The sequence below is a fragment of the Stenella coeruleoalba genome, assembly GCF_951394435.1.
Source record: "Stenella coeruleoalba genome assembly, chromosome: 5".
NCBI lineage: Eukaryota > Metazoa > Chordata > Mammalia > Artiodactyla > Delphinidae > Stenella > Stenella coeruleoalba.
In genome coordinates, this window is record NC_137150.1 from 98,831,372 (window position 1) to 99,075,164 (window position 243,793).

The 243,793-nt window shown below is 40.2% G+C and overlaps 3 protein-coding genes across 9 annotated transcripts; 2 read left to right on the plus strand and 1 right to left on the minus strand.

Moving 5' to 3' along the window:
* Window positions 1-46,927: 46,927 nt before the first annotated feature.
* On the plus strand, window positions 46,928-79,198 carry GABRR3 (gamma-aminobutyric acid type A receptor subunit rho3; the record flags this gene model as incomplete). The annotated part of the gene is given in 13 exon segments (XM_079921443.1): window positions 46,928-47,023; window positions 47,027-47,078; window positions 53,648-53,667; window positions 53,669-53,716; window positions 57,762-57,985; window positions 61,393-61,475; window positions 62,498-62,638; window positions 66,559-66,671; window positions 66,675-66,703; window positions 67,016-67,067; window positions 68,677-68,791; window positions 73,341-73,516; window positions 78,258-79,198. Coding segments are annotated over 13 exon segments (1,452 nt in total). The 3' UTR covers window positions 78,561-79,198.
* Window positions 79,199-95,061: 15,863 nt separating this feature from the next.
* RIOX2 (ribosomal oxygenase 2) lies at window positions 95,062-121,871 on the plus strand. Of its 6 annotated transcripts, XM_079921996.1 has the most exons (10): window positions 95,062-95,095; window positions 100,230-100,698; window positions 105,442-105,615; window positions 107,036-107,164; window positions 112,794-112,897; window positions 116,292-116,394; window positions 117,152-117,323; window positions 119,235-119,323; window positions 120,850-120,936; window positions 121,390-121,871. In XM_079921996.1, exons 2-10 carry the CDS (start codon window positions 100,267-100,269, stop codon window positions 121,546-121,548), a joined length of 1,449 nt encoding a protein of 482 aa, XP_079778122.1. In that variant the 5' UTR covers window positions 95,062-95,095; window positions 100,230-100,266; the 3' UTR covers window positions 121,549-121,871. The 6 variants fall into 6 exon arrangements, with proteins under 6 accessions (XP_079778122.1, XP_079778119.1, XP_079778120.1 ...); XM_079921993.1 differs by lacking the exon at window positions 95,062-95,095 and having other exon boundaries at window positions 100,029-100,698; XM_079921994.1 differs by lacking the exon at window positions 95,062-95,095 and having other exon boundaries at window positions 100,029-100,698; window positions 117,155-117,323.
* A 104-nt stretch (window positions 121,872-121,975) lies between these two features.
* On the minus strand, window positions 121,976-236,068 carry CRYBG3 (crystallin beta-gamma domain containing 3). Of its 2 annotated transcripts, XM_079921991.1 has the most exons (22): window positions 235,758-236,068; window positions 219,182-219,248; window positions 203,943-204,376; window positions 191,204-197,327; window positions 189,193-189,237; window positions 188,839-188,954; window positions 187,138-187,285; window positions 181,926-182,062; window positions 180,542-180,656; window positions 179,351-179,386; window positions 177,053-177,186; window positions 173,453-173,579; window positions 165,568-165,710; window positions 165,336-165,462; window positions 164,391-164,423; window positions 158,857-158,969; window positions 154,087-154,213; window positions 139,387-139,526; window positions 136,236-136,359; window positions 125,717-125,875; window positions 124,367-124,526; window positions 121,976-123,577 (listed from the first exon to the last, which is right to left on the minus strand). In XM_079921991.1, exons 1-22 carry the CDS (start codon window positions 235,904-235,906, stop codon window positions 123,489-123,491), a joined length of 8,847 nt encoding a protein of 2,948 aa, XP_079778117.1. In that variant the 5' UTR covers window positions 235,907-236,068; the 3' UTR covers window positions 121,976-123,488. The 2 variants fall into 2 exon arrangements, with proteins under 2 accessions (XP_079778117.1, XP_079778118.1); XM_079921992.1 differs by lacking the exons at window positions 121,976-123,577; window positions 124,367-124,526; window positions 125,717-125,875; ... (8 more) ...; window positions 177,053-177,186; window positions 179,351-179,386 and having other exon boundaries at window positions 180,502-180,656; window positions 181,922-182,062.
* Window positions 236,069-243,793: the final 7,725 nt, after the last annotated feature.

A 243,793-nucleotide genomic window follows, 5' to 3' on the forward strand; every position in this document is an offset into this window, starting at 1 on the left:
GAACCTCCATACTGTTCTCCATAGTGGCTGTATCAATTTACATTCCCACCAACAGTGCAAGAGGGTTTGCTTTTCTCCACACCCTCTCCAGCATTTATTGTTTGTAGATTTTTGATGATGGCCATTTGGACCGTGAGATGATGTCTCATTGTAGTTTTGATTTGCATTTCTTTAATGATGTTGAGCATTCTTTCATGTGTTTGTTGGCAATCTGTATATCTTCTTTGGAGAAATATCTATTTAGGCCTTCTGCCCATTTTTGGATTGGGTTGGGTTTTTTTTTCATATTGAGCTGCATGAGCTACATGTAAATTTTGGAGATTAATCTTTGTCAGTTGCTTCATTTGCAAATATTTTCTCCCATTCTGAGGGTTGTCTTTTCGTCTTGCTTATGGCTTCCTTTGCTGTGCAAAAGCATTTAAGTTTAATTAGGTCCCATTTGTTTATTTTTGTTTTTATTTCTATTTCTCTAGGAGGTGGGTCAAAAAGGATCTTGCTGTGATTTATGTCATGAGGTGTTCTGCCTATGTTTTCCTCTAAGAGTTTTATAATATCTATCCTTACATTTAGGTCTTTAATCCATTTTGAGTTTATTTTTGTGTATCATGTTAGGGAGTGTTCTAATTTCATTCTTTTACATATAGCTGTCCAGTTTTCCTAGCACCACTTATTTAAGAGGCTGTATTTTCTCCTCTGTATATTCTTGCTTCCTTTATAAAAGATAAGGTGACCATATGTGCATGGATTTATCTCTGGGATTTCTATCTTGTTCCATTGATCTATATTTCTGTTTTTGTGCCAGTATCATACTGTCTTGATTACTGTACCTTTGTAGTATAGTCTGAAGTCAGGGAGCCTGATTCCTCCAGCTCCATTTATCTTTCTCAAGATTGCTTTGGCTACTCGGGATCTTTTGTGTTTCCATACAAATTGTGAGATTTTTTCTTCTAGTTCTGTGCAAAATCCACTGGTAGTTTGATAGGAATTGCATTGAATCTGTAGATTGCTTTGGGTAGTAGTCATTTTCACAATTTTGATTCTTCCAATAAAAGAACATGGTATATCTCTCCATCTATTTGTATCATCTTTAATTTCTTTCAGTGTCTTATAATTTTCTGCATACAGGTCTTTTGTCTCCTTAGGTAGTTTTATTCCTAGATATTTTATTCTTTTTGTTGCAGTGGTAAATGGGAGTGTTCTCTTAATTTCACTTTCAGATTTTTCTTCACTAGTTTATAGGAATGCAAGAGATTTCTGTGCACTAATTTTGTATCCTGCTACTTTACCGATGCATTGATTAGCTCTAGTAGTTTTCTAGTAGCATCTTTAGGATCCTCTATGTATAGTATCATGTCATCTGCAAACAGTGACAGCTTTACTTCTTCTTTTCTGATTTGGATTCCTTTTATTTCTTTTTCTTCTCTGATTGTTGTTGCTAAAACTTCCAAAACTATGTTGAATAGTAGTGGTGAGAGTGGGCAACCTTGTCTTGTTCCTCATCTTAGTGGATATGGTTTCAGTTTTTCACCATTGAGGATGATGTTGGCTGTGTGTTTGTCATATATGGCCTGTATTATGTTGAGGTAAGTTCCCTCTATGCCTACCTTCTGGAGGGTTTTTATCATAAGTGGGTGTTGAATTGTGTTGAAAGCTTTCTCTGCATCTATTGAGATGATCAGATGCTTTTTCTCCTTCAACTTGTTAATATGGTGTATCACATTGATTGATTTACATATATTAGAGAATCCTTGAATTTTGGGATAAACCCCACTTGATCGTGGTGTATGATCCTTTTAATGTGCTGTTGGATTCTGTTTGCCAGTATTTTGTTGAGGATTTTTGCATCTATGTTCATCAGTGATATTGGCCTGTAGTTTTCTTTCTTTGTGACATCCTTGTCTGGTTTTGGTATCAGGGTGATGGTGGCCTCGTAGAATGCATTTGGGAGTGTTCCTCCCTCTGCTATATTTTGGAAGAGCTTGAGAAGGATAGGTGTTAGCTCTTCTCTAAATGTTTGATAGAATTCGCCTGTGAAGTCATCTGGTCCTGGGCTTTTGTTTGTTGGAAGATTTTTAATCACAGTTTCAATTTCAGTGCTTGTGATTGGTCTGTTCATATTTTCTATTTCTTCCTGCTTCAGTCTTGGCAGTTTGTGCATTTCTAAGAATTTGTCCATTTCTTCCAGGTTGTCCATTTTATTGGCATATAGTTGCTTGTACTAATCTCTCATGATCCTTTGTACTTCTGCAGTGTCAGTTGTTACTTCTCCTTTTTCATTTCTAATTCTATTGATTTGAATCTTCTCCTTTTTCTTCTTTTTGTGGTACGTGGGCCTCTCACTGTTGTGGCCCCTCCAGTTGCAGAGCACAGGCTCCGGACGCGCAGGCTCAGAGGCCATGGCTCACAGGTCCAGCCGCTCTGCAGCATGTGGGATCTTCCCGGACCGGGGCACGAACCCGTGTCCCCTGCATTGGCGGGCAGACTCTCAACCACTGCATCACCAGGGAAGCCTGTCCTTTTTTTTCTTGATGGGTCTGGCTAATGGTTTATCAATTTTGTTTATCTTCTCAAAGAACGAGTTTTTAGTTTTATTGATCTTTGCTATAGCTTCCTTCATTTCTTTCTGGTCTGATCTTTATGATTTCTTTCCTTCGGCTACCTCTGGGGTTTTTTATTCTTCTTTCTCTAATTGCTTTACGTGTAAGCTTAGGTTGTTTATTTGAGATGTTTCTTGTTTCTTAAGGTAGCATTGTATTGCTATAAACTTCCCTCTTAGAACTGCTTTTGCTGCATCCCATAGGTTTTGGGTCATTGTGTTTTCATTGTCATTTGTTTCTAGGTATTTTTTGATTTCCTCTTTGATTTCTTCAGTCATCTCTTGGTTATTAAGTAGTGTGTTGTTTAGCCTCCATGTGTTTGTATTTCTTACAGATTTTTTCCTGTAATTGATATCTACTCTCATAGCATTGTGGTCAGAAAAGATATTTGATACGATTTCAATTATCTTAAATTTAGCAAGTCTTGATTTGTGACCCAAGATATGATCTATCCTGGAGAATGTTCCATAAGCACTTGAGAAGAAAGTGTATTCTGTTGTTTTTGGATGGAATGTCCTATAAATATCAATTAAGTCCATCTTGTTTAATGTATCATGTAAAGCTTGTTTTTCCTTATCAATTTTCATTTTGGATGATCTGTCCATTGGTGAAAGTGGAGTGCTAAATTCCCCTACTCTGATTGTGTTACTGTCAATTTCCCCTTTTATGGATGTCAGCGTTTGCCTTATGAATTGAGCTGCTCCTATGTTGGGCACATAAATATTTACAATTTTTGTATCTTCTTCTTGGATTGATCCCTTGATCATTCTGTAGTGTCCTTTTTTGTCTCTTGTAATAGTCTTTGTTTTAAAGTCTATTTTGTCTGATATGAGAATTGCTACTCCAGCTTTCTTTGATTTGCATTTACATGGAATATCTTTTTCCATCCCCTCACTTTCAGTCTGTATGTGTCCCTAGGTCTGAAGAGGGTCTCTGTAGACAGCATATATACAGGTCTTGTTTTTGTATCCATTCAGCCAGTTTATGTCTTTTGTTTGGAGCATGTAATCCATTAACATTTAAGGTAATTATTAATGTGTATGCTCCTATTATCATTTTCTTAATTGTTTGGGGTATCTTATTGTAGGTCTTTTCTTCCTTTTGTGTTTCCTGTCTAGAGAAGTTCCTTTAGCATTTGTTGTAAAGCTGATTTGGTGGTGCTCAATTCTCTTAGCTTTTTCTTGTCTGTAAGGGTTTTAATTTCTCTGTCAAATCTGAATGAGATCCTTGCTTGGTAGAGTAATCCTACTTGTAGGTTTTTCCCTTTCATCACTTTTAATATGTCCTGCCACTCCCTTCTGGCTTGCAGAGTTTCTGCTGAGAGATCAGCTGTTAATCTTATGGGGATTCCCTTGTATGTTATTTGTTATTTTTCCCTTGCTGCTTTTAATATTTTTTATTTGTTTTTAATTTTTGATAGTTTGATCAATATGTGTTTTAGCATTTTTCTCCTTGGATTTATCCTGTATATAACTCTCTGTGCTTCCTGGACTTGATTAACTATTTCTTTTCCTATATTAGGAATGTTTTCCACTATAATCTCTTCAAATATTCTCTCAGTCACTTTCTTTTTCTCCTCTGCTGGGTCCCCTATAATTTGAATGTTGGTGTGTTTAATGTTGTCCCAGAGTTCTATGAGACTGTCCTCAATTCTTTTCTTTTCTTTTTTTTTTATTCTTCTCTGCAGTAGTTGTTTCCATTATTTTATCTTCCAGGTCACTTATCTGTTCTTCTGCCTGAGTTATTCTGCTGTTAATCCCTTCTAGAGAATTTTTAATTTCATTTATTGTGTTGTTCATCATTGTTTGTTTGCTGTTTAGTTCTTCTAAGTCCTTGTAAAACGTTTCTTGTATTTTCTCCATTGTATTTCCAAGATTTTGGATCATCTTTACTATCATTATTCTGAATTCTTTTTCAGGTAGACTGCCTATTTCCTCTTCATTTGTTAGGTCTGGTGGGTTTTTACCTTGCTCCTTCATCTGCTGTGTCTTGCTCTGTCCTCTCATTTTGCTTAACTTACTGTGTTTGGGATCTCTGTTTCGCAGGTTGCAGGTTCGTAGTTCCTGTTGTTGGTGTCTGCCCCCAGTGGCTAAGGTTGGTTCAGTGTGTTGTGTCAGCTTCCTGGTGGAGGAGACTAGTGCCTGTGTTCTGGTTCTGGTGGATGAGGCTGGATCTTGTCTTTCTGGTAGGCAGGTCCATGTCTGGTGGGGTGTTTTGTCGTGTCTGTGGCCTTATTGTGATTTTAGGCAGCCTCTCTGCTTATGGGTGGGGTTGTGTTCCTGTCTTGCTAGTTGTTTGGCATAGGGTTTCCAGCACTGTAGCTGGCTGGCCGATGAGTGCAGCTGGGTCTTGGCGTTGAGATGGAGACCTCTTGGAGATTTTCACCATTTGATATTATGTGGAGCTGGGAGGTCTCTTGTGGACCAATGTCCTGAAGTTGGCTCTCCCACCTCAGAGGCACAGCCTTGATGCCTGGCTGGAGCACCAAAAGCCTGTCTTCCACATGGCTCAGAATAAAGGGGAGGGGAAAAAAAGAAAGAAAGAAGGAAGAAAATAAAATAAAGTTATTAAAATAAAATTAATTATTAAAAATATTTTTAAGTAATAAAAAAAGGAAGAGAGCAATCAAACCAAAAATCAAATCCACCAATGATAACAAGCGCTGAAAACTATACTAAAACAAACAAACCAAAAAAAGAGGGACAGACAAATGGTAAAAATAAAGCTATAGGACAAATGGTAAAAATAAAGCTATACAGACCAAATCACACACAGAAGCATACACATACACACTCACAAAAAGAGAAAAAGGAAAAAATATATATATCGTTGCTCCCAAAGTCCACTGCCTAAATTTGGGATGATTCGTTGTCTATTCAGGTATTCCACAGATGCGGGGTACATCAAGTTGATTGTGGAGATTTAATCCACTGCTCCTGAGGCTGCTGGGAGAGATTTCCCTTTCTCTTCTTTGTTCGCGCAGCTCCTGGGTTCAGCTTTGGATTTGGACCCGCCTCTGCGTGTAGGTCACCTGAGGACGTCTGTTCTTCACTCAGACAGGACGGGGTTAAAGGAGCAGCTGATTCGGGGGCTCTGGCTCACTCAGGCCGGGGGGAGGGAGGGGTACAGATGTGGGGTGAGCCTACAGGGGCAGAGGCCGGCGGGACGTTGCAACAGCCTGAGGCACACTGTGCGTTCTCCCAGGGAAGTTGTCCCTGGATCACGGGACCCTGGCAGTGGCGGGCTGCACAGGCTCCCAGGAGGGGAGATGTGGATAGTGACCTGTGCTTGCTCACAGGCTTCTTGGTGGCGGCAGCAGCAGCCTTAGCATCTCATACTCATCTCTGGGGTCCGCGCTGATAGCCGCGGCTCGCGCCCATCTCTGGAGCTCCTTTAAGTAGCGCTCTTAATCCCCTCTCCTCACGCACCAGGAAACAGAGAGGCAAGAAAAAGTCTCTTACCTCTTCAGCAGCTCCAGACTTTTTCCCGGACTCCCTCCCGGCTAGCTGTGGCTCACTAGCCCCCTTCAGCCTGTGTTCACACAGCCAACCCCAGTCCTCTCCCTGGGATCTGACCGAAGCCCGAGCCTCAGCTCCCAGCCCCGCCCGTCCCGGCAGGTGAGCAAACAAGCCTCTCGGGCTGGTGAGTGCTGGTCGGCACCGATCCTCTGTGCGGGAACTTCTCCGCTTTGCCCTCCCCACCCCTGTTGCTGCGCTCTCCTCTGTGGCTCCGAAGCTCCCCCCTCCACCACCTGCAATCTCTGCCCTTGAAGGAGCTTCCTAGTGTGTGGAAACCTTTACTCCTTCACGGCTCCCTCCACTGATGCAGATCCTGTCCCTATTCTTTTGTCTCTGTTTTTTATTTCTTCTTTTGCCCTACCCAGGTACGTGGGGAGTTTCTTGCTTTTTGGGAGGACTGAGGTCTTCTGCCAGCGTTCAGTAGGTGTTCTGTAGGAGTTGTTCCACATGTAGATGTATTTCTGATTTATTTGTGGGGAGGAAGGTGATCTCTGTATCTTACTCTTCCGCCATCTTGAAGCTCCTCTCCTCTCCTATGTTCTTAGTTTGAAGAACATTGGGGTTGTCTCTCTGGCTACATCAATTTTGTAAAAATCTATAATTATAAAATTATAGAGTTAAAGATAATTTGTCCAAATATGTTCATGATATTAAGGATTTTCTTTCAACAAATCAATGGGCCTCTTGGAAAATTGTACTGTTTTACAATACAAATTTTGAAGTTACTAATTTACCAAACTTTATATTACCAAAAAGAAATGTATAATACCGTTGACCCTTGAACAACACAGGTTTGACTGCACAGGTCCACTTATACTCAGATTTTTTTCAGCATTAACTTCTACAGTACTACATAACCTGCTGTTGGTCAGATCCTTGGATGCAGAACCATTGTTACTGAGGAACCATGTATTTAGAGGGCCAACTATATGTTGTACTGTGTTTTCAACTGAGCGGAGGGTCATCACTCGTAACCCCAACATTGTTCAGGGTTCAACTGTGTATAAATATATATGTGTGTGTGTATATATATATATATATATATATATATATATATATACACACACACACATATTCACATAATTGTATTTATCTATATTTATGATTAAACTTAGTAAGAAATATGTCCGATCTAATGTATTTGTCAGAAATGTAAATCTACTGAAAGGCATAAAAATTTGTTTAATGTATGAAAATTAATCATTTCAAGTCTTAGGAAGACTTGAAATCTAGTAAAGTTGTTAATTTTACCAAATTAATATATAAATTATATGCAATCTCAAACAAAATAATTGGGAGGTAGTTTGATTAGTAAATTCTAATTCATCAGGAATCAAATTGATTTTTTTATGTCAAAAGAATTTTACAAAAAGAATAAAGATGGGAGATGTTCTATGCCTAATATTGCACTATATCATAAAGTTAGCTGTAACAATTGAAACTATGTTTATGTCGTCAAGGTTCACAATGGGTACGAATTCACTAAAATGTGATAGTCTACTTCTAGACATGGAAAGAAAGAGTAATGAAGTTGATTAAGAGCATAGACTTTGGAAAGACAGACTTGGGATCAAAACTGGCTTTGCCTCTAAAACTATGATCAATAACTTAAATTACCTAAGCCTTGATTTCCTCATTTTGAAAGAAAGTAAATAATGTGCACTTATAAGACTGTTACAAGAATCAAATGAGAGGACAAACAACAAGACTTAGTGCTGTACTTCACAGGTAGAAAGGGCTCCTTAAATATTAAGTTTAACTATTTGTGTTAGTTATTCTAGTTGTTTATAAGTAAAGCAGCTAAGCTCTTTTGTTAGGGAATGGTATTTGGGGTGAGCAAAATTGAGATATTGTTAATTTGTGACAATGACAGTTTAACTTTTTACATAAAACAGCTTTTACATCTAGCTCATGCCACCTGCAGGTTGGCACAGAGACCAGAAAATAGTGATTTTTGTGGAGTAAATGAGACACATCACCTGAAAGGGAAAAACCTATAGGGATTATATTTATTTATTTTATTGAAGTATAGTTGTTACATTATTATATTCGTTTCAGGGGTAAACTGGTTATTCAATATTTTTATAGATTATACTCAATTTAATTTATTATTAAATATTGGCTATTGTCTGCCAATACCTGTGGCCTCATGCTCACCGAGGTTTGAGAATGACAATCTCATGTGAAAAAATCTCTGTAACATTGGCTCCTCTTCTGCTTTAGTGACCTGTTATAAATGTTGCATAGAGGCCATTTACTCCAATTATATAAATTATGTACCTAGCAGACATTTTGTGATAGCTTAATGATATTTAATGGATTGATTATACTATACTCTAATATAGACAAAAATGGAGAACTTGCCAATATAAATAAAACACCTGCTGAAATACGGGACTCTAGGAAGGCAAGAGAAATATTTGTTAGGAAAGAATTGCAGTTAGCTTTTTATAAACTGAATGGATGTGTGTAGCCAGTCTCCTCAAACTAATTATCTTTTGGAAATTTGAAAAAATTGGTGTCATGTACAATTTCTTCATTAATGCATTTGTTTTTAGAGAGCAAACACGAAGTTCATATTTGCTACCATAGAGACAAGTTGTGTCAGACCTCCAAAAACAATAAAAGAATATCCATATGAGGAAAATGGTAATACTGTGTATAAATCTTACATCAGTGTATTTAAAACAACTAGGACTATATTGTTCCTTTATCAAGAATTTATTTATTTAAGCACTTACCATATGCCGAGCCCTATGCTCTGTCACTTCATACATATTCAACTCACAGTCACTGATGGTTATTAGGAATAGTAGCAGCCTTGCTAAACTGTCATAAACTCATTCACTGGCTCATCATTTAAAACAATAATGTAGGGCTTCCCTGGTGGCGCAGTGGTTGAGATTCCGCCTGCCGATGCAGGGGACACGGGTTCGTGCCCCGGTCCGGGAAGATCCCACATGCCGCGGAGCAGCTAGACCCATAAGCCATGGCCACTGAGCCAGCACGTCCGGAGCCTGTGCTCCGCAACGAGAGAGGCCACGACAGTGAGAGGCCCACATAACGCAAAAAAAAAAAACAAAAAAAAAAAACAATAATGTATACAAAGTATGATCATAAGAAATTTTAAGGAACATGTCTCAGGAGACAGGCAGATGGATACAGGATGCTCTGCAAGAGGAATCTGATAGCCATTTGTCCAAGCAGAGTCTAATGGAAAACAGATTCAGTCTTTCACTTTTTCTTTAGCTACACCTGAAAGAAAACAAGAGTATGAACTAAACACAGTCAGGAGAAAATAGTGTTCATCAAGAGCAAAATTAAGCTATTATTTTTATACTACATTAATGTTTTATTAATGTAGATTTTTTTATCACAGCATTGTTGCCTGTTTTTATAAATGAAATAATATGGGAAGTACTCTTGTATCTGGCTTATTTTACTCAACATAATATTTTATATTCATCCATGTCATTGTGTACCTTTAGTTTAATCAACTTTCTGTTGTATAGAAGTCCATTGTTTTCTTAAACACCGAAGTTTATCCATTCTCCTGTTGATAGACTTTTGAGTTGTTTCCAGGGTTTGGTTGTAAATAAGCTAGCTATGAATTTGTCTTTCAGTGGACATGTGCAATCATTTTCTATTCCTAGGTTTTCACCTAGAAATAGATTAGAATTGCTGTTTTGTAAGGTAGTCAGGGTCAGTGGCATAACAAGCTTATTTGACAGATGGAGTTGAAAATTTCTTAACAATGCCTCCTCTATATGATAGAAATACTCTCAGTAATAATCACAAAATAAAATAATAATAACAATGGTCAGAAAAGAATACAAGCAATAAAAATTTTCTTTAATTTCACATTATGTCAGTAAAAAATAAAATATTATAGCATAAAAATGAAAAAGCAACAGATTAATGTTTTTAACCACATTTTTATATGTTTAAAAGAATATACATTTACATTTCTGTCACCATAATAAATAATTAATATTAGTTTCTGTTCTTATGACTCAACTTCTACAAATTTGCCAATGCTCTTCCAAATTTTTATCTTTTTTTACACTTATATTCAATAGACCTATAACCAGAGTCATCAACATCTTTGCTATAGCTGATGGAAGAACTAAAACATACACTTTGCAAACAAAAATATCCTACCTTGCAATTAGCATGCTATTTCATTTTTGTAAATTTTAAACACAGATAGAATTTTCAGGTGATTCCCATACAATGATATAATTAAAGTAACTTAAATTCTCCCTGTCTTTTTAGTCAATGTGTTCTCATTATTAATTTTTAATCTAACATTTAAATATAAGAATATGTAATACCAATGGAATTGGAGACAAAACTTCAGTCTGAGTAATTTCAAACTTTTATAAGCTTATTCTTTTTTTTAACATCTTTATTGGAGTATAATTGCTTTACAATGGTGTGTTAGTTTCTGCTTTATAACAAAGTGAGTCAGTTATACATATACGTATGTTCCCATATCTCCTCCCTCTTGTGTCTCCCTCCCTCCAACCCTCCCTATCCCACCCCTCTAGGTGGTCACAAACCAATGAGCTGATCTCCCTGTGCTATGCGGCTGCTTCCCACTAGCTATCTATTTTATGTTTGGTAGTGTATATATGTCCATGCCACTCTCTCACTTTGTCCCAGCTTAACCTTCCCCCTCCCCATATCCTCAAGTCCATTCTCTAGTAGGTCTGTGTCTTTATTCCTGTCTTACCCCTAGGTTCTTCATGACCTTTTTTCCCCCTTAGATTCCATATATATGTGTTAGCATACAGTACTTGTTTTTCTCTTTTTGACTTACTTCACTCTGTATGACAGACTCTAGGTGCATCCACCTCACTACAAATAACTCAATCTCTTTTCTTTTTATGGCTGAGTAATATTCCATTGTATATATGTGCCACATCTTCTTTATCCATTCATCTGTTGATGGACACTTAGATTGCTTCCATGTCCTGGCTATTATGAATAGAGCTGCAATGAACATTGTGGTACATGACTCTTTTTGAATTATGGTTTTTTCAGGATATATGCCCAGTAGTGGGATTAATGGGTCGTATGGTAGTTCTATTTGTAGTTTTTTAAGGAACCTCCATACTGTTCTCCATATTGGCTGTATCAATTTATATTCCCACCAACAGTACAAGAGTTTTCCCTTTTCTCTACACCCTCTCCAGCATTTATTGTTTCTAGATGTTTTGATGATGGCCATTCTGACTGATGTGAGATGATATCACATTGTAGTTTTGATTTGCACTTCTCTAATGATTAATGATGTTGAGCATTCTTTCATGTGTTTGTTGCCAATCTGTATATCTTCTTTGGAGAAATGTCTGTTTGGGTCTTCTGCCCATTTTTGGATTGGGTTGTTTGTTTTTTTGTTATTGAGCTGCATGAGCTGCTTGTAAATTTTGGAGATGAATCCTTTGTCAGTTGCTTCATTTGCAAATATTTTCTCCCATTCTGGGGGTTGTCTTTTTGTCTTGTTTATGGTTTCCTTTGCTGTGAAAAAGCTTTTAAGTTTCATTAGATCCCATTTGTTTATTTTTGTTTTTACTTCCATTTCTCTAGGAGGTGGGTCAAAAAGGATCTTGCTGTGATTTATGTCATAGAATGTTCTGCCTATGTTGTCTTCTAAGAGTTTTATAGTGTCTGGCCTTACATTTAGGTCTTTAATCCATTTTGAGCTTATTTTTGTGTATGGTGTTAGGGAGTGTTCTAATCTCATACTTTTACATGTACCTGTCCAGTTTTCCCAGCACCACTTATTGAAGAGGCTGTCCTTTCTCCACTGTACATTCCTGCCTCCTTTATCAAAGATAAGGTGATCATATGTGCGTGGGTTTATCTCTGAGCTTTCTATCCTCTTGCATTGATCTATCTTTCTGTTTTTGTGCCAGTACCATACTGTCTTGTTTACTGTAGCTTTGTAGTATAGTCTGAAGTCAGGGAGCATGATTCCTCCAGCTACGTTTATCTTTCTCAAGATTGCTTTGGCTATTCGGGGTCTTTTGTGTTTCCATACAAATTGTGAAATTTTTTGTTCTAGTTCTGTGAAAAATGCCAATGGTAGTTTGATAGGGATTGCATTGAATCTGTAGACTGCTTTGAGTAGTAGAGTCATTTTCACAATGTTGATTCTTCCAATCCAAGAACATGGTATATCTCTATATAAGCTTATTCTTAAAATGAGTACAAATAGCTGAATTCCCATGCGTCTAGAGCAACTGTTAAATGGAAGTTCTCTGAATAAACTTCTAAACAGAATGTACTCTTTATTAATGCTTCTTTAATAACACATGCTAATTTAAATTTATATACATATGTGTAATACTTAATAGTAATGGCAGCAGTTGTTTCAAACAGACTAACAAAATATTTTTTTCATGAAGGAGCATACTATTACTGGTATCATTTAGAACTGCTAACAAATAACAATAAAACTCAGGCTTGAGAGACAGAGTCAAGATGGTGGAGTAGGAAGACCCTGAATCCCTGCATGTGTTTGAACTTAAATGACTATCATTTTAAACAAGTAGATATAGTTATAGGTCAATATATATATATGAACATCAAGGTAACCATAAATTAAAAACCTACAATAGATACACAAAAAATAAAAAGAAAGGAACCTAAATGTAACATTAAAGAAAATCATCAAGCCACGAGGGAGTGGACTAGAAGAAGAAGAAAAGAATAGAGAAGAACCATAAAAACAACCAGAAAACGAATAACAAAATGGATATAAGTACATACTTATCAATAATTACTTTAAATGTCAATGGAGTAAATTCTCTAATCAAAAAACACAGGGTAGCCAATTGGATTTAAAAAAAAATCAAGACCCATCTATATGTTGCCTACAGAAGAGTCACTTCAGAGCTAAAGACACAGATAGACTGAAAGTGAAGGAATGGAAAAAGGCAACACATGCAAATGGAAAAAAACAAAAAAAGCTGGGGTAGCTATACCCATATCAGTCAAAATAGACTTTAAAACAAAGTCTGTAATAAAAGAGAAAGAACTGCGTTATATAATGATAAAGGGGTTGATCCAAGCAGAAGATATAACATAAATAAACATATATGCACTTAATATAAGAGCACTTAAATATAAAAAGCAAATATTAACAGAGAAATTGACAGTAACACAATAATGGTAGAGGACTTTAATACCCCACTTACATCAATGGATTGATCATGCAGACAGAAAGTGAGTAAAGAAACAGCAGCCTTAAATGACACATTAGACCAGATGGACTTAACAGATATTTATAGGACATGCCATCCAAAACGAGCAGAATACAGACCTTCCACCCTTCACAAAAATTAACTCAAAAAGGATCACACACCTAAATATAAAATGCAAAACTATAAATCTCATAGGAAATAACAAAGGAGAAAACCTAGATGACTTGGCTATGGTGATGCCATTTTAGATACCACACCAAAGGCATAATCCACGAAAAAAAAACAAAAAACAGAACAAGCTAGACTTCATTAAAATTAAAAAGTTCTGCTCTGCAAAAGACAATGTCAATAGTATGAGTGTGTTTCATGTTTGGTAATTGCAATCATTGTTGCTATCGTTGTGGTCATCCATTTACAATGCTTGGTGTCAGTTTATTTATCTCTTGTAAAAATAAAATACAGTGTGTGTGAAAAAAATTATGGGTAACACTAAGCAATGTGTTCTTTAATTTTTCATCAAGCACATAATAAAAATTTGAATATTGAAAAAAAAACAATGTCAAGAGAATGATAATACAAACTACAATATGGGAAAAAATATTTGCTAGACACATCTGGTAAAAGACTATTGTCCAAAATATACAAAGAACTCTTAAAACTCAACAATAAGAAAACAAACAAATAAAAAAAGAAAACAAACAACCCAATTTTAAAATGGGACAAAGACCTTAACAGACACCTCACCAAAGAAGTTATACAGATGGCAAATAAGCATATAAAAAGATGCTCCACATCATATGTCTTCAGGGAAATGCAAATTAAAATGAGACACCACTACACATCTACTAGAATGGCCAAAATCTGGAACAGTGACAATAGCAAATGCTGAAAAGGATGTGGAGCAACAGAAACTCTCATTCATTGCTGGTGGGAATATGAAATGGTACAGCCACGTTTGAAGACAGTTTGGTGGTCTCTTACAAAACTAAACAGATTCTTACCATATGATCCAGCAATTACACTCCTTGGTATTTACCCAGTGTAGTTGAAAACTTATGCGCCCACAAAAAAACCTGCACACAGATGTTTACAGCAGCTTTATTCATAACTGCCAAAACTGGGAAGCAACCAAGATGTCTTTTATAGTAGGTAAATGGATAAATAAACTGTGGTACATCCAGACAATGGAATATTATTCAGTGCTAAAAGGAAATGAGCTATCAAGCCATGAAAAGATATGGAGGAAACTTAAATGCTGTGAACTGTTAACAGCTCTTTAAAATTGTCTTAAAAACAAAAGAGGAGAGAGTTCTGGAGATGAATGGTATTGATGGTTGCACAATAATTTGAATGTACTTAATACATACCTAACTGTTCACTGAAAAATGATTAAGATGATCAATTTTATGTTATGTATTTTCCCACAATTTCTTAATTGAGGAAAAAATTAATTATATTTCTATATATTAACAATGTATAATTGGAAGCCAAAATTTTAAAAACCAGTGCCATTTATAATAACTCCAAAAATATAAATACTTAGGCACTAAATCTAATAAGATATGTACAAGATGCTGAAAACTATAAAACACTATTGAAAGAAGTCATAAAAGACCTAAGTAGAGACATACCATGCTCTGTGATTGGAAGATTCAACGTAAGATGTCTATTCTCACCAAATTGACCTACATATTTAATGCAATACCAATCAAAATCCTAGCAGAATTTTGTAGATGTAGAAAACTGACTGTAAGACTTATACAGAAGAACAAAAGAACTAGAATAACTAAAACAGCTTTGAATAAGAAGAATGAAGTTGGAGGATTTTAAGATTTATTTACAATAAAGCTACAGTGATGACAGTATTTGCAAAGGTGTAGTAACGTAGGCCAATGTAACAGAATAGGCTTTCTCCTATAGGCAATATGAAAACATGTTAACCAGAGAAAAGAAGTTGGAAAAAAGAAGTATCACTAATAGAAATCTGGCAAAAGCAAACGGAAGAGAGTAAAATAGAAAGCCTGCAGCAAGAAGGCTGATTGAGGTATTTATTTATGTTAGTGGCAAAACAGTCTAGTGGCATTGGGAAGACAAGGGAACTAAAAAGAAAAAAAAAAAGTTCTGAAGGAAAAAAACAAATAAAACAAAAACATTCAAGCCTTGAAAAGGTAGGGGGTCAAAGATGACTTCAAAATTTCAAGACTGGAAGAGTAGGGGAATGCTGGTAGTTTTGATCAAAGTCATGATGTTGGAAATGCAAAGACTACATTAATAAAGATGAATAAGATTGGCAGTTAACAATTATGTTAATTTTGTATTTTCAATGTACTAGACATTGTGTTAAACACATGGTATTATCCCATCAATTCTGACTATAATCCTAAGAGATAGGTCCTAGTGATGTCATCCCGAATTGACATATGAAGTAGCTGACTCAGAGAAAAATATCCAGCCATTGCCAATGTTCACACATCTAGTAAGTGCAAGAATTAGGATTTGCACCTAGGAAGTCTGTTGCCAAAGATCACATTCTTAACCACTATATTCGATTGCCTCTTCAGGGATTTCAGAAATCATCTAAATCCATCTGCCTAATGAATACAGAAGAGGAAATGGAAGCCCAGAGAGGTTAAGAAGCTTTCTAAATATCATACAGTTAAGTGCCACATCCCAACCCAGAGCTGTCTCCTAGCTCCTTATCCCATGTCCTTTCAATACATTACTCATGACACGCACTTTATTTTGATGGAAAGTCTCATTTTTATTGAAGTATAGTTGATTTACAATGTTGTGTTACTTTCTGGTGTAGAGCAAAGTGATTCAGCCTATATATAGGCTTTTTTTTTCATATTCTTTTCCATTATAGTTTATTACAAAATATTGAAGATAGTTCCCTTTACTATATGGTAAGACCTTGTTGTTTATCTATTTTATAAATAGTAGTTTGTACCTGCTAATCCCAAACTCCTAATTTACACCCCCCCCCCTTTCCCTTTGGTCTGTTTTCTATGTCTGTGAGTCTGTTTCTGTTTTGTAAGTAAGTTCATTTGTATCACCTTTTTAGATTCCACATATAAGTGATATCATATGATATTTGTCTTTCTCTGGAAAGTTTCTTTTTCCAGTGTTCACCTCTATAGCCTAGCGTTCCCAGAGATAAAACGAAATGCTGTTCTTATATCTATAAAAGATGCTTTAAAATATGCTCAGTGTTCAGTCTTCACGCAAGGTAAATAATTGCGTTTTCCTGAATAAAAGGGAGTTTCTTTTTGCCTGAATCTTGCCATTATATTATTAATCTTTTCATTTACTTTTGCAGAATATAAGTGCTAATCATTTAGTTTGTGGTTTTCATTTCATAAGGAAGAGAATGCTTAAACAATATTGTGTAGTCTGTGCTGCCATCTCGTGGTTATATTGTATTATTACACTATGATGAAGATTGCATTCCTGTCACACACTTTCCACTAACGTGGAGTCCCCCGCTCCCATCACTGTTGATTCTGTAATTCAGGAATGAAGTGGGAGGGGAATGTAAGAGGGCAGTGGGTTGGAAAGATGCTCTATCGGGGCTCTGGTAATTCTGTGAAACGGAAGAGAAAACACCATTTATGAGTGAGAGCAAGGTTTTTTGGAGGGATAGCAAATGCCTCCTAGTGGCTGCTCTTGACATGGCCATGTTATATTGCATTTCCAATGCACCAAAGGATAGCTAGTGGGAAGCAGCCACATAGCACAGGAAGATCAGCTCGCTGCTTTGTGACCACCTGGAGGGGTGGGATAGGGAGGGTGGCAGGGAGACGTAAGAGGGAGGGGATAAGGGGTTATATGTATACGTATAGCTGATTCACTTTGTTATACAGCAGCAACTAACACAACAATGTAAAGAAATTATACTTCAAAAAGATGTTAAAAAAAAAAAGCAAATGAATTGTGTGCTTACTCTCTCCAGTCTTAGTTTCCCCATATACAAAAAAAGAGAAGGATGTAGGTAATCTAAATGATCTCCAAAGATCTTTGCATATCAACATTCTATGACTCTACAATTTCCCACTCAGGATATTTTGCCTACTTGGCATCATGCGGACACAGGGGGAAATCTGTGGAGGCTTGGAATTCGTTATTGTTGTTGTCAGATGTTCTTGATCCAATATAAATAAGACCTCCACTTACCTTGTGTTTTCTCTTTGTAAGCAAAATAGCTGCATATCCCAAGATGAATATTGAGGACACAGCCCTGCTATCCAAGTGTTCCCTTTGGCTCCCTGCCAAAGGAATAGAAACTGGCTGACGTCATCAGAATGGAAGGAGAGTGAACAGGAGGCAATTTATGTGAGGGAGAGCTTCAACCTTTACAAAGCCTCCAGTGACCCTGTGATTATTTTGTTTCCTGGTAGTTACCACTTTCTAATTTTGACAGATGTGGTTTTCCGCTCTTTTCTTGAGAAGCTTACTGGGTTTGCAAAGAAAGCACTAAAGGGATAAGGAGCAGATTCAGCAACAACAGAGACAGATGTCTTACTGTGATTGAATTGAAACCCCAAGACCTTCTGTGAGCCAACTCTTTGTATCCTAGGCCATTGCCTTATTTTTATTTTTATGCAGACTTAAAATTCATAACTAACAAATTTTAAACTGCGTTACTCCTCCCTTAATGTTAATGTTGATATGGATAGTTGTTCTAGCAAAGATGATTCAATGAAGAGGTCAGATGGATTTGTGTCATTTCTACAGTGTTTCTACAGTGTGTCATTTCTGCAGGGCACGCTGATATGATTAAGTGATGGTGAGGACGCATATGACCTGCCAGACATTCGTGAAAAACATATGTCCCCCAGAATAGCTCCACTGCCTGCCTGACAGGTGGATGAAATTCTACTTTAGTGCTTCATTCCTTCAGCTCAAAGTATTGTTACAAGAAATACCCACTTGCTGTCTTGCCTACCCTTCATCAGCTATCAATATTTCATTATGAGCTTAAAAGTTTAGTAGTCATCAAAAGTAGTCATGAGAGGAGCTTCAAGATGGTGGAAGAGTAAGACGCGGAGATCACCTTCCTCCCCACAAATACATCAGAAACACATCTACACGTGGAACAACTCCTACAGAACATCTACTGAACGCTGGCAGAAGACCTCAGACCTCCCGAAAGGCAAGAAACCCCCCAGGTACCTGGGTAGGGCAAAAGAAAAAACCGAGACAAAGAATAGGGACAGGACCTGCACCAGTGGGAGGGAGCTGTGAAGGAGGAAAGGTTTCCACACACTAGGAAGCCCCTTCGTGGGCGGAGACTGCGGGGGGGCGGAGGGGGGGAGCTTTGGAGCCATGGAGGAGAGCACAGCAACAGGGGTGCGGAGGGCAAAGCGGGGAGATTCCTGCACAGAGGATCGGTGCTGACCAGCACTCACCAGCCCGAGAGGCTTGTCTGCTCACCCGCCGGGGTGGGCGGGGGCTGGGAGCTGAGGCTCGGGCTTCGGAGGTGCAAGGAGAGGACTGGGGTTGGCGGCGTGAACACAGCCTGAAGGGGTTAGTGCACCACGGCTAGCTGGGAGGGAGTCCGGGGAAAAGATCTGGAATTGCCTAAGAGGCAAGAGACTTTTTCTAGCCTCTTTGTTTCACGGTGCGCGAGGAGAGGGGATTAAGAGTGCCGCCTAAACGAGCTCCAGAGATGGGCGCGAGCCGTGGCTATCATCGCGGACCCCAGAGACGGGCATGAGACTTCATGGCTGCTGCTGCTGCAGCCACCAAGAATCCTGTGTGCGAGCACAGGTCACTATCCGCATTTCCCTCCTGGGAGCCTGTGCAGCCCGCCACAGCCAGGGTCCCGTGATCCAGGGACAATTTCCCCGGGAGAACGCACAGCACACCTCAGGCTGGTGCAACGTCACGCCGGCCTCTGCCACTGCAGGCTCGCCCTGCACTCCGTACCCCTCCCTCCTCCCAGCCTGAGTGAGCCAGAGCCCCTGAGTCAGCTTCTCCTTTAACCCCATCCTGTCTGAGTGAAGAACAGACGCCCTCAGGCGACCTACACGCACAGGTGGGGCCAAATCCAGAGCTGAACCCCGGGAGCTGTGCAAACAAAGAAGAGAAAGGGAACTCTCTCCCAGCAGCCTCAGGAGCAGTGGATTAAATCTCCACAATCAACTTGATGTACCCCGCATCCGTGGAATACCTGAAAAGACAACAAATCATCCTAAAATGAGGTGGTGGACTTTGGGAGCAACGATATATACATATTTGTTCCTCTTTTCTCTTTTTCTGAGTGTGTATGTGTATGCTTCTGTTTGTGATTTGTCTGTATAGCTTTGCTTTTACCATTTGCCCTAGGGTTCTGTCTGTCCGTTTATTGTTTGTTTGTTTGTTTTAGTATAGATTTTAGCACTTGTTATCATTGGTGGATTCCTTTTTTGGTGTGTTTGCTCCCTTCTTTCTTTCCTTCTTTTTTTGTTATTTAAATTTTTAAATTTTCAATAATTATATTTTATTTTAATAATTTGTTTTCTTTTTTTCTTTCTTTCTTTCTTTTTTTCTCCCTTTTATTCTGAGCTGTGTGGATGTCAGGGTCTTGGTGCTCCAGCCAGGAATCAGGCCTGTGCCTCTGAGGTGGGAGAGCCAAGTTCACGACATTGGTCCACCAGAGACCTCCCAGCTCCACGTAATATCAAACAGTGAAAGCTCTCCCAGAGATCTCCATCTCAACGCCAAGACCCAGCTCCATTCAACGACCAGCAAGCTACAGTGCTGGACACCCTATGCCAAACAACTAGCAAGACAGGAACACAATGCCACCCATTAGCAGAGAGGCTGCCTAAAATCACAATAAGGCCACAGACACCCCAAAACACACCACCAGATGTGGACCTGCCCACCAGAAAGACTTATCCACCAGAACACAGGCACTGGTGGATCCACTTATCCACTTATCCACAGCCTCATCCACCGGAACACAGGCACTAGTCCCCTCCACCAGGAAGCCTACACAACACACTGAACCAACCTTAGCCACTGGGGGCAGACACCAAAAACAATGTGAACTATGAGCCTGCAACCTGAGAAAAGGAGACCCCAAACACAGTAAGTTAAGCAAAATGAGAAGACAGAAAAACACACAGCAGATGAAGGAGCAAGATAAAAACCCACGAAACCTAACTAATGAAGAGGAAATAGGCAGTCTACCTGAAAAAGAACTCAGAGTAATGATAGTCAAGATGATCCAAAATCTTGGAAATACAATGGAGAAAATACAAGAAACGTTTTACAAGGACTTAGAAGAACTAAACAGCAAACAAACAATGATGAACAACACAATAAATGAAATTAAAAATTCTCTAGAAGGAATTAATAGCAGAATAAGAGAGGCAGAAGAACAGAGAAGTAATCTAGAAGATAAAATAGTGGAAACAACTATTACAGAGCAGAATAAAGAAAAAAGAATGAAAAGAATTGAGGACAGCCTCAGATTCCTCTGGGACAACATTAAACACACCAACATTTGAATTATAGGGCTCCCAGAAGAGGAAGAGAAAAACAAAGGGACTAAGAAAATATTTGAAGAGATAATAGTAGAAAACTTCCCTAATATGGGAAAGGAAATAGTTAATCAAGTCCAGGAAATGCAGAGAGTCCCATACAGGATAAATCCAAGGAGAAACACACCAAGACACATATTAATCAAACTATCAAAAATTAGATACAAAGAAAAAATATTAAAAGCAACAAAGGAAAAGCAACAAATAACATACAAGGGAATCCCCATAAGGTTAACAGCTGATCTTTCAGCAGAAACTCTGCAAGCCAGAAGGGAGTGGCAGGACATATTTAAAGTGATGAAAGAGAAAATCCTACAGCCAAGATTACTCTATCCAGCCAGGATCTCATTCAGATTTGACGGAGAAAATAAAAGCTTTACAGACAAGCAAAAGCTAAGAGAATTCAGCACCACCAAGCCAGCTTTACAACAAATGCTAAAGGAACTTCTCTAGGCAGGAAACACAAGAGAAGGAAAAGACCTACAATAATAAACCCAAAACAATTAAGAAAATGGGAATAAGAACATACATATCGATAATTACCTTAAATGTAAATGGATTAAATGCTCCAACCAAAAGACATAGACTGGCTGAATGGATACAAAAACAAGACCCGTATATATGCTATCTACAAGACACCCACTTCAGACCTAGGGACACATACAGACTGAAAGTGAGGGGATGGAAAAAGATATTCCATGCAATTGGAAACCAAAAGAAAGCTGGAGTAGCATTCTCATATCAGACAAAACAGACTTTAAAACAAAGACTATTACAAGAAACAAAGAAGGACACTACATAATGATCAAGGGATAAATCCAAGAAGAAGATACAATAATTGTAAATATTTATGCACCCAACACAGGAGCACCTCAATACATAAGGCAAATACTAACAGCCATAAAATGGGAAATCAACAGTAACACAATCATAGTAGGGGACGTTAACACTCCACTTTCACCAATGGACAGATCAACCAAAATGAAAATAAATAAGGAAACACAAGCTTTAAATGATACATTAAACAATATGAACTTAATTGATATTTATAGGATATTCCATCCAAAAACAACAGGATATACTTTCTTCTCAAGTGCTCATAGAACATTTTCCAGGATAGATCATATCTTGGGTCACAAATCAAGCCTTGCTAAATTTAAGAAAATTGAAGTCATATCAAGTATCTTTTCCGACCACAACGCTATGAGACTAGATATCAATTACTGGAAAAAATCAGTAAAAAATACAAACACATGTAGGCTAAACAATACACTACTTAAGAACCAAGAGATCACTGAAGAAATCAAAGACGAAATCAAAAAATACCTAGAAACAAATGACAATGAAAACACAATGACCCAAAACCTATGGGATGCAGCAAAAGTGGTTCTAAGAGGAAAGTTTGTAGCAATACAATCCTACCTTAAGAAACAAGTAACATCTCAAATAAACAACCTAACCTTACACCTAAAGCAATTAGAGAAAGAAGAACAAAAAAACCCCCAAAGTTGGCAGAAGGAAAGAAATCATAAAGATCAGATCAGAAATAAATGAAAAAGAAATGAAGGAAACTATAGCAAAAATCAATACAACTAAAAGCTGGTTCTTTGAGAAGATAAACAAAATTGATAAACCATTAGCGAGAATCATCAAGAAAAAAAAGGAGAAGATTCAAATCAATAGAATTAGAAATGAAAAAGGAGAAGTAACAACTGACACTGCAGAAATACAAAGGATCATGAGAGATTACTACAAGCAACTCTATGCCAATAAAATGGACAACCTGGAAGAAATGGACAAATTCTTAGATAAGCACAACCTTCTGAGACTCAACCAGGAAGAAATAGAAAACATGAACAGACCAATCACAAGCACTGAAATTGGAACTGTGATTAAAAATCTTCCAACAAACAAAAGCCCAGGACCAGATGGCTTCACAAGCGAATTCTATCAAACATTTACAGAAGAGCTAACACCTATCCTTCTCAAACTCTTGCAAAATATAGCAGAAGGAGGAACACTCCCAAATGCATTCTATGAGGCCACCATCACCCTGATACCAAAACCAGACAAAGATGTCACAAAGAAAGAAAACTACAGGCCAATATCACTGATGAACATAGATGCAAAAATCCTCAACAAAATACTAGCAAACTGAATCCAGGACCTTATTAAAAGGGTCATTCACCATGATCAAATGGGGTTTATCCCAGGAATGCAAGGATTCTTCAATATATGCAAATCAATCAATATGATAAACCATATTAACAAATTGCAGATTAAAAACCATATGATCATCTCAATAGATGCAGAAAAACTTTCGACCAAATTCAACACCCATTTATGATAAAAACCCTCCAGAAAGTAGGCATTGAGGGAACTCACCTCAACATAATAAAAGCCATATAAGACAAATCCACAGCCAACATCGTCCTCAATGGTGAAAAACTGAGACTATTTCCACTAAGATCAGGAACAAGACAAGCTTGTCCACTCTCACCACTATTATTCAACATAGTTTTGGAAGTTTTAGCCACAGCAATCAGAGAAGAAAAGGAAATAAAAGGAAACCAAATTGGAAAATAAGAAGTAAAGCTGTCACTGTTTGTAGATGACATGATCTTTTTTTTTTTTTTTTTTTTTTTTTTTTTTTTTTTTATTAACATCTTTATTGGGGTATAATTACTTTACAATGGTGTGTTAGTTTCTGCTTTATAACAAAGTGAATCAGTTATACATATACATATGTTCCCATATCTCTTCCCTCTTGCGTCTCCCTCCCTCCCATCCTCCCTATCCCACCCCTCCAGGCTGTCACAGAGCACCGAGCCAATATCCCCGTGCCATGCGGCTGCTTCCCTCTAGCTATCTACCTTACTACGTTTGTTAGTGTGTATATGTCCATGACTCTCTCTCGCCCCGTCACAGCTCACCCTTCCCCCTCCCCATAACCTCAAGTCTGTTCTCTAGGAGGTCTGCGTCTTTATTCCTGCCTTACCCCTAGGTTCTTCATGACATTTTTTTTTTTTCTTAAATTCCATATATATGTGTTAGCATACTGTATTTGTCTTTTTCGTTCTGACTTACTTCACTGTGTATGACAGACTCTAGGTCTATCCACCTCATTACAAATAGCTCAATTTCGTTTCTTTTTATGGCTGAGTAATATTCCATTGTATATATGTGCCACATCTTCTTTATCCATTCATCCGATGATGGGCACTTAGGTTGTTTCCATCTCCGGGCTATTGTAAATAGAGCTGCGATGAACATTTTGGTACATGACTCTTTTTGAATTTCGGTTTTCTCAGGGTATATGCCCAGTAGTGGGATTGCTGGGTCATATGGTAGTTCTATTTGTAGTTTTTTAAGGAACCTCCATACTGTTCTCCATAGTGGCTGAACCAATTCACATTCCCACCAGCAGTGCAAGAGGGTTCCCTTTTCTCCACACCCTCTCCAGCATTTATTGTTTCTAGATTTATTGATGATGGCCATTCTGACTGGTGTGAGATGATATCTCATTGTAGTTTTGATTTGCATTTCTCTAATGATTAATGATGTTGAGCATTCTTTCATGTGTTTGTTGGCAGTCTGTATATCTTCTTTGGAGAAATGTCTATTTAGGTCTTCTGCCCATTTTTGGATTGGGTTGTTTGTTTTTTTGTTGTTGTTGAGCTGCATGAGCTGCTTGTAAATTTTGGAGATTAATCCTTTGTCAGTTGCTTCATTTGCAAATATTTTCTCCCATTCTGAGGGTTGTCTTTTGGTCTTGTTTATGGTTTCCTTTGCTGTGCAAAAGCTTTGAAGTTTCATTAGGTCCCATTTGTTTATTTTTGTTTTTATTTCCATTACTCTAGGGGGTGGGTCAGAAAGAATCTTGCTGTGATTTATGTCATAGAGTGTTCTGCCTATGTTTTCCTCTAATAGTTTGATAGTTTCTGGCCTTATATTTAGGTCTTTAATCCATTTTGAGCTTATTTTTGTGTATGGTGTTAGGGAGTGTTCTAATTTCATTCTTTTACATGTACCTGTCCAGTTTTCCCAGCACCATTTATTGAAGAGGCTGTCCTTTTTCCACTGTACATTCCTGCCACCTTTATCAAAGATAAGGTGTCCATATGTGCATGGGTTTATCTCTGGGCTTTCTATCCTGTTCCATTGATCTATCTTTCTGTTTTTGTGCCAGTACCATACTGTCTTGATAACTGTAGCTTTGTAGTATAGCCTGAAGTCAGGGAGCCTGATTCCTCCAGTTCCTTTTTTTGTTCTCAAGATTGCTTTGGCTATTCGGGGTCTTTTGTGTTTCCATACAAATTGAGAAATTTTTTGTTCTAGTTCTGTGAAAAATGCCAGTGGTAGTTTGATAGGGATTGCATTGAATCTATAGATTGCTTTGGGTAGTAGAGTCATTTTCACAATGTTGATTCTTCCAATCCAAGAACATGGTATATGTCTCCATCTATTTGTATCATCTTTAATTTCTTTCATCAGTGTCTTATAGTTTTCTGCATACAGGTCTTTTGTCTCCTTAGGTAGGTTTATTCCTAGATATTTTATTCTTTTTGTTGCAATGGTAAATGGGAGTGTTTTCTTGATTTCACTTTCAGATTTTTCATCATTAGTATATAGGAATGCCAGAGATTTCTGTGCATTAATTTTGTATCCTGCTACTTTACCAAATTCATTGATTAGCTCTAGTAGTTTTCTGGTAGCATCTTTAGGCTTCTCTATGTATAGGATCATGTCATCTGCAAACAGTGACAGCTTTACTTCTTCTTTTCCGATTTGTATTCCTTTTATTTCCTTCTCTTCTCTGATTGCTGTGGCTAAAACTTCCAAAACTATGTTGAATAAGAGTGGTGAGAGTGGGCACCCTTGTCTTGTTCCTGATCTTAGTGGAAATGCTTTCAGTATTTCACCATTGAGGATGATGTTTGCTGTGGGCTTGTCGTATATGGCCTTTATTATGTTGAGGAAAGTTCCCTCTATGCCTACTTTCTGCAGGGTTTTTATCATAAATGGATGTTGAATTTTGTCAAAAGCTTTCTCTGCATCTATTGAGATGATCATATGGTTTTTCTCCTTCAGTTTGTTAATATGGTTTATCACATTGATAGATTTGCGTATATTGAAGAATCCTTGCATTCCTGGAACAAACCCCACCTGATCATGGTGTATGATCCTTTTAATGTGCTGTTGGATTCTGTTTGCTAGTATTTTGTTGAGGATTTTTGCATCTATGTTCATCAGTGATATTGGTCTGTAGTTTTCTTTCTTTGTGACATCCTTGCCTGGTTTTGGTATCAAGGTGATGGTGGCCTCGTAGAATGAGTTTGGGAGTGTTCCTCCCTCTGCTATATTTTGGAAGAGTTTGAGAAGGATAGGTGTTAGCTCTTCTCTAAATGTTTGATAGAATTCGCCTGTGAAGCCATCTGGTCCTGGGCTTTTCTTTGTTGGAAGATTTTTAATCACAGTTTCAATTTCAGTGCTTGTGATTGGTCTGTTCATATTTTCTATTTCTTCCTGATTCAGTCTTGGCAGGTTGTGCATTTCTAAGAATTTGTCCATTTCTTCCAGATTGTCCATTTTATTGGCATAGAGTTGCTTGTAGTAATCTCTCATGATCTCTTTTATTTCTGCAGTGTCAGTTGTTACCTCTCCTTTTTCATTTCTAATTCTATTGATTTGAGTCTTCTCCCTTTTTTTCTTGATAAGTCTGGCTAGTGGTTTATCTATTTTGTTTATCTTCTCAAAGAACCAGCTTTTAGTTTCATTGATCTTTGCTATTGTTTCCTTCCTTTCTTTTTCATTTATTTCTGATCTGATTTTTATGATTTCTTTCCTTCTGCTAGCTTTGGGGTTTTTTTGTTCTTCTTTCTCTAATTGCTTGAGGTGCAAGGTTAGGTTGTTTATTCTAGATGTCTCCTGCTTCTTAAGGTGGGCTTGTATTGCTATAAACTTCCCCCTTAGAACTGCTTTTGCTGCATCCCACAGGTTTTGGATCGTTGTGTCTCCATTGTCATTTGTTTCTAGGTATTTTTTGATTTCCTCTTTGATTTCTTCAGTGATCACTTCATTATTAAGTAGTGTATTGTTTAGCCTCCATGTGTTTGTATTTTTTACAGATCTTTTCCTGTAATTGATATCTAGTCTCATGGCGTTGTGGTCAGAAAAGATACTTGATACAATTTCAATTTTCTTAAATTTGCCAAGGCTTGATTTGTGACCCAAGATATGATCTATCCTGGAGAATGTTCCGTGAGCACTTGAGAAAAATGTGTATTCTGTTGTTTTTGGATGGAGTGTCCTATAAATATCAATTAAGTCCATCTTGTTTAATGTATCATTTAAAGCTTGTGTTTCCTTATTTATTTTCATTTTGGATGATCTGTCCATGGGTGAAAGTGGGGTGTTTAAGTCCCCTACTATGAATGTGTTACTGTCAATTTCCCCTTTTATGGCTGTTAGTATTTGCCTTATGTATTGAGGTGCTCCTATGTTGGGTGCATAAATATTTACAATTGTTATATCTTCTTCTTGGATCGATCCCTTGATCATTATGTAGTGTCCTTCTTTGTCTCTTTTAATAGTCCTTATTTTAAAGTCTATTTTGTCTGATATGAGAATTGCTACTCCAGCTTTCTTTTGGTTTCCATTTGCATGGAATATCTTTTTCCATCCCCTTACTTTTAGTCTGTATGTGTCTCTAGGTCTGAAGTGGGTCTCTTGTAGACAGCATATGTAAGGGTCTTGTTTTTGTATCCATTCAGCTAATCTGTGTCTTTTGGTGGGAGCATTTAGTCCATTTACATTTAAGGTAATTATCGATATGTATGTTCCTATTCCCATTTTCTATATTGTTTTGGGTTCGTTATTATAGGTCTTTTCCTTCTCTTGTGTTTCTTGCCTAGAGAAGATCCTTTAGCATTTGTTGTAAAGCTGGTTTGGTGGTGCTGAACTCTCTCAGCTTTTGCTTGTCTGTAAAGGTTTTTATTTCTCCATCAAATCTGAATGAGATCCTTGCTGGGTAGAGTAGTCTTGGTTGCAGGTTTTTCTCCTTCATCACTTTCAGTATGTCCTGCCACTCCCTTCTGGCTTGTAGGGTTTCTGCTGAAAGATCAGCTGTTAACCTTATGGGGATTCCCTTATGTGTTATTTGTTGTTTTTCCCTTGCTGCTTTTAATATGCTTTCTTTGTATTTAATTTTTGACAGTTTGATTAATATGTGTCTTGGCGTATTTCTCCTTGTATTTATCCTGTATGGGACTCTCTGTGCTTCCTGGACTTGATTAACTATTTCCTTTCCCATATTAGGGAAGTTTTCAACTATAATCTCTTCAAATATTTTCTCAGTCCCTTTCTTTTTCTCTTCTTCTTCTGGAACCCCTATAATTCGAATGTTGGTGCGTTTAATGTTGTCCCAGAGGTCTCTGAGACTGTCCTCAGTTCTTTTCATTCTTTTTTCTTTATTCTGCTCTGCAGTAGTTATTTCCACTATTTTATCTTCCAGGTCACTTATCCGTTCTTCTGCCTCAGTTATTCTGCTATTGATCCCATCTAGAGTATTTTTAATTTCATTTATTGTGTTGTTCATCATTGCTTGTTTCATCTTTAGTTCTTCTAGGTCCTTGTTAACTGATTCTTGCATTTTGTCCATTCTATTGTCCATTCTATCTCCAAGATTTCGGATCAACCTTACTATCATTATTCTGAATTCTTTTTCAGGTAGACTGCCTATTTCCTCTTCATTTGTTAGGTCTGGTGCATTTTTATCTTGCTCCTTTATCTGCTGTGTGTTTTTCTGTTTTCTCATTTTGCTTATCTTACTGTGTTTGGGGTCTCCTTTTTGCAGGCTGCAGGTTCGTAGTTCCTCCTGTTTTTGATGTCTGTCTCCAGTGGCTAAGGTTGGTTCAGTGGGTTGTGTAGGCTTCCTGGTGGAGGGGACTAGTGCCTGTGTTGTGGTGGAAGAGGCTGGATCTTGTCTCTCTAGTGGGCAGGTTCACGTCTGGTGGTGTGTTTTGGGGTGTCTGTGGCCTTATTATGATTTTAGGCAGCCTCTCTGCTAATGGGTGGGGTTGTGTTCCTGTTTTGCTAGTTGTTTGGCACAGGTTGTCCAGCACTGTGGCTTGCTTGTCGTTGAGTGAAGCTGGGTGCTGGTGTTAAGATGGAGGTCTCTGGGAGATTTTCGCCGTTTGATATTATCTGGAGCTGGGAGGTCTCTTGTGAACCAGTGTCTTGAAGTTGGCTCTCCTACCTCAGAGGGAGAGCCCTGCCTCCTGGCTGGAGCACCAAGAGCCTTTCATCCACACGGCTCAGAATAAAAGGGAGAAAAAGTAGAGGGAATTAGTAGACGTATGAGGAAAGAAAGAAGGAAAGGAGGGAAGGAAGGAGGGAAGGAAGGAAGGAAGGAAGAAAGAAAGAAAGAAGCAAAGAAGGAAAGAAGGCAAGAAGGAACGAAAGGAGGGAGGGAGGGAGGGAGGAAGGAAGGAGGGAAAGAAGTAAAAACAAAAAGAAAGAAGATACAGTAAAAATAAAATAAAGTATAATAAAGTTATTGAACTAAAAAATTCTTAATTAGAACAAAAAAAAAAAAAGGGACGGATAGAACCTTAGGACAAATGTTGGAAGCAAAGCTGTACAGACAAAGTCTTACACAGAAGCGTACACATACACCCTCACAAAAAGAGGTAAAGGGGGAAAAATCATAAATCTTGCTGTCAGAGACCACCTCCTCAATTTGGGATAATTCGTTGTCTAAAGGAGGGAAGGAAGGAGGGAAGGAAGGAAGGAAGGAAGGAAGAAAGAAAGAAGCAAGGAAGGAAAGAAGGCAAGAAGGAACGAAAGGAGGGAGGGAGGAAGGAAGGAAGGAGGGAAAGAAGGGAAAACAGAAAGAAGATACAGTAAAAATAAAATAGAGTATAATAAAGTTATTGAATTAAAAAATTCTTAATTAGAGAAAAAAAAAAAAAAAAAAAAAAAAAGGACGGATAGAACCTTAGGACAAATGTTGGAAGCAAAGCTGTACAGACAAAGTCTTACACAGAAGCGTACACATACACCCTCACAAAAAGAGGTAAAGGGGGAAAAATCATAAATCTTGCTGTCAGAGACCACCTCCTCAATTTGGGATAATTCGTTATCTAAAGGAGGGAAGGAAGGAGGGAAGGAAGGAAGGAAGGAAGGAAGAAAGAAAGAAGCAAGGAAGGAAAGAAGGCAAGAAGGAACGAAAGGAGGGAGGGAGGAAGGAAGGAAGGAGGGAAAGAAGGGAAAACAGAACGAAGATACAGTAAAAATAAAATAGAGTATAATAAAGTTATTGAATTAAAATATTCTTAATTAGAAAAAAAAAAAAAAAGGGACGGATAGAACCTTAGGACAAATGTTGGAAGCAAAGCTATACAGACAAAGTCTTACACAGAAGCATACACATACACCCTCACAAAAAGAGGTAAAGGGGGAAAAATCATAAATCTTGCTGTCAGAGACCACCTCCTCAATTTGGGATGATTCGTTGTCTAAAGGAGGGAAGGAAGGAAGGAAAGAAAGAAAGAAAGAAAGGACGAAGGTAAAGTATAATAACGTTCTTAAAATTAAAATTGATTATTAAGAAAAAAAATTTTAAGAAAAAACCATGGACGGATAGAACCTAGGACAAATGGTGGAAGCAAGACTATACAGACAAGATCTCACACAGAAGCATACACATACACATTCACAAAAAGAGGAATAGGGAGAAAAATCATAGATCTTGCTCCCAAAGTCCACCTCCTTAATTTGGGATGATTGGCTGTCTATTCATGTATTCCACAGATGCAGGGTACATCAAGTTGATTGTGGAGCTTTAATCCGCTGCTTCTGAGGCTGCTGGGAGAGATTTCCCTTTCTCTTCTTTGTTCTCACAGCTCCCAGGGGCTCAGCTTTGGATTTGGCCCTGCCTCTGCGTGTAGGTCGCTGGAGGGCGTCTGTTTTTTGCTCAGACAGGACGGGGTTAAAGGAGCCGCTGATTCGGGGGTTCTGGCGTACGGAGGCCGGCGGCGGGGAGGGAGGGGCACGGAATGCGGGGCGGGCCTGCGGCGGCAAAGTCCGGCGTGACTCTGCACCAGCCCGAGGCCCGCCGTGCGCTTTCCCGGGGAAGTCGTCTCCGGATCCCGGGAACCCGGCAGTGGCGGGCTGCACAGGCTCCGCGGAAGAGGGGAGTGGAGAGCGACCTGCGCTCGCGCACAGGCCCCTTGGTGGCGGCAGCAGCAGCCCCAACGTCTCCCGCCCGCCTTGGGGTCCGCGCCTCCAGCCGCGGCTTGCGCCCGTCTCTGGAGTCAGCGCCCTCAGCCGCGGCTCGCGCCCGTCTCTGGGGTCCGCGCCCTCAGCCGCGGCTCGCGCCCGTCTCTGGGGTCCGCGCCCTCAGCCGCGGCTCGCGCCCGTCTCTGGGGTCCGCGCTTTCAGCCGCGGCTCGCGCCCGTCTCTGGAGTCCGCGCTTTCAGCCGCGGCTCGCGCCCGTCACTGGGGTTCGCGCTTTTAGCCGCGGCTCGCGCCCGTCTCTGGAGTTCCTTTAAGCAGCGTTCTTAAACCCCTCTCCTCACGCACCAGGAAACAAAGAGGGAAGAAAAAGTCTCTTGCCTCTTCGGCAGGTGCCGGCTTTTCCCCGGACTCCCTCCCGGCTAGCTGTGGTGCACTAACCCCTTCAGGCTATGTTCAAGCCGCCAACCCCAGTCCTCTCCCTGCGCTCCGTCCGAAACCGAAACCCTAGCCTCAGAGCCTCAGCTCGCAGCCCCGCCCGTCCCGGCGGGTGAGCAGACAAGCCTCTCGGGCTGGTGAGTGCCGGTCGGCACCGATCCTCTGTGCGGGAATCTCCCCGCTTTGCCCTCCGCACCCGTTGCTGTGCACTCCTCCGCGGCTTCGAAGCTCCCCCCTCCGCCTCCCGCAGTCTCCGCCCGCGAAGGGGCTTCCTAGTGTGTGGAAACTTTTCCTCCTTCACAGCTCCCTCCCACTGGTGCAGGTGCCGTCCCTATTCTTTTGTCTCTGTTTATTCTTTTTTCCTTTTGCCCTACCCAGGTACGTGGGGAGTTTCTTGCCTTTTGGGAGGTCTGAGGTCTTCTGCCAGCCTTCAGTAGGTGTTCTGCAGGAGTTGTTCCACGTGTAGATGTATTTCTGGTGTATCTGTGGAGAGGAAGGTGATCTCCGCGTCTTACTCTTCCGCCATCTTCCCTTCGATCCCCGATGACATGATCTTATACATAGAGAATCCTAAAGATGCTACCAGAAAACTACTAGAGCTAATCAATGAATCTGGTAAAGTAGCAGGATATAAATTTAAGGCACAGAAATCTCTGGCATTCCTATACACTAATGATGAAAAATCTGAAAGAGAAATTCAGGAAACACTCCCATTTACCACTGCAACAAAAAGAATAAAATACCTAGGAATAAACCTACCTAAGGAGACAAAAGACCTGTATCCAGAAAATTATAAGACACTGATGAAAGAAATTAAAGATGATAGAAACAGATGGAGAGATATACCATGTTCTTGGATTGGAAGAATCAACATTGTGAAAATGACTCTACTACCCAAAGCAATCTACAGATTCAATGCAATCCCTATCAAACTACCACTGGCATTTTTCACAGAACTAGAACAAAAAATTTCACAATTTGTATGGAAACTTAAAAAACCCCGAATAGCCAAAGCAATCTTGGGAAAGAAAAACGGAGCTGGAGGAATCAGCTCCTGGACTTCAGACCATACTACAAAGGTACAGTAATCAAGACAGTATGTTACTGGCACAAAAACAGAAATATAGATCAAGGGAACAAGATAGAAAGCCCAAAGATAAACCCACACACATACGGTCACCTTGATTAAGGAGGCAAGAATATACAATGGAGAAAAGACAGCCTCTTCAATAAGTGGTGCTAGGAAAACTGGACAGCTACATGTAAAACAATGAAATTAGAACACTCCCTAACACCATACACAAAAATAAACTCAAAATGGATTAAAGACCTAAATGTAAGGCCCGCCACTATAAAACTCTTAGGAGAAAACACAGGCAGAACACTCTATGACATAAATCACAGCAAGATCCTTTTTGACCCACCTCCCAGAGTAATGGAAATAAAAACAAAAATAAACAAATGGGACCTATTGAAATTTAAAAACTTTTGCATAGTAAAGGAAAACATAAACAAGACGAAAAGACACCCCTCAGAATGGGAGAAAATATTTGAAAATGAAGCAACTGACAAAGGATTAATCTGCAAAATTTACAAGCAGCTCATGCAGCTCAATATCAAAAAAACAAACAACCCAATCCAAAAATGGGCAGAAGACCTAAATAGACATTTCTCCAAAGAAGATATACACATTGCCAACAAACACATGAAAGAATGCTCAACATCATTAATCATTAAAGAAATGCAGATCTAAGCTACAATGAGGTATCATCTCACACCAGTCAGAATGGCCATCATCAAAAAATCTAAAAACAATAAATGCTGGAGAGGGTGTGGAGAAAAGAGAACCCTCTTGCACTGTTAGTGGGAATGTAAATTGATACAGCCACTATGGAGAACAGGATGGAGGTTCCTTAAAGAACTGAAAATAGAACTACCATCTGACCCAGCAATCCCACTACTGGGCATATACCCTGAGAAAACCAAAATTCAAAAAGAGTCATGTACCACAATGTTCATTACAGCTCTATTTACAATAGCCAGGACATGGAAACAACTTAATTGTCCATCAACAGATGAATGGATAAAGAAGATGTGGCACATATATACAAATGGAATATTATTCAGCCATAATAAGAAATGAAATTGAGTTATTTGTAATGAGGTGGATGGACCTAGAGTCTGTCATACAGAGTGAAGTAAGTCAGAAAGAGAAAAAAAAAATACCTTATGTTAACAGACATATATGGAATCAGAAAAAGAAAAAAGTCATGAAGAGCCTAGGCGCAGGACAGGAATAAAGACGCAGACCTACTAGAGAATGGACTTGAGGATATGGGGAGGGGGAAGGTTAAGCTGGGACAAAGTGAGAGAGTGGCATGGACATATATACACTACCAAATGTAAAACCGATATCTAGTGGGAAGCAGCCGCATAGCACAGGGGGATCAGCTCGGTGCTTTGTGACCACCTAGAGGGGTGGGTTAGAGAGAGTGGGAGGGAGGGAAGAGATATAGGGATATATGTATATGTATAGCTGGTTCACTTTGGTATAAAGCAGAAAGTAACACACCATTGTAAAGCAATTATACTCCAATAAAGATGTTAAAAAGAAAAAAGTAGTCATGAGATGCTAGGATGTAGAATTTTGATACGGAGGATTTGTAAAGCACAGATTAACTGATAAATCAGAATTTCCCAAACTGGGTGCTCTGGAGGAGCACTTTTTTTGAGGAATATTAGTAAGTCTGGTGGATTTTTTTTTTTTTTTTAATGGAGATCTGAGGTCAACCTAGCTTGGGAAACACACAATTCAGCAGAACTAAACAGGATTTTTTCTGATGCTTTTAATGTAACAAATATTTATTAAACACTGATTATATGCCAAAAATGGTTACAAGTGTTTAGGATACCCCAGGGAACAAAACAGACAAAGAATGCTTCCTTGTAAAGCTTACATTCTAGCATGATTAGACAGAGAATGAATAATAACTATAATAAGTAAATTGTATAAAACATGCTAAGTGGAGTATATGGTAGATTGGTAACAGGTGTTTGAAGGAAAGGGCGCATACTGCATTTTTTAAAGGGGGTTAGAGTATACTTCATTGAATAAACGATATTTGAGCAAAGATTTAAATTTGTTAAAGGAGTTAGTCATATAGATCCTTGAGTGGGTCAGAATCTATATGATGGGTGGGTCAGGCAAGTGTGACAATCTGTGCAAAGACCCTGCTGTGAGAGTGTGTTTGGTGTGTTCCAGGAACCACAGAGGCCAGTATTTCTACAGCCAGTGGTGGGGGAGGGAACAGTGGAGAAGGCAAGGAAGAGGAAGGAACTGTAGATTAGGTAAGGCTTTCCTAGCCTTTGTAAAGACTTTTCAAATTGAAGAAAAGGAGAAGCCATTGCAGAGTTTTGAAGAGAAGAGTTACTTGACCTGACTTATATTTTTAAAGGATCACTGGTGGCTGTGTTGAGCATTAACTGAAACAAGGCAAGGGAACAAGCAAGGAGACAGGCCACCACCGCAATAATTCAAGCAACAGATGATGATGACTAAAAGGCCAGGGTAGTAGCTGAGATGCTGGTGAGAAGCACTTGGATCCTGGTTGTATTTTTAAGGTGGACTGGACAAGGAATGTCAGAGACAGGAGTAAAGAACGGACAGTGTTGTTATCAGTTGAGATAGAGAAGGCTATTGGTGGGCTAGGGGGAGTGATATTAACAAACTTACTTTTGGACATGTTGAGCTTGAGATACTTATCAGACATCCAAGTAAGCAGGCAGTTGGATATGTGTCTTAGTCTGTTTGGGCCGCTATCACACTATACCACACACTGGGCAGTTTATAAACAACAGAAATTTATTTCTCACAGTTCATGTCCAAGATCAGGGTGACAGTTTGGTCAGATGAGGGCTGTGTTCCAGGTTGCAGACTTCTTGTTTTATCCTCACATGGTGGAAGGGGTGAGAGATCTTTCTGGAGCCTCTTTTATGAGACCATTCATCCCATTTTTGAGGGCTTCATCCTAATCACCTCCCAAAGCCTCCACCTACTAAAACCATCACCTTTGAGGGTTAAGATTTCAGCATTTGTATTTGGGGGACACAAATATTGAGACCATAGGAATATGAGATGGAATTCTGCGAGAAAAGCCTGGACTGATTATATAATTTGGGAGTGTATGTACAGTTCTTAAAGCCTTGAGACTGGCTGAGATCACAGAATGAGTGAGTTGGTAGGAAAGAAGATACTAAAGTACTGCAGTGCTGAGCACAGGGCCATTCGAGTACTGTGAAATCTGTTAGAGGAAGGGAGATAAGATAATAGAACCGAGCAGGAATGAGGAAGATGTAAGAGGAAAACAGGCAAGTCCAGTATCCCAGAGGGCAGGTGAAGAAAATATTTCAAGTAGGGAGAGCTCAGGTGTGTCACTGTTGCCAGCAGATCTAGTAAGATAAGCACTGAGGCTAGACCATTGAACTCACATCCTCCCCATTGCTGAAGGAGGAGAGCATTTTCACTGAACCGTGTGATGTGAACTGTGAATCCCCAACCTAGACTGGGGATTCACAGTTGGCAAATTATGCCCCGTGGGCTGTATCCATCCCACCAAATGGTTTTTATAGTGTTTAATTGGGGGAGAAAAGAGAAGAAGATTTCATGATACATGAAAACTCTATGAAATTCAAATGTCAACAAACAAATTTTATTGGTAAACAGCCACACACAAAAAATTTTTTTTGTATAGTGTTTCCCAGACTCACTTGGCACAGAACGTTTTTTCACAAAACATCTCCAGTGTAGCCAAGAACTACTTTGGGAAATGTTGGTGTAGATCCTGGTACTTAATGAAGAGAACAGGCCCAGGTAGCAGAGAGTGCTCGGGTCAAGTGTCAGGGCCCTGGATCTCATGAGATCACTAGGGTAGAAAACAAACTTTGACCATGGTGGCATCCTCCAGAAGTAGCTTAAGACCAGCAACTTTCCTCACATTTCTTCTATTGACTGGTTCTTTGCAGAAGAGGAAAGCTTACTGGCCCAGAAAGACATGAAAAAAAAAATGCTCAAATTCCTCTAGCCATTAGGGACATTAAACTTAAAACTACAACATTGATTGGATTGGGTAACATTTAAAAGCCTGATAATATTAATGTTAAAAAAAAATTTTAAGAAATGAGGGCTCTCATTCACTTCTAATGGGGCTGTAAATTGGTACAGTCATGTTTAGGAGCATTAAGGTAGTCTCCTATAAATTTGAAGATGTGAAAATTGTTCAGCCTAGAAGTTTTACTCCTAGGTACTTACCCTAGAGAAACTGTTATGTATGAGAGCAAGAAAATATTGACAAAAATTCACTGCAGGTTTGCTTATAATAGATTGTTTATCATTGAAAAATAAGAAATAATGCCCATCAGCAAAAGAATAAATAAAATGTTAGTTATCTACACGGTGAGATACTATATGGCACTCAAAAATTAACTAGGACTGCAACTATCAACACAATAAATCTAAGCATAATGTGGAGAGGAAAAGTATGTTGCAGAGGTAAAAGTATAATTTAACACCATTTTTATTAAACTTTCTGAAATATGCAAAAAATCTGTACATAATATACATAATAGTATAACTGTATACAATGATAAACACTAAATAGGGGATCAAGAGAGAGGTAAGTATTTATTACATCATTCTGTATATTTGTAATATTTTAATATTTGTAATATTTTATATTAAACACGTATTTTAAAGAGGAAAGACATGCCAAAGAAACATAGGAGGAGATGCATGGGCCAAGAGAAGAGATAACCCAAATCAAAATAAATTAACACCATCAAGCAATAACACAGGATATGAGGTGTCAAGGAGACAAATCAATTCGAGAAAATTTAAGAATTCCTTCACAGTATATCCCTGGGAAGAAAACAGCATTCTTCTTAAGTCCTAGTAAACAGGTCAGCTGTCTCTGGATTGCTCACCCTGTGCTTTTTCAGTTGGAGAAACTGAATTTCACTAACCTGCCCATTCACTGGTACTTTGCATACATGGAGGGAATATTTCTACTCGATGTGTGCAAACTACCTTTAGGAGCTGATGTGGCCATAATTTAATTCCTTACCCACTGCCCAAGACTAATTTCTTTTTTTATTTATCTGGCTGCTCACCACATTAAACCTTAAATTGAACTACTTTTTATATCAATGGAATAAACCATCATCTTAAAATATGGTTATTTATTTGATAAAATAATAATTTAAGTTTGTTTGTATTCTGGCAATCTGTACGCATTTGGAGAGGGAAAGATTCCTTTCTGGATTAAAAAAACAGCCATGAGATAAAGGAAAGGATCTTTAAAACTATAAGTAAAATTAAACTAATCATCTTTATTCTCATTAAGCATATTATTTTGCTGAGTCATTAAATATATTCAAATGATATTGTGTTGGATTAAGGGGACTTAATGCCTAATCTCACTTCTTTGTCTGTGGAGGACTGCAGCTGGGAGTTTATTGAGTAGGGGATCAAGCATCCCACTAAGAACCTTACCCGGAAAGAGGGACTAAAGGATGGAAACAAAATGAAAAAATCTGCTTTGTTTTTCTTAAATTGCTGGTGATCGAGACAGATGTTTGCCTGTAAATGATGTCAATCCATTTAACCTACTAAAACAAAAGACACAGCATTGAAAACAATGTCTCTCTTTTTTCCTTGATACCTTTTTACCTGGCACTTGAATTACTTTTTTTTTTTTTTTTTTTTTTAGTGACTCACTCCTGCCACCTCATCTCACATTTGCTCTTCCCACCCTTTTCTGACTAGATTTTGATTGCTGATGTCTGATTTAAATTATCTCAATTCTTTTTTTTTTTAGAAGATGTTGGGGGTAGGAGTTTATTAATTAATTAATTTATTTTTTGCTGTGTTGGGTCTTCGTTTCTGTGCGAGGGCTTTCTCTAGTGGCAAGCGGGGGCTCCTCTTCATTGCGGTGCACGGGCCTCTTACTATCGCGGCCTCTCTTGTTGCGGAGCACAGGCTCCAGACGCGCAGGCTCAGTAGTTGTGGCTCACGGGACTAGTTGCCCCGCGGCATGTGGGATCCTTCCAGACCAGGGCTCGAACCAGTGTCCCCTGCATCGGCAGGCAGACCCTCAACCACTGCGCCACCAGGGAAGCCCCTCTAATTACTTTTTAAAAGACACGTGAAGAAGCAATATTGGTAACAGCGTTGGTTGCATCCATCTACATTCCTTTCTTTCGGCAGAGGTGATCCCGGCTTCCCAGTTGGTCTTCTTCACCTGCATCTGGATCGCACTGATGTCAAATGCTTGTACTGCTGGTGAAATCAAGAAGCCCCACCAGCGCTGCTTCTCTTCAGCGAAGCCGACCCGGTAAGATATCCATAGTGTAGTCCCAGTTTCTCTCACCACCTGCCTCAGAGCTATATCTTTAATGGTAGCACGTATTTGTGGCAGTGATTGTCTCTAGAGATAGCATTCAACCATCAAAATAAATCGCCTCTAATTAGCATAGAAAGAGAAGAGTCTGGGGTTTCTGCTGGCATTTGCTTGCTTATTTTTGGAGAAAACAGTTAAAGGGCTCATGTATGAATCTTCTTTCAGGGATTGTATTTCTCCAATGAGTAATGCATTTATTATAAATAACAACATGAGTTTAATGTTCCTTCAAAATTTTTTGAGTAGAAATTAGTCTAAGCACCAATTTCTAATGTCAAGTACTTGCAGAGTGTATAGTTCTGTATATCGATGAGACAGTACTGAAAGACATTAAAGCCATTTGTTGTTTTATAAAATTCATTTTCCATTTTGAAAATCATCTTTGAAATATCATCCTGAATGTCAATACATCATCATTATTATCTTATCAATAATCAGAGTATGTTTGGACCTGCTAGTGAAGCGGCATAGCTCTCTACTAGAATGACCAGTTCATCCTGATTTGCCTGGGGTTCCATGGTTTTTAGCACTAGAAGTCCCAGGAACCCCCTCAGTCGCAGACAAACTAGAATGATTAGTCACCCTACTACCCTTTAATAACCAAGAAATGACCTCCTGTTGTAGGGAAAGTCTTTCCTTTTCACCAAGCGCAAGATTCCCAAAAAGACCCAGTAGGAGAAATTGAGGAATAAAGGTGAGTGATAGCACCCAGCCAACCTTAGCGATCAGTGAGGTAACTTTTGTTTCAGCCAGATTGCCCTCACATCTTGGATATTTATAAAGCACTCACTATAACATCAGGAAAGAACATAAAAATTTAATAAATCCTTCTGAAGCCTCAGGTTTAATGACCAAAAACAAAAGAGGTATGGGGGGAGGGGAGGAGAGGTCACTAGATACCTAATTCCTGCTCTGCTCTTAAAAATCAAGGACCACCTCCCACACTTCCCTCCCAGGCTTCTGCAGATCTGAGACGCTATGAAATCTTGCCCAGTTTGAACACTTTGAGTCTTCTTCAAGGCAATTGGGCAAGCAATATTTGGGAAATGTGGGGCTCTACAACCAAACTGTATGTTTTTTCAGATTGCTTATAACATCTAGTATATTTTAGTAGTATATTTTATCTAATTTTGAAACAAATAGAGACTGCTTAAACTATCATCTACAACTCAAACAATAGGAAGTTTGTCCAGTTTGTTTGGTGGATGTGCAGATAAGAAGGGAGATGGTCATAGGAACTCATCAATCTCACCAGCACACTCTCGGTGGAAGAGTTGCTGCAGAAAAACCCACCATGTGTATTTTTTAGGTGTCATTTAAGGGACAAGAGGAGAACATCTGTTCTTTGTGGCGGGGTGGGAATTTCTCTCTTATGATAGGTGTCTCATTTTTAGAATCTATTTAAATGAAGAGGTAACCCCGGGCTTCCTACTCCATGGGGCCAAGCATGTTTGTTTTCACTTCTCTATAACCTAAGTGAGGTACCCCTTTCAGCGATAAGCTACAACATGATTCATTAAAATTTATATCTGCTTCTTTTGTTCTTCAAAGAAAAATCCTCTAGGACACTAGGGATTGCGTAAAACATAGACCCTAGTTCAGAAGCAGCCACTTAGGATGAGAGTCAGGCATTTTCCCCAGTGAACAGAATAATTCAGCCAGCCTGTTTCTGAGCTGTCGCTCAGCACTCTCTCATGAAGATTTTAAGGCATTTTGACAAAAATACTGAAATTACTGTATAGGATAGTTTCTAGAGTAAAGAGCCCAGGATACATTAGACCTTAATATATGAATAAATGCTGTGAGGTTCTTTGCCCTACACACAATCTGATTATCGGTAATTAAATAAGTAATGAATGAATGAATGAACAATCCACTCTGTCATAATGCAAGAGAACTAATAGAATGAACATGGAAGAAAGGCCTGATCTTTCTTTGAAAATTAGGAAGTATATCTTTATATATTAACTCACATTTATGTACATTATTTTGAGCCAGTTTTCCTACAATCAGGCCCTTAAATCCTTTCCTATTATCCTTTTTCATTCAGAATATAATCTTACTTTTTGCCCAAAGATTCCCTTTTTTATCGAAGTATTTTAAAAATCTTTCATCCAAACATTTCCTTTATTTCTTAAAGACAAAATGGGGGAGAGGAGGAGTTGGTGAATAAATTAAGTATGGCAGGGGAAAATGTTCCTGTTTTGCCTAGGGGAGAGATTTGGCTCTCAAGGGATGCAAAGGGGATTAGGCATCTAGACTCACTGAGTATTTATTCATTCTTTCAACAATCGTACTGAGTGCCTTTTTTATGACAAGTACTGGGTTGAGAGTTAAGAACAACACACTGTCTCTGGCTTTAAGAATAATCAGCAGAGTGCCAATGTCTGTGCAAAATGGCTTGCAAGAGCCAATTGTTAAATTTTAAGGCTGTTAAATATAAGCATTATTAAAAATTAAATTATATAAATATACAATTAAATAAATTATTTTTAAAACGAAGGTAATAAATACTTAAAACTCACCACTTCCTAACTACTTTACTACATGTCGCTATTGTCTATTCTCCATTATTTATATCTATTTATGTCTGGTAGAAATACTACACTATACTGTACTATACTATCCTATAAACTGTAGTATACTATAATACACAAAACTATACTTTACTATACTATACTACACTATGGGCTACACACATCTCTGTCATATCTGTAGCTTGAAATCAGCTATGGTGGCAGTATTTACATCATGGAAATCAACAAACACTACAAATAGGGCTTTTTTTTCCAGGGGAGCCACTTAAACATTTACCAGCTCATCCAGGAACCTAATGTAGAAGCCAAGAGGGTCCTTGAGATTGCCAATTCAACTGCTACTGCAAATAACAAAGGGCGTGGCAGAGACTGTGGCAACTACAGGCTATATGCTCCTCTGGGGGCAGAGGCTGGTCAGGTCATGACTTCTTATAAGACAACTTGAGCCTGGTATTGCCAGATTTTCTGATTTTTCAAGAGAAAAATTCAGATTTTCCTGTGAAATTTTCCACTTTAATACACCATATGGGCTATCCAAAAAATGTCTGCAAACCAGCTCCTAATCTGGTCCAATTTCTTCATTTCACAGATGAGGAAACTGAGACCTCACTGAGCTCATGATCTGATAGAGACACAAGTTAAGTCATGGAAACTGTCGTGTCTCAAGTGGGGCACTCTCTCTGGCTGGCTCTTCCACAGAAATGCTCGTCCGTGTACATTTTTCCTTTATAAGAAACGGGCTGTTGACTAAAGTCAAGTGTGTATTCCTAGAGTCATGAGTTCAAGGGCAGTTCAGTCGAAGCCACAAGATTCACTCCGTATAATGCACCATGTCCTCTCTAAGAAGTCTCAAAAGCATCAGGGACCTAAAAATAAACATTGGATCCAGAATTATCAAGGTTTTCTTTGTGATCAAAAATTGGATCAACTGATTTTCCTTCCGACTACTTTACTGCATTCCTTGGATTGGCATCAAAGGATGTGAATTATCTTCGTAGCTCTCAAAATCAACTTCTAAACGGGCTTTACAAGTATATTGCTACACACAAAGTATAAACATTTCTATTTCATCCTATTCTTAGCAGCACTGGGTACTAAAATTTTTTGTTTTCTGCTCATTTAATAGGTATAAAATGGCATTCATACTTTTAATTGTTATCTCACTGTTAACTCTCTAGATTAAATATTTTTTAATATGTTTCTTAATTATAGCCTCTCTTGGGTAAATAGTCTATTTAGTCAGGCCTAGTCGTTTCCAAGTCCTGATCCTAGTAAACTAATCAACTATATAGGCCCTTGGGAAAGCAGTTTGGTAAAGCAACCAGCTGAGTATGACTCAGTTAAAATGAGTTTTTGTCTTTCCACTGACTAAACACCAATGTATCAGAATGAGTTGGATGTATTTGCTTTTCCTCAAGCAGTTCTGGTACTTTTTAATTCTCTGCCTAGTATATCCTCCTCAAAGACCCCTTTATTCCCCTGAAACCACTCAAAATCCAGCCCTTCCTTCCCCCTGAACCCACACTTTCTTAGTGACAAAATTATAGTAAAGTTTCTGATACTGACAAGAAGGGGGAACATAAAAATATGGTTCCTTTGTTTCATCCAGAAAGAAAAAGGTTCTAACTCAAAAAGAAAAATGATAACTATTACCGAGCCTTACCTGTTGTTTCTCAAACAATGTTCATAATCTTTCTTTGTGGGGAAAGAATAAAAATGCTGTAATGATTAAGAATGCTATAAAGATTAAGAATGCTGTAATGATGCAAGACTCTTCCGTGAGTTGAGATTTCTTTGTTCTATCCCATTGGCACCTAGCCTTCTAGAAGACCCTCTCCTCAGACAGAAGTCACCCAAAAGATTTCTTTCAGTAACTACTAAAAACAAAATCATTTTTTCTAGGAAAGGGAAGAGGGCAGAAGACAAAGGGGCTTAAAATTATACATATATGGAATCAGGCCAGAAAGCTCTGAGCTAAATCTGATTCTCTGTCATAAACTAATCCCCTTATTAAGCATATTTACTTTTCTTGCCTTTGTTCTATTTCAGTCTTCATTTTATTAACCTTTCTATATATGTTTTTTTTTAATAAGCCAGAGGTCTTCAAATAGGGCACTTATACTCCTAGAGTATAATGTTCCCCTTAGGGTACATGCAAGCTAGCAGAGGGGCACGTGGGCATGGATAGTTTTAAAATAATTATTTCTGGATCTCTGACTTCCTCTGACCTCTTTCCTAAAACGGATCCTCCTGAAAACTTGCCTGCAATCTCCTCTGTAGCCTCCCTTTAATGATTGCTCTGTCCCATTTGGCAAAATAAAGGCATGCCTCTCCCTCTTCCTGAATCTTAACTATGTGTATTACACCAGTGTATAAACTCCTCCCAGGTACAAAGAAGCCTTTACAGATATTGTTGTTGAGGTAATGGATGACTTTAGTTTAAATAACACATCCTTTTCCAAACTGCGTGATTTTCTTTTTTCTTTTTTTTTTTTTGTGTTCATCAGTATTGAAGTAATAACCTAATTAATTTGTCAGGTTACAAATCATTAGAAATAATTGATGATAGACCACAACGTGAATTTTGGAAAATAAGAAGGAATTTAAATAATTAAGTTACATTCCTGAAACAAAATTTCTTGCAATTACATGTACTTACATATATATCAACAAAGTTTTTCAATATTTTCATCTATAGAAGTGAAAAGTAGGATCAGGAAATGTAAATCAAAACTACAGTGAGATATCACCTCATACCTATTAGAAGGGCTTTATCAAAAAGACAAGAAATAACAAGTGCAATAAGTAATATCCATATACAGATACACAAAATAGGGAAAATGTACCATCACTTTATTAAGAAATACTTTTCCTATAAAATTTAATTCATAATTTTAATAAGTATTTATCAACATTTATATGCATTATGTTTTGCTCCATTTGCAATAGTCACAGAGGCTAAAAAAGATGATTTCAATGTGTATACATATATTCTTGCAAAGAAGTATGATGGGGTGATAAAATTCAATGAAGGAAATATTGGATTGGCCAAAAAGTTCATTCGGGTTTGTCCGTAACATCTTACGGAAAAACCCGAATGAACTTTCAAATAAAATGGAAATAAAATAAAATACAAATTCCAAGAAAACAAGGAATGAGATAAAACTTCTGGTTTTTAAAGAGGAGTTTATTCATGTATTTTAAAATGCATAAAGTGGGTATTTTAGGTTCATTGGATACATTAAAAGGAGGAATATGTTTTATTTTAAATTATTATCAATATTTAAGTAATTTTAACTTTTATGATGAAAAAATTGTAGGTGTCTACTTAAGTATGTGTGAGGTTTTCAAAATTCTTTTAGAGGGTATCTAAGCCACATAAACCTCTTTGAGAAGTAGATGTATAAATATTTTGAGAAGTAGATGTATAAATAAAGTCAAAAATAAATAAAGATGGGACATCTCACTGTACATCAGAAGAGCCCTCGGGTAAAAAAAGGTGTGTGTGATTTGAGGTACTGCCAAGAGTGCCTTTCATAGCAGGCTGCATGTTCATTGTTCTGGGGATTCTTAATTAAGATTTATCCCTACCAATCTCATGGAGGGTTATACTTTTGAAAGGAGTATTAGAGATTGCCGTTTTGTTGTGTATATTACTGAAGAAGTTCACAAATTTCCATGAATTTCCACCCAAGGTTACATTCCACTTTTCATAAAATAATAACAACTAGCTAGCTTTTATAAAATGTCTGCTATTTTCCAGACCAGTAGTTCTCCAGAGAAATTGTTATAAATGCAAATTCTCATACCCTAAAACTGTGGAATCAGAACCTCTGGGCATGGGACCCAGCAAACCTGGTGATTCAGATGCACCCCAAAGATAGTATTTACAAAACATCTGGTAGGGGGCCTTGAACACAGTAGGCATTTAATAAAAGTTAGCTGCTATTACTTTTTCAATAAATGGTTCATCCTAGCTCCCTGAAAGAAGTTTTCTAGTTAAGAGATCCTTGGAAGAAATAGTTCTATGTGTTCAATTATTCATAGGATAAAATGACTTATGTTTAAAATCAAACTCATTTGTCTTCTACTCAAAACAGATTTGTTCCTCCAACTTCGCCATTTCTATTAATGGCAAAAATACATACATAAATCTCTGAAGGTTTCAGCCAGAAACTTCTCTAGTTAAAGACCATACTAGGTGATCTGAGGTGCCCATAAACCTGGACATATTTCTTAAACCAGCCGCTTCAGGATGTGAAATTCCCACAATCAAAGTCACTTTATTGAGTTAGGAAATTGCGTTCATGAGTCTTATGTTAAAATTTTACGTGTGTTTCCTGAAGAAGACATGTATCAATGGAAAAGTCAGTCAGGAATTCAGAGTAACTAGAATTCACCTAGAAGACCCCTCAGTGTCTTGTGTTATTGCTGCTGCTGACAGTGATGACGGTGATGGTGACAGGAACGTTCTTCTGGAAGAGGCAGTGAACTAGGTCTCGGGCACTGGGGATGACGAGACAGCAGCATGTCACATACAGAGGAGCTGTGTGCGCTTCCACAGATATTCTGCCGCCACACTTAGAATACGTCTGGGAGGTATGTGTCACAGCACAGGAAATGAGTCAGGGAGGCCCAGTAACTTGCTAGAGTTCAAAGACCCAGGGAGGAACGGGCTTCACTCCCAGATCAGGACTCCACACACGCGGGAGAGGCCACACACTTTGCCTTTGCCCTAGAAAACTGCAGATGAAAATAGGCTGCACCTGCTTCACAGCTGGACCTGACCTTAGGTCCAATCAGCTGTCAGATCATCCATTTTTCCCTGGGATTCCTCTCCATCCATGCCCATCGCCTTCTCTCAGGTTCCAGAATCCGCCATAGGGGTACTTCCTCTAATCTCAACCAGCACCCATAATTTTTGCACATTCTGTCTTTGTAAAACACTATTTTCATCAGTCTACAATTTTTCATGGTTTTTTTTTTTTTTTTACTGTCTTAGTGCAAGAGGTAGTTTAACTTCAGTGACTCTAAGAATCACTTAGGTAGCACATTGAATGCAGATGCCTAGGCCCTGTTTCCTCTGGTTCTGGTTTAGTTGATCTGGGTTGGGGTCCGTGGATCTGAATCTTGATCACCTCCACCCAGGTGCTAGTAACCAGGTTTTCCTACTATAACCCACATTCTGAGAAACATTGCCTGTCAGGATCACATCCAAACTCAGTTTATCATCTAAGGTGCTCCAAGATTTGCTTACCTGCCCCACCCTTGGATACTAAACAGTAAATGCTGGCAGATCTTTGGCTATATGTAATATGAACTGAGAAAATGAGCTTTTATGTGTATATTTTAGAGCATATCATGTTGAACACAGAAAGCTAACCTAAATCAAAATATCCAGAAGCATATGTATCTCAGAAGCATTTTTCTCCCTTGGAGGTACAGCAAACAAGAAACTAGAATGAGGAATGATGACAGTGCCAAAGTGTGGCCCCTGAAGTATTAGCAACTTCTCCATATAGAGGACCAGAATTCTGCAGTGAGACCTGGATTTGGAGGTGAGTACTATCTTTACAAAACTCTTGTGTCACAGTCCATTGCACTGTCAAAAAATTGAGTTGAAAATTTGAAGGAATTAAGACCAAAACACAAGACCACCAATTTAAAAAAAACAAAAAACCTTTTACAATGATCTTCTCTTGAATAAGAACAGTTGATAATTTATGCATTTTAAATTAACCAAAAGACTCATTTTTTTCTATATACATTATCATAAATAGTGTGTTTAATAAATAGTGTGTGTTCAAAAATAGTGAATGTATATACCTTGCCCATACAGCAACATATTGTTTTAATTAAAATTTGTTAAGTTGGGTTATATGATAATATTCATAAAGTCTTGTTGAACATTCTTATGAGCTGCAATGCCTGGCTTTTGTTGAAGAACTAGTCTGCCAAACGCCACGGCTTCCCTCGAACCACCTCTGCTGAGGATTTTTCCTTTATTTACTCCTAGCAACAAAAAGTGATCAAAATGTTGGAATGCCCTTTAACGCACTGTGCTAAGCCCTTTAATGCACCGTCTCGTTCCACGCTCACAGTGACCCTATGAAGTAGGCGTTATCATGATCCCTAATATTCCAGTGTGGAAACTGGGGCTTAGAGAAGTCAAGAAATTTTCTCAAGGCCATGAAAAAAGCAGTAAGTGGTGGAACCAAGATGCAATGGCTGATGAGAACAGAAGCAAACCACATTAGAAGGATACACTTGTAAGAAAGCCTTTCCTCCCGTCAGATTGTTTACTGTGCATGTAGTTGCATCACTGAGGGTACCAAGTTTCCCAGAGATGCACAGGATGTGGTAAAATCCACAAGGTAAACTGAACTCTCCGTCTTACTGCTAAATCCATCCTGACCCTCCTGTCATTGACCTAAGGTCTCCCACACCTCTCCCACCTCCCACTCAACTTTTCATGCTAGAGCTATGGAGGTGAGAGAAGTGAGCGTGGTGGTGAGGAGGCAGGATCCCCCAGCAGTAGAACAGGTACCGCTTTTCGATAAATAACCAATGCTTCAAGTACTCAGCGTGGGGTGAGGAGAACTTGATACTCATCATGTTGTGGTTATGACAAAGGGAAGCACAACAGGCGTGTAGGTACCCTAGAAAACTCATTTGTTAACAGGGAAAATTTAAAAGTACATCAGGTAGCTGTTATGTTGAGGGTTGTTTGGTTTTTGTCCTCATTTCCTGGAATCCATTGGGTCGCAGTTCTAAGGGTATGGTTTTGATTTCATTAGGTTAGTGATGCAAACTTTAGCAAGCATCAGAGTCACCTGGGGGCTCCTTAACAGCCAGGTTACTGGGCCTCCCCCACAGAGGTTTCGATTCAGTAGATTTGAGTGGGGTCACCAATTGTCATGTCTTATAAGTTCCTTGGTGATGCTGATCCGAGATCACATGTGATAACTACTGAATTAGATTATCAGCATCAGATTAAATCATGGTGAGTAGAATTTGTTTGTTTTCCAGAGCATTTCTCACACTTATTGAACCTAATTTAAGATTTTTAGAAGCCTCAAAATCAATCAGGTTTAAAGATGTGTGCGTTTCTGTTGTTTTGGGTTTTTTTTAATTATAGGTCTATTTTTTTAATCTTCTTTTGTTTTTTTTTTTTGTTTTTGGTTTTTTGCTGTTGTTGTCTTACATCACTACTTCTCAGATGTGTCATTAAGGATGACAATTCTCCAAAAGATGCCGGAAATCTAACTACCATTCCCAACAGACCGTTTATTTCCCCCAAAGTTTTGCCCAAAGTTTGGAGAATATACTCTACAACTCTTACTCGGGTATTCTGAACCTTGGTCTCTATGATTCTATAAAGAGTTTCTAAAATCTTTTCCCTCTCATGGTTTAGTTGGGGAAAATCTTACAAAGTTAAACTTGCCGGGCTATGGGTCCTTTGAGCCATTAGGGGGCTCCAGACGCACAGGAATGGCTTGGAATGGGCCTCTCCCGAGTAGCGGTTAGCAGTTCAAAATGATGTACTCTCTTCAATACCGATTCAAAAAGCTGCCCTAATTCCTGTCAGGTTAGGTTCCTCAATTAAATGAACTACTATCCTAGAGGAACGGGTTTTATGGGCCTATTTTAGACCATTGAAAGCCAGAAAGATTAAGAGAAAAATTACCGTCCTTGAATTTGGACCTTGAAACAAGCATGCTACACTTTGTAGCTCAAAGTGGTCCAAGGACCAGCTGCAGAACCACCTGGGAGTTAGTTAGAAATGCAGAAGATCAGGCCCCACCCCAGGCTTTCTGAATCAAAATCTGCATTTTAACAAGATCTCCAGGTGATTTGAATACGCTTTACAATTTGACAAGCACTGTCATAGATTACCAAGAGCCGACCCTCTACTTTTATCTTAAAGCATTTATGCCTCCATTCTCCCTCCTATATATCATCCTCATCCCTCAGAAAAACATAAAACTGATCTTAAAATTCCACTTCTCTTGATCTGTTAGGGATACATGTTAAGAATTTTTAAAACATTTTTTTTTCCTGAGGCTACTTTGTGGGGTCATTAAAAATGCAATTTATATGTACTATTTAGTGGCAGGTGGCAAATCATCCCACGATTAAGAAATTTTTCTGACAATCATGGACTGGGGCTAAATGGTATCCAAATGGCTTGTGTGTTCAGTCAGTTCAGGCAGAAAAATCCATAAATTCAGTCAGAAATGTCAGTCTGGTAGCCCTGTGAAATATAATCCTTAACCTTCTCTTGTCTTGGTCAGAACCGCTTTTTATACAGGTGACCCCTTCTCTGTTCTCTCAAGCCTGCCTTCCTGGGAAAATCAGCCTGCAGGATATAAAAGACAGGCTTAAATTTATCTTCTCTTTCTTTATACTTGTCCATAACACAAACACACACACATACTTCTTTCCTCTTGAGCTAAATGTAACTTCAGCACTTCTCTTGCCTTAATATTTTCCTAATTAGCCTTAACAGTAAAACCAGCTGCTACTGCAGTGTCTTTTATAAAGCATTAGAAGATTAATTGACTCATTATGTGGAAAAAGGAGGATACATATTTAAGGGAGCTTTTTGTTTAACTTGGGTTATAAATTGCAGCTCATTTTCTTTATTTACACTTTCCCTACCCTTTACATCTCCCATAACTAAGGGGTTTTTTGGTTTTAGTTTTATAGTTGATGATTTCTTTGTTTCTTTAAAGTGAAAACAATTCAGCATCTAGATACTGACTACTGAGTCAAAACAAAAGCTAAAGCTCTAAAAGCCGCTTGTGTAGTCTTTGCTTTCACACAGGAGGACCAGATTGGGAGCCAGAGGGACCTGGCTGTATTCCTGCATTAAACAGCTCTAGGTTGCAGGCAAGCTCTTCAACCTTGCTGAGCATGAGTTCCCTCATATCAAATGGAGTTAAGATTGATTCTACCCAGCTAACTAATGAAGTGGCTATAATAATAACATTAGATAATATATAAAGTATTTTAAATGCACCTCACAAATAAGATGAATAACTTTCATTTAGCTCTCCTTATTCCAGCATGCATAAAACCAGATAGATGATCTAGCTTTATATATATATATATATAAAGCAGTATAAACATCTATGCCACTACCTAGTTAGTGATCCTGGGAAATCAACACCTAACTGTAATAGTTAATAGTCATTTAATTTTTACTATATTCCAAATGCTTTACATAGAGAATTAATAAGAGTATTTATGAAAGTGTTATATTTCGTGTTCTATGTATTACACATCAAATAGATACTGAATAAGTTGGTTAAGACATTTGAATGTTAGGTTAGGCTAAGGACTTAACATGCATTTTTTCATTTTGTTTCACAGCAACCCAATTAGGCACATACCATATACTTATTTCCCCTATTTTACAGATGAGCAAACTGAGGCTTAGAGGAGTTAAGGATTTATAGACGTTTAATTTTGTGTGTGTGTGTGTGTGTGTGTGTGTGTGTGTGTGTGTGTGTGTGTGTGTGGTACGCGGGCCTCTCACTGTTGTGGCCCCTCCCATTGCGGAGCACAGGCTCCGGACGCACAGGCTCAGTGGCCATGGCTCACGGGTCCAGCCGCTCCGCGGCATGTGGGATCTTCCTGGACTGGGGCACGAACCCGTGTCCCCTGCATCAGCAGGCAGACTCTCAACCACTGCGCCACCAGGGAAGCCCCAGACATTTAATTTTAACTCGGGTTTATGTGGCTACAAATTTCATGTTTTTTTGTTTTGTTTTGGTTTGTTTTTGCTTTATTGCCACTTTTTCTCTGGGACTCAGCTCCTGTTTTACAAAAAGAATGATCTTTGGAGCTTTTATCCAGCTCCAAAATTCTATGATTCTGCATCTTGCCTTTACACGCCTTCACCCTCCACTCTGTCCTCAGAATGTCAAACCAGAGTACAGAGGCCTAGACCCAGGAGAAAGTACACTTGGGCATCAAATGCAAAGGAGACAAAAATGAGGTTAGACAGCATCTGAAGACAAACACTTTCCTTTAAGATGGAAGATCCCCACAAGAATAGAAAAAATGAAAGGGAAGAAAGAAGAAATCTAAGATGTTTCCAGGAACCCATTCCTAAGAGACAAGCCATACTATTACCCCACTGTCAGTCCAGCCTTCAAACAACCCCGAGGGCCCAGTGCTTGTCCAGTGGTGGCATGAATGTCCTTGTATGGTGGCTTTATAAGACTGTTCCTGGATTGCAGAGATAGTCATCAGTAAATAGGTCCTACTTACAAGTCATGAGATCTTGAATCCAAGTTGTGTTCAGGTTTTGTCCTAAAATATGCTCTCTGTAAGAAACACTGGATCATTTTTTAGTGAAGAGTGGACTGATTGTCTAAATGTTTGAATGTAAGATTGGGAATTGTGGTTTGCAGTCCTAGGAACAGTTTCACATTTTTGCTGAATTGCAGTAAGAGTAACATTTATTCTGTGCTATTTACTGAGTATCAATTAAGTTTACTGTATATTATTTCTAGTCTTTCAGTAAGTCTCCAAGGTGAGTACTACTACTGGACTTATAGCTGAGGACACTAAGCTTAGAGATGTTACTGACCCGAGATCACACGTGAGACATGGAGCTGGATTCAAACTCTGGTCTGGACTCTAATGCCAGAATTTTCTCCAGGACATTCTGCTCCCTGTCCAAGACCTGTCCAATCCCTTCAGTCCCTTGGAGTATTGGAGTTAATGGGAATATTTACTCATCCTGAAAGGCCAGATAGGGGCAGGGATGAGATCTTTCCATGATTTTTTTATTTTGATAGCTCTACCAATTAAAGAAAAAAGACAACCAAACAAAATAAAAGCATCAGAGTTAAAGCTGATAAAGGAATAATACTGAGCTGTTCCCAAGTTAATGCTTAATCATAATTATCATTAAACAAAATTTTAATAGAATTGTCATTATTAACATTACAGGAAGTAATTGGTCCAATGACAGGAAGTAGTTGGTGGTTAAGGTGCAAGTAAGGTATTCCTAAAGCCTGAAACAGAAATATATTCTACTGACAGGCCCAGTGCCTGGCCAGCTGATACCCTTGTAAGTAAAGAAGGATATTGAGGGTTTAGACTTATGGAATAGAAGAGGGAATCTGGGTCGATAAAGTGAAGGTAACGTCAGCCAATTAATGGGGCAGGGGGGTCATAGAGGGTGCACAGGGACTGGCGAGGCATATCTTGTTTTATAGTGTGCATTTAAAACACAATAATTAGGTGCCTTATTAAATTATATGCACATATATGTCACATGTAGCACATCCAGACAATAAGGAAGGAGGTTTTTCTGGCCAGTCCCTTCTAAATCCCAGAATCTTGACTGAAACAGCCACCTGGGATCCATCTAGGCAAGATTTCTGTTTTTTCAACAACAGTTGAAAGCATTTTTTAACTCGGGACTATAAAGTTTGAGAATTGGTCACCATGGAAAGAAAACATACGAAGACTATATGTATAAATATACAAACTATTTGAACATATATATACATCAAATTTCATACACAATACTAAATAATGAAGCTATTAACATCAGCATCCCCTCACACAGGAACAGATGAAACCCTCTGTAAGGTGTAACAAGGAAATGTCTTGGTCTCAGTCTGTTCTCTGGGTGCATGAGCCTGATTCTGTGAGGCCCAACGGCACACCAGTCTCAGCACTTGTCTGTCTGAAGTTGCTCCAATTCTGACTTTCAGAATACTCTCAGCCACACATTTCAAAGGATGTTTGCTTTATCCCAAATGCAGGTTGTGGTTACTGATGATCTGGGTAGCGACATTTCTGAATGTGCAGCATCCCTGTGTAGCACTGTACTAGCAGTGTGTTCCTCTAGCCTGCCATGCACTGCCCAAGTGAAAAAGGCTGAATTTTTGGCAAGGGAGGAAAGGCTCCCATATTTACCAAAGTCATGAACTCCATGACTACATCCACTCCCTGAATGTGTAATAATATAGCAATAGACAATGGAGAGATTTATTGTTAAAACTTGAAAAATAATTCATTTGCAACGTTGATCTGTCTCCACTTTAAATGTTTCCAAAATAATCCTGATTCCTCGTTATATTACCCATTCTTCTTTCTGAAGGATCTCCAGTGCCTGTGGGTTATAGATGTCCAGGTTGAAAGCCTTGACAGCATTTCAGAGGTTAACATGGTAAGTTTCTCTATGAGATACTTTTTCTGAAAGGATAGAGTCTCAATAGTGTCAAAATCACTGGTGTTTTAATAAATCATCTTAATTATGTATGTTACTTATTTTTCCTACTTTGCTTAATAAAGTTGAAGCTGCTTTACTCTCTTCTATCCACTTCTTTCTACCTCTGATTAAAATTCTCATTCCTTTCCTCCTCTTCTCTTTTCCTTCTAATGGCTTTACAGTGGTGCAGCACTGAAGGACATGATATATTTAGCTATGTGACATGAACCAGAAACAATTGCACAAGAAGAAAGGGTGATCATAATATACGTGAAATATGAAGTCACAACCATGAGTCCTTACCCACAAAATGATAAACACCTGAATCTGGGTTGATAGAATGCTTCCAGATTTTTCAGTTCATACTAACTTTGCTTATCTGTAGAAAAACAATAGCAGAGAACAAAGGATTTTTTAAACTCATAGGACTAAAAATTTAAATTAAGAAAAGTTTGTCCATTCCCTTAGAGTTTCTAGAAATCCAGAAGAGACTGCCCTTATTTTATTTTTGCACTGAAATATTTGTCATTTTTATGGAGTAGTACTTGCAAACCACCATCACTTAAAACTTTAAACTGATTGATTATTATCATTTTCCTTTTAGCCTTTTCCTGTTTCCTTTGCCATTTTATATGCTTTGCTTTTTTGTTTCCTCTTCCCCATTCCCCCTAACCCAGTTTTACCATTTTAGCTATATTTATGTTTTAATATCCCCTACCATAATTTTTCCGTTTCATTTTCTCTACTCCCACTTTAGAACTACCGAGTCTACATAATTACCAGAATTGTGTTTCATTTAAGTAATTTTAAGCTTTTTTCAGGTACTTTAAGAATAATATTTACTTGCACAAACATATACATTATTGATGTAATTCCTTTTTACCTACTACTATTCTGTTAATTTGTTAATGTCTCAGAGCTTTGTGTAGCCCATTTTAGTATATTTTTCTATGCCAAATAAAAAGTGCGTTATAGTTTCAAATTTTCAATGTCCATTTCCTTGTTCTTACCTAAGTGATGTATATTCTTATATTTGAATCACTCTTTCCATCTAATTTTGTTCTCTTCAGTTGTGTTGTCTTTTCCATCATCTCCTGTAGTTGTCTTTCTTTTGTTTCCTATCAACATTGCACTAGGTGCAACTATTAATGACAAGGGCCCTAACAGGTACTCACTGGTAGGATGCAGCTTTGAACATGTTTTGGTTTTGGTTGTGGTTTCAGTTTTGAATTTGTTCCTACCTCCCCCCAAGTTTTAGACAGTTTGTGAATGCCGTTAGATAGGGCCTGTGCCCTCCAGTTTGCCCTGGAACCCATGCCTGGCTTTCCTCTTAGGTTCATCCTGCTTCGTTCATTGGTGTTTCCTGCCAGGTCCTGATCCAGGGAGACATCTGAAGTTGCAACTCTTAGCCAAACGCTTGTTGTCTTTCATTTTCTACTTTGAATATGGAAGCTTGGTTTTTGCAGGGGGCTAGAGGGTGATAAAAATAAAACCAGGGAATACCCCCTCCATGAATAGAGAAGATATGAATTAGTTTCAAGCTCTGTTTTCCATCTGGAAAGATTTAGTTTGTTGTTTATCTAATCTGGTCATTTCATGTATGTTAATCCTTGCATTTTATTCCCTTTTCTGGAATCTTTTACATGTGTGTTCTTGTGAAATTTTCAAAAGTTGCTTTGAGATATTTTTTGGAATAAAAGTATTTTTGATATATGAACTGTGGCTTATATATAGTGTTTTTCATAGAATTAAGTATTGAAATTTAGATTCTACATATTATTTTTAGTATGCAATTACCACAAAGATAATTTTTTTTAAAAAAGAAGAGAATGAAAGAGAAAGAATAAAGTAGGGATCTCTTAAGGAAGCAGGACCTAGAAAATATAAATCACTTAAAATTGAAAGAGCAAATAATCTTTTCATATGTAAACTTAATTAATATTTTTATTTATAGTGATTCCTTCAACTAGTCATTGCCATCCAAATGCTAACTAAATGAAAATTACAGGACACATAAAAATTCCAGAAAAGTCTAAACAAGCTCTTCTATGGCCCAACGTCTGGTTTCAGTCTTCAGTTAATGTCCTTCTAGTCCTTGTCATTATCTAATTTAATATTTATTTCAGTTCAATATCAAACCTTAAATGAAACTTCCTTCATTTTAAGCACCCTACTCCCAGAGGGAATAGCACCACTAGTACCCACTATTCAAAAATGCCTTGATTAGAAAGCGTTGGCTTTTCCCTTACCAAAAGTGGCTTTTAGTGACATTTTCTTGAGCCTGTTGTGCTCCAGAAGCAGGCTCTCATTTCGCCTCTCCTGGCGTAATCTCTAAGTGATACCTGAATGATCCAGTCTGCATCTAAAAATCTCGTTGTGTCTACCCCACAGCCCCCAAAACTGGACCTCATCCTTTTCTCCTGAATAAGTTCAGCCTTAGTACTCAGTATCAGCAAAAACTGGTCTGCATTCTCCATGCCTAATTTGAAAAAATCATCAGTGACCTCCAGTGTTGGCTTCTTTTGCTTCTCATTTATCATTTTCCCATGCTCCCCTGTCCCACCCTGAATTCACTTTCGATCCCTTTTAGTTTTGTCCTGCTCTCCTCAAAACAGGCTGTTCAGCCCGCTTCTCATGATAGTGCCAACTAGTGGTGACGCTGATGTACCACTGACATGTATATACCAATGTCTGCCATTTGACTTCATAGGCTCAGTATTTGCCCAGTGCCCTTCTGATCAGACTGAGCATCTAAAACCAAATATATGCTCATTAAAGCAATCCATGCAGTAACCCACAGGATTCCCTGTGGAGTAGTGTTACAGTAATGAATGAACCATTCTATTTATTCACCCTCACTGTAATCCAAAATTACACAGGGCTGATGCTCCCAGATTAACGCAGAGCAATAATACAATGTACCTCTATTCTGATCCTAAGAAAAACAAATGAGCTCATCATTGCTTGATGACTTATTTGTGGTTTACTGAGATTTGTTCTTTGCCTGTGTAATAAATGTCAAAGTTCTATTATACGTGTTATTTCAAGAAAAATAAGAGTGTTGTTGGGCAATAAATGATAGTGTGAAGTAAGCATTTGGGAAATGTGAAACACGTTGTCGCCCACACCCAGTGACTTGGACGAAGATAGGAGAACTTCTGTTCAAACAAAATATTTAATGTCGTATCTGAGAGCCAAATAAAACTCAAATTATTGACTAACCATTTTTTTTTTTTTCTGCTAACATAATGTTAATATAGCTTTTCCCCCTCATCCTTACCTCCTTACAACTGGAATACACATTAACAATTCAAATACCTGAGCCATACTGGATCAGAATCTCTGGGAACTAGCTTCTGGGGAATGTGCCATTTTAACGAATTCACAGGTGATTCTTTTGCACACTAAAATTCCAGCACCACCATCTCCTGGCATTCTTTCTGTCTCTCAAGAAGAGGGAGATCATTGTCGCTTTTTCAGAACCTCTGAAAACATGCTTTCCACTAACAGCTCCAATAAAGGCTGTGTCCAGGTTTTTGTGGGACTGTAGTTTTTTCAACTTGGGGAGGGCTTCTTTAAAACAAAAACAATATAAATGTATGGATACAAAATCAATCACAAAAGTGAATATTTATTTATAATGAGAAAAAAATCAAAATAAAATACCAGACCATGGAGTTTCAGGTTCCTTTCTTCTGAGATCTCTTTAGGTGATTTACCAGAGTGCTTAGGTAGAAATGCTTCCCAGTTATAACCTGTTTCCCTTCACCAACTTGAATACTTGATGGTTTTCAGAAACTCTCAACATTCACCAGAGTCCAGGTGAGGGAGAGGCTCTGTGACCGAAGCTCAGTAGCTTCATTCTAAATCTACCTGAAAATATAAGCTATGCACGGACAGGTCACTAACACCCATGGAAACCAGTCGAGACTAATAGTATTGATTGGTCACCCTGAACCATTTTCCTACTGACCTTGACTTGTCTCTGCTTCTCTCTACCTAGGACTTTACAATGACTTTTTATCTCAGGCATTACTGGAAAGATGAAAGACTTGCCTTTTCCAGCAAAACCAACAAAAGCATGACTTTTGATCACAGATTAATCAAAAAGATTTGGGTGCCTGATATCTTTTCTGTCCATTCGAAGAGATCCTTCATCCATGATACAACTGCGGAGAACATCATGCTGTGTGTACACCCTGATGGAAATGTCCTCTTCAGTGTCAGGTAAGGAGGGCTGTCTACTGCCTTTGGCTTCCTTATACCACACCATCTACACCAAAGCTGATGGGCCTCACTTCAGGCTAAACTCCCAATATTGCTGTATTTAGTAATGCTGGAGCTTGGGACACAAGCAGAAGATGTGATTTTTCCTGGTTCTAACTTCCAGGTTTTAAAGAATGGTTTCCTAGTCTAACTGTACCCACTCTGGGCATGTATTGGAGAATGATAGGAAATAAGGTTGGACAGAGTGGAGCTGAATTATGGAAATCCTTAAGAATCTGGCCCACAATTTTATAAGTATACAAAACTACTTTTCCTCCTCACCAACTCCACCCCACCCTGCACCCCAACAAGCAGTCTTGGAATCTTGGATCAACTAAATAATTTTGTTAACTATCTCCTTCATTTTTCACAGGAATATATAGTCATCATCCAAGTTACCCCTAGTTTCTTCATTTAAAAAATTTTGAAAATGAAAAAAAATTTTTAATTTAAAACATTTGTACTGACACTATGCTATAATATCCCTCCATCTTTAATATACCATATGTTTTTAAGCCTGAGTCCTGTGCTTACTGAGTGGCTTACCATAGGTAATCCTAAAAATGTTTGGTAAATCCAAGCAATTCATTTTTTTTATGTCTTAGAAATCCCAGAAGGATTCAGTAGTAAACTGAAAAAAACCAAAAAAATTAGCTTCCCAAAAGTTATCCATGCCCTAATCCCCAGAACCCGTGAAGGTTATTTTATAAGGAAAAAAAAAAAAGATCTATGCAGATGTGATTAAATAAAGGGTCTTGAGATAGGGGAATTATTCTGGATTATCTGGATGGGTCCTAAATGCAATCATCTGTATCCTTGTAAGAGAAAGGCAGAGGAAGGATTTGACATACATGGAAGAATAGAAAGCAGTGTGACCATGAAGACAGAGATTGGAGTGATGCAACCACTAGCCCCAGAATGCTGGCAGCTACCAGGAGCTGTGAGAAGCAAGGAATGAATTTCCCCCCTAGAGCCTCTGGAGGGAGCAGGGCCTTTCTAACACCTTGATTTCAGTCCAGTGATACTAACTTCAGACTTCTGGCCTCCAGAACTGTGAGAGAATACATTTCTGTCGTTTTAAGCCACCAAGTTTATGGTAATTTGTTACAATGGAAATAGGAAACCAATACAGATTCTTTTTGTTCATTAAAAACACCTTGCTCACTTTAGTACAAAGGTGCTATTACCAGATGTTTCATATGCTTTTTTTTTAAAAAAAATGAAATTAAAGGAAAATACTACTTTCCATAGGACTTTTAAATCAGAAGTAACATAGGACTCTAATAAGTACTGGAATCAAGCGTTCCTAGGAATCAGAAGCCGATTGGCAGCATCTGGCCAAGGAATCAACTGATTTAAATTAATTATTTTGACGAGGCGATATCCACTGGAGAATTAACTCGGGGGATTATCCTTACCCTGCACATTCCAAAGAAAGATTTAGCTCTTGCCTGGTTCCTGGGAAATAACCTACAAGCCCTTGGAATATCCTGCCTGATAAGTATGTCTTTGTTTACCCGGAGGCCTTGAGCCGCACGGTATCAACTTGATCTCTGGAGGAGCTAATACTAAGGTCAGCCATAACTATGTGACCAACCTTCAGTTAATATATACTTTGGACTCCAAAGCTTATGTAGCTTCCCTGGTTGGCAATTGTCCGTGCATGTTGTCACACATCATTGCTAGGAGAAGTAAGCACTGTCCATATACCTTCACTAGAACAGGACAGCTGGAAACTTGCTCCTGGTCTCTCCTGGAACCTACCCTATGCATCTTATTTCATTGCTGATTTTAACTGGTATCCTTTCATTGCAATGAACCATTAACTGTTAGTATAACAGCTTTGATGAGTTCTGTGAATCCTTCTAGTGAAACATTGAACCTGAGCTTGGTCTTGGAGAAGGACTCAAAACTGTTGTCTGCACAGCTATTTCAGCTGACAGCAGAGACAGCTGAAGCCCAGCCAGTCACCTGGTTTCAGGCTTGGTTCTGACACCGTCTACTGACAAAGATTCTCTCTTTGACCAAATTCTACTCAGTCTCCTCTGAACTGTCTTCTCACCTAGGCCCTGCTCCCCTATTATCAATATCTGATCACCCTCCATATCTGATGAGGTTCCTCATCCACCCCCTAACCCCCAGCTGATATCTGATCACCCTGGCCCCCCTTCAGCAAGAATCCTGTTAGGTCCATTTAGCCAGAATCGCCCAAGCCCTGATGTTTCCTCTTGGTAATTGTTCATCCACTGACCTCCGCACCTCCACCCCACTCCCTCTTCCTTCACTATAAATTCCCACTCATTATATTTGGAGTTGAGCCCAATCTTTGTTACCCATTAAAAAAAAATTATAGTAGCCCTCCTAAATAGAGTCTGCCTACCATTCTTTAACAAGTATCATGCATAGTTTTTTCTTTAATAGTGCCTGCCTAATCTCCTTGGTTTTTAATTTATTCATATGTACTCTGAAGGAAGTAGACTCAAAGATTTCAGAAGTCCTTTCCAGCTTTAAAGTACAAGGAAGATGCCAAAATGAATATGTTTTGTGACACAAAGTTATCCAGACATCTCCCTGGCTTGGCATTTGGCTGCATGACTATTGACAGTAGAATTCAACCCCCGGCAGATAAAATGGTTCTACTCCTCTGATTAACTTGGATACACCATCGGTAGGACCAGCTGTTGCCTTTGTTTTTTGCAGACTTGCTCAGGGGCCTTTTAAGGAACCTCCGATCTGCTATTGCGGGTACCAAAGTTCAACAGCCTCTGCCTGAAGCCAGGAAAAGCTAAAAGGACATAAAATTTGAAAAAGCAGTCCTCATCAGTATGCAAGCCTTTCACTTGATAGCACCTGAATTACATGCTTAATAGCACGTAGATCTATAACTGAAAATGCTCCAGGCTTTCCCCTCACTCCTGGAAAGATAATTTCCTCAGGTAAACTTGCTTTGTGAAAGAAACCTTTACTCATAGGTTTTTATTACCACCATTCCAGCTCTTTATTACTGGAAACTATTTAAGTTTGCATCTTCCAGAAAGCAGAAAGTATTTAAATCTATTTAAAAGTCTTCTCACTTTGAAGTGTGTTTTTCTGAAAACACCCAGAAAATATAGAGGAAGCTGAGCAGGAAATGGTGAGATCAGAAGCAATTATTAGGGCAGGAATTCACTCCTTAACTGTGTCTTACGCAAATCACCTACCTTCCTGGGTTTGCTTCCTTATGGGTTACTTGGAAAGAAGATGGTAACACCTGTTTTGCATTAGTCTTGAAAGGCACTCAAAAGTGTCAGAGAGCTTCAATGCTGCATTGCTTATTTGACCATGTGGTTAAATGATCTGCAGTTTTCTTTTTCTCATTCTTGCTATAGAATAACTGTTACAGCAATGTGCTTTATGGATTTCAGCAGGTTTCCACTTGACACTCAAAATTGTTCCCTTGAACGGGAAAGCTGTAAGTCTTACTTCCCTATGGAGTATGTGTGGTCTGAACACACCATCACATACTTGCATATAAGTAAGCATACTCTTAACAAGCATGTAAACATCTTGATAAATATATCTGTCCAAAACAGCTGGTTGGTTGGTTGGTTGGTTGGTTGGTTTTTTAGTAAGAATCATGATGGCAAATTGTCTCTCAAATGAGAAGATAGAAGATTCAAGGAAAAAAATGCTTTGATAACTACATATTCTGCAGTTTCCACAATGATTTTAAAGGAATAGCCCCCTAAAAAGTTGTATTCTTGCTAATGCTATTAACAGAGACTGGCAGATTTAGAAAGCTCCGCCATTTATGTTCCCGTATAAATCCCAGTCTTCCATTAAGTATGCTTTGTTTCCCTGGAAAAACCCAGCTCTAGACTTAAACCTCCTAATCAAAGCCCTGTCAGAGGGCATCTGAGCCAGCTCCCTGTCAATTACTTTGACCCACCAGCTATTTTTGACATGATATCTTAAAAGCTGACTGCAGTTTTCCATAATGTGGGTAAAATGCTGGGAATCTCAATGGATGTCTCCTACATAGATGCTCCTCCCCAAATCCATTAGAAACTCTCTTAATAGTATTTGATTATAGAAGAAAATTCTGTACAAGCCCAGCTCACTCTGGAATTTCATCCAATAGAGCTACAAAACTAAAGGGACCTAAAGACTTGGCATCAGACCTGTGAGGGAAAGGCGGTGCTGTGACATCACAGTACACACAGACATGGAAACAGCTATTAGGAGAGTTTTAATGCGTCACGTGGGCACAGAAAAAGCTGCCACACTATGCCAGTAATCGGGGTCTAATTTTTGGAGGTTTTATTTTTCTTTTTGAAGATGTGGATATTATCAGTCTATTGGCAAACGTATATTTCAGAGCCATGACATTGGACCAGACCCCAGGGATACAGAACTGTATAAAACATGGTCATAGACCTCATGGAACTTACAAGAGCTTACTCCAATAAAAAGAATGTTATTTTCTTGTCTTAGATGCCTACAATGAGGAGGATCTAATGCTGTACTGGAAACATGGACACAAGTCCCTGAATACTGACGAGCATATTTCGCTTTCTCAGTTCTTCATCGAGGAATTTGGTGCATCCAGTGGATTTGCTTTCTATAGCAGCACAGGTACCGTATTTTATGTGGACAATTCATCAGCATTTATTGAGCATCTACTGTCGGCAAAGTATGAGTGGAAAGACCCAAGTCCAAACAAGCATCCCATTTGGCCAATAACATCATCCTTCTTTTATAGGCAGCCACCTCTACCTTTCCAATACAGGTGTTCCTCAACTTACGATGGGGTTACCTCCCAATAAATCCATCATAAGTTGAAGTGCATTTAATATACCTAACCTCTCAAATATCATAAGTAGCCTAGCTTACCTTTAATGTGCTCAGAACACTTATTCATCTAACTCAAATCCTATTTTATAATAAAGTGTTGAATATCTTCTGTAATTTAATTGCATACTGTATTGAAAGTGAAAAACAGAATGGTTGTCTGGGTGCAGAATCGTTGTAAGTGTATCGGTTGTTTGCCCTCGTGATCTGGGGCTGACTGGGGGCTGGTTCGCTGCGGCTGCCCAGCATCACACAGAGAGCATATGGCCAGCCCGGGAAAAAGATCAAAATTCAAAATTGGAAGTACAGTTTCTACTGAATGTGTATGGCTTTCATACCATCATAAAGTCAAAAAATTGTAAGTCAAATCGTCTTAAGTCAGGGACCGTCTGTGCAGATTTCTGTCTTCGTCATATAACCACCTCTAACTAGATGCCTTGCTTCCTCTCGGCCCCTGCAGTCTACTCTTAATACGGCAGACAGAGTGTTCTTTTGAAAACATAAACAGCACAATTCTTCTCTGTTCAAAGCCCTCTGGTGTTTTTCCACCAAACTTACAGCAGAATTTAAGCTTCTCACCATGGCCTGCAAGGGCCCACATGATCTTTCTCTGCCTAAGGCTCTGACCTCAACAACTACCCCTGCCCCCTCTCCCTACTTCTTGTGTGTCTTCAAACACACCCATCTTATTCCATCTGCAGGGTTTCTGCTTTGGCCTTTTCTCTCTCTGCCTGGAATGTTTTCCCCTGATCTTTTGATGACCAGCTTCCTCATTTTGCTCAGAGCTTTGTTCAAATATCATCTCCTCAAAGAATGCTTTCCTAGGGCTTCCCTGGTGGCGCAGTTGTTGAGAGTCCGCCTGCCGATGCAGGGGACGCGGGTTCATGCCCCGGTCCGGGAAGATCCCACATGCCGCGAAGCGGCTGGGCCCATGAGCCATGGCCGCTGGGCCTGCGTGTCTGGAGCCTGTGCTCCGCAACAGGAGAGGCCACAACAGTGAGAGCCCCGCGTACCGCAAAGAAAAAAAAAAAAGAATGCTTTCCTAGCCATCCTATCTAGAATAGACTTCCCTCCTCACCATTTCCCATGTGTACTTGTCTTCACATCACTAACCATGTCCTGAAATACATCTCTGTTTGACTGCCTTATTGTCTGAGTGCCTGACTAGAAAGAGTGCAGGGATCTGTCTGCCTTGTTCACCATCTCTTCCCCATTCTCTTGTTCACCTCGAATGTGCCTGGCGCATGATAGGTGCTCAATAAATAGCAGCTGAATCAATCGATCAATCAGTACGTCACTGTGATGCCACACACATGCCAAAAGGGTATAAAGAGATTTATTACTCACATAATGAGGTTTTCTAGAGAGAGCAGGGCAGGCTCCTGAGAAGGTCTGAAAATGTCTGAGAGAACAGAAAAGGGTGCCTGACTTGGGGTTCTATGGTGGTTAGAAAGTGGGGCTAGGGTGAGGATTCCCTTAAATGGTGCAGTGTTTGCATGGTTTGATCTTCCCACCAGTGCCAAAGAGGTAACATCTGGCTTTCCTCCTAGCTTGCCCAGGTGTGGAACAGAAGGGGCAGTGGGGCTAGAAAGTTATCAGAAGTCAAATATGAAAAATGGACTCACACTCTATTTATTGCACTACCCAAAGTGAGGGCTCCACAACTTTTCAAAGCAGCACTACCTTTCCTGGTTGGTAAAGGGAGCTCTTCCTGGCTACAGCTTCAACAACAAAACCATCCCTAGTCTCCCCATCCCAGAAGAACAGCAAGACAGAGCAACATTTCTCCTGCTGGGTTGCAAAAAAAAAAAAAAATTCAGAAAATTATGAGTAAAGAAAGGACCTCGTTACCTAAATATATTTCAAGACTTAAAACCATATGCACTAATGTCTTTCTTTATGAAGTACTTTCACAGCTTTTCCTTATCTCTTTTAATCTCACAATAATTATATGAAGTTATAACGTCAGAGATGCTATTATTTCACTCTGCAACCATAATCAAAATTCTCAATTGCAAACCATAATGAAGTGGACTGTGACATGGGTAATACAAGACAATGAGTAGCTTAAAAAATGTATATTTTGACTTTAGAATGCACTATGTAGTGTATCTTTTATTAGCCTTGGTAATGAAATTGTTTGGTGTTCCTGAAACGTATCAACTGATGGTGAGAGAAACTCAGAACAAGTAGGAAAGAGAAGGGTAACCAGCAGTTAATTAAGAGTAGAATATTGGGCTTCCCTGGTGGCGCAGTGGTTGAGAGTCTGCCTGCCGATGCAGGGGACACGGATTCGTGCCCCGGTCCGCGAAGATCCCATGTGCCGCGGAGCGGCTGGACCCATGAGCCATGGCCGCTGAGCCTGCGCGTCCGGAGTCTGTGGTCCGCAACGGGAGAGGCCACAACAGTGAGAGGCCCGCCTACCGCAAAAAAAAAAAAAAAAAAAAAAAAAGAGTAGAATATTAGGCATGCAGTCTGCCAATTCGGTGTGGATTGACTAGGAGTATATCTTAGACTAAGTGCCTAAATATTTACCTAATCTGTCTAAATAGGTTTGCCATCTTGAGTCACCTAAGAAATTACTACTGAGGAAGTAGAAGAGTTCTCCAACTTTGCAACATCTATGATTTAGTTTTATTTATTATTTTGACCTATAGTCTCTGTGATTTGAATAATTTTGTCTCAAAGTAAACTGCATTTATCATAGAAAAATTAATCTTACCACTTATTTATAAAAGGTGTACTTTCATTTTTATCATTTCATTATTCACTGCCTTATTTTAGAAAAGGTTTAATAAGATTGACATCACAGCTATTGTGAAATAAAGCATGATATGAATCAGAAATGTGTGAGAAAGAAAAATGTAAAATAAGGGTAAGTTATGTTATAGAATATATGTGGTTATTAGAGAATGGCACTCAGAGAAGTCCTATAGATGGTCCAAAAATATGGCTTTAAACTTCCTTGCAGCCAATGTGAAAAGGGAAACCTGAACAAAATGTGTGTGGATGTGACTACAATTTGTACTTTTGATCAGCACAAATTAATCAATATTACCAACGTGAGTTTATATAATTCCAACAACAAGCAAAAGAACATCATTTGGCTACTTTTTGGCAGACTTATCATAGATAAATTAATGGTACCCATGAAACTTTGAAATAATAAAAAATAGTTTACGGATACTCCCTCCCCCTAGCTCTTCTTTGAATCCCTAGCTGTCTGGATCCTAACTTGGAATCCAGTGACCTAGTAGCTACTGTGAATCTTTTCCTTCACATAAAATATTTCATTTCATTTGTTATAGCTAATAAATAGTGTATTGGCTATTGCATCAGTCATTAGCCATGTACTGAAGACTTTCTCACCTGCAGAAACACTGCAAACACAGTATATTTTGGAGAAAGGTCTTTAAAGGCCATCCCATAAAATGTAATTACCATTCATCCCTGAACAGCAGGTATGAAATTTAAAAGAGGATCTTTGAGTCAGATAATTAAACAGACTGCAGTTCAGTTAGTTCAACAAACATTGGATGGAGTGCCAGGCCCAGGTCCTATGCCAATGCTGGGTAAACAAGGGTGAGTGTGTTAAGTTCCATGTTCCCTAAGAGCTTGGAGTCTAAAGAAGCAGGTTGTTTCACTAAGTGTGGGGTTTCCGTGAAGAAGCCTGTTCTGATGAAAACTTTGGCTTTTTCTCACAGGTTGGTACAACAGGCTTTTCATCAACTTTGTGCTAAGGAGGCATATTTTCTTCTTCGTGCTGCAAACCTGTCTCCCGGCTGTGTTGATGGTAATGCTTTCCTGGGTTTCATTTTAGATTGACCAGAGAGCTGTTCATGCAAGAGGGTAAGTCTTTCCACACCTTTGTGAAATGTTAATACGGGAGAAATGTCGAGGAAGGTAAATAAAAAGGGTGGTAAGTGGAGAGGGAAAGAGACTGATGGTTTAGTAGGGATAGTTACTGATGTGGGCTCAGGTTACAGTATTTGGCTTGACAGCCTCAAGGGCAAATTGTAGTTGGACTCTTTCCTCGGGAATCCAGACATTAGGTATGAAGGCTGCACCAGCTGACCAAAGCTGGATGATAGTAAGGAGAGAGGGTGAAATTATGAAGCATAAACAGCCTCACTTTATAAATGTCTCTCTTCTCCCTTTCAGGAAAACCTCCCTATCCCTTGCCCAAGTTCATTTCACTTCCCCTGACAAACCCGTACATCACAGAAGATTTCAATTCAAACCAATTCACACTATACTACTGGTACCTTAATAAATTACTTCTTGGAGAAGGGGATGTTTGAATTTGGAAACATGAGCACTAGTTAGAAATTAGGGCGTAATCTAAACGCTAAAATCAGAATCAGCTGCAGTGGAATTTTAGGTATGGTGACACATTAGTGGGCAAGAGATTTCAGGTGGAGAAACATTTCCAGCCTCATTAACAGGTATATTATCTCCTCTATCTACATATGTTATATGCCACTGTCACACATACAGATTTATGGGAATGATTTCAGACTCAGCAGTTATTGAGTCCTTACAAAGTGGAGTTGCCAAGCTAAGCACTTAGATAACATGTTACTTAGTGGGAACCCAAGAGTCAATCCCACCTGCCTTCTTAGCTGGTTTGGGGCAGAACTCTATCATTTTGGTTGATTTTGTTCTTTCACCTGTAATGCTCTAACTAGAGAGAAGATTGTCATAAGTGGTTCATAATTATTGTAATTATCACGCAATTCATTCCAGAAAGGGTGATTTCTAAGTTAATGTTCACAAATTATATGCATACTTCAAAAGATCATTTGAAAGACATAAATCGTCATTAATATTAATAATTTGTTCACCTCTTTCCCCTATTAAAAGCTTCAATCTACAAGCATTTGAGGCTTGAATGTCTTCAAGAGGAAACATACTATCTGAATGAGTAATTAAATTATTGTAGCTGTTCCTTCACATCAGAGCAGCCTGGCCCTGACCTCAGTAGGGCAGTGTAGACCCAAAAGAGGAGACTAAAGGCCTATTTCCAGCCCTCGAGACAGAATGAGAAGGGTATTCAGTCTCTAAAGGTTTATGGATATGATTTTCAATAGGATCCCTGAAGTTGACTGCTCAACTCTTATACTTTGAAAATGACAGCAGTAAACGCTGGTTCCAGGGCAGGGTGGGTGAATGGAGAACACTGAAATCCATTTAAGTCGCCCCTGAAATTCTGTGCTTCTTGTGTCTACATCCGATTCCTCAGGGTTAGGAAATTGCTATGCAGATTTATGTAAAATAATATACAAATAAGAAGTGTCCCTCTCCTTTTTAATAGAACTGTAGTATTCCTAGAACACCGCTATCCTCTCAGGCTTTTCCTTCCTACCACCTTCAAGTTCTTTCAAAGATACTTTGCCCTCTGTTGTTTTTTTGTTTTTTGTTTTTTGTTTTTGCCCTCTGTTTAAAAAAAACTTTTTTGTATTGATGTATAGTTGATTTACAATGTTGTGTTAGTTTCAGGTGTACAGCAAAGTGATTCAGATTCCTTCCCATTACAGGTTATTGCAAGATATTATGTATAGTAACCTGTTCTATATAGTAAGTCCTTGCTGTTTATCTATTTTATATATAGTAGCGTGTATCTGTGAATCCCAAACTCCTAATTTTTCAGTGCACCCAGTGAGGAGTAGGGAGCAGAAATCCAGCCCAAGTTCCATGGGACATGGTTTGGGGTGACGTCCTCCATAGGAAGGGGCACCTCTTACTAATTTGTACAAAGATGTAGTTTGGGCTTGCAGAGGCCTTGTAATAGCTTATTTCACCTCCTTCTCTTCTTGCCCCAGTTCAACCCTATGACCAGAGTGATATCTCTAAAACGCAAATGTGATCACAATACTATCATCTCAAATGCCATTGGAGTAAATACACTCAACTTGGAATCCAAGGTGTCCCTTGAGGGTTGCCAGATAAAATACAGGACACTTGGTTAAATCTGTGTTTTAGATAAGCACCAAATAATGTTTTCGTTTAAGTATATCCCAAATATTGTATGGGACATACTGATACTAAAACACTGCTCATTGTTCATCTGAAATATAACTGAGTGTTCTGTATTTTTATTTGCTAAATTTTCAATCATACTCCTGCCTCAACATACTAGCCCTAATAAGCTTCAACCAATTTGAATGTTCAATGTTCTCAAACAGACCCTCATGCCTATCTGCGTATCTCACCTCTATACATTTGTTCTGGCTCTCACTCTGCCTGGAATGCCCTCCCTACCTGTCTTTCTCTGTCAAATTCAGCCATTTCTATACAGCCAGAAGCCTTTACTGATGGTTCCAGGCAGATATGGTCTCTCCCATCTTTGGACCACATAGCACTTTGTATCTCTCCTGAGACCCCTGCTTCCTCTATTTCATGTTCAGCTATGGGATGGGTTGGTAGCTCATCTTGTCTCCTCTATTAGAATATGAGTTTCTTAAGGAAAAGGATCATTATTATCCTCTTTTCTGTCCCTACGTGACTGGCACAGTGTCCTGCACATATTTTGTGCTCAATACATAGTTGTTAAACTACCAGTATTTAGCCCACCATGTTTTCAATAACTGTATTTTAGCTACTAACTGAAAACAATGATGATTCATTAAGACTCTTCCACATTTGGGTTCATTTGCTGATTGAGGATGAATCATTTGCTGGTTAAGACCCTTCCACATTTGTCACGTTTCAGATAAAGAACAGTGGAAGCTGAACAGCACAAAAGTATCAATTGTGATTAGGCACTTCTCATAAGAGACAATAGCTGTCATAACTTGGAATGTGTAATGGGTTAAAATACCATTCTATGTTTCTATTCGATCTGGTGTGAGGCTATTACAAGCTGTTCAAGGATGTTTTAACCCTCATGGAGGGTTCTCCTCTCCTTTCTACCTCCCTCCTTCTTTCCTTGTCTCCATCGTTCCTGTTTTGACCCCTCTGCTGGGGTATGCCATTCATGTACAATGTATGAAGTAATGGGGTCATTTATCAGGAAATAAACATGGCAGAGAAAGGCAACTAAAACTTTCAGGCATGTAGTCATTCATAAAGCAAAATGTCTAACAGAGGATATCCCGTATACCTGGAAAAGTAAATACTTAGGAGCTATTCATTTTACCATTATAGAAGTAACTAGAACTTCTGTGCCACGGGCTCTGGCACCACCTTTGTGGAATAATGGTTGTTACTTTCTGGCCATAGAGTGGTATTTGGATACCCAGCCTGTGTTTCTCTCCCTCACGTCACTTAATATTTTTCTTCTGCCTAGGCCTACAGGGAAAATGTTTTTGCTCATTTAAAGATGAATGTAGACACCTATTCCTTCAAAAGAGCTCCCCACCACACAGCCACTGAAGGGGTGAACTGACTCAGTAGTTCTAAGTGACGGCTGCAGGCCCTACTGCTTTCACACAGGTCAAGGAACCTCTCCATCATATATGGCAAAAAATAGCCAATGAAACACAAAGCTAGATGAATAATTCTCCCCTAACTGCAGGGCTCTTTGGATCTCATATGTGTCCTTAAGAATTAATATGGTGAGTGAAACTGCGAGGCTCAGGGAAGTTGAGTCCCAGAAGCCAGACTAACTATTGCCTCTTAACACTTTCCTCACTATGCATAGCAATCTCAGTAGGTGGGAAAATAGTCCTCTAATCCCAACACAGGACCTTTCTTTGACTAAATGGTCACTTCCTATAATTCAAAACTCCTTTATTGGGATGTTAACTTTAATGGGCTTGGAATGAATACAGTTTGTCAAGGTTAATGTATTTCTAAGGGGTGGCTCAAGACAAGTGTGGTTAATGTAGCTGTAATACTCCTCACTCCAAGTCCTATTGCTTTAGGAATTTATATATCAGTTTTCTCACCCCTTACTCCCTGTACTCAACATTCCCTTCTCCCCAGTCTCCCTGTCTCTCCCTCTCTCTGTTTGCTCCTTTTAAAGAGGGAAGTCTAGAATGCTGGTTTAAAAATAAATAAAGCTACCAAAAATTAGTTGGACTAAGCACCTTTCTAAAGAAAATGACTGCTAGTTTATTGCTGTCTGGCAAATATAGATAATGCAGTTCCCTTTTATTGACCCAACAGTCATCAATTTAAAATACATGACAAGAGCATGTATCTGTGTGTCTTTCTAAACCCTTATTTTGTCCATTAAGCTTCATGTTACTGTTCACTGAAAAAAAATCAAGTTCTATCTTCCATATCTTAGAAAACCAGTAAGAGAAAACATTTCAACATTTTTGAACAAATGAGGTAAACATTCCTAAATAGGAATGTTCATTTAGGATTTTCACAGTTTTCACGGTTTTACCTGGGAAATCCTGACAGGGTAAGACTTTTGGCCTCTTGTAAAGCACAAAGTACCTTCATGCTTCCTGACACAATTCTACACTCAATTTTACAGCATCTTGTCGCAGAGATACTCCATATATAGAAATTGGTTTATAATCTTAAAAACAAAAGGAGGGCTTCCCTGGTGGCGCAGTGGTTGAGGGTCCGCCTGCCGATGCAGGGGACGCAGGTTCGTGCCCCGGTCCGGGAGGACCCCGCATGCCGCGGAGCGGCTGGGCCTGTGAGCCATGGCCGCTGAGCCTGCGCGTCTGGAGCCTGTGCTCCGCAACGGGAGAGGCCTCAACAGTGAGAGGCCCGCGTACCGCAAAACAGAACAAAACAAAACAAAAGGAAGTTTCCTCTACAGGTTCAGAATGAGAGGCCACAGGTTTGCATGAAAAGAGCATGGTTCTACACTCAGAGAGAAAGGTTTCAGTCCTGCTCCTGACCAAACTCAGGCTCATTAGCCACTCTCCTCTGCAACATGTGGTTAATATTTACCTAGGTTTGCGGCGGGTAGACATTCAATAAAGGCAAGCAAGTTTTACTTATTAATCTCAGCTTCAGCTATACAGACACCTGATCCATTAATAAAAAGTTCACATCTCCATGTTTATGTAGCAAGGAATGCAAGCAGCCTCCACAGAGACGCAGATTATTGATATGACCATTGTTGGGGAAACCTGAGACTCAGTGGGTCAGTGGCCTGCATTTCATGGTAAGTGCTAGAGAAGCTTCTAGGTTTCTTATTCTGGAGTTCAAAGCAGTGTGAAGGTGAGATTCCAGGCCCTCCCGTGGTGACTATCAAATTGCCAAATGGCATTGGTTTGGGTCATCCAAAGGAAAAACTTAATTTGAAATTGAGTAGCTCTGTAGCAATGTCATTGTCTTTGATACGGGCCTCCCTCAGAGGAGAACCTCGCAGAATTATAGAATTTGTGGAAAAGGTAGAAACGTGCGGGTGAAAGCTGTCCACGTGCTGTGTCTGTACATTTAGGAGTAAATCGCAGTGCTCCTCCTGCTGTTCGGGACTCTGTCTGTTAACATTAAAGTGTCCTCACAACTTATAAAGATCATTAAGGATTCCATCTGCACCTCCCTGGTGGGAAGTTAATAAATAAAACCATGCCAGCCAGTGTACATTTCAAATATTTACAATACTTTACTTTCTCTCCAGGCAGTACTCTTGCAGTATGCCTCTGAGAAATTAGTGTAGACACAGAGTAGCCCTCCCCAAGGCTGGCATTTTATTAAGGAAGTCTCAGAGTCACCTCTTTCTCCATTGTCCCCCAGAACATTGATCTCGTTACCTCTGACGCCCATGGCAGGGATTAAAGAAGGGAATGGAAGAGAAGAAAAGGAAAGGGAAGAGGAAGGCAGTGGTCAGGGAGAGGAAGGGAAGAGAAGGAAAGTGGTAGGAGTACTGGACAACAAGGGAAAGGGAGGGGAGGCGCAGAAAGTAAGTGGCATTTAGCAGTTGCTTAGTAAATATTTACACTGAACCCAGCCTCCACTAACACACTTCCGTTCTCAATCTCAACTGAATTGTAGTTTCAGTAACCACGGGCAAAGTGATACCAATAACGATGGCTTGTAAGTGTTCTATATGAAAGAAAAATACAGAGAAAGCAATCTTTAATACTGCTAAAGATCACTCCCTGACAAATGAAAGATTAAAGATTGACATGAAGATGCTTTCTGAACAGTAGAAGTTGTGAAATGATGGGGAAGGGTAGCGAAAATGGTTTTAGAATTTCTTTCTCAGAAGAATTTTTAAAACTTGAATACATTATTACCTTCCTGGGATGGTTAGAAGAGACCCAACTGAGGGTGGGAAGCAATGGATCCTTAAAGACAAGTCTGACTCCGTGGAGACTTTAGCTGGAGGGAAGGAGACGTCACAGACAATGGAGGTGAGTGTGAGAAAATGAGATGGAAAGAGAAATCCAAGCAGAGTTTCTTGCTTAGACTCAAGCCGTGTACTGGGTTAACATGCTGGGATTCCGTCCACACACACACGCCTTTGATCGCCAGGTATCAATTTGGAAATGTATCCCCTGGTGTCATCCAGCACCAGCACCTGGAGCTGAATGGTTATGTCACTGAACTCATCACTGTTCTCAAATGGCAGGAATCACCATGGTGCTGACCATGTCCACGATCCTCTCTGGGGTGTGCGCCTCCATGCCCCAGGTGTCCTACGTCAAGGCCGTGGACGTGTACCTGTGGGCTAGCTCCCTCTTTGTCTTCCTGTCAGTCCTTGAGTACGCAGCCCTGAACTACCTCACCACAGTGAAGACAGGGAAGGTACTGCCTTCTTTTGACTGTTGTATCCTTTCCGGAATGTGAAAAAGACTACCCTCATCTATGCCCTCTCCTGACAGCATTGCGACCCTTGTGTGAAGTCCATGTGCCTTGGCAAGATGCAAGTTTATGGGGTGATGACAATTTGATATTGAGCTTTATTCTTTCTGCTCTGTGCTGGCTGGTTTCCTCAGCATCCTCATTCACCTTTGCCAAGAGATTTTCTGTGTGAGGAATTTCTCTCAGTGTGCTCCCCTCCACTGACTCTAACCCTTGAAAAGAAGGGGTTGATGTACAAATCACATCCTTTCAAGTAGATGATGATGATGATAATAATAATAGCTAACATTTAATGAGTGTTTCTTATATATTGACATTGTGCTAACCATCCAACATATTATGTCTTTTAATTCTCAGAGTAACTCCAAGAGGTTGGTACTTTATCACCTTCATTTTACGGAGGTGAAATAGGAGCAGATGGGGGAGTGACTTGGCCAAGGTCACACGGCTTAAGAGGAATCAGGATTTGTTTCTGCAGCACCCTGACTCCAAAGGCTGTGCTCTCAACCAATCAATGATCGATCTCCACCAAGAGCTAGGATTTATTTTCCTTTTCTAGTCACTCGGGAGAGTGGTAGAGCACGAGGGAAGGTTCTTCTCTTCACAGTGTACTGGGAATAAGGCACCTTCTCGGCCTAAATGTTATCACCTGTTCCTTGTGACATTGTCAATCTGGCTAGATTGCTCTCTCCCTGCTTCATTTCACAAAGGGGTGGGGCACCAACTTCCTGTTATTACGAGAACTGACACATGATATTTTACTTCAGAAACCTAACTGATCAAACTAATTTGTTTGCTATATATATGTGTGTGTGTATATGTGTATATATATATGTGCAATTTTAATGTGATATATTCACACCGGTTTACGAAATTCTTATAATGACTATTTATACACACCCAAAACATTATTTAATATTTATTTATACTTCTAGTGAGAGTATTTCATACTTTTCAGAGCATCTGTATATCCTCTTCTGGAACCGAGCCCTCATATCAACTCCATGATGTAGGCCTTGCGGAGATGATGATCTCTGGTGATTTGCCGAAAGATCCAGAGCCAGCAGAGCTGCAATCGCGGTTCAGATCTCCTGTAATGCTACTTCAGTCTTTTATTTCATATCCTTTGAGTCAAAGCTATAATAGAAACTGATTTTGCTTCATTGCAGATGCTTTAGTTTCTTTTGTTGACAGCATGGAAGTATGAGTCTCTGTCACATACATACCCACAGTGACCGCTACGCAGGCGTGAGAAAATCAGGAGCTTTTAGACGAGTGTGCAGTAATCGGCATGTACACATCACCTGGGATTTGTTAAGATTTTCGTTCAGTAGGTCTGGGGTGGGAGCTGAGGGTCTGCATTTCTAAGCCCTGGCTGCTGCCAGTTCATAGCCACACTGTGAAGAGCCATGATTAGATAAGCTGTGAAGTGAAAGAGGTAAATGTGTGATGAGGAGAAGAATTTTGTTCTTGTGTTATTTTGTTTTGTTTATGTGGGGAGTGATGAACCCACGACAGAGGCACTGTAGTAATTTCGGCCACCTCTAGCTAGTCCTCTGACTTGCCACCTCCACCCACCCCACCACAAAGCACATGTGCTCACACTACCTGCATGTTTTTTTCACTTGATCGGGTTGTTCACAGTCTTCTGTGTACCCCAGAAGATATTCTTTTGAATTAATAAGCATTGTTCACTTTAAAAATTATTTTTTATTTTCAATTGTAGTAAAATATACATAACATAGAAGTTGCCATCTTAATTGTTTTTGTTTTGTTTTCTTTTTTTTTTTTTTTCGCTACGTGGGCCTCTCACTGTTGTGTCCTCTCCCGTTGCGGAGCACAGGCTCCGGACGCGCAGGCTCAGCGGCCATGGCTCACGGGCCCAGCCGCTCCGCGGCATGTGGGATCTTCCCGGACCGGGGCATGAACCCGTGTCCCCTGCATCGGCAGGCGGACTCTCAACCACTGTGCCACCAGGGAAGCCCTTAATTGTTTTTAAGTGTACAGTTTCATAGTATTAAGAGTATACACATTGCCATACAACCAATCTCCAGAAAGTGTTCACCTTGCAAAATCGAAACTCTGTACCCATTAAACAACTCCCCATTTCCCCCTCCTCCTAACCTCTGGAAACCACCATTCTATGCATTCTCCTTCAAAGGTGCAATTATCTCAAAGAAATGTCCTACTTGCCCTTCATATGTTTGTGGTACAAATGAAGGAGCACAGATTTGGAGTCAGAAGTGATGCCAAACCTAATATCCTAGCTCCGTGTGCCAGGCTGTCTCCTAAACCTCATTCTGCATTTGCAAAATGGTGGAATTTCTTCCCTATTACCTCACAGAGCTGTTGTGAAGATCAAATGATATACTAAATGCATTTAACATTTTTGCATACCCTATAGTGCTACACAAATGTTATGTTCTTATTGTGATTAGTGCCCAGAGCATATTCTCTGAAGGAGTAGCAGTTTTGAAAGGGATAGTGGGAACAGCCTGTTTGAGATGAGAGATCTTTAAAGGGGTGGGATGCTCTGGTGAGATGCAGGGAAAAAAGATATGTCTGTAGGATTGGGGGCTAATCAATGACACCTCTCCCCTCTGTATGTGAGTTGGGAAACCAGTCTGAGAGAGAGAGAGAGATGTAGGAGCCAGACAGATGGATGTGATAATGTTACCTTTGTTATTGGTAAAACAGTTTAGAGAAATTGCCTTAGGTCTGTGAGCAGGGGGTCCCACTAATATTTCATTGCTGTATTCAGTGTACTTACTCTCTTGGTCACTGGCGAAGCTAGACAATTCAGGATTTCCCTGTGAGGACAGTCTCCTTTATCTCATTTCAGAAAACAAACCTGGACATCAATGCAGATCCTAAAGTGACTCCAATGGGACTAAAAACACACATGCCAGTTCCTTCTTCCAAACCCCTAGGGTAGAGTGATTGAGGGATGATGAGAAAGACCAGGAATGTTAGGCTATGGAGTTCCTCCCTATGAAATCATGAAGTTAAGCAAAGCTCATTTCCTTCCAACACCACGATCACCACCATCACACACCCGTCCCAACCACCCCCAGATACCAAGAGATGGGAGAACAGTAAGGTCCATGGAAAATTTGTCCCTAGCATTGACCATTGCCCAGAAAGGAGAAAGGAAGCTACTTTCTTTCTTATTCTTCATCCAAATGTTTTCCTAATTCTAGGACTTAGAGCTTAGTCTAAAACCATCAAATCTGTACTTTAGATATAATATGCCTTAGCTTTGTGCTTATTTGTAAGCTGGAGTGAAAAATTAAAGACCAGTTCTAAAACTGTTTCAACTGGAACAACCAACTTACAAACTTGTGGACATTAGCAGCCTACTGGTAAATTGTGCACTGCAAGGTTTAACCAATTTTATAGATCTAAATTATCATAATGGAGAAAGAAAACCAAGGAGACAGTATATAGTTATTCTATCCTCAGATCCAGAGTTGGATATAAGTGTTATTATTGGCTATTGGTTAGTAATTCAGTCTCAATGTCGTTTCATGTTTATTTTACCCATTTTCATTTTACTATGAGAAGTTTCTACAACTAAAACAAAAAGGGACAACATAATTCGAGTATGGGTCCCTGGTTAGTTTACTGACTGCACAAAATAGTCCTTATGTCTCTTGAATTCAGTAAAATATTAGGTTTTTGAGTCAGTATTGAACCAAATACACATTTTGGCAGAATTTACTCTGCAGCCTCCAATTTGAATTATGAATACTTTCATCCAGTAGTAGCCTGTCCATATTTGTTCATTTTTTAGCTTCCCTAGAGATCAAAAAGAAATTTTGTTTTCTCAGAAAGCAATTAGTAACAGCTGCTTCCTAGACACAGCTCTGTATCAGGGAGAACCACTATCTCCCGCAGAGTAAAACCTTAAAGAAAGACAGTGGTTTAGATTCAGTCAAGCAATGGAGCCAGAAAGCATTGATAACTCACTCCTTCAAAAAAATACACCAATTTCAAGTTGTTTAATTGAGCTATGTTAGTATCATTTAAAGGTACTTTTCAGCAAAAGTGGGAAGGCTTGGTCAATTTGCATTTTAAAGGAGCAGCTAAAATCATTCCCTATCTCCACCCCAAATTCAAGCAAAAATGGATCACCAGATGATATTGTTCTGTTTTGGGACAAAAACCCCACACTGATTAGGCATACTGCTATGTTTTCTCTAAAGAGAAAAAATACATTGAAAAACAAGTCCAATTGCTTATATTGCTCTTCTGATAAATCATTTTCAATTTCAACACACAAACTTAGGGCAAGCAATTCATACTACTCAGAAACAAAGAGGAAAACTTGAAACAATGTTCCCTTTTGTGGAAAAAAACATTGAGTGTAACAGTCTGTCAGGCCTGGACTAAATTAGAAAACATTGACAGTTATAGTTGTGATACATTTATTTGTATAATGCTCAAATCTCTCTCTCTCTAAAGCCCTATTAAAAATGGATGTCTAAGATGATGTTTTCCATTTATTATGAAAATGACTTTTCATCAGACACCAGAAGCAAAACCAGAATTCTATTCTTTAAAATAAACAAACATTCTTAGTATTTATTGAAACTATTTTTAAAATCTGATTGTTTAGATTTTTACTGTAATTCCAACTCCTAAAACCATATTCATGACTAACTAACAAAAGTCTTTTTGTCAGATTTCTGGAATGTACAGTATTGATGCAGCTCAAGCCATGGCCTTCGATTGTTGTTACCATGACAGTACAACTGACACGGACCAGACATCCTTTTCTCTACACTCAGAAGAGGACTCCATGCAAGAAAGATGCACAGGCAACCTCAGCACAGATTCACCTCTGATAAAGAGAAGAAAATCACTAGGAGGGCAGGTTGGTAGAATCATTCTGGAGAACAACCATGTCATTGACACCTATTCAAGGATTTTATTTCCCATTGTGTACATTACATTTAATTTGTTTTACTGGAGTATTTACGTGTGAAGAGGAAAGCCCAGTTGATAAAATTTGTTTTGGAGTCAGATTATGTTAAAAACAACAATAAAAACCACCAACTCTTAACTATAAATTGAATGGTACTAGACTACACTGGAGTCAGCCAGTCACTTCTCTTGGCCCAAAGAAGATTTGAAAGTTAACTGATTCACATCTAGGAAAGAGTTTAAGGTCTTAGGAGAATTTGGCTCCATCAATGAGAGTCGACATTCTGCTTGCATCCCCCACGCCAGAAGCTGCCTTAAAGACACAGCCTTGCGATAGTAAGGGGTTACTGAGACATCTGGACCATATACAGAGAGAGAGAAAGCAAGTCAGAGAGACAGAGACAGAGAGCGCTGCCCGGCTGCAGTCTTTATTGTTGGCTAATCATTTTTCTACAAGGAGTTGCAAATTAAATGGAGAACGTGACTACATTTCAGAAGCCGTGTGGCTGACAGGGTCCTGGTGCTCTGTCCTGGTATCAGGCCTGAGTCTCTGAGGTGGGAGAGCCGAGTTCAGGACATTGGACCACCAGAGACCTCCCGGCCCCATGTAATATCAACCGGCGGGAGCTCTCCCAGAGATCTCCATCTCAATGCTAAGACCCAGCTCCACCCAACGACCAGCAAGCTCCAGTGTTGGATGCCCCATGCCAAACAACTAGCAAGACAGGAACACAACGCCACCCATTAGCAGAGAGGCTGCCTAAAATCATACTAAGTTCACAGACACCCCAAAACACAGCACTGGATGCAGCCCTGCCCATCAGAAAGACAAGATCCAGCCCCACCCACCAGAACACAGGCACCAGTCCCCTCCACCAGGAAGCCTACACAAGCCCCTGAACCAAATTTACCCACTGGAGGCAGACACCAAAAACAATGGAAACTACGAACCTGCACCCTGTGAAAAGGAGACCCCAAACACAGAAAGTAAGCAAAATGGGAAGACAGAGAAATATGCAGCAGATAAAGAAGAAAGGTAAAAACCCACCAGACCAAACAAATGAAGAGGAAACAGGCAGTCTATCTGAAAAAGAAGTCAGAGTAATGATAGTAAAGATGATCCCAAATCTTGGAAATAGAATGGAGAAAATATAAGAAAGTATTAAAAAAAGACCTAGAAGAAATAAAGAGCAAACAAACAATAATGAACAACATAATAAATGCAATTTAAAATTCTCTAGAAGGAATCAAAAACAGAATAACTGAGGCAGAAGAACAGATAAGTGATCTGGAAGATAAAATAGTGGAAATAACTACTACAGAGCAGAATAAAGAAAAAAGAATGAAAAGAATTGAGGACAGCCTCAGATTCCTCTGGGACAACATTAATCGCACCAACATTAGAAACATAGGGGTCCCAGAAGAAGAGAGAAAGAAAGTGTCTGAGAAAATATTTGAAGAGATTTTAGTTGAAAACTTCCCTAACGTGGGAAAGGAAATAGTGGATCAAGTCCAGGAAATGCAGAGAGTCCCATATAGGATAAATCCAAGGAGAAACATACCAAGACACATATTAATCAAATTATCAAAAATTAAACACAAAGAAAAAATATTAAAAGCAGCAAGGGAAAAGCGACAAATAATATACAAGGGAATCCCCATAAAGTTAACAACTGATCTTTCAGCAGAAGCTCTACAAGCCAGAAGGGAGTGGCAGGAAATATTTAAAGTGATGAAAGGGAAAAACCTACAAACAAGATTACTCTACCCAGCAAGGATCTCATTCTGATTTGAAGGAAAATTAAAACCTTTACAGACAAGCAAAAGTTAAGAGAACTCAGCACCACCAAACCAGCTTAACAACAAACGCTAAAGGAACTTCTCTAGGCAGGAAACACAAGAGAAGGAAAAGACCTACAAAAACAAACACAAAACAATTAAGAAAATGGTAATAGGAACATATATCGACAATTACCTTAAATGTAAATGGATTAAATGCTCTAACCAAAAGACACAGACTGGCTGAATGAATACAAAAACAAAACCCGTATATATGCTGTCTACAAGAGACCCACTTCAGACCTAGGGACACATAGAAACTGAAAGTGAGGGGATGGAAAAAGATATTCCATGTAAATGCAAATCAAAAGAAAGCTGGAGTAGCAATTCTCATATCAGACAAAATAGACTTTAAAGACTGTTATAAGAGACAAAGAAGGATACTACATAATGATCAAGGGATCAATCCAAGAAGAAGATATAACAATTGTAAATATTTATGCATCCAGCATAGGAGCACCTCAATACATAAGGCAAATGCTAACAGCCAAAAAAGGAGAAGTCGACAGTAACACAATAATACTAAGGGACTTTAACACCCCACTTTCACCAATGGACAGATCATCCAAAATGAAAATAAATAAGGATACACAAGCTTTAAATGATACATTAAAAAGATGGACTTAATTGATATTTATACGATATTCCATCCAAAAACAACAGAATACACTTTCTTCTCAAGTGCTCATTGAACATTCTCCAGGATAGATCATATCCTGGGTCACAAATTAAGCCATGGTAAATTTAAGAAAATTGAAATCATATCCAGTATCTTTCCCAACTACAACGCTGAGACTAGATATCAATTACAGGAAAAAATCTGTGAAAAATACAAACACATGGAGGCTAAATGATACGCTACTAAATAACCAAGAGGTCACTGAAGAAATCAAAGAGGAAATCAAAAGATACCTAGAAACAAATGACAATGAAGACACGATGACCCAAAACCTATGGGATGCAGCAAAAGCGTTTCTAAGGGGGAAGTTTATAGGAATACAACCCTATCTAAAGAAACAATAAAAATCTCTAATAAACAATCTAACCTTACATCTAAAGCAATTAGAGAAAGAAGAACAAAAAACCCCCCAAAGTTAGCAAAAAGAAAGAAATCATAAAGATCAGATCAGAAATAAACAAAAAAGAAACAAAGGAAATGATAGCAAAGATCAATAAAACTAAAAGCTGTTTCTTTGAGAAGATAAACAAAATTGATAAACCACTAGCCAGACTCATCTAGAAAAAAAGCAGAAGACTCAAATCAAAGAATTAGAAATTTAAAAGGAGAAGTAACAACTGATCCTGCAGAAATACAAAGAAACATGAGGGACTACTGCAAGCAACTCTATGCCAATAAAATGGACAACCTGGAAAAATTGGACAAATTCTTAGAAAACCACAAACTTCCAAGACTGAACCAGGAAGAAATAGAAAATATGAACAACTAATCACAAGCACTGAAATTGAAACTGTGATTAAAAGTCTTCCAACAGGGCTTCCCTGGTGGCGCAGTGGTTGAGGGTCTGCCTGCCGATGCATGGGACGTGGGTTCGTGCCCTGGTCCGGGAGGATCCCACATGCTGTGGAGTGGCTGGGCCCATGAGCCGTGGACGCAGAGCCTGCGCATCTGGAGCCTGTGCTCCACAACGGGAGAGGCCGCGGCAGTGGGAGGCCCGTGTACCGCCAAAAAAAAAAAAAAGAATAAAAATCTTCCAACAAACAAAAACCCAGGACCAGATGGCTTCACAGGTAAATTCTATCAAACATTTAGAGAAGAGCTAACACCTATCCTTCTCAAACTCTTCCAAAATATAGCAGAGGGAGGAACACTCCCAAACTCATTCTACGAGGCCACCATCACCCTGATACCAAAACCAGACAAAGATGTCACAAAAAAAGAAAACTACAAACCAATATCACTGATGAACATAGATGCAAAAGTCCTCTACAAAATACTAGCAAAGAGCATCCAACAGCACATTAAAAGGATCATATACCATGATCAAGTGGGGTTTATCCCAGGAAGCAAGGATTCTTCAATATACACAAATCAACCAATGTGATACAACATATTAACAAACTGAAGGATAAAAACCATTTGATCCTCTCAATAAATGCAGAAAATGCTTTTGACAAAATTCAACACCATTTATGATAATCATAGAGGGAACTTACCTCAACATAATAAAGGCCATATATGACAAACACACAGCCAACATCGTTCTTCATGGTGAAAAACTGAAACTATTTCTTCTAAAATCAGGAACAAGACAAGGGTGTCCACTCTCACCACTATTATTCAAAATAGTTTTGGAAGTTGAAGCCACCACAATCAGAGAAGAAAAAGAAATAAAAGGAAGCCAAATTGGAAAAGAAGAAGTAAAGCTGTCACTGTTTGCAGATGACATGACACTATACATAGAGAATCCTAAAGATGTTTCCAGAAAACTACTAGAGCTAATCAATGAATTTGGTAAAGTAGCAGGATACAAAATTAATGCACAGAAATCTCTTGCATTCCTATACACTAATGATGAAAAATCTGAAAGAGAAATTAAGGAAACACTCCCATTTACCATTGCAAAAAAAAGAATAAAATACCTAGGAATAAATCTACTTAAGGAGAAAAAAGACCTGTATGCAGAAAACTATAAGACACTGATGAAACAAATTAAAGATGATACAAACAGATGGAGAGATACACCATGTTCTTGGATTGGAAGAATCAACATTGTGAAAATGACTCTACTACCCAAAGCAATCTACAGATTCAATGCAATCCCTATCAAACTACCACTGGCATTTTTCACAGAACTAGAACAAAAAATTTCACAATTTGTATGGAAACACAAAAGACCCAGAATAGCCAAAGCAATCTTGAGAAAGAAAAACGGAGCTGGAGGAATCAGCTCCCAGACCACAGACTATACTACAAAGCTACAGTAATCAAGACAGTATGGTACTGGCACAAAAGCAGAAATATAGATCAATTGAACAGGATAGAAAGCCCAGAGATAAACCCACACACATATGGTCACCTTATCTTTGATAAAGGAGGCAAGAATGTACAATGGAGAAAATACAGCTTCTTCAATAAGTGGTGCTGGGAAAACTGGACAGCTACATGTAAAAGAATAAAATTAGAACACTCCGTAACACCATACACAAAAATAAACTCAAAATGGATTAAACAGCTAAATGTAAGGCCAGAAACTATCAAACTCTTAGAGGAAAACATAGGAAGAACACTTTATGACATAAATCACAGCAATATCCTCTTTGACCCATCTCCTAGAGAAATGGAAACACAAACAAATAAATGGGACCTAATGAAACTTAAAAGCTTTTGCACAGCAAAGGAAACCATAAACAAGACGAAAAGATAACCCTCAGAATGGGAAAAAATATTTGCAAACGAAGCAACTGGCAAAGGATTTATGTCCAAAATATACAAGCAACTCATGCAGCTCAATATCAAAAAATCAAACAATCCAATCCAAAAATGGGCAGAAGACCTAAATAGACATTTCTCCAAAGAAGATATACAGATTGCCAACAAACACATGAAAGGATGCTCAACATCACTAATCATTAGAGAAGTGCAAATCAAAACTACAATGAGGTATCACCTCACACCAGTCAGAATGGCCATCATCAAAAAATCTACAAACAATAAATGCTGGAGAGGGTGTTGGGAAAAGGGAACCCTCTTGCACTGTTGGTGGAATGTAAATTGATACAGCCACTATGGAGAACAGTATGGAGATTCCTTAAAAAACTGAAAATAGAACTACCATATGACCCAGCAATCCCACTACTGGGCATATACCCTGAGAAAACCATAATTCTAAAAGAGTCATGTACCACAATGTTCATTGCAGCTCTATTTACAATAGCCAGGACATGGAAGCAACCTAGGTGTCCTTCAACAGATGAATGGATAAGGAATATGTGGCACTTATATACAACAGAATATTACTCAGCCATAAATAGAAACGAAATTTGGTTATTTGTAGTGAGGTGGATGGACCTAGAGTCTGCCATACAGAGTGAAGTAAGTCAGAAAGAGAAAAGCAAATACCATATGCTAACACATATATATGGAATCTAAAAAAAAAAAAGAAAAAATGGTCACGAAGAATATAGGAGCAGGACGGGAATAAAGCCACAGACCTACTAGAGAATGGATTTGAGGACACGGGGAGCGGAAAGTTTAAGCTGGGAGAAAGTGAGAGAGTAGCATTGACATTTATTCATTTCCAAATGTAAAATAGATAGCTAGTGGGAAGCAGCTACATAGCACAGGGAGATCCGCTCTGTGCTTTGTGTCCACCTAGAGGGGTGGGATAGGGAGGGTGGGAGGGAGACGCAAGAGGGAGGAGATATGGGGATATATGTATACGTATAGCTGATTCACTTTGTTATACAGCAGAAATTAGCACAGTATTGTAAAGCAATTATACTCAAATAAAGATTTAAAGAAAAATAATAGTCATAGGCATGCAGAGTATGGAAATACAGTTTCCATAGGGAAGGGCTTTGTAAATGCTTCATTTAGATTCTCCTTGCTTTCTAAATGTAAATTGTCTGCATTTAACTGAGGAATAAAGCTGGACTATCACAATAATTCCAGGAGAGTCTGTTCCTTAGTGCTAGATTACTTAACAGTGCTGAATCCCTCTGAGGTAGAATTATCAACATCAAGGTGGCACCATGGTCACTCACACAGCTGAGATTCCCATGAAGAGCCTCCTTCTTCCATCTCCAATCAAGTCTTTCATCCTATTTTACTATTAAGTTTCATATGTTATTGACACCAAGGGGGGACAAAAAATCTAAACATAACTCAGTCTTCCCATCCTAATGTTAGATTAATACATTAATCTTCAATAGTAGCATCTCGTAGTTATAGCTTTCATAGCTTTTTGGAGGTATTTAATTAGTTACCTTTGTTCACCAAATGTTTATTGACCTCCTACATGTACTAGGTATTTTATTTGGTGTTATGTACTAAAAAATGAATACAAAATGACATTCCTGCCATCAGTGAGTGCACAGCATAGTAGGAACAGTGAAATGGCAGCTACAGTAAATAATAAATGTAATGGATGTTAAAATAGAGGTATAGACACTACGCTACCTGGGTTCTGAAAAGAGGATATCAAAAGAAGGGAAAAAACATCCATGAAGGGATGAGGGCTCTCAATTTAAAAACAACTGAAGATGCTTACAGACTTGGTATTGAGTGAAAAAATTGAATGAAATTTATGTATCCCGTAGCAATCTGTAGTAACTTCGGTTGAACCAAGTAAATCAGGTCAAGTGGGTATTAAATAAATGTTTGGTAAGTAGAAAACCCTCCAATGATCAGCATTCATTTTGTAGATTGACAGTTTGCATGCTTTTGTGTTGAGTATTTGTGAAAAAGATTCCATTTAGAGATAAGTTCTTGATAGGAAGTATGAAATATTTCCCATCCTATTTTGATTTCTGGGATTGAATTAAGGGAAATAAATTAAACGGTGTATTACTTTCAGTGTCTTGCCATTTATTTTACCATAAAGTGAACTAAAATGATTTGAATTATTTCATGCCGGGTGAAGAGACAAATAACGTCCTGCTTGTTTACCAATAACATTGGTTTTGGTTCTCTATTGTGAATAACATACTGTTCTAGAAACTTATTTTCCTCTTGGGTGCAAAAGATTTAAAGGCAAATTCTTTCTCTATTATGACTTCCCTCATGGGCAGGCTAATTCTGGGATACTTCATTCTATTTTCTTAAGACAACTTTTTCAGTTATTTCAAAACTTTCCAAGGATTATATTTTTCTAGGAAACTGTCCAAAATTGAGCTAATATAATTTATTTGGAAACTTTCTCTGTTTAACTGGATAAACCATAAATACAATTTATAAGTATTCATTTAATAGTTTTTAAGCTTGACTTAAAGGGGGTAAAATTTTCTAGGATTATATTTTCAAAATCTAGAACAGATTAATATCCTAGGTGGTTCTTTGGGAATTTGTAGCTATTATTTAAGCAAAATACTACAGTTGGATTAACATTTCTACGTCTGATATATGATATACTCTGTATATAATCGATGCAAAAAAAAAAAAGAAAAGACAAATCTGCAAATGAACAGAATAAATCTGCACAATTCCCTTCTTCTGAGTTTCCAGTTTTTCAGACATTGCTTTCTTTCTTCCATTTGATCTATAACGTTCAGGACAGCTAACACTTCCCTTGGGCGTATTCATTGCACAATTTTAAATGCATCATTTATACATTTGGCAATCTAGCCCAGAAAAATGGGTCTCTATCACAGGACACATACACTCGGCATTCCTCTTGAGGGGCATTAATGCACAATTGTTGGCCAAGCAAATGTAACTTTTGTTAATGTCTAGAAACACAGTCATTGCATTCTTCAGTAATAAATGTCTAGAATATATTTACTGCTCAAGAGCATTAATTAGAGCGTTCACAATAAGCTCCTAGGATTTTAGCTCATTTTCTTCTCAAATCAGTGGCTTGTTGAAGATGGTGAGGACAGAACTGTTCCAGTGAGCTTTGTTTCTGCTGGGGAGCAACAACGTTCCTGGTTTGGTTCTTATTTCATGCAGAATGAAATCACAGCTACCTGGGAAATCTGTGAGTGACAGACAGCATACAATAGTTATCTCATTGTGATTTTCACTTCATTTACTGATTACAATCTGGAACAGACTGTGTGTGATTGTTCACTGAGGGATAAGCTTGGATAAAATGTGAAGATTTCAGAAAATAAGTTGCTTTCCAAGATTAAGAAAGAGCCAGCCAACTCTATAAACTGCCTAAATATAGAAATGGGCTATTTTATCAGGACTGTTTTATAAGGACCGCTCTGAAAAACCTATGAAAAGATATATTTTAACTTAAGTTTATTGTTTTTGTTCTGATTACAAAAGAAATACAATTTCATTATAAAAATTAAAAATACCAGTTGGCCAAAAAAAAAATCCACTCAAATAGTTCATATTTTAATGAATATTCTTAGAGTTTTTCTATGCATAACATATATTTTTCTAATGAAATCATTTTGTATATATCTTCATTTATTAATGTAAACCCTTATGTCGTACTAAACACTGCTGGGGATACAGTAACTGAAGATGAACACCCCCTGACTTATTGAACATACATTCTACTTGAAAATGTGTCTAAACGGTGCCATTTGTAGCCAGATTTTCTACCTTAGATCATAAACAATATATTTTTCAATTTGTTTAATTTTTTTCCATAGACAACTATGCCATTTTTTCCTGCAAACTAATTTTTTATGCCTGCAGAGCAGCCCACTGAATGAGTGCACTTTACTTAGCCCATCTCCTCCTGTGGGACATCTGCTTTATTTCCCATTGTGTGCCATTATAATGGGTTGCAGTTAGCAACATAAAGAATATTTAGAAGTGAAATTATTTTAGAAACAAATGAAATTTCTAGCCCTATCCAAATTTCAGCATTTATTCTCTATAAGAATCCCTATTTGCTACTAGAATCTGCCATGTCAGACTCGCCTATTTGTCCAGAAGCTCTGGAGTATAGATTACTGTAACTAAAGGAACTTTTTTTAGTTCATTTTCCCCCCAAAGCAGAGCCTTCATACATGTATATATATGAATATATATCCACTGGCATTCCTTTTATATAAAAGATGTTTCAGCATTGTATAAAATGCTTATATTAAAGCAGTCCTGTTTGTTGAAATCCTGCTTCCTTGCATGACTGCTATTCCCACAACAAACCATCTTTGTAAGTAGAAGAATAACTGAGATTGTAAATAGTTGTATATGAGTTGCTACAAAATCATAATTTATGGTTACATTGTCTTAATCCTTGCAGGTGGGTTAGTTTTAATGTGTAAGGTCTCATTTTGTTTTGTACTACTCATAAGCCTGTTCAAATCACACACATACACACACATATATACACATATAATTTTTTAACATGAAGATTAATGAGGAAAATAATTATATCTAATTCTGTTACCATACTGAAGGTCAAAATTCCAATGAAATTAAGTAACATCCTTAAAGAAGCAAAAGAAAGCGGTGGTAAGGAAATTGCTATTTCAACTACAATTCTATACCTGGTGCTACTGTTATTTCCTGGCGGGGCCTTAGGCAAAGCAGTCAGTGTTACACTCCAACTACCTCATTTGTGAATGGAGGCATCCACTCTTCCCTTGTAAACATTGTTTTTAAACACTCGATCAAACTTAAAGTCCTGCCTAATTTCAAAGTCATATCACTTTCCAACTGCAATTTGACTTCCCAGGATTTAATGAAGAGCTTGAACACTTTTTTTTTCCTCTTGTAAAGAAGTTATGGGTCTTCCCTGGGGGCACAGTGGTTAAGAATCTGCCTACCATTGCAGGGGACATGGGTTCAACCCCCGGTCCGGGAAGATCCCACATACCCCGCAGACACGAAGCCTGTGCGCCACAACTACTGAGTCTGCGCTCTAGAGCCCACGAGCCTAGAGCCTGGTGCTCCGCAACACGAGAAGCCACCGCAATGAGAAGTCCGTGCACCGCAAGGAAGAGTAGCCCCCGCTCGCTGCAACTAGAGAAAGCCCACGCGCAGCAATGAAGACCCAACACAAACAAAAATAAATAAAATTAAATTTAAAATAGAAGTTATGCAAGACAAAATGCATGGGATAATTAAGGAGATGATTTTTTCAGGCTATTGCAACAGGAAGGATGTTCATAATTAGGAACATCTCAAAGTAAAGGAAGGGGACTGAGAAACCCAAAGAGGTATATTAAACATGGGAGTCAGATCCACTGGGGAAGGGTAGCGGTGGGTCTTATCTCAGAATATATGAGAGCAAAATTACCATTTCTCAGAAAACAAAATGGTGGGGGGATTTTTCAACCTTTGCTGTGCTTTCCATGAACGCTGGGGCTTCAGAAAAAGTTCAACATTGTCAGTTTTTCTTCCATTTTAATCCACTGCTGAATCATAATGCTTTTTGGTCAATGATGGGGCCAAGTGATGACAGATTTCACGGTCATTGGGAAAAATTACCATAGTTTTCTTTTCAATATATAGATAATTTGTTGTAGGAAAAACTGAACTATGTTTTATTATCAGTTAGGTCATATGAAGGATGAACTATTACTTTTAAACCTAGGATCAATACAATTCATTATAGAAACTTATTCATACAAGAGTGCTTCAAAGGCTTTCTACAAAATTGTGCTGCTAGTTGATCACTTCTTGCCTTAGGCAATCAAAAGTATCAATAGATGAAGTTAGTGTCATTACCAACTATTTTTAAAGCTAGTGTGAAGTAATAAGACTTTCTGAGGTTTGATATACAAGACTGTCTTTTAAAAGTGACATATAAGTTCTAATATTTCCAAGCAGACTCTTTGAACAAGGCATCCGAAGGATGGATGTGTTGCACCCATATTCGTTTCTTCTCTTACTTCTTCAGAGAACATTAATGCAGCTGTTTCAAGCATTTTGCACTTTAAAGAAGTGTTATAAACATAAACCCACTCATCAAATACATTTTTAGAGCTATCACACCACCCCAAATAGCTTAAAATATCTTTTGTTAATTAGGTTGTATCTTGGATGAGGTCATATTTAAATTAAATGGCGAATCAAGGTGAAAGGAGGCTCACTCAGGACCTGATAAACAGCTTTTAAATAAATATGCAATTCAGGTAGACAGAAAAGAAAGAGAAAGCTTTGTGAAAATGAGCTCAAATAATTTAATATGACTTATAAAGATAATATGAATTTAAAGTAGGAGAGAAAAATAAGGCAAAGGAAAGACCAAGGTGGAAGCTAAAAATGGGATTGATCCACAAAACAAACTCCTTAAAGTCCCATATATCTTGGAGAAAGATTTGGATTTGAATGTAGAATTAATTACTTTGATTATTTTGGTTAATATCCTGGTCTAGATTAATGCAATCAGATGACTATTGCTCATTTGTACAAAAGATGGTGTGTCTTTGGGCAATCAAAGCAATTAAATTGCATATTGGTCACTAAGTAATCAATATGCCATCTTGACACAAATAACCCATTTCAAATTACTCTCTCATGACTTTATCACTTACCCCTTTTATGCAGTGAATTTACTGGTGGAGAATTTCTGGTGAGTTCTACTTTGTTACCCATTTATCATATCCCTGAACCATAGTTTTATGTGAAACAATTGGAACTTGTTGGAGGTACAGGTAGAAAATGGTTGTATTTTTCATCAATTATTGTCAAACATGCTTTATTAGCTATTCCTTCTCTGCCCCTTGCTGACTTCTCAGGTGAATCCCATTGCTTTTTGGATACTTTGAATTATCAATCAATCAACAAGCACATACATACCTACAAAATACTCACTTTGATAACAATGATAATAATTTTCAGTTATAATGCCTAGACTGATTCAAGTCTGTTTTCCCATCTTCCAGCTCAGGCCTGCAGCCTGAACTGAAGAAATGGTCCAAGGAAGAACGTAGAATCTGCTCTTTAATTCACACCTCTCTCTCACCCTCCTCCATTCCACCAGTTTTAGGGGCAAGGAATGGACGGGGAGGATTAGGGAAAGAGTTGGCAAATCTTTTACTGAAATGACATGTATTTTAGCTGAGTTTGTTGATGTCCTCTGGTTGGCAGGTAGGGTCTGCTTCCTGGGCGTGCAGTCAGTGCCCTCACACAGGGCCTCACCCTTGGAGCTTAATGCTCTGCATTTGCTATCTTATAGTTGTTAATAATGTAATCTGAATTTGATTTTTAAGTGAAGTCTTTTGTGCAGCTCTGCCTCCCTCCCTGTGAGATGGGTTCTGGACCTCGCTTTCCTGGCCCCCTCTCCCTGCCCCGCCCGAAGCCCACGGCTGCCCTCTGCCCCTGTCTGAAGCCTCACAGATGCAGGGTGGGTTGGGTCGGGGCGCACATCCCACACCCTGTAACCGCCCTGGGCAGGTAGCACCTTGGTGTGTTTGGAAGGTGACTGGACTAGAGCAAGGCTCTCACTACCCCAGCCCAGGTAAGGAGTGTTCCCTGGGCGGAAGGTTGCAATCTCCTGAGGTTTGCTGGTTTGCTGTGGATTGCGGCCATGACCAGTGCATCAGGGATTGGTTTCTCCACCCCTGGCCAGGGCACAGCAGTGCTGGACCAGTGTTCAGCAGATGGGAGACCTCGACAGCCTGTGGGACAGGTGCTCCTGTGTATACACGGGTCCAAGTGGCACGGAAGGGCCCTCCAGTGCTCCTGAATGTCTGCACTCACCTTTCAAGTATTCCTGTGCTCCCTAGAGCATGACACTAAATAGCAAGTTGAAAACACCACCATCATAGTGAAGAGAGAGGCTGCAAAGGAAAGGAACCATTTTATACCTTAGAACATTTTTTTTTTTTTTTGCGGTACGCGGGCCTCTCACTGCTGTGGCCTCTCCCGTTGCGGAGCACAGGCTCCGGACGCGCAGGCTCAGCGGCCATGGCTCACAGGCCCAGCCGCTCCGCAGCATGTGGGATCTTCCCGGACCGGGGCACGAACCCGTGTTCCCTGCATCGGCAGGCGGACTCTCAACCACTGCGCCACCAGGGAAGCCCCCTTAGAACCTTTAATGACACTTTTCCCCTACCTTTGGAACAAGGAGCTCCACGTTTTCATTTCACACTGAGCCCCACCAATTATGTAGCTGGCCTTGATAACGGGTGTTCAAATGTTGAAGTTTACAAGGGATGCAGGTGAAGGTTCTTTTGGAGGTCTACACACTGGGCTGCATTAAAATTAAACTTGAGATCTCTGACTGACCTCCTGTGGCCCCATACCTCCTTTCCTGTCCATGCCAGTGGACCCCACTGCCTCCTAATGCTTGGCCTTCATCAGCTGCTATGTCACTCTCTTTGGCAGGGTACCTCCCGATGGACCAAGCCCAAGTATTGATACTTTCCACAGCACCCCCTCCACCCAGAGGATACTCAAGGGTCCTTGACAAGACAAAGGGTGTTAGAGCAGTTGCCTCATGCTGCCTTTTGGCCTCAGAGTGCCACCTCCTTCAGGATCCTCCCAGCAAGAAGCAGCCACTTGTCTCTGTCCACAAACCATCCCCCAGCTCCCACAGCCATGTCTCAGGGATCCAAGAACTTTGTAACTACACCGGGCTCTTCTTTGATAGCAGCCCCAGCACAGACCAGCAGGTTCACAGCTCAGCAAGCAGCAGGTCAGGTACTCCTCTGCACATGCCCCCATTCTCTCTGATGGGCTCTGCAGTCCCTGTCACTTGGCTTGGGGGAGGAGGAGAAATGCTACAGCAATCTCCACTAGTCTGATGATCTTCTAGTCCCATATATTCCCTACTGCCACAGATTGCCCTTCAATTTCCAGTCTTCTCTTTACATACTCTGAATGTGGGTGATGGTCATGGAACCTATTTTAGTGAGTCCTGTAGGGCAACGTTGAGCACCTCCTCTTGAGAAGTGCGGAATGTAACTGCAGCATAGTGTGAGGTGAAAAGCTGGGTAGGGGTTACTACTAACACAGTAGTTCCCCACAGAGAAATTATGGAGGGTCTAGAGACATTTTAGGCTGTCACAAATTGGGTGCTGGCACTACTGGCATCTAAAGCGTAGAGGCTGGGGGTGCTGCTACGAAGCATAGGTCAGCCCCATACGAGAAAGAATTATTGGCCCCAAATGTCAGTAATGCCCAGATTAAGAAAGCCTGCTCTAAAGCCAGACTGACTAGATTAAAATATTGGTTCTACCTCTTACTCTGAGAACTTTTTTTTTAAAACATCTTTATTGGAGTATAATTGCTTTACAGTGTTGTTAGTTTCTGCTGTATAACAAAGTGAATCAGCTATATGCATACATATATCCCCATATCTCCTCCCTCTTGCATCTCCCTCCCACCCTCCCTATCCCACCCATCTAGGTGGTTGCAAAGCACAGAGCTGATCTCCCTGTGCTATGCAGCTGCTTCCCACTAGCTATCTATTTTACATTTGGTAGTGTATATAAGTCCATGCTACTCTCTCACTTCGTCCCAGCTTACCCTTCCCCCTCCCCATGTCCTCAAGCCCATTCTCTACGTCTGTGTCTTTATTCCTGTCCTGTCCCTAGGTTCATCAGAACCTTTTTTTTTTAGATTCCATATATATGTGTTAGCGTACAGTATTTGTTTTTCTCTTTCTGACTTAACTTCACTCTGACAGACTCTAGGTCCATCCACCTAACTAAAAATAACTCAAGTTCGTTTCTTTTTATGGCTGAGTAATATTCCATTGTATATATGTGCCACATCTTCTTTATCTATTCATCTGTCGATGGACACTTAGGTTGCTTCCATGTCCTGGCTATTGTAAATAGAGCTGCAATGAATATTGTGGTACATGACTCTTTTTGATTATGGTTTTCTCAGGGTATATGCCCCCTAGTGGGATTGCTGGGTCATATGGTAGTTCTATTTTTAGTTTTTTAAGGAACCTCCATACTGTTCTCCATAGTGGCTGTATCAATTTACATTCCCACCAACAGTGCGAGAGGGTTCCCTTTTCTTCACACCCTCTCCAGCATTTATTGTTTGTAGATTTTTCGATGATGGCCATTCTGACCCGTGTACTCTGTGACCTTTGACTAAGAACTTAGTCTCTTGGTGCCTCATTTTCCTCACATGCAAAATGAGGATAACTGTAGCATCCTTCTCATAGATTTTTGTATGCATTAGTAAGTTTGAGTACAAATTTTAAAAAGTGCCTGGAAAACGGTAGGTGCTCAACAAAAGTATTATGATTGTCTCCTGTTTTGGGGCATTAAGTGAAATTTCAAGTGAAAATCCCATTAGATTTACTCCTATACAAATTATTTCATCACAGTTTATGCATTCATTTTTAGAAATATTCGTTACTGGCTGCAATTATTGTTAGTTTGGACAAGTGTTGGGTAAGGGTAAACTTTGTTCCCATTTGCTCATGTGTCCCTTGATCATCAGAAAGAGCTTCTGGTTTCAATCATATTAACAGAATGAAATAAGGACTTTCTTTGTGACCCCTCTGCCTGTGTACAGAGCTATGAAACGCACATGCCAGAGCAGAGGTGAGCAATTGATCCCCTGACAACTCCTTTCAGCCAGCCTCCCCACCCAAAAGTCCTGATAATGAGTCAAAAGGAGAGAGTGTTAGGCCGAAATTACTCAAATAATTACTTTTACTCTTTTCTTCTACAGGCACAGTAGCAAGAATTTCCAGCATCCTTTAAAATCAGGATTAATTCTCTCTCCGGGAGCAACACGATAGTAATTATAGTTGACTTAGTACAAAGCAGCACAGTGTAGCAGAGAGCCCCAAAGGACAGCGATGGAGAACCTGGACCGCTAGCTCCCTAAACCTGGGCAGCTCACTTACTCCTTCCGGGCTTCAGTTTCTCCATTCATTAAACGAACAGTGCGGTACTAGAGCACGTCCCCAAATCCTGAGCCTCATCCCGCCCCAATTCAAGAAAAACCCTCATTTATTTCTTTTTGCACCAGATAAGAAAATGTGCGGGCTTGAACTCCCAACATACCCCTGCATCCCGGAGCTAGAAGCAAGCCCCCTCCCACCCGCTGCGGGCCGGCGGCGGGCGTGGAGAAGGGCGCTCAGCAGGAGGGGCCGCCGGAGCGTGCTCACGTCGCGCCGCTCTGCGCTGCCCCGCCCCCAACCCACGCCGCCGCCCGCTTGGCTCGCGGCCGCGCGCCCCACGCAGAGACCGGTGAGTGGAGCGGTCTCGGCTCCCCGTCCCCGCCACTGCTATGTGGGGTGGTGCTCAACTTCCGGGCGTCCAGGCGCGAGTGTGGATGGAGCAAGGTCGGGGTTGGGGGGGACCGCAGGGCTCGGGCCGAGAGCTTCGGTAAGGCCGGGCCACGGCCAGCGGGCTCTGTTGGTTTCGGGACGGGGGACGCGCGCCGACGCGCTCGACGATCCCGGGCACTGGAATAGTGGACACGCTGGGTGTGGTGCCGCCCAGGATTGCGGATGGCCTGGGCACCAAGAGTAACCACGTGCTCGGCCGGTGGTCTTGAGACGGGACGAGCACACGGAAAGTTTGGAGGTTTGCAGGGAGGGTGATGCAGGCCTTGGCCCCGCTCGGCGGGCTGTATGGGAGCGCCACGTGGGCTGTCCTCCCGGGCGGGCCTAGGAGACCGGCTTTATGGCAGCAAAACCTGAAGTGCGGGCGGGAGAGCTGCGTCTTTCTCTCCCCACCGTAACTTTAAAATGACATTCTACCCTCCCTTTCTTTCATTTGTCACCGAATATTTCTAGAACGGCTGCTCGACTGTTGGGTTGTCCATCAGGTTAATGAGACCAGGTGGTTCACTGTGTTTTAAGGAAGTATTGGCCTGGGAGTCGCAGGCTCTGATTACTCCAATAATCAGCTGTAAATTCGGCGCCGGGCCTTTGATTTCACTGGGCTCATCTTTAAGTGGAAAAGCCTGATTTATCCAGCTTCTAACACCATCGCTTGGATAGTTTTGCCTCTCTGCCCTCATCCTTTGTAACCTCAGGGTTACTAAAATACTTTAATGAGGTTCAATACATTATTTCTAAAATAGAATTAAAAAGATAAGTGCCAATCACAGCTTTAGGTCAACAGGAGAACCACTTTTCCCTCTCTGAGCTGGTAAACATCAATGAGGGCCCAAAGGAAATATTTTAAGTCAGCCTAGGCAAACTTGTTACAGGCAATATATCGTTTCTGTCAGTTTGTGTGCGTCTAACTGAGCTCAGTTTGCCTATGATCCTCCTCTATGTTAGTGGATCTAAAATTCTCCTGCTGAGAACTGTTAATTTTCTTTTTAACTTCTTTTAAACTGTGTTACTGCAGATTTCTGGGCTCAGCTACCAGAAGTGTTGGTCCAGTAGGTTTGATATGGGGCCCATAAATTTGCATACTAACAAGCTTTCCTGGTGATTTGACTACACTTTGTAAAACACAGCTCTGGAGCTTATAAAGACACACCTCCCTCTCCTGGTTGGTAATGACCTCTGATGGCTAAGGTGCCTTTCAGCTCTGACCGTACTGTTGAATACTCAAGCTACAGCTGCCATCCAAGAATAATCCCCACTGAACAAACCATCTGTTTTCCCCTAACTCTGTTTTGTGTAAGGCTTTTGAGATTTTTTTCCTCTAAAATTGTATACAAAAGATGAAAAGGGGAAAAAAATTCAGCAAATGTTTATTGAGGACCTCCTATGTGCCCTGGTCTGTGCTAGGCTCTGAAAATGTGCAGATAGTTGCTCTGTGTTAAGACTTCTGGTCAGTGAATATTACCATAGAAAAGGAAGTTAGGACACTTAAAAATATAAAGGCTTTGTTTGTATTTGTTGCCTGTAGAATGGGTATCACTATTGATTTTCTTGTGGAGTTTAATCCTTCAAAGTTGTTTAGATTAGTTGCTGGTTTTCATCTGTGGGCAGTTAGTAAAATATGAACCTTGAATCTTTTAACTTAATCTTTTTACATTTGAATGCTGTGGTCAACTTAAGTTGGAAACAATTGCTTTTTAAACGCTTGCTTTTTTTCCCCCTGTAGCTTATGAAAATATTTACTCTTAACTTCTGTTTGGGTGGTCTGTGAGATTCAGAGGCAGGCTAGTGTTGGCTGTACTTTTCCAGACAAAGCATTCTCTTGTTTAGTTCCTATATTTCTTAACATTACAAAACACACTTTTTGCTTTTTTCATTTTTAATGTTTCTGAAATTGTGATGCAGCTTACTATTTTGTAAGTTTAATATGGTGGAGTATGTCATCTGTTCTCTCAACCTCCCAAAAGCTGTTAAAAAGAATGGTTGTCTTACAGTATGGGCAATGTGAGAATCAGAGAAATAGTATGTTTGCCTAATAACCACTAATCTACGTTCCAATTAACTGAGCCTCAAATCATTTCAAAATGAACACATAGAAACAATAAATGATGTAACTTTTGGCAGTAAAAGTAGTGAAATTCATAGTCTAACAAAAGCATTCGTTATGCACTGTTGGGATTTATTTTGTTACTGATTGTAGATGGGAAATATGCTTCAAGTGATTTTATTTTTGGCTTAAGTATTTTGCACACATTGTTTCACCACACTTCCTGGTGAATATGCTTATACTGTATTCATATACTGTGCTTAAGGAAAACAAGCCTTTTGTTTGCATCTTCCTGCTGCTCCCATCCCTTAAATAAATTTTAAACTGACCAATTGTAAGGGATAAGAAATGTGTAGCTGAATATGAAATTACTTTTCCATTAATAAACACCTTTAATTATGCAAACCTTCTGAGGCAACCTAACAGTTTTTAACAATTAAATGTGAGCATTGTATCCCGGGTCCCCAACACCATCCCCGGGGTTAGTGATTTGCTAGGACTCACAGCTGATTTATTACAGCAGATGGAGACCAAGTGCTTCATTGCTGCAGCAGCTAGTTGTGACAACATGTGTGAAATGCTGCCAACCAGGGAAGCTCATTAGACACTCAGTGCCCAGGGTTTTTATTGGGGGCTCATCATGTAGGACCTTCTGGCTGGCATGTATCAAAATTCCAGACACCCAGAAGGAATGCGGGTGCTCAGTATAACCTGCATTGTTTGTCCAAACAGCTTAGACACAGTGAGTCCCTCTTTTCAGTTAATGGTGGTGGGAACACATCTGAAATCTAAGTTCCCAGACCTGACATCCACCACATGCTGACCTTTCAGAGGATAGCAGGTGGCTCTTTTCTGCACAAGCAATGCTGTCTACTGAATCTGTTTTCGTATCTCTTGTATTTCTTCATCACTTCTGGGCTCCAAGTACTAGCAGTACTTTGTCTCACTGAAGCTTTGATTCTTCAGTTGAGAAAGCACGCTGGTCTGTTTAACTTAAAAAGAATAAGAAATATTTTCAGAAAATGTGTCTCATTGATGATATATCCTAAGACATTAAAGTTTTTTTCCCCAAAGTTTAAGAAAAAAGCTTAAGCCCTTACCCCTTCAATGCAAGCTTTTAGTATCAATTTGTATTAGTTTTATACTATGGTCCTGTGTTTCCTGCCCAAAGCATTGGACCTTTTGAAGGAACTGAGCTATTTGTGGGTACAATATTTAGAAGCTAAAATGAGGCCACTAGAGTGTTTTAAACAGTAGCGCCCCCTTATCCACGGCTGACAACGTCCCAAGACACCCAGTGGATGCCTGAAATCGTGGATGGTACGGAAGTCTGTATATACTGTGCTTTTTCCCTATTCACAGATAGCTATAACCAAGTTTAATTTATAAATTAGGCACAGTAAGAGAATATCCGAATTGCCAGCATCGTTACTCTTGGACTTTGGGGCCATCATTATAAAGTAAAATAAGGGTCACCGGAAGACAAGCTTTCTGATACTAGGACAGTCAGTCTGATCACCAAGACGGCCACTAAGTGACTAATGGTCTGGGTACACTAGACAGAGGGATTAATTCTAAATTTATTTTCTAGATTTATTCTGAATTTATCAATTATAAATTTGTAAGTTGTTGCAATGTGTAACACATTTTTCGGGTGCCTACTTCCCAGGCCAGACCATTAATTCTACTCAGTCTATAGTGTAGCTGAAATACAGCTTAGTTATAATGACAAAAGAGCAGAAAACAGTGTGCTTGCAATTCTGATAGCCCAACAAAATAGAAAAGCATGACATTTATAAATAAGTTACTGGTCTCTGGGAAAAATTGGTTTTTATAAGCACAGTGGTTCTTAACCTTTTTGGGGGATGGGGACTCTTTCAAAAATCTGGTAAAAGCAATGGACCTACCCCCTTTCCCAGAAAAAAAATTGATTTTAAAATAGCATTTTGTTTCAGGAAATTCATATAATTTAAATTCATACATTCTTGAACTCCAGATGCAGGACACCTGCATTGTAAACGTGACGACAGTTGTGGTTTGAGGCAGTTCTGAGAGACCTTTGGCAATACTCAGGGGAGTCGATTCTCTTGCTACTCAAGTGTGGTCTGTGGCCCAGCAGTAGCGTCACTACCTGTGGACTTGTTAGACATGCAGAATCTCAAGTCCCACCCGAGCCCTAGGCGCCCAGGGGATGTGTGTGCACGTGAAGGCTGGAGAGAGGAGAGCTTTGTTAGAAGTTAATGACGTTGCCATTTTATTATGTCTTATTTTAGTTAAAAAGGTAGAGCTTTTAAAAGCCTTGAGATATAACTATCTTTACCCTTCACTTTCAGCCCCCAATTAGTTTTCTGCTTTATTTTAATTTTTCTGATAAAGTGGCAATTTTTAGGAACAAGCTGAGGTTTGGAAGTGAGGCAATTCAGGTGGTTAAGGACCTGGGAGCAGGCATCTTCTTGCCCCAGCCGTCAGGTGGCGCCTCTGGCCCAGGTGGCCTCCAGGACAGCAGCTGGGGGTAGTGCTTTGGTGAGGAGCACCTGGCCGTGGGCAGCTCTTGAGTCAAGTATTTATAACTCAGAGTGCATCTAATTAGATTTGGGATCTGGTGCTGATTAAAGCCAACTTTAAGATTTCAACTTTGCTGTGTCAATGGCCACAGGCTAAAAACTGTGACTAGGAACTGCTGAGATAGTTGAATCATTTAATTTGGGATAATTATACCTTCCGATAAGTGATGAATTCCATGACTTAGTGCTCGTGTACAAGAAAAACACGCCTTCCTTTCTGTGAATATGTGATCTGCATAGTGTTTGAGGCTGAATCATATCTTGGAAGAAATGGTGTTGGCTTCAGGCTGTCTCTTATTCTGGTAGAAATGGCCTTGGTTTAGGAAGAGTTCGCACAAAGGCCTAATAGTCATGCAAGTTGTGTGTATGAGATCCTCTGACACTGAAACTGGGACGCCTAATCACGAGTGTTTTCTTCTTTTTGGCAGGTTTGCGTTTCCTCACTGCCTTGTCTTGAAGACAGCGATGCCAAAGAAAGTGAAGCCTGCAGGGGATGGGAAGGAAGAGGGGCCTGTTCCCTGTAAGCAGGTGAAGCTGGAGGCAGCTGGTGGGCCTTCCCCTTTGAACCTTGACAGTCCCAGTGGCCTCTTTGAAAGTTTAATCTCGCCCGTCAAGACAGAGACTTTTTTCAAGGAATTCTGGGAGCAGAAGCCCCTTCTTATCCAGAGAGATGACCCTGTGCTGGCCACATATTACCGGTCCCTGTTCAGGCTCTCAGATCTGAAGAGTCTGTGCAGCCGGGGTATGTACTATGGAAGAGACGTAAATGTCTGCCGGTGTGTCAATGGGAAGAAGAAGGTTTTAAATAAAGATGGCAAAGTGCACTTTCTTCAGCTGAGAAAAGATTTTGATCAGAAAAGGGCAACAATTCAGTTTCACCAACCTCAGAGATTTAAGGTAACAAGTTCTCCCCAGTGCAGAATCCTGGTGTGTATTAAAGTGCTACCATTTGGCCACAGATCAGCTCGGGGGTAAATCTGTTTTGATGATGATTAGGCTGCTGCCAGTTTGAGAAGAGGTAGCACCTGTTTGGTCTTCAAATGCATTACAACTTCAGTGACTCTGTGTTCCCTTTTGGCTAAACTGTTAGAATCTGCAACAACTCAGGCTGGACGTGGTGAGGTGCAAAAACTAAATTATACTTCAGGTTTATAAAGTTTGTTAAAGTGACGTTACACCTCCAGGAGCGTTTCCGTGGGCTGGTTTATGTTTTGACACATGGTAGACATTTCTGTTTGGCTTGTCCCTTCACTGTAACTTAAGGCATGATAGTGTCAAGGTGATCATTTTTTCCTTAAAGTTGCCTCCCTCTACTGCCTACATCTACCTAAGTAGAGACTTCTGAGCAGTGACCAGACCACATAGGCACCAGAGGCACGTTTAAGAAAGAGACTTCACTCTTATTAACAGTAGCCCGCCTGGCACTGAGGGGCAGGGGCCTGGAACTGCTGCTGGGGGGGCATTCGCAGGTGGAGGGTAGGTTGGATTTGCAAGTCGGGAAGACTGGCTAACCTTTTATTTATTCTGCGTCAGTGGTTGACATTTGAGAAATAATTTGCCTCCTCTGTGCTCAGTTTCTGTGTTTATAAAATGTAGACTTAGGATGAGCTAATCTGCTCTTAGAGGCATGAGATCTTTATGTGACAGGTGGCCCAGAACAGTTGAGGGCCCATTCTGAGTTTTAGATAAAGTTTATCCCCATTCAGAAATGCCCTTCTGTGACCCATGGCTGAATCAAAATGTCAGCTTAGGAGGAGGAGAGCAGCACGTGAAGTTCCACACTGACCGGGTGGCTTCTGGCTGTGTGGTGGCTCCTAGGACTTTGTCATCAATTACCAGTAATGCTTCTCACGATGGAACTCAAGTTGCCCTGTTAGATCCATTAGGCCTCTCTCATCTGTTGAATGCCTTTCCCTTTCTTGTCTGCAGGATCCTGAACCTATTTGTACTCTGGATAAAGTACAAGTACTCTTAGACTTTTCAGTACAAGCACTCATTCCAAAGGAGTGAGGCAATCATGAGCAGTTGAAATGTCCTTCGAATGCCAGCCTTTTGTCCCTAGCACCCAAAAGGAATTTATAAATCACTTGCAGACCAAGTCATGATGTGTATTCAGAAAATATGGACACCGAGGTACTTCCCTCTGAGCTTGTCCTTGACTCTTTACTTAGCTAGAAGCAGCACTTTTTTTTAAAAGAGTGGTTTTTAGACACCTAAGAAGTATGAATAGAAAAGATCACTGATGTTGATTATGTAATTTGTTCACAGACCAGCAGAAAGTTATTGTTTGGCATATGTGTGGTGTCCTCTGTGGCTGTCATTTTTGTGCTGTAGAATCATCTTGGGCTCTTCTCTGCTCGTCTGCTTAAGTGCTGCATGTTCCTCTTCCCCAGTTTCAAGTGGCCAAGACTGTGTTTCCTTTGCCCTGTTGACTCAGCTCTCTAGCCATGTTTATTAAAGCAGGAAGGATGAGCTTTCCCATCTCAACGCAGCCCCCGGGCTAGACTAGGATGCATCCTGTTTTGCTTGTTTTTTCCACCACCAGGACTTGAGAAATCTGTTAGGCCTCAGGAGCTCACCCTCTTACACTAGAAGCCGGGTTCCAAGTATTATATTGTGACCAGATTTAGTGTTGTGTGTGTGTTTACTAATGGATATGTCGGTATCAGGGTAGAGAAAGTATAGAGGCAGTTCCTCATTGGCCAGATTGAGAGAGTATCAGAGTGAACAGTCAGCCCTTTCTTTATCAGGTCACACCGTGTGCACAGTTTATTATTCTAGTTTGTCTGGAAATGAGTAAGGAGGTAACCAGAGAGTGGTGGGTTGTTCCCCATCTGCTTTGGGTAATCCGTGTATCAGGAGTCCAGATGAGTTTACCAGATATTTACATGTGTTCACTTTTGAACCCTCCAACAGACATTTGAAATAATTGGGGCAATCACTGTGGTCTCCATTTTACATGGAAAAAACGAGTTCACAGATGTGACTTTTCCATAGCTACTAAGTAAGGACTTCTGATTCCAAAATTAAAGCATTTTCCTAACCATATATCTAAAGATATTAATTGAAATGTAGTAGGGCTTTGGGCATGTTTGCTTTCACCTTTAGGTGTGAGTGTGGGCTTCTGGTCTTAGCTGTTGTGTTCAGCTGAGCCTGCAGATAGGTCAGTGGAGAGAGGAGGAGCCTCCTCTTTCCCTTTCCCTTTCCCATTGTTCTGGGGTCCTCCTTGGCATCTCCAGACATAGTTGGGAGTCACGAGTCAAAGGAGACAGATTTCAGGAGCCTTGTTTGTGCCAGAGTCAGCACTGGTGAAGCTGTAACAGTTGTACACTTCTTTGCAATGTAAATAGGCTTTGGGATAAATATGCTGTTTCCCACAGTCTTAGGGTGGGAGTCTTCCTTTGCAAATAAAGAAGCTGACTTGTACCTACAACTTGGTCGGTGGTGATTTGACTCCAGATCCCTTTCTAGTGGGCCACACTGGGCAGATTGAGAAGCTAAAGGTTCTATTTCCAGGAGAGATAGAAAAATTGTACAAATGATGGGGTTTTCAGTAACTTTTTTTTTTTAATTAATTTATTTTATTTTATTTTTGGCTGTGTTGGGTCTTTGTTGCTGCGCGCGGGCTTTCTCTAGTTGCGGCGAGCAGGGGCTACTCTTCATTGTGGTGCGCAGGCTTCTCATCGTGGTGGCTTCTCTTATTGTGGAGCATGGGCTGTAGGCGCACGGGCTTCAGTAGTTGTGGCTCGCGGGCTCTAGAGTGCAGGCTCAGTAGTTGTGGCGCACGGGCTTCATTGCTCCGCGGCATGTGGGTCTTCCCGGACCAGGGCTCGAACCCGTGTCCCCTGCATTGGCAGGCAGATTCTTAACCACTGCGCCAACGAGGGAAGCCCTTCAGTAACTTTTCAGAAGAAAAGAGACATGTACTCCTCAATTACAGACCCAGAAGCTTGAGTTGGGGGCCATAAAGTCACCCATATGGTCCTGAGACACCTCTCAGGCCATCAGAGATGGAGAAAGAGCAAGAGAGAAACTGGTTCTAGTTACTGTATAAACGTAATTACAGGGCCAGGTCCTGCTGGCCCCTCCCAGGTATAAATTAGGCAGCTTGGGAGATCTCTTAACTCTCGGGAGCTATTCAGATGCCATAAAATCATCCTTCCTGTGTTGCCTGAGATGTGTAAGTAGAGAAGCTCAGTGGTCTATACTGAAGATGTCTCCCAAAGCTTTTTTCATGCTGACCCAATTCTTTCCCACTTGGCATTTTTAATACTGTAGTTTTTTTTGTTTTTTTTTTGGTGTTTTTCAGTCCAGTGGTAGGATTGACTCCCAAGCTGTGGTCACTGGTTTACTCAGCAGATACTTTTGATGTTTCAATGTCTCGTGTGTGGCAGGCACTGTACATGCATGTGCTTGAAGGGGCTCTGCAGTGTTCTTTGTAGGTGACTTCTTTAAGGTAGTTCCTTAGAGGGGCAATACAGAGTCATGGTTCAAGGTGTGGGCTCCGGAGCCAGGCTGCATGGATTTGAATCCTGGCTCCATCATTCATTGGCTGTGTGTTCTCGTGCCCGTTTCCTCATTGGCATTTCCTCATTGGTAGGACCCACCCTATGAGACGGGGTGGCGGGGAGGGTTGTACAACTGAAGTAGGTAAAAGCGCTTGGAAACAGCGCCTGGCACATAGGAAGTGCCGATACCTACGTGGCCTAACTGCTGCCTCTCCTCTCTCACCTGCCTCGGGACAGTCAGGTTTCTACCTTGCAGGGATGTGTGGCTCCTCTCTAGGCCCCTCAGTTCGACTTAGGCCCTGAAGAGCTGATTAGCGACTGGAGAAAGGGAGCATTCCTCGACCCTGTTTACCCCTTCGCTGTCTTGTACCCCCTTCCTAGGTAGTCATTTCTGCTTCCATTGCTCTGAGTACCCTTTTGTGCAGGCAGTTCCCAGATGTACCCCCTAGCTCTTCGTCTTGCCAGAACTTCAGACTTAGCCAGGCAGCACATGGGGGTCTTAGCAGCTCACACTTAACACTGCTAATATACGGCTTTTCTTTTCTTCCCCCTGAATGCTTGTTCTTTAGCAGATCTTTCCCATTTCAGTGGAACTGGGAGCTGACTAACTGCCTCAGTCAGAAACCCAAGAATGTTTCTCTGATTTATTCTCCCCGCTCCCATACCCCAGCCATCAGCATGTCCCGTCAGTGCTGCTTTCTGAGCGCATCTCGACTTTTCTACTTCTCTCTCCCTTGCCCACCACCCTGGTCACTCCCAGCCTACGCTGCTGCCTTCGTAGCTTCCCCACGGCTCTCTCTTGCTTTTCTACAATCAATTCCCCACACCGCAGCCTGAGTGAGCTTTTATAAGTGTGCATTGGATCCTGTCCTTGTCCTGCTTAAGATCCTATGACTCCCTGTTGCCTGCCTCTCCAGTCTCGTCTGCTGCTGCCTCTTCTCTGTGCTGTTCTGCACGAGGACGGAAGGGTCCTGAGGACAGAGGCGCTGGCTTGGGCACCGTTGAATTCCAGGTGTCTGGAACATAATAGCTGTGTGATAAAGACTTGCTGAGCGCATAAGAACATATTCCTTGTTTCTAATGTATTTTTCACCTCTTTCCCCTCCATCATTTTTTTTTTTTTTTTTTAAAGGATGAGCTTTGGAGGATCCAGGAGAAGCTGGAGTGCTACTTTGGCTCGTTGGTTGGCTCGAATGTATACATAACCCCTGCGGGTTCTCAGGGCCTGCCGCCCCATTATGATGACGTAGAGGTGAGGGGGGAGGAAACTGCTCGGCTCCGGGAGGACGAGTTGCTGCCAGCCCGGGTTAGTGGGTTGTCAGGGTTCAGTTCAGCTCTCGGGCCGGGTCTCTGCCAACTCTTCCTGTGCGGGCTCTGCAGAGCTTGACCTCAGTCACCGGGATGTTGGGCCAAAATTAATCCCATCAAACTGGTTTCCTGCTCCTTCAGAAAGGGGAGATTGTTTATTTACTAATATAAAGAGCCACACATTCCTCCGAAATAGGTGTTTTTTGAATTTTCTACAGAAAAGTGTGATTGGCTTTTTCTTTAATATTATAATGTATGGTCTTTAATAAGGTGAGGTCTTAAGTAATTCTTACATCTGCTTTCTTTTGTCCTTTTTCTGTAGCTACCAAAAGTATATATTTTTTCCATTTGTGAAGATCTTGGGGCAGCTTGAATGAAGGTCATGGTTTCACTTAAGCGCTGGCGCCTTGACAAGTGTTGATTTCATTCTCATGTGGCTGCCAAAAAGAGTTAACCCTTTGGCTTAGGTATTTCATAGTTTTATTTTTGTACCAAGACAATGTGTGAACACAGAGTTATTAGTAAAAAACCTCTTTTTTCCCCCTCCTTTGAGAGCAATTTGATATCAATACTGTTTCCAAAAAAATTAAAAAAAAATATTTCTAATAGGGCTTCCCTGGTGGCACAGTGGTTAAGAATCCACCTGCCAATGTAGGGGACAAGGGTTTGAGCCCTGGTCTGGGAAGATCCCACATGCCGCGGAGCAGCTAAGCCCGCGAGCCACAACTACTGAGCCCACGTGCCGCAACTACTGAGCCCACGTGCTGCAACTACTGAACCCCACACACCTATTGCCTGTGCTCCGCAACAGGAGAAGCCACCGCAATAAGCCTGCGCACCACAACGAAGAGTGGCCCCAGCTTGCTGCAACTAGAGAAAGCTCGCGTGCAGCAGTGAAGACCCAACGCAGCCAAAAATAAATAAATAAAATAAATAAATTTAAAAATATATATTTCTAACAGAACTTTAAAATATCTTTGGTTGAATGAAGAATAAAAAAACTTGACATTTTCCTATGTGCCAAGGATTGTATTCAGGATTTTAGACACTCAGTAATATCCGAAGCTTGGCTTTTCCGTCAGAGATTATGGGCTTTCAGCTGCCTGATGGAAGATTTAAAAGAATGAGATAGTGGGATAGATATTGGAATATAAAGAACTCAGCGAGGCTTTCATGAAAGTGAAAAGAATGACTAGCCCTCCAGTGTCAGACTTCACGATTACCTGTTTTTAAAAGTGAATACCAGTAGTGGCAACTTTAAGTGTATAGTGAAATGTATCTGTGATCTTTTATTTTTATTTTTTTATCTGAAATTTGTGATTCATCTAAGCCCTGAGAGGGCTAACACTCTAGAAGCACTTTGCCTCATGAGTTGTCTGGAGGCTCTCTGACACTCCGGGGTCCTGTGCTTCCTGTAGGTTTTCATCCTGCAGCTGGAGGGAGAGAAACACTGGCGCCTGTACCACCCGACGGTGCCCCTGGCGCGGGAGTACAGCTTGGAGGCTGAGGACAGGATCGGGAGGCCAGCACACGAGTTCACATTGAAGGTACGGGCCTGCTTTCGTGGGTGCCTTTCCTGACACAGGTTTGGTTTGAGGTTTGTGTAATGGTCCCTGGCAAACGTACCCAAGAGGCTGGGGGCAAGTGGCTCTCATTCCAGCTAGCCAGCACAGGGTGGGGCGGGGGGGCTTCTTAAAGGACATTTGGTAGTTTTTAGCTGCGGAAGTGAGCTGAGGAAATGTTAAGTTCATTTTCCAAATCACCTGTCTCCAACTATAATCCAAGTGCAACAGGAATGAATTATGAATTCAGTAACCACTGACTTCTCTAGAGCAAAAGTGGAAGGCATGGCCAGTGGTCACCGCTGGGTCGTAGGCTGCTTGAGCAGAGCACGGCCAGGGACCCAGTAGTTTTTTTTGGTAAAATTCCAGTCTGACCCCTTTTCCTCCTGATTGTGCAGTAGACTCTCTGCGCTCCCTTCCCCCTGCATATAGTACCCAGAAGAATAGTCAGCACGAAAGCCCTTGAGGAGGCTTTCCCCAGGAAGCCAGGTGGCTCGAGCATGTGCTGGTTCGCTGGCATCTTGCTGCTGAGAAAGTGTGTCTTTGAGCAGTTAGCTGGATGGGATCATAGCCAATCCCCAGCAGGTGGGGTTGTTGAGGAAAAAATCTTGGCTAAGAATAGCTGCATAATTAAATTTTATACCTTTTCCTACAAAACTTAAAATTTAATTTCCTTCAGTGGTAATAAGAAAATAGGTAATTTAAACCATACCGAAGATTCTAACCAAACTTGCATATGGTTATTGTTTTTGTATTTCTTGTGTCTTGACGTTATGCTTAGTATCTAATTCCTACTCAGGGCCTCATAGCTCTTTCTTGATTTTAAGATCTTTGCCTGCCTGCCATAACTGGGAGAAACAATCTCCCTTTTTAGGATGGGTGCCTGTGTTATAGGGGACTTGAATAAATACAACAATAAAGGTACCGTTCTTCATTTTTTTTTTTATGCTCTTGGTCAGCAATCAGCAAACTATGGCCCATAGGCCAGAAGTCTGGCCTGCTGCCCGATTTTCTATATAAAGTTTATGGAAACACAGCCACACTCATTCCTTATGTACTGTCTAGGGCAGAGTCAGCTAGTTGCCACAGGGACCATGTGGCTCACAAACCACAGATATTTACTGTCCGGCCCTTTACAGAGAGAGTTTGCCAGCCCTGCTCTTGGCTGATTATTTTTAAGCCAAAGACTAAGCTGTCCATGGTCTCTGAGGCCAGGGCTGAGTTACCCAGACTGACATCTGGCTACTTGCCCTGCCCGAGTGGGTCGGGCTTCATGGTGGTCATAGAGGGCATGGGACTTGCAGGGACGGAGCATTGCACGCTGCTCGTGCCCATCCTGGTCCCAGCTCACTACGAGAAGCCCTGAGTCTCCTGGAAGGAGAAAGACAGCATTGTGTCCTGTGGGGATTTTCAAGTTGTATGTCTATTGAGTTTTTAATCAGTGGAATTCTTCAAATGAAATCTTGCATAAATGCCCAGTGTGTGAAATCGAAGATCTGAGTCGCTCTGGGTGGGGGTGGGCTTGGGGGCTACGATGAGCGGTCTGGAGCCCTCCTCACCCCTCTTCCTTCCTACCCAAATGGCAGCCTGACTTGTACGTCTGCCAAACCTGAGGTCTTGGGGTGAAGACCACCCCTATAATGGATAGACATCTCTGTGCCTTGGGGATCTGACAAACCTGGGTTTGAATTCAGCTGCTGTCACTTAACGAGCTGCATGTCCTTGGGCAAGTTATTGATCTCTGTCTCAGTTTCTTCTTTGTTAAAATGGAGATCATAATGTTTATCTTGTAGGTTGTAAAGATTTAAAAATATTACTTTGATGCTGCCTTTACAGTGAAATTCCATGGAAGTGATGGCTATATGTCAGTGTATTGCTGCCTATCAAATTAGCACAAACTCTATGGCTTGAAACAACACAAATTTATTATCTTGTAGTTCTGCAGTTCAGAGGTCCAAAAGGGGTTTCACGTGGCTGAAATCAAGGTGTCAATAGGACTGTGTTCGTTCCGGAGGCTCTAGGGGAAAATTTGTGTCCTTGTCCTTTACAGCTTCTGGAGGCTGCTCACATCTCTTGGCTCACGGCCCCTCCCTCCGACATCAAAGCCAGCAACATGGAGCTTGGTCTTTCTCATGCTGCCCTCTCTCTGGTTCTCTCTTCCAATACCCTCTTCCACTTTTTTTTTTTTTTTTTTTTTTTTGTACGCGGGACTCTCACTGTCGTGGCCTCTCCCGTTGCGGAGCACAGGCTCCGGACGCGCAGGCTCAGCGGCTATGGCTCACGGGCCCAGCCGCTCCGCGGCATGTGGGATCTTCCTGGACCGGGACACGAACCCACGTCCCCCTGCATCGGCAGGCGGACTCTCAACCACTGCGCCACCAGGGAAGCCCTACCCTCTTCCACTTTTAAGTATCCTTGTGATTACATTGGGCCTGCCTGGATAATCCAGAATAATCCCCCGTCAGCAGCCTTAATTCCCCTTGTCCGTGTAACCTAAGTATTCACAGATGCCAGGTATTAGGATGTAGACATTTTTGGAGACCCTGCCATAATGGCCTGTCTTCATTTCCTCGACTCTCCCACTGTTGGGCACCTTTCTAGCAGGGTTTCTTCCTCATTGTTCCTCTAGAAATATTCTCAAGGGTACCTCCACGTTGTCAGGTACAGCGGTCAACTCCTAGTCCCCTCTTAGTCTGCCTGTCGTCAGCATTTGACACAGTGGGTCACTTCCACCCTGTCCACTGGCTTCCGGCATGCAACCTTCTCTTGGTTCTCTCTCCACCTTCCTGACTGTCCTATTCATTCTCCTTCGCTGTTTTGTCCTCAGTCTTCCTACTTCTCTAATTTGGGGTACAGGGCTCATTTCCTGGACTTCTTTGATCAGTCAGCATCCCCTCCCAAGGTTTCAAATACCCTCTACACTGATGTATTTTAAATGCTGTTTTAGATATCTAGCCCACATCTCTAAACTCTAGACTCATAATCCAGCTGCCCACTTAATGTCTTCCCTGGAAATGTAAAAGATACCACAAATTTAATATTCCCCAAACCAAAATCCCATGTCCTACCCTGTCCCCAACCTCCTTCTCCCTGCAGATGTGTCACTCTTCTTCTACTTGTTTGGGGCAAAATCCTTGGACATAGATTTATACAGAAGCCTCCTACCTAGTGTCCCCTTTGCAGACGTTTCTGACATAACAACCATGATGATCCTTTTGTGATCCCTGAACCCTTTGCCCAGACCTCTACTGTCTTTCCGTTAAACCCAGAATAAAAGCCAAAGTCCTTTTTTTTAAAAAATAACCAATGCTTTATTACTTAAATGGAAAATTGATAGCATAGTAAGTTTTAATGATCTAATTAATGGAAAATTATAATAAAATTTCTTTAAAATATTTTTCAACATCCTAGTGTACCACCATATTCATTACCATTGTGTATATTTTCAAAGACATTAATACCAATGGAATAATTAAAGACAATGAAAATGGAACTCATTTATACCCAATCCTCCTTTTCTCAAGGCTTTATGCTGCTGGTTTATGTAGCCTTTGGATTGAAGCCAGAAATATTTTTTTTCTTGGTTAAAATAATTAGCTTTTCTAGTTCTTTCAGAGTAAACAGAAACAGGACAGTGGTATGTCAAATGGCTAAGTCCTTAAAATGGTCTAGAAGGCCCTGTAACCTGGGCCCTCTGCTGCCTGCTCACTGCACCTCCCATCACTCCCACCTTCACTCACTACCTTCCTGACACACTGGCCTAACGGATGCCCCTCAACCTGCCAGGCACGTTCCAACCTCAGGACCTTTGCACTTGCTCTTCCCTCCTCCTGGAATCCTTTCTCCCCAGGTCGTTGCATGGCTGGCTTGCTCGTTTCCTGAAGTCTCTACTGAAATGTCACCTTAGCAGAGTCAGGTTTAATGGACCATGCTGGGTCAAATAGCCCCTCTAATCCCAGACACCCCCCGCCACCCCCCACTTCCATCAACATCATTCCCCTCCTCCTCCTTCTGCTTTTTTTTGTCTTCTTTGCATTCGCCATCACTTGACCTTACTTATTTGCTGCTTTATTTTATCCTTCTTGCCCCACTAGAATGTCTTCATTGTCTAGTGTACCTTCTCCCTTCTCAAATGTTTTTCTCTTCTGGAATGTGCTCCATCAGGGCAGGTCTTTGTTTCGTTCAGTGCTCTCTCCCCCGGTGCCTAGCACAGGTCCCTGGCGTGGGTGGTGGGCAGGGAAGGGTTAATCAGGTGTTTGTGGGATGGATAAATGAATGGATGGATGAAATATGTATGTGAGGGCCTCAGTCACAGGGCTGGCCCACAGACTCTCACAAATGATACCTGTAATTATGAGTAATGCATTTGTTTACTGGAAGTACTAGTTTCCCTGTCAGATTGGTGTTATCCAGGGCAAGATAGCTCTTATGAGTACATATATAATTACTTATGTATGTACTTAACATTAAAAAGAGAAGTTTTTTTAATCTGATATTTCTTGAGCTCTTTCTCCAGGGCCCATGCTCTTAACCAGTGAGACAAGGCTTCGCAGGGCTGCAGAGAGCAGATAAGCGACTCCCAAGATTCCCTCTCCTCTGCTCAGGCAACTGCTGTATACAGAATGTTCTTCTGGTTGGGATTAGGGAGGAGGAAGCTCCAGGGCAGTAGTGATTTGGGGAAAATATTTCTGTTCCGTGGCTTGGGAAAGAAATAGGACAGGGTGGAGGAGGCTCACCTGCCCGAGAAGGGACTGATCTTTAGTTACGTATCGTGTTTAGGTTCAAATGAAGGGTCACAGGGTTTTTCATCCATTCTTCCAGACATCTTTTGAGCCTCTGGTGTGTGCTGAATGCTTAGGTGGTTTAGGCCCTGGGGATACAAGATGGATCTGGACCCTGCTTGGAAGAGCTCACAGACTCTCAGGGACTGGCAGGTACAATAAGAATCATAATACAGCCACAGCCACTTGCCCAGCATTGCTCCAAGAGCTTTCTGTTTCTGGCCGTGCCTCGCGTGCGTCATGTGGGATCTTAATTCCCCGACCAGGGATCAAACCCACGGCCCCTGCATTGGAAGTGCAGAGTCTTAACCACTGGACCGCCAGGGAAGGCAGCTCCAAGAACTCTTTTCCTTTAATCCTCAAAATAATTCTGTGAGATTTGGGGCGATGGCTTCCATTTTACACATAAAGGAACTGAGGCCTCGGGAGGTTAAGTAATTTGCTGGGGCCAGCAGCCAGGGAGTGTAGCCTCTGTATGGCTCTAAAGCTCCTATCCTCACTGCCCCCTTTGACGGGTGTGGAGGGCGGGAGCAGGCTTCCCAGGCACGGGCTGTCACCTTGATCCCAGGGTGGCTTCAGGTGTATCTGGTCTCAGCTTATGAATAAAGAAAGTGACTTCAGGCTCTGGAAGCCTCTCCAGGATTGGGGTTCATGGTGACAGGTTGACAGACACAGCAGAGCTAGACGGGTGGATACCACAGAGAACGGCATGCAGACCACTGCTCGAATCACCACATAGAGGTTTCTAGAATGCAGAACTGAAACAGCCTTTCTAGAAGAACGAGAAGATATCCTCCCTACTAACTCCTTCCCCCCTTTTGTTTTTCCTTTAGCCAGGAGACTTGCTGTACTTTCCCAGAGGGACCGTTCATCAGGCGGACACTCCCTCAGGGCTGGCCCACTCCACGCACGTGACCATCAGCACCTACCAGAGCAGGTGAGCACTCACCTGCAGCCTCGCGTCCCCGACAGCTCCGAGCTGTGGCCACAGCGGCGTGTTCGGGAGATGTGAGGGAGTTAGCTGCTTCTCTCCTCCTTACCCGGCCCCGGGGTTTCCGGCTGACTTCCTATTCCTTCAGCGTCCTACCTGTGCCATTGACTCACTCATCTGGGCTTCCTCCTGGCCTGTCATGACCCTGACTCCACAGAATGCTGGGAATTGCCCAAATAAAGTCTCCCATGGTTTGGGAAGATAGAAGCATAGCTGTGGGTGTGGCAGTGTGTTCGTGTTGCCAGGCTGGGCTTGTAGTCTCTCTCCCACAACCCCATCCCCTGCCTCTCTCCCTCCCTCCCTCCCTTCCCCTCTCTGTCTCTCTCTGTCTCTGTCTCTGTCTCTCTCTCTCTCTCTCTCTCCCCGCCCCCTTCAAATTTTTTTTTGATTGTGGTAAAATATTTATAACATAGAATGTGCCATTTTAACCATTAAGTGTCCAATTCACTGACATTAATTATATTCACACTGTTGTGCAACCATCACCACTACCTGTTTCCAAGACATTTTCATCACCCCAAACAGAAACTCTATCCATTGAAACCTCTGGGTCTATTTTAAGGCTTCCATTTTTTTACAGTTCATGAAATTAAAGTCAGAAAGGAAGTCTGGAACAGTGAGTCCTGAAAGCACACGTGCTAAAAACAATTCCAATTAAAACCACGTTCCAGTTCAGCGAGTGCCTCGTCACATGACAGGGCCAGGGCAGCAGTGCCCAGTGAGTCATTTCCTGGTAGCAGCAACCTCAGTAGTCCAGGTCCCATTAAAAACGCCAGTCATTAATTTATTCATCATGCAGCACTACACCTTGTGCTAGTTGCTGAGATTGTAGGCATTGGACTGAAGGCGCTTTGAGAGAACTTACTCTCTGGAAGTGGTGGAAGGAGGAGAGATAGGCATGTAGTTACCAAACAGTGTGACACATCCCATCATAGGTTTGCAGAGGAGACTCTGGGAGCACAGAGGAACACACTTAGCTAAGCCGGGGTCTCAGGGAAGGCTTTGGAAATGACTTGACACCCAAGCTGAGGGAAATTTACAGGATGAGTAAGTAGAGGTGGGTCAGGAGGTCAGAGTAGGAGAGGATATTCCCGGCCTGAGGGACAGCCAGTCGCCTCCTAACTTCAAAGCCGTATCTTGCAGAACAAGTGAGTAAGCATTCTTCTGCCTCCTCATCTGGCTTTTCAGCGAGAAGTGAACCCCCTGTGTTTAAGAGACAGGAGGAGCTAGCTGGAGTCTGGCCTGAAGTTAGGCTCTCTTTGCCCACAAGTAGAAGCTAAAGCTTGTTTGGGGCTTCCTTTATGTAAAATGCCCTTGGCACCGTGACTGGTTAGGTGCCTTGCATAGCGAGAAACGGTCTCTGAGGGCAGCTCGAGAAGAACAGAGGTGACTGAGGGGGTGGGTCATAGGAACTGGGGAAGGGCAGGCTGCAGGGAGGCTGAACCAGAAGTTCGTTCTGGACTAAAGCAGCTCTGGGCCTTGGCAGCCGCATATTGATAGTTTGGCCCCATGAATGTCCATCTTCTGGTGTCCCGCCGTTGAGGTTACTCAGCTGCTCCCTCTTTCTCTAATTCTCCCTCTTTTTCATTTCTCTTGGTTTCCTAGTAATCGGTTTTCGCTCCCTTGTTTTCCTTCCTCGGTTTCTATTTACTCACAACATTGGCTCATCACAAGGCATCCTCAGTTACTTCTCTGACCTCCCTCGATCTCGTTGAACCTATTAGCTTTTGCTTCCACTGAGTGCCTGACTTGCTGTTTCCCAGTCCCCAGGATGAACTGGTAGCCTTCCCTGGTCCCACCCACCCCCTCTGCAGGCAGCAGGGCTGGGGAAGAGAGGTCTGAGTCACAGAGGATGCCTGCTGGGGGCTGTGGGTAGGCACCGTGACCCGTGCATCTAAGCTGGATGCCGACCTGGGCCTTTGTCAGTGGGGCCGGTGCTAGAACGGGACAGATGTAACTCGAGGACCATCGGTCCCCGGAGGTGTCCCTATGCTTTGGTCCTGGTGCTCCTTAAGGCCTGTGGCAGAGTGAGGACTTGGGCCTTTTCCTAACCCCTCTCAAGGGTAGCATTGTTGGAACATTTAGGGCCAGCTGTGTGAGACAGTGGCCTGTCGATTTGGCTGCTTTACCAAAGTGAACCCCTCCAGAGGTGTTGTTTCCAAACTTTGGAAAGGCCCAAGATCCGTTTTCCTAGAAGAACACAGAGCTCAATTTAACGGCACTTAAACTCCTCTGTGAGCTACTGCTGCATGACTTGTACCTGGGACCCTTCAAAGGACGATATTATTTCATGCTGCTGAAAGGTCTCTATGGTCCAAGTTCAATCAAAGGTGTGAGGTTGGGTGTAGCATTATGTCACAAGCGGTGAGGCTACCACGGAGGAGTGGACGTCTTGGGGGAAGTGTCTCTCATGTGGCTTTTGTCCTCTTTTGCCACTTTTCCAGGAGGGAAGCATAAAAGTGTTAATTTTGTTACTGCGTGAGAAGCAAAAGTCATACTGTGAATTTCCATCTTGCATGCAGCCAGCAATCTGAAATCTGCTGGTGACACAGAGGAAAATTTTAAACAGCTCAGAAGTGTTTAAAGAGAGCAGCCCCACAGCGTGTGCTTCTCACACTGGCACACATTGAGGAGCGAGCGATTCTCAATGCCCCAGAGAAAGCAGAGGCAACTGAACACTGATGCTCGTCCCGAGATGGTATTTTTGGCCTCTGGCTTCTATCTCCTACCCCAGTAAAACCACTGCCAGGGTTTAACAAGTTGCAAAATCAACTGTTTTGAAATTGTTGATGTTGGATATTTTGCTGAGGAATTTTTACAAGGAACAAAGGAAAATGTAGTGTTTAACTGTTCAGATGATTACACAGTCCGGGGATCTTGCTGTTACCCTAAATGTGTTGCTTTGGATTTTTTACACATAAAAATCCTTTTAGGTCCTATAATGATTGAGGGTTAAAGTTTCCTGCAAAGCTCTCCTCGAGGCTCTGTGTTACATAGTTGAAAACATTAAAAAAAAAAAAAAATTGGTCCCTTAAACTTCCTACTTTATGACAGTCTGTAATTAATTCTCTGGTATCTTTACATTTAAGACAAATCATGAAGGAAGCCTAGCTTCCCACCTTTAATTTTGCACCTGAGTGTCTGGGATGGGAAGTAAGGGAAGACTGACTGATGAAGGCCGTAAGTCTTTATGCTGAGTAATGTGAAATTAGTGGAACTCAGGACGTCAGGGCAGGGGAGTTGGTGTGACAGTTTGTAGCTTTAGGCTTTTAGTAATCAGTGTTCTGTGCACATTTCTTATGTGTTCACTCTTTTTTTTTTTTCTTGGTACACGTTCCAGTTCATGGGGAGATTTCCTTTTGGACACCATTTCAGGGCTCGTGTTTGATACTGCAAAGGCAGACGTAGAGCTACGGGCCGGCATACCCCGGCAGCTGCTCCTGGTAAGGCGTAAAGGCAGGTGGGAAAGGAGGGGTAACCACGGCCCAGGCCAGCTGAAGCTGTGGCTCCCTCCTCGGGACCCCAGAGTCCTCCCCGTGCGAGCCAAGCTCGTCTTCTCCCGGGCACGGTGGTTTGCAGAACGGAGTGCTGCACATTGCATGCCGCCCAAAGGACCAACAGTGTTGTGCAGACGGCCCGCTTCCTGTACTTCATGGCGGCAATGGCAGGCACCGGGAGCTCTGGCTGAATCAGTGGTTGAATGAATAACTAACCTGGCTTGGGAACTGTAGCCTGAGCACACGTGAGATCACTAGTTAGGACAGACCCACTGGAGAGCCTGGCCTTGGTATGCTCCCTGGCTTTCCTGTCCGTCCTGGTTTTACCTTTGAAACAGCGGCCCTGTTGGCTAGTTTTGAGAAGCTGAGTGCATCAGTGCTGAGTTGAGCAGAGGGCGCTTTTGCGGTCTGAAGCAGACACCTTAGACGCGATTTGCTTTTCAAAAGGCAAAGCCGAGACTGTGCCATATTCCCAGGGATCCCTCTTTTCAGGCAAAATCCTGAAAATTGATCTTTTTTTGCAAACGGTAGGCAGCTTAAGATGAACAGTGGTTATGAGGAAATAAAGGGATACTGTTCTTAAGGGAGTGACGTGGATCTGCGTCTGCCCTGGGTGATGGTGGTCAGTGGACTACTCCAGAGACTGGGACCTGGGCAGTAAGGTCACTGGAGTCTGGGCCCGGACTCACTTCTGTGTTTCTAGCAGGTGGAAACCACAGCCGTTGCAACAAGAAAATTAAGTGGCTTTCTGAGGATGCTTGCAGACCGGCTGGAGGGCACCAGAGAACTGCTTTCAGCAGACATGAAGAAGGATTTTGCTATGAACAGACTCCCACCGTACTATGTGGGAGATGGAGCAGAGCTTTCAACACCAGGTAGAGCTTTGCTCTTTTCTTCTAGGTGGTCAGGGGCTAATGTGGGCTATTTTGAGCTTTTCTGGGTGGGCACCTCTTTGAGCTGATGGAATGTATGAAGCATTTGAGGATTAATGTGGGCCTATCCTTAGTGTGAGGTTGGACAGGACATGCAGCCTGATGGGGAATGAGAGCCCTGTGATTTGGGGTGAGGAGTATGTGTGGTTAGGGTCCCTCTGGAATTCATCATCTTCAGGAAGTTTTAAGAACTTGAACATTGAAATAATCTTGTTGGAGTTAACCCAGGGATGGGTAAAATGTTGCCATCAGCAGGGGAACTACCAGAATGCCCAAGATTATCAGACCTGCTCCCAAGTCCCAGGTGACTATTTTGTGACAGGTGTCAGGTACAGATGACATTGATAGACTTCTGGGTGGATGGTGATACCGGTGTTCTGGAGCAGAGACCACACCACACTCCTGTAGTTGGACAAAGCTGGGTTTATTGACTTGTAACAGGGAAGAGAGCACGCCACTGGGGGCTGTAGGCACCTCGGTAAAAGGATGTTGGAAAGGATTTATAGGATTTGGGTTTGAGTTAGGTGATTTTCAGGAGGGTTCAAGGAAGCAGGGCTTTGCTCGGGATTGAATGCTGTCGGGAAAAAGGAGGGATTCTCGGATTGGGTCTCCTGTAAATCTTAGCCAGTAGCAGGAGGAGTGAAATGAAGCCAAGGTGACAGTTGGTAGAGCAGCAGCAGCAGTCACTCAGGTCAGCCAGGATAGGGCACGTCTGGTCACTTCTGTGGTGTGGACAGTGTCCTTGCTTTGGCCTGAGTTCTGACCTGATGATGAAGTGGTCTTGGTTTTGTCTCGATCTCTCTCAGACACAGCGTGGCCTTGCTTAATATCGCGGTTCTGTGTAATGGCCTGTGTTCAGCTGGAGAACATGGAGACACAGCCGTGAGTGCCAGGCTGGCTCTCAGGCTCCTTCTCTCTTAGTCAGGTACAGGGAGAGTTTCATTTTCACTAATTTTCATAAAAGCCTTATCACCAGTGGAGAACCACTGAGATACACACTCTACAAGGTCCCTTCTAACACTGATTCTATGTACATTTTTATTATAGTCTCGGGGTGGGGGGGCAGGAGTTTAAAATTTGTTTTTGATAGCATCTACTCAAAATAGCACATGTTTTCTCAGCACATATTTTAATCTTTAGCAGAACAGTGTTCTGAGTATCACCTTATGGCCCAGGATATGTTATCCAGAGTTTTCCTTGCCTTAGTCCTTACAGTCAATAAAGTTATGATCCCTCAACTCTTTCTCCAGCCAGAAGACCCTGTAAGGCTGGTCTGATTGTAGTGGCTGCTTTTTCACTAAGTTAAATCCAATCTAGGAAAGAGTAGTTTTTCCTGTGGACTTTATTAGGTGGCTTTTTTATGACACTGCACTTGACCTACACAGGCTGAATAATTTGCCATGGTCATGGAACTAGTAATTGGAGGGGTGGTGCACTTTGAGCTCTGGAAGTCCTTTCAGAGTCCACATGTGGAGCAAGCAGGGGAGAGAAACTGGAGACGTGAGAGCATTCTGTGCAGAAGGCATGGTGGCCCTGTCTGTACTGTGATAGTATGTGCTCCCCGGGTACTGGTGACAACTATTTAAATGAACTTACAGTTAGATAAATAACAACAGAAGTCTGTATGTGTGTCTTCAGTATAAGGATGAGCTCCATCAAGATGTCAGCTACACTTTTCAGATCACCGTACATGTCGGGGAGAGCGAATACTTGAGCTGGAGAGGGCGCCCCACATTTGGCTTCACCTGCAAATTGTTACTAAGTGTACTTCCTAAACAGTTGCTCCTGCAAGCAGGTTTGAGCCTGCTGCTTTCCTCTCTGAAAGATGGCTTTCCCTGTCTCTGGGTTTTCCAGGTGGACGGTTACCGGGGTTGGACAGCACTGTGAGGCTGCAATTTAGAGACCACGTTGTCCTCACTGTAGGACCCGATCAGGACCCATCCGTGAGTATCCAGAGGGGAAGGGGGTTCCGTTCTTCTCAGGGCATTTCCATCACAGGCCCCAGGTTATCAGACTGACAAATGGCCCTGCCCTCCTCCTTTGGGCATCCACCTCCTCACAGCTTAACGCCATCTCTTTAGATCAGATCATGCCCAGATCTCACTGTTATGGTTCCAAGGTTTCCTGCCTGTTGGGCATTTGAGGGCTTGTCTTCGGCCCCACAGAACCCTCCTTCTTTTCTCTAATTAGTAATTAAATGTCTGTTCTCTGTCTCCTAATTCAGGCCAGGTTGCCTTTGCTTAGACGGCCGCAGACCCCGTTCATGCGTCTCCCTGTCTCAGTCCCTCGCCCATCCCGTATACGGCACAGACCTGCCTTTACATATGGTTTTGTTGATGGTTCTTCTCAAAAACTCTCTATTCTGTAGATGATGGAGAGGAAAATCTACATTCCATACCCTTGCCACCTAGCCCAGTGGTTCCCCAAACTGACTGATTACAGTCAACTGGAAAATTTTTAGAACTTGTAAGTTCCTGGGCTTCGTCTGGTGTGGAGCCTCTGCATTTATTTTGAAAGCACCCCACACAACCCTAAAGCCCTTGGGAACTCTCCCATGCCCTGTGGCTTCACCCTGTTCCTCCTAATCAGCTTTCTTGGGAGGTGTCCAATGAATGTCTGGAGGGGATGAGAGTCGGGGGGCACCGAGATGTCTCCAGAACCCTATTTTTCCAGCCATCAGGGCCAGCCCTGGAGAAGACTGGTTTATAACATATATATAAAACCTAAAAAGTATATACTCCCACATCCCCATTTAAAAAAAGAAAATCCTAGTTATTCTGCTAACCAATCAATCAGTTTGAGGCGTTCTATTTCAGGCTAAGGCTTTGGGTCCTCGTCTGAGTGAGAGGTGACAAGGAATTTCTAAAGGTTCTGGAAGAGATAATAAACTGCACTGTGTTATGGTGGGTGGAGAGGGACGGGAAGTCGAGACCATTCGGGAGCCTACTTTACTATACGTGGAATAGAAGTTTTTATAGATCACATAGCTGGTATTTCTTAGGAATTAATATTTACTCTGTGGTGTTCATAAATTGTCCATTTATGTATACCTAGGAATGTCATTTTTCTGATGCAAAAAGATAGTGCAGGTATGATGAAACGAAAAACTTGAATGTTTCATTGGTAAGTAAGTTGATATATAAATGGTTGCTTTTTCATTAGGTCGTTTCTGAAGATGCTGTTATCTTTTTGAAAAATGACGAGTGGTTATTTGCTGCATACAAATAGTAATCTGTGAGCACTATAATGAAATACGTATATTCTACATTGCGTGTGTATATATCTATATTTATCTGTATCTCATAATTTTTTTGCCAGAAGGATTCTTCTTTAGTGTTCAATAAATTTCACTTAAGCACTGAGGCATTAAGATTTTTCTTGGTGTTGACCTTTGTTATTGGAAAACCCTCCTAGTATTGAAGTGCTCAATATTTTGGTGTTGACGACTTGCTGTGTTTTTTTTTTTAAGGATGAAACTCGAGAAAAGATGGTTTACATCTATCATTCCTTAAAGAATAGGAGAGACACACACATGATGGGAAATGAGGAAACAGAGGTTTGTTCCAACCTAAAATGCATGTCTTTCCTGCGATTTGGTGGCTGGGAAGAATCTGTTACCTTTGATTTATGGGTAATGACCTTTTTTATGACTGCAGTGTGGACTTCACATTTCACAAATTGACAGCCCTTGCACAGGGATGATTAAGTCAGACATTTCTGTGATATATGTACCCACTTTAAAAGATACTAGGACCTGTGGCCTTGTGGGAAAGGTGTAGCAAATGTGAAGCATTTCTCAAAGGATTAATATTTCTTACTCTATAAAATAGAATACATTTCATGAAGTCTGAGTTTTCATGTGGGAATTAGCAACTTTCGTAAGTTATCATAATTTTTGTAAGTAGCTTATCTGAAACAAGTTTCATACTTGTGAAGGATATCAATAATGATGTATTGAGAAATTATGGAAAATGCCACCTAAGTGACTAAATAGTTTATCTTTTTTCAGTCTCATGGACTTCGCTTTCCTTTATCACATATCGATGCACTGAAGCAAATTTGGAACAGTTCAGCTATTTCTGTCAAGGACCTGAAACTTACTACAGATGAGGAAAAGCAAAGCCTGGTATTAGCCCTCTGGACAGAATGTCTAATCCAAGTAGTCTAGTGCCTTTGCTTCTTTTTAAATATGTATATATAAAATAGTAGACACTTGATTCTGCAAAGATTTACATGCTAGGGAGCCCCTGTTGCTTTGAACCAAGGACATAATGAATGTAACTTTCCTTACCTGTGTATCTAATAACATAACATGAGACCTACCTGTTAAAGGTGACCAGTTGGCCATGTGTACTAACAGAGGTACATAGAAGAAAGAACAGCAAATTACTAAATGTCCCAGAAGGTGACAAAAACCGTACTTCTTGACAAGTTTATTTAATCCAGTGTGGTAGAAAAGGCACAGCTCAATAAATGTATCATTTAAATTTACATGTCGTTACCTGGCTTTGTCTTTGTTCTTTGGAAGAAACAACTTCTTTAAAGAGCCTCACTGGCTCTAGAAAAATTTTAAACAATTAACATGAAGAATTTTTTAACTTGGTTTTTTACAGTGAAAATATACATACCTACCTTTGTGTACACACAAGGCCTCCCATTAAAATAAAGTTACCCTATAACATCAATTTCATTAAATAATACTGCCACACTAACAGGCACTCACATCAGTGGGCATAAAATAGTTTTACAGATGTTGCTTGAAAGATGACAAAAGAGCCTGAGATTGAAGGGAAGGGAAAAAAAAACACAATAATATTTACATGGAAAGACCAAGTCTATAAAAAATACTCAAAATAGTGGGTCTTTGAGTTTAAACAGTTCACTGTTAACATTCTAAAGTGCATACAGGTTGATATTTTTAAAAATATCATTGGAGAATTTAATCTTTCTGTATATAAAAATAGAGCAGACCTTTTTCTGCCTTCTGGCAAAAGTTGGGGATGAAGGGAACAGTTGTCTCAATGTAAGTTTAAAACCAACTCAGGAGGGAAAAATGCTTGAGAATTGTATAGTGATGGTGGTAATGATTACTTGAAACTAAGTCAAAGACATTATCCTACCTGATTTTGCTTGAATGAAAGCTATTTAAAATGGGAGTGAAAAACTGAGTTTTCTGTCACATTTTGTAAAGTAAAGTGGTATAGTCAAGGGTCAGGTACTACTTGGTCTTAATTTGAACATCTGAAATTTCCCCTTACTTCAGGCAAAGAAAAATTTGACTATTCTTACACGTAGGTGACAGAGTCTTTATAAACACTTCTTGAGGGTAGATCAGGTGAGGTCTCAGAACCAGGATAGGTAAGCCCCGGTTACTTACAGTCTTGTCACCCAGAAGGGTGTCTCTGTTAATACTTAGAGTGCAAGGACAGCCGCAGGCTACTTGTGCTTTTTTAGTTTGAAGGACCGAGCAAACAACAGCCACAGAAAACACTCCTGTACTTGAGCCTTTTCCTTACAAAGCTGAGGTCCCCTCCCTGGGGTCAGTTACAAGTGTGAATACTTACGGTGCTTCAGTTATAAAAGCTTCAATAGGGAACCTTTAATGTTTATCTAATACAGCAGCTTAATAGTAAGGTTTATTAAATATGTTTTCAGATATTGCTAAAAATATTATTCGTCTTTTTAAAAGTATGACTTGACCTATAGGACTCTGCTTCTCTGTGCCTTGCATTCACACACACATCTACTAGGAGGTTAATTAACACAGGATGACAGCATCACCAGTGTCCTATAATGGCTATCAGGGATAGGATTCGTGTTTGGTGGGAAGGAGAGAGAAGAGACTTCAAGAAGCTTGCTCACCGAAGCTGGAGATCAAGCAGGAGTAGAACCTTTCCCAGAAATCGTTAACGCCTTCTTCATAGGAACACTGGATGACTGGCAAGAATATTTTGAGCTTTTCCATGGTTAACAACAATAGTCTTCAAGGTTGGGGAAGAAGTTCATTCTGCTCAGTGATCCCAGAAGCATGAGGACAGGTAGCTTCCTTTTCACGGGGCATGAGGGTCCTTCTCCCCTTGCTCTCTCTCAGGGATGCTGCAGATTCTCTCACAATATTTCAATGTCCCATTTCTGTGTTTCTTCTCCCTCCAGGGGCTCATTTACAATTACATGAGTTTTGTCATAATAATTTCCTCCTAAAACAGAAATCCCAAAAGGAAAGATTATTTGTTCACACAGGTGCTTAGCAATTTCAGTTGTCACAGGCTTTTGCTCAGCCCACTCACTGTTGGGGTAGATTAATATGTCATTTGTAAAGCGGTCTGAAATGGGAAACTGAGGTTAAACGGGCGTAGCTATTCTTCACCTCAAATCAGACGTTATGACTGATTGAAAAGCTAAGTGGTATAATAGATGTTTGCATAAGCGGTGTGCCCTGACCATGGGATTCTTAACACAGTGCTCTGAGTGCTCTAGCTCAGCGGCAGGTACTGGGTTTTAGTTTCTACCCCAAGAGTGGCTATGACTAACTCAATTAAAGCGACAGCACTGAATAATATTGGCCCTGACCTTGGCTGGACTCAAAAACAAGTTTAAATGATAAATTTAAAGGACCATACATTTTAAGGACCACAGCAATGCACAACAGAAAGTGAGAAATATTTCTTTAGGAAATGGATGACATCCTGTGGTTGATGATGCTTCAAATTTAGAAATGTTCTCAAAGATCATGTAGAAATTGAAAATTTTACAGCTGTACTGATAAACAAAAACCTTTGTAGGCTTGGTCCTTAGGCTTTTTCTTGATCCGTATATAGCTAATTGTTTTGTTAAAATGGCATATCTCGACTTTTTCAAGCATAATTTAAAATGATTTAATATTTCCCTTATGCATAAGGACTTCTTTTACCCATAAGGAGGAGGAGGCTTGGAATTTAAAAGGAATATCCAATGACACAGAACACTGGGTTTCATCACAGGCCTACCTTTAACATCAAGGACAAGTTGGTCACTGAGGTAGGAGCTGATGGTCCCATTTTTGTTCAGTCTCCACTTCTGCCTGAACTGCCCATGTTCAGTCCATAGGGCAACTTTAGCTCCAGGTATGTCTCGACCACCAATCACATCGAGACATGTGTCACTGGCCTAAAAGGGTCAAGAAATAAATTGGCAGTACTGTGTTTACTAAAATCAATTGGATTGGGCCCCTTTTCTTTCATGTGAACAGATCAGAGACATGACTGTCTAATCTCAAAAGAAAACTAGCATAATTATAAATTCAGTCAACTTTTTAAGTCTTCTTTATGGCTGAAGGAAGGAGATGGTATGGAAATAAACATACTGAACTAGAGGTACTTGTTTTTAAAAGGATGGTCTGGATCTGACAACAGATGGTCAAAGGTTTGTTGAATTACAATTAAATGTTGAATCCCTGTTAGCTTAAACGTGTAAGGTCGAGCCTGTTTTTCTTACAAAAACATTGGGTGGGCTTCCCTGGTGGCGCAGTGGTTGAGAGTCCGCCTGCCGATGCAGGGGACACGGGTTCATGCCCCGGTATGGGAGGATCCCACATGCCGTGGAGCGGCTAGGCCCGTGAGCCATGGCCACTGAGCCTGCACGTCTGGAGCCTGTGCTCCGCAACGGGAGAGGCCACAACAGTGAGAGGCCCACACACAGCAAAAAAAACAAACAAAAAACAAAAAACCCTTGGGTGACGTGCAAGATACCCAGACAATAATTACTTCTAAGTGCTTCTCATTTTTGTTGAAGCATGAGAAAATGGTCGATAATCCACTGGTGATATAATAAAACTGGTGTCTTATTCCCCACAGCATCAAACATAATGGAAGGGTTGCAGAAAAACAAAGAAACCTAAGTTTTATTTTCTAAGCTTCCTCCAAAAAACAGCAGCTCTCTTCTACCTTCATTGTATATTTTGAAGATGAGGAGGCTTCAACATGTTTGGAATCACAAAGACAGCTAAATTAATCTGGGCCGCAGAGTGTAAGGAACGTCTCACAAAAGCACATTGTCCATTTGGGTACAGTGACTTATCACTGGTTTAAAAAAACCATTTAGGAATATCCAGAGTATGTGTTAATCTTACTTTTTACTTAAAATAGAGAATTTTTTTGATGTAGAAAATCTAGTTTCTAAGCCCATTTCACCTAGATGCTTCAGTAATATATATGTCAATGTTCTTATAATTAGGCAAAAAACTGTTGATAGGAAATTGCATTATTTTATCATGCCATTTGATTTGGCAAGATTCTGGTTTCCAAACGAAAAAGACCAAAGACCGAACAGCGGGGTATACTGTCAGTGGGGTTGGTTACCTTGGATTTAAAGAGTCCTCGACAGTAGTGCCAGATCTGGGTATTCTTCCCACTGTAGGGAGAAAGGCACACAGATGTTGCCCTCGTGTCAGCTACATTTCCGGTGACTGTCAGATACTCATCCTGGGCTCGGTTCTTTATTCTTATGTACACTGCAGGCTGTGACGGGAGGAACAGAGACATTTTGAAAAAACCTTTTGAATCTGGAAATCAATCTTTCCAAAGGACAGCTTGAGGGGGATGTGAGAGGTAACAGAATTTAGCTTATTTATATCTGTTTCACTTTAGCAGATGTGTGTAAATTAATATTTTCTATTAACAGATCCTTACACCACAGGGCACACAGCTTAAATTGTACAGTCTCTATTATATTTTTTCTGAAATACACTCTTTTGGAAGGGTGAAAGGTAATAGTTTCATTCACTCGCACTCCATTATGGCAAGGGGCGGTGCAGAATTCGGCACTTAATGAGGTTCATTCACTAACTACTATGTCCCAGCTGGCCTGAGGAAGGCAGAGGAGTAGGAATAAGGGCAGGGTACTACCTACATGGATGTAACAACAACTTAGCAGCGACAGTACAATCATCAGACATACTGGCTTGAGCTATGATTCAGTGCCCAATGAATGCTATGGGAGGTCTTGAAAAACCCAGGTAGCTGAGGGCCCTAGTAGCACTGGTAATTTCTTTGTTTATACTTTGTTGACCTTAATATGTCGAGGAAAGAGACCATGCATGTAGGTGATCACTATGTAGGTATTCAAAAACTGGGTAACAGAGGACTTCATCTCCTGGGCCTGGCATATATACAAGAAGTTTGCAAATAAAATATTAAATCTGGGACTTGCCTCTATGGGTAACAGTTATTATTTATTGAGACTTAGTCCTAAATGGTTTCTGGGCCACAGTCAGAATTAATGACCAGAACAACCCCTCAAGAAAGTACAATTATGACCCGCAGTTTTGTAAATAAGGGTGACGCAGACAAGGAAGAGCCAGGTTTGTCTGCACCAAAACACTCCCTCTTCACCCTGATGCTCTAAGGCCTGTGTGAGAAATGCACTAGTTACTCTCAGACACAGGGAATGAGACCGATTCCAAAAGTGGCAGTGAAATAAGATGACAGGAGGACACAGCACATGACTGAAGCTCCACAGAAACTATTCTTTCAGCCCCAGGACTTAGGCCTCCAGTCTTAATGTAATATAACACAGGACACCCAACATCCCCACCTTGGGTCAGGTGTTGGCATCCCAATTACAACCCTGTCAAATAACAGTAATACATGATCTGTGATTTAACAAAAGAGCACTTTCACTCTGAGAAATGTAAGTGCTAGGTAAATTCAACAAGGGATCATGGTAAACCCACCAATGAATATTCTATTTTGAAATTTAAGATGGGTCAACATGAGACCAGTTAAAGTTTGCCTTCCTAAGGAAATAAACATTCGGAACACTTAAATGAGCAAATAGAAAGACATTTTTTTTTTTAATCTGGTAATTTAAAGCAGGTGAAAAAGACCTCTACTAGGCAAAATGTTTTAAGTGTTTCAAACTACTACTTCCACATTCATAGTGCAACAGTAGGTAAACTCCTATAATTCAAAAGTCTATAAATCATATAATTCTATAAATCTCCCACCGCAATTAATTCTGGACGCTTCAGTACATTCTTTGCTACAGTTTCCTTACCTTATATATATAAGGAAACAGGTGTGACCTTCACAGATGACAGAGTTCCAATTATGTTAGGACCAAACATCACAGTTTTAATCCATTAACTCAAGCAAGGTACTAATTACCCTTTTTACACACTTGTAGTCTGACTCCTCTGTAATTATACATTTAATCACTGATATGCAGATAATTACCTTAGTGACTTCCTAATTCCCAAGCTCAAAGAGGATCACATTTTAATGATTCCTGAATTTCTAAACAAGAATATAAACTAAAGCACTGCCAAGAGCTTTACCAAAAAGGAAATAGGACCCGTGATACTGTTTTAGAAACCTAGACTTCCTTTGCTGCGTTTCAAAGCTGTGGCCTAAATAAACAAAGGAAAATAATCTATTAAAATATTATTTTGAAATTAAACGTTTAACCAGGAATAATTTCCCAAAGCACAATGCAAGGAGAATGATATATAATGTTAATTGTCAAAAAACTACGTAAAATCAGAGGACACTGTTCTAGCTATTCTTTATCTCAGGGCCCTGAACAATAGGCAGGGACATCCTTCCCCAGCAAGGAACCCCCTTTCAAAAGTGAGGGGAATGTTCTCAGCATCCAACTTGGCTTCTGAAGTTTCTAACGACATGGGATTAAGCGTTATCATATAGTCGGTAAAAGCTAAACTGAAATCCCACTTCAGCCGTGCTTTTTCCCCACGGCTTTTCAGGGCGGTTACCCATCATCCCATGTGACAGGACTGAGGAATAAGCAAGATGTGAGGGTCAGGAAATCCTGTACCACACACTCTGCCAAGAAAGTGCACTGATGTTTAGAATCCCTCAGTTGGGCATCTCTGGTTCTCTCAAAGGACATCGTGAATAAAGAACCTTTCAAAATAAATGTGTTACCACAGCAATATGAGCCACGTGTTGTGTCAGACTCTTATTTAACCCTCACAGTGATACTGAGAGGTAAGCAATGTGATCACTGTTTCACCAGTGAGGAAATCTGAGGCGCCAAGAAATGAAGTGACTCACCCCAAGTCATACTGCTTCTGAGAGGCAGAGCTAGGATTTGAACCAACAGAACCAGAGTGGTAGGGATGAGCTTGGGGTGTGTGTGTGTGTGTGTGTGTGTGTGACAGAGCGAGAGAGAGAAGGGGGCAGCAAGACCAATAATTAGGGTAACTTTATTGGCTACCATTTATTTACCACTTATATGTCAGATCTGAAAATCAGAGCCTCGGCATTTATACCCACTATGCTACCTACACTCGCTCAGTGCCTGAAGTATATGGTACCACACTGTAAATGCTTCTCTTATTTTGGAGGAAAGTAGGGTGTGGTTGTTTTAAGAACACAGATGTTAGAGCATAATAGGTATGGGTTCAAATCCTGGTTCTGACACTTGGATGACTTTTGCCAATTTGCTTTCTCTCTCTCAGCCTTATTTTTCCTTCTAGAAAACAGGAATACAGTTGACCTTTAGACAATGCAGGGGTGAAGGGCACCAACCCTCTGCGCAGTTGAAAATCTGAGCATAACTTATAGTCGGCCCTCTGTATCCTCAGTTCCACATCTGTGGATTCAACCAACCTTGGATCACTGTAGTCCTGTAATGCTGTAGTATTTATTGGAAAAATTGGAGTATAAGTGGACCCACGTATTTCAAACCCATGTTCAAGAGTCAACTGTAATAACTCCTACCCTAAAGGACTATTGTTGGAATCAAGTGTGAAAGTGTTTCTAAAGGATTCATAGAAGTACCAATGGCATATCCGTTGGCCACAGTACCCCTAAAGCCTAGCATGGGTTCCTACCCTCCGTGAAACCTCCCACCACTCCTACACATGGTCATGCTTCCTTCCTCTGAATCAGGGATTGCCTGTGGCTTTTAGATGATTACACACTGTTTTGCACTTTTCTTAGCTTTTAATTTTTTTTTTTTTTTGCAGTACGCAGGCCTCTCACTGCCGCGGCCTCTCCCGTTGCGGAGCACAGGCTCCAGACACACAGGCTCAGCGGCCATGGCTCACGGGCCCAGCCGCTCCGCGGCATGTGGGATCTTCCCGGACCAGGGCACGAACCCGTGTCCCCTGCATCGGCAGGCGGACTCCCAACCACCGCGCCACCAGGGAAGCCCCTAGCTTTTAATTTTTTAAAAAAGTTTTAGTACAACTTTTAAAGGTTACTTTCCATTTACAGTTATTACAAAATATTGGCTGTATTCCCCGTGTTGTACCATACATCCTTGGGCCTGTCTTACAGCCAATAGTCTCTACTTCCTACTCCCCCTCCCCTATATGTTACCCCTCCCCAGTCTCCCCACTGGTAACCACTAGTTTGTTCTCTGTACCTGTGCATCTGCTTCTTTTTTGTTATATTCACTAGTTTGTTGTATTTTTTAGATTCCACATGTGATATCATACAGTATTTGTCTTTCTCTGACATTTCACCAAGCATAATGCCCTCCAAGTCTAACCATGTTGCTGCAAATGGCAAAATTTCATTTTTTTGTATGGCTGAGTAGTATTTCATCGTGTGTGTGTGTGTGTACACACACACACACATCACGTCTTCTTTATCCATTCATCTGTTGATGGACACTTAGGTTGCTTCCATATCTTGGCAATTGTAAATAATGCTGCTATGAACATTGGGGTGCACGTACCTTTTTGAATTAGTGTTTTTGGTTCTTTGGGACATATACCCAGGAGTGGAATTGCTGGGTCATATGGTAGTTCTATTTTTAGTTTTTGGAAAAACCTCCATACTGTTTTCCACAGTGGCTGCACCAATTTACATTCCCACCAACAGTGCACAAGCGTTCCCTTTTCTCCATATCCTCGTCAACATTTTTTTTGTCTTCTTTTTGATAATAGCCATTCTGACAGGTGTGATGTGATATCCCATTGTGGTTTTAATTTGCATTTCTCTGATGGTTAGTGATGTTGAACATCTTTTCAGGTGCCTGTTGGCCATCTGCCCTTCCTCTTTGTAAAAATGTCTGTTCAGTTCTTCTGCCCATTTTTAAATCAGTTTGTATGTTTTTTGTGTTGTGCTATTCAAGCTGTTTTCATGTGTTGTATATTAATCTCTTATCAGTCATATCATTTGCAAACATTTTCTTCCATTCAGTAAATTGCCTTTTCGTTTTGCTGATGATTTCTTTTGTTTTGCAAAAGCTTTTACGTTTAATTAGGTCCATTTATTTTTGCTTTTATTTCCTTTATTTTAGGAGATGGATCCAAAAAAATATTGCTGTGATTTATGTCAGAGTGTTCTGCCTATGTTTTCCTCTAGGGGTTTTATACTATCCAGTATTATATTTAGGTCTTTAATCCATTTTGCGTTTATTTTTGTATATGGTGTTAGAGAATGTTCTAATTTGATTTTTTCATGGGTAGCTCTCCAGTTTTCCCAGCACCACTTATTGAAGAGACTGTCTTTTCTCCATTACATATTCTTGCCTCCTTTGTCATAGAATGACTGTAGGTGCATGGGTTTATTTCCAGTGTCTCTATCCTATTCCACTGATATATGTGTCTGTTTGTGGGCCAGTACCATAATGCTTTGATTACTGTAGCTTTGTACAATAGTATAGTCCGACGTCAGGGAGTGTGATGCCTCCAGCTCAGTTCTTTCTCAAAATTGCTTTGGCTATTCAGGGGTCTTTTGTTTCCATTATACATTTTAAAATTATTTGTTCTAGCTCCTTGAAAAATGCCATTGGTATTTTGATAGGGATTGCATTGAATATGTTGATTGCCTTAGGAAGTATGGTCATTTTAACAATACTGATTCATCCAATCCAACAACACGGTAAATCTCTCCATCTGTTTGTGTTGTCTTCAATTTCTTTCATCAGTGTCTTAAGGTTTTCCAAATACAGGTCTTTTGCCTCCTTAGGTAAGTTTATTCCTAGGTGTTTTTTTCTTTTTGATGCAATGGTAAGTGGGATTGTTTCTTTACTTTCTTTTTCTGAAAGTTCATTGTTAGTGTATAGAAATGCAACAAATTCCAGCATATTGATTTTGGATCCTGCAACTTTACTGAATTCATTGGTGAACTCTAGTATTCTGGTGGCATCTTTAGGATCTTCTTTGTATAGTATCACGTCATCTGCAAACAGTGACAATTTTACTTCTTTCCAATTTGGATTCATTTTCTTTCTTTTTTTTGTCTGATTGCTGTGGCTAGGACTCTCAATACTGTGTTGAATAAAAGCAGCAAGAGTGGACATCCTTATCTTTTTCCTGATCTTAGAGGAGATTTCTTTAGCTTTTCATCCTTGAGTATAATGTTAGCTGTGGGTTTGTCATATATGGCCTTAATTATGTTGAGTTACGTTCCCTCTGTGCCCACCTTCTGGAGAGTTTCTATTGTAAATGGATGTTGAATTTTGTCAAAAGCTTTTTCTATATCTGTTGAGATGAACATATGTTTTTTTTTTATTCTTTAATTTGTTGGTGTGGTATATCACATTGATTGATTTGAAGATACTGAAAAATCCTTCCATCCCTGGGATAAATCCCACTTGATCATGGTGTATGATCCCTTTTAATGTATTGTTGGATTTGGTTTGATAGTATTTTGTTGAGGATTTTTGCATGTATGTTCATTAGTGATACTGGCCTGTAATTTTCTTTTTTTGTGTGATATCTTTGTCTGGTTTTGGTATCGGGGTGATGCTGGCTTCAGAGAATGAGTTTGGAACTGTTCCTTCCTCTGCAATTTTTTGGAATAGTTTCAGAAGGATAGGGGTTAACTCTTCTCTAAATATTTGGTAGAATTCACCTGTGAAGCCGTCTAGTCCTGGACTTTTGTTTGTTGGGAGTTTTCGAATTACTGATTCAATTTCATTACTGGTAATTGGTCTGTTCATATTTTCTATTTCTTCCTGCTTCCGTCTTGGGAGATTATACCTTTTTAAAAATTTGTCCATTTCTTCCAAGTTGTCCATTTTATTGGCAGATGGTTGCTTGTAGTAGTCTCCTATGAGCCTCTGTATTTCTGTGGTGTCGGCTGTAACTTCTTTCTCACTTCTGATTTTATTGATTTGGGCCCTCTCCCCTTTTTTTTTCCTGATGAGTCTGGCTAAAGGTTTATCAAAGAACCAGCTTTTAGTTTCATTGATCTTTTCTATTGTGCTTTTAGTCTCTATTTCATTTATTTCTGCTCTGATCTTTATGATTTCTTTGCTTCTACTAACTTTGGGTTTTGTTTCTTCTTTCTTTAGTTGCTTTAGGCATAAGGTTTAGGTTGTTTGAGATTTTTCTTGTTTCCTGAGGTGAGCCTGTATCACTAAACTTCCCTCTTAGAACTGCTTTTGCTGTGTCCCATAGGTTTTGGATTGTTGTGTTTTCATTTTCATTTGTCCGTAGGTATTTTTTGATTTCCTCTTTGACTTCTTCAGTGATCCATTGGTTGTTTAGTTGTTTAGCCTTCACAGGCTTGTGTTTTTTGCAGTTTTTTTCTTGCAGCTGATTTCTAGTCTCATAGCATGGTGGTCGGAAAAGATACTTGATTTCAATTTTCTTAAATTTACCAAGGCTTGTTTTGTGGCCTAGCGTGTGATATATCCTGGAGAATGTTCCAGGTATACTTTGAAAAGAACGTGTATTTTGCTGCTTTTGGATGGAATGCTCTCTCTATATAAATTAAATCTATTTGGTCTAATGTGTCATTTAAGGTCAGTGTTTCCTTATTGATTTTCTGTCTGATCTGTCCATTGATGTGAATGGGGTATTAAAGTCCCCTACTATTATTGTGTTACTGTCAATTTCTTGTTTTATGTTTGTTAATATTTACCTCATATATTGAGGTGCTCCTATGTCGGGTGCATATATATTTACAATTGTTATGTCATCTTCTTGGATTGATCCCTTGATCATTATATAGTGTCCTTCTTTGTCTCTTGTAACAGTATTTTAAAGTCTTATTTTGTCTAATGTTAAGTATTGCTACTCTGGCTTTCTTTTGATTTCCACTTGCATGGAATACCGTTTTCCAAACCCTCACTTTTGGTCTGTATGTGTCTCTAGATCTAAAGTGAGTCTCTTGTAGACAGCATATATACAGGTCTTGTTTTTGTATCCATTCAGCCACTCTGTGTCTTTAGGTTGGAGCATTTAGTCTGTTTACATTTAAGGTAATTATCGATATGTATGTTCTTACTGCCATTTTGTTAACTGTTTTGGATTTGTTTTTATAGGCCCTTTTCTCCCCTTTTTTCTTCTTTTGTTCTCTACTAATGTGATTTGATGACTATCTTTAGTGTTATGTTTGCATCCCTTTTTGTGTGTATATCTGTTGTAGATTTTTGGTTTATGGTTACCATTAGGTATTCATACAGCAGTCTATATATATAAATGACTGTTTTAAGTTGCTGATCTCTTAATCTCAAATGCATTTTAACTAGCCTCTCTTTGTACTCTCCTCCCCTTATGATTACTGTTTTGATGTCATGTTTTACACCTAATTGTTTTGTGTATCCCTTAACTGCTTACTGTGGATAGAGATGGTTTTACTTTTGCTTTGTAACCTCCCTACTAGCTTTGTGTGGGGATGATTTCCTACCTTTACTGCTTGTTTGCCTTTACTGGTGAGCTTCTTCATTTCATAATTTTCTTGTTTCTTGTTGTGGCCTTTTCTTTTTTGCCTAGAGAAGTTCCTCTAACATTTGTTGTAAAGCTGGTTTGGTTGTGCTGAACTCTTTTTAGCTTTTGCTTGTCTGTAGAGATTTTGATTTCTCCATCAGATGTGAACAAGAACCTTGATGGGTGGAATATTCTTGCTTGTAGGTTTTTCCCTTTCATCACTTTAAATATATCATGCCACTCCCTTCTGGCCTGCAGTTTCTGCTGAAAAATCAGCTGATAGCTTCATGGGAGTTCCCTTGTATGTTATATGTTGCTTTTCCCTCACTGCTTTTAATATTCTCTCTATATCCTTAATTTTTGTCATTTTAATTACAATGTGTCTTGGTATGTTCCTCTTTGGGTTAATCCTGTATTGGACTCTCTGTGCTTCCTGGACTAGAGTGACTATTTCTTTCTCCAGGTTAGGGAAGTTTTCAGCTATTATGTCTCAGATATTTTCTCAGGCCCTTTCTCCTGCTCTTCTCCTTCTGGGACCCCTACAATGTAAATATTAGTGTGCTTGATGTTGTACCAGAGGGCTCTTATACTGTCCTCTTTTTTTTCTCTTTTCTTCTTTTGTTTAGTGTCAGTGATTTCCACTACTCTGTCTTCCAGCTCACTGATCCGTTTGCCACCTACCTCTTTGAGAGGCTCTCCAAGACCAGCAGGTAGGTCTGGCCCAGGTTCTTATCAAATTACTGCTTTTGCCCTGGGCATTGTGTATGAGATTTTGTTTGCACCGTTTAAGAGTGACATCTCTATTTTCCCCTGTCCTGTGGGGCTCCCGAAATTAAGCCCCACTGGCCTTCAAAGCCAAATGCTCTGGGGGATCGTCTTCCTGGTGCAGGACCCCCAGGCTGGTGAGCCTAATGTAGGGCTCAGAACCCTCACTCCTTTGGGAGAACTTCTGCAATATAATTATTCTCCAGGTTTTGGGTCACCCACTCAGGGGTATGTGATTTGATTATATTGCAAGTCTGTCCCTCCTACTCGTTGTGGTTCCTTCTATATGTCTTCAGTTATAGAATGTCTTTTCTGATAGGTTCCAGTCTTTTTCATCGATGGCTGTTCTGCAGATCGTTGTGATTTTGGTGTGCTTGTGAGAGGAGGTAAGCTCAGGGTCTTTCTAGTCTGCCATCTTGGCCCCTCCCCACTTTGCAGTTTATATTACTGCTTTGAGTTGGACATGTTTTTTACCCAACAAAAATGTAAGCTCCAAGAAGGCCAAAATCATGTCTACCCTTATACATCTTCCATAATTTTTCTGCATAATGTCAAACATTCACTTATCCATTTATACATTCATTCCTTCATTAAACAGATAGTCCCTGAGTTCCTACAATGTGCCAGACATTGTGACAGGGTAGAGTATGCACAGCCCCTGCCTTCACAGGGCTTCTAGCAGAGTGAGAAAGCACCCAGTCCAACAACAACTATGTCATGACAAACGGCAGGCAGTGTCTTGTAGAAAAAGAACCAGGTCTTTAAGGATGTAGTTTGGTTTTACAGAGAGAGTGAAACAGGCTTCCCGGAGGACCTGAAACTACAGATGAACTTAGAAGGAGAAGTAAGAACTAGCCTGGCAAAGAATGGGGGGAGAAACTTCTAGACAGAGGGCAGAGCCTGTGTTAAGCGTGGGAAAACACTCTGTGTGCTGGTGCATGTGACAGCCATGCGTGTGAGTGGGAGATGATGAGAGATGAGGCTGGAGAAGCCAGGGGGAGCCAGATCACATAGGACACGTTGAAGAGATTAGACTATATCCGAAGTACAGTGGGAAGCTTTTGAATAGAAGACTGACAAGCAGTAGGTGTGCAATAAATACTATGTTAATTAAATTGCCAGGATCCATCCTGAGTATTACATAAGTGGGGGGAAAAAGCCAAGTACTTAGGAAGTAAAACTAGTGCACTCTCAGAGTTCATTCTTCTTTCCACTGCTTGCCACAGAGCTTATGATACTTATTTTCCCACGAAAAGGCAACAAGGTCAATAGGACTCTGGACTCAAAGCTAAAACCCAGTGCTGACCTTAGGTACAATTTTATGAATTAGTTAAAATCTATAAAATCCCCATCCTAATCAGATCCTCCTATAACATAAATGGCAAACTAAATTAAACGGTCCATAGTTCAGATGCTGTGGGTTTTGACATTTCTACTAAGAAATGGAGCTATTTTGGATCGTATGGTTCTCTTCTCCTTACCTGCTTCATAGGACGGAGGGAACCAATTGTTTTCCATCCACTGAATGCTGTCCAATTTGGGATCTCATTAGGCTTGAGTAGGATTTGTCTTCCTAAGAAATTGGATCCTTCATAAGCTATCCACCTATACGAGAAGAGGAAAGGAAAAAAAATGGGATGCTTAAAACAGAAAGCAATCTCTTAACAAAAATACCTCTTACTATACCATATAGGGTTCCTTCTTTAAAACCTCCAGGTTTGTAGACTGTTTTTAAGAAAAAACATTGTGCAATTGTATATTTTAACGGAAAAAGCAGGGAGGACTAGGAGAAAGCCCACTGGACTGTGGCTTAGAAGATTTAGATTCATCAGGAATCTGGTTTTCTTACGTCCAAAACAAGGTTCCCTCCAGCTTTAGAATTCTTTGTTCCTTTGATGATACCAAGTTATTTTCCTAACATTTTAACATTCAGAGATAGACCGTAATTCCTCCCTACTCACCCAGTTAAAAACCACCTGTTTCCTCTCCACTCTTAGGCTCACTGTCCCACATCCTTCACAGCCTCTCTGGACAGCTCCGGTGACCTCTGCAGACACACCTCCTTCCACAACAACTCCCAGCAAGGGCTACTTAAAATTATCCACAGAAATCTGGTCTGAACCCTTACTTCAAGGTCTAGCTCCTTTGCAAATACTTCTCAGTACCCCAGGGGCCTTCAAATCGGGCCAAGTTACAGGGTGTCAAAGTGTGCAGGGCCTCAAGGTGAGTGTCTGGAGCCTGGAGACTCATTCAGTGGCACACAGTCACGCCCATTCCTTTCCGGATTGGCCTCGGCTGCTTCAGCACCACAATGGCAGGTTGAATGCTTGTGACAGAGTCAGGATAGCCAACAAACTGAAAAGACCACCTGGCCCCTACTGAAAAGGTTTGCTGAGCCCTGCTTGAGGTGGTTATCAAACTAAGGAGAATAAGCTGGGACTGCCAGGAGGATCTGAAATTCTCAGCAGGACTCCAGGTCATGGCATATGGTGCTTTCAGAAAGTAGGCATGAAGACGAGGTGGCTGCCTTGCTTGGTTCAGACGAAGCCTCCTGCTCTCCACAGCCAAGATCAGGCTTGGCTAAATTATGAATGGATGAACAAGGCATATGACCTTCCCTCTACCCCTTCTTGCCAACACAATCTAAATAAACCATCAGGTTGGTGCAGAGTCAGGACAGCATGACCATGGAGGGGCTGAGCTACCTCTCCAGCTTTGCAGGTTCTTTTTAGACAGGCAGGGATGTCTCAGTTATAAAACCTAGGCAAGGTTTCAATAAACTATACCTCATTATATATTAATCTAATGAATTTCACAGTTGAAAAGCATTAACTTGGCCCCCATTACCACCACAGATCAGAGATGTGGCATAATACAGGGATTAAACAGAACAAAACAAAACTTGTCACTGAGGGCAGCTGGCTGTGCATTAAGTGGCATTCTGGGAGCCATCTGTGGCCTAGGAAAACCTTCAGACAGCCTTCACTAGTCCTTACTCCATGTACCAATTCTCTGTCAGAGAATCCAGAACAGTGAGAGGAGGTACATAATAAACTAAAGAGAAGCAATAAGTATGTTACGGTAAAATGGCAGCAGTTTTCTACAAAAGAGTGAAATAAGCTCGTGAGAAATTTCCAGAAGTGAGTCAGTAACCATCGGTTCCACTTAGAAATGTAAAGAAAAGAAATGTATAAAAAAGCTGTAAGGGAGTTCCCTGGTGGTGCAGTGGTTAAGAATCCACCTGCCAATGCAGGGGACACGGGTTCGATCCCTGGGTCCAGGAAGATCCCACAACTACTGAGCCTGCACGCCGAGAGCCCATGCTCCGCAACAAGAGAAGCTACTGCAATGAGAAGCACGTGCACCGCAAGGAAGGGTGGCCCCCGCTTGCCACAACTAGAAAAAGCCCACACGCAACAATGAAGACCCAACGCAGCCAAAAATAAATAAATTTATTGTTAAAAAAACTGCTGTGAAAGTCCTAACTTTCACAGGGATGTAGAATTCAGTTCAGAGTTAGTTAAGTGGTAAAGGATATACTGGAATATAATATAGGGATTATTATGCTTAGAGAGAGTAAAGCAATTTATGTTTAATAAACGTCAAACCATGTGAAATGCTTTGCAGAAGAAAGTTTAAACTGCTGTACACGTGAATGATACAGAAACCACTTATTATAATAGTTAACTCAGTTTTCAAATCAACTTATAGTCTCAGCTTTGTCTTTCATTATCCCCAAGATAGTTTAACAAGGAGAGTTGATTATCACACAATTTCAAAGTCATAAGACATAAAAATAGGCATCTTTATATTAATCACTGAGAGCAATGTGTGTTCTTTCAGATGACTTTTGGTACCTAAACACCAAAGGTACAGGAGGAGGGGCAGGCTGACAGCCACTCTCAGAAATGGCCTGAGATGTAGATTTTCTAGGAAGCATTAGAGCTTCAGCTTCAGGGCCCCTCCCTTGCAGGCCACTTACCATTTCTGTTCTGAATAAATTTGCAAGTTCATACCTAATGAAGTTCATACCCATCATTTTTTATTTCTTTTCTTAGAGTCACCTCCCTAGATTGTAAAAGTGCAGGCCCTGCAAGACCTGGATCCACCCTGACTGACATCCTGAATGAACAGCAACGCTGGTAGGTGGGCTGGGTCAGCCAGGACATCCAGCCTGAAAATAACTGCCTTGGAGCAAACAGCTCTAGAATAAGCAAGATGTCAAATCAAAATACAAAAAAACCCTATTAGTTTTAGTCACTTGTCATAAGCAGGCAATGGTCTCAACCAGTCAAAGCGGCTGGTTTAATTAGGTTTCTTCTGAAAGGAAAGTGGGCTCAAATTGCTACGGTCATCTGGTCCACCTTCTCTAGGACACATGTTCTGAACACGTGGCAGCCCTTCTCTCGCAGCAGGCTCTTCTCCCAGACCACTGCCTGCTACTTCATACTGGACACAGTCCACTGTCTTCTCTTATTTGAGAGAAACTACTATTATTACATGGAGAGAGAAAAGAAGGAGTAAGAGTACCATCAGACCAAGTAACAGCAGCTGTGGGGGAATAAAAAGCAACCGTGCAACTCTGTCCTACAAGAGTGACTGAAGCAGGCCAGGCCCTTGTCCCATACTTACAGTCCACTTTTTACCCACACAGACTGGGTGTAGAAGTGCAGGTCCTTGTTCAGAACAGAGTTCACAGCCTCTTCTAGATGTAACTCTCTCCCCTCACAATGTTCCAGAGCAAAAAGGCTAATGGAGGGTTCTTCGAAAACCTAACAGCACAGAAAAGAGAAAACATCACCATACACAGTGGCCACACCTCAGTGACATCCCAGTTAGAACGCAGGGTACCCTGGATCCACGGTTTCATATGCAGTTTACTGCTCTACCCTCTAATGGCCTTACAGTCAAAGCTGCAGTGGTGAGACTAGATTCCATAAATAATTTTTATTCAATTTTTTTGTAAATAATTGAAGCTTGAAAAAAGGAGTCTCGCTGTCATAATAAAAATGGAGACCTGGTTCCAATCACATATTAAGGTCTGGTTGTGCTGTAATACAGACCGCATTTTTGGTCCTGCCAATGCTTTTAGCTGGCCATAGAATAAACATAGAATGGAACAGAACTCGCATTTCCCAGGAGGTCACAGGAGCAGTCACTGAGAATACAAGACTTCTTGGCTCTAGGCTCTTAAGTATTCCCCCAACCCTCACGTCAGACAAGAATAGAATCAACTTTGCTCTTTCTCATTCATTGGTATATACAAGACACCATGTTAGGCAACTTCTGGGGGATGAGAAATCAAAACAAGTCACCATCCTTATGTCTGGGGCATTACTAACTAGAAGCTAAACTAGAAGAATTGCACGGATATCGGCATGTAATCCAGGGCAGAGAAGGATATGCCCTATGAAAGTACCCAGGGGAAGCCCAGACTCTTTCTAGCAGAAGGGTGCAGGAATCAAGGAAGCTTCACAGACACGGTGGTGTAGGAGCTCAGTCTCCAAAGATGCCACGGATCTGGAGAGGCCTACGGAGAATAAAGGGAAGGCACTCTGTGCAAAGAAGGGAGACAGAAAGGCACGGGCCACGTTAGGGAAACAGCAGGTAGACGTATGTAGCTAGAACACAGAGTCCAACAAGAAACAGTGCCGAGTGCTCCCACTGTTTGCTACTGTGTATTGAGTTGCCTGCTTCTCCTTTACACTGACAGGGCAGAGACAGATGTACTGCCAACAGGGAGTCCTTGAAGGCTTTTGGGCGGAGGAGTAGGAAGGGGCTGAACTATGTGTAAGTTGGTACATGAGAAGCAGAGCACTGGGGACAGGGACTGTGGACGTTCAGAGAACAGTAAATAAACAGTCCAACGACCAGCTCTCACAAGTGACCTGTAGATACACTTGCATAAGAGCAAAATGACTTATCGAAGTGTTATTCCTGGCAGCAGTGTTTGGAATAGCAAAGGATGGAGAATGACTTAAATGTCCATCAAGTGGGCACGGGTTAAGTAAATTGTGGAGGAATTCTATACAGCTGTACAAAAGAATGAGATTGTTACGAAAGATCTCTAAGATATGTTCTTTCGTGGCAAAGACAAAGAGTAGTGCAGAAGAGCACATTTCTTATGCTGCCATTTGTGTAGAGAAGGGAAAATTTATGTACACACACATATAACATGTGCTTTATATGCATTAAAATTTTCCTTAAAAAAATCAATATAAAACTACTCCATGGCGAATATGTCTGTCAGGAAACTAGGATCTGAGAAGATAAAAGGCCCAAGTGGGAGCCAAGTTTTTCCCTGCATGCCTTTTGGTTCCTTTTGGATTTTTGAACCATGGAAATATTTATTCAAAAATTTAAATTGGTAATTATTATGCCTATGTTTGCATGTAAATGTGTTTGCACATATTTTTCTTTAAATGGACTTCAGAAAACTTATCTGGCAACAACATGAGTGAAGAAAAGAAAGAATGCAAGTATCAGTACAGGGGAAGAATCCCCCAGGCCAAAGAAGAAGAGTCAGACCTAAAACAGGAGGTGGTGGTGGTGGTGGGGGGGGGTGTTGGAAGGTTAGGATTGGCGAATAAGGGATGGCCAGAAAAACTATCGCAGTGATGAGAGAGACCAAGTGAGACAAACAGATGGAATGAGAAAGTGAGAAAAAACATGTGCGAGAGTGGGGCTGGGGGCACGGTGGTACAGAGTCAACCCGTGAACAACAAGGGTTTGAACTGCACAGATCCAATTGTACAGGGATTTTTTTCAATAAATACATCCTACACAGTCTGAGGTTGGTTGAATCCTTGGATGTGGAACCTCGGAAATGGAGGGCCACCAGTAAAGGCACACGCTGATTTTCAAATGTGCGGAGGGTCGGCACCCCTAACCCCCATGTTGTTCAAGAGTCAACACTAATTATAAGAAAATCTGGAGAGGAAATACGCCCCGCAGCTGAGAACTTATATTGAGAACTGGAGGTTTGAAGGTTGAGATAGAGACAGAATAATCCTAGCAGAAATGTCCAATGAACACTGGACCTTCTGATCTGGAGTTCAGGGAGAAGATCGAATGTAGGGATGATAATCTGGGAACTCTCAGAATCTGGGTAATAACTGGAGCCAGTTATGGGTAAGAAAATGGAAATGACAGGAGGACAGAACTGCGCTGACAAACGAAGCGGGTGATGATAAAAGGCAGGCCTGTGGAGGTGACTGAACTAGGAGAGAGGAGACCAAAGAGGACATATCACAGAAGTAAAGGAGAAAGAAAATTATAAGGAAGAGTTGGCCACAGTATCAAATACTTCTGCGATTTCAAGGAAGAGGGTGACTGCGATGAGGCTGATTGGGTTTGGCGACCAGGGGGCAGCTGGTAACCAATGAGAGAGCTCACTGAGCCACATGCAGGAGACGAGGGGCAGAATCTAGGCTGAAAGGGCTGAGGAATAAGCGGGAAGAGATTGTAGACGGCATACAGGTTATTTTTTAGAGCAGTTTGGTAAGAGGAGGGAAATCGGCGGCTGGTCCACGTGGCAGGCACGGTGGAAGGTGGCAGCATAACGGGAAGAATCTGAATGATGCAAGACAAGAGGGGTGGTTCTAGGGAAGAAGGCGGAGGTCCAATCCACTGTCCCATCAGTGCAGAACCCCTGACTGGAATCAGTCCATGAGGAAAAGGATCGCTTTGAAAAGGATGAAATATGCTACCTCTGAAATACAAGGAAAGATAGAGAAAGAATACCGAGAAATTTCCAGGTTTCTAAAATAGGTAAAACGTGTTGTAATTTTCTCTTTATGTTATGTGGCAAAGGTTGCCTGTGGATCACGGAAGGTGTGAAGCACTGTCCAACGGAACTTTCTGCAGCGACAGCAATATTGTATATCCGTATCTTCAGTATGGTAGCTGCTAGCCATACGTGGCCATTGAGCATTTGAAATGTGGCTCGTGTGACCAAAGTGAATTTGTTTTATTTAATTTCAATTAAAAAAACTACATGTGGCTAGTGCTATGGTATCAGATAGTGCAGACTGAGGGGTTAGAGGATGCTGGAAAAGAAGGTAAGCGTCACTGTGTGCAGTCAGACAGTAAGCTAAGCATAAAAAGACTGCCCGGGAGCACTGATTTTCCTTCAGTAAACAACATAAACTGGGTCAGGAATGGAAATTCATCTCAAGTCACTGAGGTTCCTGAGTGACTGCAGACCAGATCAGGCTCCTCTTCTGCTATCTGCAAAATAAAAACTGGAAGCATGCCAACAATTTATAGAAGAAGTGTCCTTATAGGAGGGTCGAGAACAGTAGTAGTTTAGAAATGCAGCCAATAGCAGCCTCTAAATTACCCACTAAAACTGGTGACCAAAAATTAGTGGACAGTCAAAATCCACAGATAAGCCCCTGACTTTATTGCTGGACTTTTCCCAACATTCTCACCCTTAAGCTAATGAAGAAACATTTCAGCTTACCTCTACTTGTTGAGTTGCTAATTAGTAAGGAAGGGCAGACAGGCAAGGAACCTGGACTGGGCTCGTGATCGACCACCAGCAACACTCTCCCCAGTAAAGAGTTTGCTGTGGTAAGAGTGGCACTTACATTACAGGCATTTAATGCTGACATGAGGTAACTCTTTTATATTCCACAGGGAAAAATTAAAATCTTATGTGAGGATATAACTTAAATGCTAAGTGATATTCTAAGAAAATAGGTCCTGTGTACATTTTTCACCTTCCTTTTGTGGAATGTCCACAAAGGTGTTTTTTATTTTATTTTTTTCAAAGGCATTTTTTAAAAGACTACCATTATCACTCACATCGCATCAAATTCACTCCCCATTTCAAAGACAATCTAGCAATTCTGTACCTAGAAATTTATCTTACGATAACAATGCAAAATCTGATGGAGGGGATCTCAAAAATTGTTTTAAAAATGATCATGCAGGAAGACTGAGAAACAAATTGCAGAAAATGACTGAAGATATTTTTACAAGTTTACATAAATCAGTAAGGATCCTCTAAGAGACCCAGTACCTAAATGGGCAAAGAACACAAACCAACTGCATTAACCAAGTAGGAAATATGACTAACAGGGATGGACAAACCTCCCTCCTTTCCATTAACAACAACGAGATATCATCATGTGGTCCCATCTATCAAACTTTTCATTTGCGAACAACTATTGTTTCTAAGCTTAAAGTCAGTCCGTCTTTAGAGGTTTGAGATATATATTTAACTTGACTTTTCTCTATTTAAATTATTTTTACTTAAATGGTCTTAATTTATAAATACACAGTTGATCCTTGAACATGGGTTTGAACTGTGCAGATCCACCCGAACGTGGATTTTTTCCCAATAAATTTAGTATCTGTATTTTCATTTTACAGTTCTTTAAATTAACTAAGTGTTGGGGAAAGTTTGTGTTCATTAGAGATCACAATATATGGAATCAAAGGAACTGGGTTCGAGTCCTGATTCTATCCAAATTGTTTCACCTTCCTGCCCTTGGGTGAGACATTTATCAATTCCTTTGTCTTGAGGCAGAAATAGCAGTACGTAGATTTTCCACTGCCTATAGGGGGTGGAGACGGGGGGGTTAGCACCCCTAAACCCCTGTGTTGTTCAATGGTCAACTGTACTTAAATTCATAAATGTACTCGATTTATAAATGTACCTAAAGGTTAGGAAGGCAATCATTCAGAAATAAAGAGCACTGAAGAACTATGTTAAAATCTTATTTTTCTGATACATTTTCCAAATATGAAAGTAGGAAGAGTATACATACACTATTAACAGTCTTTAAAACTGAAGATGACAGAGTAATCTGAACTTTCCAAGGACAACAGAAGCCACCAGAACTTAATTACAATTTGAGCTCTGCAAATCTCTCGGCCTCAGTCCATGCTAACTTAGAAGACAGCCAACCATTTGGGGCCACAGGCTCTTCTTAGGTGTCAGCAGCAACAGGACATTCCTGCTGGGTGAAGTCTAAGCCATGCAAAGAGGATACAGCCTCTAAAAGGAGGCTGTGGTTAAGAAAGGAAAAGAATACTTAAACTGTATAAATGAAAAGAAAACTTATCACTCCATCAACTAATATTTTAAATGACAGTAATAGTAAGAACTAACATACATGACACTTAATATGTGCTGGGCATCATATATACATACACACACACAAACTATATAGAAGGGATTGTGAATGGGTGGATATATATATGTATATATACATGTGTGTATATATACATATACATATATCCCGATTTTTTTAACCGAATTCATTTGGCAACAAAATCTGATCTGAATAAGTAGAAAACTATTTATAATATTTATCCAACTTGTGTAGCCATGATTATATTTTGCTACAGCAACAGAAATGTGTTTAATTATGGGGTGTTGCCCAGAACCTTTCTGGGGTTATTGTCTTATATGCTATCTATGAACCATATTACTGTTTAAAATATGAAAAACTCCAAATCCCAAAATACATTCATGTTAGGAATTGTAGAACTGTGTTCACTCCTTTAATCCATGCAATTTTCCTTTGACATGGGTACCATTATTATCCCCACTTTACAGATGAAGAATGAAGGCACAGGTCACACACAGTAAATAAAAGAGCTGGCATTTGAAACTAGACAGAATGGCCTCAGAGGCTGTGTTCTTAACCCCTCCACTATAGTTCTAAAATGTTCTAAGTAATTTTATCATGTAGAATATTTTTGATTGGCATGTGTGACATTATCTGAAGCAGTTGACTTCATGTTGCTCATCTGGGTAATATCTATGACCCCATTCTTACCCATCCCATCAACTTAGCAAGTGTGTCCACCATCTAAATTTGAAGCTCTGAGACCTGGGTACAGGTACTCTGCTAGAAGGATTACATTTATATCAACACATCTTCAATATATATTGGATAAAATGTTTAAATCTAACTACTAATTTTTGACATTTCTTAAAACTATACAGACTTGAATGTGAACTTGAATAGTATTTAACAATGGGGGTGAATTAGTTTCCCTAATCACCAATTGCATGAGTTTGCAAGATGGTAAAGAGAATATATGTACTTTATACATTTTTTTCATTATTTTTTTTATCCATACAGCAAGTCTTTGAGGTGGAATGAAGTCTGTCAAATGGTCTTTTCCTAATTTTAAAGACGAAGCAAATATTGAATTATATTGGTTAGCTCAGTGTCAACATGAGACCAAGACTTCAATCTTTCACTCCAGGGAGTACATAAACTATAACTTGAAAGCACATAGTCAAAAGATTTTTGAAATGGACATATGTTTGGGTCCTAGAAGCATGGTTTGTGTAATCACACAGAATATCTCTAGTTAGAGTCTGTGTTAGACTAAAAGCGGGGAGTTGGCGGGGGTGGAAGAGAGACCTCTGACAAAAACATAATGAAAGGGAACATCCCGTTCAAAGACCACATTTATTGGAGAAAAAGAGGCCATTCTGGAAGTGAGAACAGAGGTGAAAACTACTTGGAAAGTTTATTGACTATTAATACTAAAAACAAAGCATCTGATAAAATTTTGCCTTCTCATTGCTTAGAAGAAAGAAGAAATTATTCAATTTAGCAAACATTTCTGAATTTTTCTTGCACGCCAGATAATTTGCCAAGTGCCTGGGATACTTAAACAAGTTCAAACGCTGAGATGGAAGGAAGCTCTTGAGCTCTGACCTCTAACAGGAAGTGTCCAAAACTTCCTTTCATGGTATACAAAGCCCTTCACGTTCTGATCTCCAAAGGGCTTTGCAGCCTCATCTGTCAGAGTAACAAAGTTACTATCATCTCTATTGCTTTTCAGCACTTTACAACCTTATCTGCCTTAACCAGATCTTCACTCTTCCAGGTATTTCCAGTTGCCAAGTCCAGGGGAATTCTTTTGTCCCATATCATCTGTCTCTGACATTTCCACCTTCCACTTTTTCCTGGCTCTTTCCCTTTGGGCAATAAACATGCTCATTTATTTACATACAAAAAAAAAAAAAAAACATACAGACCTGTACATTAGCATTGTATAGTTCTTTGAGTTTCAAATCACTGCTTGTATGGAAAAGGTGTTGATATTACCTTAGGATAATGTTAGTTGGTTAGACTCTAATATAACATGTTATTTTATTTTAAAAATATCTAGCAAACAGCCACTAAGAACAGCCGTATCTGTACAGCCCAACAATATCACTTCACCCTAATCTTTGCCAAGTGAACCATGGCTAAAAAACTAAGAACAACTAGACTGAATTCAAGGAAAGTAACCATAATGTGCACCTCAAATACCAGTCCAATCCAGAGAAATACCAAACAGTGTGCTGGCAAAAACGTATCTGCAGTGATGAAAATCTAATAGAAGGCTCATAAATCTCTAATGAGACTCTAATCTGGAATCTTCTAAGTTTGGTCCATTTAAAACAAAATCACATAAATACTTTCAGTCTTATCAAATCTTGATGTTGCACAACAAATATGAATTCTTGTCTATGAGCTATTATAATATTATTGAGTGTTTTCATGTGCTAAAGGCTTCATATGCACTAGCTCATATAATCCTCATTTTATTCGATGAGAAAGTTGAGGCATAGAGTGGTCAGAAACATGCCCAGGGTCACTCAGCTAACAAGCAATGGTCTGTCAGACTCTCAAACCAAACTCTTCTCCAGTGAACTATAATGCCCCTCATAAGAGCCTCTTTCACTTGGCTTAGAAAATCAGTTTCATCACAGGCCTACCTTTCTAACTGGTCTTCTTCCTTTAAAAAAAAAGTTATAATACATTTCAAAAAAGAATAAATAATATCTAGACGATCATGTATCCAGCACCCAGAAGTGATACATTTGAATTTTACTATATTTATATCAAACTGTATAAACAAGTAAAATCATAACATGTACAGATGAATTTTAATTTTCCCCCCCTCCCTAGAAGTAACCACTATGATGAAGTTGTGAATCTTTATACATCCTTTGTTTTTAAATTTCACAGAAATATATCTTACTGTAACATCCTAGTAACACACGAACCTCAGTTAATATATTTCCTTTTATGATTGTGCTGTACTATAGTTTGTTTCATCCATCAATGCTGCAACAAACATCCTTATTTTTCCCTCATAGCAACTGATACTCCTTCCACTAGCTTTGTACGAATAATCCCACTTCTCTGCCACTAAACTAAACTTTGGTGTTGTCAGATCTTCCAATGTTTGTATCTAAAGTAAGGTAATGCTACCTAATTACTATTTTATTGATAATTTGCATTTACTGGATCACTAGTGAGGTTTAACATCCTTTGTATGTTCTTAGCCATTTTCTCACATTTATGAACTGGCTATTCATAGTCTCTGCTGATTTTTAAAATAGGTTTTTCTTTTTTTTTTTCAATTGATTTGAAAGAGTTCTTTTTATATTCTATACATTAAACCTTTGTAGCTTATAAGGGCTGAAAATATATTCTCTAGTCTGTGGCTTGCTGTGGTAGGCTCAATAATTAATGTTCCCCCACCACCATCCAAAAAGAGGTCTGCATCCTAATCCTGGAACCTATGAATATGTTAGCTGATATAGTGGAAGGGACTTTGCAAATGTGATTAAGAGTTAAGAATCTAGGGCTTCTCTGGTGGCGCAGTGGTTGGGAGTCCGCCTGCTGATGCAGGTGACACGGGTTCGTGCCCCGGTCCAGGAAGATCCCACGTGCTGCGGAGCGGCTGGGCCCGTGAGCCATGGCCGCCGGGCCTGCGCGTCCGGAGCCTGTGCTCCGCAACGGGAGAGGCCGCAGCGGTGACAGGCCTGCGTATCGCACAAAAAAAAAAAAAAAAAGAGTTAAGAATCTAGAGATGGGGATATTTGTCTGGATTATCCAGATAGACCTAATATAATCACATAGGTCCTTATAAGAGGGTCAGAGACAGAGGATAGAGAACAGAAATTGAAGTGATAAACTTTGAAGATGGAAGAGGGCCATGAGCCAAGGAATGCTGGGCACCTCTAGAAGCTGGAAAAGTTAAAGAATCAGATTCGCCCCTAGTGTCTCCCAGAAGGTATGCAGTCTTGCCGACCCCGTAATTTTACCCCAGTAAGACCTATTTTAGACTTCTGACCTCCAGAAATGTAAGATCATTTCTGTTGTTTTCAGCACTAATTTTTTTTTTTTTTTTGTGGTACACGGGCCTCTCACTGTTGTGGAGGACAGTAAGTTTAGTGAGCACTCGTCATCTCATATAGATACAAAATGAAATGGGAAAAAATTGTTTTCCTTGTGATGAGAACTCTTAGGATTTACTTTCTTAACAACTTTCATATATAACATATAGCAGTGTTAATTCTGTTTATCATATTACAAGTTACATCTTTAGTATTTATTTATCTTATAACTAGAAGTCTGCATCTTTTGACTAACTGCCATCCAGTTCCCCCTCTGCCACCCCTCACCCCGTTAACCACAAATCTGACCTCTTTTTTTTTTGACCTCTTTTTCTATGAGTTCGTTTGTCTGTTTGTTTTTGAAGTATAATTGACCTACAACACCATGTTAGTTCCTGGTGCACAATACAGTAGTTCAATATTTCTATACATTTCAAAACAATCACCGTGAAGTCGAGTTGTCGTCTGTCACCTTACAAAGATATTACGTAATTACTAACTATATGCCCGGCACTGTACATTTCATTCAGGTTTGTTTTTCACATTTAGGTTGCCATTAATCCATCTGGAGTTTATTTTTGGTGTTTGGAATAAAGCAAGATTCAAATGGTATCTTTTTCCATGTAAAGGGCCAACTGTCTTTCATAATAGTCCCACTGAAATGCTATTTCTGTCACCTTCCAAATTCCATTATTCATGAAGGTCAGTTTCTATGCTCTCCTATCCCACTCTTCTATTGGTCTCTCCTTGTACCAATACTCACTACCTTAATTATTACTGATGAATAATGCAATATCTGTATTTGGTAGGACAAGTGATCCTGCCTATTGTTCTTAAAAATAATCTTGGCTAGTTTGAATCCCTATCTTTGCCAAATTAATTTTAGAAGGAGCTCATCATGTCTTACCACCACCCCTGCAAAAGACAAAAGATTCTGTAAGCATTCTGCCTGAAATTTTATTAATTTGGGGAAGACCAAAATATTTACAATATTGAGTCTTTTCATCTATAAAATCTCTCTCCATCTTTTATGTCCTTCAAGAAAGTTTTAACAATTTTCCTCATAAAGAACTTACTTGCATATGTTAGATTTATTTCTAAGTATCCTATATTTTAATTGCTATTTATCTTGTAATCGGCAACTTTTAAAGATTTCATATTAATCCTAATAACTTGTCTGTGGATATTCTTGACAATTTTGTTTCTTCCTTTATACCTTTTGTGGTTTTAATCTTATTAAAGTGCCTAGGACTCCAAAATAATGTTGAATAGAAGTGGTGATAGTAGAGACCATTGTCTTCTGCCTGAATTTAAAAGGAAATGCTTCAGGTATCTTACTTGGAAGTATGATGTTTACTGTAGGTTTTTGTTGGCCTTCATGTTCAAAATGTACACAGTTGTTACTGCTATTAACTATATATAAGTTCATCTGAAAATTTAAAAGTAACCAAACTCCCCTACACTTTATAAAGTCATTGCTTCCTTTCATCTGTGGCTGGATTTACAGTCATCTATTTATAGCTGTACCCCTCCCTTATTCATTACTCTTGCACAGAATGAATTATTGTCTTGCCAATTCTTATTCTACCTTTTAAGATCATTTATGTCATCACAGTCATAAATTTCATTTGAACTTTTTCTACAATCTCTTGTTACAATGTTTCTTTTGCTTTGCCTGCTTATAGCTACCAGGATTGGATTATACTTCAAAGGAGGCCAACTTTCATGCCAAGCCACCATGGAGACACTAAAGAAGTAATGAGAAGACTGCTGCTCCCATGGAAATGCAACAAAAGCAGGTTACCCCACACATGACTAGACCAATGCTTAAAAAACATTTTACTTAATGTTCCCAACTCACCTCTAGCCCCTCACCAACTGTTCTGGGGACTGTTATTTGGCAAAACTTTATTGAAAGCTAACATACCATCTTATTCCCTCAGACCACGTGAGGCCTAAGACTGGACACATTGCTTTTCATGTCCAATTAGAAATATGCCCAGGATACTTATTCTGTTGAAGTGTAAAGATGTAAAGATGTAAAATACCTGTAAAAATACCTGTAAAAATACCTGTTCTAACAGTTTCTTTACAGGTGAGTTAACTGAGGTCAAAATAAATTAGGTGATTTGTACAAGGTCACACTAGTGAAAAGCAGAACTGTAAACCATGCTCGCAGCTCCTTTCGCTGTAAAATGACTGCAAATTATGCATCCATGGACCTCTAGAATGTAACATATGTCTGCACAGATAGAAATCAGCCTGGAGCAAACTGTCATTTGCAAGACATACTGATCTTGTATGAAGATGAAGTGTTAGGATTCCTCAATATTATACCATTATGACACTTTAGCACTAAAAGTCCCAGCATGTCTGGGAATGCCAACTACAAGCAACACCCTCATAATTCTGCAGTTTTAACTAATAAAAGCAAAAATAAAAAAATTTAGCTCATATATATGTAAAGTTAACTCAGCTGGATGTAACATTTCCCACAATGAATCCAGAATCACACTGGATTGTGGCATAGGCAGTAGTATTAACCAATCTATAGAAAAAGGCGTATCAGTTCCTAAGTGGGAACACAGTAGGGGGACAGGGGCTGTGAAAGTAATCAGAGAAGCAGGATAGATACAGTGTGTCTAGAATTTTCCAAGGAACGGAGACACAGAATTTGGAGAATACAAACAACTGGGGAGGTGGGGTGGTGGAGTCTCTTTTGTGGGGAATATTAGCCTAGGTAAACTACTCATCTACCTAATTTTATCCAAATATTAAAATGTCTGATGACTAATTCCATTTCCTGTGTTCTTCCAGAGAGGCAGAAAAATACCCAGGACAGAATTCTCAAGTATTCTAGTTACTAGAATCCACCTCCTACAAAATTACCAGGTTGGCCTTCTGGTTCACCTATCAATCTCCTAGGTCTGATCAACTCAGGGTTTCAGGGCCACCAGGGTGAAGCATGGTTGACTTCACCAAGGAAATGTTACCTGTTGAGGCTGCCTCCTGGTCAGCTTGCAGATCTTTACTGGGATGCCCAATGTCACCTCATATTCCTTCCATTTCACCACCAAACCTACTGCCTAAACATGGCTTCAACAAAGACCTTTCAGAGATTCAAAACATACCTGGTAAAGGCATTAAGAAAACTTATATGCTCTCCTTACATAAACTGAATACACTCTTTAATCAGTTCTTGAAGTGAAAAGGCTATAGCTCTCAAATCCTTTCCAAGAGGCACCTTCATCTACACTGCCTGGATTCCACAGGACCAAACCAGGGACATGCAACTGCATAATTCAACTTATGTAGAGACGTTTCTTTTCTCTGTCTGTATTTTTACTCCTAATTTTAACTATTTATTTTTGACTTCATGAATGTGGAAGAAATGTAACTCCTCAAACAAAAATAGTAATACCATTCATTTGGAGCACCTAAGTATCTGTCTGCTAGTTTGACCACTAAAAATTGCTAAAAAGTTCCCTTCCCGGTAAATGCAGACTACTTTCCCATGCCTTTTTCAGCCTTATCAATACTTGGAGAGACTGACCAAAACACATTCTTTTTTTTTTTTTTTTAAATCCAGTTTTCCTCCAATAGACAGGAAGCATCGTAGCCACTTAGTCTTTCCAAGTTGGTGTCTAAAGGCCACTAAGAGAGACCGAGCCTCTATTTTTATTCTTGTTCCTCAGCCAAGACTCTATTTTTACCCTGATACCAAGAATACTCTCTCCAGGAATGCCTTGAAATAAGACTACATTGCTGGGACTTCGCTGGTGGTCCAGTGGTAAAGAATGCTCCTTACAATGCAAGGGACATGGGTTCGATCCCTAGTCAGGGAACTAAGATCCCACATGCTGCGGGGTAACTAAGCCCATGAGCCACAACTACTGAGCTCATGCGCCTCAACTAGAGAGCCCACGTGCCGCAAACTACAGAGCCCATGAGCTCTGGAGCCTGTGCGCCACCACCAGAAAGAAGCCCGTGTGCCGCAACAAAGAGCCTGCCTGCCGCAACTAAGACCTGATGCAGCCAAAAATTTAAAAAATTAAAAATAAATAATAAATCTTAAGGAAAAAAAAGACTACATTGCTGAGGTTGGGATCGAAGATCCTGAGTATGATCATCACTCCTGGAGTCAGCTCTGGTTGAAAGATCTGACTGAGTCACTCCTGTCACCATGTTGGGCTTCTAGTCATCATTGTGTAAATCTCAGCTTTGACCAAATGCTCCTAGGGAATCATCATAACTAGACATCTTAAAAATATTCCAGATCCTTACTACTTCCTCTGCAAAGACACTACTAACTAGGGACCCGGAATGAATGTCCCAGAATAGCTATCCTGTTTTTCTCACACTTAAAATTCTGAGTAAATATGATAGAAAGGAGTAAAATTACTTACTCTATAAATGTAAGCCTCCAAGGTGACCCAGATAACTCTGCACACTCTAGGCAGGAAAGCCCTAGTTCCCCCAAAACAAGGTTTGAAATCAATACCAACGGTGTTCCGTGACTTAAAGTAACACTGCAAACCTAAGTAGCAGACAAGCTGTCATGTGACTTATCTAGCAGAATAATAAAATGATCAGGTTATTATTTTTATTAAGCAGCTCTACCAATTACAGTCACGATACTAACAGCTAATACTTATTGAGCGCTCACCATGTGCTAGGCATTTTACAAGCACCATCGCATTTAATATCCCAGTGGCCTTACAAAGTACTACTATCTTTTATAGATGAGGAAACTAAGTAACTTTGTCAATGTCACCCAAAGTCGTTAAAGTATTCATTTAAGCTCAGGGCTATATTACTCTACTTCCTAAATTTTGCATTCTGATGAAAAAAAAAAACAAAGAAAGAAGAAAAATATCAATCTTGGGAATTCCCTGGTGGTCCAATGGTTAGGACTCAGTGCTTTCACTGCCGAGGGCCAGGGTTCAATCCCTGGTCAGGGAACTAAGATCCCACAAGCTGCGCGGTGCGGCAAAAAAAAAAAAAAAAAATCCATCTTTCATTAGTTGGATTTCATGAGTGAATCTCAATTTTACAATCTTCAAGCAAGTTACTTAAATTTTTATATTTTCCCTGTATTATTTCTTCCAACTTCATGTTATCATTCATGGTAATTAAACTGGACAAGAAAAAGTCTTATAAATATGCATCAGCGAAGTACTTACATAGTCAATGGGCTTGAGGGATTTGACTCTAGATGTTGGGCAGCCACAGGAAGTAAGGTCAGCATACAGCCCTTCTTCTAACACACACTGACGATTAGAAATGTCCTCTTGGTAATACAGGAGCCAGCTGAAAAAACAAGCAGTGGAACATTCAGTCAAAGTGCATCAGTTGGCAGTTTGACTCGTCATCATGCAGTGGGAGCCAGGGTAGGAGTAAGACATAAAACTCCTGGTGCTGGTCAGCAGCGAATACCCAGAGTCGGTTTGGAAAAAAAAAAAAAAAAAGCTACTACTGTCACCTATTGACTGCTTACCATGTGCCAGACTAGGTACGCTGCATGCATTATTTCACCACGTACTCATTACTTTATGAGGTAGAAACAAGTGAGGTAGAAAAGTTAGGTGATTTGCCCAAGATTCCCCCAACTATTAAATAAATTTGAAATAAAACATCTGCTGTAAGCTAAAGACATTAACTTCATTCAGTGCTTTCAAGTATAAAAACCTGGGATCAAATTATAGTAATTATTAAGTACTTTAACAGATTAGAAATTCCTTTTGAGGAAAACAAAAATTTGTATCCTTATTTAATGATGAGTTTGCTTTCAGTCTAGGTTGAGTTAGAAGCTAGACTCCAAAAATCACACAACAGTATTTAAAACCTGTCACCTGCATAGCTGATAGCAAGCGGAGATTTTTAAAAAGAAATGAACCCTTTAGAATCTTCCATAGCAAATTATCTTCAATATAGCACTCATCAAAAGCTTGGCTAAGACATGCCATTTTGGAAAGAAGGGGCACAAGGGAGAAATTAATTGACCGTTACTACTTTAGCTTTTGTGTGTTTAAGTTCTAGCTCTATATTTTAAGATCACCAGAACCATGCTCTAGCTATACAAGGTTAACTTTAGATAACCACAGAAATGCTCTGTGACAAAATTTACTGCCACGTCTCCTACGTAACAAGCATTTTATAGCCAATATTTCCGAAAGGTTTTTCAATGTGCTGGGCATGCAGCTAAGCCCTTACGTGCATTATTTATTTAGTCCTTATAAGAATCCTTTGAGGTAAGTACTGTTATTAGCCCACATTTACACAGGAGGAAACTGAGGTTCAGAGAAATGGTCCAATTTGCTTGAGATTACATAGTGGTGAACTGGGCTCAAATCCTCATCTCTGAAGCATCCCCGGTACTGGTTCCTGTATTCTTTTATCACCATGGTTCCTGTATTCTTTTATTAAAACTACAGTTTAATAAATTACACATAAATCTAAATAAAATATGTAAATAAAATGTACATTTTGTATGTAGTTGGCCCTCTGTATCTACAGGTTTCCTACCTGCAGATACAGAGGCCCGACTGTTGTCAGCCACTTTATATAAGGGCCTTGAGCATCCACGGATTTTGGTATATATGGGGACTCCTGGAAACAATCCCTCACAGATATCAAGGGACAACTGTGTATATAAATTATATATATATATACACACACACACACACATTATACTGAAAAATATGTATAAATTATATATATATATATATATTTATAAGTAAATAACATATACATTTCCTACATGAAGCAACACATATGACTAATTTGTCCTAGACTTCAGTGTCTAGGACAAAAACATTCCCCTCCAAAAACAACTTCAGTGCTTCCTTTTATCAGAAAATTTAAACTATATCTTGCAAAATACTTTCTTTTTTCTTAGAGAAGAAAACTCAAATACTAGGAACAAGACTATCTCAGGCCCTTGATATACATATTTCTCACTAAGTTGCAGATCATCTATTTAACTAACCGTGTCCTACTTTATGTGTTTTCACATTGTAAAACTTTCATATCCTTCTTGGAAGTAAGTATAAGAACAGTAACAGATACAGAGAGGTTCAAAGTAGTAAGAGTTATAGGAAATCAGAAAGGGAAAAGACTGTTTTATTTAGGGTTAATCAAGAAGGTTAACAGAGGGAATGAGGATGGACTGAACCTTAAAAACATATATGCAGGTTAGTATTAAGCAGGGTTCACGAACTTACGTACCTGCAGGAGGTCAGGCACGTAATATAAATGACTAGTGTACCAGATGAAAAAAAATGGGCAGGGCTTCTCTGGTGGCGCAGTGGTTGAGAGTCCGCCTGTCGATGCGGGGGACACGGGTTTGTGCCCCGGTCCGGGAGGATCCCGCATGCCGCGGAGCGGCTGGGCCTGCGCGTCCGGAGCCTGTGCTCCGCAACGGGAGAGGCCACGACAGTGAGAGGCCCGAGTACCGCAAAAAAAAAAAAAAAAAAAAAAAAAACAAATTGGCAATATATCCTATGGTACACTGGGGAGCACTTATGCCTCTACTCAACACCAGCTAATTATCACCAAACGTGAATGTTTCCCCAGAGTTTCCAAATCTTCTGATTTTTAAAGGGATGGTGAAAAACAGGTTCTTCTGAAAAATATTCTAAACTTAAGTATTGATACAAAAAACTACTTCTTTTTTTTTTTTTTTTTTTTTTTGCGGTACGCGGGCCTCTCACTGCTGTGGACTCTCCCGTTGCGGAGCACAGGCTCCGGAGGCACAGGCTCAGCGGCCATGGCTCATGGGCCCCGCTGCTCCGCGGCACGTGGGATCTTCCCGGACCGGGGCACGAACCCGCGTCCCCTGCATCGGCAGGCGGACTCTCAACCACTGCGCCACCAGGGAAGCCCCCAAAAAACTTTTTAAACAGTGTGTAGGCCAACCAAATAACACCTGCTAGATTTACCTGAAACCTACCACGTTTGATACAGAGCGGGGGTTAGCAAACTACAGCATGTAGGCCACATCCACCTCATAGCCAGTTTTCCAACAGTTCACAAGCTAAGACTGATTTTTGCATTTTTAAATGGTTTTAAAAAATTAAAAGAAGATTTTGTGATATGCAAATATTATATACAATTCAAATCTCAACATTCATGAACAGAGTTTCACTGGAACACAGCGATGCTCATTCGTTTATGTATTGCCTATGGCTGCTTTGGTGCTACAGTGGCACTGCTGAGTATCTGGGACAAAGCCTGTATGGCCCACAAAACTGAAAATATCTACTACCTGGCCCTTTGCAGAAAATGTCTGCTGACCCCTGGTACAGATGGTAAGGAGGAAAACACATAGCTGAGGAAATGCCCAAAGACAGGAGGAAAGGAGGATAGTACAAGGATAAAATGGAGTATGGATATGGAAAATGAGACTCATCGATGGTAAATCCTGGAAAAGGAAGAGTTTGAACTTGATCTGACTGGTATTAGAGAATGAGTGGGATTTAAAGAAGAGTAGTAAAATATTAAGCTGGACTTTGGGACAAATAACTGGGCTATGATTGGTTTGTGGTAAACACTGGAAATAAGATGACACTGGGGGACTTCCCTTGTGGCGCAGTGGTTAAGAATCTGCCTGCCAATTCAGGGGACAAGGGTTCAAGCCCTGGTCCAGGAAGATCCCACGTGCCGCGGAGCAACTAAGCCCGTGCGCCACAACTACTGAGCCTGTGCTCTAGAGTCCATGAGCACAACTACTGAAGTCCGTGTGCCACAACTACTGAATCCTGCGTGCCTAGAGCCTGTGCTCCGCAACAGGAGAAGCCACTCCAATGAGAAGCCCGCGCACCACAACAAAGAGTAGCCCCCGCTTGCCACAACTAGAGAAAGCCCGCACACAGCAACGAAGACCCAATGCAGCCAAAAAATTAATTAATTAATTAAAAAACAAAAAGATGACACTGGAGTGTGGCTCATTAGGGGACTGAAATTCCTCAAGTGGAAGATAGGACCCCTCTACCAGTTCAAGAGAAACGGAGGAGAACGGATGAATCCAATATATTTTGAAGGGAGAAGAGAGACTTTGATGAGTTATTAGGTAGATACTTGACATACAGAGATGCCACTGTAAAGATACATACACTTAAAAGTGGCTAAAATGATAAATTTCATGTTATACATATTGTACCACAATAAAAAATGATACATAGAATATATGTCCTAGAGGGGTGGAACAGGGAGGGTGGGAGGGAGGGAGACGCAAGAGGGAGGAGATACGGGAACATGTGTATATGTATAACTTATTCACTTTGTTATAAAGCGGAAACTAGCACACCATTGTAAAGCAATTATACTCCAATAAAGATGTTAAAAAAAAAAGGAATATATGTTAGAATATAAGTTGAGAATCACATACAGTCTCATATACATGTGAGAAAGGTCCAGTACGTTGCCACAGTTGGAAGAACACAGGAAAAAAAAAAAAAAAACAAAACGGCCCAACAATCCTGGGTCTGACATTTGGTGTGTGACCTTGGGAAACTAACTCTGAATCAGGGCTCCTCATCTGTGAAATGGGGACAATGAATACTTTAAACAAACAAAAAGTTTTTTATGTTTTTTTTTAAATTTAGGAATAATATGTCTTATCTGGACAAAAATGCTAATTTTTATAGCATTCTATTATACTACACAGTAAACACACAATATAAACATTCAAAACATTTAGGAAATAATCTAAGATAACAATGAGAAAAAAAAACCCCACCAAAAATGCTCCCAATGTTGGCTAATCAGCATTCTATCTCACAGTAGCTTGTAATACAAGCTGGGCAAAGATCATATAGGCAAATTAGCAGTTGACTAATGATTAAATATGTTTATTTCACTGTATACGCAAAAAATAAAGTTAAATCTCTGCAAATTTAAAAGCAATTTAGTTATGTAAACAACAGCAGAAATCATTCCGTAAGCATACTTACCAACCCCGAAGAACTTTAAAAGAACATGGCGTGAATGGTGAAGTCAAATCCGAAATTTCTTTGGTAAAATCTCTACATTCACCTTGGAACCCTGGTTTACTGAATGCTTTGAGCTATAAGAGCAACAACACAACAATGAAACAGAAAACAGTTGCTTGACATCATCACAAAGCAAATGAAAACCTTCCATTTCATGTACTTACAAGAATTCAGCAAAATACTCGACTCGTGTTTTATTAACAAGGAATCCATGTTAAGGATGACATTCTCCTTAAACTCAATTTTTTCCCCTTATGTATTTGCCAGAAGTGTCAAGATTTATTTATCATTTCCATCCATCTCTTGCATCAGATGCTGGGCACAGAGGCCTGGAAAATAATTCTACCTATAAGAGTAAATCAGAGTCCCTCCTCTACTAAAATGTGGTCCTTGCCCATTGTATCAAGCAATTATTATCCCCTATGGTGAGACTACATGTGTAAAATAAGAAGCAATTTAGTGCTAAACATGAAGGCGGTTTGGAGTGGTATGAGGTGTGGTGGCTATGCCTTTTCTCTCCCCAAGCCTTCTTGATCCGCAGTTAATAAAAGGGAGACGGAGAAAGCACAAGCGCATGCTCGTAAGAGAGCATGAGGGTGACTGTGAGACCACAGGAGCAGATGGCAGAGAAGACAATAATGATGGGATCAGTGGAAGATTTATGGTGAAGAAAGATGTCTGTGCCATATATTTCAGCTTACAGGTTCCAGTTTACTGAAGAGCACCTTAAATGCACAGCTTACAGCTTTATATAAGTACGTTTCTGCTTTAGTCCTTCTTGTCAAGGAAAATTCATGAAGTCTCAACTCTAATTCCCTTTAGACCAGAGATATAATAATCTGCAACACTAGTGGCCTTGGATCTCCAATAAGTAAGAAAAAATGAATGAGGCCTATAAATATTTCATGATACAGTGGAGCCTTGACATAACATGGCCCACAGATCCACCCGGCACCAAGAGGCCTGCGTCGCAGCTGAGAGCGCATCATGATCATCTACAGCACCGCCCTCTCTCCCGCCACGGCTGTCCTGGAGAACAAGGCTTCTTTGAGCAGCTAAAGTTCAGCTTCATTGTCCCAAGGGTCCTCTTAGAGGCGGGTGGTCTCTGAGTTCTGAGGAATTGTTTCTTAGCTAGCTCATTCTGCTCTGACCTTGCTAGGTCTGATATCAAAGCGAAGCCAAAACCAGAAAGCCGAGAGAACCCATTCCCCCCGACCAACCGGGGCTTTTGCACAATACGATTTCCTAATGTGAAACGAGGCTCTATTTGGAGCATTCAAACACCAAGGGACTCCCTGCCTTAAGGAAGCGTGATCCATCAAGTTCCTACATCATGGTCCTTTGGTGGATACAGGGGATAGAAAGAAAACGCAAGTCCAAAACAATACAAACCTCTGGAACGACTGATTCCCTGTATAAGAACAATTCTACATGTCCAGGCACACTGCCCTGGATTCCTTGATAAGAGCATATATTTTAGTTAGTGGTTTTTCAGACTATGTTTTTTAACTTAAAGGTTTATAAAACATGAGGCTAAAAAGTAAATCACATTTAACTCCCAAAAATGTGGAGTAATTTCTCCTACAGGCAAATATTATCTTTATTCACAATAAGGATCAGAAACAGCACATGAGAACAGAGATCACGGTTGTCTGATTCACTACGTGTATTCCCAGTTTGTTGAATTAATTATATTCATATTGCTGAGCCTAAGATTTACACTTCAGTATTTCATCATGAAGTCGTGAAATGTCAAATCCTGGACAACTGACGATGCAAGCTAATCATATTGCAGTTGATGTAGTAACAGCCACCTCTACTTTTTAGTCTCAGTTGTCACACTCAGAAGCATTAAAATTCACACACATACACACACTCACTCTGCCATGAAGTACTGTTTTGATTTGATGATTTAAAATACTCTTAACCCAAATTTTAAAAAAAGGACTTAATACTGACCTGAGTTTATTTTTACCCCCCAAATGAGATATGGTATTGATACACAGTTCACTCAGGATTTGTCCAACCCCAGAAAAGTAACCCCTCATTCTGAGTACCTTACAAATGCCTCAGAACAGAATAATTCTCATAATAATGTTCTGAGGATGGACCACCCGAAACCAACTCTGCACTTTCTAATTATAATAATGAATCTGTGGTTTCTACCCTTGGTGAAATTAAGTGGCAGTACCTTGGTGAGAATAAGTCCTGTGAAAAGCTAGCTGGATGACTCACTACTTTGGTTTCCTTTCCAGGTTAATGGAGAATAAATTAACAACTTGGCTTAGAACACAGATGAATAGTCAGTTGAACAAGAAATGAGTTTATTTCGAACTATGCCCATTCCTCCGTGCCATGTGAGCATGGCTTAATCCCTACCAGCACCAAATGGAACTGTATGGAAGAAGAAAAAAACAACAACAGTGTATCACTGGTTTCCAAGGTGCCTTTTCACATATCTATCTTTTATCTTCTTTAGAACTACCCTTTGAAGCAGATATTATCACCTCTTTATGATGAAAATTTTGTAGAGATCCTTTGTTTACTATGTACTTTTCATTTACGATATATAGAAATAGACGTAATAGTTCTTCAATATGACAAACTAAAACCTCAAGAACTTAATTACTGAACAACAGTTGTGCTTTCTCAATTTATTCCACAATATCAGAATAATTTTTGAACGTAATTTTATTTATTCCAATGCTAAAATAACTTCTCTGAGAAACATTCTATCCTGTCTAAACAAGACTTTCTGCAGCCCTTTGGACTTCCTTCAAATAAATGTACTGATTGTTAAACAAAGAACAGTTTTGTTTCCACTCTTCCATTACATCACATTGTCTCATAATGCAGTGCTATGTAGTTTTCACATTCGTTACATATTCAATAATAATCTTACTTCCCTGTTTACTCATAGAAGGCTTTCTTTACTTAGATAAGTACTACTTCCTGAATATTTCTGGTCTCTGGATTCTATAAAAATGATCTGGTCGTAGTACCAAAAAAATGTTTTCCTCTACTGCTCTTGAATCTTACTGATATTTGACTAAAACTATTGTTTACTTCTCCTCCATACATGATAACAGTAACCACCACTGTTAAAGATCCTGTGATCGCTCTAAAATTCAATTTGGCCAAATTATCCAATAGAAGAAAATATTCAGTTGCTTTTTCTCAGCTAGAATCATGTATAAAATGGAACAGAGGGCTCAGTACTTAAAGAAATCCAAACTTCTAATTATATTTGCAAATGGACTTTTAAAAGATTCCAGGAAAGAAAGGTCCTTGGTTGGGTCAAAGTGGGGAACTGGTTAGAATTTCTAGAGAATGGATGCCTGACTACAGCCTCTCTAGAAACGAAACTCACTTTTATGAGATTTAATCTAGTGAGATTTCTGATACTCAGGACTTGCTAAAAGAGAGAGATGAGGACATTCTGGACATAATCCACATTCTGTTTGTTTTGTTTGGGAAAAAATAAAAACAAAAATAAAATGCCAGCTGCTATGAAGAACTCTGTAATGGTCCTGTCACTGTATCAAATATTGTGAGTTGGCAATCAGACTTGGTGATCAATCTTCAGCCACGGGAAAAAATAATCTTCTCAATAAAAGGTGATGTTCTGTGTCCCAAAAAAGACATATATCATCATAATATGCTTACACATCAGCAATAATATTTTTATTAGCATAACTCTCATGCTATATATTAATTTCTACACACATATATCTTCTGGCTTTTCCCTTAAGTGGCTTGAGGTTTCCTTTCAAATCACCAGCAGACAAGAATTCCCTCTCTCACTTGAACTTGAGATGTAACTTCCTCCTTGTACCTTAGATAGGGAAATTACCCCAAATGAACACGGCTTCTGCATCGTCAACCTATCACAACTACTTGCGAAGGAGAAAATACCTTCTACTTACTGAATGGAACCAGACTATCAGCCAAGATCTGTTTGTTTTCATTTGGGTAAATGAAAACAAGCACAACTTTCTGAATATTTGGTCCAATGGAAATAATAAGGGCTTCGATACTGGGTAAACTAAGGAGGCTTTGTCTGCATGTTACCAAATATCCAGCTGTCATACACTAGTCAGAGACCTTTATTTCACAAGGCAATGGCTGAGCTTTACTGAGAAAATTAAACAGGGCCAATTTCACTGGGTGTTTGCTGCTGCTTACTTTCTCTTCAAGTTGGGCTGTAAATCCTCTGAGCAATCTGCCCCAAACAAGGAAGTTCATAAGAAAGAACAGGGATGTAGGAGGGGGAGAAACAGAGCTTAAAAGAATGTGATTTTTTTATCTGCACTTAAAACTCAGAGAATGTGCAGTTTGGAATTATCCTGGTTTACCTCTTTATCTACTCAGGTTGTGTTGATGCATGTGAAAAAGTGCTTTGAAAGTCCACAGTCAGAGTTTTCTAAGATTCAAAATAAAGAGCTGGCAGGAAGTGTCTCCAGAACAGCAACTGAGTTATATTCAGAGAGGAAATGTTCCCAATAGGCCTGAGCTAATCGGAAAATAATAAAACCTGGAAGCATTGTGAACAGAATCACAGTTAAACTAAGCTGATTTGAAATATATAAACACTGACATGAACACGAAAAACATACACACTCAGAGAAAAAGATTCAGCCTTATGTAAAACTAGCAAATGTCAAATATTAAAAATTAATCATTGTATTTGGTTTTCTGAAGAAATTTTTCTAAATTGGTTATTTAAAATGAGACAGAGGAAGCACTGTAACTCATCCCCTTTCTTTTGTGGTTGTACCGCTCATATCATGATATGTCTTTCTTTGACGTAAAATCTTGGAATTAGATACTGAAGAAAATGCCTCTTTTGCTACTTCTAGCTGTGTGAAATGATGCTTACTTAAATTCTAAATCTTTGCTTTCTCATTAATAAATGGGAATAAATCCTGACCTCACAGAGTTATCAGAAGCATTAAATAAGCACAATTTCTAGCCCTCAATGGATAATAAACAAACATTAGGCTCCAGAGTATTACCCAATCCTTCAAACCATTAACACACTAGAAATAAAGGAGCGGGGTTGCAGTTTTATCTGTGCTTTTAAGGAATATGTGATTTAGGTATTAGAATTACATTTACATAATAAGCATGCCATTTCTCCCTGGTAAGTCTGCTCCTCCAGTCAGCATAACGTACTGTGCTGAATACGAATGTGACACTGAAGAATGGATGGGCAACAGGAAGGAAGGAGTGGCAGAGGTTCAAGACGAACCCAAAGTGGTCAGTGCTGAAGCTCTAGTAGGAGAAAAAGAAAGGAACCGTGACAAATCCAGGCCAATATGATCAGTAACAAAGATGGGCACTCTTGTGCTCACAGGTTCCTAGGACAACAGAAACTGCCCTGCCATACAGACCCATAAAAGTTATCTGAGGGAAAGGGATAGACTTGAGAGAAAGGGCATACATTTTTAGTACACAATTTAACAATTATAAGTTAAGAATATTTTTAAACATACCAAATGTGGAGGCTCATTTATCCCAAGTGGTTCCTGAAACATACATTAAAACATTTTAAAAATTATAATTGTATAATCACAGTTGTCTTTGAAAGTGCTGAAAATCTCCTTTGAAAAATGAAAAAATATATGGTCTGACCAATTTACTAGATTCCTTGAACTGGTTAGGACCCTCATATAACCTACTAAATTAGCTTATAATAATTTTAATGTTTATTACTAATTCATTTTGAGTAATATTATAGCTAGAAGAAAAATGTGCCCCAATAGTCCATCAGAAAGATAGAGTCTGAACTTGCCAACATTCTCTTTCCCGTCACTATCTCCTGGGCACCCTATTGTTCTGCAGTGTTTGTTATTAACCACACTGGCCACACTCTTTCATAACTTCGTAATTTTGCACATGAGGAGATGATTCCCTCTTGGTGAACTGCCTTTTCTGCCCCACTTCCCTTCCTGGCAAAATTGCTTTTATCCTCTAAGACACGACTCAATGCATCCTCTTCTTGAGGAGAGGCATGGTCCCCAGCTCCCCAGGCTCTCCATTCTCCCTTCCCCTGGTCCCTCAGCACTGCCTACACACTTCATTTCCTCACTAGTCATACCATAAGCAATTGTGCATATGCCTGTCTTCTCTAAGAGACTGAGACAGGGCAGTCTTATTCATCTTTCATCTCCAGTGATCAGTCCTGTCTGACACAGCAAAGGCACTAAATAAATGCTACTGAATGAACTGATCAAATTACAGAGTACCTAATCATCGAGGTGCTAATGCCAATCTACTAGCTCTCTATGGAATCTGCAGAAATCCATATGCTGTTTCATTTTCTCTATAGATACATACAAAATAATCCAACAGCTCCACTTTTACAAAAGCCTGTTCCATGTGTTCAATTGTATGCCATTACATGTCACTGGCATTGGTTATGTTCACATTTAACTCACCAGTTGGATAGGTCGTATTGACATGATTATATTATTTGATCCTCCCCAGTCAAAAAAGCATTTGTATTTCCCTTTCTCTAAAATGTATTGTTCTCCACAGAAGAACTTCTGCTGGTAGGCAACCCATCTAGCAGGATAAAAAGTAAAAAGAACTGAGGTGACACAGAATCGAGCAACCAATAATTTTAAACACCAAAGAAGCTCTAGGTTCTCAGAATAGGAGACAACTTACACGCCACTTTTAACGTGAATGGATCTTGTTTCACTGCCAAAACCCATTTCTTCTAAGTCAGAAATTTCCTGATTTGTAATGTCAATAAACTTTCCACTTTCTAGATCAGATTCAAACAGTGTGATAGAAGATTCTATGAAATTCTAAAAGGAAGAAGAGGAAAGTTTAGGAGAACAATGGTATTTTGTTTTACGGATTGCTGTATTTTAGCAAATTTTCACATACTTGTGGGATGATTTTCACACAAATAAATCCAGGAAGAATTTTAAATGGCACTGAAAACAATTTTAATAGTCACTACTCCTATATACTTTAAAGAAAAAAAATAAGTCTGAATTTACTTTAATCAGGAAAACACATTTTTATGAAATTGGAAATTAGTCAACAGTTAGTAAATTGCCAGGACTTACAGACTATCACATATGACACTAAATGTAAAGGAAACTAAAGTCTCACTTATGCCTAAAAAGCAAAAGCCATATGAACCGAGAAGTAAACACACAATGTACTGTGGGCATTGTGGGAGAGGATTTTATGAGCTTAAATGTAACAGAAAAAATAAAATCCGCTTGACAAAAAAATTGTTCTTTAAAAATTAAAATCAGAGGACATCTCTGTATAGTCAGACGGCATATTTAAAACAAAAATAACAGAAAGATTCTAAGACCCAACTTGACCATCAGCAAAAGGCACACATAATTCACAAAAAAGATTAATGTTAAAAACAAACAAATGTATAATTTCACTCATAAAAATGAAGAAATTCAAATTAAAACAGATACAATTTCACTTTTTAAGTTAAGAAAGATCTAAAAACCCAGTTTTACCAGGGAACGTTCCTGGTGGAAATATAAATTTTACAGCTACTTTAGAAAATAATTTAGATATATATTTAAAAGACTGAAATTGATTACATTCTTTGAGTCTGAAATTCCTTTTTTCTTAAGTTTCCTAAAACTAAATGATAGCCAATTTATATGCAAAGATGAATTATTTATCATAGCGAAAAGCTGTAAAAAGTGTAAATGCCCCAAAGATTTACAAACATAAACCTTTATGCATCCAGTGCTTGATGGAATAAATACTTAAGCAGAGTTTTTAACAAGCTAACAGTTAAAAATTATATCATACACTTACTAGTGGCCAGGAGCTTTACATGCCTTATTTCCAATGTGATTATATTACTATCACTCCCATTTTACAGCTAACAAAACTGAGTAACTTGCCTGATATAACACAGCTACTGAGTGGCAGAGATTCAATTTGAGTCCAAATCTGTCTATTTGTCTACTCTAAACTCTTAATTACTGTCAGATATAAATGTAAGGATGAAACAGTAGGACAAAAACTAAAACTTAAAAACTTGGTAAGATTACAAGTTCTCAAAAAAACCCCAACTTTCATCAAAAAAAGACTAGAAGAAAAAAAAGAAAATACCAAGACTGGTTAACTTTGGGTCCAGAAGTTGAACAATTTTACCCTATATTTTTTTCAAAACTTTATAATAGGTATATTTTTAAATGGAAAATACAGAATGCATTAAAAAAACAAAACAAGAGGGACTTCCTTGGTGGTCCAGTGGCTAAAACTGCACTCCCAATGCAGGGGGCCGCGGTTCAATCCCTGGTCAGGGAACTAGATCCTGCATACCCCAACTAAAAGATTCCCACGTGCCGCAGCTAAAGATCCCGCGTGCTGTACCTAAAGACCTGACACAGCCAAGTAAATAAATAAATATATTTTTTAAAAAAACAAAGACTCTTCCTTTCTGCCTACTATATTTCATTGTTTGTAACTCAAGTCTTAGACCTATGGAAAAAAGTTATCAGCTTCTATACATCTCAAACACTATCAAATTTCTCATTATGATTATTATTATAAATATTATCTAAGATTTCTAGTATAACCATTCATTTTACATGAACAAGCAAAACAGTGTCCAATAAAAACAAAGCACCTATGAGGAGAGAAAGAAAATACATTTAAAAAAAAATTCTCTTGCACTTACAACTTGTCAAGTTTGAAGGATTTAAAAACTGCTAACACAGCTGGGTCAAATTTCATTTGAAATTTTCAAAGATAAAGGCTTTTTACCAGAAATTTTTATTATAAAATAATTTCTAACCCATATTCGTGTTCTCAATTCCTGCTTGAGAGTAAACATGTGCAACCTGAGAACACCTGTCACCTTCATTACTTTCTCATGGTTCTCAAGAAAACGGGAGCAGGGTGGATTTACTCTTCATGACTCCCACCATCCCTCATTTTATTAATAGAACACTTTTCAAAACACTTGCACTTGTTATCTCTTTTGAGCTCCCCTTAAACCCTTATTTTACATATATATGTGTATATATACTCATATATATACATATACGTGCACATATACACAGATGTCTATATCTATCTTGTTACAGATATAGATCTGCCATTTTCCAGACACAAATCTAGAATATACATATATTAAATCAAGGCTTCAACATCCTAGAAGAGATTTGCCTTAAGGTGTCCAGGACAAGCCTCCCCAATGACATTTTACAGCCTGGGCGCCACATCAACAAACCTGGTTATATTGACAACATAAACTTCCATCATCCAAGGAACACGAACATGCCTCTGTTTCTTGCAACCTGAAAGTGTGTAAATAGCTCCAGGCGGCTGTGAGAATACAATGCGGTAATGACAACTGAAGGCGCCCATCTGGGTCCTGGTCAGGAACTGGTATCAACAGCTGCCGACCAAGTCAGGCCCCATGACAATGGGCAGGTCTTCAGCAGCTCTCACACGTGGACCCCTCCTCCCATACTCTGGTGATTCTGGAACGCTCCATCTCTGCTTTTATCTCCTCTGCCCCTACAACTGTTCTCTACTCCCTGTTAGGGTTGTAGGAATTGAGTGGGGATAAGCTGACATAAACCATGGGTCACTGCGTCACGCTGGAGTGAAACGGGACAAAGACAAGCACAGATATGTGCACATGTGCTGGGACTGTGCCTTTTCATTGAGAAATCACTTGTGTTACGGTGTCATGGACTCTACTTGAGCACTGATTTGCACAAAGCCTACTGTGTGGGTCGTGGGAGAGTGGCGGCAGTGAGGAGGGTGAGCTGGGAAGCAGGCTGAAGGCGCAGGCCATTTGGCAATGATGCAGCCGGGAGCTGAGCAGAGGAGGAGGGACCCACTGCCACAGGACGCAGTGCCGAGTACAAGTGCTGGCAGCACATGGGTTCACAAATAAATTTACTCATGTGGCTTGAGTTTGTGTCCTTCCTACTCTGGCTACCATTCCCAGAGACGTGGCCAAAGGCCACAGGAGACTCCTAAGTGACATCGTTCTCTTTTTTAATCTCCTGCTTTTGTGTATTCATGCCTTGTAGCTTCTGCCTTCCATCTTTTTCTAAGTATGTTTCTGAGCCAGGCTTTGGTCTTTGACCCCCTCTGCATTTTTCACTCAAACCTACCAAATATACAGTATCTGATCCAGTTGACTAGTTGCCATCAATATGGTGTCCCTGCTGGTCAGAGTTCTTAACTCCAAGCCAAATCCACTCATCTGGGGCTAAATCTCAAGGGTCACATGTATAAAGTATGGGATAAAATATGCCAGAAAACACAAAAACAAAAAACCAAAACTTCTAACTGCCTTGCTCAGGAGGTGACTGCCACAGGACACAAGTCCTGTGAGGTTACTAGGTTATTCTAGGTTATTATCATTCTGACTATAAGCACAATTACATAATACTTAAATTTATCAAGTAACTTTGAAAGTCACACAGATTTAAGTGGAGCTCTGTTGCTCCAGAAGGATGAATAATGATGTAACAACCTCAAATCTGTACTCCGTTTTGTATTTTTAAAGAACTTAAATCCAATGAAAAATCTGGGTAGTCTAATATGGTTTCAGGTACAGTACTCCCCACTGTTAGAGCAAGCTAATGAGCCATTGCTTCAGGACCAAAAATAAGTCTTAAGGATCAGTAATTTGATTATTCTTAAATTCCATAAAATCCCTCAGCTCATTGGGCCCTGGAACTCTTAGGCTACAACCCCCCAGGGTGGGCAGCGTAATACGAGACACCAGCTGGGATCTGGTGTATCCATTAATTTAGGAGACATAACAGTGTCTGCTGCACACCACCTGGTTTCAGAGATCTGAAAAGAGGCCCCAAGTCTGAAAATCATATCAAAAGCAAATCCAGAAGTTAGGCTAGTATGAAACTGAGGAAAAACAAGCATCCCAAGAAAGTTTTATAGAGGAAACCAAGGAATAAAAATTCCTTCTTTAATCCCTGAAGTCTAAATACTGCTATATTCCTTCTGGTCCTTTTCGCTTTAGAAAGTAATCAACTCCAAGTCAACATATCTGCCTGACTCATTTGGAATTAGAAACACATTTCTGGTTGTCCTCTCCAAAGCAATCCATGACACAGATCACATTATCCCTAAGGAACATATCCAGAATCTGACCTTCGCAGATCCAGAGTGTTCCACGCACTACAGCCAGGATGTTAGAAGACTGCATTGTGTTATGCAACTTTTCTGTCCTCTATTTTCTATTATTTCAGCTTAGATCTTAAATGCAGTGCTTCACTCTTCCCAGGTGAGAGACCTCTGAGAGTCTACATGGGGAAAAGATGTCTCACATCAACTCTGCCTGCTAATCACATAGGTTGACATAGGTGACAACCCCAAGAGCTTTAAATCCTATTTCTAACAATACTGTATCATATATTTAAAATTTTCAGAGGGTAGATCTTATGTTGTGTCTTACAGCACAAAAACATTAATAATAATTATAAACAGGGCACGAGGAAACTCTGAGAGGAGATGGCTATGTCTATGGCCTTGATGGTGGTGATGGTTTCATGGGTGTATACTTATTCCCAAACTCCTCAGTTGTATACAAAAAATATGTACAGATTTTTACATGTCACTTATACCTCAATAAAGTGGTTTTTAAAAAAGAACTCCTCCCCAATTATATGCTATACCTGGAGAGTATAAAATATTTCATCTGAAAACATTTTCGTGAACATACATTTAAATTATAAATAATCTGAAAATTATGTAAATATTTATTTATATTTATACATGTGTAGTAGTCTGCAGAGTAACTATATATTTATAGCTACAAATGAAATGCTAATAATCCTTTGGCTGAATGAAATTCCAGCTTTCTACTCTTGAAGTGCTTAAATTTTTTACTCTAATCATTCTGTAATAAAGGAAAATGGGTAATACGACATGGGCTCTAGAGTAAGACAGACTGCCCCTCAAATCACAGCTCCACACTCGGGCACAGTACTGAACATCTTAGATCCTCAGCTTCTGTATCTATAATATGGGAATCGTGAGTCTCTATCTCTTCATTTTTGTGAAGATTAAGTGCATGTATGCATGTAAAGCCATTAATAAGTACCTGAAAATGTTAGGATTATTATAATGAGGATTATGCTAACATCTTTACAAGGTAAACTAGTCCTAATTTTTTTTTTTTTTTTTTTGGCTGTGTTGGGTCTTCGTTGCTGTGCGTGGGCTTTCTCTAGCTGCCGCGAGCAGGGGCTACTCTTCGTCGCGGTGCGTGGGCTTCTCACTGCAGTGGCTTCTCTTGTTGAGGAGCACGGGCTCTAGGGGCGCGGGCTTCAATAGTTGTGGCGCACGGGCTTAGTTGCTCTGCGGTCTGTGGGATCTTCCCCGACCAGGGCTTGAACCCCTGTCCCCTGCATTGGCAGGCGGATTCTTAACCACTGTGCCACCAGGGAAGCCCCATAGTCCTAATTTTTTAAAAATCTAATTTAAAAAGATTTTCTTTGAAGGAAAGTCGTACTTATTTGTACAAAAACTGTGACATCATTTTTGTAAATACCCAAAACTTTTGTTTGCAGAGGTAATTGACATGCCAATCTCTGCTAATTTTTCCAATATATTTTATCATAGACTGTCTATATCAAACATCTCCTAAAATTTTAGCTACATAGTTATACAGTATTTTTAATTTTTACATTTTCTACTATTGGGAGAGTTCAACTAGTGAAATCTTGGGGTTTTGGTTTGTGTTTTGCTTGTTTTAGTCATAGTCATCTTTGGAAGATACCATCATATTCGCTGCTGAACATTTCTAGGAGCAACACTTCCACCCAACTCTTTTTTTTAAATCAGGAGGGAAAATTTTAAAAATTACTCAATACTAGGTGGAAGATGCTTTGAATCACAACCCTTAGCTTCCTCGACGCGTGTGGTCACAATGACCTAAAAGAAAAAAAAGGCTGTATTGTGTTTTGTCTGGCTTGCCTTTTAGTGCTCAAGTAAGGAGTAGCTATGTAGAGGAAACCCGTGGCCCTTGTACATTAGAATTGTGAACTAAATACCTCAAAAGCTATCTATCCATTGCTCATGCAAACTCAGTGCCCAATCTTCAGTGGACTGTGTTACATTTCTTTTTGGTAGAACCGGTTTCCAACTCACTTTCTTACTAACAATGATCACTCATGGGAAAAAAAAAAAGCTCTCCTGTTCCCTGTGCTGCTTCTCTCCCATTTGGGCTCCTCATGCCTGAACAGGTGAGGGTTTGCACCAGTGGTGTTGGTGGCCCCCGGCAGACAGAAACTTAAGGAACAGAGCACATAACCCCTGTGCTCATGCAAAGCCCACGTGGACCCAATAATCACCCTTCACTTCATTATCAATTCCTTCTAAAGGAGGCTTTGGAGGCCATGCCAGATAGCTTAGAGTTTATATGGGTAAAGATTATTTTGGAAATACACTGCGGTGGTATAACTCCTGAATTATGAGAAAACATGCCCCTCTGAACACACCAAAAAAGTCTCCAGAGCTGGTCAGAAAAATGAGCAACATTTGAGAAGCCCTGATATCCTGCAGAACTCTCTAACATCAGCTTCTGCCTGGAGTCCTGGAACATTCTAGACCTCCTGCCTCCAGGCTTACTTACCTTCTTCACCTCATGCCAAGAAGGTCAAGAAAAAAAGTGTGGGCTCCTCAACATGGCATATAAGGCCCTTCGTTATCTGCCTCTGTATTCATCTTCCCAAAGTTCTGCCTAATATCCCGACTTTGCTGCATTTCCAAAACACACCAGGTTCACTGACATGAGGGTTTCTCAACCTCAGCACTATTTGCATTTTAGGCTGATGATTCTTTGTGGTGGGGGGCTGTTCAGTGAATCGCAGGGGTTTAGCAGCCTCCCTGGCCTCTACCCGCTAGATGTCAGTAGCATGCCATACCACCCCCCGCCCCAAAGTCATAACAGTCCAAAATGTCTCCAGACACTGCCAAATGCCCCCTAGGTAAGATCACCCCCAGCTGAGAACCACTGGCTTACATCCTTGCCTTTTTATATGTTAACCTCTTGCTGAAACACCTGTCTTTCCTCTTCACCCTGTCCCCAAATTTCTTCACTTGGCTAACTCTCAAACTTGAAATTTCAGCTCAGCTGCCCTCTTTTCCTCTCTACTTCCAAGGGGAAGTACTTGACCTTTCTCTGGGTATCCTGAGTACTTTGTGCTTAATCCAGTCATAGTCAAACAATATCAAACATTTATATAGGTGCTATCTACCCTATCACTGCCTGCTCTGCGAAGGCAGGGACTGAGTCTCTGGCCACCATATCTCCAGCACCTGACACAATACATCTAACAAAGCAGGTGGTCAAAAACGATTATGGAATCAATGGATGAAAACTAAACATAAATATTCTATATTAATCATGGCAGTTAAGAAAGGCATGCAAGTCACATAAGCCGTTCAGTTTAATGCTCTCAGGTATTAGAAACATTTTATAATCTTATGTTCTACCAGAGGTCATATCCAGTTTACATGCAGAGCTAAAAAAGAAAAAAGAAAATTAAGAACAAGGAGGCTAACTCACAGCTTGTAAGTACCGGAAAGACAAGATGGAACCACTTAACGCGCCACAGGCACTACTGTCTTCAAAATCTCCTTCTTCAAGCAAGAACTGCTGGCCTTTAAAATGTTCTTTTTCATAGGCAACCCACCTAGAAATACAGAGGACATCCAACTGAGTCATTGATAAAACTGCAGGCAAGAACGCAAGAGAGGAAATCATCATAAAGCACCGCGTTGCACATCACCGTATTTTAAAAAGCAACACGTTTATTTTGCTACCATTTACAGAGACAAACAAATGGTGTATGCCTCATGGATCAATAGTTTTTATAGTTTGGAGGCTTTTCCCAACAAAAGCTTAACTGTTGTAGAACTGCGACAGAGGAACTCTCATTAAATGTTTGCAGCATGACCCGATACTACATCTCAACATGGTCGGAGAATAGTTTGCCGAGTAAAAACTAATGGAAAGCACAAATAGCCAATGAGAAATAGTGCAAGCCCACACTGAGATTCAAAGATAATCAGTCTTATTTTTCTGATTAAGCTCTGCTGGAACCCCAGAATGATTACTATATTAAATATTTATTTAGGGTTTAAATCAAAGGAACCCGTCACCAGCTTCAGATCTGAAACACATTACAGGTGGGTTTAGCAAGCAAGAACTGGGAAATGCGACTGGGCTGGTATTAGCCCTCGTGGCCTAAGTATATACAAAGACTCCTGTAAATATGTATGGGTAGGAAATGTTGCTCCCACTAGTTTATCAGTGGTGATAATGGAAACTGGAAGCACTGTGGCAGTCTTTCCAGGGACACAGGTTTCTTGACTTCTAAAATTATCAGTACAGAACACTGATAAACACCGTTAGTCATTAGTCCTCCAGGAAACTTACCTTTATTTGGAGCAATCCACAGTAGCTAACGCAACGTGGGCATAGATGGTTCAAAACACACGTTGACCTGATTAAATCTGCCTTCAGCTGGCACTGTGTAACTAGAGTGGGACCCCCTCCAATGGGGCAGATTTCAAGGGTGACTATTTTGGGCTCCTGGGTTAGGGACCTCTGAATTCTGGAGCTTGACAAAATGAAGCCAGGTAGGGCTGACTACAATTATTTTGGGAAAATACAAGGAATATCCCAAAGAACCGTTTTCATAGGGTACAAAAATAACAGTAGCCACTCAGTAACCATGAACCTGTCTCCAATTTCCTTAGTGCATATGGCAGGGTAAGGGTCCACATGAGTTGGAAAAAACATTTTATACATCTTCATTAATTTGTAATATATAAAGAAACTAACATTATTTTATTCTTAAACTATTATGTGAAAATAAATTTCACACGAGAACTTTCAAATTCTAAGTTTACATAAATGTAGCTATTCGAAACATGCTTTTAATACACCTGAATGGGAAAAATAATATAAGATATAGAAGATCTAATATTAAAGGACAGATCAGCAATTATTACATAATGACAGTTCAAAAATCTTCTGCCCAGCTTTTCTCAATAGATAAAGTTTTGATTAGTATTCAATTTATATATCTGGGATATTTAAAAATAGATGTTATCTGAGAAAAATTAAGACACATCAACCTCACTTTCCCTAGACTCCTCAAGACAAGACAGAGGTGAGGAAGAGTTCCTATTACTTACAGATAAAGTTCAAAAGTTAAAAGTGAAAATAATGAAATAGAGAAGCAGTAAAACGAAACAAAAAAATAGTAGAAATTGTGAAAAACTAACGAAGTCAGTTGTTCACCTTTAAATTAGGACATCACATTTTTCTCCTGCAGGTGTCATATAAAAAATGAAAGTGTGTATACTGTTTTACCAGCATAATATTTTGAGATTTTTATAAAATAACTGCAAATACACTCAGAAAATAACAATTCAAATCACTATATAGTTAATGATAAAACCATTCAGATCCTAAAGGAAAGAAAAGGCAAAAAATATTTTATATCAGGATTAACAAGAAGCATGTGTGTCCACAGATCAGAGAACACTGTTAACTAAATACAACACAATAAAAATCTGTTTATCTAAAAGAGCTGTGTTTTTCAAGCCTCTAATAAAATTTTTAAATTCAAAGATAAGGAATTAGCTGATTACTAATATGTCAGACTCAGACAGGCTGGAACCTGGGACCCTTTGCTGCAGTGCTGCAATGCTTGCACCTGAACAAACCTCTCCTGGAGCAACAAAATACAAAGAAACTATATGGGACTAAAAATAACTGAGTACATGTGCAGTTGGGGCAAATTCTGAACAAAAGATACAAAGAGACCAAAAAACACAACTGCCACTTTTGAAGTGCCTGGAGCAAAGGCAGGGGGCTGGGGAGCAAAGGCAGGGCACTGTCCATGCCCCCTGCACACACCACCACCTAAGGGGTGGGCAAACTACCTAAGCTACCCCTCGGGCTCAACCCCTGGACACACCCTTACCCTCACCCCATATAAGGAACAAGCTCACCACCCGCTCAGGGAGTGAGTAAGAAAGGGAATTTGTTGTTTGTTCTCTCTCCCTCCCTGCTACAGCAGGGGCCCCAGTGAAGCCTTGCCTGAATTTCTTGTCAGCCTCCTATTGAATAAAGAGGCCAAGAACCCTGGTAAGTAACAAGACTAATTATGGACATGACCTACATATCTAATGCATCGCATACTCTCTTATATTTCCATTTTGGCTAGTGTGGCCATTGCTTGATTTATTGTCAGAAATTGCAAAGGTTAAGTCTCTAAATGTAGACCCTTGACTGATCTTAAACAAGTTATTTAACTTCTATGAATAAAATATTTGAGCAGCATCTTTTGCTAGAATAGCATGAACAAGTTATATGATGTTATTACTGCAAATAATACGAGATATGGATGTTTAAATTAAACTAAACCATCATTCCAAACAGTCCAACCTATCAACAGAGAGACTAACACAATGGGTCTGAAGGAAGTCTAGCACTGAGTTGACAATGGCAAATAAGCTATGAGGAAGGCTTCTTCTCTATGGTTTTACCTGCCAGGATACAAAGGCACATCACAGGTGCAGTCATGGATTTTCTGGGGTTCTTGCCCCAGTAACTGCCGATTGAGACTAGGATAGCAGCATGATGGTTACACTTGGGTTTGTACTTAGAAGTTCTTAGGGAGCTTTCTTAAAACAATGCAGGGCCAGAGGATAACCAGTGTCAAGAATCCTCGACTTTGTAAACACACAATCCAGGCTACTTCTTTAATGAGGGAGGACTCACTGCCAAGATGCTCAGCACAGAAAGTCAACTAAGGTAGAATAGGGGGTAAAAACTGGGGCTCTCATTCATGTGCACGATCTGTCAAAAAGTAATTTTATCTTGCAATTCTTATCTTCTATATTGTGTTTAGAAATACTAAGTGTTTAAGTTTTAGAAACTGTTTTCTTCATTTAATCTATCTCAAAATCTCTAATACTAACAAGAGTTCACAGGAAGCTGTCAGTAACTAATATTTTTTATTTCCCACATTTCAGAAGGGATGTATAGTTTTAGACTAAGGTAGGTTGTTTTTTGCTCTGCTTAGCACGTGTTTTGTGCCGATCTTCAAAAATCGACAACTGAGTCACATATTGAAAATATAACACTCACACTCCACCGATGACACGCATTGATCCAATTCCATGAAAGTCTACATCATTTTTTAAAAAATTAGGGACAGAGTCTACATGTTCACTAAACTCTTTGGCCTGTCCATGGAAGTGAGGTTTTTCATAAATAATAACCTGAAAAATATGAAAGAAAATTACTTAGCAGGCTCATATTTTAGAATAGATACATACTGATTCACTTAAGTGACACTAAAGGCCACAACCTGAATTAAGGGCCACTGTCCATTTTCTTCATTAATACATACTCAAAATATAGCACGCTGTCTGACATTCACAAGGAATATGTGAGTCTTTATCATCATAAAGCTAAAACATCTTGATAATATGTTTCTCTCGTATCACTATACTCAAGCATGATTACATTGTTCTAGTTACCCAAATCCTAGGACCATCTCATGGAGTAAACTGTCTTATAACTGGTTCTTGAATTATCTTTCTACGTTTTTCTCTCTGTTCAAAATTTGATACAGACCTGCCTTACAGTTATTTAATGTCCTCTATAAGAAATAAAAACTCTCTAGGGGTTCCAGGGCATAATGACAAATTATCTACTGGTTTGAGAGAACATGCTGTGTCTTGTAGCACTGCTTGTATGGTCACTACTAATCACTGAGAAGAATTAGATATGCAAATTCCTGAATTTAAATACAAAACTTCCTAAAAGTTTGAAATGATTGAAAGAATTTTGGTATTTTTATTGGATATTTGGTTCAAATGGGGGAGGAGGGAATGTAGTAGGAAACAGATTTCTAGTATTTCATTTACTTCAAACTTGGATTGGTAGTAGTTCTTCTCTTCTACCATTCTGATGCTCTTTACTTCCCAAACACAAGCTGCCCTTAGTACAGGAAAGTGATAAGAGTGATAACAGCGCTCATCTATCCACACTCTTATCACTTGGTCCTATTTATGGCTAATGGCATAATTTGTGTACAATTGGCAAATAAGACCCATGCTTAGACACACTGAACCAGCAAGTTATAGCTTCTGTATTAAAAAAACAAACTGAGAACATTATGCAGACTGAAAAAAATATGTAGTACTGTTCCTGCTGTTTTCTACGTATTAAATTTTCAGAGTGTTTATTGGAAGTGATGAAGTATTATTTGGGTTTAATACATGCTACATATGCTGAACACATTCAAACTAAGTAAGAAGCAATAATTTTTTGATGAGTAAGTCATAAGCCAACACCTAACAACGTAAAAATTGTGACTATCTAGGATAGCCATTCCTTTCACACACCTCTACAACTTGTCAGACTCCCAGCCTGTCGCACCTGAAATTCTCATTCAGCAGACAAGGAGATTGAGACATCACTCAGGGAGTGTCACAACTAACTGTGTCACAACTAATTCTGAAACTATTAGGTCACTGGTTCGAAACCTTGGTTGTATGTTAGAATCACCTAAGAAGCTTTGAAAAATTTTAACCACACCCCAGACCAAAAAAAGTATCTCTTCCAGTGGAACCCAGGCATAAGTATTTTTTTAAAGCTCACACATGTATGATTCCAACATACAGCCAAGGTGTATTAGAGATAGTCAGATACTAAGTTTTAAAAAACTCCATCTATGTGATTGAGAAAACGGTAGTCAATTCCAAAAATTAGGAAGCCCAGAAATGGGAAAGCTGGAGGAGTTGTGCCTTGTTTTGGAGGAGAGGAGGATGAATCCCTGTCTCCCTGCCTGTCTCTGGAAATGCTGTAACTTAATTAAACAGAGGGTTTCTTCCTATCTCTCTTTACCATAATTTTCTAATTCCATTTCTTTTCCTTTCCCAAAATGTACTTAATCCTGGCATTATTACTACCCCAGGTTTCATTGCCTCTACCGTTCCCTTCAGATACTCATACTTTCAAACTGACATCATCTCATAGGAGCTGCCTACACCTCCTTCCATCATCCTTGATCTCCATCCTCAGCATCACGCCCAAATGTCTGCCAGGTATTTCCACTTGAATGTCTAGCTGTCACCTCAACCACTCCACAAAACAAATATCAAACCTATCATCTTTCCACCCTGTTAGGAGGTACTTATTGGGTCTGACTAGGTTGTCAGAACAGACCTCCACCTTTGCATACTGAGCCCTCTCCTCATTCAAGCCTGGGCTCTCAGCAACCACTGTGTGCAGTCACTTCCCACCACCCCAATATGCATTAGCTAGCTATCATTAGCATACGTTCAGGTAATCATTTTTTTATTTTAATAGTCCAAAATACTTAAAGATTAATACTCAAACTTTTTAGCCTGCTACCAAAGTGTGTTTAAGACTCACCTTTAAGTTCATAGGCATTTCCACTTTCAGTCCACCCTTAAGATGACAAGAAATTTTAATATTAGACATACACATATTTAAAGTACTCAAAAGTAACTAAGTGATGTATGTAGGTTATATAAAAATCTGATCAGTGAAGATTACATATTAGTCAAATTTAAGTTGTGTATTTTAAAATTTAGAAATTTAAGTAGAGAACTCTACAGTGGTCAAAATCAAGTCAGACTACTCTACATCAGTGTAGATGGGGTAAGAAATCTTAAAAGATACTTTCTAGAGTATAACCGCTACAAGGAAGGAAACCAAACTTTAGTGCTTAAGTACATGTGACCAATTAAAGATTTAACCCCACAGCGGAGTGTCTCAAAACAGTGGAGCTGTTAGTAGATTTAAAACTTTCATCTGGCAGAGTACATTTCTAAACCACATAATACTAAATTGCTTCTCTACAATTGCTTGGGCTTTCTACATTAGAGAGAGCACTTCCTCTTCCAAGTTCTATCAACACGTCGTATCACACTTACTATCTTTGTGACCACAGGGGTGTAGAGCATAAAAGGTAACCCACTCCTCACAAAAGCTCTAGTTTATAATTTCCTTGTTTCCAATCGTACTCCACACTGTGATATTCCTTAAAATTTCCCAGTTTTTCCTGTTGCTTTTTTAAAGGCACAGCACAACCATAATGGTTTATCACATAGTATCATTTAACTGAAGTCTGCCCCTCAAGTAAAAATGTTTGCAACAAAATAAATCATTAATGCAGGCATTTATTACTTTTAAGAAGGCAACCATTGACAGAACTGCCCATTTATTATTAATGCTGAACTTATCATTCATTACTGCAATGGAAGAGTATAATTTCCAACAAGCAATTTTCTAATAAGCATCAAAAAAACAAATTCAGAACTTTTTAAAGTTTGCAAAATTTTCACAGAATACTACTATAAAGAAACTGCTTGTATTGTGATAAATTTAGCACAAAGTAAATTCAGACATCTGTCTTCTAGAAAGCATTAAAATATTTTCACACACACTGAAAGAAACAGAAACACAATGTATGAATAGTTTGCCCATTCAGTAGGATACATATACATTTCTCAAGACCGAGATGCATGACCAATCATCAGAGCTATCTTAATTTTGAATTCATGGATACTTGGGAAAATGCTTCTTTTTAAATATGCTTACCATTTGAAGTGGATGCAATGATTTCATTTCTGCTGCAGAAATCTCAGAGAGTCCATGGTCTTCCTCCAAAACTGTGGCTTGCCCCTTGAAATTAATATCTGGGTAGGCAAGCCAACTAAGTAAGAAATGAATGGTTGGTTAAAGTATAATAGGAATACCTTAATCTGGTTCTGTAAGAGTTGAAAGTTAAAAAAAAAAAAGCTACAAAAAGTAAAAGAAACCTCTGTCACAGAATTACACTAGTAAAACACACTCAAAGTGACATTGCCAGACAGCATATAACAATGAGTTAACAAGTTGTTAAGTACTTACATTCAGATACTATCCTAAGTTTATTATATGTTTTCCAAGCACTGGCATTGCTTTCTTTAGAATTTTCCAATATTTAAAAGGTGTGAAACAATTACAATTAGGATGTAACTGAAAAATAAAAACCATTCCACTATATTCCATTCTTTTTTAAACTAGGACAATAAGAGGTAGGGATTCCACTAAGCGTTTTATACCTTTGACCCACAGTTTTAGAATCAATATCAGTTCTTGGGCTGCCTCAGGAACAGCATTTGAAATAAGATTCCTAAAAAACCCATTTAGCAACCAGCTAAACTTGATAATTACAGACATTTCTCAGGATCATGTCAATTACTGGGTCTGCCCAACAGTTCTAATCTACACTTGGGGGAGATGAAGAAAGATGTCCAACAGTGACCCCCAAATTCGACACTAACCATCTCCAGAGCAGATGAAAATGCTGAAAGAGAGAAGCATCCATGTTGAACCAGACATCACAAAACTTATGATTTAAGCCAATCTGGGACTGAATTAAGATTGAATTTAGATCCACAGTCCTGAAGATACCTTTGGAATCAGAAAGGGCTAGTATCAAATCTAACGCTTACCAACTGGCAGCCTGGGACAAGCCACTTAATTTCCTCATTCATGACATGAGAGCAGCTCTACCTGTCTTCCAGGAATAGAGGAGTAATAAAAAGGTGCCATGTCCCTGGTCCTACGAGGCCCTCAATAACTATCAGCACTGAGACACTCTACAAATAGCTCAGGCTCCAGAACTTTAGGCCAGGAACATGTATTTATTTCTCAGTCCCACAGTCTGGTAGATGAAAAGACAATGGATGCATCTATCAAGAACTACGTCTGAGAATCTGTATCTGATCCTGTGAGTCACATACCAAAGACTTAATTGGATCCGAACAAAGACAGAATCTGTTTTAATCCCTGCAAAAGTCTTCCTTGGGTATCCAGAAGTATAAACAGTAAAATTAACTAAAACTTCAGAAATGTGTATGTCACCAATTGAAACATTAAACAAAAAGTTAACTTTGGTAACCAGCAATCACTGTAATAAAGAGAAACGGATACGTACACTCCTGACTTCACAGTAAGAGACACAGATTTGGGGATATTCAGCTCTTCCAAATTGGGGACTGCTTGCTGTAGGTAGATAGGACAACATGCTGGGTCAGACTGTGGGCAAAGTTCTATCTCTGGAATGCTGCAATCCTGAAAAAAAAATTGGCTTTGAAATATCTAGAGACACACACTCCAGTATTCTCAACACCCTGGACATGCAGTTACAATTATTCTCATTGTTCAGTTGAATTTCTATCCAAAAACAGCCTAAAGGAAGTACTGTTTCTCCTTACCAGTCTGTTAAAATAAATTTTTCTAAGGAGTTACGTTGATAACATGAAAATTATAAATATTATTGATTGAAAAAGTATTACTCCAATTCTCTCTGCTTTGTTTTTAAAAGTCTTGCTCCATTAACCAAGGTTCAGATTTACCAAACTATCTGAGTGCCAAGAGTCTGTAAGCCTTCCTTCTTAGAAGCATAACAAAGCCATAGGGAGGAAGGGAGTTAAATAAAAGCTGATCTCATGGGGAACATAAAAAATAAATAACAGAGAGGCACTGCTCCCTCAGCATGTTATCCAATTTACATTGACAAAAGAAATAGGAATTAGAGGTGAGGGCAAAGGAAATGTTTTCCTACTTGTGGTATTTATTTTCTTTAGTACAAGTTGGTTTGAAGAAGAAAGGCATTATGAAATTTGAACCTATACTCCGTCACACGTCCACGGTCACCATGTCCTGTCAAACTTTCCTTTAAAATTTCCACTGTCAAGGTTCTTCATCAAGGCCAAGACTTTGATTATGGGCCTAGGCCACCAGTCGAGTAAGCTTACTCTTTATAGAGCTGGGCCTGTGAGAACACCACTTCCCTCATCATAATCCTTGGCTCAAGACCCAAGCATTTCAAATTTATATTTCTGTTTTCCTTTCTATAATATGGCAACAACCCAGTGAGCTATACTAACTCCCCAAAACTCTTCAGTCATACTGGTATCCATACTACCTCTGCTTCTGGCCTCTCTAACCTTGGTAAATGTTTCCCTTATTGTAACTAAAGACAAAATTGTCTGTATTATTACTTACGAAAATCTTTTCTTAAATTTTATCAGAATATAGTTGATTTACAATCTTGTGTTAGTTTAAGGTGTATAGCATAGTGATTGTTTTATATATATATATATATATATATATATATATATATATATATATTCATTCTTTTTCAGATTCTTTTCCCATATAGGTTATTACAGAACACTGAGTGGAGTTCCTTGTGCTACACAGTAGGTCCCTGTTGGTTATCTATTTTATATACAGTAGTATGTACGATAATCCCAAGCTCCTAATTTATCCCTCCCAGCCACGTTTCCCCTTTGCAAACCATAAGTTTGTTTTTGGTAGTCAAGTCCTAACTCAAAAAAGAGCTGGGACGAAGTGAGAGAGTGGCATGGACTTATATATACTACCAAATGTAAAATAGATAGCTAGTGGGAAGGAGCTGCAGAGCACAGGGAGATCAGCTAGGTGCTTTGTGACCACCTCTAAGTGGAATAGGGAGGGTGGGAGGGAGGGAGATGCAAGAGGGAGGAGATATGGGGATGTATGTATACGTATAGCTGATTCACTTTGCTATACAGCAGAAACACACCATTGGAAAGCAATTGTACTCCAATAAAGATGTTAAAAAATAATTTAAAAATTTAAAAAAAGAATAATGGGAGAGACCCCCCAAAAATAAATTAATTTAAAAAAATACCTTATCATTTCTTAAAGAATCAAAACCACAATTATTTTTCTCTTCTCTAAAACTACAGATGTGCTTCTGTCTGAACACACAATCTATCTCAGTAATCATGAATGTTTAATTACACAACTCAAGTTTCAGTAGCATAATTCTCATCCAAGACATTGTGAAATTCAAATGATTGTGCTTTAATAAAATAGGTAAATGCAATAACAATTAGAGGTGACAGTTATTAAACAATTATATTTTTATTATAATCTGCTTTGCAATTTTAAAATTGCAATTTTCTGATTTTTTAATCTTTCTTCGAACTGAGTTCTCTTATTAATCGTTCTTAATCATTCTTATTAATATGTAAAAGCAAGCAAGTTGATACATCTTGTTTTCAGAAAGTTAGTTCTAAAATGCAGTACGGTAAAAAGGTATAACCTAAAATATCCTTTAAAGTATAAAAGGTATATTTCCTTCTAAAGTTTCATTTAAAAAACAGCCAGAAATCTCCAGAAGTCACCTGTCAATCTTCAAGACTCTTTTGTTTGCTATTAAAAATAGAGCTCTAGTAACATTATTTAAAATGCTGCCATACTAATGTTCCCCCAGGGATCTGAGGTACAGTAACAGAATACATAACTAAGTGTCTCACACAAATAAGTTTCCTCTGCATTGTGTTATACAAACAATGTTTGGGTGGTGTATTTTAAAAGGGAAAAAGCTAAGAGGCATGAGTCTACCACAACACAGAAGGAAACAGATAATGGAAAAAGCATAATGATGGCTAAAAAATTGAAAATAAAAATAAGAATGCTTATGCTCTCAACTATCTTTACTAGAGGACAAATTTTTTTCTCTAGTTGACTGAAAAAGATTTCACTGATGAGTTCTATTTTCTCCACGGTGGCTATTCACAGAAGTAATGTCTTTTGCAAGATTTGTATAATTCTTGACAAAGGCAGTAAACACTAGCAACTGAAGGGCGCCTTATGGTAACCTAGCAACAAGAAGCAGTTTACTCCTGGTAGAATTTATATGGCTTCCTCCCAGACTTTTCTAGTCATGATATACTTTATAATATCTTGGTGAAATCTACAAGCTTAGACTATTAAAGCGACTAGTAGGAATGGAGACAAAGCTATAGGAGAGAAACAGGGTGGGAATGAATTACAAAAACAGTAAGAAAAACTTGCCTCCACCTTACATGAAATACCTCCAGTCCCTGATCGAACAACAGATCTCTCTCTTCTCAGCTCATTAATGAGGGCACAACCTAAGTAACTTCTGAAAGAGGGAAATGTCATTCTTTGAAAATAAATATTAAATGCGTAATAAACAGAGTAATGCGCAATATTCCTTCTTTCTGTTTGAGAAAAGAAAGCACTTGACTCAAGACTCACTGCACTGCTACCCCACCTCCAGTTATTTCCACTGGGGGCAAAGATGACCCTTGAGCAGAATCTACAACTGCTGATGACTGATGGTATCTTCTGTTACTTGCTCTATCTATTCACGGCAAAACAAAGACATCATGAAAGTATTTTCTTTAAAGAACATTAAAAGTTTGACTACTCAGACTAGAGCCACTAAAAGATGCTGGAACAAGCTAAAGCTGGCGTAGGCCTAGGTGAATTTGGAATGGCGGCCAGGAAAATGAAGCTATCGATAGGCAGAATTTTGACAAGGTGGGAGAAAGGAAGCAGTTTGATGCCTGATTCTTGCTTTGTAAAATATTTAGAACAATGCTAATGCTTTTTCCATTCAATGCTCAATAGTTTTATTTTCCTTCCTCACTAATAGTTGCGAGCATGTCCAAGACAAGCGGGCACTAACACTGCAATTTAAAAAATGACTCCACAAACAAACAGTGGAAGAAGAAAAAAATGCAAGTATGACTTATTCTTTCTTATAATATATTCGAAGCAAATGGCGGAAGTGCAAATACCCATTTATATACCCAGGCTCAACAGATTGAAGTTTTGTTTGATTTTATTGTTGCTTGATTCTGGGTGGAGGTTGCTGCTTACAATACTTTATTCATCTTTTTTTTTTTTCCCCCACTATGCCTGGCACAGTGCCTGACATTCACAAGGCAGGCACAAAACCACACATTATTTAAATCTTAGAAGATTCCACCTACAAACTAATTATCTGTTTCAAGGAATTTCTCGTGAGTTAGCTAATTATGTGAGCACTCAAATGCTGCTTGCTGAGCTGAACTGCTTGCGATTAAATTCTTCAATGAAAACGAACACTGCCCTCTATGTTGTAGCCATCAATCTCCCTGAAGTACCAGCAAGCCACCAACATTCACCTCAGTATCTGACACATGTGGCTCTGTTAGGGACTCCCTCACATCTCCCGTGCTGCCTAACTCCTGTTCACTCAGTCAAGATGCCAATCAGGTACCACCTCCTCTGGGTGAGGTACCTCTTCTTCGAGCACCTGTAGGGCCCTGCGTAGTACTTCTCACATCATATGGTCATGTGATTCAGCTGTCTCTGACCTAGACTCTGAGCAATCTGAAGTACAAGACCGTACATCACTTGTATTTCTATTCCCAATGCCTATCACAGTATTAGGTCCAAAAGAAGACACAAACATTTGTTAGACAAAGGGTTGTTTAACAGTTTTGCAGAAGGTATTAACTCATGCAGACACTCTTTTATGATAATATGAGTTTTCCTGTATGTCCTCTTACTTTTCTATATGCTATCTGCAACTATCAAGGTTAAATAATGTTGATTCAAGTCATCATGATAGGGTCCACTCCAATTTAGACATTTTTAGCATATAAATGGAATCTCCATAATTTGAAAAATATATATGTCCACGACTGTCACAGGAGTCACTGCGCTAAATCATGGACTACATTACTGCCAAAGGAACTCTTAAGAATACATGGGAGAATTCTGTCATTATCACTAACTCACCCCTCCTCTAAACCACCAAGGCACTTCCCACAAAATGTTTCATTATGTGGCAAGACCTTCCTCATCTTAGTATTAAATAATATTTTCTAAACAGAAAATAAAAAAGCAACACTTTTTCGCTTCCTCTCCCCATCCTTCCTTCTCTAATTTCTTCTAACACTCGTCTCTCTCCCCCTTTCTCATAAACACCACACACACACACACACACACACACACACACACCCCTACAATGAGGAATAGAAATCTACACTAGAAAAAGATATATTTGTAAATATCTTATCCTAAAGATGTCTGGATGGTATACTCCTACTACTATTAAAACTACATATACATAACGTAACATTTTATGTGCCAGATTACATGTAATATTTTAAATTTTCATTCACTTAACACTTTATACATATCTGGTCAAAAAATTATCAATATGATATGAAGATTAATAAAATTAGCACAAATATTAGCAACCATTTCCTAGCATTGCTGGGCCAAAGTACAGCTTTACTACATGACAAACAAAATAAAATAAAAAATAGGGATAAAATCAACTGTTCCATTACCTTTAAGACACGTTTGATAGACCCCAATACAAAGTTTCTTTGTGGATGCTTTCTGTTCTGAAGGATCCAGTCATGATTTAACACCTTTTCCCCTTCTTCTAGTATACATTTCTGACCTTGGAAATGTGGTTTCTCATATAAAATCCAGCTGAACAAATATGAAAGCATGATCAGTTATAATTAATTTTCTAAGAAACGAGGCATAAAACAAATGATACTTATAATTCACAGACCATCTTCTCTACTTAAATTTTAATATCTGGGCTATTTTCCACTACTAGCATATAATCCTATTTTGAAACAATGATAAATATGCTAATGTAAGGATAAGCAAAGAGTGAAGAATAAAAGTGCACAGAACTTGGAAGTAATACTTCCTGAACACAGCACCACAGTCTATGCCTGTGCCTATATTTATGTATACATACACTTTACAGATGCTGTATACACATTTACATTAAAAACAATAGCTGGGGCTTCCCTGGTGGCACAGTGGTTAAGAGTCCGCCTGCCAATGCTGGGGACACGGGTTCGTGCCCCTGTCTGGGAAGATCCCACATGCTGCGGAGTGGCTGGGCCCATGAGCCATGGCTGCTGAGCCTGCGCGTCCGGAGCCCGTGCTCCGCAATGGGAGAGGCCACAACAGTGAGGCCCGCGTACCGCAAAACAAACAAACAAACAAAAAAAACAATAGCTTAACAATTCCAAATTCCACTTCTACCCTAATTTTCCTGTCATTGGACAATAGAGCACATGTGTCTCATTTTATAACATGAAGATACACTACACGACACTGCTTTAACGTGACTGACCAGTGGGTAACGCAAACACTGGACAAAGAAACTCTGGCCCCCACATGTCCAGGGGACATGGTCCATAATAACAAATGAGGTTTTCCATCATTTTTACACCATACAAAGAATCTTTCACTTCTTGAGCAGATCAGTGATACAAATGACTTTTTAAAAATTTATTTTATTTATTTTTGGCTGCATTGGGTCTTTGTTGCTGTGTGTGGGCTTTCTCTAATTGCGGAGAGTGAGGGCTACTCTTCATTGCAATGCGTGGGCTTCTCATTGTGGTGGCTTCTCTTGTTGTGGAGCACGGGCTCTAGGCACACAGGCTTCAGTTGTTGTGGCACGCATGCTCAGTAGTTATGGCTCACAGTCTCTGGAGCGCAGGCTCAGTAGTTGCGGTGCACGGGCTTAGTTGCTCCACGGCATGTGGGATCTTCCTGGACCAGGGCTCGAGCCCATGTCCCCTGCACTGGCAGGCGGATTCTTAACCACTGTGCCACCATGGAAGCCCGATACAAATGACTTTAAGCATGTGGCCTTCACATTCCTTAGTGTCCCACAAATTTTGAACTCATTTTCAAAGCTATGCTTTGTTCAATTGAAGCCTTCAACTAAACTTGCCAAATCTATCCTGCTAATAATGCAGTTACAAAATGGTACTGATTATATATACTGTATATATTAGGACTTACTACTTACTGCAGGCTGTAAGTACTAAAAACAACCTGTATTTTCTGTCACAGTAAATAAAGAGAACAATTAAGTTATAAAATACAAATAACGTTTCAAACAGTTATTCTAGAGGAAAAGGAATGTGACCTCAATACAAAAAACATAAAGCATAAACAGCAAGAAAACACTTAATTTAGGGGGAAAATGCTATAAATTTTAAGAGATCTCTTACCAGCCCCTTACAACCTTTATCAGTACCCCATTCGGAAAGGACCAAGATGTAGCATCGGGAATATTACAGTAGATCTCTTGTTTATATTTACTTCCATGGAGATCATAGATAACCAGCTGCAACACACAGTAAGTAGGCACAATAACTAATTTTAAGAATGCATTTAAAATTCCAAAATGTCCTAGAATGTAGAAAATAAAACATCCTAAATATATAAAAATATTACTTTAGATGCTAAACACTTGAGTAAAACAATCATGTTCTAAGTCAGTTAAAAGTACTTACTTTAAACTCCCAAACGTAAAAGTAACCTTACTTCTTTTATTTTAGTCTACCTAAGAAACTTGTGCTTACCTTCCCAGGTCTTGGGTTACACTTCAGAGTCTGTTTGTCAACATTCTGAAATAATAAAAGTGGAAGAAGTAAGCCTTAAGAAACATAAACAGAAAGATATACAGTTCACTTTCTTAGCGGTCACAGATCCAATTTATCGCATATTTATTTAGTGGGCATCATTACAAGGTGCACCTCTAGGTACTTTAAGGGATATAAAGGTAAATACAAAGGAAAATAAAGCTTTGTCTCTGCCCTCAAGAAGTTTATAGCTTAGAAAGGGGAAACAGGTGATCACATTCCCATGTCTCTTCTACGTGGGGGGATTAAGTTAAACCCTCAGGTAAAATACAATCAAAATGCCAAGTTATGGAAGTCAAGAGAAACGGCACCAGCATGGAGGTGAGGTGATGGCAGAAGAAGGTGCCCAAGAGGCTTGTGTGAAGTAGTGGTATGGAGCAGACCTTGAAAAACAGGACTTCAGTAAGTGAAAAAATGTGGCAGGTTGGTGTGGAGGTAGTAAAGAAAAAAATTACAGGAAGAGACCATCTTGAGAAAAAGTGCAGACTCTTACAAGGCGTGGAACCAGCGCACAAAGAGAGAACGCTGAGCAAACAAGACTTGGGGAACTCGTCATAGAGTGAAGAGGTTGCACTTGACTTAGTAGGAAACCAGGAACCATTAAAGAAACATTTCTTCAAATACCAAGCTTTCTTTTAAAAGGACCTTGCCTTGCAAGCTATTGGTTGGTATTCAAGTATTAGTACTTGCTACTAAGGGTATTCAAAGTACAGATACAGTCCTTGGGAATCCTAGAGAAAGTTCCATGATCTTGGAATGTCAGAAAGGAATGTCCTGAGACTTTCCTGGTGGTGCGGTGGTTAAGAATCTGCCTGCCAATGCAGGGGACATGGGTTCGATCCCTGGTCTGGGAAGATCCCACATGCCGCGGAGCAACTAAGCCTGTGCACCACAACTACTGAGCCTGCGCTCTAGAGCCCACGAGCCACAACTACTGAAGCCCACGTGCCACAACTACTGAAGCCCACGTGCCTAGAGCCTGTGCTCCGCAACAAGAGAAGCCGCCGCGATGAGAAGCCCGTGCACTGAAACGAAGAGTAGCCCCCGCTTGCTGCAACTAGAGAAAGCCTGCACGCAGCAATGAAGACCCAAAGCAGCCAAAAGTAAATAAATAAATATATTAAAAAAATAAAAGGAATGTCCCATATTCAATGAATAGTCTATAGTAAACATTTAAATATTTCTAAGTTGAAGAAAAGTGTAATTGAATTTCAAGACATTTTCCAGCTATAATGTTTTCATCTCCTTTTCTCTGAATTAGTCTGTTCATTGCCCTGCTATGTATGAACAAGAAGAAGACCAACTACAGTGAGAGACTGTTGTCAAGCAAAGACTTAAAATATTTTAAGTAGTTAAAGTATTTTTAAGTATCGTGAAATATTTTCTTGAGACACATAAGCTCAACAGCAAGTGACAATTTTTCTACATACAGTACCTTGAGAAACTCAGAAGGCTGTCACTTAATTTAGTTTGAAAACTAAAAATTAGCAAAGAACTGGGATATAACTTGCTTCTCTCTTATGCCTTTTAAATTCTGATGAAGCAATTTTGTTTTCTCAAATATACCAGTCCAGCTAAAATTCATGAGTTATGATACACTTCAAAGTACAAAGTAACCTCTGGTATTTTAAAAAAAAAATCTTCACAACCTCAAAACACTGACTTTTTTTTTTTTTTTTTTTTTGCGGTATGCGGGCCTCTCACTGTTGTGGCCTCTCCCATTGCGGAGCACAGGCTCCGGACGCACAGGCCCAGCGGCCATGGCTCACGGGCCCAGCCGCTCTGTGGGATCCTCCCGGATGGGGGCACGAACCCGTGTCCCCTGCATCGGCAGGCGGACTCTCAACCACTGCGCCACCAGGGAAGCCCAACACTGATTTTCTTAATAAACTTTTAGATCATTTCATGATCCAAAGCACTACTTCACTAGTTAATAATCAAAATAACTCACCTCTGTGAACGAGCTTAATCGGCCTGAGGTGTCTCGAGCACAGCAATATTTTGACACCGGTTCCTGAAAAATTCCACCAAATCTGGCTCCTTTTTCTGAAGAACGGATTTTGGAAGTCTGCAAATACTGATGATAAGCACTCTTTAAAGAAGAATGTAGTTTGGAAGTAAGGTCAGATTTTTGTAGAAATGAGGCCTTTTCTGGCCACAGACCAATTTGCAGATTAGAGGTAGTAGGCTCATTTGACATCACATAAGAACTCTTAGAAACGCCAGTACTTTCCTGGTCATCATCAGGGCAAAATGTGACAGAAGAATCTGGCAGCTTGAAGATAACATTTTCCCGCCTTCTAGCGCTCAGACTTCCTTTGTGCAATGGCTCTTCCTCCTCTTTCTCCTCTTCCCCTCCCCTCCATCTGTCATCTTCATCCAAATTCATCTTTAAACGCTCCGATACTGACTGGAGAAGCGATAAAACAGAAGAGGACTGGTTTGCACTCTCTCTCGATTTCGTGGAGCCACGATGGCCAGGTGAGATTTCGCTGGATAGAATGTCCTCCTGAGAGCTGTCATCCTCATAAATGGGAGACAAAGCTAAGGGATAAATCTTGTACCTTTTGGCCTCTACTGATAAGATCATTTCTGAACTATCATCATCGAATGTCTCACCTAATTTAGTTTCCTTTTCAAAATGATGGAAGAGGTCAGTTCTACTCTCAGACCTTTCACACGCGGAAACAGGCATGCTGTTGGTGGATATGTCAGGAATCAGGAGGGACTGTGTTCTTCTTACTTCTGCAGTAGCATACTTGTCCTCATCTTGAAGAGGCTCTTCATATAATATAGTAAAGGAAGAACTTTCTTGTTCATCCTGAGCAACGAAGGCTAGGTTAGGCTCTTCCTTTTCATCTCCATAATCTAGATCTCTTATTTTCTTATGTACTGCAGTAACAGATGTTCTTCTGTCTAGCTTTCCTATGGTAGCCTCGGGTTGAAAATCTGGCATTGCTAAGGCTGGGTAGCCTTCATAATCCTTACTTAGCATAGGTGATTCATAACCCCTGAAAGCGGTGAGTCTAGTGTCAAACGCTGTCAAGCATGCCTTCATTTCAGTAGGCTCCTTCTCCATTTCTCCACCACTCCCTTCAGCAACCTCTTGGGGTGCTTTTTCAGCTTCAGATATGGGAGGTGTGGCCTCTTCTTGTGTAACAGGCAATTCCAGATCTGTTCCGTATGTTTTCTCAAGGTTTACCGCTGTGGACAACACTTTATGTTTCCTGACAGTCCCATCAGAATTTTCTGGGGATGTTCTTTCCATGTCTATCTTAAAGGGCATGGACACAATCGTTCCAATTGTCTCTTTTGCATCTCTCTTACATGCTTTTTCCATTTCTAAGGAAGCAGGTACTGCCTTCTTGTGTGCTTCTTTCACTTCTAACACAAAAGGAGGTACTATTTCAGTTTTCCTAATAACCCCTTTGGCATCCTTTTGGTAAGTGTTTTCCACGTCCATCATAGGTCTTTCAGTCTTTCCAGTGATCTTCTCACCATCTTTTTGGTAGATATTTACCACTTCTAATGTAATGGGCATCACCTCAGTTTTGTCCATCTTTCCTTCAGCATCTTTTTGGTAAATATCTTCCATTTCTAGTGTAGCAGGTATCATTTCAACCTTTTTGGCAGTGCCCTCAACATCTTTGTGGTAGAAATTGTCCATTTCTGACATAACCAAAGTCATCCCGGTCTTACCAACATCCCCTTCAGCATCCTTTTGGTAAACATTTTCCATTTCTAACGTAGCAGGTACCACTTCAGTCTTTCCAGTGATTCCCTCTGCATCTTTTTGGTAGACATTTTTCAGTTCTGACATATCAGGTGTTATGTCAGTTTTCCCAATATCCCCTTCAGTATCCCTCATTTCATAAGCTTTTTCCATTCCTAAAATGGCGGGTAATCCCTCCGTTTTTTCAATATACCTCTCAGCATCCATTTGGTATGCTTCTCTCATTTTAAGAATTTCAGTTGCTGGCTCAGTTTTCGAGGTATGCAACTCAGCATCCTCTTTATGTGCTCTTCCCACTTCTGACATAGGGGGAACTGCCTCATATTTCATAATATTCAATTCAGCATCCTTCTTATTTGGTTTTCCCATTTCTACCATGGAAGGTATAAGCTCAGTTCTTTCTACATTTACTTCAGTGTCCTTCTTGTGTACTTTCCCTACTTCTGACACTGCAAGGGGTACGCTTTTATTACTATGTCCTGGCAAGCTTTTTTCAGACATACATAAAAGAGTATCAGACAAAACGCTTTTAGATGTCCCAGGTACATGGATGTCATCATTCACAAATGGAGGCCACGTGAAATTTAATACAAGAGTTCTTCTTTCCTCTGTCTCAGTTTTGTGATTATCAACACCCTTTATTTCCATTTTCTCTTTACAGTCCTTGTTGAGAAACGAATGTGCTTCTGACTTATCATCTAACCCTGTATGGGGCGTGTCTTCAGCTAGTAAAACAGTATCTGACTCCTGCAAGTTTATACTATCAGACTGTCCACCTCTATTTCCTGAAAAAGGGGATTTTTGGTAGAGAACAATTTCTCTTCCTTTAATTGACTCTGTGTCACTAACTAAGTTACTTACAGCAAAGAATCTACCTAATACTTTTTCACTAATTTCACATGTGCTTTGATTTCCTGCCTGTTCTGACACCAAGAACTCCCTTATCATATCAAGCGGCTTAACACTATCACTGTTCAGAAGTTTTGAAGTATTAGCCTGAAGTTCAGAATCCCGGGTATCCCGAGCATCGTTTGCTAAGGTTTCTTGGGCTGAATAAATAATCTCATTGACTAATTCCCTAGCTTGATCTTCTAACAACCAAGATACATTCATTCTATCAGAATCAAAAAGGAGACTCTTCTCACCAACCATAGGTGAAGCACAAGCCTTTTCTTCCCCTTGGACTTCAGACATGTTTTCCACGGCCTGCTCTTCCAAATGCTCTGTCAGCTGGATCCCTGTCAGTGTCACTTCTGATGGGCTTTTCTCAAGGATGTCTTCTTTTAGGGTACCTGGATTCATTATGCCGCCTACGGCTATATACTCCTGGCAGGTACCAACTGTGTGTCTGGACTTTAGCTCTTCCCTGACAGAATTAAAGATCTCACCAATCAATGTATCAGCCTTTTTACATAAACCACTTTCGAGGTCCAGAAGTTGCTCACGTGCTCTCCTCCTTGCTTCTATGTGCTCAGCAGATGCTTCAGAACACTGCTGGCTTGAGCTGTTAACTGACGCTGGGGCCCCAGCAACTGCTCCAGTCTCTGCTTCCATAGGACTGTCAAATTGAGCAGCAGTTGGGAAATCAACTGATACCATCCCAGTATGATCCCCAAAATGGTCCTGAAGTGGGGTGACTTCTGCCCCTGTTGGGAGAGATGTTTCAAATTCCAAATAAGAGCTATCAGGGTACAGCAGGTTAGTCAAGGAGGCACCTTCATGTGGGACATCTATGGTAACTTTTACAGAACTAAAATCCTTTGGGGGATTCTGTGAACTTGTAACCATGCTAACTTCTTCAGAGTTACTGGAGGAAGAAGCCATGCCATCAATACCACCACTTAGGAGATGAGCACCCTCTTTCTTTCTGTGAGATGAGGCTCTCTTTTCTGATCTCAGCACAGAAGGATGAGTACGAAAATTTGAATCCTCAGATGCAAACGTATTTTTTTCCAAACTCACACCAGAGCCCAGAAAAGGTGCATTTACTGCTGCGCTGTCAGTTTCTTGGAATTTGGGGGAAGTATTAGTGAAACTGAGTTCTGCCATTTCTGAAAAACCAGAAATCTTTTTGGTCCCACAGATAACTGCAGGTTGATGAATCACAGAAGTGTTGGCTTCACAGTTCTGTGCCATTTGCCTAGTGACTTTTCCATCATGAACAGCAGGTAAAGTCCCAAGTATATTACTTTGGAGATGAGCAGAATTACCTGAGGCTTCCACCTCTGCTTCCTGTGTACCTTGATATTTGGAGGCAGAAGGAGAAACCTCAGTTTGGCGATTCTCTTTAAGGCTGGCATCTGAATATTTCTCTTTAATCTCTTTATGACCCACTAACTGAAAACTTCTGTCCTGTTCAACTTCTAGGGAAGTCAATTCTGATAAAAGAGGACTTGCTGGCTCATCTGTAATTTCAAGTGGAGAAGAGATTGTATCCTGAGAAGTGTCTCTGGGCTCTGTTTGGGGAACAGATATCTTGGAGAGACCTAGAGTTTTTCCTCTTCCAGAATGTGACCCAACAGGAACACTGTTCTGACTGTCAACTTCAGACGTTGACAACATTTCTGCAAGGTTATCAGTTTTGGTTTCCAAGGAGAAAAGAGAATCAGACTTGCCTATAGTGCCCTGACTTGCTTTGGCGTTTGACAGCATGAACTCTGCTTTATCACGGTCTTGAGATGAAGTGGAACTGTGGTCCTTAGAGAGGCTTTCGGACTCAAAGCTCAAGTCCACTGCAGTTAAGTGGGTGTCACTGGCTTCAAGACCTAGTGGAAACTGGCATTTTCCACTATCAGGAAGCACTTCCTTGGACTCAGGAATTGCAGATGCACGCTCAGGATGAAGGCAAGCAGGGAGACTCTTCCTGTCTGTGGCCTCAGCATGATTTGCCACATTTTCTTCTTGACACTTACGAGGCTGATGGGAAATACCAATGATGCTGACATCCCCAGTTTCAGTGAGCACAGAGGAACCTTCATTCTTTAAGACAGGAATATCCAACCTGCTCAGCAGGCCAGCTCGGGAAACAAAGGTAGGAGATGAAGTATTGAAATCTGATTTTTTATGGTCAAGGTTAAGAGATGTCCTGGCATCAGGTGATGCTTTGGCTTGCTGAGGACTCTGAGAGTCAAGAATAGATCCTGAAATGTGATTTCTATCCAGTTCAGGTGATATTTTATTTTCTAAGCATGCTACAACGGCTAATTCACTGGTGTGTTGTACAGAGGCAGCATCCTTTTCATTCATTCTAACAATGGGAGGCATTTTGCTATGTGGCCTAACGAGCTTCTTGGCTTCTGTTACCAACAACTTGTCAGTACCTTTGGGTAATGACTCGATTCTATCTTCTGGAGTTTTTCCATGACTTGAAGTTGTGGGTTCACCAACTGAGGTGCTTTCTGTTTCTTGCTTGATTTCTGTAGGAGCCAAATTTTCCTGTGTGTCCAGGGCAGACAATCTGTTTTCTTCACTTACAAGTTCTGTGTCTGTTACAGCATGTCTCTGGAGAGCAATGTTGCTGGTGTGATTGGCAGCGTGCTTTGACGAGTTACCTTCGGTGTGCTTGTCAGAACACTTACTCTCTGGCCACTGCAGAGCTTGATGCCTAGTTGATTTATTTGGACTTGGCAAATCTGTATTTCCATGTTTGGTAGTGTCACTCCCATCAGATTTACTACCAGAGAAGTCGGAAACAGCAGGGTTCTCAGGCTCAACACGCTCCTCTCTTTGCACCAGTGTCCCATCACTCATCATCGAGCTGTTTTCTATTACCGTAGTTTCTGGTGTTGCTGTCCTCTGCAAGTCTGGACTGCAAGGAATTTTGCTACTGTTACTTTTTGTAAACAATGCTGAACATACCAAATTTCTGTCAGTCTGAGAAACTGGTATACAACTGAAATGGTGCTGTGAGTCAAATTCTCCATCAGTGGAGCTAGAGTTAGTCTCAGAACGGGATGACCGACTTCTCTCAGGTCCCCCAGGATCATTTTTATTTAAAACATCCCTAGAAGAAGCAGTGCTAGACAGTTCTCGGTTGTTTGTTGAATGGCTTTCTGGGTTGATATTTATTTTATTATAATCAGAGTCTTCTATCCGGCCTTTAAGCACTTGTCCTTTCACAGAAACGTCTGTGCTAGCTGATGACAATGACACCATCCCAGCCTCTATCTCACTTCCAAGGCCAATATGTGTGCTCGTACTAGAGTCGGAACTTTCATTTTCTCTGTCTAAGGGATTCAAGGTTTCCAGCGCCGTCTGCTGCTTCAAATACTTCCTAATTTGTCTGGGGCCTCGGTACGTGGCATATGTTACTACAGGCCTCTCTGGTGTACCATCCATTTGTCTGCAAAAAGAAATAGCATGAGAGTATCAGGAAATATAATTAGTAACACTTAACAGTAATTCCAGAAATCATAGTGAAGTATATCTTTCAAACACTCCTATTCTTCATATGTCCAAACTTGGGAAGGAAATCCTAGAATATTTAGTTCAACCTATCTTTATTAAGCATAATACAGACGTGACCAGCAGCACATAAGTGTCAACCAGCATGAATGTCTGAGCTCCTCAGAACTGTCCCTCTCACCTGATTACGTCTGTCTCTCTCACGGTGGTTAATGGAGAGAATGTGGGCTGACAAGCCTGAGGCCGGAGTTCTAGCTCTGATCTCCAAAGAGTTTTTGACTAGAAGGAACCACATTGCCTTTGTGCCTCATACTGGTACCTCATGGCTAATCACTGATTTCTCCACCATATCAGAGCATCATAGCGAGCTTCTCTTCCTTTCTTTAGATGTGAATTTGGAACAGCAACTTTTAGCACAGAGTTAGAGAAGTTGTAACGAAAACACCTGGCAAGATGTCTAGCCTGCAGTAAGCACTCAATATATACTTAAGTCAATAAACGACAGAATTCCCTTAAAAATCCTCTCTCCTGTTAAGTTCTTCAATTAGCAGAGTAAGTATTAAACTGGCTGGGTGAATGCAGAAATCAAAAAAGGTTTCTAGCACAAGTTCCCTACTTTTTCTCAACCCTAGCATAAAGTTCCTGATGTCCTCAGCATCTAACTTCTTTTGGAGAATCTACCCCTGGGAGCTCTGATGCTATGCTATGCTATGCTGCCTTACAGCCCTTAACACACACCTTTCTCTCCCCTTCAATTCCAGCCCCAGACAGAAGCTTCTGTCCTATAAGACTCAGTTCCCAAGTTAACCCCAATGCAAACCTACCCCAAGACCCCGTTACTGCTAGAACGGGCAGTTAGCCTCTGATCTGTGGGGACAAAGGGCCCTGAGCACATCACTTGCCATATTAGATTATAAAGATATATGCACTGATTTATTTCCCCACTAACCTAGTGCCTATTTGAAGGCAGGCACTACATCTTCATCATTTTCTTTCTTTTTTTTTTTTTTTTGTGGTGCGCAGGCCTCTCACTGTTGTGGCCTCTCCCGTTGCGGAGCACGGGCTCTGGACGCACAGGCTTAGCGGCCATGGCTCACGGGCCCAGCTGCTCTGCGGCATGTGGGATCTTCCCGGACCAGGGCACGAACCCGTGTCCCCCGCATCGGCAGGCGGACTCTCAACCACTGCGTCACCAGGGAAGCCCCATTTTCATATTTTTAAGTGCCCTACATAAGATTTGGCAAATGATGTATGTTTAATAACTTTGTGTGAATTAATGAATGGCTAAGTAAAGCAATGATACTAAACGCTAAGTAATTTGTTTCTGTCTTAATCCTTATAAATGATACTAAAGTGTTTTCAATTCTGCTCTCTAGTTACATTTTAGGGTCCCAGCTACAAAAATGTATGGTAGAAAAACTTGATGTATGCTCTAACTTTTTCAGGTTAAACATATAATTAACAAAACATTTTAGAACCCATACGAATAACTAAGAAATCCAGTTATCAGTATTCCACTATCTAAAAATGAGGTATTTTCTCCCCAACTTTTTAATAAATTTATTTTTTTTGGCGTTGGGTCTTCATTGCTGTGCACGGGCTTTCTCTAGTTGCGGAGAGCAGGGGCTACCCTTTGTTGCTGTGTGTGGGCTTCTCACTGGGGTGGCTTCTCTTGTTGTGGAGCATGGGCTCTAGGCACGTGGGCTTCAGTAGTTGTGGCTTGCGGGCTCTAGAGCACAGGCTCAGTAGTTGTAGCACTCGGGCTTAGTTGCTCCACAGCATGTGGGATCTTCCCGGACCAGGGCTCGAACCCGTGTCCCCTGCATTGGCAGGCTGATTCTTAACCACTGCTCCACCAGGGAAGCCCTCTCCCCAACTTTAAAGCAACACCATGAAGAATGCTAGGTTTGTCCACATGACAAAACACAAAGTAAACCTCTGACAAGTAAAATCTCAATTAACTGTGCCCCTTAACGTAGTTCTTGAATTTTAGCTGAAATAATTTATTTCAATCTATGTAATTGCTGGCCTATAAAATCCTACCACACCACTATTGTAAAAGTTTGTATTAGTTACATTCATTTTACTGTCTATTTTAAAAGAGCTACAGGAGATGTATAGAGAAAAGCTTTGCCTTGGAGAAGTGATTTTAGCTACTACACAAATTTCAGGCTAGATCAAAGACAGTTATGAAACAAAGTTAAAAGTTGGATAAGGGAACCTATCTAAGAAAACATACGAGAAGAAAAAATACATATAGGTAAATTAATGTTATTGGTAAAATCCTATATCAAAATGCATAAATTATTCAGAAAATACAAGAGCCTTTCAGAACAATACACGAAGATCCAGAAGTATGAACAGATGACAAGAAGTTTTATTGTTTGATTTCTCTTTCAAAGCTTTTAAATTTTATACTTAAAACCTACTTTCAAGGCTGCAAATTTTTTTTTCCCTAAAAGATCACCAAAATGTACATGATGTCCGAAGAAATAAGACTCGAGAGATAAGGATCAGAAGTTTATTCTTCAAGTATAGTAAACTCAGGTTCTCTTACTACCAACTCCATCCTAACGAGACGTCAAGGCGTTTTATTCTACATCAATCCAATAATGCGACTTTTGCTCTAAAAGAACTTCTATTAAAATAAAGCACAGAGAAAAATCCACTCCAGAAAAAATTTCAGTTCACTGTAAGAATGCCTTTTGGTAGTTTTGGAGTCCTTTTTGGGGGGGTGGGGCGCGGATAATTGTTTTCCATTCCCATCTTGGGAGCTTTCTGGTTACTGTCAACTAGAATGATTAAACTGATTTATATGAACCAGTATAAATTTCTAATGAAATAATCTCCCTCAGCACCCTAGGTGGAAATGTTATACTCTTGTGACTAAAATATGTACCCTTTATACTAAACAACTATACTATCACGTTTAAAGCACTGAACATCAAAGTTTCAAGCTTAGCTTCATGTATTATAATTAGTCCTTTCAGGTACTGATGAGCTACACTCACACTTTGTAAAGGGTTAGTCATGCCAAGATAGTCTATTTTCTACAACATTCTCTCACAGGTTGTAGTTGAGTCTTCATAACTGAATAGTATTAAGACCATAAAACTGTCCTTTAATTAAGATTTTCCCTAATACAGAAAATAGAAAGAAAATGGAAATGTCAAAAATACATAACTTTACAAATAAACTAAAGATAGAAAATTAAAAAGGTTTATTTTCACAAACTGAATAAAGAACATATTCATTTCATGTATTATGTAATTGTGCATGGGATCTGTAGCTTATTCAATATAAGTAGAGGTATGTGACCTAAACAACACTAAGAAAAAAGTAAAATATCTAGAAATTTCAAATATTTAAGGGAATAGACATACATATTGCAAATCTGGAAAGGTTTTTATGCATTTCAGCCCAAACCTAACTACCTATCATGTGCAAGTTTATTAAGCCTCCAAGTACTACATATGGCTGTACTCTATCCTGGATAAACTTAATGCATCTGATACTACAAAGATCAACCAAAGACATGTGTCATTCTTCAAAGAAAATTCTATAAAGGCAGCCTGAAAATAATAGCATTAGAGCAAAAGTATTCAGTATATCTAATTCACTTTTAGTAAGTATGATTAAGCTACATTTTTAGTGTTAAGATTTATTTCCTTTCAAATTACATAGTGAAGAATATCTTCAGGCTTCCCTGGTGGCACAGTGGTTAAGAATCCGCCTGCCAATGCAGGGGACATGGGTTTGATCCCTGGCCCAGGAGGATCCCACATACCACGGAGCAACTAAGCCCGTGTACCACAACCACTGAGCCTGCGCTCTAGAGCCCGTAAGCCACAACTACTGAAGCCCGCGCACCTAGAGCCCGTGCTCTGCAACAAAAAAAACCACCGCAATGAGAAGCCCCCGCTCGCTGCAACTAGAGAAAGTCCATGCACAGCAATGAAGACCCAACACAGTCAAAATAAAAATAAATAAATAAATTTATTTTTTTTAAAAAAGAATATCTTCTCTCTGGGACCTCCCTGGTGGTGCAGTGGTTAAGAATCTGCCTGCCAATGCAGGGAACACGGGTTCGAGCCCTGGTCTGGGTAGATCCCATATACCGCGGAGCAACTAAGCCCGTGTGCCACAACTACTGAGCCTGTGCTCTAGAGCCCACATGCCACAACTACTGAGCCCACACACCTAGAGCCCATGCTCTGCAACAAGAGAAGCCACCACAATGAGAAGCCCGCACACCGCAACGAAGAGTAGCCCCCGCTAGTTGCAACTAGAGAAAGCCCGCGCACAGCAACAAAGACCCAATGCAGCCAAAACAAATAAAATAAAAATAAAAATAATTTTTTAAAAAGAATATCTTCTCTCACAATAGGGAAGGCTTTTAACTATTTTATGTAAAGAAAAGCTGCAAAACCAGACATTTACTTAAAAAGCACAATAAAGTTTTGACAGAAGAGTTTCTCATGATGGATATGAATTTGCTGAAAATGTAAGAATTGCAGAACTTTTTAAAGAATTTCAATCCAACAGTGAAGTAGCTTCCTACATAAATTACACGAGAAGCATGAGTTAATGTATGGAAAGTAATCTAAAAAGTGTTAGCACAACAGGTTTACTTAAAGGCTTTATTGGTATTAAAAATGAAATTTGCATACTCAACGGTACATAAAAACAATTACACAGCTGTTTATTATTTTTAATTAAGTGAAGATGAAATCATTTACAATGCTTTTTGATAAGGATTTTTTTCTAACACTTCAAATTATAGGTAATAACTTGTCTAAATTTTGACTTGTATATTTATATGATTATATTTGCATATAATTGTATATACTATTTACATACAAATTTTGTATATAATTTTCTGATTTGCCAATTTAATGTATCATTGTTCACAGTTTTTATCATAGAGAGTTGGAAAACTGGAAGCAATCCTATCTACTGATCTTCTCTTTCCTGATACTTTCCATTGCTATCATGCTTAGAAAATTGTTTCTCACCAGAATAATTCACATTTAGCTGCTTTTAGTTTTGTATGTTTCTTAAACATTTTTATTCCACTTTAATTTTAATGTAAAAATGAGATGAGTATCTAGCTTTTATTTTTTTCTCCAAATTATTATCCCATTTCCCCAAGTCTTCCTTTTTACAAGAATACATAATGCCATCACATTCAAGGGCTCAAATCACAAAATACACAAGGGTCTATTTCTAGACTGTCTATTCTGTTCCATATAAATGTCTAGCAAATATTACACCAGTATTACATCATTTCAATTTACGTAGCTTTATCAGTACACTTTAACAACTGGTAGGGCAAGCCCCACCTCATCACTCTTGATGGGCAAACCCAAATCCATCTGGGGTCTCAGTTCTCACAACTGTAAGATGGGTCTGTGCCTACCCCTACTTCAAAAGCTTACTATGAGGAATTCACTGAAATCACATGCATGAGGACTCTCTGAAACTATAAAGAATCACATAGTCTAAATTGTCATCTGACTATAGTATTAATGAACTCTTCAAAGAACAAAAATAATTCTCAAGTAGAGTTTAAATTAAAATCAGTAAAACAGATCTATGGACTTCCCTGGTGGCACAGTGGTTAAGAATCTGCCTGCCAATGCAGGGGACACGGGTTCGAGCCCTGGTCCAGGAAGATCCCACAGGCCGCAGAGAAACTAAGCCCATGCACCACAACTACTGAGCCCTGTGCCACAACTGCTGAAGCCCACGTGCCTAGAGTCTGAGCACTGCAACAAAGAGTAGCCCCTGCGCGCCACAACTAGAGAAAGCCCACACAGCAACAAAGACCCAATGCAGCCAAAAATAAATAAATTAATAAATTTTTAAAAATAAAATAAAACAGATCCTTATCAGTTATGAATGAATACTTTTATGTTACACAAAATGTCTAATGGACTCAACATTGTTACAAACATTTTCTGGATAGAAAATGTTCCTTCTAGCTCATTTGAGTCAAAGAAAAACAAGTTAGTGCCCATTTGTAAATCAAAGAAAGAAAAAAGGGTTGGTGAAGTGCTTCTTAAATTTCTTCAAGATTTGTTTCTTGGAGCTGTGGGAAAGGTTCAAAAGGCTAATTCCATAAATAAAGTCAATTTAATTTCTTTTCTTAACCCCTTTAATTGGATTCCACAAAGAAAAGATATTGATGGAACGTGAACACAAACCGTAGGATTATTTTTGTTCCCAAAATGCAGATACTGAACACATTGCCTGTCCTACTACAGAAGAATTCAGACAACAGAAAACACTCCCATTTAAGGAAGTCTTAAATCAGAAATAAATCGTTTACTATGACAAAGTTAGCACCTAAAAGGTATTAGTACCACCCCCTAAAATAGCTCAAAGGGCCCTAGATATGTGTATGGTACACAGAATCATATAATTTTTCACCTAGTAGCAGGGACATTACAGAATACTTTTTCTAATCCCCTTACTTAACAGTAGTAGAACTAAGGCTCAAAAGCTAGGTCCAAAAGCTCAGTTTTTTTAGATAAGTAGATTTTAAACTTACTTTCTTAGCAAATCACTGGTTTCCTGTTCACTGTCTTGTGTTGTATCCAAAGACAAGGCATCTGAGAGTTCAGCTGAGTTGGATTCTTGTGCTTCTGCTGGAAGTGCCAGGGTTCCCAGGGAGCCACTGACAACAGCCCTCTCCCTTTGGACCCCTTCATCAGGATGGTCACTGGGATTTCGTAAGTCTTTCTCAGTTTTGTCATGTTCATCTTTGAAAGAAGACTGCTTGGCTTCACCAAGAGATGATTTTCCTGAGATGTTGAATAAGTTACCAAGAAACTGAAAAAAGCTTTCTTTCGGCTGTTTATCGCTTTCTCCCATTCTGGCATCTGAAGTGGAACCGGAAAGGTCATTTGGCTTTTTGGAATCTTCCTGTGTTGGAAGAGTGATTAGCTTCTCAGCATGGTTCCTTTTGTCCTCACTTTGGGGAATCTTTGAAAACAAAAGAGAGAATATTAAGCAACATCATTTAAAAAATGACATAGGCTAACTGATAACCTATTACATGACACACTCTGTGCCCGATGCCAGGGATACATCTGTGAATAAGACAGATGGCTTTTGTTCCCTAGTAGTTTACAAGCTACTGAAGGGCACCGTCAGTGCAACTTTAACAAAGCTATATAGTAAATGTCACAAAGGGGGAAGGACAGCCCACATGGGGACCCAGGAGTAACCAGTCCAGATTTGGTTGTGGAGAGAGCAGAGGAGGTAACTCAGGGGATGCTTCCTAAAGGAAGTGTCCTCTGAAGGAGACCTAAAAAGTGCCTATGTGATGCTTGTGCATCTCCCTCACTCTCTGTTCTCCGCTCCCTGCTTCTTCTCCCCGTCTCTCCGCATTTAGAGAGGTGTCAGCTTCTAAGGAGTTTAAAAGGACTGGAGGTAAGAGTGTAAAATGAGAAGAGCAAAAAGTTAAGTATGGAGAGATAAGTAAAAGGACAGATCATGGCAGACCTCAGAGGTGTTTAAATTTAGCTTTTATTATTACAGAGCTAATGGACAGTATTTTCACACACTCGGTACATCAGACAACACCTAAATAGACTTCATCATTTCAGCACTGTGTTAACCTCTGAAGCTGCCACATGGTGGAAAACTGTTCCTCAGGAAGATGAGGAAAGACAGCAACATGGTGTACCAATTTAGAGGAAAAGCCCGCTACAGACTCTTCAAGGTAAAACACAAAGCCCTGATATGTGCACTAATGCAAACGGTGGGCAGCACCGGGAATTCTTGCAGACGTTAAACACTTTCAGGGGTGCATCTTACCTGCTCATAATTAACCTACTAGTGAAGCAAGCTCCCATTCACGCGTACTCTGTGTGAGGAGACGGAGCTGCTCCATCCGAGCGCGCGCTGGCATTCCAGGGCACACTCCTCCCTAAAGCTGCGTTAGCTTCAGGCCAAGGGACCAGCTCAGCCTGCCTTCCCAACACGCTCACTCACCTACTTGTGAAAGGAATGCGGTCTGATAGTATGTGTCAGATGTCACACTCACTAGTCCTTATAAAAGGAAAGCTCAAGTGTGAGTCAGAAAAATATCAGGACACCAAGGTGAGACCACCTTAGGCCACTGCAGGTTCACAGGAAAACGTTTTGTAAGAAGCTGATCTTCAAGAAGCCAAGAACATCATAAGTATAATGTCATTTGTTCACCCCCCTTCCCTGTTTTAATCCAAATTCAAAACAGTTTAAAGGAGTGTTCCACTAACCACTAATAATATTTGGCATATGGAGGGTTGAGAAAATGTTTAGAACCCATTAACCCAGGAAATTAGTTTCAAGCGAACAATATTTTTTGTTTGTTCCCACCTTAGAAGTCAGGGATATTTCTGAGTAAACACACAGCATAGCATTTTTCTGTGTGTTACGTCCTTAATGTAACTTGTGAGTCTCTACGTTTAGAGTAGCACCAGCCTTCCAGAGGCACTCAAAGTCTCGCCTTTTACTGGTTTCAACGGCATCTCAATCCCACGCGCCTCCACTTCACCCACCCAGCCTCCTGCTCTTTATGGGGTCCGCCCTATAAATTAACTGCGCCCTCTCCTCGCGTTGACAGCATAGATGGCCTCTCGGTACAGCAGCAGAAAATATGCTAGTTGACATTTTGAAAGTGATCGTGTGTATGAAAGACATATATTTTTTTGCCTTTAACTACTCCATTTAATTTGTTGTAATGGCCACCCACAATATTTCTTCCTGCTTCAAAATGAACCAAGACTGCAGCACGAAGAGAACAGTGATTTGTTTCCTGCAACGAGTATCATCACTCCTCCTGGGAGGCTACCCGAGGAACGGGAACTACAGGCTGCTCACTAAAATAACACAAATATTCCTGAAATGCTTTAGAGAGTCACAAAGGAGTTCTATAAAATTGGGGCAATGGTTTTTGAAAAAGGAAAACTTAGAGAACATGGAAATTACATTTTTTGACATCCATAAAATCTCAAGACAAATAATTTGTCAAAAATACTATTTCTCTCACTGCCTCAATTATTTTTACTTGACGATTCCTTTCAAAATATAATGGACTGCTGTCTCAACAAGGAAAATACATTTTGCTAAACTAGTGAAAGCCTTCTCATTTAACGCTTTTACAATGATATATATAAAATTTTAAAAAATCACTTGTTTCTCTTTCCCCTCAATTATCACTTCTTTGCTATTCCAGAATCCCAGTATCTTAAGAGCATTTTAATGTCTTAGTTGCTTAATTTTTGCCTACTAATCTTGTGAGAAATTTGTATCAGTAATTAAAATACCTTCAACAACACCACCAAAAAACTATTTAAATTTAGAGACAAAAGTTAGCACGAAAGAGCACTGCTATTCAAAGTTAACACAACAAACCCAGTATTTATATAACTACATCTTAAAATTTGATATAAAATAGCTGCTCTTTGACCTCAGCCTAGACAACAATGAAGTTCAGCCTGCCACAAGCTAGGGCCAATGTCACCTGCCAATAGTACTGTCTGCCACTGTTCCAACGAGTACTAGAATGAAAGCACTCAGGATTCAAGCAAACGTTAACAAAACATCGGTTCCAGTTGCCCTCAAAGATGTTGGTATTCCGAATGTAACATATAAAGGCTACTAATGAAGGCATATGTATCTTGGGAATTTAATTTTTTTTCCCTTCATACTCAATATGTTGTAACGCAGTGTCCTTAGGTCCAAATTCATCCATCTATCTAACTATTCTCTTTGCTATGTGCCCAATACAGGGAAACACAGGAAAGCATTAAGAACAATGATTAATAATACTCAGCTGTGGCTTCAAGGAACTTACAGTCCAGCAAGATACTCATCATTATATCACTGGGTGGGGCAAGGGAGAGATATGTACACAATGGAAGACAAAATTAATCTGGCTGGGGATGGGGAGAATTCTCTACACAGAGGTGATGTTCGAGCTTGCTCCTGAAGGGTGAGAAGAGCATTCAACACATAAGGTAGCGCCTGGGTCGAGCACACAGAAGTGTGAAGTACGTTTATTACGGCAGGGCTGTGGGTGAAGAAGACTGGGGCACGGAGGATAGAGAATGAAGTCGATAAGATGACCAATTAGAAGTGGAGGGTGAGAGATAACAAAGTCACAGATGATTAAGTGTTCTAAATTGGGAAACTATCTAAGTAGTTAAGACAAAAATGGATATGGGAAATAGAAGGAAAGGTGAGATTAGAGCCTTTGTGGGGTTTGGGGGAGGTGAGGCAGCAAACTAGATGTCAAACGTGCACAATCTGTGGTCCCCTGGTGAAGCAGTCAGAGCACAGTTAAGAACACAATTTGGCGATACACAGTGTGTTCAGGGGGACCAACAAAAGAGCCTTGGGGAAAAAAGATTAAAAGGCAGGCACAAAGAAGAAAAAAATCAGTGAAAGAGATGTGGAAGGCCAAAGCCGGAACAGTCATCCCACCAGAATGCTGGTCTCCAAAGGCAAACAACGAAGGATATTTCCGAAAGCAAAGGGGAGCAAATGCCAAACGCCACTGTAAGGTCAAGAAAGATGAGGACTTTCCTCCTCACTGTTCTTCAGAAACATGAGGCCCGGGCTTCCCTGGTGGCACAGTGGTTGAGAGACCGCCTGCCGATGCAGGGGACACGGGTTCGTGCCCCGGTCCGGGAAGATCCCACATGCCGCGGAGCGGCTGGGCCCGTGAGCCATGGCCGCTGAGCCTGCGCGTCCGGAGCCTGTGCTCCACAACGGGAGAGGCCACAACAGTGAGAGGCCCGCGTACAGCAAAAAAAAAAAACCCCAAAAAACCCAAAAAACATGAGGCCCACTCATCCCTCGGGAATTGTGCATTCACCCTTCTCTCTGCCTAGAATGTTCTTCCCCCACAGAGCTATATGACTCACACCCGCTCACCACCTTCAAACCTTTATTAACTGTCATCTCCATTTGAAGTTTCCCCAGTCACTCTATCTAAAATAGTAAACTCCTCCACTCTGAAACAGCCTATATTCCTTCTCTGCCTTTTCTCCTTTGTACTTGTTAGTATCAAATATACACATCTCACACACACACACAGACATATTATTTAATATGTTTCTTCCTCTAGAAAGTAAAAGCCTTATTTTTCTCCTTTGTACTTGTTAGTATCAAATACACACATCTCACACACACACATATTATTTAATGTTTCTTCCTCTAGAAAGTAAAAGCCACACGTGCAGGGGTTTTTGTCTGTTTTAGTCATTGTTGTTGTCTCTAGCACCTTGCAATGTGCCTGACAATAAGGGGTGCTTAAATCCTTGTTGCACTAATAAACGAAGGAATGAAGACCATAGAAAAGCCCTAGGAATGCAGGAGAAATAGTCATAACAGCTCAGGAATTTGTGAGTACAGCCCCAAACGCAAGGTGTTAAACAGTGAACACAGAGCAAAGAGATAGAAACACTCGGTAAATAATTCAATAGAAGGCAACACTTTTGATTTTTTTTTTTAACTAGAGGAAAGGTAAAAAGGTGACAGTTTAAGGTCCAAGACAGCAGAAATGACTTTTTGTTCCTGTTTTGTGGCTCAGCTCTACACCTGGGGGGAAGGGAGTAACTGCTGTACAACAGAAGGATGACGGATATGAGGAAGAAAAGCAGAAGGTGATGAGATGAAGAGACCAGTACAGTCTCTAATACTTCTAATAAAGGGGAGGAATGAGCTTTGGAGCTGAGTAGGGGCACTTCCTCTTCCAGCTACAGTGATAAGGAAGTGGCTAAAGCCTGAGCAATTCTGTAAGGGGGAGAAGACTATGAGCAAGGTCCAACGAGTGGCTCTGACCTCAGTAAAGCGAGAGGAGAGATGCTCCGCTGAAGAAGGGACACAGAGGTGGAGCTGGGATCTGAGCTCCCCAAATAGAGAAGACTTGGAAGAGCGTTTGGGGGAATGCAGCAATAGGCTGAGACCAGGTGTTCCAAGGAACAGTCGGGGTCAATGCAAATGTTAAGGTATTCATTCTTATATAAATGATGAACAGCGAGATACAACTCTATGTGCGTTGATCCAACAGTGAAAAAATATATACCAAGAGCCCTGCTTTCACAGAGCCTACATTCTAGGGATGTGAGAACTTATTTTCAGGTCTAATTGGCATTAGTTTGTCACCTCCTTCATCAGCCTCTAACAGGTGGCCGGTGCTGTCCCAACATGGTGACTGGCACAGGGAACAAGGTCAAGAAGGCCAAGGGGTAGAGAGTGTCACCAAACGAAGAGTCTGTTGATGAGAAATAGTGAAGAGCCAGATGGCCCTTCTTTTAGCGTCTCAAGCACCCGGCTTGGTCATCCACCCACCTCAGGCTCTGCCTTCACTGTACACAGCAGGGATAATCCTTGCAACACCCTGACCTGTGTTAGCGTCCTCAACTCCGATGACCTCCACTTCTGCTGGACCTCACTGTTCGGCAACCCCTGACCCTTGTCTTTACCCATAATCACCCAGCCTGTGAATCTCAATCTCAGGCATTCCCAAGTGTTCACACCCTATCATCTTTCCAGCTCTCTTAACCCACTGTCCCAGGTGCACCCACCACACAATGTCCTCCTGCCTCATCACAGCTTCTGGCCTCTCTCACTCTGTCCCTTTCAGCTCCCGCAAATTTTCGTATCTTTTCTATCCAGACATCAAATATGGCTAACACCCTCAGAGCCTCTTTTACTTGTTCTCTGGTCATCCCCACCCGGAAAGATTCTAGTTTTATCTTTTCCTCATAAGTGAATGCATCTTGCTCTAAAAATCCACAGGGATATGCACAACTATGCAGATGTAGGCTGCCAATAATTCACAATTTACAGCCTCTGCTGGAAATCAGTCTGAGACAGTCCCCGTTTTCCACAGCAGCTATTTCAAACCTTTGCCACACCCCCTCCACCATCCCATCCGTCGCCCAGCAGAGGCACCTACCTTCTACTTCATGGAGATGCTCTCCTATGGTCCTGCCTCCACCCCTCCTCTACCTGCCTCACAGCACATCCGTCCCACTGCCTTCACTCACCCTCAGCATAAAGGGATGAAGGACTCCTCCTCTAAGGATCCACCAGGGCACCACTTCATAACACTTGATGTCTCCTAAGGAACCCCACTTCCTCGTCTGCCCCTTCTGCGAGCCCACTGTTCAAAAGTCTAAGTCCAGGGACAGCCTTCTCCTCTGCCTTCACCACCAACCTCCTTAAAAGGAGTCACCAACCCTCACCATCTTCTTTCCCTTTCCTCCCAGTGACTCCTTGAGCTCCTGCAATTTGGCTTCTGCCCCAGTTGTGCTCTGACCACGATCTCTCAGAGACACTGTCCTACTTGCTAATTCAATGTACTTTCTTTCTGCCCTGGTCTCATATGATGCGTCTACAGGAGGTGAGACTGAATCTGATCCTGAAAACCAGTCTTCCTTGGCTTCCATGACATCACCCTGAGGTTTCCCTTCTTCCTCTCTCTCCACCTCCTTCAAGTTCACATCCTTCTAGCCATTCCCTACATGTCATGTTTCTCCAACTTCCAGCCCGGGGCTGCTTTACCTTCATGATTTTCTTATGGGGTCTCATTTCTCACAGATTAATCGGATGATTGCCAGATTTGTATTCTCAACTCAGACTGTATATCCAACGATCAACCCAACATCCACACCCACCTGGATGCTTCACTGGCACCTCAAACCCAATACATCCAAAACTGAACTTGACCATGCTGTGTCTCCATTCTTCCATTTTCTGTAAACTTTAACATTCCCACTTGTTAAAAAGTCAGATGAAACATCAGGACACCATGACCTCTCTCCTAGAACACTGCCAGCAATGAATGACTTGTTTCCTAAAGTTCCCCAGTCTGCTCTCCAGACAAAAGCCACAGCGATCTAAAAGATTTCAAATCTAATCATCCTTAAAGGCCTCCATTGGCTGTGCACCCTTGTCAGGATAAAATCCAAACTCCCTAGCATGGCATTTAGGGTCTTGGTGGGTCTAGCCCCTCTCTGATTTGATGTCTTGTCACTCGCAATGCCTAATGTCACCATATGCGGTCTCAGGCATTCATGGGAGCCTATTTTCTCCCCCCTGCCCTCTTGCTTCCTCTTTCTCTTACTACAGGTATGTCTTTGCACAAAGCTATTACCACTGCTGAGACCATTTATCCCTTGCCCTCTTTGCCTGGGAAATTCCTACTACAACTCAAAAGTTTTTCAGAATGGAGACTGCCTACATATATGCGTGCGTGCGTGTTCTTCCAATAAACAACTCTTAACATCCTATTTTTCCTTGTCACCACAAGGTTAGGGCAAACAACTTCATGCTTGCTTCATGAGTAGGACTATTACCTAGATTACTTACAGTTACCAAAATCTGGCATTCATAAACTAAACCCAGCTGCTTACTAGACAATTCTAGTTAGTCTTCTCCTAAGATATCTGGCCACAACACATTACTTGGCAGAATCATTCCGTGATACCAAGATTGGGTACCTGGCGGCGCCTTTCAGCAGGACAGGGAATACAGGAACAGAAGGAAATTAGGATAAAATACACGGAATTCAACTTTGAGGAAGTCAAATCTCATACTCAGGGACCTTCACAGGAAAGGTCCATCAAAGAACTGGCTCCGTCACCCTGAAGCTCAGGAGAACACATTGGGCTGGAGGGACAGATGTGATTTTTGTCATTGGCTAAGATGTAGGTAAAATCAAATCAACCAGGGCAGGTGTGTAAGGTGAGAAGAGAAAAGAACAAGATGACATAGCGTAGGGGGAAAGCCATTCCTTCTTGTTATGGTATAAACACTTCTCCAACGAAAACACTGGGCAAGAATAATAAATGTTTTTAATTCTGTGAGAGCCTTTTGGAGCTCTCAAATCAGTATCTGGCACCTGTGGAGGCAAATTTACTCACAAAAAATCTAGAGTATGTACATGACCCTTCACCCCCAGTTTCCATTTTCATAAGGTACGCCACCACACCACAGAGTAGGACTATTCCAGGTCTATGAGAGGTTGGAGCCGCTGCAAATCAAACCAGATACCATGCAATACATTCAACATCCAAGAACTCTGAGATATCAAGGCCCCAGAGCAGCACCAGCCATATCCACAGGCTTAAGCCCTGGCAGCCCCTTTGGTCATGTGAATGGTGCAGTAACGTGCAGTGCAATCTCCACTTCAGGCACGCTGACAGCACCCGGTCTGTATAGAAGCAATCAGGGGTGAGAGTTTTTGAGTTCTAGCTAAAGTTCCATGTGCACACATACGTTCATGCATGCCTTCTTTTCAAATGTTACAGAGAATCAATGTTTCTAATAGCTGATTTCCATACAATTCACCCAGAAAAAGTCAGCACCATTCTTAAGCAAAGAGTTAGATTCTAAGTTTTCGTCAGACTGCATAAGGTAGGAAGACAGCTCTTTTCCTCAGTACCTAAATTGTGTTGGGTATTGTGCAGTGCAGCACATGTTATCTCAGTTAATTCTAAAACACTTCTATAAAATAAGGATTGGGGCTTCTCTGGTGGCGCAAGTGGTTGAGAGTCCGCCTGCCGATGCAGGGGACACGGGTTCGTGTCCCGGTCCGGGAGGGTCCCACATGCCACGGAGCAGCTGGGCCCGTGAGCCATGGCCGCTGAGCCTGCGCGTCCGGAGCCTGTGCTCCGCAACGGGAGAGGCCACAACAGTGAGAGGCCCGCGTCCCGCAAAAAAAAAAAAAAAAATAAGGTTTGACACCTCCCACTACAGAGCAGCAAACCAAAGTTCAGAGAGGTTGAGTACGTTTTCCAAGGTTAGAAAGCTACCACATGGAGACCTGGGATTTAAGCCCAGATATGTCTGATTCCAAAGACTGTGTTCTTTCCATCACTGCACATGTAATTTTAAAACTGTTCCAAGGAGGTGCCATAGCTGGCAGAGGAAGGGAACAGCGGCTGACTCTGAGGCTCCAGGCTAGTCATTCCCATCGTCAACAGGGGAGCGTTGCTTGGATCTGTTTACATATGGGGTTCCAAGTCCAACTATAGTTGAAATTTTTGAAAAGAGAGTTCCCGTGTTTGAAAAAGAAAAATTTTTTAATCTTGATTTTAAATTGATGTCATATTGCTATTTGTATCACTGAGAAAAAAAGGACAGCAAGCATGCATTAAGGCTATAATTTATTTTTAAAAATTAGTTCAGTAATTAAATTTCTCCTAACCATGCAAACATTTAATATATTTAAATTTGACTACCATTTCACCTCTGGCCAAAAAAGAGTTGAAAAAGACCAATAAGGAAATAAGAGTTACACGAATCAAAATATAAACAAATGCATAATTTAATATATTCATCTTACTAAACAGTACTGTACCCTCAATATAGGCATTGATATAAAGAACAATTTGTGACTATTTTTATTCAGTGAGATACTCTGGAGCTACAATTCTTCCATTTTTACGTATCAGTGAACAGTGGCAACAATAAAAACAAGCGTGGTTCTTTTTAGTAAACTATTTATGATAATATTAAAAATAAGGGTTATGAATTATTAACAACTAACAGTAATATGCACTAGATTGATACTCCTCGGTTGTCCCTAGAAACATCATAGGCATATAGCAACCAGACATCTCTTAAAAGATACCAGAACCTTCACCAATGTTGTATGATCAGTTATGAGCAACAATTCTAAAATGGGGCAAGAGTTAAACTTTACATAAAGCAGATGCCAAGCTACAGAGAACAGGCCTAATAATCACCAAGTTATTTAGGGCTGGTTTGGAAAATCTATAACCTATGGTTCAGATTTAATTTATTTTATTTAGCTCATGACTCATTCTGAAAACAGACTTACCGCCACAGCTCTTTTAATTTTTAATAGGATTTCTTTTTGGTAAATTAAGTTTATAAGTATACCTTACAAATTAAGTTCACAAATGGGAAGCACTATGGTATAGAACTGCATCTGAATTCTCCTGCCTCCTCTCAATAATAATATGAGTTTGTCAAGTGACAATCTGAGATTCACTTTCCTCAACTATTAAGAGATAAATATTCTGGACTTCCCTGGTGGCGCAGTGGTTAAGAATCCGCCTGCCAATGCAGGGGACCCAGCCTCGAGCCCTGGTCTGGGAAGATCCCACATGCCGTGGAGCAACTAAGCCCGTGCGCCACAACTACTGAGCCTGTGCTCTAGAGCCCGCGAGCCACAACTACTGAGCCTGCGAGCCACAACTACCGAAGCCCGTGCGCCTAGAGCCTGTGCTCTGCAACAAGAGAAGCCACCACAATGAGAAGCCCGCGCACCGCAACAAAGAGTAGCCCCCGCTCTCAGCAGCTAGAGAAAGCCCGCGTGCAGCAGCAAAGACCCAGTGCAGCCAAAAATTAAATAAATGAATCAATAAATAAATTTATAGAAAGAAAGAGAGATAAAAATTCTGATTAACACTGGGGATAAACCACACACACTGATTTCTTCTCTTGTACAAAACACTCTAAAATGACAGTAAAGGGTTTTCTTTTTAAGTTATAAATACAAGGAGAGGAAGAGAGTAGATATTAGCACATAAGAGATTTCAGAAAAAGTTTAGAAGGCAAAAGCAGATGAAGGCATGGTAATTGACCAGAAGAAGCTTCCACCCAAGTGTCTGCAACAGGGAACTTTGATCATAAGGGGGAAACAATCTACAGACAGATTGTCAGCAGACCACCTGGAAAAGCTCAGGATTTGAAGATACTAGGTACTACTTAGGGCAATATGAGACATGGGATTAAGAGCAGAGTTTGACTGAAAATCTCCAAATGGAGTACTTGACCCCCAGGGCTCTTCCTCCATCCCAAGCCATTAAACAATCCTCCCTACCTCCCAACACCTCTATCTCCCAAACAAATTTATATAGAGAGAACATCTCTGAAAATATTGAGACTTTTGGGCAGACTGAATTTGCAGTATCAAAGGCCATCCATGTAGAAATGTCTGGAACTCTGACAATCAAGTCTAGAGCTCAAGAGGGATGTCGGGTAGAGATCTGAGAGCCAAAAGATGAAGTAATAAGATTGGAAGATACTGCTTTGAAAGACTGATGTTGAGGAGGGTCGAGGACTTTAAGAAACATCTACATGAAAAGTAATTTAGCCAGAAGAGAATCAGTGAAGGAAACAGAAGGGAATGGCCAGAGGCAGGAATTGAAACAAGAATGTACAATATCATAAGTGCAAATATAAAAAAGAGACTTTCTGGAAAGGAGACAAAACTTGGAAAATCAAGTGTCTCAACTGGTTAAGTAAGAACTAAGAAAAGGCCACTGATGGTTAGCAAGAGGTCAGGGTTTCATGGAATGACTCTCACTCATTTAACAACTATGACAATGTATGGCAGGTACAGTACTGGTTTCCCCATGTCTAAGGGAACCAGGAGGGAGACCGGAGTCAGACTAAGCATTAAGAATTAAACAGTGACTATGACAAACTTTCATAAGAAATCTTTGAGTTAAAGGTAGCAGGTAAAATGAAATGATAGCCTGAAAGGAATCCAGACCCATGAAAGGAAAAAAGTATATTTTTAAAAATTGTATATATTTAGAGAGAAATAGAGGAAGCCAGTGAAGATGGAGAGATGGATGCAGTGCAAGGCGAAGTCCAAAAGAAGGTGGGAAATTAGAGACCAGTACCACTAGCAGGGGGATTTAGGGAGTTTAGCCTTGGAAGGCAGGAAGGGATGAATAGTCCTCTGAAACAGGCAGAAGGGAGCAGGGCATTATAACATGCCTTCCCTCTCTTTTAAATAACAGTAGACATGAGCACAGGAAGAGTCTAAGGCTGCAAGACAAGAATCTACATTCCCTATAGAGAAATAAACATAGAATATGGACTAAATACCTGGAATTTTGCCAGTCAGATACAAAAACTGATTAATATAGAAGAAATATATATTTCAGTGGAACGGTAGATGCACACGTGAGAAACAGATTCCAATGTTATCAAAACAGCAAAATTTGTATAGTGTACAAGTGATATTTTAAGAACTAAGAATCTAATTATGTTCAAAGATAATATAAAGCTTCTACAGTCTCTAGCTGTTCGAAAAATATACTTAATTTTTTGTAACTTAAATTTATAACAAAACAATCTTCAATATCTTGATTTGGTATCTCAAGGTCAAATACAAAAAGCAATGCACTAAAAACATTCATTATACATAAATCTGTTACATTTTACACTAGAGAGGAAAAATGGTACACATTTTTCCTTATCATGGAAGGCATTATCATAAAATCCAGGTTAAGAAGATGGAAGCACGGCAAGAAATGTCACATTACAGTGGAGTGCTGTTTCAGAAAACCATTCGTTACAAAGAAAGCAAATGCGTGTTTTATACTAATTGCTAAATAAAAAACTTTAAATGAGACTACTTAAAATAATAAGATCATAGATATTGTTGCTAACCTTTCTTTCCCCCTAGGTATGCATCTGACTATTGATATTATCAAAATATGTACTTTTTTCTTTCCTTTTTTTAATTGAAGCAACAGGGATTTACTGTATAGCACAGAGAATTATACCCAATAGCTGGTCATAACTTATAATGGAATATAATCTGCAAAATGTAAGTATTTTTGATGCCTGGCAGCAGTAAGTCCCAGAACAACTGGGTCTGCGTAGCGAGGTTGAGGAAATCCTACCAATAATTTCCAGAAAGTAAAAAAAAAAAAAAAGCAGTTACATGGTCCAAAATGCTTACACTACTCCAGTGAGAGTGCCACGGTGCCCTTTCTATCATGGGCTAACAAAACTGCCCATGTATAAGTAATCCTATAGGTCTCGTTTAAACCATAAGAGAAACAGTTTCACAACATGAGCCCTGTTTACTTGGGGGCCCAAATCCCAAACTGAAATTATCCTGGGCACTCAAACCAAGATACTAAGAATGGATAGAAAAGATCATAATCATGGAGGCCCAGCCACTATATCTGCCACCACATAGACACTGAAGCCACAAAGATGTAACTTTCTAGAGCAGAACTCTGCAGGTGAAAAAGCAGGACTACTGGAAATTAAAGTCTGAGGGCCAAGTTTGAAGACTGTTTCTTTCAGTGAGATTAATAGCTGAGTGTTACATATCAGTTCCAGGCTAAGTAGACAAACAAGTAGAGACCAAGAGAGGAGAAGAGAGCAGGGAAAACATGAAGGTTCTCTGAAGCTCAAGGGTGGGTGCAGAGGCAATGAGAGATTAAGAGAGAGAATGACAGGAGCTGGCAGTCAAAGCAACTGTGAAGTCTGAGATCTCAGAAGTAACATACTTCCTGTGAAGCAACTCAAGAGCAAGGTTGCACCTACAGAATTCAAGCAAAAATCTTGAAGTAAGGCATCTCAGGACATGTGAAAACTGAGCAAGAGGCAGAAAGCTACAGAGCCCATGCAGTGGTGAACCAGCAAGCTGGCTAACGACTAGCTGAAACAGAATAGGTAGGAGGTGTTATCAAACCTGGGAGCAGGATTTAGTAGCCAAATTCACAAAGGAAGAAGAAAGGGAAGGGAAGCAAGGCAATCCTGATTTTTTTCTTTCTATAAAGTTAAAAAAAAAAAAATCAGGGCTTCCCTGGTGGCGCAGTGGTTGAGAGTCCACCTGCCGATGCAGGGGACACGGGTTCGTGCCCCGGTCTGGGAAGATCCCACATGCCGCGGAGCGGCTGGGCCCGTGAGCCATGGCCGCTGAGCCTGCGCGTCCGGAGCCTGTGCTCCGCAACGGGAGAGGCCACAGCAGTGGGAGGCCCGCGTATGGCAAAAAAACAAAACAAAACAAAACAAACAAATAAAAAAAAATCAGATTCTGATTTTTTTTTCTTTCAAAAAATATTTATATTGCTAACTATGATAGAGAAGGAGGGAATAAAGAAGGAACACAGCTTTATGTTTACCATATTTAAGGTCTTTGGATCTCATATAATGTTTAAGAGTCCCCATATCAGTAAGGAAGAATTAAGATGACTTTCTGGTCCTTCCACTGACCAAGCTAACGTACCCAGAAATCCCTGGAAAGCACAAGCTTTCTCCTTGACTGTCACAAATCGTTTAAAAAGAAAGTAACTGGGACCAAACTCCATGAATGGGAGACAGCTGCCAAAACTTGATCACATACCTGGCCTCATATCCCCAAACAACATAAACATCCAATTTCTATAAAATCACTTATGACGAAAAAGAAATGTTATTAAGGTTTAGTGGTTTTCCAGGATTTTTAACCACACTTTTCAGTAACTATTTGCGTAGAAGTGTACCTTATACTCTTTTCATGCTTGTCCTGTAGATTCAGGGAAAGCCAGTTCATATATGAGCTGACAAACATATCATCACATACTAATGACATGTACGAACATGTCTTTAACTTCTACGCCCTCAAAAGCACTCTTAGTTGTCAGAAACATTTGAGAAAACACAACATAAATCAAAGAAGTTCCTAGAGAAAAGAGACTGTGGAGGTCAGATGATACAATCTACAGATTAGAAAACCAAGGCACAAAGAAGTTAAATGCCTCAGCTGAAGGCCTCACAGTTGGTTAGTGGCTACGCTGGGGTGAGAGCACCACTGCCTCAAGTCTCTCCTCAGTCCTCTCCCCCTACCCACACCCCAAGATGCAAATGTCCAGTAGAGCTGGGCTGGAGTTCCACATAAAGTGATAAGACTTTATGCTCTTTTTGAAACGTAAAATGAGATGACAGAATCTAAAAGAATAAGAAACAGCAGAAACTAAGAAACATATTTGCTTAATATAAAATAATATTAATTTAAAACTATACCTTTACTGCTTCTGATGAAAGTACCTTTTCCTTTTTCTGACTTGTGCTCATGGGCTCATTTTCAACACTGAAAAATAAAAACCACAGTTTCTTTTGAAATTAAAAGAGAATTACTAAAATCATACAGTTTCTGGGTTTAATGAAAAAACGGAAAGGTCCTTTATATCTGCAATACTCAAGATTCATATACAAAGTGTTATACTAAAAAGATGTTGATAGGAGTCTCTACACTTGAAACACACATTTGAAAATGCTCATCTAGACTCCAGACATTTTTGTGAGTCCATTCTGCGCTGTATTTTCTTATGCGGACGACCAGCATCACACTAACGATGCACCTGAACAAAGGAGCACCCGTGTACAACTATCATAATCTTGGAAAGTGTTACCATTCTTTGATTTTATCTCTATTAAGGTTCTCCACAGTCTAATCTTTTTTTAATGCCTTACCATTCTTTGATTTTATCTCTATTAAGGTTCTCCACAGTCTAATCTTTTTTTAATGCCTATGTTGAGTGTTATTTGGAATATATTTCTACTCAGCAAATTTTTATAAATGTATAGGGTCATCTAGCGAATTCTGGGGACACTCAAAATAGATGCAGGTTTATCTAACCCCAAATGTGTCCCAGATGGCCCCTTAAAATTCTGATTTTCCAGATAGTCACTTCTAATTGTCCTGTCTGGAATACCTTCACAGATGTCACAATAACCTATTTTGCCTATTAGGCACACATACATTTTAGATCTAAATATTTATGTCTCTATGTTTACATATTATTTTCTTTTCACACTTTGATAATCCTAGACAAATTGAGTAGCTCCACTCTAAAGGTTATCATGACACTCTACCACGTGCTAGGCCTTGTGGATTTAAGAAGGAGTAGGTCAGGGTCTTTGTAAAAAGTCTAGTAGGGGAGACTGATACACAAACAAACAAATAATACAACTTGATACAAGTTACAACTGCTGAATGAAAGAAATGCCATAGAGCACAGAGGAAACAAGAGGCAGTGATTCTGCCTGCTTAGTCAAGTGCCCACAGAGGAGGTACAAAGGCAGGAGGTGATAGAGAATGCGGCATTTTGGGGAAACCGTGTTCTGTTTGTTTGTTTTTAATATAAGATTGGAGCACAGGGGACTTCCCTGGTGGCGCAGTGGTTAAGAATCCGCCTGCCAACGCAGGGGACACGGGTTCGAGCCCTGGTCCGGGAAGTCCCACATGCCGCGGAGCAACTAAGCCCGCGTGCCACAACTATTGAAGCCCGCGCGCCTAGAGCCCGTGCTCCACAACAAGAGAAGCCACCACAACGAGAAGCCCACGCACCACAACGAAGAGTAGCCTCCGCTCGCCGCAACCAGAGAAAGCCCGCGCAGCAACAAAGACCCAAGGCAGCCAAAAATAATTAAAAAAAAAAAAAAAAAAAGACTGGAGCACAGGATCTTGTGACAGGCAGAGGTAATCCTGCTAAAGATGAGAATGAGACCAGAGGACCAGTTACAGAATGTGAGAAGCACCGGGAAGCCTTCAGACAGGAGAATGACTGGGTGGGGGAAAACATATGGAATCGTGGTGACTGGCGGGGGTGGGGGGGAATGGAAAGGAGGAGGGTGTCGATAGCTCACAACAGGATGCAAAGAGGCCACATTTGTGCTACTTAGATTTTCTATCCATACAATCCAGTGCACTTGAGCAGACTATCCAGGCAACAAGCGATAATGATAAAAAAACCCAAAACACAGAAGGAACAAATAAAAAGATCATGAACACCTGGAAAATATAATGGATTAAAATCTCATTTAGTCTCAGACTCTATGCAGGAATACAAGGACCAACAAGAAACAGCCATTGTCTTAAGCCTTTTAAATGCCAAATAGGAAAAAGCAAGCATGTAAATAAGATAAATCTGTGAGCTATGTGTTTAACACATGTAAATTCCACAGGAAAAAACAGGAACAAAAGTAGAAAAAATAATGTACAACACAGAATTGTAACCTATATACACGTACATGTCTATAAAATAAGAATGTTTCAGATGGTTAATATTTTAAATGTGAGTGGGTCCTTATCTCTTTTTTCCTATTTTACTAGGCTTATCTTTTGCCACAAGGTTATTTACAATTCAGGTTTTTTAAATTAAATGTCAATACTTGTCTATTTAAGCTCAAATCAAGGAAGAGACTGGCAAAATACACATAAAAAGAGCATGATATAAAAATTTGGAGTATAATCATGAATACTACTGATTATGGTGATTTTATAAGTGTATTCTCTAACTACAATCTATTTTAAATGACCTAAAAACTATCTAAACATACAATAGGCATTTTAGTATCCTAGTTCTTGCTTCAAGATTTCTGAAAGTATACTTATTTAGAGTGTTTACAGGGTATTCTATAAACTTACTGCCTTAGTGAAATTGTAAATGAAAATGGTAAAAGTGTCTTTTCCAATACAAAAACTCTGCAGAAAATGCAGCTCGGCGTCCATGGGATTTAAGGCAGAACTCAGTATTTTCAAGCAGCTATAATCATTTCCACACTATAAACACACACAAAATACCAGAAAAACAGTTGTTAAGTCAGCACATAAGTATTTTGCATTGCGCAAACAACTGAAGAATTTAAAGCTGAAATCACCAAAAGAAGTAATACTTGACACTCGTAAAACTTTCTGAAACTTACATTCTATGTTTGTTTCACTAATCTTACTGCTAAATCAAAATTTTAAAATGTGTTGAATTTTAAAACAAATATTTTAAAATTTGGGGTAAGTATAAAAATCACTGCTTCAGATAAGCTTTCCCCACTTCCTTCCTAGATTACTAGAGTCCCTTCTTCATTTGTCTCTGACATCTTCAGACATCTTCAGGATCACTCTGCTTTAATCCATTCTTCCTGGTCAAAGTGATTTTCAATCTGACCATGACACTCTTCTGTTCAAAAACTCCTTCAATAAATCTCCATCAGCTGATGAATAAAATGAAGAGTCCTTAATATAGATATAGAAAGTTATTCACTTCCTGGTCGCAGACACACCTGTCACATAGAACTCATTCCCATTCTCAGAATGCACCAAATTCACGTGCCAGTAAACCACTTTCTTCTCCTGCCTGCAACATCCTTCCCCACCCTGTCCAACTCTTAATCCTTTACAATTTAGTTCTAGCTTAACCTGTATTTTTTAAAAATAAATTTATTCATTTATTTATTTATTTATTTTTGGCTGTGTTGGGTCTTCCTTGCTGGGCGCAGGCTTCCTCCAGTTGCGGAGAGTGGAGGCTACTCTTCGTTGTGGTGCACGGGCTTCTCACTGTGGTAGCTTCTCTTGCAGAGAACAGGCTCTAGGCACGCGGGCTTCAGTAGTTGTGGCATGCAGGCTCAGTAGTTGTGGCTCGTGGGCTCTAGAGCGCAGGTTCAGTAGTTGTGGCGCACGGGCTTAGATGCTCTGCGGCATGTGGGATCTTCTAGGATCAGGGCTTGAACCCGTGTCCCCTGCACTGGCAGGCAGATTCTTAACCACCGCACCACGAGGGAAGTCCATTAACCTGTATTTTTTGTGCTTCCACTGCACTCATTGATACCCCTCATACATTTCTGCTGGTAATGACTGGCTGGTTGTCCATTTGTCGAACTAGAACTTGAACTCATTTAACTCAGGAACGATATCATTCATGGCTGTATCCCAGAGCCTAGCATCGTGCCTGACAGTGTGAAGGCACTCAAATATTGTTTGTTAAATGAATTTTTAAAATAACTGATATTAAACAGTCTCCAGTTATGTGTGCTTAATCAGAAAACACTATTCCATTTGGGAACAATGGAATAATACACATTAGTCTTTTTTCCTTAATGAAATACTAGTATAAGTCTCTTGAGAGCATGTACCATCCACTCTCATCCTGCATCATCTTTCTCTAAAGGTATAAAGAGGGGAGTAGGGCTGTGAGAAGAAAATTACTCAGTAGCAACAAGGGTATTTCCAATTGATTTACAAACAAAACACAAAAAAGTTAGAAGAGAATCTATAAAGACACTCAAAATACTGCATACTTAGATGTCAACTTAGGAGGAGGACGAAGAAGAAGAAACATTAACAGAAAAGTCTCGAAAGACTTGGAGTGGTACTCTCAGCCTCTCAAAAATACAAGAGAAAGAGAAACATTTCCAATTCAGATGACTTCAAACGTTAAGAAAGACGACAAGCCTTTCCTATTGTTCTTTCACAATTTAACCCCCTTTGGGACCCGGGAATTATTTCAACAGCAGTATTTTTAGAAAGCACACATTCTGCTCACGGCAGGGGGTGAGGGGCAGTAATCATAATCACACGTAGGCACAAATAAGACTCCCTTGAATTTTAATAGCCTCATCTTACTTAGCTAACAGAACTCTGGAAATTACTCTTTGAAAATGGTCCAGATAAATATCAAGGTCAAAGTGACACAGAAGCTCCTCATTTTTGAAGCAAACATATTTAGACCATGTCTGAAAACCAGGAATCCAACTTACAGTCATTAAGCAACCACTTACTTTATGCCAGACGTAAAATAAAACAAAACGGACATAGGTCTGTTTCAGGGATGGCACCTTAGGGACAAAAGGCACTTCAGTCAAAATGCTTCTTTCTGGATCTGATGTTTTCAAATATGTACATTGGAAGTGTCAGCTCAGCACTCTGCCATATCTAAAATCCCATATGATCCTTCAGTAAGCAGAGTGAGGGGAAACAGGAACAGGGAGACTAACCTTGAGGCTTCTGTGGTAAAGGAAGAAAAAGACTGTGACCAAGAAACCAACTCAGTCAAAACTGATATCAGGGCATCACAAAGGAGGCAGAAACTTCTACTGTCCCTTATTTCAAAGTGACTGAGGCCAAGCCGGGGTCTGTCCTCTATTCCCTTGGGCTGTTCCCTCTCATCCCTCACTTGGGTCCTTAAATATAGCACCCTCACACCTTCCAAAGGGTCTGCTCATTCCTTGGGGCATCTACACTACCTTGGGGATCTTAGAAACACATCTTCACACGACAAGCTCTAGAGTTCTCTTTGTTCACTGCTATACTGCAGGTACATTATGGATTAGACTGACTTGTGCACTGGCCTGGAATCCCACCCAGCATCTCCAACCCTGCTTCTATGGGAATAAAGACAGTTCCACACCGACAATTTCCAAACAACCCCATTCATAAACAGTGACTGCCAGCAGTAGAGTAGTACTTGTATTTTTTTAAGGACAATTAACAGAATATAAAACAGGTGGTTATGGCTATTTCTGGGTTTCAAATTAAAAGGTAACAAAATGCTGCACTTTTAAGACAAACAGCATGTATTTTAGCCCAAACATCTGGCGTCTAAATTTCAGAACTCTTTGGAGAGAAACTGGGAGCAAGGAGGAGAGGTAATAGACATGATTATGAAGCTTCATGGCTTTGCAGTCTTAGAGCTTCTGACAGTCCTTTCCCCATAATGTCAACCCTCTCCTATAATTTATGTATCCACCTTGAAGCTTATTTACTTCCTGTTCCCATCACATGCTCCCAAAACAAGACCCATACTTACAGTTTAATCACAGGCTATAGAGAAGCTCAGTCTGTTTGATGTGACCTGAGCTGTCCAGCTACACATGACATCAGCAACTGCTCTATTTTCCCAAAGTCTTCTTCCTCATACCCTTCAGATTCTGAACATTTGTGACCCAAATCACAAGAATCAATACCCCTCCGCAACTAAGACCGGGTGCAACCAAATAAATAAATAATAATTAAAAAAAAAAGAATCAATACCCTGAACTTTTGCTGTGACATGAACTCAAAGCAGTATTCTAGCTGCTGTCTAAAATGGGACACCCATTCGTGTACCATTCAACAAACTGCCCTGAGGGAGGGGCACTGGAGATGCAAGGACAGGTGAGACTGGGCCTTCCCGGAGCCGACCAAGGCTGACCTTACCTCCAACTCAAACTCTTCGTCCTCTGTCAAGTCTTCTGGATACCAATAAGCTGATAAACTGTGTGAGAATATACAAACATACAAGTACATATAAACCCATGCCTCAGTGATTCCTTTTTTTAGAAAAAGTAATCTCATCATCTCAACTCCTTACCAAGACCTACCTCAACTGGCCCCTGGCTCCCTTCCATTCTGTGGTCTCTGCCTATTCTGGCATCTGTGCCAACATGGTCCTGCCCCAGGACCTTGAAACTGGCTCTTCGCTCTTCCTGGAAAGACCTTTCCTCTGATTTGCTCATGTCCTTACTTCCAAATGTCATGCAGGTCTTGGGTCAAATGGTACCCAATAGAGAGGCGTTTCATGACCATCCTCTCTGTACCTTATTACAGACCCACTACTTCCATCACGTCCTCTTCCCTCACCCAGCTTTATTTTACTTCAAAGCTAACATTATATATAAATCTATATAACTTTCCCATCGGAATACAAACCCTCTGTAAGCAGAGACACATTTAGATATTCAAACTAGATTCTGAAAAGCAATGACCCATCTAAGATTTTTTTAAAGGGTTAAAATTATCTTTATAATTTGTAAAAGTATATGTACTATTGTAGAAAATGACAAAGCACCATTGTTAAGTGAAAAAAAAATTCAGGTTTCAAAATCCTGAAGAGAACTTTCACTTTTTCTAAAAATATGTATACATGTAGATAAGCACATAGGAAATGATCTAGAAGAACAGTACTCGTCTCCGGGTGGATAGGGTTATGTATGAGCTGTGCTTTTTTAATTTTTGATTTTCTTATAATTTCATAGCTGTTTTAGAAAAGCATATATTACTATCAAAAGGAAGAAAAGACAAGTATTGTAGTTGATTTTAAAACACAAAAACAAGTTAGTGAAAAATGCTAGTAAATTTAAAGTAAACAAATAACTAAATACTAACAGTACAAATATTTCATAATGGCAATTTCTCTGTATCATAATAAATACAACATTGCCAAATAATATCCTTATCTGCCTACCTAGAACAATGGAACAATCAAAAATATTTGGGCTTCCCTGGTGGCGCAGTGGTTGAGAGTCCGCCTGCCGCTGCAGGGGACACGGGTTCGTGCCCCAGTCCGGGAAGATCCCACATGGCGCGGAGCAGCTGGGACCGAGAGCCGTGGCGCTGAGCCTGCGCGTCTGGAGCCTATGCTCCGCAACGGGAGAGGCCAAAACAGTGAGAGGCCCGCGTACCACAAAAAAAAAAAAAAAAAAAAAAATTATCATACATATTTTCAGCTTTGACTAATACAGCACAATGCCACCCCTCCAGCCAGGGTATGATCCTTCGTGCTTTGACAACAAAGACAATAAAAAGCTGAGAGTTTACATCTCACCCAACCTGTTCCCAGTTATCAAACTTTAAAATTCAAAGTATTTCATTCCTTGTCATGGCAGTTATAAAAAATTATGATCTGCCACTAAGGTAGCATCCATGTTTTGTATAAATTTTAGCACAGAGTAAAGGAGAAATTTCTAACATATCATGTAGAAATCACACAAAATTAGTATTTGTGAGAGCATTCAAATACCATTTTCATGTCATTTCTGGCACTACCATTTGCGCTTCTTGTCATAAAGAAAATATAAAAGGTGTGCTCCTTCAAAAGCATGTCGTACTACTCTAAACAAAACTGTATTTTATATACATGGAAAGGTTGACTTCTGATTTAGTCCCAAAATTATAACACTTATTTTGACTGAATGAATAAAGGGAAGTGGGAAGAGGTGTAAAATAGCTAAGTCCTCATCTACCATCATCAGAAATCAATATAAACTGTCTAAAGTTTACAAATCAAGAAAGAATAGTAAATAGACACATGTACAGAAAGGCCAGAAGAAACAGCTTAAACGAGACTAAAACCTTTTCCTCTAAGAAGAGAGTCTCAAGAATGGGCCTACACCTGTTAAATCCTCCACAGCCCTGTGAGACACCTTGGTACTTATTTTAAGAGGGAAAGAAAGATTTGTGCTATATCTGCCTTCCCCACAAAACTGCAGGAGTGTTTTGAACCAAAGACCATGTTGCACTGGATTCCCAGAGGCTAGTACAGGGCCTGGCACAAGTGGTACCAAATGAATTCTTGTTAAAACACTGGTGAGGTTTTCAAATCAACTGATGAAAATGTTAGAACCACAGAGGGAAATACCCAATGCATATTCATATGTAACCTTTCCAGTAAAACAAAAGTCTTCCTAATCTATAAGGCATACTTCTTTATTTTGTACACACCTATTACCCTACGGAGTTTTGGCTGGCACGATAAAGCTGGAAGAGACCTTAGCAATGAGGGCCACCTCCCTCGCTTTATAATCAAAGACAGAGAGCTAATGAACTACCCAGAGTCACACTGCTACTTAAAGCAGATGATTTAGGTGATCTCACAAAAATGAGTTGATTTTTTTTTTTTTTTCCTGCGGTACGCGGGCTTCTCACTGCTGGGGCCTCTCCCGCTGCGGAGCACAGGCTCCGGACACGCAAGCCCAGCGGCCATGGCTCACGGGCCCAGCCGCTCCGCAGCATGTGGGATCCTCCCGGACCGGGGCACAAACCCGTGTCCCCTGCATCGGCAGGCGGACTCCCAACCACTGTGCCACCAGGGAAGCGCAGTTGATATTTCTGATGCTCTGTTAACTCCACCCAGTTTCACATTGCAGACTAATAATACATAAGCCTTCCTCATACCTGCAGAAAGTATCAAAATATCTAATTATTCTGCATTATAAATATTCCATTTACTTATAGGCTTAATCATAATTTTTCTCACTTGAACAAGTTAATGGAGTTCATTCTTTCTTTGGAGAATTTTTGCCAACTCAGGATTATAAATTCTCTCTCTTTTTTCCTCTTTTATACAGAGATATTCACTAGGTCTTAACCAGTCTTTTTTTTTTCTGAAATAGATAATTCACATAATTTTTTTAAGTATAAGAAGGTCTAAAATGAAAAGTCTCCCTCCTGTTCCTCATTAATTCACCCAGTCTCTCATCCTCCCTAAGTAGTTAACACAATACTAGTAACAGACTTTTTTCATACTCCCCCATTTTCATATGCAAACAGGAGCATACTATACACAGTGGTTTGTATCTTGCTTTTTTAATTTTTTACTTAATGTATCTAAGAGACATTTTCTTATCAGTATATAAAAAGCTTTATCATTCTTTTTGACAGCTGTATAATATTCCACTACATGGATATACTATGATTTACCAATTAGTCCACTATTGATGGGATTACACTTTAGTTTTCATCTCTTGCTAATTAAAACAACACTGCAATGATTAAACTTGTAGAGGCAACTTTTGGCCTGTTTACAAACTGTATACAGCCAATGGAATTCCTAGAAGAGAACTGTTAAATCAGAGTATGTGAATGTGTAATACTGATAGAACTTGTCAAATTGCCCTCCAAAGTGGCGTATCAATTTACACTCCCGCTAGTAGTGTATGAGAGTTCCTCCCAACAAACTCAAGTTTTGATTATCAAACAGGTGGAGTATGGTATCTTGCTAGTCTTAATTTGTATCTTTTCCGAAGGAGACTGACTCTTTTTACGTGTTCAAATATAAATTTATAAGTTGTATAAGTGTATATATTTTCCTCAACTTCCAGGACCATAAATTCTTTATTGTACAGAGCACTGATCCAGGCCATCTGGACAGACATCCAGCTGCATGCCATTGTCTTTTATTGCCATTCAATACCATTTTCTAAGGCCTGCCTTCTGTTTGGGTCTTCCCAAGTTAAGCAGGGGATGTAGTCACATAATGCTGTAGGCTTTGAATTCAGGAAGGAAAATTCGACTCCTTACTCTACCACAAGATGTTGACACTTTTGATTAGTTATTGGACCTCTCCAAGCCTTAAATTATGTTATCTGTAAAATGGAGTAAAGATTCCTCTCTCATAAGGTTGCTTTGAGGATTAAGTGAATGTATATGTTTAAAGCCCCAATCATAGGGCTTGGATCTTATTAGGGCCTCGATTAAGGGTGGTTTAGGTTTTTGGTTTTTTTGAATTTTATTTTATTTATTTTTTATACAGCAGGTTATTAGTTATCTATTTTATACATATTACTGTATATATGTTTCAATCCCAATCTCCCGGTTAAGGGTAGTTTAGTTTTGTCATCATTAATCTGTCAGGCAAAAAGAAACACTTGACTAAGCAAACAGTTGTTTCGCTGCTTTGGGATATTTCCAATTACATACCCCCAGGAGTTAAACACTGAGAGGTAATCCTGCTGGAGTTGTACCAGTACTTGGCCTTCACAACTGACAAATAAACATTAAGAACTGGTTATTTCTGGTCACAAAACTTCAACTTATTTCTCTATCAACACCAAGCCATTTTGTATAGGGATTTCCGCTTACTTGGCATGCTGACTTTTTTTGGTTGTTGTTTTTTGCGGTACGCGGGCCTCTCACTGTTGTGGCCTCTCCCGTTGCGCAGCACAGGCTCTGGACACGCAGGCTCAGCGCCCATGGCTCAGGGGCCCAGCCGCTCCGCGGCATGTGGGATCCTCCTGGACCGGGGCACGAACCCGTGTCCCCTGCATTGGCAGGCGGACTCTCAACCACTGCGCCACCAGGGAAGCCCGGCATGCGGACTTTTGAAAGGATACGCATTTCTGCCTCCATCTAAGACTTGCTGAGTCAAGGAGGAGCAGGCGGGACTGAGGGAAAGCACTTCCATCCCTGCTGGTATAGTTACTGCCACATCTCCCCACTAGTCTGCCTTGGCCAAGGCTGCTCATCAAACCACGCTCAGAGAGAAGTTCAGAGCAGCGAGAGGTCACTTTGTATGAGAAAGTCTTCATACAATGTTTGACCCTCGTGATACAGTACATGCGTTCTGAACCACATGTCACACACACCAAATACATGTTTGGCGCATAATGAGCTCATCTGGAAAATACTGACATACATGTTTACCTCCTCCATTAATTTAGGAACTCTCTGAGGGCAGTTTTGGTCTTTCATTCATCTTTGTATCCCACTCCTTAGCGACATACTCAACAAGTAGCAGTCACTCAAATTTATGGAATGAACAGACTAAAAAAATAGGACTAACTTTTACTTCATGCCGATACTCTCTTTTCAGTAGAGAGCCTGGATTACTTTCCCCAGTTTCAATTTCTGTCAACCTGTTTTCTTGCTACCACAGTTGTACTGGCGTTTCTGGTATATCTGCACATCAGTGTATTTCATCAAAACTCTGGTTAGGAGATAAAATATTTTATTGAGGGAGTATTATTTTCCTCTTACTTTACAGAATGTGCTATTATCCTTTTTACGTATTTTCCACTGAGATAAAAAAACAAAACAAAAATGTTTGTTTAATCAGAACTTTCAAAGTTAGAAGTGCTGATTAAATTTACTGCAGGCCAATTTGAGGTACACTTGCAACTCGAACCCGTTTAGAGTGTACAATTGAGTTAGCTTTCAAGGAATTTCCTCAGCAAGAAACAGAATCCCCAAGGTAGACATCTGGCAGACACCCTGTTAAGCCCAAAAGTCAGAAATCTCACTTGAAAAAAAGTATGGTTTCAATACCATAAAACAGTCTATATTTCTAACCCACTGCCAAAGGTAGGTTCTGTGCTTTCCATTAACCTGGAAGCTCAAGATTCTCACAAAATACACAGGGCTGAGGACTTCTGGAATTTTCCAGTCATCTTTATTTTTTTTTATTATTATTATTATTTTTTTGCGGTACATGGGCCTCTCACTGTTGTGGCCTCTCCCGTTGCGGAGCACAGGCTCCGGACGCACAGGCTCAGCGGCCATGGCTCACGGGCCCAGCCGTTCCGCGGCATGTGGGATCTTCCCAGACTGGGGCATGAACCCGTGTCCCCTGCATCAGCAGGTGGACTCTCAACCACTGCGCCACCAGGGAAGCCCCCAGTCATCTTTACTGTTGCAGGCATGAACTACAGATGTGGTCCTTCAACACCACATAGGTATCTCTTATTCCACTAAACTAGTTATCAATTATTCTCTATAGCGTTTTCAAATCAATGAAAATTCAATCATCATAAAAATTCGGAGAACAAAGCTCTTTTTCCTTACATAACTGATGCTGTGGTCAACATTTAACTTGAAGGCCAACAGTTCTCATGCTGGTATCAGGGGCATTATTGACATTTTTATGAGACTATCTCCTGCACTGCATCCCATTAGCATCCTGGCTCTACCCATTTATCAATCACACTCAGCCATGGTGCAAAGCAAATATCCTCTGAACTTTAAATCAATAGCCAAACACTCTGTCTAGAGAGCTTTATGGTCCCCCCATGTTTCAAAATGCCCACTTTAAGGGTAGGAGTGTACTAACCCTCGTTTAAAGCCAGTAGTAAGTGCTTTAATGCTCCATCAACAGAGATTCACTCCCTCACCTGAGCTAGGTAAAGGGGACACCAAGATGAGACACAGCCCTGCCTTGAGTCTCGTGATCCTGTCTTACCTTCTATCAATAGCACTATATTGGGACGCTCAAAGGAACAACCAAAAAGAGTATATGTGAAATGGGCCACAGCGTTACCCATTCTGGAATAAAGGAAGGAAAGGTCCAACTGACTTACATATTCAGATGTATTTTGAAGGAGCACAGTTCAGCAGGGTGGCGGGCAGAATGGTGTGGAAAAAGAATCAGAGCTTCTGAGTCAGAGAGACCCAATTTCAAATCTCACCCCTGAAACTTACTCCTGTCATGATTTGGAGTAAATCGTTTTCCACTGGGAGTGCTATCACTCTCCCTGCCACCCACCCAGGTAGAGGTGTTTCGAGTTCTCCCAATGACCAGAGGATGCAGCTGGCAATTAGCGGGTGGGGCTACAGATGCCAAATGTCCTGCAAAGCACAGGAGAGCCCAGTTCAACAAAGAATTGTTCCACCCAAGATGCCAACAGTGTCCACGCCTAAGAACCCTATCATCTTCAGTGTGCTCAACTGTCAGAATAGTGATAAGCATACCAACCTTCCAGGCTGAGAGTGACGTTTAAATGAGACAATGCAAGTAAAAGTACCCAGCCCGGGAGGAAGTGCACAGTGGGCCCTTGAATAAATGCTGTTCTCGCCTTATTATCCCCCTCCCAAGTTTATGAACGCTGTACGGAGCTCATTTTAAACACGTCCATCATGTGTGATATAGCAAAGAAACAAAACTGAGCAATCATCTTCTCAAAGTGGGGAAAATTAGAAGGCAGGTATCCTCCAAATTTCAGTTTAGCAGTATCTGTTTGAAAGACCTTCACAAAAATTCTCTAAGCTTTAAATTGAGAGCCAAACGCTCTTTATGGCCCAGCACTAATCTAGCTTTCTTAACACCTCTTTCACTCTGCCCCACTAATGTATACAGCCCCCAAGAGATCATAACCTCTGAAGGCTTTTGCTCAGCCTAGAAGACCCACTCCCTATTTCTCTCTTCGTGGCTAAATTCTCTACCTGTGGAAAACACCAGTGCCTTGAAGGCCCAGGTAAAACCACCTCCACCATGAAGCCCTCCCTGCTCTCCCCTATCACTTCTAATGAGTCCATTCACTGCATGCTCATAAACTGGGCTAAACATTATAGCAGTGAATTGAATTCAGTTGCAGTTTTCATCTCTATAACACCTAAAACAAATTAATATAAACACTTCCTGGATCTGGTCAACCACCTAAGACATAAGTACTGAAATGTAATTCCATTGCCAACACCTGAATTCCCATATACAACAGTGCTGATGCAAACAGGCCTTCTTTAACTGCTGAAGGTTAATGAGAACAGCAGTGAACACAATATATAAATGATGTGTTCACAGCAAATGATGCCCAAATAACTTAACAGCACACCATAAAAGCAAAAGTTTTCCTATGGTTCAAATAGGGAAATATTGGACAACCTGAATCATGGCATGGTACACAGTGCTAGAATCCTAGCAACCCCCAAAAAACTTGTGTTTGTCCCAGTTGGTACCATATGCATTTTGTGAGTAGCCAAAAAACAGCTGTTAGGATAATGCTGTAAATTTTACTTTTATTGGTCTTGTGGTTACGTTTGTGTTTAATTTTTAATTCTGTTCTTAAGAAATTGTTAAGGAATTCTGTTCTTAAGGAATTTATGTCCCATTTGTTTGTACACACACAGTTACATCACAAAATTCACGTAAGCCAACACTGGAAGTGCAGAAACAGAGACTATACAACCCAAGTTTGAGAGAATGCATTTTGTTTTGAGTACATGGAAAAGTCAAATGCAGGGATTAATACTTAATGTATGTTAAGAGGGCTCAGAGTTGCAGGCACTGCATAGGACTTAATACTTGTTCATTAACTGAAAAGCAGCTGTGTGACTTTGGGGAAGTTTCTTTAACTGTTTCTTATAGTAAAATGAAAATACTGATCGTACAGGTCTGTCCAACCTCAAAGTGTAATATTATTAAAAGTACTCTGTCAATTGTAATGGGCCAGACACACCATAGATGGTAGGATGACTGTTTTCAAGTGGTCTTCTTCCCTTCTCCCAGTTCCTTGAGAGAAAGGACCTTTTTCTCAGTCATCTTTACATCCCTACCACACCAAGCCCCTCGTGTCCGAACGGACTCCCCTGCATCTAAAATCACCAGTACAAAAGGTAAACTAGGCTCCCAATAAAACCAAAAGCTTTTACTGCCTCTAAAAATAAACAGCCAAAACCCCCTTCATTTTGAAATAAGATCACAGTGACAAATCGCAATCCTGTTTCCAATCTTGTTAACACCAGGTGCTGTGTTACTAGGACATTGTTTCCGTTAGTTTCATTAAACTTTCAATAAACGCTTTGTGTCTGTTTATATCCTTGAAAAGAAAGATTTAAACTCATTTAAAAGGTAAAACACCCACACAAAGGATTATCTGCTATCCCCTTAACATCTGGCAAGTTCTAAAAAAGATAAGGACACAATTAGTGTTCATATAAGCACAATTAAATTTCTCATTGTCAAAAAGCCACAGTGTGTGCCTCTCTGGAGATGAGAATGGAGGAGTGGTAAGAAGACAAGTTGCTGTAGCGGTTAGCTCCAGAGAGAAAAGAGATTTGAGAAGTGCCTAAAAAGCCCAAAGACGGCAGGGCAGCAGGCAGGGTTTCAGGACAATTCTGATATAAACCTGAAATTGGCCTGCCTATTCCCTGCTAACACTGACACAAGTTTCCAACTTTTGCTGAGTCTACTTGGGATTTCTTTTAAACACTGCCTCCATATTATCCAAGGCTGTTAGTGCTGTTACAGTGATGGCAGGCACCACAGGCTGTCTGCCCACACCAGCATTCAGACATTCTGGTTGAGCCCTGTCAGACTTCAAAACTATTTTTAACTACTGTGTAACTCTGAATTTTAAATTTTCTCTTAACAGGGCAATAATAGCTAAAGTTTCCCAGGAGAAGTTTTCCAAATATTATATAGGAGCTTTCTTGGAAAGATGTGGCATTTTATTAACAGATGGTCAAAATGGAAACGTTTCACAAATAGGGAAACTGAGGAACACATAAATGACTGGAATCAAATCACAAGACCTGAATGAATATTGATGGAATCAGCTCAGTCACAGTTACAGTTCTGTTTCCTATCCATTTTTCTTTGAAGGCCTCCACGAAGGCTTTAACATCTGAAGTAAACACAGCTTTCTGGAGAGCGTCCTTCCAATCACATGAGTGATCTTCTAGTGCGATTTGGGGGAAGACGGAGCAGTAAGCCTCTCTTGCCATCAAAAGTTTAAAACAGCGAGTTGTATATCACTTAACCCCTCTTCCTCCCTCGGGACTCAGATGAAAGGACTCAGGAATAGGTAGTTTTATTAGACATGAATTTTTTTTTTTAATTTCGATTTTATAGCAGCAGGTGGAGAAGGAAAAAGGACTGCAGAGAAGGGGCAAGTTTTCATTACTGAAACCAAGGCAGCTCGAGTTCTGGTTTCTGGAATCTGTCTGGGAACTTGAGGCAGATGTTTCCGAAGAGACATGGGAAAGAAGGACGGCATCATCTAAATGTCAGGCAATGGTAAATAAGCCTAGCGAGGGTTTTATATTTTGATGGAGTCTTCGGAACTCAGCATCACCATTCTTTTTTAAAAAAAAAATCATTTTGAGAAACTATGAATAAAATGGTAAAATCCCAGCCAAGGGGGTGGCGCTCCAAAGCGTTACCTTTCCCACAGAAGTGGTTTTCGGATCGCGCCCTCTTTGCCCTGGCGGATGGCTGGGCTCACAACTGTTTCCCATTACTGTCGGCAGGACGCCGGGGGACTCGCTTTTGCCGCAGAACTTGGAGAGCAGACGCGACTGTGGGACGGGAACCGAATCACATCCGGGGAGGGGAGGTGGGGAGGCAGAGCGCCCCGCGGGCTGGCGAGGCCTCGGGTCACGAACTTCACCCGGATTTAACAAACCAAGCGATGCGGCAAGAGAACTGGGCGAGAAGGACGAAAGTTGAGCAATGGAGGAACAGAAAGTGGCGAGCGCAGCCTGGCCGAGAGCGGCTGGCTGCGGACACCGGGGCCAGGAGCCCCCCGTCCCGCGAGTCGGCGCAGGGCCCCCCGACGTCCCCCCCGCAGCTCTCACCTGGCTGCGCCCCGGCCCGGCGCGGGCGGCTGGCTTGTCCCCGGCCTCTCCTCCTCTTCCTCTTCCTTGTCCCGGGAAGGGCTTCGGGGAGCGAAGAACCGGGAGAAGCTGTGCCAGGGGGCGCCGCCCCTCCTCCGGCCGCCGGACATCTCCCCGGCGCGGCAGCCGGTCCGCGGCCGTCCCCGGGGAACGCGTGAGACGGTGTCCTGCGCCCTGACACCGGCGCCGCGGGACCCGGCGAGGGCAGGACTGACTCGGCGCGGGCGGGCGGGCTGTGCGGCTCAGTCCATCTCCGGCAGGAGAAGCGCGGGCACGATGTGCTCCCAGCGCGGCTACTTCTTGCGCTGTGCGGCGGCTCCTCCTCCTGCCCCCAGCCCGCCCGCCCCCGGGAGGAGCCAGAGGCCGCGGCACCGCCCCGAGCCCGGGCCCCGCGGCCGTCCGCCACCGCCGGCCGGGCCCTCGCTGCCGGTGCTGGCCTGAGACCCGTGGGGACGCGGAATCCCGCTACGCCCGGCTCCGGGATTCCCGCCCAAACGAGCTCCAGCCCGTTTGTCTTTTCGCTCAAATTTTCCTTCCTATTACTGATTTGTTTTTCTATCTTCCAGCCAATGGACGGAACAGTTTTCAGACTTTTGAAAGAAGTTCATTAACTAAAGTTTGTGAACACACCTGGTAAACTGCGGTACCAGAATGGCCTGGGCTGCCTTTCAGCTAACTAACAGCTGTTCCTAGAACAGCTACCCGGGGCTGCAGAAGATGAGGTTACCCCGTGGCCGAGTCTTAGAAGTGGAGGGCTCCGTAGGTGCCTGGTCTAGATCTGTCAACAACTCGTTTCTTGTTCGGCTGGCTTACTACTGTGTGGAGTAACTTACCCTAACCCAGATGTGTTTTGGTATTTCTCACACTCCGTGTTACATACTACTCCCCGGCGAACCCTCTTGCAAAACGTCACTGATCAAAAACAAGTGTAATTCAAACTTGTAAATGCTGGAACAAATATTTTGTAGTTATTACACAGACGTCACTGAAATCTGGAGAACAAAAAAGGTCCTTAAGATTTGCTTTTAAATATGTCTAAATACTGTAGTTTGGATTTTCTCAGTTTTTAAAAGAAGTTACATACAAAAAGCTGTAATAATTAATGTATGCAACTTGATGAGTTTGAAGATAAATATACACCATGCAACCATCATGGCAATCTATGCCATAAAACCATCCATCACCTCCAAAAGTTCCCTCCCACCCTCTTACTTATTATTATTATAAACACTTATGACGTAAGATCTGCCCTCTTAGCAAAGTTTTAAGCATACAATGTAGTATTGTGAACTATAGGCACTGTGCTGTAAGTAGAACTCTAGGATTTACTCGTCTTACATAACATCAACTTTGTACCCTTGGAATAATACCGCCCTGTTTCCCCATCTCCAGCCCCCGGCAACTTCCTTTCCACTCTCTGCTTCTATGGATTTGACTTTTTTAGATTCATCAATATAAGTGAATCCATATAGTGTAGTATTTGTCTTTCTATGTCTGACTTATTTCACTAATATAGTAGCACGATTTTTTTTTTTTAGTTTTTTATACCCTAGTGGCTAGTAGAGAAAATATCAAGGGGCCCATACACCGCAGGTGTTTTGTTTTAAAGCTAAGCTACCCCTGTGAGGGTGTAGAAATCAGAAAAGTGAACATCCTATACCTGTTCACTGAAAATGTTATACAGGTAAATCAGATAAAAATGAAATGTCCAAGGCAGTTTTGACTTGGAGGAGGGGCAGGAAGGTACCCTGGGGTCATCCCCCCTCTTTCTTTGGAGTCCTGGAAGAAGAGAAGGTTGCTGATGAGTCGATTGGATGGCTATACACCCCAGGTCATTTCAACACCAGCTGATGGCTGTTGAGCCTCCCTGCCACACCACAGCTGCCTCGCAGCAGCACTCCAGCCCCTACTAACTGCAGCAGAGCCCAAAACCAATCACTCTAATTTGTTCTGGCTCAATTTAACCTACCAAAGTCAAATCAGTCTAGTTTCCTTCTGTTGGGTTCATCCCAGATGATCCCTCAAGATTGGAATCGTCTGGGATCAAAAGTGCTAGTCAGCACCTTCTCTTTTGCAAATCTTTCTTCCCTCTCTGTGAGTCTGAGAAAAAAGGGAAAAGCTAGATTAATACACTAGAATAAGACAAGTAAAATTCCCAATTCGAGCCTTATTATTTTAGGGAAGAATCTCCATTAAAGGCCAGCTTACCAGAAAGCCCAGAGAATATGAAAGCAAAGAAAGTATGAAGCAAACCATTCCCTCCATCTAGAAGGGCTAGAGAATTAATCTCCCCAAAGGAATGTTAAATAACTACCAGATGTGTCCACCACTTGTACTGTACTGTACTGACCAAAGCAAGCCCTACACCCTAATACCTACCCAGAGGGTAGATTTTCAGGAAGTCTTTCGGGGGATAAAAACTTACTGGGCACAGTAAGATTTATTACCGAGTTATGGTTTTATCTAATAATGCTTTTTTTTAAAGAAAGGAATTTCTCTAAAAAATAGTTGTCAAGGAGAATGCTGTGATAGTCATATTCTTTCAATAACCACTATCCTTGGTAAATGAGAAGGCATAGAATCATGATGGGTAAAGTCCTTCATTCATATAGAAACTTTTTATAGTATTGGTGGTGATAGTATATGTAGTAGAAATAATGCTAATGTTCATTCAGCTAGAATCCCTTCTATTAATAAACAGCTTGCAAAGGTATAAGATAATATAAATGTTATTAGAGGCCCCTAAAATGAACAGTTGGTCCAATACAGACCCATGATATATATATATAAATATTTATATTTATATTTTATAAATATTTATATATATATTTTTTTCCTCAAAAGCAACTACTTCACGAAGGAAACAATGTCTAACGATATTCTAATCTCCAGCCTGTGGTAGAACAAAGCATTTAAATGAATTGTAAGGTAAGTATACATGGTGTCCTGCCTCCATTAAGGCAAACTTCGTCTATGAAAAATTAGCTTAAAACCATAAATTAATGATTCCTGAATTTTAATTTATTTACTTTTCAAGTACTTATCAGTTCCTAGATGTCCTCCATTCTTCTATTCTAAACTCATAATAACAAATTTCTTAATACTAAGTTCTAAGATTACGTTAGGAAGTCTGTAAAAAAGTTGAATTTTAGAGTTGTAAGGATCTTAGAGATGCTAATTTAGCACAGTTGCCTTCATTTGTTCATTCAGTTTTCCTGAAGACATTTAATGAGTATCTGCAGTAGAAGCACATTTACTGTGAAGCTGATGAAGCTGAAGCTTCAGGGCATCCCACTGGTACGGTCTCTTCCAGTGTGAACTCAGGAATGTGATCACTTGGTCGTGTGTGTTTATGAAATTTACAAATTTACAAAAGCAAACATTTAAACTGCAATTAAGACCACAATCTCTTTCCACTTGGATTTTCCCTCCATCACCTTATGCCTAGAGTCAGTTGGTATTGGAGTTATTGGGGGCACTTTGGGATCTGCTGGGAAATTTGCGCTGGGGATACATTCAGTTTGGATTTAGTAGGATATATTTTTTTGGTTGTCAGCTTCTCCAAAGAATAGTTGTTACTGCTTAAATTCCAATTTGTCCATTGTGCAACTCACCAAGCATTACACCCAGGATACATTATCACTACATAAACACATCCTAATTCCCCTAACACTGAAAATATGTGTGGGTAGTGGAGGTGAAACAAGATTCAAAATGTACAACAGCAAAAGGTGAGTTGTAGAAAATTATTTCAGGCATCAGAAGACAAAACCAGAACAGAAAGAATCACTTCTAATTGATGTAATTTCTCTCATAACAGTAATATGTTCAATAATGGAGTGTATATAATTTTTATAATTGTAAATTCAGCAAACTTTTTTTAAATGAAAATCATGTAAAATAGAATTTTTCAGAATTTTTGTTTGTAGGGCAAAAACCTGTGGCAATACCACAAACAATGAGTGTGTATGTGAGTGTATAGTGTTGTATGTTTACCTGGCCCTTCTATCAATAATACACTCAATCAAATTTGAGGAAAGACTGAATTCTCTTTCCATTATATGTACAGAAAATGACACTAGAAAATCATTGTCATATGAAATGCTATCAAAGAGTATACCAACAAAGGTATAAGAAAAAAATATTATAGAGGTATACCAGGCAGTTAATGGAAAAAATACTGTTTTTCTAGACTTCGTGATATTTGTAGTATTAGCCAACCTTTTAAAATTGGTAATTTGTATGATTTATTTTTTCATTCACTTTAAAAAATTTTTACTTATTTATTTTTGGCTGCATTGGGTCTTCGTTGCTGCTCACGGGCTTTCTCTAGTTGCGGCGAGCATGGGCTACTCTTTGTTGTGGTGCACGGACTTCTCATTGCGGTGGCGTCTCTTGTTGCGGAGCACGGGCTCTAGGCACGTGGGCTTCAGTAGTTGCGGCTTCATTCACTTTTATATCTAATTTTTATTTTTAATTTTAAATCTTTCTCTTTAAAGAGAAATTGCAAAAATCTTCACGTACCTTAAAACCTTGGTCTGTCCTTGAGTGCCAACCATGTGTCAGATACACACTCATTCTTAGAGATACAGTGATGAATAAAAACCAGTGCTTTCCCTCAAGGAGCAAGTCTGATGGGGTAAACGGAGGAGCAAAGCAGGTAGGACAGGGAAAATCTTTCTATGGGTATAAATAGGATGGACCCCAACTTAGTCTAAAAGGTTCCAGGAAGGCTCACTAGAGGAGATAACATTTTTCCCCTCTGCCTCCTGTGACCACCGTGACTTCCACAAAAGGTCTGCAATTCAATACTTATTTGATGTTTGAGAAAAGCTGAAGTTCATCACACTGTAACTGAACTACCATTCCCAATGCACAAGCACTGTATTCCTCAAAAGTATGAGAAAAGACAAAGTGCTGACTCTGAAGCATTTCAACAAAGATGCAAGTGTAGTTTAGAAATGTTAAGCTTTTTGTTCTAAAAAGTCCACCAGAGGGATAAGCTTCTGTATATATGTTGGAGCACAGTATTTACTATGTGGCAGGTGGCCCAGGAATACTAAGACAGCTGTCAACATCAAGGAAAGCACCAGTCCATGAAAAGCAAGCAGATGGATCGGGGCACTTCACTAGCTGCCTCCTAGAATAATAGCTGGCCAAATGAGGCAATGTCACGCTGCCCAGGGCAGTAGAAAGCTATTACTTGGTATAAGCCCTCAGTTAGGAGATGGGGCGGGGGAACATCCTCCCCTTTCCTTTGTATAGCCCAGGTTTTCATTAAGAAACACAACAGCAAATAAGGAAGGGGGGAAAATGATGTTAGCATTTCTCATTCTGTTACATTCTGATTATCATGGTTTGTAACACGGGAAAATGCCTCAGTCTTGCTGCTTCAATGAGAGCAGATGGTAAAATTTTAAGTAATTGGTTATTCAGATTTCTATGGGATGCATGAAGTTCTGTTGTATTGTTTGTCTGGTTTTTATTTCCAGAACATGTGGAGATTGACATCTTTCAAACACACATCTTTTAATGCTTAAATTAAGATGTGTTAGTCTGACCTAAATTATATTTACTTTTCTTCCCTTGAAATTGATGATGATACTTATGAAGAGAAATGAATGCTTTAAAAAATTATAACATTAACAAATATTTTCATCTAAAACAGTGCAAAATTTGCTAATACCAAACCATTGTATTCTAAAGGGTATATAAATAGAAGAAGGATTTCTTTGGCAAACATAGATTATAAAATCTATTCCAAAATAGTTATTCATACCAATTCAGTTTGATATATCTTTTGTTTGAGTCAAAAGCTATCTATAATGTAAAGTCATATGTAGACTATTAACTTTTAGTAATGCAGCTTCATACAGATGACACAGATAATGGCTCAGAATAATAATTTACTATTATTTGCAAAACTCAGTTCCTATATTGTTTTCTCAAAATAATTGATGAGTACAGAAGTTATGCACTGTATTGTACATATCTGATATACAATTTTAAATGGATTTATTTTGAAAAGAACAATTGTTTATAAATTTCTGGACTGTACTATTTTAGTGTTTATTGTAAATTTTGTTTATTAGGGCTCATGAAACAAAGCTTCAGAGGAAAAAGATAATTGGTTTGTGAATTAGCTTTCTTGTTGTTTTTATTTTGAAGTTGGAGAACAGACATATCCCAGAATCCTGAGTTTTCTTACTATGGACATGTTCCCAGTTTGATTTGCTGCAAATGGTTTAAAAGCAAGGCATAGAGGCAGCTGTTATTGTGAGCAAATGTTTTGATTAGAGAGAGAAAGCAGCTGGAAATGATACATGCTGTCACGTAAGATAAGCCACAGTTTTCAAATGGGGACTTTACCTAATCTAAAATTGAGATTAGCATCATTTCCTTTACATGAATTTTCTTTGTATAGAATGGACTAGATGTCTATTCACTTTGTTTATAATCTGGAGTGATGAAGTACTGATACTTACCTATGGAAATCTTACATAGTCCGTTATGAAGTAATAATATCATTAACAAATTTTCATGAAATTTCACTTAAAAAGATTGCTAAATGTAGTTAAAAATCCATATGGAGCTTATAAAATCAAGTGTTACTATAGAGGATACAATTTTGATTTTTTAGAAATGAAGTAAGTACATTCTCAATGCCTCCACTTTCATTATGAAAAATTTCTAAAAATTTATCAAACTGTAACTTAATTGGTTTTGCAAATAATGAACAAAAGCAGCCTACATCAAATATTTCCATCAGTCTGTGTTAGCAACTGAATTCCTTCCTCACCTCTTCCAATCAACTTTTCATTGGTAAATAGTAAAAGGAGTTACCTATGAAAAAAAGGTAAAACAGAAGAAGTTACAATAGGAATATTTTGACTCCAGTATCAAAGTAAAAAGGTAATTCTTATAATTGATTTCATATTAACAACCATTCTTAAGTTTCATTCATTTCTACATCCTATCTTCTACTTTACTTTTCTTTCTTCCAACTCTCCAAATAAGTACTTTTGGGTAGTCAGTTTCCATCATAAGTCATTTGGTTTATTTCTCCTACAGGTGAATATATTGACATATGACTTTGAATTATCAAGTCTGGAAGACAATCAAATGAACAAATTGTTTTTTATCAATTTCACAGTTGGTCTTAATTTAAGTAACTCCAGAAATGATGATTCCATTTCTATCTGGTTCAACAGGAACTCCACTTCAAATGATCAGTCATGTACATCATCAAATGAAAGAGCTGACCACACCACAACTTTATAAACCATATGCAGTCTGAGGGGAATGGAAATTAACTTACTCATCTTAAATTCTGCCACTTTCATTCTAGTTTTTCCTACCACTTAAAGACATTCTGTAGGTATATGTAGTCTCTGCAGCTTAAATAAAACACAATCTAGGTTAGAAATAAAAAGCATCTTTTAATAAAATTTAAAAAGTAGCTACTGGAAAACTCTTCCTTAGTAGGTAAGGAAGGTAGACAGAGAAATTTTTAAAAATTAAGTATTTACTGAAAAGTTTATTAATCAGTCTACATTTCAGAAAAACAAAACAAAAAATAAGAAAATGGAAAATTCTGAAATAAAGATCTAGATAGAGCCTAAATCAAGATCACTGACCTAGTAGTCATTCTTCTAGTGTTAGCTGCCTCAAACTCGATTAGGAAAGTTGGTGGGAGGAATATATATTAAGAAAAACCAAAAAACAATATTCCATCTACAAAGTTATTTTATGGGCTTCTACCTGTTCAATAAACATTCTACCTGTTCCAGGCCCTGCGTTTGGCGATTGGAATATGAATGTGATCCACCTCAAGACATTGTCTCAAAAAAGGAGAACAGAACTAAGTGACAGTTACAAATCACAGGACAGTGTGATAGATTTGAAAAGTGAGAAATACGTACATGGGAAAAGGGGAGAAGAAAGTGTCTAACTGTATCACTTGGGCAGGCTGTACTTGAGGTCAGGGATAGATTTCA

Bases quoted from the DNA above. Each gene is read 5' to 3' on its own strand.
- RIOX2 (XM_079921993.1), top strand. From the start codon at position 100,153: ATGCAAGTTGTGTGTATGAGATCCTCTGACACTGAAACTGGGACGCCT. The intron at 112,898-116,291 runs GTGAGCACTCAC...TACACGTTCCAG, and splicing joins ATCAGCACCTACCAGAGCAG to TTCATGGGGAGATTTCCTTT. The intron at 120,937-121,389 runs GTTTGTTCCAAC...ATCTTTTTTCAG, and splicing joins TGGGAAATGAGGAAACAGAG to TCTCATGGACTTCGCTTTCC.
- CRYBG3 (XM_079921991.1), bottom strand. From the start codon at position 235,906: ATGTCCGGCGGCCGGAGGAGGGGCGGCGCCCCCTGGCACAGCTTCTCC. The intron at 180,657-181,925 runs GTACGTATCCGT...TTTCTTACTTAG, and splicing joins CTTACTGTGAAGTCAGGAGT to TTGGCTTGCCTACCCAGATA. The intron at 136,360-139,386 runs GTAAGTATGGGA...CTTCTCGTATAG, and splicing joins GTGTGGGTAAAAAGTGGACT to GTGGATAGCTTATGAAGGAT.